The sequence below is a fragment of the Heterodontus francisci genome, chromosome 10 (assembly GCF_036365525.1).
Source record: "Heterodontus francisci isolate sHetFra1 chromosome 10, sHetFra1.hap1, whole genome shotgun sequence".
Classification (NCBI taxonomy): domain Eukaryota; kingdom Metazoa; phylum Chordata; class Chondrichthyes; order Heterodontiformes; family Heterodontidae; genus Heterodontus; species Heterodontus francisci.
Window position 1 is genome coordinate 67584284 of NC_090380.1, and position 288358 is coordinate 67872641.

Here is a 288358-nt window from a genome sequence, read left to right on the forward strand (position 1 = left end):
AAAATGAGAAATTTGCAGGGCTATGGGAAAGACCAGGGGAATGTGAGCGTCGCTGGCTAGGCCAGCATTTATTGCCCATCGCTAATTGCCCTTGAGAAGGTGGTGGTGAGCTGCCTTCTTGAACCGCTGCAATCTGTGGGGTGTAAGTACACCCACAGTGCTATTAGGAAGGATGTTCCAGGATTTTGACCCAGAGACAGTGAAGGAACGGCGATATAGTTCCAAGTTAGGATAGTGTGTGACTTGGAGGGCAACTTTCAGGTGGTGGTGTTCCCATGCATCTGCTGCCCTGTCCTTCTAGGTGGCAGAGGTCGTGGGTTTGGAAGGTGCTGCCGAAAGAGTGTTGATGAGTTGCTGCAGTGCATCTTGTAGATGGCACACACTGCTGCCACTGTGCTTCGGTGGTGGAGGAAGTGAATGTTGAAGGTGGTGGATGGGGTGCCAATCAAGTGGGCTGTTTTGTCCTGGATGGTGTCAAGCTTCTTGAGTGTTGTCGGAGCTGCACCCATCCAGGCAAGTGGAGAATATTCCATCATACTCCTGATTTGTGCCTTGTAGATGGTGGACAGGCACTGGGAAGCCTCTGACCTGCTCTTGCAGCCACAGTATTTATGTGGCTAGTTCAGTTCAGTTTTTGGTCAATGGTAACCCCGAGGATGTTGATAGTGGGACATCTGGACACGGGCTGCTTCAGTATCTGAGGAGTCACAAACGGTGCTGAACATTGTGCAATCATCAGCGAACATCCCCACTTCTGACCTTATGATGGAGGGAAGGTCATTGATGAAGCAGTTGAAGATAGTTGGGGTTTGGACACTACCCTGAGGAACTCCTGCAGTAATGTCCTGGGACTGAGATGATTGACCTCCAATAACCACAACCATCTTCCTTTGTGCTCGGTGTAATTCCAACCAGCAGAGAGTTTTCTCTTGATTCCCACTGCCTTCAATTTTGAGAGGGCTCCTTGATGCCATACTCAGTCAAATACTGCCTTCATGTCAAATGCAGTCACTCTCACCTCACCTCTGGAGTTCAGCTCTTTTGTCCATGTTTGGACAAAGGCTGTAATGAGATCAGGAGCTGAGTGGCCCTAGCAGCATCCAAATTGAGCGTCAGTGAGTAGGTTATTACTGAGCAAGTGCCGCTTCCATCACTTTGCTGATGATCGAGAATAGACTGATAGGGTGGTAATTGACCGGGTTGGATTTGTTCTGCTTTTTGTGTACAGGACATACTTGGGCAATTTTCCACATAACCGGGTAAATGCCAGTGTTGTAGCTATACTGGAACAGCTTGGCTATGGGTGTGGACTTCTGGAGCAGAAGTCTTCAATACTATTGCTGGACTGTTGTCAGGGCCCATAGCCCTTGCAGTATCCAGAGCTTTCAGTCGTTTATTGATATTACGTGGAGTGAATTGGATTGGCTGAAGACTGGTATCTGTGAAGCTGGGACCCTCAGGAGGAGGCCAGCAGGGCAAGCATTGTGGCACACTCCAGTGCAGAAAGTGCTTTAATAACCTCAGGAGAGGTGAGTACAATTGCACATATACCTACATTCTATCCTGCATATCACACTCTCACCTCCAATTCTGCCTTGTGAAGCCGACTCCATCACTTAACACCATACACCCACTTAACTCGCAAGCACACGCATCATTCTCTTTCTATGCACTTCCTTAAATGCCCATTTATCTGTCCCCCGCTGCTACTCACAGTCATTCTTATGCAATTCAGCAGGTAAATACATGCTATTTCACTCACTCTTTTCCCACTGCAGGAGAAGAGAGCACACAGCACTACGGAGATGGAGAGAATGGAGGTGGTCCTCCACAGATTGTGCAGTTGACAGCTGCAGATGAGGAAGTGATGGAGATTAGTGGCATTTCAGGGTCCCTGGCCAGCAGAGCTGTGATCTCCCAGCTACCTGGTGGCAGAATTAAATATCAGCAAGCCAGATGGCAAAAAAAAACTCAGTCATGTTGACTTGGTTTTAACAGTGAGTGAAATTTGGAGAGGTGGGTGTAAATCTGAGTTCTTTTTGCCTTCAGTCTGGTTCAGTAAATATACCGAGTCGGATGTGTAGGTAAAATCAATTACTTTATTTGCGCATTTAGCCGGCTGACTTACTCTAATACAACGACACTGACTCCACCCAGAGTCTGTCTGGTCCACCAGAGTAAGTGAAGTTTGTGATACAGGTACTACTGTTTATACATTAAGATTCATGCTACACCTCCTTGTTTAACCAATCAGTGCGGTACAATTCGACTTCACCCACGTGGTGACATGCAGTACATCTGTTACTGAGGTTAACAATACACTCCATTCTCAATACATACTTGTTACTAATAAAATATTGTTTTGTACCAGCAAGATAAAAGAAAGCGGACAAGCAAGCTAATTAGCAAGAGCATAGGAATCATCAATAAACATTCTGGTCTCACTCCCTGCATTGATCATGAGTTCTGTTTCTACCTTGTGACAAGTAATTGCGGCGCATCCTGCTATCTCTATTAGGTGTACATTCCTGAGTGTTTCGTGCAGTCTGCAGCTACATCAAGTAGCGGCAGCTCACGAAGATAAGAGGGGCCTAGCACTCCTTATCACTCACACAAGGATGGACATCATTTGATTCACAAGAGTCCATTTGTTCCAAACCACAGGGAGTCACACAATCAGGCCATGAAGAACAGATGTCCTTGCAATTACCAGTGTCGGCTAGTCTTTACAATCTCACACGCTCTGCCTTTACTTTTAACTATTTCATTGTGGTTTCTGCCACTTAAAATCAAAGCTCAGCAAAGCTACTATTCCTAACTTGGCTATATTTCCCATTAATCATAGTGCCATGCCTTTCTGCTCACTTCCACATGGGCAGGGAGGCGAGGGTGCAAAATAAATGCAGGGGGCACCATTCTGACATTGCTCTGGCCCCCTGCCATTTTGGCAGGGGCAAGGAAGGCCGATGACGGCCTTCCTGTCCCAGGCCAATCAAGGTCTTTAAGTGGCCAATTATTGGCCACTTAAGGGCCTCTTCCCACCTCCAATCCAAACTTGAAGATGTTGGAGCTCTTGACCTCCAAACTCTGGATGCCAACATATCTGGCACCTCAAATATCATGATCTACACCTTCGCGGGCATCGCTCATCTGTACCAAGGTGCTGTCCAGCAGAGAGATAGGAGTGAAGTTCAGCTGGCCCAGGAAAAGGATGATAGCAAAAGGAGATATGGAATTTGGAACTCCACTCAAAGCTCTCCTATGTCTCACCCATTGGCACCACCCACACCCCACCTCCCACCCTCCAAGTTGCTGCCTTGTCTCCTGATGGCTGACCCTGCCCCAGCACGTGAGAGTGAAACAATCTTTGTCAGAGGCCTCATAGCTCCAACACCCAGAGGTCATTGGCCAAGAGTGTCTCAGCAATCAAAGCAGGTATCTGAGCAGCCTGTCTCTATCTCTACTGGAGCAACAGGGGTTGCTCCATGTAGGAGCGGTAGGGAAAGGAGGGGAAATATTTTTAGTTCAACCAGGATATGCACATGGACATTTGGTAAAATGTTATACTAAGTTTCCATTGTTTACTAAAATCACATAAAAACATATTACTTTGCTCTACATTCCTGTGTTGCCCATTCTGAGTTGCCACCTGACAACTCACCTTTGTTGTTTTTTTTTTAGAATTAGAACATTACAGCGCAGTACAGGCCCTTCAGCCCTCGATGTTGCGCTGACCATCTGACCTACACTATTCCATTTTCATCCATATGTCTATCCAATGACCACTTAAATGCCCTTAAAGTTGGCGAGTCTACTACTGTTGCAGGCAGGGCGTTCCACGCCCCTACTACTCTCTGCGTAAAGAAACTACCTCTGACATCTGTCCTATATCTTTCACCCCTCAACTTAAAGCTATGTCCCCTCGTGTTTGCCATCATCATCCGAGGTAAAAGACTCTCACTATCCACCCTATCTAACCCTCTGATTATCTTGTATGTCTCTATTAAGTCACCTCTCCTCCTCCTTCTCTCTAACGACAACAACCCCAAGTCCCTCAGCCTTTCCTCGTAAGACCTTCCCTCCATACCAGGCAACATCCTAGTAAATCTCCTCTGCACCCTTTCCAAAGCTTCCACATCCTTCCTATAATGCGGTGACCAGAACTGCACGCAATACTCAAGGTGCGGCCTCACCAGAGTTTTGTACAACTGCATCATGACCTCGTGGCTCCGAAACTCGATCCCCCTACTAATAAAAGCGAACACACCATATGCCTTCTTAACAACCCTATTAACCTGGGTAGCAACTTTCAGGGATTTATGTACCTGGACACCAAGATCTCTCTGCTCATCTACACTACCAAGAATCTTCCCATTAGCCCAGTACTCTGCATTGCTGTTACTCCTTCCAAAGTGAATCACCTCACACTTCTCCGCATTAAACTCCATTTGCCATCTCTCAGCCCAGCTCTGCAGCCTATCTATGTCCCTCTGTACCCTACAACACCCTTCGACACTATCCACAACTCCACCGACCTTCGTGTCATCCGCAAATTTACTAACCCACCCTTCTACACCCTCATCCAGGTCATTTATAAAAATGACAAACAGCAGTGGCCCCAAAACAGAACCTTGCGGTACACCACTAGTAACTAAACTCCAGGATGAACATTTGCCATCAACCACCACCCTGTCTTCTTTCAGCTAGCCAATTTCTGATCCAAAGCTCTAAATCACCTTCAATCCCATACTTCCGTATTTTCTGCAATAGCCTACCGTGGGGAACCTTATCAAACGCCTTACTGAAATCCATATACACCACATCCACGGCTTTACCCTCATCCACCTGTTTGGTCACCTTCTCGAAAAACTCAATAAGGTTTGTGAGGCACGACCTACCTTTCACAAAACCGTGCTGACTATCGCAAATGAACTTATTCTTTTCAAGATGATTATAAATCCTATCTCTTATAACCTTTTCCAACATTTTACCCACAACCGAAGTAAGGCTCACAGGTCTATAATTACCAGGGCTATCTCTACTCCCCTTCTTGAACAAGGGGACAACATTTGCTATCCTCCAGTCTTCCGGCACTACTCCTGTCGACAATGACGACATAAAGATCAACAACAACGGCTCTGCAATCTCCTCCCTGGCTTCCCAGAGAATCCTAGGATAAATCTCATCTGGCCCAGGGGACTTATCTATTTTCACTCTTTCCAAAATTGCTAACACCTCCTCCTTGTGAATCTCAATCCCATCTCGCCTAGTAGTCTGTATCTCAGTAATCTCCTCGACAACATTTTCTTTACTGTAAATACTGACGAAAAATATTCATTTAACGCTTCCCCTATCTCCTCTGATTCCGCACACAACTTCCCACTACTATCCTTGATTGGCCCTGTTCTAACTCTTATCATTCTTTTATTCCTGATATACCTATAGAAAGCCTTAGGGTTTTCTTTGATCCTATCTGCCAATGACTTCTCGTGTCCTCTCCTTGCTCTTCTTAGCCCTCCCTTTAGATCCTTCCTGGCTAGCTTGTAACTCTCAAGCGCCCTAACTGAGCCTTCACGTCTCATCCTAACATAAGCCGCCCTCTTCCTCTTGACAAGCGCTTCAACTTCTTGAGTAAACCACGGCTCCCTCGCTCGACAACTTCCTCCCTGCCTGACAGGTACATACTTATCAAGGACACGCATTAGCTGCTCCTTGAATAAGCTCCACATTTCGTTTGTGCCCATCCCCTGCAGTTTCCTTCCCCATCCTACACATCCTAAATCTTGCCTAATCGCGTCATAATTTCCTTTCCCCCAGCTATAATTCTTGCCCTGCTGTATATACCTGTCCCTGCCCATCGCTAAGGTAAACCTAACCGAATTGTGATCACTATCGCCAAAGTGCTCACCTACATCTAAATCGAACACCTGGCCGGGTTCATTACCCAGTACCAAATCCAATGTGGCATCGCCCCTGGTTGGCCTGTCCACATACTGTGTCAGAAAATCCTCCTGCACACACTGGACAAAAACAGACCCATCTAAAGTACTCGAACTATAGTATTTCCAGTCAATATTTGGAAAGTTAAAGTCCCCCATAACCACTACCCTGTTACACTCGCTCCTGTCGAGAATCATCTTCGCTATCCTTTCCTCTACATCTCTGGAACTATTCGGAGGTCTATAGAAAACTCCCAACAGGGTGACCTCTCCTCTCCTGTTTCTAACCTCAGCCCATACTACCTCAGTAGACGAGTCCTCAAACGTCCTTTCTGCCGCTGTAATACTTTCCTTGATTAACAATGCCACACCCCCCCCCTCTTTTACCCTCTTCTCTGTTCTTACTGAAACATCTAAATCCCGGAACCTGCAACATCCATTCCTGCCCCTGCTCTACCCATGTCTCTGAAATGGCCACAACATCAGGATCCCAGGTACCAACCCATGCTGCAAGCTCACCCACCTTATTCCGGATGCTCCTGGCGTTGAAGTAGACACACTTTAAACCAAGTTCTTGCTTGCCAGTGCCCTCTTGCGTCCCTGTACTCTTATCCCCTACCTCACTACTCTCAACAGCCTGTACACTGGAGCCGTTGTTGAATGGGAAGGCATGAATTGATTGGGACCAATGGAGGATTGTGTAATGGGGTTTGGTTGGTTACAGCACTGCTTTGTGTCAGTGAGATTGGGAGTGGGCAGAGTGGAAGGGATGGACATTGGATATATCATTTAGATCAGTCCATAAGTATTGACTAACTCAACCCAACAAATATGAGAATGTCTGACATCCTGTGTTGGGGAGCCTCCTTCATCCCCTGCCACATCTTCTTCATAGGTATTGTTTGTAGACAATGTGTGCTCAGCCCCATGTTCTTCTTGCAGCTTCAATCCTGGATGTTGCGCAATATTGTGCAGAGTGGAGTACACCACTATCATTCTGGAGTCACTCGCTGATGAGTACTGAAGGGCAGCTCCAGTTCTGTCCAGGCACCTGAAGTGCATCTTGAGCGTGCTGATCGCTTGCTCAATGACACATCTGGTGGTCGTATGTCTGTCATTGTATTGCTCTTGAGCATCATTGGTGGGGTTCTCAATCCTTAAATCTGCGTGCAGGTCCAAAGAGGTCAAGGAGCTTGGACTGCTACAGGATGAAAGCATCATGACAGCTGTCCAGGAACCTGAGGCAAACCTGCATAGACCATTTTTTTGTGGTTGCACACCAGCTAAACATTAGTCAAATGGAATTACATATGATTTACGATTACTCCTGGTTGATCTGAGTGCACAGATTGCTATGTGTGTGTAATAAATGACATCCTGCACCTGTGAGAAGTCAGCCAGAAATGCAAACCCTAGTGCCTGCACATTCTGACAAGTGTCATCATAGGCAAAGTTGGCATAATTGCTAGCCATGGCATCAGTCAATCGATCTGTCACCTGCCTTACATATTTATGTGTAGCCAATTAGGAAATCTCTGTTATCACCCTGGAAGGATCCTGAGGTAAAAAAGGTCAAAGCAGTGGTCACTTTCGCAGCCAATAGTAATGCATGGCCACCAGGTCCAGCAGGAAGCAGGTCTACTTCCAGGAGACTGCAGGTGTCTACCACCACCAGACATGACAATCTCAGCCAGAACTGCTGTTCTGAGAGGACAAGGGAGCTGAGCCTCTGTCTGTGCACCATTATGTGGGTAGTGCCTCTGTGACCTCGACCCATCTGCTGCTCACTTTCTGCTGCTGCTCACCTGTAGATGTCTCCATAGCATCCTGTTGCTGCTGTTGATGATCAACCTACTCCTAGTCCGAGGTCCAATCTAAGGCAGCTATGGCACCACCCAGCCTTATCTTGAGAATCTGAGCATTTTCAAAGTCCACAAATTAGCCTCTCAATGCAAGTATTGTAAACAAACCCTTTCCCTGAAAGAGGTCATAAAGCAGCAGTGAGTACTGAGTATTTATTGATGCACATATTTGTGACTTTCATTTTGCCCCATGAATTCGTGCGCAATCTTCTCCTTTCTTTCCATTGCAAATTTCAGGAAGCCCAGAAAACCCATGCATGTGCTGTTAAATTTTAATGGCATTCACAATTTTGTCAGAAGCGGCTCATTTAAATATTATAATTTGTAACCTGCCTCTCCAGATTGCTTATGCAAATGTATTGAAACATGATTGAGTTGAACCTGAAGTCGATGTTTTGAAGCCATCTCCCAGATGCACTGATATTTTGGGAAATTTGAACAAACCTCCGAACCCCAACCCACATTCTCTTTACCATTAAAACTCCCCCCACTTTTTTTCAAAATACTTCATTGGTACTTCATCCTCTTTCTCTACTGTGAAGACCGATACAAAGTAATTATTTAACAAGTCTGTCATTTCCTTACGTTCAATTACAATCTCACCTGTGTCTTTTTATGAACATTTCTGCCAGATTTTGAACCGGTGATCTTTTGCATGTTAGGAGAACTTGATAACTGCAACAAGCTATGAATTTGATTTATGTACAAGTTAAAGGATTTAAGTATTGCTGAAAATAGAGACATGTTGTCGAAGCTTTTCATCTTGCTCTCATCGGGACAATCCACAAGAATACCAATGTAAGGGAAAACAACAAATCTTACTAACAGGATGCTGCCGTTGAGCCAAAAAGATTTCCTGCCTATCACACAAATGAGTAATGTGATATATGAATTTCAATGCCAGTGTGATGCTAGGTATATAGGCCGTGTGTCCCAAAGACTGGCGGATCGTATAAAACAACACGTCCCTTCCGCTGTTTGCAATGGGCAAGGTACAGGCCGTACCCAACCAGCCCGTGCTTGCAAAACTCAAAACACAGGTCCAACATTAGATGTGATTCCGCGATTGGACAACATTTGCTAGATAATCCTCGGTGTGCTAGGAATTATATTGACAACCAATTTAAGATTGTCAGTAGGGCTCGCAGTGTGGCGCATTTGCACATACTGGAAGCTATATATATTAATACACAGGGCCCTGTTCTTTGCAGATAGAAAGAACAGGTACAAACATTGCGCCTATTCCAGCTAAACAAAATAAGTGACAGCCAGTCACTGGTTCATTCCTCAGGGCAATGCCTTGACCAATCAGAGTCAAACTGCCTGGTTTAAATTTCAAACAAAGCTTGGCAGTTAACTGTCAGTCACCACATGAACTGCAAACTGATGTTGCTGATATGCACTGTTGCAACCTGGAAGTTCAGGGCTATATAGTGACTTTGACTATGCACTGCAAGCTGTGGCAGTGGTTATAGGTCTGGTTGCAGGAGGCGACACAGATCTGCGACAGCCTCCCTGATTAAGTAGAACCTCCTTATACATTGCTGCTCTAAGAAGTGCACCTTTGTTACTCTGGGACTATTATCCATCTAATCAAGGATAAGGATTTCTACAATCTCTCCTTCCCCCGGTTGTCTCCTTGCAGTTGCAGCACCATATGGTCCTTATGCCTTTTGCTGATGCTCCTCTTCCTTTAGTTAGAATGAACAGTCAAAGGAGATTTCCATTTTCACAAAAAGAGGGTTGCCTGTGCTCACTCCCCACTTTAAGCTTCCTGAATGTTATCCATCCACTACAAACAAAGAAAACTCAACAATTCTGCACACAAAACCAATTCAGAATGACAGCTAGTTGTATGACAAACATTACACCAATTTAAATTAGAACAGACAATACAGTCCCTTTAGATACCACTGGAACTGGTTATATCATGCCGTGATGCATGCATGAGAATGGCATCCAGATCCTAATTATCTCATAGGACCCTAATATATTTATCATGCCTCTGCCTGTTTCTAGCGAGATCACAGTTTTCCTAATTCAAGACCAGCTTGAAAATGGCAAGGAGCAGGCCTCCAGCAGTAAATCGGCAATATTTCTTCCAATTTTCATTCTGCTACCACTGTATTTGTGCAGAAAAATGAAAAAGGGAGATGGAAATCTACCTTGAGACTTCAGTCATTGCTCCAGAGAGTTATTTTGGTGTGAAAAAATGTCACCCACAAAGCTGTGTGAAGTTTTAAAATATACTGATTTATTATCAATTAATTAATCTATTAAACCCAAGCTACACATGGAGAAGCCATACAGTGATGTTCTTGGCATCTCATTGTTTTAGGCTCATTTCTAACTGTAATTATGTTAATGACTGAGTTACTGAAAGGTATTAATGGCATTTCATATATGCTAAAATTCTATAATGAAACAACAATTGACCTAGTAGAGTTTTCAAAATGTTATTTCTATAAGTTTTTTTAAAGTAAGACCCATGTTGTGTCACTTCACTCCTGCTTGCCGAACAAATCTTCTATAAAAGCTATATAGTTGATGCTTGTCACTTGCTTAATTGGAAATGTTCCATTCCCGGCTTTGTTAATCTGAAACAATAAACAGCAGGAAGAAAACTTATTATAGGTTCTACGTGGGAATCCATGGATTCAGCAGTAAGGTATAAAATCTGTGATCCCATATCCTGGTCAGAACTCTACTATACATCACACCAATTTTCCTTTAACTTTAAGTTTTGGATTTGGATGGGTCCACCACACCAGCGCAAGTACAGTTGAACGGAACTCCTCTTTGGCCAGTATGAAGGCTGCAGGTCGCATCCCAAATCCTGAGGATGGGTTCATTTAAATAGCTGAGGTGAGATGCTCTCATCTGTAGACTCCTTTGTCTGGGAACCTTATGGCACCATCCCAATGGCCTCAATGGAATGCCCACATGTTCTCAGCTGGTGAGAGTCCTTTCAAGGCTTTATAAGAGTGTAATAGGCTTTTGGTAGCCTCAGAAATCATGCAGAAATATCTTCTTGATATAGGTAGGCAGGTGAAGGACTCAGACTCTCCACCTCCCCCACTGAAATTTACTGCGCATTTTACCTGGGGCAAATTCCAGCACTCATCAGACACTGGTTTCTCTTGTATAAAATCACAAGATAAAGAGGTGTTATAATAAGAATCATAGAATAGTTGAATCTTACAGCCCAGAAGGAGCCCATTCAGTCCATCATGCCTATGCTGGCTCTTTGAAAGAGTTATCTAATCTAATCTAGTCTAATCTAATATAGTCTTACAAACCATCTGTTTCCCATAAACTGAAAATTATTCGACTTAAAGTATTTAAAAGTTGGTATGGAATTTGATTCCATCATCCTTTCAGACAGTGTATTCCAGATCTTAACAACACTCTGTGTGAAGAAATTTCTCCTCACTTCCCCTCTAGTTCTTTTGCCAATTATTTTAACTAAATAACCTCTGTTTACTGTTGTATGATCGCTTTGAGAGTGATGTCCCTTTAAGATCTCAGTATACTAATTAGCTAAGTACCAGGATGTGACTACAGCCAGGGTCACTCTGCAACTGTAACACCCAGACAAAGGTTCTGTAAATAGTTGGCTCTGTACTGTATATAATAGTTTAGCTGTTAATAAACCTGTTAGAGATCTTCAGCAAAACTGGACTCCACGCATCTCATTTATGTTGCATCAGACAACATAAAGAACTCATTACACTTACCAACTCACTTGCCAGAGGAAATAGTTTCTCCCTACTTGCTATATCAAAACCCCTCATAATTTTGAAAACCTTTATTAGCTCTTCCCTTAACCATCTCTGCTCTAACGAGAACAATCCCAGTTTCTCCAATCTCTCGACATAATTGACCTCCCTGATCCCTGGTATCATCCAGTTAAACCTCCTCTATATCTTTCCAGGGGCTTGACATCTCTCCTAAAGTCTGGTGCCCAATATTGTACACAATGCTCCAGCTGAGGCCTAACTAGTGATTTGTAGAAGTTTAGCATAACTTCCTTCTTTTTGTATTCAATGCTCCTGTTTACAAAGCCAGATATCCCATATGCTTTCTAACTTCCTTCTCAACCTGCCCTGCCACCTTGAAAGACTTAAGAATATGCATTCCCAGGTCCCGCTGTTGTTGCACGCCCTCAAAATGTTACCATTTCAATTATACTGCATCTCCATGTTGTTCCTCCCACAGCGCATCACTTCACACTGATCTGCACTAATTTCCATCTGCTATGTGTCTGCCCATTTCACCAGTCTATATCCTCCAGAAGTCTGTTACTATCATTCTCACCATTTACCAAGTTGCCAAGTTTTTTTTATCATCCACAAACTTTGAAATTGTACTCCTTATTCCCAAGTTCAGGTCATTTATATGTAAGAAAAGCAATAGTCCTAATACTGAACCCTGGGGGACCCTACTCCATGCTTCTTTCCAGTCAGAAAATTATTTGTTCACCACTACTCTCTGCCTCCTATCTCTTAGCCAATTTCATACCCAGGCTCCCACTGTCCCGTTAACACCATGTGTTTCTATTTTCCGAATAGGTCTGTTATGAGGTACTTTATCAAATGCCTTTTGATTGTCCATATATACATCAAGTGCACTATTTTCATCAACCCTCTCTGATACTTCATCAGAGAACTTCATCAGGTTAGTCAGACATGATTTGCCTTTAACAGGTGTGAGCTGGATCCCTTATTAACCCATGCTTCTAAGTGAGAATTATTTTTTTCCATGACAATGGTCTCTGGTAGTTTTCCCACCATTGACATTTGATTGGTTGACCTGTAGTTGTTATCTCTCTCCCATTTTCTGAACAGGGATGTAACATTTGAAATCCTCCAGTCTTCTGGCACCACTCTAATATCCAAAGAGGATTGAAAGATTGCGGTCAGAGCTTCTGCTGTCTCCATTCTCGCTTCCCTCAGCAACCTATGGTTCATTCCATCTGGACAGGGTGACTTATTAACTTTGAGTGATGACAGCTTATTTAGCACATCTTTCCTATTTTTATCCTATCCAATATCATTACTTCCCTTCCTCTACTCTGACATTAACTTCATCATCTTCTTTTGTGACAACAAATACAAGTACTCTTACCTCATTTTTGATGAGTTAATAAGGAGGGTGGATGAGGGCAGTGCAGTTGATGTTGTCTATATGGATTTTTATAAGGCATTTGATAAAGTACCACATATTAGGTTTGTTAGCAAAATTGAAGCCCATAGGCTAGACAAGGCAGTAACAGCATGGATACAAAATTGGCTAAAGAATAGAAACAGGGGCTGGGTCTTGTTTTCCCCCAGATGTCAATTTCCATGGCGGGGAGTGGGGGGCCTGGAGATGGCTCCAGATGAGGTTCGCCACAGACCTAGACACCCTGAGGGCCCGGCCCAATCCTCCTGGCAGCAGCGAGGCTCTGAGGCAGCCCCCCGCCGCTGGGGTGACAGGACCACAATTTAAATATTCAAATGAATAAAATGAATAAATTTAAATATACTTACCTGAGATCTTGAGGGCCCGCCACGATATTCGACGTGGTGGCCGGCAGTCCCGCGCCTTCAGATCCCCGTCCGGGGAAACGAGGTGCCACACTGGTGGGGAGAGGGGAGGAAGTAAGTTTGTCAGTGCGGGGGGCGGGGGGAATGGGGTCAAATACACGTAATGGGTGTAGGGGATGGTGGGAAGGGCTGAACTGTAAACTTTGTGCAGTTTGGGGGGGTAAAGGTCAGATGTTAAAGGTAATTGTTTTGGGGGGAAAGGGCAAATAGCTACTGTAACTGTTATTGGGGGGGGGTGGGAAAGAGATGTTAGAAATGTATTTAATTTTGGGGGATCTGTCTTTAAAAATTTTAATTGGGTGGCAGGGCTCACTTCCCTTTGAAAATGGCCCCAGCGCCTGTGCACAGGCAGCTGACACTATTGCCGGGGTCAGACAGCCCGCCCCCTCCACGAGATTGGGGGTTGCTGGCTACCCCACCTATTTAAATGAGCCAAGGAGTTGTGTGAATGGCTGTTTTTCATTCTGGAGGGAGGTATACAATTGAGTTCCCCAGGGATTAGTACTAGGACCACTGCTGTTTTTGATATGCATTAGTGACTTGGACTTAGGCACAATTCTGAAACATGCAGATGACACAAAACTTGGGAGTGCAGTAAATAGTGTGGAAGATGGTAATAGACTTCAAGAAGACTTAGATAGGCTCGTGTTATGAGTGGACAGATAAGAGTAGAATAATCTAAGAAATAGGATCAGCAGTAGACCATACAGCCCCTTGAGCCTGCTCTGCCATTCAATAAGATCATGGCTGATCTTTTGCCTCAGCTCCACTTTCCCACCCACTCCCCATATCCCATGATTCCCTAAGAGACCAAAAATCTGTCTATCTCAGCCTTAAATATCTCGACCTGTCTACCTCGACCTCTGCGGTAGAGAATTCCAAAGATTCACAATCCTTTGAGTGAACAAATTTCTCCATCTCAGTCCTAAATGATCGGCCCCTTAACCTGAGACCATACCCCTATGTTCTAGATTTCCCAGCCAGGGTGAACAACCTCTCAGTGTCTACCCTGTTAAGCCCCTTCAGAACCTCTCATTCTTCTAAACTCCAGAGAGTACAGACCCAATATACTCAGCTTCTCATCATAGGACAACCCTCTCATCCCAGGAACCAATCTAGTGAATCTTCACTGTTCTGCCTTCCTTCGATATAAAGACCAAAACTGCGCACAGTACTCCAGGAGTGGTCTCACCAAAGCCCAGTACAATTGTAGGAAGACTTCCTTATTCTTGTACTCCAAGCCATTTGAAATAAAGATCAACATTCCATTTGCCTTCCTAATTGCTTGCTGTACCTGGATGTTAACTTTGTGTTCCTTGTACGAGTATATTCATGTTTCGCTAAACATCAACATTTAAAAGTTCCATGCCTTTTAAAAAATTCTGCTTTTCTATTACTACCAAAGTGGATAATCTCACAGTTCCCCACATTACACTCCATCTGCAAACTTGTTGCCTACTCACTTAACCTGTCTATATCTCTTTGTAGCCTATTTGTGCCCTCCTCGCAGCTCTCATTCCCACCAAGCTTTGTATTAGCAGCAAACGTAGATACATTACTCTTGGTCCCTTCATCTAAGTCATTAATATAGATTGTAAATAGCTGAGGTCCCAACACTGATCCTTGTGGTACTCCACTAATTACAGCCTGTCAAATTGAAAATGCACCATTTATCCCTACTCTTTGCTTCCTGTCTGTTAACCAAAACTCCCATCCATGATAATATATTACCCCCAATTCCATGAGTCCTTCTCCTGTATATTAACCTTTAGTGTGGCACCTTATCGAATACCTTTTGGAAATCCAACATCTACTGGTTTCCCTTTATCTACCCTATTAGTTACATCCTCAAAAAGCTCTCATTCTTAAAACCATGTTGACTTTGTCTGATCATGCTATGATTTTCTAAGTACATTGTTGAGACTTCCTTCGATTCCAGCAATTTCCCAACAACTGATGTTACGCTAACTGCCCTGTAGTTCCCTGTCTCTCCTCCTTTCTTGAATAGCAGTGTTACATTTGCTAATTTGCATTTGCAGAGAATTGAAAGTGACTCACCACCTCCAGACTGAAATCTTAACCACCAGGTATCTACTGCACCTCAACAAGTCAAGACTATAAATAACACAGGCCTGCAAGTTTAAAAAGAGACTGTTCTACTTACAGGATTCAAAAAGGTTTACCGTAAACCACAAACACCTATCACACCTTGAATTCTTACCCTATACATTCTATCTTCTCGAGAGTGACTGTGAGAGTGAATGTGTGCATGAGTGGTATTGCGACCATTTCGGGGGAATGAATATTGTTCAATAAATAGTTAATCTTCTCTTTTAAAGCTACAAGAAAATCTGTCACTCTCTGTTTATTTGGCAAGTAAAACACTCAGGGGCTAACTCATCATTTTAAACAAAACACGATTGTAGTCAGTTGGGAGGTGAACAGTGGGAACCACATACACCTATTACCACCTGTCCATAACAAATTTGGTGCTCGAAGCCAAGATTGAAACAATCAGACCAAACAAAAGATTTGGAAAAGGGAGGAAAATTGACCTCTAAAACTGTGGAAAATTGAACAAACAGGTTTTGTCGTATCAATTTTTTTTTCTACGTGCTAGAAACAAAAGATATGGCCACATTTAATGCTAAAGTGTTTGTAAAGCAGGGAGGCATATCCCATTAAAAGTTAAATAGATTAAGAATTGAAGATTTAAAAAACTTAGTTGCCCAGGTGGGAGTCAAACAAAATACAAAGAAATGGTGAAGAGTCTAGCTAACCATTCTAAACTTACTCCTGAGCCCAAAGAAGAAAGCACGAAATCAGAGTCTGAAAAGCTAATCCAAGCTAGAATTCAGTTGCAAAGGGAAGAGATGCAAATAAAAAGAGAGAAAATGCAATTAAAAACAAGGAGGAGAGAGTTTCGGCTTCAAAAGGAAAGACAATTTCAGTTGAAAATAGAGGAAATACAGTTGCAGAGGAGAAGAAAGGAAAGAGAGGAAGCAGTGAGAAAGGTTACTGATATGCCACCCAAAAGCAATACAAATACACTGTATTGGTAAAAGGGCTCACTGGCAAATACTTGAAGGTTCCCTTAGTTAAAGATTACCTACAGAGTATGTTGGTTACCGGGGTAGTGATAGTCCTGGTCATTCTGAGCTTACCAATGCAGGGGGTTGACCTATTGCTGAGCATGACTTGGCAGGAAGCATGGTATTATTTCCAGAGGGTACAGAGCAGTCCACAGAGACTGGGGAAACTCAGGGGAACAAACAAAATTCTGCACAGCTGCAGAGGGCTGAGGAAGTCCCAAAACTCCCACAGGGGGCAATAGGGCCAGTAAAGATTAAAGAGTCTGAAGGAAAGTCAGTAGAATTTAAAAAGGCCAAGGTGAAGCCAGTAAAATTTAAAGAGGCCGAGACAAAGTCAGAGGAAAGTAAAGAAGCTGAGATAAAAGCAGCAGGGGTTGAAGGGAAAGCAAGAGAGGTGCAGTTAGCAGAAACCCTCTTTAAAGATTTAAATGGGGACAAAGAAAGTTCCCAAACAGGCAAGTCAAAAGTGAGTGAGATGCCTCACCTAGCTGAAGTGCCACATGGGAGTGCAGCGGAAGCTGGACAGTCAGCTGAGAGCAGTAGTGTTCCGGAGGACATGGGGCAGATTGGGGGAAACCCCACCCCGAAAGTAAAGAAAAAAGGGAAGGTAATATACCCTAAGGTAAACAGCACTTGGGAAAGTCACAAAAAATCTAAAAGAGAGGTCTGTGTGGATGTGCGCCCATTGAAGAATCAAAAGATCAGATTCTAAATCCAAAGTAAACTGAACCCAGAAAAACAGATTCAGAATTCACTAAGGACAAAGTACAGAAGGAGAACCCAGATGTCTCACAGGAGCTAAAAAAAGCAATTTATCACCACTGTCACCCTGAAGATAAGAATTATCAATGTACCAGAACCTGAACTATTAAAGCCATGTGTTGTGGAAGCAGCAGATAAGGGGGTACAGGCAGTGAAATTTGAAAACTGACAGGAACAATGCAGTAATGGAAATCTGCATACAAACCTTGGAACAGAAAATGTGTCTCTCCAGCAGTCTCCCAAAGTGCTGCAAACAGATGCTAGAAAAATCCAACCTCATGTGACACCACATAACTTGGATTTAAAAGTGGGAAATGGATAGAAAGCACCAAGTTTTCTAAACAGAAGCTTTCCTGGAACAAAACTTCAACAAAAAGGAAATACAATTATAATTGTGCCTCATTCAAATCTGAACAAGAAATCACTGTTGCAGATAATGCCAGCTGTGTCAGTTGTCAGATTGAGGTGTGGATAATAGAATGAGTGCAGAGTGCGTGTTCATGTTTCTCTTACTTTACCCTGAAAACAATGTAAAAAAAATGGAAGAAGATTCAATTTTTTTGTGCGGTGGGGGCACGTCATGCCCAGTAAAGATATATCATATTCCTACTTTTAAGATACAAACTTTATTCAAGGTGGGCTCTTCAAAATTGACTTTACCGTTTAAAGAAAGGTGGACAATGCTGCAAAACAATGGTTGCTGAAGGTCACAGAACCTGACCTATGTATTAGAACATTGCCTCACTCTCTGTTAAGGGAAAAAGGATACATTCCAGGCTAAGAGGTGTCAATTACACCCATCCTGAAGCCATCAAGAGAAATTCCTGAATTGAATGGGTTCTTCTGAAACAAAGAAGATGCAAAGTAGACATATCATAACAGAATGATTCCCATTCAGATATCAAAAGATGGTCATGGTTATCATATCTTGGCCCATTGTGTGGTCACAACAGGTGAGAGGGGGCCATGCATCTCCTAACAGAAGCTAATTTGAGAGATTTTTACCTTAAAAGGTAGCTCTGGAGAGAGAGAGGGAGAGATCATAGCAACATCACAGAAGCCAGTTGTGCCAGGGGCTGTGAAAGATCCAGCCAGAACAAGAAAGGATCCCTGCTGCAAATTCTACACTTCAACTTGGTGCAGCAGAAAACTGAAAGTGACCCATCACCTCCAGTCTGAAATCCTAACCACCAGAAATCTAAAATACCTCAAAAGGTCAAGACTACAAACAACCCAGGTCTGCATCTTTAAAAAGAGATTGTTCTACTTAGAAGATACAACAGGTTTACCGTAAAACACAAACACCAACCATACTGTGAATGCTTACCCTTTACCTCTATCTAGCTTCTCTTGAGAGTGAATGCGAGACTGAATGTGTGCGAGTGGTGTTATGAACATTTCGGAGAATGAATATTGCTAAATAAATAGTTAATCTTCTGTTTTAAACCTACAAGAAAACCTGTCACTGTTTATTTGTCAAGTAAAACACTCAGGGGCTAATTCATAATTTTTAACAAAATACGATTGTAGCCATTTGGGAGGTGAACGGTGCGAACTACCCCACACCTTACCACCTGTCCATAATATGATTATAAGCTAAACCTGCAGTGAAGTATTTAGTCAACTAATATAGGAATGGCATGGTGCCATAACTTCTTGTTTTAAAACACATTTTTCACTATTTCACTGATTTTTCTATTTTTAGTTAAATTTTCTTTCATTTCAGCCTGATTCTCTTTTATGTTGCAGAGTGGTATAGTGTGAGCTGCTGTGTTCTCCACAGCTGTTGAGATCAAAAACAAAATCAGAAAATACTGGAAACATTCAGCAGATCAGGCAGCAATCATGGAAAGAGCAGAGCAGTTAATATATAATGATAAGCAACTATCCAATCTCTGCAAATGAAATCACAATATATAATGTAGTAATAACAAATCAGCACTAATTAACATATTTCTGCTCCTGTACATGTTGTTCTGCAGCTTTGAAGAGGTGTTCCATGCGACTGACATAATTTGCATTCTGAATGCCATAAGTATGAGGCTTAGTTTGCCCCCTGTAAAGCTGCAACATTCAGAAAATAAAATTAAATAAATAAGTAACTAAATAAATAGGAATTGTTATGTATATTGTTTCAAATCCAAAGATCAAGAGAAATTTCATTTTCAAAAATAGTGACTAGGAATTGATCTAGAATAGTTCTCCAATGTATAGGTCTTGCTTTGGTAGAATATGAATCTTTTACAGCCTTTTGGAACTTTGTAACATAATGAAAAAAACATTTGTTGCAAATAAAGCAACATAGACCAACAATCTAGTAATAGCATTATAATTTCTATCAGTGTTTAGACATTGGCTGCTGCAAGACAACTAAATACAGTATACAGTTCCGAAGAAGGGTCACTGACCCGAAACGTTAACTCTGCTTCTCTTTCCACAGACGCTGCCAGACCTGCTGAGTGATTCCAGCATTTCTTGTTTTTGTTTCAGATTTCCAGCATCCGCAGTATTTTGCTTTTATTAAATACAGTATATGTTACATTCTGTGTCCTACCTTGAAAGGGAGCTCTACGTCTACAGGTGGTACAGGGTTTTCTCGCCAGTTCAAGCCTAAGATAAGGTTCCGGTAAGCCACTTGTCCATCAGCACCTTGAAAACTTAAATTGTTTTGAAATAAATGTAGTTAAGACAATAAGAACATATTTGAATGGTTGAGAAGTATTAGAGTACAATCCGTAGTCTTACACCACCTCATACCACAAACATTATGAGTGACTTCAAAGAAATCATTTCCTTAAATAATGAATCTGAAGTGTACTCCGCAATTCTCAGACTCAAGCAACATTGTAAAATATTTTCCCAAGCCTGCATTGTGTGTTATTTGGGAAACTATGTTCTAATTTTTAATATGGAATTCAAATAATTCAGATGGGGAGCATTATTCCAGTTAGAAAATTGTCTTAATTTGAAGAGAAGATTTTATCCCAGCCATTATTCGCAGAATTATGACTAACAGTAACCAGAGTAGGGATGAAATAGCACATACATGAACAACACTAAAAACAGCAAAACTTATATAAGGCTACATTTTTCCAGTACATGGTGGTGCAACTTGTTGGAGTAGCAATTTGCAGTGCCACATATCAGAGGACGAATACCTGTTGCATTTGGAGAGCTCCAAGCAGAGGCCAGACACTTACCCATAAAGAGAAAATCTGAAGTTTATTCGGGGGGGGGGGGGGGGGGGGTGGTGTAGGTTCTGATGTCGGGACCATATGTGGATCCTCAGCCCATACAGGCAGGCAGCGTTGTCGCATCATCAATTTTCTCATAGGTGATCTCCCCACTCTAGCTCTGATGCCCCACTGAGAAGCTGCTGGGAGGCTGTCTCCATGCAGCTGGCGGCCTCCCCACATGACTGGGGGGCCACTCCGCCACTTGCATTTTGCCAACGGCCCAGGAAAATGGCCCTTAATTGGATTGTTAACTATTCAAATTGGTTGCCCGCTTCCAGCCATGAGCAGCCGAGTCGCTGCCTTTCCCACTGCTGGGGAGGTTTCTGTATTCTGTTGCATGACTATATTGGGGAGTAGTCCAGACGCAGCTCTCTGGCATTTTACCAGCCTGTTATCCCAGGCCAGTAAAATCCTTACGTGTCTCCTAGCAGCCAGTTCAGAGCACCGTTAGTGCAGGCTTGTCAGCAAGTCATCTGCTTTTCCCTAATTAGTCAGTGGCCTAAAGATATTGGGGAGAATTGAAAAAAATCATCACAACAGAGGGCTTTATAATCTACATGTGGATATAAATTCTTATGCAAAATGTTCCCATTCACTAATATGTGATCCTGCCTTATTTACTATTCAGGTAATATAATTATTGCACGAGCAGTACGTACAAACAATGGTTCCTGGCTGTTTATTTTAAAGTGCAGAGCACACAGTTTGAAATAATTGAAGTTAAACTGCCATGTATTCACCTAAAGCTACAGTTCTGTGTGCCCCTTTTTGCTGATCCTCCTCTTCTTGCACTAGACACAATTTAATTCCCAGAAGAATTCACATGATGAAAAAAGTGCATTGTCAGAAGCCCCTTACCAGTTGACAATGTTATACAGGTATAACCAAGAGTATTAAATGGTCTAAGTGGTCAAAATCCACTTTTAATGCAAGCCAAAAGTCTTTAAAAACTTTGCAGTGTTTTACCTGAGAGCAACTAAATATTCTCTTAATTATCACTGAAATTTGCATGATCATGATTTGTCAATAACAATACAGGCTGCAAACCTGAAATTAATTGGACCCAGTTTTGCATATGGATTTTAGGTTCCTTCCTGCTTCTGGCCTTGGGTGCAGAACAGCAGACATTTTGTTTCTCAAATCCTGCAGCTACTAAGGCCCCATTCCAACCCAAAAATGAGCATGCAAATCGACTGTCATGCATATATAATCGTGTTATAATCATTGCAATGTCCGAAGGCAAACTATTGCCATTGCAACTTTTCTCTCTGCAGTCAATGCTCTTATTATACTACTGCAATAGGTAGACAATTTATCAATCCCAATGGATTGCACATCACATGATTTCTATTTGTTGTATAAACCTACTTTGAAATCATTTCATCAAGAATATCATTCGGTATAGGCAGCTGGAAACCTTTCAAAATATTTCTACTTTCCTGGGCTGGCAAGAATCCAGTTCTGTTAAAAAGGGGGGAAAAGGCATTACATTAAATAGGTTATAACTTCCACACTTAAATGGTACACTTGAAAGACTTGGCTCTTAATGGTACAGTTAAACAGGCAAAAACACACATATAAAAAACTTTGATGCAAAATTTCCCCACTTCCTTCAGAATTTATGCTGTTACGTTGTGTTTGGGCTAAAGAGATGGAGGAAAATTGCAATTTAGTTCTGAACATAATTTTCCTGAATATTTTTAACAATGCAAATCTTGCACCTGCCAAGGTCCCTCAGTGCATTACTGCACTGTTTAAGAACGCAGGAGCATCCCAGGGTATTAGTGCTCCTGTAATTGGTGTAACTTTATACCTAAAGAAAAGTCTAACAGCTCCTTCTATCAAAACAGACAAGTGTAAGCGAGAAGTTGCTGAGTTGAAGTGGGCACCAATTTTTTTTTTTTACGTATTCCTTCACATTTTTTAATCACTGACATTGGCAATTAATTTTAACATTGGGCTTTCAACTTTTCCCAGAACTTTGTTCTCTCTGACCCAAAATTGACACTCAGATCAACTTTAGGTAAGAGATGGTCATATCACTCAATGTCATCATAGTGGAGGAGTTGCAGCAGTAGTGAATCCATGTCAAGAGAATGCATATATGGGTCACATCAATCCTTCAAGGACCTCTCTGAGGAACTGCACATGAGACAGCCACACCTTTCCAAGGATAATAATGGGCTCTCTGCCATCTTGATCACAAAGATTTACTGACTCACTTTACTGCTTCAACTGCTGTGCTTGTGCTAATTTAAGTAACAACAGCTCTCCAATATATACATATACATGCATACATGTGTTTGCGTACACCAGTCACTGAAGGTAAGCATGCAGGTCCAACAGGCGGTAAAAAAGGCAAATGGTATGCTGGCCTTCGACGCGAGAGGATTCGAGTACAGGAGCAAGGATGTCTTGCTGCAATTATACAGGGCCTTGGTGAAGGCACACCTGGAATATTTTGTGCAGTTTTGGTCTCCCTATCTGAGGAAGGATGTTCTTGTTACAGAGGGAGTGCAGCGAAGGTTTACCAGACTGATTCCTGGGGTGGCAGGACTGATGTATGAGGAGAGATTGAGTCGGTTAGGATTATATTTGCTGGAGTTCAGAAGAGTGAGGGGGGATCTCATAGAAACCTATAAAATTCTAACAGGACTTGACAGGGTAGATTCAGGAAGGATATTCCCGCTGGTGGGGGAGTCCGGAACCAGGGGTCATAGTCTAAGGATATGGGGTAAACCGTTCAGGACTGAGATGAGGGGAAATTTCTTCACCCAGACAGTGGTGAGCCTGTGGAATTCACTACCACAGAAAGCAATTGAGGCCAAAACATTATATGTTTTCAAGAAGGAGTTAGATATAGCTCTTGGGTTTAAAGGGATCAAAGGATATGGGACGAAAGTGGGAACAGGTTACTGAGTTGGATGATCAGCCATGATCATAATGAATGGCGGAGCAGGCTCGAAGGGCCGAATGGCCTACTCCTGCTCCTATTTTCTATGTTTCTATGCCGGAAATAGTCCTGCAGTAGAAAATGGGCATGAAATTCATTCACCCCAATTTTTGGGCAGAGAGGCTGTGATTTGCAGTGTGCCCATGCCCATTCAGATCGAGGTGCTTAAGACACAAATGTCATCTACCCACATCATCCGCAGGATTGTTGCAAAACCTTCTGGGCCTCCAGCACTGGTCTCTAATACTTAACGTTGCCAGTGAGCTCTGCACACAGCAGGAAGCACCAGCAGTGTTGCGACACACCATATGGTAAAGGCAGCCTGCTTTTTCTCAACGACAGGCTGCCTCTTAAAGGCAAACTGCACAAAAAGATTGCTGCAATTGAAATTCTTGTAAACTGAACACCAGGGCACACAGAAGGATTCAGAGTGACGGATGTGGCACTGGAGGTATTAGTGGTTCTAGTGGGCAGCAGGAGAGATGCCATGGTCAAGCAGAGAGGCCAGAAGACCCTCAAGGACCACCCTCAGAAGGAAGTGGGAGCAGGTGGCCAGTAAGGTCAACTTCCAGAGTCTGGATCCGAGGACCTGGCAGCAATACCACAAGAGGTCTAATGACCTCATGCAGGTGTTCAAGGTTCATGAACACAACTTCACCTGGCATCTCCTAACCACCACCAGCCTCTCCCATTGCTCAATGCGCCACACTCCCATCACTCATCCATTAGCACTCCCTGACACTCAGAAATTATGCCGATGATCCAGATACTCCACCTTCCTCTCATACACCTACCCCTGCCAGCCTCAAACCCACCTCTCACTGTCTTCACATACCTCCAGCTATTCAGCTATGGCAGGAACATCACTCAAACAGTGCTACATAATCACTGATTCTGCCTCCTCTCTTGCAGGGCACGGTGGCACACAATAGAAGGGAAAGGAGCAGAACTGGCAATGGACAAGGAAGCCAGAGGAGATAGTTCTCTGCACCATGCGGCCAGATGCAATGGGGCTCGCACATCCAAAGTCACTGAAAACTGTGAGAATGATGACATCTTCCTCCCTTGTATCCCTTCTCAACCACCAGCGCAACTTCAACCTGCGATCTGGCATGGTGAGCAATCTACTGATGGCGAGACCTTGAATCTTTTGCTCTCCATCCCACTCCCCTTTCCCTCACACCAACCTTCTCTTCTAAGTTCCTGCTTTCAGATGCACAAGAACGGTTGCCTGCCTCATCCCAGCTGCCGCAGGAGGAGGGAAGACAGCAAACTGCAAATCAGTGATGAAGAGGCCCCATCACTTAATCTGACCCTCAAAGTCACCAGTTCAGACACTGACATTGCACATACTTGGAGGCTAGCATAGATATGGGATCACTAGCGCATTTAAAAAAAAATTGTTCTTGGGATGTGAGCATCGCTGGCAAGATGCATTTATTGCCAATCCTAATTGCCCTCAAGAAGGTGGTGGTGAGCTGCCTTCTTGAACCTCTGCAGTCCATGTGGTGCAGATACGTCCACAGTGCTGTTAGGGAGGGAGTTCCAGGATTTTGACCCAGTGAATGAGCGGTGTGTGACTTGGAGTTGGTGTTCCCATCTGTCTGCTGCCCTTGTCCTTCTAGGTGGTTGATATCACGGATTTGGAAGGTGCTGTCGAACAAGCCTTGGTGAATTGCTGCAATGCATCTTGTAGATGGCACACACCGCTGCCACTGTGCGCCCGTTGTGGAGGCACTGAATGTTTAAGGTTGTGCATGGGGTGCCAATCAAGTAGGCCACTATGTCTTAGACGGTGTCGAGTTTCTTGAGCGTTGCAGGAGCTGCGCTCATCAAGGCAAGTGGAGAGTATTCCAGCACAGTCCTGACTTGTGCCTTGTGGATAGGGGACAGGTTTTGGGAGTCAGGAGGTGAGTTACTCACCACAGAATTCCCAGCCTCTGACCTGCTCTTGTAGCCACAGTATTCATATGGCTGGTCCAGTTCAGTTTCTGGTCAATGGTAACCCCCAGGATGTTGATGGATGGGGAATCAGTGATGGAATGCTGTTGAATGTCAGGAGGAGATGGTTAGATTCTCTCTTGTTGGAGATAGCCATTGCTTGGCACTTGTGTGGCACGAATGTTACTTGCCGCTTATCAACCCAACAGTAAATGTTGTCCCGGTCTTGCTGTGCCAAAGACTTGCTGGTTGATTGGCCATTATAAATTGCCCCTAGTATAGGTAGGGAAATATAGGGACAGGCGGGGATGTGGTAGGAATATGGAATTAGTGTAGGATTAGTATAATATGGGTGGTTGATGGTCGGCACAGACTCGGTGGGCCGAACGGCCTGTTTCAGTGCTGTATCACTAAACTAAAACTAAACTGTGCAGGCACGGACTGCTTCAGTATTTGAGGAGTTGCAAATGGTAGTGAACACTGTGCAATCATCAGTGAACAGCCCCACTTCTGAACTTATGTTGGAGGGAAGGTCATTGATGAAGCAGCTGAAGATGGTTGGGCCTAGGACACTACCTTGTGGAACTCTTGCAGTGGTGTCCTGGGGCTGAGATGATTGGCTTCCAACAACCACACCATCTTCCTTTGTGCTAGGTATGACTCCGACTGGTGGAGAGACACGAGCACGAGTAGGCTACAAGCAGGCTAGGGGTAAAGGATGGTTCATTTACCAGTTCACTGGAGGGCATGGTGGCAGATAGGTACTGCGGCAGAGGATTCAGATGAGGACCCCGATGGGGCGGCATGTAGGAGACTGCTGAATAAGCATGCAGATCGAGATGCTGGGTGCATTGGTTGGCCTAAATCAAAATAAAGAGGGAGAAAGTAGAGTATGAGAGAAAACTAGCTGGTAATATAAAAACAGATAGTAAGAGTTCCTACAAGTATTTAAATAGGAAAAGAGCAACTAAAGCTCATGTTAGTCCTCTAGAGTGAATCTGGAGGATTGATAATGGAAAGTAAGGAAATGGCAGAGGCTTTGAACAGGTTTTTTGTGTCTGTTTTCACTGTAGAGGACTTAGAAAACTTCTTAAAGATACTTGAAAATCAAGAGGTGAAAAGGAGGAACTTAAAACAATCACCATCACTAGGAAAAAGGTGCTGGGAAAACTAATAGACCTAAAGGCTGACAAGTCCCTAGGACCAGAAGGCCTGCATGCTAGGGTTTTAAAAGAAGTGGCTGAAGAAATAGTAGAGGCTTTGGTTATAATCTTCCAAAATTCCTTAGATTCTGGAAGGCTCCTAATGGATAGGAAAATAGCAAATGTAACACCTTTATTCAAGAAATGAGGGAGACAGAAAGCAGGAAACTTTCGGCCAGTTAGCCTAACATCTGTCATAGGGGAATTGCTAGAATCCATTTTTAAGGAGGTTATAACAGGACACTTAGAAAATCATAATGGGATCAGACAGTCAACTTGGTTTTGTGAAAGGGAAATCATGTTTAACTACCTTAACAAGCAAGGCATATAAAGGGGAACCTGTAGATGTGGTGTATTTGGATTTCCAGAAGGCATTTGATATGGTGCCACATCAGAGGTTACTACACAAGAGCACATGGTGTAGGGGATAGCATATTAGTGTGGATAGAGGACTGGTTAATTAAGAGGAAGCAGAGAGTAGGGATAAATGGGGCATTTTCAGGTTGGCAAGCTGGAACTAGTGGACCACCACAGGGATCAATGCTGGGCCCTCAACTATTTATGATCTATATCAATGACTTGGATGAAGGGACCGAATGTATGGTAGCTAAATTTGCCAATGACATCAAGATAGGAATGAAAGTAAGCTGTCAAGAAGAGGTAAATAGTCTACAAAGGGATGTAGATAGGTTAAATGAATGGGCAAAAATTTAGCAGATGAGTATAATGTGGGAAAATGTGAACTTGTCCACTTGGGCAGGAAGAATAGAAAAGTTGTATACTATTTCAATGGAGGGAGATTGCAGAACTCAGTGCTACAGAGGGATCTGGGTGTCCTGGTACATGAATGACAAAAAGTTAGTATGTAGGTACAGCAAGTGATTAGGAAGGCAAATGGAATGTTGATGTTTATTGCAAGGACAATCGAGTATAAAAGTAGGGAAGTTTTACTGCAGCTGTACAGGACCTTGGTGAGACCACATGTGGAGTACTGTGTACAGTTTTGGTCTCCTTATTTGAAAAAGGATATAATTGCATTAGAAGCAGTTCAGAGAAGGTTCACTCGACTAATTCCGGGGATGAAGGGCTTATTTTATGAAGAAAGTTTGAACAGGTTGGGCCTATACTGATTGGAGATCCTGAAGGGACCAGATAGGGAGGATGCTTCCTCTTGTGGGAGAGACTAGAACTAGGGGACACAGTTTAAGAATAAGCAGTCTCCCTTTTAACACGGCATGCAGGAGAAATTTTTTCTTTCAGAGGGTCATTAGTCTGTGGAAATCTCTATCCCAGAAAGCAGTGAAGACTGGGTCATTGAATTTATTCAAGGCTGAGTTAGATAGATTTTTGATAGACAAGGGAGTCAAGGGTTAACAGGGGCAGACAGGAAAGTGGAGTTGAGATCACAACCAGATCAGCCATGATTTTATCGAAGGGCAGAGCAGGCTCAAAGGGCTGAATGGCATACTCCTGCTCCCAAGTTCTATGTTCCAGCCAGACAGCCGCCTATCACTGTCAAGGAGCATGGAGGAGTCCAGTCTAACATGGCAGAGGGCATGGTGTGGAGCTTGTCCTCTCTGCAGCCTCTGCTTCATCTCTCTGCCATGCTGCATACCTAGAGGCACTGTCACTGCTGCCCCCATACCCATACATTCGTGTGGACAGGTCACTTAATCCTCACTCATCCCTGTGAGGATGCAACAACATTCCCTGGCGAAAGGACCAAAACACTTCCAAAAACATTCAAGAGTACTCCATACATTTTACTTACCTGCAATCAGGCTCTTTAAATATTGCTACCCCAGGGCCCATCTTGTTGGTTCATGCTTCTTTCCTCAGCACAATGCAGGCATTTCTAGGAACTGCATTGTCCAAATTTGGAATCCTGGTGTCACATTAGCCGATTGGTCTGTGTGAGGTCAGGATAGCGCCAATTCAATGTGTCCGGACGCACACAATGGATATAGTGGTGTGTGCCCGAATCAATGAAGAACTCCACATGGGCTGTGCAGGTAGTGGTCTGCAGTACTTCCTGCACCCCAGGGACACAAGGTAGGCCTGCATAACACCACGAGGAGTGAATGAATTTCTCAACCAATATCATTACTTTTTAATTAGGATTTTAGATTCCTGGAGCATTGGGACCAGGAGTGACCTGTACAAGCTGGATGAGTTGCACCTAAAAGGAGCTGGGACAACATGTTAATTGTGTGTCAATGATTTGATTATATGCAGATGAAGGGTGTTAATTGGGGTTGTAATTGAGCACTTATAAGCAGACACTCACTGGGACTGGTGGAGGTTTGGAGTGAGGAGCTACATGTTTGTAATCCTTTTACTCTGCACAAAAAATGTGAAACTGAGTAAATATAAGCTCTAGCATTATCTTTCCATAACAAACTTTCTGGAATTTAACATGGTAGCAGAGGATGGTTGTCTAAAGCTGAAGTTTGGAAAATAGAAAATGTTTTTGGATAAAAAACTAAAATCTCAAGGGCTACTGTGAAAAATATGGCAGAAAGCAAGTGCACATTGTCAGGGTATGATTACTCTCCAGTGTTCTCGGAGTCTGAACCATATGACCAGTGGAAGAATGAAGTGGACATGGGTTACATCTCTACCAAAATGGAAACAAGGCATGGCCTTGGTGTTGTCACTTCCTACCAAAAGTTAAATCAGAAGTAAAGTGTTTTTTTAAACTGGGTGCTCATCAGTTGGATACTGATGAAGGGTTGAATCTTCTGTTAGAATTTTTGGATGAAATTTACAAGAAATATGGCCTATTGAATGGGTATGAGGCATGGTCAGACTTGGATAGATTTCAGAAAACAGATGGTTATTCAATGGAGGAATATATCATGGACTTCAACAGACTGTATAAAAGATTGAGGAAATTCAATTTGGAGATCCCTGATTCAGTGCTAGCTTTTAAATTGCTAGATTGTGCTAGGGCGTTGCATATGGACAGGCTCCTGCTTCTAACTGGGGTTCGGTTCTTGGACAAAGACTCCCTGTTGGACCAAATGTCCACGGCCTTAAAAAAAATTCCTGGGGAAACAGTCATTTCCTGCAGTAGAACAGGTGAAAAAAAGCGGGGCATTCTGCGGTGACTCAAAGAATGGAGGAATCAATGTTTACAAGATTTAGAAATAATCCAGATACTGGAAGCAGGCCTAAGTACAATGGAAGAGTTAAAGACAAGAGGAATGAGGATGAAAGCACCTTTAGCAGGTGGGAATATTATAGTGGAAGACAGAATTGGAACAGCAATCATAGGCGAATGAATTCCATTCATGCCCAAGGAACAGTTAATAGGTGCTTCAGATGTGACTCAAAGTATCATTATGCAATGAACTGCCCTAAGCGGAGGGCCAGAGTCTTTGAAATAACACATGACGCAGAGACCTCTGAGGTAGAAGAGGAAGATACTGATGGATCTGAATGAATTGTACTAGTCATAAGGAATTTTAGTCCTGTGATGAATGTGTTGGCTGCAGATTCATTCAACTGTGCGGTACCGGATAGTGCTTGTAAGTCGACAGTACGTGGAACTGGTTGGTTATAGTGTTATCTGGATTCACTCAGTAGCGAGGATCGACACAAGGTTAAGGAGTATAAAAGTACTACCAGCTTTAGGTTTGGTGAAGACAACACACTGATGTCACTGAAGAGAGTAGTAATCCCATGTAAAATAGGAGGGGTAAGCCACTTTATCAGTACTGATGTAGTCTCCAGTGAGATACCTTTACTATTGAGTAAACCTTCAATGAAAAAGGCACAGATGAAACTTGATATGGAGCATGATAAGGCAATTGTTTTTGGAAAGCCAGTGAATTGGAAACCCAGTCAGGACATTATTGTATCCCCTTAACAAAACCTGATACTTCTAGTCAGTGTTAGAGAAGTATTGATGACATCAGGTGTTATAAATCAGAGAGATAAAAGGCAAATTGTCTTAAAGTTACACAGACAAATTGCTCACCCTTCTTGTCAGAGATTAAAAACCCTACTAAAAGATGCAGGTATGATTGATGAAGAGTATACGATGATAATAGAGGAGATTAGTGAAAAGTGTGAAATCCGTAAAAAGTATCGAAGGACACCATCACATTCTATTGTCAGCCTTCCATTGGCACGTGACTTTAACAAGGTAGTTGCCATGGATTTAAAGGTATGGGACAAAGACAAGAATATTTTCATTCTACATTTTGTAGACCTAGCAATGAGATTTAGTCTTTCTACAATAATAAATAGTATGGACAAAAGGGTGATTATAGACAAAATTATCGAGAAATGGATAGGGACTGGGCTTGGGGCACCAGCTAAATTTCTGACTGATAATGGAGGGGAATTTACCAATGATGAGTTCAGGGATATGTGTGAAAACATGAACATTACGGTTATGAATACAGCTGAAAGTCCTTTCAGCAATGGGCTTTGTGAAAGGAATCACGCAGAGGTTGATGAAATGCTGCATAAAATATTAGCTGGCCAGCCAAACTGCAAGTTGACAACTGCCCTGGCATGGGTGGTTCATGCAAAGAATTCGCTTCAGATGGTTGGAGGATATAGTCCCTATCAATTGGTCTACGGGCGGAATCCCAAATTGCCTTCTGTACTGTGCAACAGTCCTCCTGCTCTAGAATTAGTTCCATTTTTTCTACACATTTGAATGCTTTACATTTCATCAAGGCTGAGGTCTCTGAGAAAATTTGCAGAGCTCTGAGGCATTGTATAAGGCCATCTGAGGTGGAATTTAGTTCAGGAGATTTGGTCTATTATAAAAGAGAGGGCCATAGGGAATGGAAGGGCCCTGGTAAGGTAATCAGTCAGGATGGTAAGCCAGTCGTCATCAAGCATGGAAATCAAACTGTTAAGGTTCACGCTTAATCGGGGTTGATTACAAAATCTCAGAAGCTGAGCAGTTGATAGAGGGAAAAGAGGCACCTTGTACCTCAAATACTCATGTGTTTTGTGATGAAGGTCCTGAGGCACAGATAGATCAAGAGTTGGATAGTAATAGTAATAAAGATCATGATGCTCAGGAAAGAGCTATTGCATCCAAAGGCCAATTGCCTCGAGTAAGTACTCGGGTGAACATATATTCCAAATGGAGGGATGCGACAATTGTGGGGCGTGCAGGAAAATCTACAGGCAAGTTTAAATATTGGTTCAATGTTCAAGATGATGGCCAAGAAGCCAGATCCATGGACTGGCGGAATGGGGTGAAAGAGAGGAGGGTAAGAAAGCGCAGTGCAAGTTTTGACAGTGGGTCAGGAAGTGACTCTTGTGAAAGGAGAGATCACGTACTGGAGAAAGAGCCTCCGATAAAGTGTGAGGGAGATCTTCTAGCAGTAGTTCCGAAAGACATCAAAGTGTAAATAGAGGCCGTAGTACGGACAGATTCCACAATGAAATGAAGGCTAGAGGGCAGTCTCGGAATAGAACTAGAAGCAGAAGTCCTCATGATCGTGAAGTTTTAGTGGCTCCCAATAAACTTGAGGATAAACTAATAAGAGAAGCAAAACATAAGGAATTAGAGAGTGGGAGAGAGATTGGAGTTTATTCTGAGGTACCAGATAGGGGACAGCCAGCCTTGTCACAAAGATGGATTGGTACTGAAAAAGTCCTTCCCCATGGAACTTATAAGGCTAAAGCGAGGCTCGTTGCAAGGCGTTTTGAAGAGCGACTGGGTGATACTGATGTTAGAGTGGACTCTCCCACAGCTGGAAAAGTAATCTTTAAAATTTTTTTGGCTCTTATGGCCACATATTCATGGGAATGTAGATCCATTGACATAAAAGCTACATTTCTGCAAAGTGATACACTTTTCTCTGAAAAGTATCTGAAACCACCTAAAGAGGCAGCAGATACAGTAGGAAAATTTTGGAAACTGAACAAATGCGTCTCTGGCCTTAATGACGCTTCCAGAGGGTGGTATTTCTCGATGAGATCTGTTTTGTTGAAAATTGGTTGTGTTGAACTAAAAGCAGATCCTGTAATGTTTTATTGGTATCATAAAGGGAAACTTTCAGGCATCTTCATGCAGGTTGATGATTTGTTATGGGGTGGTACTGAAGATTTTGAGAAATATGTAATTAATAAGATTAGGGCAGAATTTAAGATTGGGAGTCAGGCTTGTGGGACCTTCAAATACAATGGTTAAGATATTAAGCAGACTAAGTCTGGAATAAGTTTGAATCAACAATCCTACTTAAAGAGTGTTACTCCCATCCCAGTTAAACGTGTGAGGTCATCACAGAAAGATGATCTAACTAAAGTAGAAACTGAGCAATTGCGAAGCCTCGTGGATCAATTAAACTGGTTGGGCTCTCAGACAAGGCCTGATGTTAGTTTTAATGCGCTGGAGTTAAGCACGATGATAAAACATCCAAAAGTTGAGAATGTTTTAAGGGCAAATAAAACGTTGAAAAAACTAAATCTGGAGAAATGTGTACTGAAGTTCCCATCCTTAGGTGACCCAAAGAACATGAAGCTAATAATTTTTAGTGATGCTTCACATGCTAGTCTTGCTGATGGGTATTCAAGTATAGCTGGCTTCATAATATTTCTGATGGGTGAAAATGGGAAATGTTACCCTTTAGCTTGGGAGGCTAAGAAAATAAAACGGGTTGTTAAAAGCATGTTAGCTGCGGAAACACTGGGTTTTGTGGAGGCAGTGGACCTGGGGTTCCATTTGTTAAATATTTTGGGTGAAATTCTGAACAAGGGACATCCTGAAGATAGGATACCAATTGAATGTTACGTGGATAATCGTTCTTTGTGGGACAATGTACACTGTACAAAAAGTGTGAGTGAGAAAAGACTACGTATTGACCTTGCTGGATTGAAACAAATGTTGGAGAGAAAGGAAATCGCCAAACTTAAATGGGTAAATGCAAGTCATCAGCTATCCGATTGTTTCACAAAAAGAAATGTTACTACAAAGAAATTGTTAGAGGTGCTAGAAGAGGGGCATCTCACAATGTAAAAATTTTGTACCCAATATGGAACTTATTTTGATTTATTTTGAAATATTCTTTGAGCATGTTAATCTAAGTTGTATTGTAAAAGAAAGAAGGGAATCTGTTAATTGTATTCAATGGTTTGATTCTTTCTTCTTTTCTTTTCTTCTTTTGGGCCTCCTTATCTCGAGAGACAATGGATACGCGCCTGGAGGTGGTCAGTGGTTTGTGAAGCAGCGCCTGGAGTGGCTATAAAGGCCAATTCTGGAGTGACAGGCTGCTCTTCCACAGGTGCTGCATAGAAATTTGTTTGTTGGGGCTGTTGCACAGTTGGCTCTCCCCTTGCGCCTCTGTCTTTTTTCCTGCCAACTACTAAGTCTCTTCGACTCGCCACAATTTAGCCCTGTCTTTATGGCTGCCCGCCAGCTCTGGCGAATGCTGGCAACTGACTCCCACGACTTGTGATCAATGTCACACGATTTCATGTCGCGTTTGCAGACGTCTTTATAACGGAGACATGGACGGCCGTTTGATTATATGCAGGTAAAGGGTGTTAATTGGGGTTTTAGTTGAGCACTTATAAGCAGATGCTCACTGGGACTGGGGGAGGTTTTGAGTGAGGAGCTACATGTTTCTATTCCTTTTACTCTGCACAATAAATGTGAAACTGAGTAAATATAAGCTCCAGCATTATCTTTCCATAACAAGCTTTTTGGAATTTAACAAATGTCCTTGCGGGGAGGTTAAATAGTGGTGTTGGTTTTAACTAATTTTGCAGGGTGAGGTCTGATTTTAAGTACTTTATGCTTAATAAATCTATGAGCTCTGACCTTTATGTTAATTATGTTGATTATGGGGAATAGATGCAACATCTAATCATAAATAAGTATACACATGGAGAAATCTATGTCTTGTCTGATGTTAATCTGAGTGTGGGTTTGGGGTTGGAGAAATAGTGGAATTTTGCGGGGGGGGGGGTGGGGGGAAGAAAGAAAAGCACTAAATAAAATAATGTGCACGTCTTTAAAAAGAGAAGGAATGGTTGAAACAAATTTGCTTGGTAGCTTGTAATCAGTAAATGAAGTTGGTACCCTCTTCAGCTCACCAACTCCTAACACTGGTGTAAAATGACAGAGGAAACTGCTAACACATTTCTGCGATGGGGCTAACTTACATTGATCGCAGGACCAGCATAATTCCAGGAAACTTCTGTATGCTTGAACAATGCAGTCATGCAAATAAGCCCTGAGAGACTTTGGCAGGTGTAAGATTTGCACAGATTAAGATGGTTGAAGAAACTTGCGTTTTGCATAATAACAGCATAAATATGTAAATGTAAATTTCCTTAATCATTTTAGCACAATCATGACATAACAATGGCGTAAGTGCTAAAGATAGCAAAGAAATTCAGGGCCCAATATTAATAAAAATGTATGCAAACAAATGAATATTCTTCCAACTCGTAATGGCACAACTGATAAACTAAATTTTTATATATTTTAAACAAAGCTTTCAAACCATTAGTTAATTTGTCATTTTTTAAAAATTCTCAATTTCCAGTAATGCTTCAGCTCATCTGATATGTTGCTTTTTCAAATGATGATGGGATGATAACCACAGAAAACTGAAAAGATATATAAGGGTGGCTGGTTCAATCGAGGCATTCAAGAGGGAATTGAATTGTTATCTGAAAAGAAAGAATGTGCAGGGCTGCGGGGAGAAGCCAGGGGAGTGGCACTAGGTAAATTGCTGTTTTGGAGAGTCAGCGCAGACACGACGGGCTGAATGGCCTCCTCCTGTGCTGTAACAATTCTGTGATTCTGTGATAAGGGTGGGCAAACTTATCAGATAAATGATCCAGTCAGGCAAAGTGGAGCAGCTGTGTTCAAATGGAAGCAAGTGTGGGTGGAGCATATGGGCCACCCCAGATGATTCATCCTGGGTGCCAAGTTTCATTTTGATGGTGGATATGCTAGTTAAAAAAATTAGGAAAAAGGAGAGAAGGGAAATATCTGTATTTACTTAGGCTCATCTGTGCACTATCAAACAAAATGTTCCAAGATAGCCCAGAAGTTGGCTTCCTTTGCCTTGACTCATTCACCTACTTCTCTTTAGAGTGCAAAAGAAAAGTACTGCAAACCCTGGAAATCTGAAATAAAAACAGAAAATGCTAGAAGTACTTAGTAGCTCTGGCAGCATCTGAGGAAAGAGAAAAAAGTGTTAATGTTACAGCTTGATAACAGCGCAGGAACTCCAGGAGCAACAGAGCACATCGGGAGCAAAAGAGAGAGAGTCTAAAAACAGCGCAAGGTCTCCAAGAGCAGCAGAGCACACCAGGATAGAGAAAGAGAGGGTTTTAAACCACGCTGGAATTCAGGGAGCAGCGGAGTACATCGGGGGGTGGGGGGGGGAGAGAGAGAAAGAGAGAGAGTGTTTAAAACCACGCTGGAACTCAGGGAGCAGCAAAGTACATCGGGATAGAGAGAGAGAGAGAGTTTAAAACCACGCTGGAACTCAGGGAGCAGCAAAGTACATCGGGATAGAGAGAGAGAGAGAGAGTTTAAAACCATGTTGGAACTCTGGGAGCAGCAGAGTACATCGGGATAGAGAGAGAGAGAGAGAGAGTTTAAAACCACGCTGGAACTCAGGGAGCAGCAGAGTACATCGGGATAGAGAGAGAGAGAGAGTTTAAAACCACTCTGGAACTCCGGGAGCAGCAGAGTACATCGGGATAGAGAGAGAGAGAGAGAGAGAGAGTTTAAAACCACGCTGGAACTCAGGCAGCAGCAGAGCACATCAGTGGGGTGAGGGGGAGAGAGAGAGAGAGAGAGAGAGAGAGTTTAAAACCACGCTGGAACTCTGGGAGCAGCAGAGCACATCAGTGGGGTGAGGGGGAGAGAGAGAGAGAGAGTTTAAAACCACGCTGGAACTCAGGGAGCAGGAGAGTACATCGGGATAGAGAGAGAGAGAGTTTAAAACCACGCTGGAACTCAGGGAGCAGCAAAGTACATCGGGATAGAGAGAGAGAGAGAGAGTTTAAAACCATGTTGGAACTCTGGGAGCAGCAGAGTACATCGGGATAGAGAGAGAGAGAGAGAGAGTTTAAAACCACGCTGGAACTCAGGGAGCAGCAGAGTACATCGGGATAGAGAGAGAGAGAGAGTTTAAAACCACTCTGGAACTCCGGGAGCAGCAGAGTACATCGGGATAGAGAGAGAGAGAGAGTTTAAAACCACGCTGGAACTCAGGCAGCAGCAGAGCACATCAGTGGGGTGAGGGGGAGAGAGAGAGAGAGAGAGAGAGAGAGTTTAAAACCACGCTGGAACTCTGGGAGCACCAGAGCACATCAGTGGGGTGAGGGGGAGAGAGAGAGAGAGAGTTTAAAACCATGCTGGAACTCAGGGAGCAGGAGAGTACATCGGGATAGAGAGAGAGAGAGTTTAAAACCACGCTGGAACTCAGGGAGCAGGAGAGTACATCGGGAGAGAGAGAGAGAGAGAGTTTAAAACCACGCTGGAACTCCAGGGAGCAGCAGAGTATATCGGTGGGGTGGGGAGGAGAGAAAGAGAGAGAGAGTTTAAAAACAGCGCAGGAACTTGAGGTGTGACATCACAGGAATGACGTAAGTTGATTGGCAGGTGAGTATTGCTGCTTTGAGGGGAGCGGTCCGAGAGCTTTATCTTTCAAAATCCAGGTAATTTATCAGTAATTATAAGGTTTTATTAGTATTAGTAAAGTCTACCAGCAGTAATAAAGCTTATTGGGAGTAGTGGGGGGGGGGGGGGGGCGGCGGTGGAGGGAAGAACAAAAGGGAAGGTCTGTAATAGGTTGGAAGGAAGGAGGGATTAAATGACAAAAGGGATGATGGTGCAAGGCAAAAGGAGAGAGTAATGGGACAAGTATAGAAAGAAAAATGGCTCAAGGGGCATTATAAATGGGAAAGTAGGAAGGAACTTAAGCAAGGAGTCAGGAGGGCTAAAGGGGGTCATGAAAAGTCATTGGCAAACAGGATAAAGGAGAATCCCAAGGCTTTTTATACGTATATAAAGAACAAGAGGGTAGCCAGGGAAAGGGTTGGCCCACTCAAGGACAGAGGAGGGAATCTATGCGTGGAGCCAGTGGAAATGGGCGAGGTACAAAATGAGTACTTGATCAGTATGTTCTCAGCCTAACTAGAAAGGGGGCATTGCTGGATCTGGAAGTGGGAAAGGAGGTGGGCAAAGTGGACCAAGTGTCTGTCAGGGAGCACTTGAGCAAGAGTGATCATCGTATCATAAGGTTTAGAACAGTAATGCAGAAAAGCAAGGAACGAAATAAGGTAGAACATCTAGATTGGAAGAGGGCTAATTTCAATGCGATGAGAAGGGATCTAGCCAGGGTAGAATGGAACCAAAGATTGACAGGAAAAGCTGTATCGGAACAATAGGTTATCTTTAAGGAAGAGATGCTTCAGGTACAGGCTAGGTACATTACAACAAGAATGAAGGTAAGAAAACCAAAAACAGGGCTCCTCTGATGACGAGGGAGATGGAGATTATGATGAAACAAAAAAAGATGGCGTATGATGCATGTCAGGTGAATTCTTAAGTGAGAACCAGGCCATATAAAATAAGTTGAGAGGGGAGGTGAAGAGGCAAATAACTGGCAAAGAGAGAATATGACAACAGAATAGCAGTCAACATAAAAGGAACCCAAAGATCTTCTATCGGCATGCAAATAGTAAGCGGGTAGTAAGAGGTGGAGGGGGGCCTATTAGGGACAAAAAGGGTAATATATGCTTGGAGGCACAAAGCAAGGCTAATATACTTAATGAATACTTTGGCCAGAATTTTACCCTAGGCAGACGGGAGCCGGCCACCGACTGAAAAGTGGCCACTGCTGGGACTGCAGTCCAGCACAAAGCACAATGCCTGGGATCCGGGAAAGAAGGGAAGTATTGGTTGCCTTGCCGAGGGTAATCGGTCAGGCCCTGGCGAGGCAAGGGTCGTCGTTTGGGGGGAAGGGGGGGCATGTTGGGTTGTAGGGGTGGTTAGGATAGTGGGGCAGCCCGCCATCGGGCACAGGGTGTCCGACCATGAGGACCACCGGATGCTGAGAAGCTGCCTGGTTTCGATGGGCGGCTTCTCCCAGCTCCAGTACTCCCACTTGCCATGCTTAAAATCCGCCACTTAAGGGCCTTGTTTGGCCTGGGGCGGGTGGACCGTTTATTGCCGCTGCCGCCCTGCGTAAAGTGGCGGCGGAGGCGGGAGTGGATTGGGATGGTCTCCCAGTGCCTCCCACTCCATTTTACGCACCCCCCTCCCCCCCGCCACCATCCCACTTGTCAGGGTGGCATCAAATTCTGGCTTTTTCAATGTTCATTAAAAAAGTGGAATCTGCCAAAATATCGGTAGAACCACGGAGAGTAGAAGAAATGGATAGGGGGGGGAGGTACTAAAAAGGCTGGCTATGCTTAGGGTAGATAAGTCACCTGGTCCGGATGGCTTGCATCCCTGGTTACAAAAGGAAGTGGGGTTGGAGATAGTGGAAGGGCTTGTCATAATCTTCCAATCTTCTCTGGATACGAGGGAGGTGCCAGAGGATCAGAGCGTGGCAAATGTAACACCCTTATTCAAGAAAGGGTGTAAGGACAGTCCTTGCAACTACAAGCCAGTTAGTTTCACATCAGTGGTGGGTAAGATGGTAGAAACAATAATCAGGGAAAATATCAACAGACACTTGGAGAGGTTCGATAACCAGCACAGATTTATAAAAGGCAGATCATGCTTGACTAATCTAGTTGAATTTTTTGATGAAGTAACAGAGAAGGTTGATGGAGGGAATGCACTGGATGTTGTTTACATGGATTTTAAGAAAGCATTTGATAAGGTACCACATAAAAGGCTGGTGAACAAAATTGAGGCTCATGGAATAGGAGGGTCAGTATCCAATTGGATAATAGATTGGCTCAAGGACAGAAAACAGTGAGTCAGAGATAATGGTTGTTTTTCAGACTGGAGGATGGCAGACAGTGGTGTTCCCCAAAGGTCAGAGCTGGGACCACTGCTTTTTTGGTTTATATAAATGACTTGGATCTTGGAATACAGAGCAGAATCTCAAAATGTGCTGATGACACCAAACTTGGGGGTGTGGCAAACAGTGAGGAAAATATGAACCACCTGCAACAGGACATAGATAGGCTAGCCAAATGGGCAGACAGGTGGTAGATGGAAATTAATACTGACAAGTGTGAGATGATATATTTTGGCAGAAGGAATAGGGAGAGGCAATATATACTTAATGGCACAGTTCTAAAGAGTGTGCAAGAACTGAAGGACTTGGGGGTGCATGTGCATCAATCTTTGAAGGTGGCAGGACATGTTGAGAGAGTGGTTAGTAAAGCATGTGGGATCTTGGGCTTCATAAATACAGGCATAGAGTACAAAAGCAGGAAATTTATACTGAACCTTTAGAAAGTTCTGTTTAGGTCCCAATTGGAGTTTTGCATCCAGTTCTGGTCAGCACACTTTAGGAAGGATGTAAGGGTCCTTTAGAGGGTGCAGAGGAGATTTACCAGAATGGTTTCGGGGATGAGGGATTTTAGCTACAAGGTTAGGTTGAAAAAGCTGGTGTTGTTCGCCTGAGAACAAAGGAGATTGAGGGGAGATTTAACAAAGGTGTGGAGGATTATGACAGGCTTAGATAAGTGAGACAAGGAAAAACTGTTCCCATTAATTAATGGTACAGGACTGGGGACACAGATTGAAGGTTTTGGGTAAGAGATGTAGGGGGGGATATAAAGAACTTTTTTATGCAGCAGGTGGTAAGGATCACTTGCGGGACTACAGGAATTGAGTGAGAGAGTGGAACTGACTAGATATTTCCATTGAAAGCTAGCATGGACCTGATGGGCCGAATGTTCTCCTTCTGTGCCATAAATGATTCTAAGGCTGGAATTTTACATTGGGCCGGAGGCTCCACCTACTGGCAGATAAAGTCAGTGGCGAACGCACCTCCGCCAGGCCTGGAAGCCACGCTGAGATTTTACGTGGGCCAGGGCCCTAAATGGCTGGGGTTGGACTTCTGCCCCTCTGAGGCAGGAACCATTTTTCTCATGGGATGTGGGCATCACTGGCTAGGACAGCATTTTTCTTGCCCATCCCTAATTGCCCTTGAGAAGGTGGTGGTGAGCCGCCTTCGTGAAACGCTGCAGTCCATGTGGGGTAGGTACACCCGCAGTGCTGTTAGAAGGGAGTTCCAGGATTTTGACCCAGCAACAGTGAAGGATCGGCGATATAGTTCCAAGCCAGGATGGTGTGTGGCTTGGTGGTGTCCCCATGCATCTGCTGCCCTTGTCCTTCTAGGTGGTAGAGGTTGCAGGTTTGGAAGGTGCTGTCTAAGGAGCCTTGGTGCGTTGCTGCAGGGCATGTTGTACATGGTATACAATGCTGCCACAGTGCATTGGTGGTGGAGGGTGTGAATGTTTGTGGATGGGGTGTCAATCAAGTGGGCTGCTTTGTCCTGGATGGTATCGAGCTTCTTGAGTCCTGTTGCAGCTGCACCCATCCAGTCAAGTGGAGATTAATTCATCACAATCCTGACTTGTGTCTTGTAGATGGTTTTTGGAAGTCAGGAGCTGAGTTACTCACCGCAGGATTCCTAACCTTGTTCCTTATGCCCTTGTAGCCACGGTATTTATATGGCTACTCCAATTCAGTTTCTGATTGAAGGAAGGTCACTGATGAAGCAGCTGAAGATGGTTGGGCCTAGGGCACTACCCTGAGGAACTCCTGCGGTGATATCCTGGAGCTGATATGATTGACTCAAACCAGCGGAGCATTTTCCCCGATTCCCATTGACTCCAGTTTTGCTCCGGCTCCTTGATGCCATACTCAGTCAAATGCTGCCTTGATGTCAAGGGCAGTCACTCTCACCTCACCTCCTGAGTTCAGCTCTTTCGTCCATGTTTGAACCAAGACTGTAATGAGGTCAGGAGCTGAGTAGCCCTGGCAGAACCCAAACTGAGGTTCACTGGGCAGGTTATTGCTAATCAAGTGCCGCTTGATAGCACTGTCAACGGCACCTTCCATCACTTTACTGATGATCGAGAGTAGACTGAGTAGGGCGGGAATTGACTGGGTCGGATTTGTCCTGCTTTTTGTGTACAGGACATACCTGGGCAATTTTCCACACTGCCGGGTAATTGCCAGTGTTGTAGCTGTACTGGAACAGCTTGGCTAGGGGCACAGCAAGTTCTGGAGCTCAGGTCTTCAGTACTATTGCCGGAATATTGTCAGGGCCCATTGCCTTTGCAGTATTCAGTGCCTTCAGTCATTTCTTGATATCATGTGAAGTGAATCGAATTGGCTGAAGACTGGCATCTATGATGCTGGGGACTTCAGGAGAAGGCCAAAATGAATCATCTACTCGGCATTTCTGTGAAGATTGTTGCAAATGCTTCAGCCTTATCTTTTGTGCTGGGCTCCCCCATCATTGAGGATGGGGCTATATGTGGAGCCACCTCCTCCAGTTGTTTAATTGCCTACCACCATTCACGACTGGATGTGGCAGGACTGCAGAGCTTAGATTCTGATACGTTGGTTGTGGGATTGCTTAGCTCTGTCTATCACATGCTGCTTACGCTGTTTGGCATGCAGGTAGTCCTGGGTTGTAGCTTCACCAGGTTGACACATCATTTTGAGGTATGCCTGGTGCTGCTCCTGGCATGCCCTCCTGCACTCTTCATTGAACCAGGGTTGATCCCCAGCTTGATGGTAATGGTAGAGTGGGGGACATGCCAGGCCAAGAGATTGCAGATTTTGGTTGAATACAATTCTGCTGCTGCTGATGGCCCACAGCACATCATGGATGCCCAGTTTTGCGTTGCTAGATCTGTTCTCAATCTATCCCATTTGGCACAGTGGTAGTGCCACACAACGTTAGAGGGTATCCTAAATGTGAAGACAGAATTTCATTTCCACAAGGACTGTGCGGTGGTCACTCCTACCAATACAGTCATGGACAGATGCATCTGTGACAGGCAGATTGGTGAGGAGAAGGTCAAGTATGTTTTTCCCTCTTGTTGGTTCCCTCACCACCTGTCACAGACCAGTCTAGCAGCTATGATCTTTCGGACTCAGCCAGCTTGGTCAGTAATAGTGCTAATGAGCCACTCTTGGTGATGGACAATGAAGTCCCTCACCCAGCGTACATTCTGTGCCTTTGCCACCGTCAGTGCTTTCTCCAAGTGGTGTTCAACATGGAGGAGTACTGATTCATCAGCTGAGGAGCTGAGGGGTTGGGGGTGGGGTGGTGGGTGGAGGCGGCAGGTGGTAATCAACAGGAGGTTTCCTTGCCCATGTTTGACCTGATGCCATGAGACTTCATGGGGTCCAGAGTCGATGCTGAGGACAGGGCAGCTCCCTCCTGACTGTATACTACTGTGCCGCCACCTCTGGTTTTACACGTTGGCCTTCTAAACAATTGAACTGCTGGCCCGCCGCTGGTAATATACCAGCGGTGGTGGGAGAAGGCCCTTAAGTGGCAATTAATTGGCCCCTTAAGGGCCTTAATTGGCCTGGGGCTTGGTGGGCTGTTTGTCACCTCCACTGCTGCTCATAAAATTGCAGCGGGGGCGGGAAGGCAATGGTAATGTCACTTCCGCCTCCCACTCAATTTATATGACCACCCCCCCCCTCGCCCCACCCCGCCTCCAGTTCCTGCGGGGGAGGGGGGGGCATAAAATTCCAGCCTATGACTCTGAATAGGGAGGCTGGTGGGATGGAATGTGAGGACAAGGGGACCCTTATTGTGGGTTCTGGGAGGGAGAAAGAGGTAACAGAAAAGTGCATGAAATGGAATGGATAAGGTCGAGGGCCCTGTCAACTATGGTAGGGTGAATCCTTGGTGGAGGAAAAAGGACACATCAAATGCACTGGTATGGAAGTCGGCATTGTCAGAAAAGATACAACAGAGACGAGAAACTGGGAGAATGGAGACCTCACAGGAAGTTGGGTGGAAGGTAGTCAAGGTAGCTGTAGAAGTCAGTGGGCTTATAAAGGATATTGGTAGGTAGCCTATCCCTAGAAATGGAGAGGGAGAAGTCGAGGAAGGGTAGGGAAGAGTGGGAGATGGACCGTGTGAAAGCAAGGAAAGGATGGAAACTGGAAGCAAAGTTGATGAAATTTCCCAGTTCTGGGTAAGAGCAGGAAATGGCACCAATACTGTCATCAATATTATCAATATATCAAAAAAAAGAGGTCGGGGAGCTGACTGAAGTAGAACTGGAACAAAGAATGTTACACATATTCCACAAAATGGCAGGCATTGTTAGGTTCCATGTGGATTCCCACAGCAACACCTTTTATTTGGAGGAAGTGAGTGGAGTTGAAGGACAAAGTTATTCAAAGTTCAGCCAGGTGCAGGAAGGTGATGGTGGATGGGGAATAGTTGGGCATCCGTTCAAGGAAGCAAAGGAAAATCCTCAGACCATCCTGGTAGGGGATGGAAGTGTAGAGCGGTTAGTCATCCATGGTGAAAAGGAAATGGTTAGGGCCAGGAAACTGGAAATGTTAAAAGTGGCAGAGGGTGTCATAAGAGCACTGTGGGTGTACCTACCCCACATGGACTGCAGCAGTTCAAGAAGGCAACTCAACACAAACCTCTCAAGGGCAATTAGAGATGGACAATAAATGCTGGCCTAGCCAGCGATGCCCGTTTTCCCATGAACAAATTTTTAAAAAGAGCTGCGGATGAAGGAGGGAAGAGATTGGACAAAGGAAGAAAAAATAGACACAAGATAGGAAGACATCAGTTCTTTGGGGCAAGAACAGGCTGAAACGGTGGGTCTACCAGGGCCGTCCTGTTTGTGGCTCTTGGGAAGGGGGTTGAAACTACAAGGTTGGACTCTCTGGAGTACATTGCTTTCATACTTCTACAGCTCACTAATAGCTCTGCAATCATCCCATTCACAATATGAGGACCTTGGTTTTTGTCTGTTGAAGATTATCATCAACATATTTGTCTCACATTCTTGTATGCATAACCAAGCCCTGTTTTAAGCAATGAATAGAATGTTGATACCTATTTGTCAATGTTAGAAATACCTCCCAGGACCTAAAGTCTTAAATGTGTAATATCACCCCTCCCAATTTTTCTAAACAATGTACTCCTTTGCATTCGTAAATGAAGAAAAATAATACCTTTTTTTTGATATGTTCTCAGAACATGGGCGACACTGATAAAGCTGCATTTGTTGTCCACTCCTAGCCGCCCGGAGAAGGTGGAACTGGAGTCATAAATAGACTAGAACAGGTATCTGTGACAAGTTCACTTCCCTGAAGGACATTCGTGAACCATGGCTACAATTAGCTGTAGTGCGCCTGGGTTAGGGACATGTAAATCAGACAGGTTCCTACTTCTGGTGATCACTGCTGGAAAATATGTGTCAGTGGATTTGTCCTAATTAGTCATGGCTGTGATACTCTCTGTGATCAAATTGCTCACCACACTCACAGGCTGATGGATGAGGTACCATTATTATGTTAACCAATCATAACGCAGACATTGTTACCTGATGCTTATGTTTGTTACCTTTGGCGATCCTCATACATAAAAGCCTCAGATATTTTGCCAAAATCTTCAAAGGCTTCCTTTCTCAGTGCTTCTTGGACAACATGCAGTATGAGACAAAAGTCTATCTTTTGCTGTTCACGGATGCTATAGTAGCGGCCCATTGTCATGACTTCATGTTCAGTAAGCAGTCCTTCCCCAATCTGAATCACAATATTCCTGTTTAGAAACAAAGAATAAATTAATTCTTACAGGCAGTAATAATAATCTATAATATACTAAAAAATGGAAATAAATTCAAGCTGAAATAAATTGCAACTGTCGGCGCGGTACTATAAATGTAATATTACTTGACTAAGTGATAGCAATGAGGCAACAAGTAACATTACATAACAACTTCTTACTCAGCAGTCAGTAGTGCAAAAGCATTCTCTGTCAGGAAAAATCACAAGATATAACCCCCAAGACAAGCACAACAAATTGAGTAAGTGTAAAAGAAGGGAAATTTGAGAAATTCAAGCATTACCATTAAAAGTCAAGGAACATTCAGTTAATGTGAATGAGCAGTGAAAGAAATGAATCTGAAAGCTTGACAGAAAGTTTTCAGGTGATGGGAATTCTCCATCATGTGCCAGGATCGCTGCTGTTTATCCAGAATTTCTGTGACTCTTCTGCCAAAGTTATGGCAGGTAAGTGGGAGAATTCCCATGGAAACTACCTTTAACTGACCATCATCTAGTCCAAAAGGTGAGCAATAATACAGAAATGAAAACTTAGTCCATCTTGTCCTTTGCCCATGCTCTCAAGTGCACTCCTCAACTTTCCAAAGATAGACTGAAACATTTTAGTGAAACAAGGCCAGATACAAATGAATAAGCTTCTAAATTTTACAAAAAAAGGGAATGTGCAGAGTGACAGATGTAAAATAATAATAATACACATTACCCATGCTAGTGGGCTTGCTTAACTTTTTCTGATCAGCCTTCTGAATCTGACTGGCTTTGGATTGTGATTAAAAATAGGGATATAAAACATAAAAATAGGCTTGTCTGGAATTGGAATACATCACTATCATCTTTTCTTCTTTTGCAGGGATAGGCACCAATATGTTGCACCATGGACATTTGGCAAAATTATTGACTCAGCTAGGGACATGGGGGCAATTAATCTGTATATACAGCCAACCTAATGTCATCAAAACAAGTCCGATTTAAAATATTTTTCTCCCTATTTAGGGAGATACCTGGCATTTTTTTTGCTTGCACAAGTAGTCAATGTCTGCCTGCATACCTGATGTAGCAACACTGGCAATCCGGATAGATGTCCATCTGTCCGAAGTGATCTTGCACTCTTTCTCTCTTTTTTTCATCCCTCTCCCCTCTCCTCTCTGTGTTTATCCCTCTCCCCTGTGTCTCCGTCTCTCTCCCCCCCTCTGTGTCCCCCTCACGCTCCCCGTGTCCCACCCCCTCTCCCTCTCTCCCTCCCTGCCCCCCTCGCCCGTCCTTCTGCTCCCTCCCTCTCCCCCCTCTTTACCCCTCTCCCTCTGTCTCTCTCCCCCGCCCCCTCTGTCTCCCCCCTGCACCCCTCCCTCTCCCCCCTCTGTCCCTCTCCCTCTCCCCCTCGCCTCCTCCCCCTCCCTCTCTCCACCCCCCCCCCCAATGCACCAGGAGCAGAAACACATTGCCGCTTGGCGCTAGCCACGCACTCTGAGAGAAACCAGGCTGTTTGGAGAGCTGAGAAAGTGGACTGACTGGCTAAAAAAAAAGAAGCTTGCTCTGGCTAAAAGATGTCTTGCCTTTCCAATTCTGTCAATGCTTTCCTGTGCGCTATCCTATCTGTTCTACTCACACCAACACTTTCCTTGGCTGATTCCGCAGGTCAGAGACGGGCAGTCAAGAGTGTGATGGAATACTCTCCACTTGCCTGGATGGGTACAGCTCCAGCAACACCCAAGAAGCTCGACACCATCCAGGACAAAGCAGCCCGCTTAATTGGCACCCCATCCACAAACATTCACTCCCTCCACCACCGATCACAGTGGCAGCAGTATGTACCATCTACAAGATGCACTGCAGAAACGCACCAAGGCTCCTTAGACAGTACCTTCCAATCCCGCAACCTCTACCACCTAGAAGGACAATGGCAGCAGATGCATGGGAACATCATCACCTGCAAGTTCCCCTCCGAACCACACGCCATCCTGACTTGGAAATATATCGCCGTTCCTTTGCTGGGTCAAAATCCTGGAACTCCCTTCCTAACAGCACTGTAGGTGTACCTACCCCACGTGGATTGCAGCGGTTCAAGAAGGCAGCTCACCACCACCTTCTCAAGGACGATTAGGGATGGGCAATAAATGCTGGCCTAGCCAGCGAAGCCCACATCCCATCAACGATTAACAAAAAGAGATCACTTGATTAACGGCACCAGTCTTCCCAGTGAGTCTAGCCTCCCCAGTGCTCCGCAAGCACTGCCCCCTGCCCCACTCCCATCGGTCAGCATCCCCTGATTGATGGCACCAGTCTTCCCAGCGAGTCCCGCCTCATACGTACTCCGTATCGACAGTGATGCACGCACAGGCAAACCATTTGCGCTTTTGATTGGTGGACCAGATACAGAACTTTGGCGGGCTGTCAGACTAGCCTGATGCCCAGCGCCCCGATCCTTTGTAATTACTTTCGGTCCTGATAATTATAAATGTCTTGCTCCAAGCCTTTAAACTTTTGTTTTTTTAAAACACAAGTTTAAAGTCTTGGAGCAGAACATTTAAAATTACCATGGACCTCAAAATTTTTACCATGGACACCGGTGTCCATGTACGGACACATTGCCGACCCCTGCTCTTTTGCTGATTTTCAAAGTGCCTCTTCCTTCTCCGAGTCTACTGAAAATTGAAGGATATTTCCTGATATTCCACAATGGCTTTATTTCTGTTACATTCCAAGTATATGTTTATAATTTTGATTAGGAGCAAGAGGAGAAAGAACAGTTCCTACTATCACAGTTGTTAATGTCTCTAACTACTACTGAACGCTATGATCTTGGAAGATTGTACTGAAGTCCAAAATTGCAAGGCATAGAGAGGCATTTCCAGTAAGCTGATCCATTTGAATCATTAAAACATAGAAACTTACAGCAGAGAAGGAGGCCAATCAGACCATTGTGACCATGTTGGCTCATTGAAAGAGCAGTTGTGCTTTGTCCCAAATCTCCACTTTTTGTCTGTAACCCTGTAAGTTCTTCCTCCTCAAGTACCTGTCTAACTCTCTTCTAAATTATTTATGGAATCAGCTTCCGTCACCTTTTCAGGTGCAGTGTTCCAGATTCCAACAACTGAGTGAAAACATCTCTCCTCATCACCCCTCTAGATCTTTTGCCAATGATTTTGAATCCATGGCCCAGTTGCTAGAGGGAATATTTTTTCCCTATTTATTCCATCAAAACCTCTCATCATCTTGAAAATCTATTCCCCTCTTAGGCTTAAATCTGTTAGGTCTCAAAATCTTTTAATCTTTTCTGTTCCAAAGGGAACAGTCTTAGTTTTTCCAATTCTCGCCTCATAATTGAAGTCCCTCATCCCTGATAACATCCCGGTAAACCTTCACTATACCCTTTCTCATGTCTTTACATTGTTCCTGAAGTTTGGTGCCCAGAATTGTCCACATTACTCCAGCTGAGGCCTAACCTGTGATATGATAAAGTTTGAGCATGATTACTTTGTTTTCATATTCTATGCCTTGAATTATAAACCCAAGTAATCCATGTGCTTTTTTAACTACCTTATCAACTTGCCCTACCACATTTAAGGATTTATGTATATGGATACCAAGGTCTCTCTGTTCATCAACACTTTTCAAAAGCATCCCATTCATAATGTATTGTCTTTCCATATTAGTCCTCCCAAAGTGCACCACTTCACATTTCTCTGCATTGAGCTCCATCTGCCATGCTTCTGCCCATTTCATCACCCTGTCCAAGTCATCCTGAAGCCTGTAACCATCCTCATCACTATCTACTACTTTCCTAAGTTTTATGTCATCTGCAAACTTTATAATGCTGTTCCCTACACCCATTCCTAGGTTGTTTATAAAAAATTGAAAAGAGTAATGGACCCAAAACTGACCTTTGGGAGTCACCACTGCAAACTACCTCCCAGTCTGAAAAACACAAATCAACCATCATTACCCTTTGTTTCCTGTCACTGAGCCAATTTTGTATCCACACTGCCACTTTCCCCTTACTACCATGGGTTTCCATCTTCTTAATAAGCTTCCTGTGAGGCACTTTGTTGAATGCCTTCTGAAAGTCCATATATACATCTACTGCACTACCTTGATCATCCTTCTCTGTCACTTCATCAAAGAATTCAACCATGTTAGTCAGACACAATAAGCCTTTAACAAATCAACGTTGTGCTCCTTGATTAACCCATGCCTTTCCCTATGAAAATTTATTTTGTCCCTGATAATGGCTTCCAATAACGTCCCCACCATCGATGTTAGGCTGACTGGCCTGTCGTTTCCTGGTTTATCCCTCTCCCCTTTCGCTAAAAAGTGGTATAGCATTAGCAATCTTCCAGTCCTCAGACACAAATCCTGTATCCAATAAGGGGATTGAAAGATTATGACCAATGCCTCTGCTATTTCTACCTTTGCTTCCTTCAGCAGCCTAAGATGCGTTCCATCTGGACTAGATGATTTACACACTTTCATTAATGATAATCTTTTCAGTACTCTTCTCTATTATTATTCTGTCCATAACTTCCCTCTCCTCTTTTAGTGTAACTTTCACATCTTTTGTGAAGAAGGCTGCAAAGTACTTAATACTTTTGCCATGTCCTCTACCTCTAAATGAAGATATCCCTTTGGGTCCTTAATAGGCCCAACCTTTTCTCTCACAGTTCTGATGAAAGGTCACTGAGCACGAAATGTTAATTCTGTTTCTCTTGCCACAGATGCTGTCAGACCTGCTGAATATTTCCAGCATTTTCTGTTTCTTTTCTCATGCAAACCACTTACATTTTGTATGTTTATAATTTTTTTTTAGCGTTCAATTTAATGTTGCCAGCTAATCTTTTCTCCTAACCTTTCTTTGACTCAAGTATTAACTTTTTTAATTCCCTCCTGCACTTTCCATAAACTTTCCTGGTTATTAATTGAATCTTGCTCCTGACATTTGTCATAAGTTGCATTTTACTGTTTTATTTTAACTCTTATTTTCTTTGTCATTAGCTTTGGATGAACTATCTGTTCCCTTCAAAGTCTGTACCTGAGCTATCTCTTCCCTGAATGCCCTCCATTACTCTATTACTGCTTTACCCTGCAATCGCCTTTTCCAATCTATCTGTGCTAGATTCCTTCTTAAATCACTGAAATTAGCATTTCCCTTGTTGAGTATTTTTAGCCTCGATATTTTCTGGTCTCTTTCTATAATTGCTTTAATTATGCTAAGGTCACTGTTAGCTCGATGATCTCCTACTGTCACACATTTCACATGTCCTAAATCATTTCCAGAACCAGATCCAAAACTGTTACCTTCCTTGGTGGACTGGAGATACATTGACAGAGAAAGTTCTCCTATGAACATATCAGAAATTCTTCTCCTTCCCTAGCCTTAGCAACGTGTTTTTCCCGTCTATATTAGGGTAATTAAAGTCTCCTAATATAATTACTTTATTTTTGTTACATGCCTTTGAAATCCGCTGACAAATTCCTTCATCTATCTCCTTCTGGAGCTCTATAAAACACTCCTTGACAATGTAACAGCTCCCCTTTGTTCCTCAAATCAAGCCAAATAGATTCAGTCGAGAACCATCCAGTAAATCCTTTCTATTTAAAACTGCAGTATCATCCTTAATCAATGCTGTCACACCGCCTCCTCTTTTTCATTCTCTATCATCTCTGAATATTTGGTAACCAGAAATATTAAAAACCCACTCTGGCCTTGTTCGAATAATGTCTCTGTTCATGCAAACAGGTCATAATCCCATGTAGCAATTTGTGCCTGCAGCTCACCAATCTTATTAGTTACATTACAGACGTTGATGTACATACAATTTAATACCTCCTTCTACACTTTTGCTATTTTCCTCAATCTGGTTGCTCCGTTTTTTAGGATATTTCTAATGATATTGCTGTTTATATCTCCTTCCTGCACCACTACCGCAACCATGCATTCACCTGCACTATCTTCCTGTTTCTATACTTACTGGCACGTGGCATTGTGAGTAATCCTGAGATTATTACCTTTGAGATCCTGTTTTTTAATCTTTTTCCTAGCTCTTGAAACCCTGCCTGAAGGACCTCAACACTTTATCTACCCACATCATTGGTTCTAAAATGGACCACGACTTCTGGCTGTTCCTCTTCTCCTTGCAGAATTGTCATGGTCCTGTAGTTTTTTGGGGGGGATTATGCGATTTGCCTTTAAGGCTTGAAAGGGATCAGATTTGCTTTAAGAACCAGCAAGCCTCAGGAGTTATAGGAAGATGCATTTTCATTGCCTTAGAAACAGCCATTTGGAAACTGCGATTCAAACGGTGCATTCTCGATTCCATAGATACAGCCACTGGGAGTGAGTCTCATGCGATACATTTGTTACAATTCAGTTTTGAACTGGCTTTTAGTTGAAGACAGTTTGTTCTAACAGAACACACAGACAGAGACATACAGACACAGCTGGTGTTGGCATCGGAGGAAAGAGCTCTCAACCATTTAAACTGAAGGGATAAGATTTTAGTCTGTTTAATTATTATCCCTCAAAATTCTAAAAAAGTCAAGTTAAAACAGAGATCTCTGGTAGTTTAAATTGAAGAAAGGGAAGTTAGACTGTGACAATCTCTTATCCCTCAAAAACTCTAAAGTCAGATTGATTCTGTTGAAAGTGTTTGAAAGTCGTTAATTGTTGAAATTCGCTGGAGAAGGAAAGTATCACCTACTACTACTGGAGTTGGACAACATTGGCCGGAATTTTACGCCACCCCAACGGGTCGGATGGTGGCGTGGGGGCGGCGTAAAATTGAGCGGCAGGCTCCAGGAGGCCTACCTGCCCCGAATCCGCCTCTGGACAAGTTTACAGAGGTCAGGCAGGGGCGCGGGGGGTGGGAAACGGCCCACCCGCCCGAGGCCAATCAAGACCCTTAAGTGGCCACTTAACGGCCACTTAAGGGCCCTCGCCTGCCTCCACGGGTATTTTACCCATGGCAAGCGGGTGTGCTGGGGACGTGAAAGGCCGCCCAGCGATAGCTGCTGGCATTTCCACACCCCGGGGAGGGAAACATGGCACTTGGGCACAGGGTGCCCGATTGAGGGCCGCCCCCAACTCCCAACCCACCACCGGGATCCAAGACGCCCCCATGCCCCCAAATGACCACCCTAGCCTCACAAGGGCACCACCGATCCTCCTGGTGAGGCAACCCAAACTTACCCACTCTCTCGGGTCCATGGTGTCGGCTGGGCTGCAGTCCCAGCAGTGGCCACCGCTCCCGGTGGCGCTGCTGAGACTAAGAGCTGCCGGCCCGCTGATTGGCCGGCAGCTCACTGAGGTGGGACCTCCTCCCTCAAGTGGTTGGAAGTCCCACCTCGGGCCAATTAAAGCCTGGGGATCAGTAAAATACGGGACGGATCCCCAGGCTGGGCGGGAGCGGGTTCGTCACCGACATTTACGTCGGAGTCCGGCTCCCGTCCGCCCACTGTAAAATTCCGGCCATTCTGTGAGGACTTCAAGCAACATTCTGTGAGGACTTCAAGCAACCTTGGACTGTAAATTTGCAAGGACGCTAATTTTTTCTATTTTAAATGTTGTTTATATCTTCATAGTGTTTAAGAATTTAGTTCTTCTAATTAAAGAGTTAATTTGTTAATTTAAAGACACCTGGTTTGCTTAGCCTCATTCAGGGGTTAATAGATGGTACAATTTGGCTGGGTCTTTCTTTAATTTGGAAAGTTTAAAATGATATGTTAGGCGATCTGTGGAGCGACGGGATTGAATTAACAGTGCATTTCTCCCACCACAATCAGAATCGTATATTTTGATCGGAGGCTTTGACTGGAGCGTAACAGAATATCTTACACTTGCTCAGTGATAGCCTCAGTGGTACCAGGATGGCATCATACCATTCATGAATCACATTTGTGGTTACAGTAACAGCTGTCTATGCCCCTAACTATTGAAACCCCTATGACCACAGAATTTCTACTCTTACTTTTTCCCATGTGTCCAGTGAAATCTCCAGTGGTGTAGGGGGTTGATTCTTACTGCTTTCCTCCAAGGAGTTGTTACCCTCCCTGGTCTTCAAAACTGAAAACTGGTTAGCGAGTTCCACTGGCTTGGGAGATTCCTGCACTAGCTATATCTTTTTTCTACCCTGTCTGGTGGTTACCCATTTTCTCACCTCTTGCACTTTCTGTAGCTTTGGGGTGGCGATATCCTGGAAGGTACATGCATAAAGGGAGAAAAATTGCCTGCAGCGATAAAGTCCTGATGTCAGGACGTAAAGCATGTGGCATGGTCGCGTGCAGAAATAAAACAGAAATATTGTCGGGGTTGTCCAATCAATGGCTGGCAGGTGTGAAAGCCAGCCAGTTAGGCAGTATGGGCAGGGGGAAGTACCAGATCATGTCAAGCAGGCATCATATTTTAAAGGCCCCAGTAATCAATTAAAAGGCAAGTGCACCGAAGGACATTGAAAGGGAGGCCTGACAACTGGTGTGTTTGGGAGATGGGAGCACCAGAGCAAGGGTGGCACCCAGGCTTTCTGATGCCTCCCTGGAGGTGCTCCTCCAGGTGGCAGGGGCACAGAGAGAAGTACTTTTCCCTTGGGATGGGAGGAGAAAACCAGCTCGGGAGACAAAGAGGGGATGGCTAGAGATTGCGGAGATGAGCAGCTACGGGGTGATCCCATGTATGTGGCTGCAGTTCAGGAAGAGGATCGATGACCTGATGCGGTCTGGCAAAGTGAGTGCAGCGCATAACATTAAGCTCGCAGCCTTAAGTGTCACTAAAGATGAATATGCAATTGGAAAAGGGAGTACCCACCCAGTCAGAAGCAATGCCCAGGCAGCAGCATTGGCTGTCAAGATGCATTTTAGCCTCTCTGTGGAGGACACTGGTCTGTCAGAGTTGACCCTCGCACTCCCAGTACTGATTGGCCACATACAGCAGGCATTTCTGTGGTGCCGTGATGGACAGTGAGGCTGCATGTTTAGCAGCACTGTTAATTCAATCCCGTCGCTCCACAGATCGCCTAACATATGCATGGGCAAGTAACAATGTTAATTATGTGCCTGCTGTAGAAAAGAGCTCACAGAGCATGTCAGAGAAGAAGGACTGGTGGCAATGTGCCATACCTCGTGGTTTTGATGCCAATGGAAAAGAAGGCCATGGAGCTATGACTCCTGGAGGCAGGGCAGCCTGTCGCTGATGGTGAGGAGGGTGTAGAACCGCCAGACAGACAGTGAGTGCCCTAATGGGTGAGGGCAATATACCCTCTAGCAAGCAATAGGCATAGCGCTCATGTGGCCATCACTGGTCACATGGAGCTCGAGAGGATGAGTAGTCAGAAGGGCATGTTGAAACACGCAGTTCCTTCTCATTACTCTTTTCTCTCTCGCAGGTCAAGTAGAAGGAGATGCAGCTGCTGAGCCTGCAGGGCAATTTTTCACCTCCGAGAAGGAGACCTCAGAGGATGCAGCGTCACATCAAACATTAATTATTTAGACGTGAATATAGGAGGCATGATCAGTCAGTTTGCAGATGAGACGAAAATTGGTGGTGTCGTAAATAGTGAGGAGGAAAGCCTTAGATTACAAGTCGAAATAGATGGGCTGGTAAGATGGGCGGAGCAGTGGCAAATGGAATTTAATCCCGAGAAGTGTGAGGTGATGCATTTTGGGAGGACTAACAAGGCAAGGGAATATATAATGGATGGCAGGACTCCAGGAAGTATAGAGAGTCAGAGGGAGCTTGGTGTACTTGTCCATAGATCACTGAAGGCAGCAGCACAGATAGATAAGGTGATTAGGAAGGCACATGGGATACTTGCTTTTATTAGCCGAGGCATAGAATATAAGAGCAGGGAGGTTATGATGGAGCTGTATAAAACACTAGTTAGGCCACAGCTGGAGTACTGTGTACAGTTCTGGTCACCACACTTTAGGAAGGATGTGATTGCACCGGAGAGGGTGCAGAGGAGATTCACTAGGATGTTGCCTGAGTTGGAGCATTTCAGTTTTGAGGAGAGACTGGATAGGCTAGGGTTGTTTTCCTTAGAGCAGAGAAGGGGGGACCTGATTGAGGTATACAAAATTATGAGGGGCATTGATAGGATAGATAGGAAGAAACTTTATCCCTTAGCGGAGGGATCAGTAACCAGGGGGCATAGAGTTAAAGTAAGGGGCAGGAGGTTTTGAGGGGATTTGAGGAAAAAATGTTTTCGCCCAGAGGGTGGTTGGAATCTGGAACACGCTGCCTGAAGGGGTGGTAGAGGCAGGAACCCTCACAACATTTAAGAAGTATTTAGATGAGCACTTGAAACGCCATAGCATACAAGGCTACGGGCCGACTGCTGGAAAATGGGATTAGAATAGATAGGTGCTTAATGGCCGGCACAGACATGATGGGTTGAAGGGCCTGTTTCTGTGTTGTATAACTCTATGACTCTATGACATCATTCCTCCGCACTCTCCACCATCACAGATACGTCAGTGGGCAGTTGTGCGCGTGTAGGGGCACAATCTGGTGAGCACAGCACAGACACGTCCGAGCAGTTGGCGACCCACATGGAGAGCAGCATCTAGCATAGCACATAGTGGATGCCGGAGATGCACACAGACCTGCATCGCCTCCTCCATGAGCTCTGTGAAGGAATAGCTGGGTGACAGAGAGGTGGGAAGCTCTGAGTCATCGTTAGCTGCTCATGCTTCTCAGGTGAGCAGGGAGGGACAAGTGTTACCAAAAGGCTAAAGGAGCAGCTGCCTGAAGCACCTCGGGGCTCCTCCCAATGCGATCCTGGCATGGACAGTGGGTCTTCATCCCCTTTGACAGCAACACCAACGCCTCATGAAGCCGCAAGAGGCTACTCCTGCACAAGTGCAGGAGCTCTCCCGGCCACCCACCCCCCGCCCCCCCCCCCCCCCCACACCCTCCGCCATATTCTATGGCCCTGTAGGGCTCAGGCAACCAGAGGACAACCACCATGGCCATTGAAAGCCATGGAACAGAAGGAACAGAATGTGCATATAATGGATTCGAGCTGGCCTGCCATGGTAATCAATCCACTGATCTTTAAATTATTGAGACCCTGACCACTCAGACTCTGAACTCTAAAAATCTAAGAAACTGACATTAAGACACTGACCTATAAAATTCTAAGAAACTGACCCCTGAAAGACTGAGATACCAAAATAGTAAAATGCTATCTAAAGGCACTGGAAATTATATCTATCAATCTAAAACACAATACCATCAAGGGAATTGCAACAGTGAAAGATGAACAATTAAATAAAACAAACTAACACTTGTCTGTTACCCACAAATCTGCTTGCTCCATGGCAATGACGTCACTTCTAATTTATTTCTCAGACCTTCGCATTCATGCTCTGACTCTGAATGCTTACACTGACTCTCCCTGCTTTTATCTGTTGCCCCCTCGCACTGTTTCCCCTCAGGTTCACTCTCTCTGCTCTCACTCTGTCGTCGGTTCTCCCACTTATATCTGTTGTCCATTTGCACTGTTTCCCCTCAGGCTCACTCTATCCACTCTCCTGATACTTGATTTCCTGATGTACAATTTATGCAGGAAAAGGTACAGGGCCATTCCTTGTGGTTGGAGCACTGATCACTTAATGCCTCCTTCATTGAAATTACTGACACCCAGATGCACAAGTGTATAAACACATGGGAATACTGTGCTGGTGCAACCCACTAAAATTCTAATGACAAAATGATCCCATTTACTGAAGGGCACTGAAGATTGTGAATTAATATCAAAAATGATTTGTCTAGAATTCTGCAAGTCAATACCACCTTACAACTCTGATGACTACTAATGTGTTAATCCTCCAAGCCTGCATCAAAGTCATTAAGTCAATCTATAATGCATTCCTGCAGCATTGATGAGCCTACCTGGCAGAATAAAAAGTGAATGATTGAAGTAAAATATGTAAATTAATATTCTGAGAAAACATTATTGGCTGGTGCCAAATACACATCATGGAGCTCACCTGAAATCATCATAACTAATTATGCCAGTCCTGTTATGATCATGAGCTGCAAGCATCCTTTTTATTTCAAGGGAATGTAAATCACCAGTTGTTTTGAGCTTGGTCAGAATTATGCAAATATTGGCCTTTTGGTACTAGTACAAGAGAAATTAAACAAAAATAAAGTTGAGCTTAAATAATGGAAAAAAATAAAAGAATAAAAATACTGTGAACTAGTGTAAATTGCTGGCTATATTAGAAAATAAACATTAAATACATTTGTATTTTCTGTCCATTATTCCATTGGTTATTGCCTTAAATCAACAATTAAAGTAACGACATACGTTCCTTATGTGCTTTTCTGTTAATAGCACTAACAGTAATTTTGAGGCCTAGAAGCTCATGGCTGATATTATTATTTACGTATCATTCCCGATTCCTTTTCTTTTTATTTGTTCTTGGGATGTGAGCATTGCTGGCTAGGACAGGACTTATTGCCAATCCCTAATTGCCCTTGAGAAGGTGGTGCTGAGATGCTTTCTTGAACTGTTGCAGACCATGTGGTGTAGGTACATCCACAGTGCTGTTTTTTTTATTTTATTTTATTTTTTTTATTTAGAGATACAGCACTGAAACTGTTAGGTAGGAAGTTCCAGAATTTTGACCCAGCGACAGTGAAGGAACGGTGATATATTTCCAAGTTAGGATGGTGTGTGACTTGGAGGGGAACTTGCAGGTTGTGGTGTGCTCAATGCATCTGTTGCCCTTGTTCTTCGAGGTGGTAGAGGTCACGGGTTTGGAAGGTGCTGTTGAAGGAGCCTTGGAGAGTAGCTACAGTGAATTTTGTAGATGGTACACACTGCAGTTACTGTGCGCCGATGGTTGAGGGAGTGAATGGTTAGGGTGATGGATGGGCTGCTGATAAAGTAGGCTGCTTTGTTTTGGATGGTGTCCAGTTTCTTGAGTGTTATTGGAGCTGCACTCATCCAGGCAAGCAGACAGTATTCCATCATACCTCTGACTTGTGCCTTGAAGATGGTGAACAGGCTTTGGGGAGTTGGGAGATGAGTTACCACAGAATTCCCAGCCTCTGACCTGCTCTTGTAGCTATAGCATTTATATGCTGGTTCAGTTACGTTTATGGTAAATGGTAACCCCCAGAATGTTGATGGTGGGTTTGGGGGTGGGGGAATGTTCAGTGATGGTAATGCCATTGAATATCAAGGGGAGATGGTTAGATTCTCTCTTGTTGAAGATCATCATTTCCTGGCACTTGTGTGGTGCGACCGTTAGTTGCCATTTATCAGCCATAGCCTGAATATTGTCCAGGTCTTGCTGCATGCAAGTATCTGAGGAGTAGCGAATGGTGCTGAACCTATGCAATCACTTCTGACCTTATGTTGGAGGGAAGGTCATTGATAAAGCATCTGAACATGGTTGGGCCTAGGATACTAACCTCAGGAACTACTGCAGTGATACCCTGGAGCTGAGATGATTGGCTTTCAACAACCACAACCATCTTCTTTTGTGCTAGGTATGACTCCAACCAGTGGAGAGCTTTCCTCCAATTCCCATTGACCAATTTTGCTAGGGCTCTTTGATGCCACACTCAGTCAAATGCTGTCTTGATGTCAAGGGCAGTGACGCTTACCTCACCAATGGCATTCAGCTCTTTTGTCCATGCTTGGACTAAGGCTGTATTGAGGTCCGGAGCCGAGTGCCCCTGGCAGAAACCCCAAAGGGAGCATTGGTGAGCAGGTTGTTGCTGAGCAAGTGCTGCTTGGTAGCATGGTCAATAACATCTTCCATCACTTTGCTGATGATTCAGTGTATCCAATCATCCATTCGCACTCTCACGGACATACACTGTAGCACGGTAGCACCACAATGTCTTGCTGTATAAAGTTCTGGGGTGAGAGCATTACTGGTGCTGAAACATTAACGAGAACACTTGGGTCGCAATTTTCCGCCCCCCATGGGAGTGGGCTGGAGGTGGGTGGGGGGGTGTAAAATTGAATGGGAGGCAGGGTGTGCCATTCCCATCGCATTCCTGCCCAACCCAAGCCAATTAAGGCCCTTAATTAGCCAATTAATTGTCACTTAAGGGCCTCCTCCCACTGTCGCTGGTACACTAGTGGCAGGCAAGCGGCTCAGCACCTCAGGGGGCCGCCCAGTAAACCTGGCAGCCTTCTTGTGGGCTGCAGGAAGGCAACCCTCCTGATTGGGCACACTGTGCCCCACGGAAGGCCCCCCCATGGCAAATCCCAGCCCCACTGGAGCACCTCCCCATGCCCCCCCCCACCGACTGACCCACCCCGCCCACACACACAATTCAATTCTGGGGCTTCCTCCATTGCTGCTCCTCTCACTGAGTGCAGTCCCAGCAGTGGCCACCACTCCAGGTGGCACTGCTGGGACTGAGGAGCTTCCAGTTCGCTGATTGGCCAGCAGTTCTTAGAGGCGTGTCCTCCTGCCTTAGAGGGGTGGAAGTTCCGTCCAAGGCCAATTAAGGGCCTAGGTCACGTAAATTCATGCAGTGGCTTCCAGGCCCAGTGGAGGCAGGCTCGCCCCCCCATCTTTTTGGCCAGTGGGCAGGGCCTCCAGCCCGACATAAAATTCTGGCTTGGGTTTGAGCAATTTCCATCGCTTCTTTTGAATTAGTTCATGGGATGTGGGTGATACCGGCAAAGTCATCACTTATTTCCTATCCCTAATTGCCTTGACAAGGTGACGGTGAGGTGCCTTCTTGAATTGTAGGGACACCCACAGTGCTGTTAAGCAGCGAGTTCCACGATTTTGACCTCGTGACAGTGAAGGAATGGCGATTTATTCCCAAGCCAGTATAGTGTGCGAATTGGAAGGGAACTTGCAGTTGGTGGTGTTCCCATGTTATAGCTTGAAATAGCTTCTTCTTAGTTCCTTCAATCCTTTTAGCCTTCCTGCAATACGCTTGGGCTTATTTGCATACATGCATCCATCAGTCAGTGACACTATAGATGCGGGCTTTCTCTATTTACCTTGCTTTTTCTACTCTCAGCCTTGACGAATCTGGAAATTGGTTACTGATTTCTGCTGTTTTACAACTCATTTTCTGCTTCTGCTTTTGTTCCTATACTTGATTTTCACTGCCAGTTACTGGATCAGATCATTTGAAAATTTTCAAACCCCTGAGCTTTGCACCTTCCTGCCTGCACAGGCAGAGGAATTAGGGGGCAGGTGTGGCTCTTTCCTGGACATTCCACTCTATCCACTATTATTATGCAGGAGGAAGAATAGCACAGGGTGAAGGGAAGGAGAATGAGGCAGCATGCCGGTAGAATGCAGCCCACCAGATATTAGCACCCTAAAGAATTTACAGGCAGAATAGGTCCTTTGAGGACCTCTTTGGGGAGCTCTGCATCAGAAGGGTTCACTATTCAAATGCTGCATGTGGACATTTCTGTTACCTGCTGCAGGAAGATCTCAGGCCATGCTTGTCTGCCAGCACTCTGTGGCAATGAAGTCACCACTAGCATCAACTTTAACAGTTCAGGCTCCTTTTAGGGAGCCTCAAACAATTCTATGAGGTTGCTAGCTTCTCCAAGGTACATAGTGTTATCGATGGCACCCATGTTGCATTGAAGGCATCCTCATAGCTTCCCCTCACCTATGTTAACAGGAAGAAATTCCACTCTATGAACTTGCAAACAGTTTGTAATACTACTAAGAGGATCCTTCATGTCAACAACCAGTATGCAGAAAGCTGCCATGGCACCTTCATCCTCTGGCATTCAGCACTCCCAGATCCCTTCAAGAAAGAAAACCATATCATTGGATGGTTACTGGTGACAATTCATACTCCTTGCTGCCATGGCTGACGACCCTACACAGACTACCCAAAACACAAGCAGAAAAGAGGTACAACAAAGCACATACAGTTACCAGGCTTGTGATTGAGAGGACCATTGGCTATTGAAAGCGCAATTTTGCTGCCTAGATAGGACAGATGGTTTCTGCAGTATGTCTCCAGAATTACTGTGCCCTTCACAACTTTGCCTTCTAGGAAGGGTTTAACTTTGAGATGGCTGAAGAGGAGACGCTACCTCTGGAGGAACAGAGCTTCAGACTGTAGAACATCAGGACAGCATCCAGTCAGAGCAGTCATCGCTGACAATTGAATGGGGCATCAGAGATCAGATACCTTCTGGAATCTTCACTATGTGATTCAGTTTACCTGGACACCATACCTGACCTCCTTCTCCCCTATTTCTAATAATCATCATCAGATGTTGGGTGCACCTACACTGCAAGGACTGCAGCGGTTCAAGAAGGCGGTTCACCATCACATTCCCAAGGGCAATTAGGGGTGGGCAACAAATGCCAGCCTTGCCAGCGATGCCCACATCCCATGAAAGACTGTATGACTGTACTCTCCACAAATATAAAAAGCACAATATAAGTACACACTTTGATACAATATTGGTCAAGTTCCATAAAACAAGCCACCCTATTCATTTTTAACACTGAATTTCTCCTGGGTGCCTACATGTGTTTTCCATCACCTTTTCTACTGTTCCTTCTAAATACCACCTGAGGGCCAGGATTGAAGGAGATAATTGACTCCTCATGCTATATAGAGGGATCATGGGACTAAGGTGGCCTACGTATATGTCATTTTGGATCAAAGACGGCTGATATATTTTCATGTGGTAGAATGGGTATTGGTTTGAGGAACTCTCTCTTTATTTGGAAATAGGGGAGAAGGAGGTCAGGTATGGTGTCCAGGTAAACTGGCATGGAGCCTCCACTGGCAGCATCTTTGGAGGGTTCTCCTGGGCAACTTAATATCACCTCCCACACTCCACTACATGGTGCTATGAGGTGGGCGCTGTAGATTTAGCAATTGCTGCTGTGCTGAGGAAGAATGGGTGAGCTACATCTCCTTGGGATTAAGGATACAGATAAAGAAGTGGAAGGTAAATATGTTCCTCTTCAGAGCAAAAGTTCTTAAATTATGGTATTTGCAGACTTCAACTTTGTTTTAAATGTTCAGACCAAGCAGTTGCACATTACTAAAAAACTACTTTGTGTAAAGTTATTTCCAGGCAATCCATACTATTAAGATAGCAACAAGAAAATAAAGAGAAACCAAAGTAATGCATAACCTACTTCGTCTGCATTCTTTTCCATGTAACAGAAAGTATACTCATCAGCATCTACCAGCAAAAAGTAGTTCCCGTAGAGGCAGAGCTTAGCTCCAACGAACAGATCCTGCTGAGTAAAGTATTCAGATACTTCACTCTTAAAGACCTCCTGGCCAGGTATTTTTATTCGCCCTCTTTCCAAATATTTACCACCAGAAATACCTGTAGGAATAATACATTATTTTAAAACACCACATTTTAAAGATACACAATGTGTCAACCTTTAAAAACTGCTAATATAAATTTTTAATTACCAAACAACCAGGAGACATATTTAAAGAATGTCAATAAATAAAAGTTTTGAATCAAAAAGATGGCAAATGGCATTTACAACATTGAAGTCTAAACTAGGAAACAAAATTCAGTCCAAACCAGCAGACAAATCTGCCAGACTCAGTTGGTTCAGTATAGTAGAGGAACTGAAAACCAGACAAAGGGCAGATCCTTTCTGTGCCACGAAGAGGCTAAAATTCTGGCAGCCCAGCCCAGCAGGACTGACTGCAGGCACAGTTGTATTTCCAGGCTTCTCCAGCCCCCTCTGACTTGATCAGGGTAGTGTGCATGAGGAGTGATATACATAAAAGTATAAAGCTAAAAAAACGATTGGCTTGCAATGACTCGCATCACATCATGAACTGCAGTTAAAATTGAAGAGCAGCTATCTTCAGTAAAATTTTGACAAGAAAAGAAAGGTTTTGCTTCATTATCAAAAAATTCTGCTGTATTGAATATTGATTCCAATTTGATGTGTATTCAAACAGTGCCACAAATGTTACTTAATAATACAAATGAATAGTTCTGAAATTTCCTGTAAACTTAAATACAAGTTGATAGAAATTTGGAATCTCAACAGAAACAAGGCTGGATTCTCTTCCATGACAGGATCACCACTTCAAAACAAAATCACTGGACCTTAATTTCACAAACAGCAGTCCAAAAACACCCACTTGTGTGGAGGGAGGCAGTGGGAGGGCGGTGGGGAGGCTTAATGAGATTGAGAGGTGTTCACATTGGTTAGAGGGGGCACTCGGAATGGAAGACGCAAAGGCAATGAAGATACTGTTCCAGGTGACTGAATGGTGAGAGATGCCCTCAGATGAGCAGACTTAGAATCTCAGAAGTTAGACTTTTAAAAGATTACTTGACGAACATTAGACATAGACATGCAGTCAATGAGGATTCTGTTCCAGGTCAGAGACTAGGAATTCTGCAGCAAGTGCTGCATCTCCTGACTCCCCAAAGCCTTCCCACTGTCTACAAAACACAAGTCAGGAGTGTGATGAATACTCTCCACTTGCTTTGATGAGTGCAGTTCCAACAGCACTCAACACCATCCAGGACAAAGCAGCCCACTTGATTGGCACCCCATCCACCAGCTTAAACATTCATTCCCTGAATCGTTGGTACATCATTGTTGCAGTGTGTTATCAGTCCCTCAAAACGAAGATGACATCTGCCAGGCATTCATGATTTGTGTATCCTCAGGTGACTCAACAGGCCAATTCTGGAGCCACAGGTCTTTGGGCAGAGATGACAGAAGTTGCCCCGAAGAAGCGGGGGGGATCTCATGCCAGGGTTCTGCTCTCTCTCCTTCCATTTTTGTCACTTCTCCAGAGCAGTTTACGCGGTCAGTTTCTGGCTGTGTTGCGGCTTGTTGGATGAGGCACTGCCACATGGTACAGTTTGTGGAAAGTTCCTCTAACGCACCAATTTCAATTTTTCACCTATTCAATAAGGCTTTCAGAGTGTCCTCAAAATGTTTTCTCTGTCCTTGAAATCGGGTGCCATCTTTATGTTGTGAGAAGAGGGTCTGCTTTGGAGGCTGATTATTTGCAGTGTGTACCATCTACAAGATGCACTGCAACAACATGCCAAGGCTTTTTCACCAGAGTTCCCAAGTCTGTTACCTCTGCCACCTAGAAAGACAAGAGCAACTGGCGCGTGGGAACACAACCACCTCCAAGGTCCCCTCCAAGTCACACACTGACTTGGAACTGTTTCATCATTCCTTCATCGTCACTAGGTCAAAATCCTGGAACTCCTATAACAGCACTACGGGAGTACCTTCACCACAGACTGCAGCAGTTCAAGAAGGCATCTGGCCACCACCTTTTCAAGGGAAATTAGGGTTGGGCAATAAATTCTGGCCTTGATAGCAACACCCACATCCCATGAATGAATAAGATCAAAGCTGAGTTAGATGAATCCACTACTTGCATCTGTGGCACCATTTATATTATTTGTATATGCATGTGTGGATTATACTGTCTCTACTCCGCAAGTCTGAGTATAAAGCTACAGTGCATTTTTACCTGAGTTCAACACAGGAGGTTCAAAAATACTAATGGTGTCATCACTCAAAAAATATGAAAGCACAAATTTCCGTTCATCATTGACTTGATTGTCCACTATCAGCCTGGCACTGAACCGGAGAACATTGCTTTCCAGTCCCTGTCTAAAAAAAGATTATGTTACCAACCAGATACTGAAGTAATCATTATTTATTATATTTTATATTATATATTACAAATTACACAGGTGTGAACACAGAAGTGAGAGAGATGTATAGAGAGGAAAGCAAGAAAATTAGAAATGTTAAGAGGGGGTTCGAAAAAAAGACTGGTAGGTAGCATAAAGAGAACTAGTAAAGGGAAATTGGAAATGATTATTTAAAGGATAGAAATAATTGGTCATGAAAAGAGAAATCTCTTCATGAAGGACGATGAAATGAAAGAGAAACTTTAAAAACACCTTTCCTAGGTTTTAGCAGAAGTGCGCGGTAATGGTGATTACAAGTTACGAAAGGAGAAGGTGGACCAAATCCATAGGATAATTCCAGATAAGGAAATACTTTGAAATATTGGTGGAACTCAAAAGTGGCATGCATCCTAGAACGTTGAGAGAGATCAAAGAGGAATAACAGAGACCCAGAATTTTTCAAAGATTCCAGGATATAGAAATGGTGAAGGGAATGAAAGGTTGTCAATCTAAACACCTCTGTTCAGAAGGGACAAATCAGGTACCTGTAGACCACTCAACAAAATGTCAGTAGTAAGTAAGCTTCTAGAGGCCATTATATAGGATACAATTAGCTTAGTTTAGTTTAGTTTAGTGATACAGCACTGAAACAGGCCCTTCGGCCCACCGAGTCTGTGCTGACCATCAACCACCCATTTATACTAATCCTACACTAATTCCATATTCCTACCACATCCCCACCTGTCCCTATATTTCCCTACCACCTACCTATACTAGGGGCAATTATTAATGGCCAATTTACCTATCAACCTGCAAGTCTTTGGCATGTGGGAGGAAACCGGAGCACCCGGAGGAAACCCACGCAGACACAGGGAGAACTTGCAAACTCCACACAGGCAGTAACTGGATTTGAACCCAGGTTGCTGGAGCTGTGAGGCTGCGGTGCTAACCACTGCACCACTGTGCCACCCCAATTAATATTCAGCTACAAAGACATATGTTATTTAATGAAAGCTAGCACAGGTTTGTAAAAGGCAAGTCATGTCTGATAACTTTAATAGAATTCTTTGAGCAAAAACAGAGTATACCGATTAAGGAAATGCAGAAATTCATATATTGTGTATATGAATTTTCAAAAGCTGCTTGATAAGATGGTGAAAGGGTTGCTTTTTGATAAAATTGAGGTACTGGGCATCAAAGGGAATATGGTAGCAAGGATAGGAAGTTGGTTAATGAATACAAAACAAAGAGGCATGGCTAATTGATGCTTTTTAGACTAGTCGAATGCAAACAGATAGGCCTAGGCACCTGTCTTTTCAGCATAAAAGCGAATGCCTAAGTGTCCAATATGGCAGGCAACATGCTCATGTGCATTCTGCGTTGGAAGCTGCCACCCTCAATGTTGGTAAAGGCTTCTCCATAGGCATCTGCCTGAAACAGGCATTCTATCCTTTTCATTCATAAATAGTGGGCCTTGCACCTGTTTGAGGCTTCCTTTGTTCATGTTGATGGCGGGACTGATGTATGAGGAGAGATTGAGTTGGTTAGGATTATATTCGCTGGAGTTCAGAAGAGTGAGGGGGGATCTCATAGAAAACTATAAAATTCTAACAGGACTTGACAGGGTAGATGCAGGAAGGATGTTCCGCTGGTGGGGGAGTCCAGAACCAGGGGTCATAGTCTAAGGATCTGGGGTAAACCTTTCAGGACTGAGATGAGGAGAAATTACTTCACCCAAAGAGTGGTGAGCCTGTGGAATTCACTACCACAGAAAGCAGTTGAGGCCAAAATATTGTATGTTTTCAAGAAGAAGTTAGATATAGCTCTTGGGGCAAAAGGGATCAAAGGATATGGGGCAAAAGCAGGAACTGGTTACTGAGTTGGATGATCTGCCATGATCATAATGAATGGCGGAGCAGGCTCCAAGGGCCGAATGGCCTACTCCTGCTCCTATTTTCTATGTTTCTATGTATGACCATAGTATGCGCCGGGAATGGGGATTATGGCTCGATTCAGGCACAATCCAATTTCTAGACCATAGTGCCCTTAATTTCCACAATTAACATCCAGTCCCCTGCCCTCTTATAGTTGTGTTAGATCTCAGTAGAAGAGCAGGATGATTGGATGGCCTTTTTCATTCTTACTCTTTTTTTTACATACTTTACTCAGTAATAGGTTCACAAGACCAAAAAGTAACTGCAGATGCAGAAAGCCATTTGATTTGGCAAATACTTATTCCATTCACCTAGAAAAACCCTAACATCCCTTCATTGCAGCACACAATTCTTATTTAAATTGTTCTGGTTACTGGCATTGTTGAAAAATATATGGGGCATTAAAGTGGGGAATAAACTCCAAAACTAGAAAATAGGAAGAAAAAAATGTGGGGGTAAAATTTGTTTATGTAGCGTCACTTCATTGATATCATTGAAGAACGCCTGCTGGCCGTGCAGGTAATGGTCCACGTCGCTGTCTGCCCCCGGGGAATCAATGTAGTCTGTGTCGCGCTGCTTCAAATGATTTTTTTCCTCTAGGTGTTTAAGATTTATATGAACATTATATAATTCACCATCAATAAAAGCTCAGTATTCTGAGGTCTGACATTATTTTCATTATCATCCAGTGATAGCAAAGAAAATAAATGTTTGCAAGAGCAGAAGTTTAAAAAGTTCAATTTTTTTATAAAAGGGATTGAACAGGTAGCAGACATAAGCAGGAGTTCAGTTGTGCGCTGCAAATGATGAAAAATCCACTTAGTGTTCATGATGCCATCTGAAACCCTCCAATGGACAACAATCTTGTATCCTTCATTTACTCTCACAGCATCTGGCTTACCTGTCCTTCTCCATGAATTTCATTATATTATATTTCGGAGCTTTAGGTACCAGGCTCAGGGTAGAATTGAGGGAGTCCTCCTCCGATCCAAAGCCATTGTATGGAGGGATTTGCCTTTCAACTTTAGTGGTTGGTTTTGACTTGTATTTGACTGGTGTGAAGTCCACTGTTAAATTAACAAAATGAAGTATAGTTGCCTGATTATTACAATTTGAAAAACAATTGTGTGGTTCATTTAATAACATTAAACATATAAAACATTTTACAACCAATATTACAGATTCTTTCAGTACAAGATGGTAGAAAAACCTTTGTTTCTAATCATAATTTGATTGCTTAAAAATTTTGTGGATAATTCATAGATCGCAAAGTTCAATTTCCAATAAACTACACAAATTAGTCTTTAGACAAAGTTTGTCAGCATGGGCCAGAATTTTTCATTGGGTGGGAGGCCCCGCCCACCAGCCAAAAAGTTGGTGGCGAGCCCACCTCCACCTGGCCTGAGGAGCCAGGCCGGGATTTTTGCTCCCCAGTCCCTTAATTGGTCTTGGGTGGGACTGCCGCCTCCTTAAGGCAGGAAGTCCCGCCTAATGGAGCTGCCAGCCGATCAGCGGGCTGTCAGCTCTTAGTCCCAGCAGTACCACTGGGAGCAATGGCGACTGCTGGGATTACACCCAGCCATCGCAAGCATCGTGAAAGATGGCCCTGGAAGACAGCTACATTTTTAGGGCCTCGCCAGGGCCCATCACCAGGCCCTGGCAGGGCAAGGGTTCAATTAGGGTGGCAGGGTGATTGTTGTATGTTGGGGGCAGTTGGGGCTTTGGGGTCAGCCCTCTGTGGGTGCCTGATCAGGAGAGACCCCCCCACCCCCAGCCCACAAGAAGGCTGCTTGGTTTTACCAGGTGGGGTTCTTGAGGCTTTTGCTGTCCAGCCGCTGCGGGTAAAATACCCGCAGCGCCGGGAGGAGGTCCTTAAGTGGCAGTTAATTGGTCACTTAAGGGTCTTGATGGCCTGGGGTGGGCGGGCTGTATCTCGCCGCTACCTCCTTGCGTAAAATTACAGCGGTGGCAGGAGGGGGCCAAGAACAGCCACCCACTCAATTTTACGCACCCCACCACCCACCCTGCCTCCCCCACCACCAGCCCACTCGATTGGGGGCCATAAAATTCCAGCCATGGTTTCCTCCAGATCCAGTTAAAGAATCTAAAACAAAGTGCCACAAATTCACATGGATTCTGAGTTTGTCCATTTTTTAAATTCTTGTACCATGTATTAAAATGAGGTAGCTGTGTTACTAATTTATTGCTGCATAAATATGTGCTGATTACTTCCAATGGATAGTATATTAAGGAATACCAATAAAACTCAGTTTAAGTAATCTGTAGTTTCACCCAGGTGTGTAAGCTACAAGCTGTAAATTGTACACACTCCTTCCAAATCATTCCCATTCACACATTAGTGTGCACTTTCCTTGGCGGACAATCTAGGAGCAACCCAACAAAATTATGTTGAATTTTACATTTTCATATGGTTGAAAATGCATTTGCCCCAAAATCCTTTGGCTTCTGGATTGCACTCAACTATACGATCTAGCACTGACCCCATCAATGTTTGCAGAATCAGCAGGAGGGTATTCCACTTGCATGGGTTGGTGGGTGCATCCTTCAGGCTGCTGGAAATTCCAGCACTTACCTATGCAGGGTGACAGGTATGGGTAGAGGAAGGATGGGGACGGTTGGGCGAAAGAAGGGTTCCCATTCTCCCTTCCAACTCTACCAACAGTCCTATCAGCCCCTGATCAGCAGGAGTCAATCAGCCAAAAAAACACTTATAAAACATTTTAAATTCTTCAGAGGTCCAGGCCGCTTGTCTGGCCTACATCCTATTAGTGGAGTCCACATAGGTTTCCAGCAGCTTGAAGGATGCACCCACCACTGCAAATGGAATACCCTCCTTCTGATTACGCAAACATTGATGGAGTCAATGTTAGACGGCACAGTCCCCTGACCATCTTTTGTTTTTGAAAGGGAGGATGGAAGTCCCAACAATTATAAAGGTTGCAGGCCCCATTAACAATTGCTCCCTTTACATTTCGCAGCGCTTTGCAATAATATGTCACTGAAACATTACATAAGGAAATAAAAGGACTTCTGGTGATGTCCCAACCCAGTTAGCTGCTTTACAACAAAAGTTCTAGACCATAAGAAAACAGCAGGCAAAATGAAGATTCAACCTCTCACAAGTCATGTTGCCCAGGAAAACCACCAAGTATGTAAATACCCAAAAACCCAAGTAGTGACTTCCAAACATACACTTTTGGCCTGACCAAAAGATGCCTTGGAAAACTTCCCTCAGCCTCTCCAGGTAGCCCTCCATACAAGTCAGCAGGATCACAATAACTACTCAGCACGTCTTGCAGCATAGGTGGACAGAGAAACAGAGCTATTTTTTTCAGGTCTGTCAGATGTTGCCAGGCCTGGTGAGTATTTACAGCACTTTCTGTTTTTATTTCAGATTTCTAGCATCTGCAGTATTTTGCTTTGGTCTCATAATGACGATTAATCTATTTTTTTCTCGTACCGCAGCTGGTTGCCCGAAATACTTAAGGAGTTTTCTGTGGCGTCAGCAAAAGAACTAGCTGTAGAATTAATCCTTCCTGCCAACCCGCCTGCTGCAGCTTGTCCCAACACTGCTGTTTTTGTTTAAAATGGAGTCCCATCGCCATAAAAGTGCACACTTGTACTGGCATTTCAAACAAGACTTCAAAATTCTTATTGCTATGGGCCTCATGATATCTGTTGTCTCCCTGTATGTACAGAAGCCTTCTTGGAGTCATGATCTAGACCTGATAGATGTATGGCAAATAAAAAACAAAAAATTGCAAACGTTGGAAATCAGAAACCAAAGCAAAAATACTGGAAGCACACAGTCAACATTTGTGAAGAGCACACTTAAGTCAATGTTTCAAGGTTCAACTTCTTCTGTTCTGAAGAAGTACGAGAACTCACACCCTTTTGACAGCATTTTTAAATGCTACAATATTTTGATCCAGCAGTTGTATGCAGATAGTTTGTGTTATAGTGAGTTTTGATGAGGTTTCATATTTGGTTGGGACCCCTGGGAACAGGCCCTGTAGGCCCTTGTATTAATTCACGCCTGCTCCTCAGGTCCTGTCCCCCACTCTTTCAAACCGATCCTCATCCGCAAAAAATCCACGCTCGACCCCTGTGTCCTTGAGGTCTTGTACCCCTACTCCAACCCCCTTTCCTCCCCAAAGTCCTTGAACATGTTGTCACTTCCCAAATCCGTGTCCATCTTTCCTACAACTTCCCAATTTAATCTCTCCAATCAAGTTTCCGCCCCATTATGACACTGAAATGGCCTTAATTAAAGTTACAAATGACATCCTATACGACTGTGACCATGGTACATTATCCTTTCTTGTCCTCCTGACCTCTCTGCAGCTTTTGACCTGGTGAACAACACAATTGGTTTTGAGGCTTTTTTTAAAAAAAAACATTCAACCACAAAACCAGCAATCTTGTCTTACTGCTTATGAGATACATAAATTGAAACAATCTTGTGTTCTATTTGCACAGTAACTAATGATTTCTTCAACTCAATCAGGGTTAACTGATAATTTCCAATGGATTATTTATTACTGTGAATATACTGTCAGGCAAACAACCAACTTTTGCCAAAGGATTGATAGTAATGGCCTCATTTAGGTACCAGAGTGGGTGCTGAGTTAGTAGGCTGAAAATATGTTTCAATAGATTATTTCAGATATAGTGATTTAACTACATGTGCTACATTTTCTTTTCTCTGCCCTGATTACTAAATTATCAGCTACAATACTTACATTTTATCTTTCATCACTGTCTGTTTGACACTGATTTTAGGGTTCCTGAACTTACCCCCCAAGTCACTGTGGCTCACCTCTTCCGCGGGTGCATTGCAACGTCAAACACAGAAGAGTGAGCTGTGGTGGCTTATGGCCGAGTTTGTGGAGTCCAAAATCATCTGGTTTCCATCATACAGCATTAAACAGGACTCAAAAGCTGGTTGGCATATATATAAAATGAGTTATTAGTTTATTGAATAGCGTCCATACCAATGGCTTTGTAATCATCAAAATAGTGCTAAATTGCCAATGGATTTTCTGCATTTAACGTGGCCCATGGGGCTTCATATCATACAACTAAATATGCTCACTAGGGCCAATGGTTTGGACACATCTAATGCACTGTATCAATTTGTTGCATGCTTTGCATAAACAGGTACAATATCTCGTCATAGAGTCATAGAGTTATACAGCACAGAAACAGGTCCTTCAGCCCATCGCGTCTGTGCCGGCCATCAAGCACCCAACTATTCTAATCCCATATTCCTGCACTTGGCCCCTAGCCTTGTATTCTATGGTGTTTCAAGTGCTCATCTAAATACTTGTGAGGGTTCCTGCCTCCACCACCTCTTTAGGCAGTGTGTTCCAGATTCCAACCACCCGCTGGGTGAAAATTTTTTTTGTCAAATCCCCTCTAAACCTCCTACCCCTGACCCTAAATCTATGCCCCCTGGTACTTGACCCCACCGCTAAGGGAAAAAGTTTCTTCCTATCTAACCTATCAATGCCCGTCATAATCTTGTACACCTCAATCATGTCCCCCCTCAGCCTTCTCTGCTCCAAGGAAAACAAACCCAGCTTTTTCAGTCTCTCTTCATAGCTGAAATGCTCCAGTCCAGGCGACATCCTGGTGAATCTCCTCTGCACCCTCTCCAGTGCAATAACATTCTTCCTATAGTGTGGTGACCAGAACTGTACACAGTACTCCAGCTGTGACCTAATTAGCATATTATACAGCTTCATCATAACCTCCCTGCTCTTATATTCTATGCCTCGGCTAATAAAGGCAAATATCCCATATGCCTTCCTAACGACCTTATCTACCTGTGCTGCTGCCTTCAGTGATCTATGGACAAGTACACCAAGAGCCCTCTGAGCTTCTGTACTTCCTAGGGTCCTACCATCCATTGTATATTCCCTTGCCTTGTTAGTCTCCCCAAATGCAATACCTCACACTTTTCAGGAATAAATTCCATTTGCCACTGCTCCACCCATCTTACCAGCCCATCTATATCATCTTGTAATCTAAGGCTTTCCTCCTCACTATTTACAACACCACCAAATTTCGTGTCATCTGCAAACTTACTGATCATACCTCCTATATTCACATCTAAATCATTAATGTACACTACAAACAGCAAGGGTCCCAGCACCGATCCCTGTGGTCCACCACTGGTCACAGGCTTCCAATCGCAAAAACAGCCCTCGACCATTACCCTCTGCCTCCAGCCACTAAGCCACTTTTGCATCCAATTTGCCAAATTGCCCTGGATCCTATGGGCTCTTACCTTCTTAACCAATCTTAACCAATTCTCAAAAGCCTTACTGAAATCCATGTATATTACATCTACTGCTTTACCCTCATCGACACATCCAGTCACCTCCTCAAAAAATTCAGGTTAGTTAGACACCATCTCCCCCTGACAAAGCCATGCTGACTATCTTTGATTAATCCCTGCCTCTCCAAGTGGAGATTAATCCTGTCCGTCAGAATTTTTTCCAATAGTTTCCCAACCACTAATGTTAGACTCACAGGCCTGTAATTACCTGGTTTATCCCTACTACCCTTCTTGAATAATGGTACCACATTCGCTGTCCTCCAGTCCTCTGGCACCTCTCCTGTGGCCAGAGAGGATTTGAAAATTTGTGTCAGAGCCCCCATTATCTCCTCCCTTGCCTCACATAGCAGCCTGGGATACATCTCATCTGGGCCTGACGATTTATCCACTTTTAAGCCCGCTAAAACAGCTAATACTTCCTCCCTTTCAATGCTAATATGTGCAAGTATATCACAATCCCCCTTCCTGATGTCTACACCTACATTGTCCTTCTCCACAGTAAACACTGATGAAAAGCAATCATTTAAAATCTCACCTATGTCCTCCGGCTCCAAACAAAGATTGCCAGGTTGGTCCCTAATGGGCCCTACTCTTTTCTTGGTTATCGTCTTACTCTTAATATACTTATAAAATGCCTTAGGATTTTCCATTACCTTGCCCGCCAGTGTTTTTTCATGTCCTCTCTTCGCTCTCCTAATTACTTTTTTAAGTGTCACCCTACACTTTCTATACTCCTCTAGTGCCTCAGCTGTTTTCAGCGCTTGGGATCTGCCGTAAGCCTCCGCTTTTTTCCTGATACATTCCTCTATATCCCTTGACATCCGGGGTTCTCTGGGCTTGTTAGTCCCACCCTTCACCTTAACAGGTACATGTTGGCTCTGAACTCTCACAATTTCCTCTTTGAATGACTCCCACTGATGTGATGTAGACTTTCCTACAAGTAGCTGCTCTCAGTCCAATTTGGCCAGATTCTGTTTTATCATATTGAAATCAGCCTTCCCCCAATTCAGTACCTTTATTTCTGGTCCATCTTTGTCCTTTTCTATAAATACCTTAAATCTTACAGAGACCCCTTCTCTTGTAGGACTTCCTACATAATGGCTCAAAAAGCTCTCCTGGATGCGTTTTAAGAATTCCGCCCCCTTTAAGCCTTTTGTACTAAGACTATCCCAGCTGATATTGGGGAAGTTGAAATCCCCTACTATTATTACCCTATTATTTTTACACCTCTCTGAGATTTGCCTACATAGCTGCTCCTGTTTCTCTTCCTGACTGTTTGGAAGCCTGTAGTACACACCCAGCCAAGTGATTGTCCCCTTTTTGTTTTTAAATTCTACCCAAATGGCTTCATTTGCAGAACCTTCTAAGATATCATCCCTCCTTACTGCAGTAATTGACTCCTTGATCAACAGTGCAATGCCACCTCCTCGTTTATCCCCCCCCTGTCTCGCCTGAAGATTCTATACCCTGGAATATTGAGCTGCCAGTCCTGTCCCTCCCTCAACCATGTCTCTGTGATAGCAATAATATCATAATCCCATGTGCTAATCAATGCCCTCAATTCATCTGTCTTACTAGGAAGACTCCCTGCATTGAAATACATGCAATCCAACCTTGCATTTTTCACTTGTGCCTTACCAGGTCTATATTTGTTCTGCCTTCCAGACAGACTCACTTTCTGTTCTATATTACCCCCTACTGTACCTCCACTCTGTATCCCATCCCCCTGCCAAATTAGTTTAAATCCCCCCCCAACAGCACTAGCAAACCTCCCAGCAAGGATGCCTGTCCCATTCTGCTTCAGGTGCAACCCGTCCAACTTGTACAGGTCCCACCTTTGCCAGAAACAGACCCAGTGATCCAGGAAACTAAAGCCCTCCCTCCTTCACCATCTCCTCAGCCACACATTCATCTGCTCTATCCTCCTATTATTAAACTCACTAGCACGTGGCACCAGGAGTAATTCAGAGATTACAACCTTAGAGGTCCTGCTTTTTAATCTGCTACCTAGCTCCCTAAATTCTTGTTGCAGGACCTCATCCCTTTTTTTACCTATGTCGTTGGTACCAATGTGTACCATGAGCTCTGGCTACTCCCCCTCCCCCTTCAGAATGTCCTACGGCCGCTCTGTGACATCCTTGACCCTAGCACCAGGGAGGCAACATGCTATCCTGGAGTCACGTTTGCGGCCACAGAAACACCTATCTGTGCCCCTTACGATAGAATCCCCTATCACTTTAGCTCTTCCACTCCTTTTCCCCCCCCCCCCACTGCTGTGCAGCAGAGCCATCCTTGGTGCCACGGATCTGGCTGTTGCTGCTTTCCCCTGGGAGGCCATCCCCCCCAAAAGTATCCAAAGCGGTATATCTGTTTGAGAGGGGGATGGCCACAGGGGACTCCTGTACTACCTGCCTGCACCTACTACTCCGCCTGGTGGTCACCCATCCCTTTTCTGCCTGTGCTGCCATTACCCAAGGTGTGACCACCTCTCTAAACATGCTATCCATGACGTCCTCAGCATCGTGGATGCTCCACATTGAATCCACCCTCAGCTCTAGCTCCATAATGCGGGTAGTCAGTAGTTGCAGATCGATACACTTCCTGCATACATGATTGTCAAAGACACTGGAAGCATCCCTGATTTCCCACATAGCGCAGGAGGAGCATACTATGGGTGCGAGCTCTCCTGCCATGACTTATCTTTAAATTAATTAGTTACTCCCTTTAAAAAATATTAATTACACTAGGGGCCTTGTTCTACTCCAAACACTGCCCAGTACAATCTAAAGTCCTTAATAAATTACATTAATTTTTAAAAAAAAATTTTAAAACACCCTTTCGTACTACTTACCTTATCACTTGAGGTTTTTTTAAACCAACTTTTATTGAACCAACTGAGTTATAAAAATAGCATAAGAATTTGAAGTCTCAAAGAGTTTTTCTCAGGTATTTTAAGTGATCTTAATGTTTATTTTAATTACCACCATTTAATTTGATCAATAAATACAATACTACTCATTGCATTTTTTATTCAAAGAATACAATGCATTAAGGAATGTTCCAAGGTGGCACTGTCTAATGTTACCAAGGAATTGCAGGATGTGCATTTATGTTCACTATATTCAATGCAATAGGTTGTGATATTATGGGAATTAGGGAGAGGTGTTATGTATCACACACGTTCTCCAAAGGAATTGCAGGATGTGCATTTATGTTCACTATATTCAATGCACTAGGTTGTGATATTATGGGAATTAGGGAGAGGTGTTATGTATCACACACGTTCTCCAAAGGTTGTGATATCATGGGAATTAGGGAGAGGTGTTGTGTATCACACACGTTCTCCAAAGGGATGGATAAAAACAATACACCTCCTAGTGGTTAAGTCACTGGTGGCTGATCCCTGAGAGCAGATCGGCTGTCTGGCTGCAATCTCAGCCAGAGAAAAATACATGACGCAAAGCAAACTACTGGGAGCAGAAAAAATTAGGCAACAAATATAATGTAAAATTTGATATTCATGCCCTGATTGTTAAAGTTGCGTGATGAAATGACATTATACTGGAATTTACAGCCAGTAATTTTTTTTTAAAGGATGCTCTGTGGGTTTCTTCACTTTTTCCTTACTGCATTCGGCATTACATGTTAGTACAAAAGTTATATTTGCAATCTATTCTGAAAGCTGAAAAGGCTAGTCAACATTCAAAGGGTTAATTATTTGTATTTGTCTTTTTCCTGTTTAAGGAGATGTCCTCCAAGATCAACAGCGCCATCAAGTGACTACATGATCTGGAAGAAGTAAAAAGACAAAACTGTACAATGGCTTTAAATTTGTCTCAATGCTATATTAGGATACCCCTTATCTATTTGCATAATCTGTCTGGACTATTTAAGGCAGATACTAACCCAGTTCTTTTCAAAGAAGTTATGAAAATAGGAATTTGTACAAAAGTGTTAATGAGACCTAGAAATAGCAGACAGTGGAAATTAACCCCCCACCACCCCACCACCCCCCCCAAAAAAAACAGATTTACACTCCCACTAGATATACTTAAGTCGGTGTCACTCTACCAGTACCATTCCTGCCTCAGCTTATTTTGTTTATTTTTCCACTGGAACATTAGTATTCTTTTCTGCTTCCAGTAGGAATGACTGCTGCTGTCACACTGCATTGGAATGCACTAGCTGCTTTGAGAATGGTATGAGCAGACAGCACATTTATACAGTTTGCTTCATCGACATTGCTGGAAACTAGGAAAATACAGCACACTTTAATGTTCTGTGCAGATCTCCATTCTCAGCATCAGGATACCAGTGAAATTTTATTATTAGTAAAGAACAGATTATCCTGCAAACTATCTAGAATCTTCCAGGCTGCAAAATTGAGCAGCATTGTGCCACTAGTGCTGGCACTACGGAAGCTCCGAAGAGAAAAAATGGCAGCCAAAACACTTCTGGCTACATCTGGCACAGCCTGAGTGGCACCCCCTGATTGACAGGGCACGAAACAGGCTTGCACATGTGCGCCGGAAGCATGTAGGCTGATTTGACGCACATTCTATCAATTTGGCCACACAAGTCCAGTTAACACCCTCTCCTATTCATTCACAGTTGAACATGGATTATTAACATTGTTTGAAGTGCCAGCCAGTCAACTGCAGGTGAGATGCTTTTGATTTGATTTTGCTCTTGCAAATTTTGTGCAAGTATTGTGTTGTATTCTTGGAGGAATTTTCATTAATTGTTGGACTTTGAAAGTAGTGTTGCTGCATCCTGACAGGGAGGTCAAAGGAGTTTTCTGGCCTGTCAACAGAGAGCTTTCTAGAGTTACGGGGGCTATAGTTGCAATTCCTCTTGGGTTGCAACATGACAGGGTCATGGACGCTATTGAGGGGGAAGGAGGAGGGCTCTCAACAGAAGGATCTACCTACCAAGGGTATTTAGGGAGCATTTCTCCTACCTCCACTTCAGCAAGGAGCAGCGTGTGAAGCGCATATTACTCACTCAGGAGGTGTCACTGATCTGTGTGAACCTCTTTCAACTGGGCCTACAGCTGCACAGCAGGGCCAGGGTGGAACCGCCTTGGCTGTCAAGGTCATTATCACTCTCACCTTCTACGCAAGCGGATCCTTCCTAGTGGGAGCAGGCAACACAGCCAACATTTCCCAGTTTGCTGCCCATCGCTGCATCAAGCAGGTGATAGATACCCTGTATGTCAAGAGGAGACTTCATAGTCTTACCCTCTTACTAGAGGGAAGCAAGAGGAGCGGGGATGTGGCTTTGCTCAGGTTAGCGGGATTCCCAATGGTGCAGGGAGCCATCGACTGCGGGCATGTGACTCTATGGGTGCCACATATTAATGGGGAAATGTATCAAAACCACAAGGGCTACCATTCCATTAATGCACAGTTGGTGTGTGACATTACGCAGAACATCATGTCAGTGAATGACTGCTATCTTGGCAGCAGTCACAATATATTCATCATGCCCAAAGACACCAAGATGAACTAGAGGCTGGCTGTTCAGTGTTAAGGGATACACCTTGTACACATCTAGCTTATGATTCCCCTCCTCCACCCAACCATGTGAGGACAATGTGCCCACAACGAAAGCCATGCAGCCACAAGGAACATCATGGATCAAATCATTGGAGTCTTGAAGCAGTAGTTCCACTGCATGTACAGCTTGAGGGAAGCCCTCCAGTAGCCACCAGAGTGGGTGTCCAAGTTTGTGGTGGCCTGCTGTGCCATCCACAATCTTGTTATCATGAGGGTGCAGTCATGGCTACTAAGCATTCAGAGGTTGCCTTGGGAAAAGGCGGAGAAGGAGGAGAGACTCCAGTTCCCCTAAGACGTCATCCGATCATCATTCCACAATTGCTCCACAATTTCACACCTTTCAATCCACTTGTTTACCATCACAGCCTCCTCGGCCAAAATCCTGAATTAAAAGGCGGAAACAAAAACCTTTCCATAACTTATCTAACACCACAACTAATAATACATACAAAACTGAACTATTCACCCTTGTGCATCCCCTTAGTGCCTGTCTTGTGGGTGTCTTTGCCTGGCCTAGTGCTCCTATGAAGTACGACCCCAGTGGGTGCAGCACGGCTGGCAAAAAGTGGCTGACTTGCCTCGTGTAAGACTGCAGATGGCCTCACAGGATGACCTCAAGCAGCTCTGGGCCTTGAAGGCCTGACTTCAGATTGCACCACCTCAGCATGAGTGGCAGCTGGGATGGCTGGCAACAGCAAGGGCAGTGGTTAAGTGGAAGTGGTGGGAGCATGAATGCTGTCAACCAGAGAGTGGAAAGCAGGTTCAATCTCCACGATGCCACTGTCACTCCCCCGGGGCGATGCCTTGGCAATCCTAGTAATCTGTTGGAGTACAGATTGCTGGACTGCTGTGAGAGCCTGTATGCCCCTTTGAGCACTGGGATCCGCAGCCTTGGTGAAAGCAGTCTGAGCCTGCATGGCACCAAGCATGGATCTCATGACCTCAGACGACAGTGTTTCAATGGAAGCTGAGACCTCAGCCACCAGATGCTGCATCATGGGTAGGCCCACAAGTGCTGTCATGGAGTTGGTCACCAGTTCCATACTGGATTTTCTCTAAGCTCTGCGCAAAGTCCTGTGCCAAGATGGAGATGGAGTCCTCCATGCTCTTGACTGTGACAACAGGGTGTCTGGCGGGCATCTCAGCATGCTTGCTCATCAGCATTCTCCTGTGTGCTGCCTCATTGAAGTCCTCATGAGACCCCCGCAGCAGAACTCATCTGTGACCTCGCCCTCCAGGTATCTGGCACACGATCTATCCTTTCCCTTGGCCTGGCTGCAGCCCACTTGTGCTCAGTAACTCACCACATGCAGATCCTGACGCTATATAGTGCCAGCATCTGATTGTCAGATCAAGTAACAGTGCTTCTTCCGCAGAAGTCGGTAGCAACTCTTGCCCTTCCTCATGAGGCTGCAGTGGTTGGGCAGAAAGCAGTTATTAGGTATCTAAAAGCAGAAATGCAGAAGTGGGGGTTTGGTGGGGGGGGGTGGTTGGATGAGGAAAGGGGTGTGGAGTGAAAAGCAAGAGGTCCACAGTCACACCATCTGCAGGTTTTACTTTATGCCAGAGAAGAGGATGTGGGTAAGGTGAGATTTGAGAAGGGGCATAAGGCAGAAACATCCATTATCCTAAATGTTCTCCAGATGCAACGGGTTCTGTCACAACCATCCCCACGATGTGGAGCACTGTCTCCTTAGGAGGGTTCAGGTGACACAAGCGAGCCTGTGCCTGCTCCCTCCTACTATGGGCTGCCTTGTCCTGCAACAGAAAGGGAAGAATGTTGCAATGTGTTTGGATGATGTGCAAGCCATAGCTGAATAGCTGGAGGTGTGTGGTAGCAGTGAGAGGTGGATGTGATGCTGCAGCATTGATACGTGTTTGAGAGCGATGTGTAATGATTGAGTCCTGATTGCTGATGGCTGAGTGATGGGGATGTGGTGCATTGAGCAGTGTGAGAGGTTGGTGGTGTGGTGGGTTGGAGATGTCATGTGGTTACAACTTTTCTAGTTCCATTTCTCCACGGGTCACAAACATATATTTAAATGCTTACTCAGTTATCGATGCAGTCAATCATATATTCTACTTTTTATCCCAGAATAAAATGCGCCAACCAGGTTTCTTTGATAAACAACAAAATTATCAGTTTATTATCAAACAAGACTTATTCAGTAATGAAGCAAAGCATTAACACACAGATTGAAATATGAAAGTTCCCTTTTTAAATTACCTGCACACACACTCTGAAAAAAATATGGAAATTCTCTCTATACAGAGCTATTACAAAAAAAAGAAAAAAAAGAATACTTTGGCCAAATACTTGCAAATTCTTGAAGAAAAATGAGAAGATATGGAAGGAAGACAGTTGTCCTTTTTGGTCTGGTGGCCGGATAAATGGAGATGAGTCACTGGGATCTTTTATAAAGCAGTTCTTTCCAAACAGCATTGAGAATTAATCCGGCAAGTTTTTCCAGCTTCTCAGGAGAGATGCAGCACCAAGGATTTTAGCTCTCCCACACTGGATTTTTGCAGGGTTTCTTCAAAGAGGTAGAGTAAAAGGTGAGCTGGCTGCTTTTTCCATGCCAAGTTTATTTCCAACTGTCTTCAAAACAGTTCACACCCCACAGCAAGTCAACCCCCTGACCGCCATAAACTTTGACATGTGGCTTCTCTGCAAACATCTTCCCCAGGTCACCAAGGTTTCTGTTGTTTATTGAGCTTAAAGCACATGATTTCCAGCACAGGTTGTTTTCAAACAACATCTCAAGTGCCCTTTCAATGAACTTGATAAAAGAAAAACACATCCATGGAATCTTTTCGGTTTTAACACAAGTCCTCAAAAAAATAAAATATTAAAAAATGGAAACACATTCGGAACACCTCCATCCTTGGAGGAATGAAATGCCATTTTTAAATGTGTTTCATTGCAAAGAGTGAAATAAAACAAAGATGAAAAATATTAAAACCCATTTACACATTCATTCTCATTCACTCTTTACCTGTAGCTAACACAGTTCGGCTTTGTACCATCTTTGCACTCAGATAACTCAAAGCAAAGTTAGATTCTAGACAAAGCATCTGCAATTACATTATTTTTCCCCGCAATGTGGATAATCTTTAAGTGATAAGGTTGCAATTGTAAACTCCATCGGAATAATCTGGCATTCTGGTTTTTAAATCTTTCCACAAAGGGTTAGGATCAGTATCTACCAGTGTCTCTCTGCAGTCGTGGTGGACACAGACGTCAAAATGCTTAAGAGCTAGTAATAAGTCCAAGGTTTCTTTTTTTGTTGTCGAGTGAGCTTTTTGGAAAAGTATCTCACTGGCCTTTCTATGCCTGATTCATCGACTTGTAACAGGACTCCGCCGATCCCCAGGTCACTAGCATCAATTGCTACCTTGAAGGACTGAATGAAATTTGGAGCAGCTGACACCAGTTCATTAATCAAAATGGCTTTCAGCCTCTCAAAAGATACTTGGCACTCCCCTGACCACACTATTTTGGTTTTCTTTTTTTGTAGCAAATCTTTCAGTGGAACAGCTATAGCACTAAAATTTGGTACAAACTTGCGGTAGAAACCACACCCCCCCCCAAAACTCTCATGATTTCCTGCTTAGTCTTAGGGGTAGGGAAGTCCACCAATGCTTGTACTTTTGCTGTTCTTGACAACAGTTGTCCTTGCCTTACTATATGCCCGAGGTAGTTTACTCTCGCTTTTGCAAGTTCACTTTTGGCAAGGTTTATCACTAAATCAGCCAATTGTAATTTTCTAAACAGAGTTTCTAGTTGTTCCAAGTGGTCCTTCTAAGTGTCACTGAATACCAGTACATCATCAAGATAAACTGGCTACCACTTGGTTCATTAGTCTTTGAAAAGTGGCTGGGACATTTTCTAGCCCAAATGGCATCACTCGACATTGGGAAAGACGGTCTGGTGTAACAAAGGCCAATATTTCTTTAGCTCGGTGTGTTAAAAGAACCTGCCAGTATCCCTTTAAAAAATCTATTTTTGTAAGAAAAGTGGCACTGCCCACTCTGTCAATGCAGTCTTCCAAGTGAGGAATTGGGTAGGAGTCTGCCTTAGTTACTGCATTAAGCTTTCTGTAGTCGATACAAAATCTAGTTGAACCATCAGGTTTAGGTGATAACACCGCTGGGGAACTCCAGCTGCTTTGACTGGGTTCAATTAGGTGTTTTTCCATGTATTGGATTTCTGCTTTTACCTGGGCTTGTTTCTCTTGACTTCAGTGATAAGGCTGGTGTTTTATAGGAAAGGATTACCCTACATCAACATCATGTGTGGCTAAGATTGTACTTCTTGGCTTGTCCCTACAGATTCCATTAAAATGCTGTGAGTAGACTTTCTAGGTCTTCTCATGGTTTTGCATCTAAATATGAAAGCATAGTGTCCAATCTCCCTAACAATTCAGTATTAGCTAACTGGATAGTAGGAGGTTCAATTTGAGAATTGTCTAGGCCTCTTTCTGCCTCATCTTCACTAACCCTTTCATCCTTTACAGTCCTTACTACCTGACATACCTGTGCTTGTTTATCCTCCTCCTGGCGATGATATTGTTTCAACATATAGATATGACACAACTGATTCTTTTTCCGGTGATCTGGGTTGTCAATCCAATAATTTACTTTACTATAATAATAAAAGCAAAATACTGCGGATGCTGGAAATCTCTTGCTCACATCTCTGTCCTGGGATTGCTGCAGTGTTCCAGTGAACATCAACGCAAGCTCGAGGAACAGCATCGCATCTACCGATTAGGCACACTACAGCCTGCCGGACTGAACATTGAGTTCAATAATTTCAGAGCATTCATTTTTAGTTGTTTTTTCTTTTTTCTTCTTTTTTTCTTTTTTACATTTTTTACAACTTTTTTTTTTGCATTTATTTCATTTCATCTTAGTTTGTTCAGTTTGCTTACCCACTGTTTTTTTTCATGTTTGCACTTGCTGCTGTTCAATATTCAGTCTGTTAACCTATTCTGTACTAATGCTTTGTCTTTCAACACACCATTAACATATTGTTTGCCTTTGTTCCATGACCTTTTGGTCAGCTATGTGGCCTTGTCCAATCTGCACCTTCTCCTTTGTTATCTCTTGCCCCACCCCCACCTCACTTGCTTATAACCTGTGACATTTTTAATATTTGTCAGTTCCGAAGAAGGGTCACTGACCCGAAACGTTAACTCTGCTTCTCTTTCCACAGATGCTGCCAGACCTGCTGAGTGGTTCCAGCATTTCTTGAATTTACTTTACCAATTCTTTTGGCCACTTTACATGGACCATTGAACCGTGCTTTCAGCGGTTCACCCTGTAAAGGCAATAATACTAATACCTCATCCCCAGTTGAAATGTTCAGATCATGGCATGCTTGTCTTCCCATTTCTTCATAGTTGTTTGGGAAGCTCTAAGGTGTTCCTCAGCCACTTTGCAGGCTCTCATGAGCTGCTCCTAGAACACGCATACATAATCTAACACAAAAGATTCGTCCCTCTGTTCTAAAAACTTTTCTTTCAGAGTTTTTAGAGGACCTCTTATCTCATGTCCAATAACTAATTCAAAAGGACTAAAACCAGTAGACTCATTAGGTGAATCCCTAGTGGCAAACAAAAGAAATTCTAGCCCTTTGTCCCAATAATGGGGATATTCATGACAGTCTGCCTGATCATCGTTTTGAGGGTCTGATGGTACCTTTCTAAATCTCCTTGTGTGTGTGGGTGGTATGCTGAAGACTTTAACTGTGTTATGCCCAAATTATTCATAACTTCATGGAAAATATTAGACATAAAATTGGAACCTTGATCCGACTGAATCTCAATTGGTAATCCACATCTAGTGAAGAACTGGGTTAACTTCTCTACCACTACCTTAGCAGAAATTGTTCTCAAGGAAATGGCCTCTGGGAACTGAGTAGCCATATCCATGATAGTGAGTACATGTTGGTGTCCCGCTTTTGTTTTCGGTAAAGGTCCTACACAGTCTACCAACACCCTACTAAATGATTCCCCAAAGACTGGTATGGGAATTAGAGGTGCCGGTTTTATGGCAGGTTGCGGTTTTCCCACAATCTGGCACATATAGCATGTTTTACAAAACTGCACCATGTCCTTGGAAAGATCTGGCCAGTAAAAATATCGACCTATACGTGATTGGATCTTCCAGATCCCCACATGTCCTGCCATAGGAATTTCATGGGCTATCCTTAATATTTCCCGGCAATACTTGAGCGGTACCACTATCTGATGAACAGCCGTCAATTCTTCATCTGCAGGTCTGTGAGGAGGTATACACTTCCTCATCAGAATCCCTTTGCCTCGGCTTTAGTTAGAGCCGATTGTGCCACTTCATTTAACTCTGGATCGGCTTGCTGAACCTTCAACAGAGAAGACTTACTGAACATTTCCTTTGGATTATGAAAATCCCCAAAGAAAGTTTCAGATGTTCAGCTTTCTATCTGTGGTGTCAATCTGATCTCCGACAATGGAACTTGTTTAGCCATTGCTTGAGTTACCACACATGAAGGAAAAATTCCTGGAACCTTTTCCTGGAACTGTTCTATCTCTTTGACTTCACTTGGTTTTTCCATGACTACTGGAGAAGCTACTACCTTCGTTCCGGCCAAATCATTCCTCAGGAGTCAGTCAACTCCGTCTACAGGCAATCTGTGAACAACTCCTACAGTTACCATTTCAGACATTACGTCACACTCCAGGTGCACCCATTGAAAAGATATGGGTATATAATCCCCACTGATACCATCCACTAAAACCTTGGCATTCAGTGCGCTCTCTGGTGGAAAAGTCACGCCTTTTCCCATCAAAAGAGTTTGGGTGACTCTCGGATCCCTAAGTATGACTATAGGTTTACCTGCCTCACTTGAGGGATAAGGAGTTACTTTTCCTTTTGACAAGAATTCCCTATAACTCTCAGGTATCTTGTTCACGTTCTCTGCACTCACAGTGGTTTTTGTACTTGGCCTTACAGCTGCAGTCAGAGCTACAGCCTGATCTGGCGTACTCTGGGTCAGGGCCCCTTTCTCTGCCTTTGCCTTGTATATCCCAATAAGCCCATGGGTTTACCCCGAAACTTCTAGAATTCTGCAAGGTGACCCACCTTGTGATCATGGTAACACTTAGGCTTGCAGACCTCACTTCCAACCTTGGTATCTTCCTTTCTGGCCTGAGGAGGAGATCCCAGGGTGTTCCCAGCTGTCCCTTCTTGTCCCCGGCTACTTGCCTTCCTTTCACTCTCCCACTTTCTATCCTTCTTGGGTTTGTGGGGGTGACGGACAAAGGGTTTCGGCTTGTAAACAAGCTCCTAATCATCAGCGATTTTCACTGCCTGTCTGGCTGTTGAAACCTTCTCGTTCTCCACATGGGTTCTTACTAATGGAGGGAGTGAATTTTTAAATTCTTCCAGGAGAATTATTTCCCTAAGGTTCTCATACGTGGCCTCTACCTTTAGTGCCTGCATCCAATGATCAAAATTAATTTGCTTTACCCTCTCAAATCCCATATAAGTCTGCCAGGCTGTCTCCAAAGGCTCCAAAATTTCTGCCTGCCTGCTACAGGGACTAACTCCTTAGCAGTGAGAATAGCCTTTTTTGCCATCTCATAATCTGCAGAAGCCTCCTCAGAAAGCATGGCATAAACTTTCATGAGCTCTTCCCATCAATCTCCTTTCATAAGCAGTGTCCAGCTTTCCTTTGGCCACTTCATCTGTCTGGCTATCTTTTCAAAAGAAATGAAAAATGCTTCAACATCCCTTTCCTCAAACTTTGGGGTGGCTTGTACAAATTTAAACAGCTCTCCACTGGGTCCTGGGATGGAGTCAGATCTTTCCTCACCAGAATCTTCCTTGGAGCCAAGGCCACTTTTTAACTTCGAATTCCCTTTCTTCTCTTTCTCTTTGAAATGCTCTCTCTTTTGCCCTTTCATCTCTGTCAAGTTCAAGTTTTTCATTGTCAATTCTCTTTTCTGTTCAAGCTTACGTTTTTTCCATTTCATTTTCAAGCTTTAGTTCTTCTATTTTCAATTCCAACGGAATCCTAGATAATTCAACTGCATTACCATCTGGTTTGCCTTTTTCTTCTTCCAATTTCAAATGCTGCGCTATTACCTCAATTATATCTGCTTTCTTAGTTTCTGGTTTTAACTCTAACACCAACTTTTCTGCCAATTCCTTTAGTCTAACCTTGGTTAAGTTTCTCAAATCACTCAGGGATACATCCTCCTTCCCCAGAAAGGTCGCAACAACTGACGAAAACATTCCGGTAGTGTAAACTTTACTCTAATGCACAAGAAACTTGGTTTTTTATTTTTCCTCTTTTCAATTATTATTCCCCCACTTACAATTGCAAATCATCAGCTTTTGGGTTATCCTGCACAGAGTCCCCAACTATATGTTATAACCAAAGTGGGTGGCATGCACTGTCTTTTCTAGTTCCACCTCCACAGGTCACAACATATATTTAAATGTTTATCCAGTTACCAATGCAGTCAATCATATATTCTACTCTTTATCCCAGAATAAAATACACCAACCAGGTTTCTTTAATAAATAATGAAATTATCAGTTTATTATCAAACAAGACTGATCTAGTAACAAAGCAAAGCATTAACACACAGATTGAAATAAGAAAGTTCCCTTTTTAAATTCCCCACTCACACACACACATTCTGAAAAAAAAACAGAAATTCTCTCTGCAGACGGCTGTTACAAAAATAAAGCCAAAAAAAGAATACTTTCGCCAAATACTTGCTAATTCTTGAAGAAAAAAGAGAAGATATGGAAGGAAATCAGTTATCTCTTTTGGTCTGGTGTCCGGGTAAATGGAGGTGAGTCACTGGGATCTTTTCTAAAGCAGTTCTTTTCAGGCAGCGTTCAGATATTATAAAATGGATGCAATTTTTTAACAATGTGAAGATGCATTCACTGACCTTGACCACCCATGTGAGGTCATTGAACATCTTGCAGCACCGCTGCCAGGTCCTCAAGGCAAGACTCAGGGAATTAACCTCCCTGGCCACCTTCTCTCATTCTTTTAACAGGGTTTGCCTTGAGGCCCTCCTGGCCCCCTGTGCAAACATTGCTTCTCTCCTCCTTTGCACCTGCTGTACTAATGCCTCCAGCAGCATATCCAAAAACCTGGTGTCTTCTCTCATGCCTGCTGCTCCATTTGGGGTGCTTTGCCTTGTAGCCACTTCCTGCACAGTCAGCAGTAGCTTCTGTATAATGAGTACAGCTGCTCTCTAAGAGGGGTGGGCTGCTTTTAAGATATGCAGGCTAGCTGAAGTGTGTGCTAGCTACACATGGTGCTGGACTCCCTTTTCAGCCAGTCAGCAGCACAGGTCATGCTCAGCTCCACACTGACATCGTTCAGATGAAGAAGCAACATGACGTTTGCATGCTGCCTGCTTCAAAAGGACTGAGCATTGGGTAATCGTTAATCCCAAACCCCTGTGCCCAAAAACAGAGTACTGGAGTTTCCCCCCAGCATTGCGGAACAGTGGCGCAGTGGTTAGCATCGCAGCCTCACAGCTCCAGCAACCCGGGTTTGGTTCTGGGTACTGCCTGTGTGGAGTTTGCAAGTTCTCCCTGTGACTGTGTGGGTTTCCTCCGGGTACTCCAGTTTCCTCCCACATGCCAAAGACTTGTGGGTTGATAGGTCAATTGGCCATTGTAAAAAAAAATTGCCCCTAGTGTAGGTGGGTGGTAGGAGAATTGTGGGGATGTGAGAGGGGGAAAAATGGGATTAATGTAGGATTAGTATAAATGGGTGGTTGATGGTCGGTGTGGACTTGGTGGGCCGAAGGGCCTGTTTCGGTGCTGTATCTCTCTATGACTCTATTTAAAAGACTAAGTTAAACTGTAGCCAGTGTAAAACCAGTAGTATTAACTCACCCTCTCCAGGTTGTCTACAACCTAAAATAACACAATTTGGCACTAATATAAAGTTAATCAGGCGTTCTTGGAATCAACTTGGACATACAATCCTCTTTCGAAAATATTAATATAAGTTGTGCTGCTGGGGTGGGGAGAGCAGAATATTTTGAATTTTCCAATCTCGCTCAGAGACCCACCTCTGCTTGTAAAATTGCTGGGTGAAATCCCAAAGACCACCTAGCATCAGTGAAATGGATCCAGATCACTGGTTTCTGGATATTCTCGTGGTAGTTCCCTGGACCCAAAGACAGACTCCTAGGTTCCCTGCTAACTGCAGCATGACAGTACATTCATCTGAGCGATCGGAAACAAAGGTTTATGGATGTTTTTCAGACTGGAGGAAGGCTTGTGGTGGAGTTCCCCAGGGATCAGTGTTGAGACCCTTGCTTTTCCTGATATATATTAATGACCTAGACCTTGGTGTACATGGCACAATTTCAAAGTTTGCAGCTGATACGAAACTTGGAAGCATTTATTGCCTATCCCTAATTACTCTTGAGAAGGTGGTGGTGAGCTGTCTTCTTGAACCGCTGCAGTCCTTGGGGTTTAGGTAAACCCACAGTGCTGTTAGGAAGGGAATTCCAGGATTATGGCCCAGTGATAGTGAAGGAACAGTGATATAGTTCCAAGTCAGGATGGTGTGTGACTCGGAGGGGATCTTTCAGGTGCTGGTGTTCCCATGCATCTGCTGCACTTGTCCTTCTGGGTAGTAGAGGTCGTGGGTTTGGAGGGCGCTGTCAAAGGAGGCTTGGTGAGTTGCTGCAGTGCATCTTGTAGATGGTAAACACTGCTGCCACTGTGTGTTGGTGGTGGAGGGAGTGAATGTTTAAGGTGGTGGATGGGTTGGATAATGAAGCGGGCTGCTTTATCCTGGATGGTGTCATGAGCTTCTTGAGTGTTGTTGGAGCTGCACCCATCCAGGCAAGTGGAGAGTATTCCATCACTCTCTTGACTTGTGCCTTGTAGATGGTGGACTGGCATTGGGGAGTCAGAGGTGAGTTATTTGTCACAGAATTCCCAGCCTCTGACCTGCTCTTGTAGCCACAGTATTTATGTGGCTGGTCCAGTTCAGTTTCTGGTCAATGGTAACCCCAGGATGTTGATAGTGGGGGTATCAGTGATGGTAATGCCATTGAACATCAAGGGCAGATGGTTAGATTCTCTCTTGTTTGATATGGTCATTTCCTGGCACTTATGTGGCACGAATGTTACTTACCACTTATCAGCCCAAACCTGGATGTTGTTCAGGTCTTGCTGCATCTGGACATGGGCTGCTTCAGTATCTGAGGAGTCATAAATGGTAATCGTCAGCGAACATCCCCACTTCTGACCTTATGATGGAGGGAAGCTCATTGATGAAGGGGCTGAAGATGGTTGGGCCTAGGACACTACCCTGAGGAACTCCTGCAGTGATGTCCTGGGACTGAGATGATTGACCTCCAACAATCACAACCAACTTCCTTTGTGCTAGGTATGACTACACAACAGTGCTATCGGGGAGGGAGTAGCAGGATTTTGATTCAGTGACAGTGAAGGAATAGCGATATATTTCCAAGTCAGGATGGTGTGTGTCTTCGAGGGGAACTTGCAGGTGGTGGTGTTCCAAGGTGCCTCATATGCTGCTAGACTTCCTTTTTAGCAAGCAGCCAGTCAGCAGAGAGTTTTCCTCCTGATTCCCATTGACTCCAGTTTTGCTAGGGCTCCTTGAAACCACTCAGTCAAATGTTGCCTTGATGTCAAGGGCAGTCACTCTCACATCACCTCTTGAGTTCAGCCCTTTTGTCCATGTTTGGACAAAGACTGTAATGAGATCAGGAGCTGAGTGGCCCTGGCAGAACCCAAACTGAGCATCAGTGAGAAGGTTATTGCTGAGCAAGTGTCGCTTGAAAGCACTGTCGACGACCCCGTCCATCACTTTGCTGACGATCGAGAGTAGACTGATAGGACGGTAATTAGCCTGGTTGGATTTGTCCTGCTTTTTGTGTACAGGACATACTTGGGCAATTTTCTACATTGCCAGGTAGATGCCAGTGTAGTAGCTGTTCTGGAGAAGCTTAGTTAGGGGTGCGGCTAGTTCTGGAACACAAGTCTTCAGTTCAATTGCCGGAATGTTGTCAGGGCCCATAGCCTTTGCAGTATCTAGTGCCTTCAGCTGTTTCTTGATATCACGTGGAGTGAATCGGATTGTCTGAAGACTGGCATCTGTGTTGCTGGGGACCTGAGGAGAAGACCGAGATGGATCATCCACTTGGCACTTCTGGCTGAAGATGGATGCAAATGCTTCAGCTTTGTCTTTTGCACTGATGGATGCTGGGCTCCCCCCATCATTGAGGATGGGGATATTTGTAGAGCCAAATCCTCCCGTTAGTTGTTTTAATTGTCCACCACAATTCACGACTGGATGTGGCAGGACTGCAACGCTTAGATCTGATCCGTTGTTTGTGGGATCGCTTATCCCTGTCTATCACATGCAGCTTACGCTGTTTGGCATGCAAGTAATCCTGTGTTGTAGCTTCATCAGGCTGACATGTAATTTTTAGGTATGCCTGATGGTGCTCCTGGCATGCACTCCTACACCCTTCATTGACCCAGGGTTGGTCCCCCAGCTTGATGGTAATGGTAGAGTGGATATGTTGGGCCATGAGGTTACAAATTGTGGTTGAGTACAATTCTGCTGCTGCTGATGGCTCACAGCACCTCATGGATGCCCAGTTTTGAGTTATCAGATCTATTCAAAATCTATCCCATTTAGCATGGTGGTAGTGCCACACAACACAATGGTGGGTATCCTTAATGTGAAGACGGGGCTTAGTCTCCACAAGGACTGTGTGGTGGTCATTCCTAACAATACTGTCATGGACAGATACTTCTGCGGCAGGCAGATTGGTGAGGACGAGGTCAAGTAGGTTTTTCCCTCTTGTTGGTTTCCTCACCATCTTCCGCAGACCCAGTCGAGCAGTCATGTCTTTTAGGACTCGGCTAGCTCAGTCAGTAGTGGTACTACCGAGCCACTCTTGGTGATGGACATTGAAATCCCTCCCAACTGTATACCACTATGCCGCCATGACAGGACATACCTAGGGATGGTGATGTCAGGGACATTGTCTTTAAGGTATAATTCCGTGAGTATAACTATGTCAACCTGTTGCTTTATTAGTCTGTGGGACATCTCTCCCAATTTTGGCTTGATGTTAGTAAGGAGGACAGGTCTGGGTATGGTCGACAGCTCTGGGTATGCTGTTGTCATTTCCAGTGCCTAGGTCAGTGCCAGGTGGTGTGTCTGGTTTCATTCCTTTTATTAGGCTTTGTAGCGATTTGATACAACTGAGTTGCTCGCTAGGCCATTTCAGAGGGCTTTTAAGAGTCAACCACATTGCTGTAGGTAAAGTTGGCAGATTTCCTTCACTGAAGGGCATTCGTGAACCAGATGGGTTTTTACAACAATCGACAATGGTTTCATGATCATTAGGCTAGCTTTTAATAATTCCAGACTTTTTATTAATTGAATTCAAATTTCACCATCTGCCATGGTGGGATTCAAACCCATGTCCCCAGAGCATTAGCCTAGGCCTCTGGTTACTAGTTCAGTGACATTACCACTACGCCACCACATCCCCAGTGTGTGGGAGTTTGTAATATAGTAGAAGGTAGGAAGCATAAATTAGATTATGAACAGAAAGCAAAGATTAGGAAAGAGTCATAAAAGAGACAGAAAAAGTAATAAATAGTCATTTTTAAAAATTCTCCAGCACTAACCAACTTCTACAGGAATGAGACTCCACACTTATAAAATTAAACTTCCAGCACCAGAGAGGTTGTTTGGCAGTATTTACCACTTATCACACTGTTAAAAATACTCTTGAATACACCAGCCTTACTTTTTCTGGCATCTTTAGCAAGGAACTAGTGGGAAAGTACGCAAAGTTCATGCCAATGTATTGACTTTGGTGACGAGTCTATTGGCAAGGATGATTACAGCACACCCTTCAGAGAAGTAGGGTATTTCTGACAGCAAGAGTTTAACTGTGTATGTGCGGACGCCAGAAATTGCTGTCCGAAATAGTGAGTGCTGTTAGCCTCACTGTTATTATCTATGCAAAGTCCGGGTCATGAAGCCTCCAATTGACTCTAGGAATTGGTATAGTCAGTAGAAAGAAAGCAAAATAGAATTTACCCATAACTGCTATAAAAATTATTCAGCTGTCTCCTAATGGTTTCAGTGGATGACTGAGCTGTGGAGTTTGACCTGATTAAAGTCTTAGACTAAATCAAAGGGGTTTTAGTCATCTTTCTAATAGTATACATATCATAGTATACTATCAGAAAAGTTGGGATCAGTAAGATAGCGGTTCAATATTAGGGCTCATCAAACTCTTCCAATATTAGTACACAAAGCAATTACTCTAATTGTAAGTTTGTGTTGGATTTTACAACTCTTCTGTTCAATGAAATTGGGTTGATTTATTGATATAAATAAAAGCAAAATACTGCAGATGTTGGAAATCTGAAATAAAAACAGAAAGTGCTGGAAATACTCAGCAGGTCAATCAGCATCTGTGAAGAGAGAAGCAGAGTTAACGTTTCAGGTCTGTGACCTTTCACCAGAACTGGCCAAGGGCTGGGTTTGCATCGAGTACATTTTGTCTGACATATGCCCAGGTGGGTGAAAAGACTTATTTTATTTCATGTATCTATCTTTATAGTACCATTCTTGGTATGCACTTTGATGAAAGGTCACAGACCTGAAACATTAACTCTCTCATCCTGACTTGACTCTATACTCTACAATCATCTATTGACTTGACAGCACAAATGACCTTGGAACATTATAATCCTACACCTGTTAAAGGCCCAGTAATATTTATATAATATAAATTATTAATTGGTTCCAGCCAATTGGAAAAAGACCTTTAGGTTCACAAAGCATTTCGAAACAAAATGCAAATAATACCTGTACTTGTTTAATTGCACAGGCATTTACCATTTCACATGCATATTGTCACTGCATTCATTTAAATCTTGCCCTCAAAGTGCATCCCAGCAATGGTAATATAAAGATAGAGACATGAAATAAAATATTTTTTTCACCCACCTGGGCGTATGTCAGACAAAAGGCACTTGATGTAAACCCAGCCCTTGGACAGGCCATGCAACTGGAAATGAGCGCAGAAATCAAACCAATGATCTTGCTAACCATTATGCTTTTAACCAGTTAGCTGGCTCCAAAGTGACAAAGTACAAAGGTATCTATAACATATTAAAAGTATTGGATATGCCACTTGACATTGTTCTGCACCTAAGTACAAAAGCATGTTGTCCAATTTTCCTAGCCATTCTGTATTAGCCAACCAGATAGTGGGAGGTTCAATCTGAGAATTGTCTAGGCCTCCTTCTGCCTCATCCTCACCATTCTTTTCCTGCTCAACAGTCCCTATTACCTGAAGTACCTGTGCTGGCTTATACGCCTCCCTGCGATAATATTGTTTAACACTGATATAACAGATTCTTTTTCCGGCGATCAGGGGTGTCAATCAAGTAATTTACCTTCCCCACTCTTTTGATCACTTTATATGGACCACTGAACTGTGCTTTTCATGGTTCACCCTGTAAAGGTAACAATATTAATACTTCATCCCCTGGTGAAAATTTCGGGTCTTTGCGTTCTTGCCTGCCCATTTTTTCATATTAGCTTGGGATGCTTTTAGGTGTTCCTGAGCCACATTGCAAGCTTTCGTGAGCCTATCCCAGAACACAGATACATAGTCTAGTATCGAAGATTCATTCCTTTGTTCTAAGAACCTGTCGTTGATGAGTTTTAGGGGACCTGTTATTTCATGTCCGTAAACCAATTCGAAAGGACTAAAACCTGTAGACTCATTCAGTGATCTCTGGTGGCAAATAAAAGAAAGTCAAGCCCTTTATCCCAATCATGCGGATATTCGTGATAGTTTGCTCTAATCATTGTTTTGAGAGTTTGCTGGTACCTCTCTAAAGCTCCCTGTGTCTGTGGGTGATATGCTGAAGATTTTAACTGTCTGATACCCAAATTACGCATGACTTCTTGAAATATTTTAGACATGAAATTAGAAGCTTGATCCGATTGAACTTCAAGTGGTAATCCATATCTCGCAAAGAATTAGGTTAACTTCTCTACTACTACTTTAGCAGTAATTATTCTCCAAGGAATAGCCTCTAGAAATTGAGTAGCCTTATCCATGATTGTAAGTATATATTGATGTCCTGCTTTTGTTTTTGGCAAGGATCCTACACAGTCTACCAATACCCTACTGAATGGTTCCTCAATAACTGGTATGGGAATTAGTGGTGCCGGTTTTATGGTAGGTTGCAGTTTCCCCACCATTTGGCATGTATGGCATGTTCTACAAAATTGCTTCACGTCCTTTGTAAGGCCTGGCCAGTAATCATGTTGACTTATACGTGATTTGGTCTTCGAAATCCCCATATGTCCTGCGAGAGGAATGTCAATTCTGATGAAGGGTCACTGATCTGAAACATTAATTCTGCTTCTCTCTCCACAGATGCTGCCAGACCTGCTGAGTATTTCCAGCATTTCTTGTTTTTATTATTATTATTATTGGAAGTTCTTGCTGTTCAGTATTGATATGGAAGTAATGTACTGTCAAATTGCGCTACCCTTGACAAGCAAACACAACTGCATGCATACAGACATTTCATTTCATTTTCTTGAGGTATTCCACTGAACTCAGCAAGCCCATCTTCATCCTCAAGTACCTGTCCAATCTTTCAATATTATTTATGGAATCAGCTTCCACCACCTTTTCAGGTACAGCATTCCAGATCCCAACAACTTCATGAAAAAAATTCTCCTTATCGCCTCTCTCGATCTTTTGCCACTGATTTTAAATGTATGATCTCTGGTTATTGACACACTTGTCAGAGGGTATAGCTTTTCTCAATCAAAGTGATTCCTGACAACGCAGCGGCCCACTGATATCATCAGAGCGCTCCAAGCTGCGCACATGTGCAAACGGTCTCCTACGCTCTGAGATGCTGCACATGCGTAGCCTAGGTCTTGCCTTGCCAGGACTAACTGGCACATGTGCAGGGAAACGTTCTCCCCCCTCAGCCTCTCACTCCAGGCTGCTCTCTGCCCGCTTCCCCTCCCACCCTCTCCCTGCATGCACCCCCTCACTCCTGGCCACTCGCTCCCCACTTTCCCTCCCCCCCTCCGCCCTCTGCAGCCACACGCTTCCCGCTTCCCGCTTCCCAACCCCACCCCTCCCTCTGCGGTCGCTCGCTTCCCACTTCCACCCACTCCCCTTCCCCTTTCCGGCCGCACATTCCCCGCTTCTACCTCCTCTTCCCCTTTCCAGCTGCTCGCTCCCTGCTTCCCCCATCCCTCCAGGCGCTAGCTCTAGGCCGCGGGCCGTGTCTCTTCCCTCCTCTCGGCCACTCGCTCCAATGCTCGATGGGTTTCCATCATGCCACCCAAAGAAGCAAGGCGGGCAGCGAGATGTGACAGGGCGACGTAGGAGCGAGGGGCCGAGAGGAAGGAAGAAGTGCGGCCCGCGGAAGAGCTAGCACCTGAAGGGTTGGCGGGGTGGGGGGGGTGCCAAGCAGGGAGTGAGCGGCCGGAGAGCGAGATGGGGGGAGCAGTGGAAGCGGGGACTGGGGGACTGAGTGGCCAGAGAGTGGGGAGTGGGATGGGGGGGTGGAATGGGGAAGCGAAGAGCGAGCAGCTGGAGAGCGGGAAGGGGGGGAAGCGGGGAGCGGGTGGCCGGAGAGCAGGATGGGGGGGGGGAAGTGGGGAGCGAGTGGCTGGAGAGCGGAGTGGGGGGAAGCAGGGAGTGAGCATCCGGACAGCGGGATGGCATTGAAACCTCACTGAATTACGGAGGGTGTGCACCACTGTCAGACGTACTGTCCTTCTGATGAGACTTCAAACAGCACAACGTTCTCCGAGTATCAAACATTCCAATGTGTGCTGCCATGGGTTGAAGTCGTTTTTCTCTAATAAATTGAGCAGTGTTATCTTTAATCCTGGCAACTGCCTGAACGTTGCAAACAGTGATGTTTCAGTAGAACAGGCTGCATTTGCACATGTGATAGTACAGTGCCCCCTAGTGGTTGCATTGTCAGCAAACGCAGCCTTTCTCAATTTACTCTATTAAAACCTCTCATCACCTTGAAAACCTCTATTGGGTCACCTCTTAACAATCTCTGTTCCAAGGTCAACAGTTCGAACTTTTCCAACCTGAATTGAAGTCTTTCATCCCTAGTAACATCCTGGTAAACCTCCACTATAATTTTTCTAAGGCCTTTACACCTTTCCTAAAGTGTAGTGCTCAAAATTGTCCACAGTACTCCAGCTGAGGCCAAACCAGTAATTTAAAAAGTTCTATCATGATCTCTTTGTTTTTATATTCTATGCCTCTATCAATAAACCCAAGTAACTCACATGCTTTTTAATCACCTTATCAATTTGTCCTGCCATCTTTACAGATTTGTGTATGGACACGGAGCTCTATCTGCATATCCACACTTTTCAAAATCATGCTATTTATAGTACTATCTTTCCATATTAATCCTCCCAAAGTGCATCATTTCACATTCTCCACATTGAACGCCATCTGCTGTGCTTCTTCCCATTTCACCATCCTGTCTATGTCATCCTGAAGTCTATAATTATCCGCAACACCATCCACTACTTCACTAAGTTTTGTATCATCTGCAAACTTTATAATCTGCTCTAATCTAAGTCGCTATAAAAACTGAAAAAAGTAATGGACCCAAAATGGACCGTTGGAGACCATTGCAAAGCAGTTTGAAAAACATTGTACTGTGTCACCACACACTGTTCATGACAGACTTCATATAACAGTCACAATAACTATCAGTGATTAGTTTTTTTATTCGTTCATGGGATGGGAACATAGTTGGCAAAGCCAGTATTTGTTGCCTATCACTAATTGCCCTTGAAAAGGTGGTGGTGGGCCGCTTTCTTGAACCACTCTAGTCCATGTGATGCAGATGCACCCACAGTGCTGTTAAGGAGAGAGTTCCAGGATTTTGGCCCAGGGACATTGAAGGAACGGTGATATAGTTCCAAGTCAGGATGGTGTGTGACTTGGAGGGGAACTTTCAGGTGCTGGTGGTCCCATGTGCCTGCTGTCCTTGTCGTTCTAGGTGAAAGAGATTGAGGGTTTGGAAGGTGCTGTCGGAGAAGCCTTGGTGAGTTGCTGCAGTGCATCTTGCAGATGGCACACACTGCTGCCATTCTGCACCGGTGGTGGAGGGAATGAATGTTTAAGGTGGTGGTTCAGTGCTGATCATAAGTGGGCTGCTAGGTCCTGGATGGTGTTGAGCTTCTTGAGTGATGTTGGAGCAGCATTCATCCAGGCAAGTGGACAACATTCCAACACACTCCTGCTTTGTGCCTTGTAGATGGTGGACAGGAGTTGGGGAGTCAGGAGGTGATTTACTCACTGCAGAATTCCCAGCTTCTGACCTGATCGCAGTATTTATATGGCTAGTCCAGTTCAGCTTCTGATCAATGGTAACCGCCAGGATGTTGATGGTGTGAGATTCAGCGATGGTAATGTCGTTGAACGTCAAGGGGAGATTCACTCTTGTTGGAGATGATCATTGCCTGGCATTTTTGTGGCGCGAATGTTACTTGCCACTTACCAGCTCAACACCTGGAATGTTGTACAGGTCTTACTGCATGAGGGCATGGACTGCTTCAGTATCTGAGGAGTTGCGAATGGTACTGAACACTCTGCAATCATCAGCAAACATCCCCACCTGACCTTATGATGGAGGAAAGGTCATTAATGAAGCAATTGAAGATGGTTGGGTCTGGGACACTACCCTGAGGAATGCCTGTAGCAATGTCCTGGGGCTGAGATGATTGGCCTCCAAAAGCCACACCATCTTTCTTTGTGCTAGGTAAGACTGCAACCAGTAGAGAGTTTTCCCTTGATTCCCATTGACTTTAATAAAAACAAAAAATTCTGGAAATATTCAGCAGATCTGGCAGCATCTATGTAGAGAGAAGCAGAGTTAACATTTCAGGTCTGTGACCTTTCATCAGAACTCAATCCCGTCAGAGAGAAGAGTAGAACCTCTTCAAAGTAGGCATTCCTGGAAAAGAAGTGGCAGTGAATTAAACACGTAAATAAAAGCAGTTCTGATGAGAGGTCACAGACCTGAAACATTAACTTTGCTTCTCTCTCCACTAATGCTACCAGACCTGCTGAGTATTTCCAGCACTTTTGATTTTATTTCAAATCTCCAGCATCTGCAGTATTTTGCTTTTATCCCATTGACTTTAATTTTGCTAGGGGTCCTTGATGCCACATACAGTCAAATACTGCCTTGATGTCAAGTCACCTCACCTCTGGAATCAGCTCTTTTGTCCATGTTTGTACCAAGGCTGTAATGAGGTCTGGAGCCGAGTGTCCCTGGCAGAACCCAAACTGAGAATCAGTGAGCAGGTTATTGCTGAGTAGCTGTCAACGACACCTTCCTTCACTTTGTTGATGAATGAGAACAGGCTGATGGGGCGGCAATTGGCCAGATTGGATTTGTCCTGCTTTTTATGGACAGGACATACCTGGGCAATCTTCCACATTGTTGGGTAGATGCCTGTATTGTAGCTGTACTGGAACAGTTTGGCTAGGGGCGCAGCTAGTTCCGAAGCACAATTCTTGACTTGGAGTGAATCGAATTGGCTGAAGACAGGCATCTGTCAGGAAGAGGCAGAGACAAATAATCCACTTGACAATTCTGGCTGAAGATGTTTGCAAATGCTTCAGCCTTGTCTTTTGCACTGATGTGCTGGGTTCCCTCATCATTGAGAATGAGGATGTTTGTGGAACATCCTCCTCTGGTTAATTGTTTAATTGTCCACCACCATTCATGACTGGATGTGATAGGACTGCAGCGCTTTTATCTGATCTGTTGATTCTGGGATCACTTATTTCTGTCTAACGTATGTTGCTTCTGCTGTTTAGCATGCATGTAGTCCTCTGTTGTAGCTTCACCAGGTCGGCACCTGATTTCTAAATACGCCTGGTGCTGCTCCTGTCTTGCTGTTCTGCAGTCCTCAATGAACCAGGGTTGATCCAATCCAATTCTGCTGCTGCGGATGGCCCACTGCGCCTCATGATCATTTTTGAGCTGCTAGATCTGTTCTGAATCTATCCCATTTAGCATGGTAGTATGCCACACAACATGACGGAGGGTATCCTCAGTGTGAAGACAAGACTTTGTCTCCAAAGGACTGTGCGGTGGTCACTCCTATCAATACTGTCATGGACAGAAGCATCTGCGATAGGTAGATTGGTGACGGCGAAGTCAAGTAGATTTTTCTCTCTTGTTGGATCTCTTACCACCTGCTGCAGGCCCAGTCTGGCAGACATGTCCTTCAGGACTCAGCCAGCTCAGTCAGTAGTTGTGCTGCCAAGCCACTCTTGGTAATGGACTTGAGGTCCCCCACTCAGAATACATTCTGTACCCTTGCAACCCTCAGTGCTTCTTCCAAGTGTTGTTCAACATGAAGTAGTGCTGATTCAGTTGAAGGAAGGTGGTACTCAGCAGGAGGTTTCCTTGCCCATGTTTGACCTGATGCCATGACACTTCATGGGGTCTGGAGTCCATGTTGGGAACTCCCAGGAACATTTCCTCACCAAGATTACAACATAAACTGGGATGATTCTCAGGTTAATTGTACCCAACCTTACCTCAATCACAACTGAAACCTGAAACTGAGGAACCAATTCAGAGACCCACCCACAGAGAGACAAAATCAGGGAGTCAAGAATAACAACTTCAATCAACAGTGTCCTTAGCAGACAGGACATTCCTGTATCCCATTCCCAAGACAAACTGCACCTCAGAGACTAAGAACAGGCTAATGCTTCAATGTCTATCTCTGCATTGTACCAAAGAAGAGCACAACAATTTTGAAAAATCTAAATGAATCAAGAAAATCTGTCCACAAGCAATGTGAAATCAAAATGTACAGTGTATTCAAAAAGTATAGATCTGAATGCAAGAAAACTCTTGAAACATCTGTATATGAGAGCTTCTATGAGCAAAAGATGTTTTAGGGTAAGTCATGCTATGATTTTCTGGTGTTCATTTCAAGATGAACTAAACCCCTATTAAGAAAAGCTATTTCACATCTAAACACATTAATTTTTAGCTGTAATACATCTATATTCTAAGACAGTTGTGCACACTTTTGTTCAATGTGTCAATATATCACAGTTGATTGAGAAAATAAAAATAAAGTTGTTAATATAGGTTGCCTGCCAGTGCCTTCTCAATGGAAGTAGTGCAAAACACAGAAAAAAGAAGAAACAAACAAATAAAAATATATAGAGTAGCTCACCAATGCCATATTTATTCCGGTAATATTCTTTTGTGAATTCATCACAATCACAAAGGACTATCTTCCGTCCCCAGGCATTTATCACTGTCCCAATCATCAGGTCACAGTCCTTGTAGAACTCCTGGTATACATTTCCAGTCTAGAATATTACAATTATAACTATGTAAGAGTGTATCAATAATTTGGTGAGCTTTGTGAAATACATTATAGTGAGTAAGTCTTTAAAGTGTTGACTTTGGTTACCTACTTTAAGGCTATCCAGGATATAGCGGCTTCCACGCCCCATTGGTCCGAAAGTGTTCAGTACTGTACGGTCTGTAATTTCACCAGGATGATATAACCGATCTGGAACATGCTTTCAACAAAATTAGACTATTCAGAACAATATCACGGAAAGAGTATTTATCTTCTCTTCCAAGTCACAGGCACAGCTCTGACAATGGACCAGGACATACTAGATTTTGCGACGAGTAATAAGCCAAAAGTAGTTAACAATGTGACAGTAAGGGAACATCTTGCGAACAGTGAATGTAACATGATTAAATTTGATATTACGTTTGAGAGGGAGGAGGGAGTCACAAAGCAACGTTTAAAATTAAGTAGGGCTGACTTTGAAGGAATATAAACTGACCACGGGTAACTTAACGGATAAACTTCCAACACTGAGAGGTTTTCTAAGAGTTATTTGGTACAAGACCCGTCGTACATGTTGCTAAAAGGCAAAAGCTCCACTTGTGTAGTTAAGCAACCACAATTAACAAATGACAAAAGATTATGTACAAAGCTAAAAGGAAAGGCTTACACAAATGTGAAGAAAAGGGGAAATTCAGCAGAGTGAGAGAGCTATAAATTGCAAAAAAAGGAATACAAATAAAGTATTAAGAGCTGCAAAAAGGAATATGAGAAAAAGTTGCAAGAGTTATCAAAGCTAACAGTAAAAGTTTTTTATAAATATTCTTACGACTAAGGCGGACTAATGCACTATTAATTCAGTCCCACTACTCCAAAGATCACAGCATATTAGTAAAGTTTCCCACCTACCGGAAACCAGCTAAATTAAACACTTTATTTATCCCCCAGAATAAAGTACGCCAAACCAGGTTTCTTTAAACAACAAAGAAAATTAACTATTTATTAATAAACCAAGTTTTAAGCGATAATGAGATAAATCAATATGTATGAAAAGATTTTACAACTCCTTATTCTTCCTAACCCCAATGGATAACCAGTTTTAAAATGACATTTTAAATGGGAACTGTTTCTTAGGAATAATAAAATAACTGGGTAACTTCTGGTAGGATATTTCCGGATCGGTGGGGTGTCCCAGAGTTGAATAGTCAGATGCCACTCAAAGTCTCTCCAAGCAAGTTTGAAAAGCAGTTTGTGATGGGTAGGTGGTCAAGGAAATTTGTCTGCAGCAGGCATCACACAGATCTTTCAGAAAAAGGTGTAGCAACAAGTCTACTTAAATTTTAAAGTAGCAGTCTTAACAATAGAAACTTTCTTGAGATTACAGGAACTTCCAAAAACACAAAAGCAACAGGACTCACTCTTGAGGCAGAGATTTTCCAGAGACTGACGACAAGAGGAATTTTGCTACCTTTAACAAAGCTTCCTGTCAGCAAAGGAGCCTTTCCCCACAGAGAGCAGCAACTCCTCTTTCTCTGGGTCTTTTCTCTCCAGGGGTCTTTTCTCTCTCCAGGTAGACCACAGCCCCAACTCAAATGTAAAATTCCTTTTTTAGAAGAGAGACAAGCATTCCTTCCAGGGAGAGTTCTTTTTCTGGTCTGCAAACCCAGGTCTCCAACAGCAACTGACTTCTAACTGCTCACAGCTCCCTGATCACTTTCACACAGCAGAACTGAAACTAAAAGCTTTCTATAGTGACCAAGTCACAAGACAGTCGTAAAATTTTCCTGTTGCTTGGATATGAGTTTACAGCCTGCATACTTCAAACATCAAGTCAACACTCAATGTTCACAGAAAGTCTTTTTTCCAGTCTTAAAGGCACACAGACCTCTTAGGTTTTTAAAAAAACAAAACTCTTGTGACAATATATTAAGTGAAATAGAATGACTAAGAGAAATGTGGGCCAATTAACAATGAGGAAATGGTAAACTTATCAAATGGATATTTTGCATCCGTCTTCATAGTAAAGGAAGAGAATAAAATAACAGTGGTACAAGGGAATTAAAAATAAATAAAGGGAGGAGCTTATTATATTTAATATAAGTAAAAATATGATAATGGAGAAAATAATGAAATTTAAGATAGACAAATCTCCGGGACCTGATGCTTTCTATCCCAGGGCATTAAAAGAAATAGGTGAGGAAATTGCAGTTGCATTAGACATAATCTTCCAAAGCTCTCTTGAACTGGTAAATTGCAAATGTTACTCCATTATTTAAGAAGGTTTGGAGACAGAAACCAGACAACTGTCAGTTTAATATCAGTTGTTAATAGACCCTGTCATTAGGGATGGGTAACAAAGCACTTGGCCAAATTTGAGCATTAGAGAGAGTCAGTTCAGATTTGTGAAGGGCAAGTCATTCCTTATTAATCCAGCTGAATTTTTTGAGGAGGTCACGAACACGGTGCATAGGTCTATAGATGTTGGTTATATAAATTTTCGACCAGCGTTTGATAAGGTTCCCTACAAGACATTATTAGTAAAAATGAAATCACACAGAATTAGAGGCAATCTTGCAACAGGATTGGAAATTGTTTAGGAGGTTGGAGGCAAAGGCCTTGATCTTAATGCTCAGACCAGTTGGCAGCAGTGGGGAGGGAGGGGGTGCCAATAACATGTGGGAAATCCAGAAGTTTGTGAAGTGTGTCTGTCAGTGGATTTTTAACGCAGCCACTGAATTAACATATGATTTCCGGGTTTCCTGACCAATTAGCATTAGCGCGCATAATTGTCCACGTGATGTGATTCAAACTGCACTACTTAAAGCGGCACTCAAAAAATGCAAGTTGAAGCAGTTGGAGGTGGAAAGAGAGAAAGAAGTGTTGCCACAGAACGTAGAAGGTCAGAGGCTGTGTCCCACTTCAGCGACACCTCCCTGGATGTGCTGTTGGAGACTGTGAAGATATATAGGGACATATTTTTCCCTAGCAAAAGGAAGAAGATGGCTAGGGATAATAAGAAGGCAAGAGGTCAGCAGCAGGGGCAAGATACCACGCTCCTGGATACCACACCCCTGGATGCAATGCAGGGAGTGGTTCAATGACCTAAGCAGCAGAAAAGGTGAGAGCAATGGCACATTCACCTACATCCTGATGTGAATATCACCCCACCCCCTCACTCTGCCTTCTCAAGCCTACTCCAGTACATTACTGCTTACACCAACTTATCTAGCGGGCACACCCCTTTTCTCTCTTGCTCGACAGGCAAAAAAAAGAAAAACTCTCATGACCATCATGCAGGCAAAGAATTGCCCAGTCTCAGTATTAGAGAAAAGGTGAGGACTTCACTTTCCACCCCACCAGCCTCCACATCCAAAGGAATTTCCTCCGCCATTTCCGGTACCTTCAGCATGATGTAACCACCAAAGACGTCTTCTCCTCCCCTCCCCTGTCAGCATTTTGAAGAGACCATTCCCTCCGCAAAACCCTGGCCCACTCCTCCATTACCCCCGACACCTCATCCCCTTCCCACGCCACCTTCCCATGCAATCGCAGGAGCTGTAACACTTGCCCTTTTACCACCTCTCTCCTTACCATCCAAGGCCCCAAACACTCCTTCCAAGTGAAGCAAGGATTTATGTTTACTTCTTCCAATCTAGAATACTGTATTCTCTGCTCACAATGCGGTCTCCTCTACATTGGGGTGACCAAATGCAGATTGGGTGACCGCTTTGCGGAATACCTCCGCTCAGTCCACAAACATGATCCCGAGCTTCCGGTTGCTTGCCATTTTAATTCACCATCCTGCTGTCACGCTCTGTCCTCAGCCTGCTGCAGTATTCCAGTGAAGCTCAACGCAAGCTCAAGGAACAGCACCTCATCATCTGATTAGGCACTCTACAGGCCTCTGGACTCAACAGATCATGACTGCCATTTTGATTGTTTTTTTACTAAACATGTTTTTACGTTTTTGCTTTCAGACAGAGCTGCTCATTATTCTGCCATTAACACTCTCTCTGGACAAATGCTTGGTCTTTTACTATGGCTATTATTAATTCCTTTGCCTTTTGGTCAATGACATACTTGTCATTTAATCTCTCCTGCCCTTCACCCTATCACAGACCTTTTGTTCTTTTTCCCAGCACGCCCCCCCCCCCAAACTTTCACTTGCTCAAAGCCTATTACATTTCTAACCTTTGCCAGTTCTAATGAAAGGTCACAGACTTGAAACATTAACTCTGGTTCTGTCTTCACAGATGCTGCCAGATCTGCTGTTCATTATTCTGCATTAACGCTGTCTCTGGACAAATGCTTTGTCTTTTACTATGGCTATTACTACTCCCTTTGCCTTTCGTTCAATGACATGTTTGTCATTTAAACTCTCCTATCCTCCGGCCTATCACAGATTTTTTGTTCTTCCCCGCATCCACCTTACCTGAAACGTTAACTCTGTTTCTGTCTTCACAGATGCTGCCATATCAGCCGGGTGTTTCCAGCACTTAGGGTTTTTATTTCAGATTTCCCGCATCCGCGGTATTTTACTTTTATATCAGACAGCATGTGATGTACAGACTCATGTGTTCTCTGCGTACTTGCCGAAAGCAGTCACAGGAGCAAGACATGTCACATATCTTCCCAGGTATATAACTTAGTAGCTTCAATAAAAAAAAACACCTGCTAGATTCACTGATCTTGTCTGCATGATTGGTGTGTTTGTGTCAAGAAAGAGGAAACGCAACATGCACTAGCTCAGATGGTCACATTTCAGTGGGACAAGTAAAGCAGATAGTTGGGTTTTTACCTGTGACTCACACATCACAAGTGAGCAAGAACAGATGCTAGAGTCCGGGACAGCAGTGGAGAGACGACAAAGGGCACAGTACACTTCAACCTCTGCTCAGTTGGACGCAGATGCTGTACCTTGGGTCTGTTGCAAGATACTTCTGGAGCAACAACAGAGAATGTGCAATGTACTGGCAGGCATTCCAGCTGCACTGAGCACGCTTGCAAAAAGATTGGAGGAGTCCAACTCATGCATGGGTGACCATAGAAACCATAGAAAATTTATGGCACAGTAAGAGGCAATTCAGCCCATCGTGTCTGCACCAGCTGAAAAAAATAGCCGCCCAATCTAATCCTACCTTCCAGCACCTGGTCCGTAGCCTTGCAGGTTACAGCACTTCAGGTGCACGTCCAGATACCTTTTAAATGAGTTGAGGATTTCTGCCTGCACCAAGAATCCGTGCAGTGAATTGCATACACCCAGAACCCTCTGGATGAAAAAGTTTTTCCTCATTTCCCCTCTAATCATTCTACCAATCACCTGTGGAACGCCACTGGAAACCGCCTTCCATTCGCAAAAACATCCGTCGATCATTACCCTTTGTTTCCTGTCATTGAGTCCATTTTGGATCCAACTCGCCACGTTCCACTGTATCCCATTGGTTTTACTTTTCTAACCAGTCTGCCATGTGGGACCTTGTTAAATGCCTTACTAAAATCAATTAGACAACATCCACTGCACTACGCTCATCAATTCTTTGTTACTTCCTCAAAAAATTCAATTAAGTTAGTAAGACATGACCTTCCCTTAAAAAAGTTATGCTGACTATACCTGATTAATCCATGTCTTTCTGAGTGACAGTTTATCCTGTCTCTCAGAATTAATTCTAATAATTTGCCCACCACCGAGGTCAGACTGACTGGCCTATAATTATTTGGCCTATCCCTCGCACCCTTTTTAAACAATGGTACAACAGTGCAGACCTCCAATCCTCTGGTACCTCGTGTGTATCTAATGAGAATTTGAAAATGATCCTCAGAGCATCCATTATTTCCTCCCGGCTTCCTTTAACAGCCTGGGATACAATTCATCCGACCCTGGTGACTTATCCACTTTCAAGGATGTCAGACCCTTCAGTACTTCCTCTCTCAGTATGCTTACCACATTTAATATTTCACACTCCTCTTTAACTACAATGTCTGCTTCATCCCTCTCCTTTGTGAAGACAGAGACAAAGTACTCATTAAGAATCCTGCCCACATCTTTTGTATCCATGCATGCATTCCCTTGTACATCTCTGACAGGCCCTACCCTTTCCCTAGTTATTCTCTTGCTCTTAATGGACTAATAAAACATCTTTGGGTTTTCCTTGATTTTACCTGCCAATATTTTTTCATGTCCACTCTTTGCTTTCTTAATTTCCTTTTTTACTTCACCTTTAAACTTTCTATACTCATCTAGGCTTTCCAAAGTATTACATTTTTTGTGACTGTCATAAGCTTTCTTTTTCTGCTTTATCTTAGCCTGTATGCTTCTAGATAACCAGGGGGCTCTAGATTGGGCAGTACCACCCTTTATCTTTGTGGGGACATGTCTACACTGTGCCCATAGAATCTCGCTTTTGAATGCCTCCCAATGGTTTGCCACCGATTTTGCTTCAAGTAGGTGTACCCAGTCCACTTTCGCCAGATCACCTCTCAGCTTCGTAAAATTTGCCTTCCCCCAATTTAGAACTTTCACTCCTGTTTTATCTTTGTCCTTTTCCATAATAATGCTACATCTAACTGTATTATGTCCACTATCTCCAAAATGGTCACCCACTGCTACTTCATCCACTTGCCCAGCCTCATTTCCTAAGACTAAATCTAGAATTGCACCCCCTTTCGTTGGGCTTGTTACATGTTGGTTAAAAAAGTTCTCGACTGCAGTTCAAGAATTTTGTGCCCTCTGTGCCCTTCACACTGTTTAAATCTCAGTTGATATCAGGGTAGTTGAAATCCCAACTATTATTGCCCTATTGATTTTGCACTCAGTAATTTGCCTACATATTTGTTCTTCTATCTCCCTCTGACTATTTGGGAGTCTATAGTACACTCCTAGTAGTGTGGCTGCCCCTTTTTTATTTCTGAGCTCAACCCATATGACCTCATTTGATGATTCATTTAGCATATCATCCCTCCATTGTGACCTGTATGACAGCTCAGTGTTGTAAGCTGTCGGGCATTGTCAAATTGATTCTTTTTAAATCCTATTTAAAGATCTATTGGTATTGCCTACAGCTGGCAGAGGCTTCCTTGTCTATCAGTACCTTTTTCAATTCTCTATATTAGCCAGCTTCCTGCTTGAAATACAAACTGATTTGCCTGCCAGCCTTGGTTGATATAACACCAGCCTGTGTTTTGCCAGGTGGAACTGCAGATAGCCAGTAGTCGGGCTACACCAACAGCAGCAGTCCCCGGGGTCCACGGAGAGGCCCACCTGCCCCGGCCGGGACACAGCACGGGGCTGCAGTCGGAGATTAGCCCGGTGCTGCACACCCGGGGACATCGCAGAGGGACGGGGCGGGTGTGTGGGCCCGAGGACTGATTACAGGCCCGGGATCGGCGGAGCCCCAAGTTGGAGATTCCCAGAATCAGCCATTTACATTGACATCAGCAACGACAGCGGCTTCTTCCCTGAGGTAAAATCCGAAAGCGCGATTAAAGATCTGAGAGCGGCCATCCCTAGAAGGGGCTGCGAGGTCGCAGTGCTGCTGGTAAGGTCTAAGTGCGGGCTTTATTGTACGTTGGGCTTCGGTGAGAGGGTGAGTATTGACCAGGTAAGGCTTAGTTTTTTTTTATTCACAATTTCTGTCTTTCTTTCTTTCTTGCTTTTAAGCCACAAGTAACGCGAGGGGTGGAAAAGGCAGTCAGTGGGGGAGTATGCTCCTCCTGTGAAACGTGGGAGATCAGGGAGGTCAAATGTCCCAGACGACTACGTTTGCAGGAAGTGTGTCCAGCTGCAGCTCCTTTCAGATCGTACGGATCGGTTGGAGCGGCAGTTGGAGTCACTGAGGAGCATAGAGGAGTCAGAAAGTATCATAGGTAGGAGTTTCAGGGAGGTGGTCACACTGCAGGTTCAGCCAGATAGATGGGTGACCACCAGGAGGGGCAGGCAGGTAGTGCAGGAGTCCCCTGTAGCGAGTGCCCTCAATAACAAGCATGCTGTTTTGGATACTATTGGGGGGGATGGTCTCTCAGGGGAAAGCAGCAGCAGCAGCCAGGTCAATGGCACCACGACTGGCTCTGTTGTACAGCAGGGAAGGTCAAAGTGTAAGCGAGCAGTAGTGATAGGGGACTCTATAGTCAGGGGCACAGATAGACATTTCTGTGGCCCCAAGCAAGAATCCAGGATGGCGTGTTGTCTCCCTGGTGCCAGGGTCAAGGATGTCTCTGAGCAGGCACAGGGCATTCTGAAAGGGGAGAGTGAGCAGCCAGAGGTCGTGGTCCATATTGGTACTGACGACATAGGCAGGAAGAGAGATGAGGTCCTGCAAAGTGAATATAGGGAGTTAGGCAGAAGGTTAAAAAGCAGGACCTCTAGGGTTGTAATCTCAGGATTACTCCCTGTGCCACGTGCGAGTGAGGATAGGAATAGGAGGATAAGGTAAATGAATGCGTGGCTAAAGAGCTGGTGTAGGTGGGAGGGCTTCAGCTACTTAGACCATTGGGATCTCTTCTGGTGCAGAAGTGACCTGTACAAGAGGGACGGGTTGCATCTGAACTGGAAGGGGACCAATATCCTTGCGGGGAGGTTTGTTAGTACTACTTGGGAGGTTTAAACTAGCCTGGCAGGGGGGTGGGACCCAAAGTAGTAGTCTCTCCGATGAGATAGTTGAGGCAAATGTAGAGGTTAAAGCAAGCAAGTCCAGTAGCCAGGCTGGGCAGGGGCAGGACAGGGACCGTGGAAGGTCTGGTAGGCTACAATGCAGTTACTTTAATGCAAGAAGCCTTACAGGTAAGGCAGATGAACTCAGAGCATGGATCGGTACGTGGCATTGTGATATTATAGCTATTACGGAAACGTGGTTGAGGGATGGGTTGGACTGGCAGTTCAATGTTCCGGGGTACCGATGCTTCAGGACATGACAGAGGTGGAGGTAAGAGATGAGGGGGAGTTGCACTATTGATTAGGAAGGACATCACGGCGGTACTTAGAGAGGATATCCCGGGAGGAACGTCCAGAGAGGCCATATGGGTAGAACTTAGAAATAAGAAAGGGGTGATCACTTTGATGGGATTATACTTTAGAGCCCCCAATAGTCAGAGGGAATTGGAGGAGCATATATGTCGGGAAATCATAGATAGGTGTAGGAATTAAAGGGTTGTAATAGTCGGTGATTTTAGCTTCCCTAATATTGACTGGGACTGCCTTGGTGCTCAGGGATCAGATGGGGAAGAATTTGTTAAGTGTGTCCAGGATAGTTTTCTGTAACAGTTTGTGGATGGCCCTACTAGAGGAGGGGCTACACTTGACCTCCTCTTAGGAAATGAGGATGGGCAGGTGGTTGATGTGTCAGTGGGGGAGCACTTTGGGACCAGTGACCATAACTCTATTAGCTTCAAGATAGCTATGGAAAAGGTCCTCAAGTTGAAGTCCTAAATTGGGGGAAGGCTAATTTTGATGGCATCAGACAGGAACTCTCAAAAGTTGATTGGGAGAGACTGTTTACAGGTAAAGGGACGTCTGGTAAGTGGGAGGCTTTTAGGAAGAGTTCAGGGCCGGCATGTTCCTGTTAGATTGAAGGGCAAGGCTGGCAAGTTTAGGGAACCTTGGTTGACGAGGGATATTGAGGGTCTGGTCAGGACAAAGAAGGAGGCATATGTCAGGTATAGGCAGCCGGGATCAAGCGAGTCCCTCAAGGAGTATAAGGGATGTAGGAGTACACTGAAGAAGGAAATTAGTAGGGCGAAAAGGGGCCAGGAGATTTCCCTGGCAGATAAGATAAAGGAGAATCCTAAAAGATTCGATCAGTATATTAAGAGTAAAAGGGTAGCTAGGGAGAGAGTAGGTCCCCTTAAGGATCAGTGTGGTAATCTATGTGTGGAGTAACGGGAAATGGGCGAGGTCTTAAATGAATACTTCTCATCTGTATTTACCGTGGAGAAGATCATGAAAGCTAGTGAGTTCAAGGGAGGGAACAGCCATATCCTGGAGCATATCAACATTACAAAGGAGGAGGTGAAGGAGGTTTTGAAGAACATAGAACATAGAACAGTACAGCACAGTACAGGCCCTTCGGCCCACGATGTTGTGCCGAACCTTTAACCTACTCTAAGATCAAACTAACTACCTACCCTTCATTCTACTATCATCCATGTACCTATCCAAGAGTCGCTTAAATGCCCCTAATGTATCTGCTTCTACTACCACCGCTGGCAGCGCATTCCACGCACCCACCCCTCTCTGTGTAAAGAACCTACCTCTGACATCTCCCCGAAACCTTCCTCCAATCACCTTAAAATTATGCCCCCTGGTGATAGCCCTTTCCACCCTGGGAAAAAGTCTCTGGCTATCCACTCTATCTATGCTTCTCATCATCTTGTACCCCTCTATCAAGTCACCTCTCATCCTTCTTCGCTCCAATGAGAAAAGCCCTAGCTCCCTCAATCTTTCTTCGTAGGACATGCCCTCCAGTCCAGGCAGCATCCTGGTAAATCTCCTCTGCACTCTCTCTAAAGCTTCCACATCCTTCCTATAATGAGGCGACCAGAACTGAACACAATATTCCAAGTGTGGTCGAACCAGGGCCTTATAGAGCTGCAGCATAACCTCGCAGCTCTTAAACTCAATCCCCCTGTTAATGAAAGCCAACACACCATATGCCTTCTTAACAACCCTATCAACTTGGGTGGCAATTAAGGTGGATAAATCCACAGGGCCTGACCAGGTGTATCCTAGGATGCTATGGGAAGCAAGGGAGGAGATTGCTGGGGCCCTGGCAGAAATGTTTGTATCATCTACAGGCCAGTGAGCCTTACGTCAGTGGTGGGAAAGTTATTGGAAGGGATTCTGAGAGACAGGATTTATATGCATTTGGAAAGGCAAGGTCTGATTAGGGATAGTCAGCGTGGCTTTTTGCGTGGGAAATCATGTCTCACGAATTTGATTGAGCTTTTTGAGGAGGTGACCAAGAGGATTGACGAGGGCAGGGCGGTGGACGTTGTCCACATGGACTTTAGCAAGGCCATTGACAAGGTCCCGCATGGTAGGCCGGTCCAGAAGGTTCAAACACATGGGATCCAGGGTGAGCGAGCCAATTGTATACAAAATTGGCTTGGTGATAGGAGGCAGAGGGTGGTAGTGGAGGGCTGCTTTTCAGATTGGAGGCCGGTGACCAGTGGTGTGCCGCAGGGATCGGTGCTGGGCCCTCTGTTGTTTGTCATATATATTAATGACTTGGATGAGAATGTAGGGGGCATGATTAGTAAGTCTGCAGATGACACCAAAATTGGTGTATAGTGGACAGTGAAGAAGGTTGTCTAAGGTTACAACAGGATATAGATCAATTGGGAAAGTGGGCAAGGGATTGGCAAGTGGAATTTAATGCAGACAATTGCGAAGTGATGCATTTTGGGAAATTAAACCAGGACAGGACATATACAGTGAATGGCAGGGCCCTGGGGAGTGTTGTTGAGCAGAAAGACCTTGGGGTGCAAGTACATAGTTCCCTGAAAGTGGCAACACAGGTAGACAGGGTGTTGAAGAAGGCGTATGGCATGCTTGCCTTTATCGGCCGAGTCTGTTTCCCATGGTTAGGGTGACTAAAACTAGAGGGCATAGATTTAAGGTGAGAGGGAGGAGGTTTAAAGGGGATCAAAGGGGTAAATTTTTCACACAAAAAACAGTGGGTATCTGGAATGAGCTGCCTGAGGAGGTGGTGGAGGTAAGAACAGTAGCGACATTTAAGAGGCATCTGGACAGGTACTTAAACGAGCAAGACATAGAGGGATATGGAATTAATGCAGGCAGTTGGGATTAGTATAGATAGGCATTATGGTCGGCATGGACGTGGCGGGCCGAAGGGGCTGTTTCTACGCTGTACGACTCTATGACTCATCAAAGTTGTAATTGATTCTTTAACCAATAATGCTACACCCTCTCCTTTTTTTATCCCCCTCTCTATCCTGCCTGGAAACTTTATATCCAGGGATGGTGAGCTGCCATTTTTGCCCCTCTTTAAGCCATCTTTCTGTTATAGTAATGATATCATGCTGCCATGTGGCGATCTGTGCCCTCAGCTTATTGGCTTTATTTGCTATACTCCTTACATTTAAATAAATACCTTTTAATACTGCCAAATTCCTGTGCTGTACACTTTTTAACCTTTGCTTCTTTTGTCTTTCAGAGTCACTTGCTAATTTTCTGCCTCCCGTTCCCTGCTTTGCAGTTGTCCTATTGGAAACTGCCCTCAGGTGCCCATCACCCTGCCAATCTAGTTTAAACCATCCTGCAAGGGTATTCATTCTGGTCCTGTTCGGGTGTAGACCGTCTGGCTTATGCAGATCCCACCTTCCTCAGAACTGGTCGCCATGTTCCAGAAATCTGAAGCTCTCCCTCCTGCACCATCTCTCCAGCCACGCATTCATCTGGTATATTCTCCTATTTCTACACTCACTAGCACGTGGCCTTGGAAGTAATCCAGAAATGATTACTTTTGAGGTCCTGCTTGCTAATTTCTTTCCTCACTCTCTACACTCAGCCTGCAGGATCTCATCCCTTTTTCTACCTATAATGTTGGTACCATTATGGACCACAACCTCTGGCTGTGCACCCTCACTCTCCAGAATGCTCTGTAACTGCTCAGTGATACCCATGATCCTTGCAACAGGGAGGCAACACACCATACTGGAATCACATTTGCGACCACAGAAACGTCTGTCTGTTCCCCTAACTATAGAACACGTAACACTATTGCTCTCCTGTTTTTTTTCCTCCCTCCCTGCACAGCTGAGCCACCCATGGTGCTCTGGTCATGACTCTCACTGCACTCTCCAGAGGAACCCTCTCTCCCACGGGTACCCAGAACTGAATATGGGAAGAAAGTGGGATGCCCTCCGGAGCTTCTGCACTACCTGCCTTGTCCTTCTTATCTGTCTGGCAGCCACCCTCCTGAAATGTGCTATCCATATATCTCTCATCTTTGCGAATGCATCTCAGTGACACCAGCTGCTCCTCGAGTTCCAAGATTCAGCACTTGTGTTTTTGCATTTGGTGGCACTTTCTGCACATGTAGTTGTCCAGGACATGGGCAGGGCCCTGGAATCCCCAGGGTATGAGCAGCCCTGCCATGCCTCGAATTATTTATTTACTGCACTAAAATTAGAAGTTAAATAAACACAATAAAATGGTTATATATAGAACGAACAAACGAGTAACCACCTACCAACTACTGGTATTTTAGCTTCTACTTAGTAGATAGACTTAAATGTTAGAGAAAAAATAAAAATCAGCAGAAAAAAAAATAAGAAAGTAAGAAAATACCCACCAGATACTTACCGACTAGCTCATTGTGCCTTGCCATGCTCTCTCCCCTCTTGTGCTGTTTGTAGTTCTGAAGTCTCACTCAGCCAAACACTTACCTGCTTCCCTGTGACGTCACACCTCAATTTTTCTTTCCGAATGTCAGCAGACTGGTGGCAGTAGCCCCGCTCCTCTCTTGTAGTTTTCCAATCTATTAAGCTTAATTAGTATTAGCAAATAAAACCTTACAATTCGTGAAAATTACCTGAGTTTTGAAAGATAGATGATAAAAAAAACTCACCAACCAATCAACTACATGTTTTCTGGTGATGTCACCATCTGGTGATTTATTTCTTCTCTCTCCTCAGAACAAGGTTAGTCCCCTCTGGTGGCCTGGACTCGCTAGGTCTCGCTCTCTCTGCCACCGCTCTTTTAAACTGCTTGCTGGTCCCGCTCGCTCTTTCTCACTGCAGCCGCTGTTTTGAACTGCCTGCTGGTCCCACTCGTTCTCATCATGATGTTTCAGCTCTTAGTCCATGGAAAGGGAGGCCAACTACATAAAGCATCCCCCTACTGATCTGTAACAAAGTGTCCTCCAGGATATTTCAAGTAGGGAAGTATAGCTACGCCATGAGAGGGGTGATGGTGAAAGGGGAAATGGAAGTGGGAACTGGGCTCTGCTTCCACTTCTCACCCATGCACCCCCAATTCGCATTCGTACTCCACATGGTGCCTGGTCCCGATGGCCGAGTCTGCCTCTACAAAGGTGCAGGTGGAGCAGTCTTTGGGGCCGCCACCTGCTCCAAAACCCAAAAGATGTTGGCCAAGAGCATTTCAGCAGTCAAAGCAGTATTTGAGCAGCCTGCCTCTACCTCTCCTCTCACTGCTTAGAAATGATCGGAAAAGGAAGAGTAAAGATTTTTTGTTGCACAAGGGTATGCACATGGGTGTGTTATACATCGTTAGAATGTAACGTTTTTTATATTCAAACCACAGGAGTGCTCCTCCTGTGAAATGTGGGAAGTCAGGGACACTTCCAGTGTCCAGGGCGAACACGTGTGCAGGAAGTGTCTCCAACTGCAGCTACTCAAAATCCGTGTTTTGAATCTGGTGCGAGGCTGAGATCATCGTGGACAGCACGTACAGGGAGGTGGTCACCCTGCAGATACAGACTGCTCAGGCAGAAAGGGAATGGGTGACCGCCAGGCGGAGTAGAAGAACTAGGCAGGTAGTGCAGGAGTCCCCTGGGTCCATCATCCTAACAGATTGCCCGCTTTGGATACTGTTGGGGGAGATAGCTTCTCAGGGGATTGCAGCAAGAGCCAATTCTGTGGCGCCACAGGTGGCTCAGCTACACAGGAGGGGAGGAAAAAGAGTGGGAGATCTTTAGTGATGGGGGATTCTATCGTAAGGGGTACAGATAGGTGTTCTGTGGCCGCAAACGTGACTCCGGGATGGCATGTTGCCTCCCTGGTGCTCGGGTCAAGGATGTCACGGAGTGGCTGCAGGACATTCTGAAGGGGGAGGGTGAACAGTCAGAGGTCGTGATTCACATTGGTACCAACTACATAGGTAGAAAGAGGGATGAGGTCCTGCAACAAGAATTTAGGGAGCTAGGTAGCTGATAAAAAAGCAGGACCTCAAAGGTTGTACTCTCTGGATTACTTACTCCCAGTGCCACTTGCTAGTGAGTATAGGAATAGGAGGATAGAGCAGATGCATGCGTGGCTGAAGAGATGGTGCAGGAGGGATGGCTTTAGTTTCCTGGATCACTGGGTCTCTTTCTGGTGAAGGTGGGACCTGTACAACCGGATGGGTTGTACCTGAACTGGAACGGGACTAACATTCTTGCAGGGAGGTTTGCTAGTGCTGTTGAGGGGGCAGGGTTTAAACTAATTTGGCAGGGGATGGGATACAGAGTGGAGGTACAATAAGGGGTGATACACAGCCAAATATGGAAGAGAAACTATGCTAGTCTGGAAGGCAGAGCAAATATAGACCCGTTAAGGCACAAATGAATAATGCAAGGTTGGATTGCATCAATTTTAACGCAAAGAGTCTTACAAGTAAGGCAGATGAATTGAGGGCATTGATTAACACATGGGAATATGATATTATTGCTATCACAGTGACATGGTTGAGGAAAGGGCAGGACTGGCAGCTCAATATTCCAGGGTATAGACTCTTCAGGTGTGACAGGGGAGGGGATAAAAGTGGCATTGCACGATTGACCAAGGAGTCAATTACTGCAATAAGGAGGGATGATATCTTAAAATGTTCCTCAAATGAGGCCATATGGGTAGAACTTAAAAAAAAAAGGGGGCAATCACTTTGCTGGGAGTGTACTACAGGCCTCCAAACAGTCAGGGAGAGATAGAGGAGCAGATATGTAGGCAAATCTCAGAGAGGTGTAAAAATAATCGGGTAATAATAGTAGGGGATTTCAACTTCCCCAATATTAATTGGGATAACCTTAGTGCAAAAGGTTTAAAGGGGGCGGAATTCTTAAAGTGCATCCAGGAGAGCTTTTTGAGCCAGTATGTAGAAAGTCCTACAAGAGAAGAGGTGGTACTGGACCGAATCATAGCGAATGAAGCCAGTCAAGTGGTGGAAGTGTCAGTGGGGGAGCATTTCGGGGATAGTGACCATAACTCTGTAACATTTAAGGTAATTATGGAAAAGGACAAAGATGGACCAGAAATAAAGGTACTGAATTGGGGGAGGGCCGATTTCAATATGATAAAACAGGGTCTGGCCAAGATGGACTGGGAGCAGCTACTTGTAGGAAAGTCTACATCAGACAGTGGAAGTCATTCAAAAAGGAAATAGTGAGAGTTCAGGGCCAACATGTTCCTGTAAAGGTGAAGGGTAGGACCAACATGTCCAGGGAACCCTGGATGTCAAGGGATATAGAGGATTGGATAAGGAAGAAAAAGGAGGCTTATGGCAGATTCAGAGGGTTGAAAACAGTGGAGGCCCAAGAGGAGTATAGAAAGTGTAGGGGCGGTACTTAAAAAAGTAATTAGGAGAGAAAAGAGCGGACATGAGAAAACACTGGCAGGCAAGATAAAGGAAAATCCCAAGGCGTTTTATAAGTATATTAAGGATGACTAGGGAAAGAGTGGGGCCCATTAAAGACCAAAGTGGCAATCTGTGTGTGGAGCTGAAGGTTGTAGGTGAGATTTTAAATGATTACTTTTCATCTGTGTTCACTACATCTGTGATGTAGGTGCAGAGATCAGGGAGGGGGATTGTGATATCCTCGAACAAATTAGCATTGAAAGGGAGGAGGTATTAGCGGTTTTAGCGGGCTTAAAAGTGGATAAATCCCCAGGCCCAGATGAGATGTATCCCAGGCTGCTATGTGAGGCAAGGGAGGAGATTGTGGGAGCTCTGACACAAATTTTCAAATCCTCTCTGGCCACAGGAGAGGTGCCAGAGGACTGGAGGACAGCGAATGTGGTACCATTATTCAAGAAGGGTTGTAGGGATAAACCAGGTATTTACAGGCCAGTGAGTCTAACATCACTGGTAGGGAAACTATTGGAAAAAATTTCTGAGGGACAGGATTAATCTCCACTTGGAGAGGCAGGGATTAATCAAGGATAGTCAGCATGGCTTTGTCAGGGGGAAATCATATCTAACAAATTTGATTGAATTTTTTGAGGAGGTGACTAGGTGTGTAGATGAGGGTAAAGCAGTTGATGTAGTCTACATGGACTTCAGTAAGGCTTTTGATAAGGTGGTGCATGGAAGATTGATCAAGAAGGTAAGAGCCCATGGGATCCAGGGCAATTTGGCAAATTGGATCCAAAATTGGCTTAGTGGCAGGAGGCAGAGGGTGATGGTTGAGGGTTGTTTTTGCAAGTGAAAGTCTGTGACCAGTGGTGTAGTACAGGGATCGGTGCTGGGACCCTTGCTGTTTGTAGTGTACATTAATTATTTAGATTTGAATATAGGAGGTATGGTCAGTAAGTTTGCAGATGACACGAAAATTGGTGGTGTCGTAAAAAGTAAGGAGGAAAGCCTTAGATTACAGGACGATATAGATGGGCTGGCAAGATGGGCAGAGCAGTGGCAAATGGAATTTAATCCCGAGAAGTGTGAGGTGATGCATTTTGGAAGGACTAACAAGGCAAGGGAATATACAATGGATGGTAGGACCCCAGGAAGTACAGACGGTCACAGGGATCATGGTGTACTTGTTCATAGATCACTGAAGGCAGCAGCACAGGTAGATAAGGTGGTTAGGAAGGCATATGGGATACTTGCCTTTATTAGCCGAGGCATAGAATATAAGAGCAGGGAGGTTATAATGGAGCTGTATAAAATGCTAATTAGGCCACAGCTGCAGTACTGTGTACAGTTCTGGTCACCACACTATAGGAAGGATGTGATTGCACTGGAGAGGGTGCAGAGGAGATTCACCAGGATGTTGCCTGGGCTGGAGCATTTCAGCTATGAAGAGAGACGGGATAGGCTCAGGCCGTTTTCCTTAGAGCAGAGAAGGCTGAGGGGGGACCTGATTGAGGTATACAAAATTATGAGGGCATAGATAGGGTAGATAGGAAAAGACTTTTTCCCTTAGCGGAGGTGTCAATAACTAGGGTGCATAGATTTAACTTAAGGGGCAGGAGGTTTGAGGGGATTTGAGGAAAACCTTTTTCACCCAGAGAGTGGTTGGAATCTGGAACACACTGCCTGAAGGAGTGGTAGAGACAGGACCCCTCACAACATTTAAGAAGTATTCAGTTGAGCACTTGAAACGCCATAGCATACAAGGCTACGGGCCAAGTGCTGGAAAATGGCATTAGAATAGATAGGTACTTGATAGCTGGCATGGACACGATGGGCCGAAGGGCCTGTTTCTGTGCTGTATAACTCGATGACTTTAAGACATCAATTGACGACGAGAAATAGAAAGTTGTGAAAGGGTGCATAGTTTTTTGCAGTACTTTGTGTTCGTGGCATTGAGGAGCGGCAAAAGTGACTTTTGCATATGGTTGTTAGATGGGTGCACAGGTGGAACCTACGTGAACCTCGCAATAATGAGGGCATCCCAAGTATTCCAGGCAGCAATGTGCACCACTAGTGATGTACTGCCCGCATCCAATTCCATTTCCTCTTCCACCACCACATCTTCCTCTTCCTCCTTGGAATCATCCGAAGAGGCTCTATGCTCTGGGTCTTGATCCTCCTGCAGGTCCCAAACCATGCTGCTATGCAGTGTTGTGCAGAGTACAGCACATAACTATTCTGGAGGCCCTATCTGATCCATACTGCAGGGTGTCTCCAGATATTTCCATGCGCCTGAAGCGAATCTTCAGCATGTTGATGGTTTGTTCGATGACATCTGGTGGTCATGTGGTATTAGTTGTATTGCTCCTGCTCCTCATTCTTCAGGTTACTGAGAAATGTCAACAGCCACATTTTCAGTGGCTATCCTTTGACCCGTAAGCAGCCAACCAAGGACTCTGCCTTGAGGTGCAAAGTGGTCAGGGAGGGTGGACTGCTGCAGGACGAAAACATCATGGCAGCTGCCAGGGAATCTTGCGCATACCTGCATAAAGATCTTTTTGTGGTTGCACACCAGCTGCAAGCTGATGGAGTGGAAGCCCTTATGGTTGACGAAGACACCTGGGTGATCTGGGGGTGTCTTAATTGTCATGAGTGTTATCAATGACAGCCTGCACCTGTGGGAAGCCAGCCAGAGCGGCAAACCCGAGTGTGCACTCGCTCTGGAGGCCAAGTTCATATAATTGTTGGCCCTTGCAAAGAAACAATCAGTCACCTGTCTTTTGTGGGCCATCAACTGAAATGCTGCAAATGTCTCTGGAAAAACCCTGGAAGGATCCGGAGCCAAGAAAGGTTGAGGGCACTGGTGACTTTGACAGCTGTTAATGAAGAGTGGCCACCAGGTCCAGGTGGCAGCAGCTCTTGTTCCAGCCACCACCTGAAGCAACACCCTGAGCCTCCTCAGGCACTGGAGTGCTGATATGTTGAGGAAGCTTATCCTGTAGACCTTGTATATTGGGGATGGTTTAGTTTGAACTGCACCTCTCTGCTGATATCCTCCCTCTAGTGGAGCTACAGTTCGGTGGGCAGCAGGCTGTTGCTGATTCACGCCCTACTGCTCCACCTGCTGCTGGTGCTGTTAGTGCAGCTCCTGCTGCTTCTTCAACTGCTGGTGCAAGTCCTACTGCTCCTGCTATTGGTAGTCATCTTGGTCCTCTGAAGTCACATTGTAAGTGCACCCATGCCGATCTGATAGATCAGAATTCTAAAGTGCAGAGCAGACTGCAAGCTTCAAAAGTGTAGATAACACCTCCAAATTGTATAAAATAACTTCTCAACACAAGTATTGTGGATAACCCATTACACAAAAGCAGGCAGGAAAGCAGCTGTGTGTACGGAGTACTTACTGACATTTTTTTGACATGGCTTCAGCCAGCTGTGTTGCCTTGCTTTCACTGGCGAATTCCAGGAAACCTGGGGAACTTGGGAACCCAAAGTTAAAATATAAAATCTACGTCAGTATCATTCCAATTGCATGAGTATCATATTGAAATTGAAAACCACCTCCCCTGAGGAAGTTGCGCACAAACAGCCTAATGTGCTGGAGTGATACGCAGAAGTCGGCAGGTGAGTACAGACTTCCTGACACACTCACGTTTTTACAGGATTTTACTACACACCCACATGCTCACCCCACAAAATGTAGGGATAAAGAGTATGACTACGAGTGAGGCAGAAGGTAGCATTGGAGGAACGTCAGCCCTTGCATTTGTCCAAATGTTTTGAGATTCTTGCATCTTGTGTGCATGAGAGCAGGGACTGCAGGGAGGATTAGCAAACTGACTTTGGTACTGTAGAACAGGTGGCCATTCAAGTGGGGGGAGTAAAAAGGAATGTAGTAGTATTACGGGACAGTATAGTTAGGGGGATAGATACCATTCTCTGCAGCCAAGTACGTGAGTCCCAAAGGCTGTGTTGCCTGTCCGGACACCTCCTCTGGGCTGGAGAGGAACTTGAAGTGGGAGGGGAAAGATCCAGTTGTCTTGGTCCAATGGGTACCAATGACACAGACAGGACTAAGAAAGAGGTTCTTCTGAGGGAGCATAATAGCAAGGGACTATATTAAAAAGCAGAACCACAAAGTTAGTAATCTCTGTATTACTACCTGACCCATGAGCAAACTGGCATAGGGTAAATAAGATCAGAGAGTTGAATGCATGGCTCAAAGGTTGGTGTGCGAGACATGGGTTTTATTTCATGGGGCACTGGCACCAGTACAGGGGAAAGAGGGATTTGTACCGTTGAGACAGCCGTCACATGAATTATGCTGTGACCAGTGTCCTGGCGAATCATATAACTAGGACTTTAAATTAAACAGTGGAAGGGAGGTTCATGTGAGGGGAGATTTAGAAAGTTAATGAGAAAGGACAAGGCAATAGTGCAGGGTAGCAATACGGTTAATGATAACCAGAATGTGACGGAGCGTACAAATATAAGAGCATACCTGCAAATGGGGTCAGTGTAGGGAAAAACTGTAAGAAGACAGAAATAAAAGTTCTTTATCTGAATGCACACAGCATCCATAACAATATGAATGAATTGATAGCACAAATAGAAATAAATTAGCATGATAAGATAACTATTACAGAGATGTGGTTGCAAGGTGACCAAGGCTGGGAATTGAATATTTAAGGATATTTGACATTTCAGAAGGATAGGAAGAAAGAAAAAGGAGATGGGGTAGCTCTATTATTAAAGGATGAGAAATGATCTTGGCTCAGAAGATCAAAATGTAGAATGAGTTTGGGTGGAGATAAGAAATAGTAATGGAAGGAAGTCACCGATGGGAGTAGATTATAGGCCCTCTAATGGTAGATATACTGTCGGACAGAGTATAAATGAAGAAATAATCGGGATGTGTAAGAAAAGTACTACAATAACCTGAGCAATTTTAATCTTCATATAGATTGGATGAATCTAATTGGCAAAGGTAGCCTTGAGGATGAGTTCGGGACAGTTTCTTAGAACAGTACATTCTGGAAACAACCAGGGAACTGGCTATTTTAGACCTGGCAATGTGTAATGAGAAAGGATTAATTAATGATCTCATAGTAAAGGATCCTCTAGGGAAGAGTCATCATAACATGTTAGAATTTCACATTCAGTTTGAGAGTAAGAAACATGCATTTGAAACTACTGTCTTAAACTTAAATAAAGGCAATTACAAAGCTATGAAGACCCAGAGTTGGCAACAGTGGACTGGAAAAATAGGTTAAAAGATAAGATGGACAGTGGCAGACATTTAAGGAGATATTTGATAACTCTCAACAAAGATATATACCATTGAGAAAGACTCTACAAGAAGGATGCACCTTCGTGGCTAACTAAGGAAGTTAAGCATGGTATCAAATTGAAAGAAAAGGCATACAATGCTGCGAAGATTAGCGGTGGGCCAGAAGATTGGGAGAATTTTAGAAACCAGCAAAGGATGTCTAAAAAAATATAAAGAGGGAGAAATTAGATTATGAGGGTAAATTAGAAAGAAACATAAAAATAAACAGTAAGAGCTTCTATAAGTATATTAAAAGGAAGAGAGTAGCTAAAGTAATTGTTGGTCCCTTAGAGGATGAGACTGGGGAATTAATAATAAAAACAAGGACATTGCAGACACCTTGAACAAGTATTGTATATCTATCTTTATGGAAGAAGAAACAAAAAGCATCCCCAGAATAGCAGAATATCAAGGGGGAAAAGGAAGGAAATTACAACAATCATTATTGCTAGAGAAAAGTACTAGAACTAATGGAACTAAAGGCTGTCAATTCCCCTGGACCAGTTGGCCTGCATATAGGATCTTAAAAGAAGTGGCTACAGAGATGGTGCAAGCATTGATTGTAATCTTCCAAAATTCCCTAGATTCTGGAAAAGTTCCAGCGGATTGATAAAACCGCAAATGTAATACCTATATTTAGGAAAGGAGGGAGACAGAAAGCAAGAAACTATAGGCTAGTTAGCCTAACATCTGTTATTGGGAAAATGCTGGAATCCATTATTAAGTAAGCAGTAGCAGGATATTAAAAAAATTATAATACAATCAAGCAGAGTCAATATGATTTTATGAAATGGAAATCGTGTTATTAGAGTTCTTTGAGGATGTAACAAGCTGGGTGGATAAAGGGGAACCAGTAGATTTAGTGTATTTGGATTTCTAAAAGGCATACGATAAGCTGCCACATAAAAGGTTACTACACAAGATAAGAGCTCATGATGTTGGGGGTAATATATTAACATGGATAGAGGAGTGGCTAACTAACAGGAAACAGAGAGTCAGGATAAATGGGACATTTTCAGGCTGGCAAACTGTAACTAGTGGAGTGCCACAGGGATCAGTTTAGTTTAGTTTAGAGATACAGCACTGAAACAGGCCCTTCGGCCCACCGAGTCTGTGACGACCATCAACCACCCATTTACACTAATCCTACACTAATCCCATATTCCTACCATATCCCCACTTGTCCCTATATTTCCCTACCACCTACCTATACTAGGGGCAATTTATAATGGCCAATTTACCTACCAACCTGCAAGTCTTTTGGCTTGTGGGAGGAAACCGGAGCACCCGGAGAAAACCCACGCAGACACAGGGAGAACTTGCAAACTCCACACAGGCAGTACCCAGAATTGAACCTGGGTCGCTGGAGCTATGAGGCTGCAGTGCTAACCACTGCGCCACTGTGCTGCCTCAACTATTTACAATCTATATTAATGACTTGCATCAAAAACAAGAAATGCTGGAATCACTCAGCAGGTCTGGCAGCATCTGTGGAAAGAGAAGCAGAGTTAACGTTTCGGGTCAGTGACCCTTCTTCGGAACTGACAAATATTAGAAAAGTCACAGATTATAAGCAAGTGAGGTGGGGGTGGGGCAAGAGATAACAAAGGAGAAGGTGCAGATTGGACCAGGCCACATAGCTGACCAAAAGGTCACGGAGCAAAGGCAAACAATATGTTAATGGTGTGTTGAAAGACAAAGCATTAGTACAGATTAGGTGTGAATACACTGAATATTGAACAGCAGCAAGTGCAAACCTGAAAAAAAACCTGAAAAAAACAGTGGGTAAGCAAACTGAACAAACTAAGATGAAATGAAATAAATGCAAAAAAAGATAGTAAAAAATGTAAAAAAGAATGTAAAAAAAAGGAAGAAAAAATAACTAAAAATGAAAGTAAAATGGGGGGCTGTCATGCTCTGAAATTATTGAACTCAATGTTCAGTCCAGCAGGCTGTAGTGTGCCTAATCGGTAGATGAGATGCTGTTCCTCGAGCTTGCGTTGATGTTCACTGGAACACTGCAGCAATCCCACGACAGAGATGTGAGCATGAGAGCAGGGGGGAGTGTTGAAATGGCAAGCAACCGGAAGCTCAGGGTCCTGCTTAATGACTTGCATGATGGGCCCAAGTGTATTTAGCCAAATTTACTGATGATAAAAAAGATAAGTAGGAAAACAAAGGGATATAGATAGGTTAAATGAGTAGGCAAAAATTTGGTAGATGAAGTATAATGTGGGAAAATGGGAGGTTGTCCACTTGGGCAAGAAGAATAGAAAAGCAGAATATTATTTAAATGGAGAGGGACTGCAGAATGTTGTGGTGCAGAGGGATCTGGGTGTCCTCGTACATGAATCACAAAAAGTTAGCATGCAGGTACAGCAAGTAATTAGGAAGGCAAATGGAATGTTGGCCTTTATTACAAGGGAGATGGAGAATAAAAGTAGGAAAGCCATGATAAACTATACAGGGCATTGGTGAGACCACACCTAAATACTGTGTACGGTTTTGTTCTCCTTACTTAAAGAAGGATATACTTGCATTGGAGATAGTACAGAGAAGGTTTGTTAGGTTGATTCTGGGGATGAAGGAGTTGTCTTATGAAGAAGTGTTAAGCAGGTTGGGCCTATACCCATTGGAGTTTAGAAGAATGAGAGGTGATCTTATTGAAACATATAAGATTCTGAGGGGAATTGACAGGATTGATATTGAGAGGATGTTTTCCTTCATGGGGAAATCTAGAACCATGGGCCACAGTTTCAAAATAAGGGGTCTCCCATTTAAAATAGAGATGAGGAGGAATTTCTTCTCTCAGAGGGTCATTAATCTTTGTAATTCTCTACCCCAAAGAGCAATGGAGGCTGGGTCATTGAATGTATTCAAGGCTGAGTTAGACAGACTTTTGATCTACAAAGAAGTCAAATGTTAAGGGCAGTAAGCAGGAAAGCGGAGTTACGGCCACAATCAGATCAGCCACGATCTTATTGAATGGCGGAGCAGGCTTGAGGAGCCGAATGGCCTACTCCTGCTCCTATTATGTTCTTACATATGTGCACTAATTGGTGGAATGTGACAACTGGTGTTTCCAAAGGGATCTGTGTTGGGGCCTTCATTTTGCACCATGTTTATCAATGACATAGATGAAGGAATAGAGTGTTGTGTGTTCAAGTCTGTAGTGGACAGTAGGTTAGGAGGCACAGTGAGTAGCGCAGATTGAAGCTGAAAGTTACAAAAGGACATGGACATATTAAGTGAGTGGGCAAAACTATGGCAAATGGAGTTCGAAGTGGGAAGTCATCCAATTTGGATTCAAGAAAGACAAATAAGAGTATTTTCTAAATGGTGAGAATCTAGAAACTGTGACGGGGTAAAACGATTTGGGTCTCCAAGTACACAAATCACTCAAAGCTAGTGAACAAGTGCAAAAATAGTCAATAGGGCTATAAGTCAATAAGGAATGTTAACGTTTATCTTAAGGGGGCTGGGAGGAGAGGAAGTTATGGTTCAGTTGTGCAGAGCCTTGGTCAGACCCTGTTTGGAGTACTGCATTCAGATCTGAGCATTCCACATCAGGAAGGATATACTGGTCTTCAATGGGTGCAGTGCAGATTCACCAGGTTGGTACCAGGGCTGAAAGGTTCATCTATGAGGCCAGGTTGCATAAACTTGGCTTACATTCAATTAAGTATACTAGCTTATGGGATGATCTAATTGAGGTGTTTCAAATGATAAAAGGCTTTGACATATTTCCTCTGCTAGGGGAATTCAGAACAAGAGGACATGATGTTAATATTATTTATTAATTTAGAGATACAGCACTGAAACAGGCCCTTTGGCCCACCGAGTCGGGCAATTAAGTGGTGAAATCATAAAGTACTTCTTCACACAGAGAGTAGCAGAAATATAGAACTCTCCCAGAAAAGGCTGTGATTGCTAGGTCAATTGAAACTTTAAAGACTGAAATCAACAGATTTTTGTTCGGCAGGGATATCAATAGTTTTGGAGCAAAGGCAGGGAAATGGGTTTGAGGTACAGATCAGTTCTAACTGCATGGTGGAACAGGATCATGGAGCTACTTATGTTCCTACATTTTATTTTACAGCTTCTCCAACTCCTTTAGCAGGACTACAACCATTGGCCTATTCCACATCATCCATGAGAATATTCATAGCCTTGCAAATAAGGCCCTACTCATCTATCTCAGAAGAAGCTATCACTATCTTCTGCTTGACTGGAACCTAATCATGAACTGTGATTCCTTTAACCTCATCAAAGCCACTCTGCCCAGCTATATGTTACACTTCCTGCTCTGTCCAAACTGCATGGTGGTTGCATGACTCTTACCAGGTCCCATCTCAATCTCTCTCCCTACTCCTTTGGTATCTTTTCCATGTTCAACTACCTCACCCACGTCCACCACACCCCCCTCTCCTTTAAAGTCTGTTTTACTCACTGCCCTCCCAGGTCCCTAAATGATATTTTTGGTGGTATTTCCCTTTGCCATTTTAGTGGGTGACATCTCATTCTCTGTAACTTCAACCTTCATTAAAATTTCCCTTATCTTCCCTACTCAACCTCACCCTACTGTAAACTCTCCCTTCCATATCTATGGCCATTCCCTTGACCTTACTGTCATGAGGCCTCACCACCTCCTCGGTTTTGATCCTGCATATTTACCTACCCATCTGCAACGCCACTACCATAACTCTCCACCCCTGAAAACAAAGTTCCCTCAGCTCCTTCACCAATATATTGGCTATCTCTCAACTCCCTGTCCTCTGTCGCTCCATCACTGCTGCCTCTGTCAATCTACTTGTCATGTTTTGGGATTTTTAATCACCTTTTTCCTTCATAGAAAGGGTTTTGTTTTAAAGTATCATCTTGTCTGAAGTAGTCAAATATTCACTCCCATTACAATGAGCACGATTCCAATCACATGGCTACAGCATGAGGGGTCTGTAGAGAATATATTCCTGCCTCCACTGTCATGCAGCTGGGTGAGACTGCTCTCATCTGGTTCCATTCTTATCTATCTAATTGTAGCCAGAGAATCACCTGCAATGCTTTCTCCTCCTGCTCCCGGACTGTTACCTCTGGTGACCCCCAAGGATCTATCCTTGGCCACCTCTTATTTCTCATCTACATGCTGTCCCTCATCCGAAAGCAGAGCGTAGTTTTGATATGTATACTGACGACACTCAGCTGTACCTCTCCACCACGTCTCTTGACTCCTCCACCTTTGCTAAATTATCAGACTGCTTATCTGACATTCAGTACTGGATGGGCAGAAACCTCCTCCAATTAATTATTGGGAAGACTGAAGCCATTATCTTTGGTCCCTGCTCTAAACACCGCTCCCGAGCGATCAACTCCATCCCTCTCCCTTGCAACAGTCTGAGATTAAGCTAGTTCGTTCACAACCTTGGTGTCACATTTGACCCTGAGATGAGCTTCAACCGAGAGAATGAGGAAGTAGATATGGAACTCAAAGACAAAGACTGTGAGGTGCTTGAGCAAATTGTGATCAGGAGTGACAAGGTATTGGAGGTTTTGGCAGGCTTAAAAGTGGACAAATCTCCAGGTCTGGACTATTTGTGTCCCAGGATGCTGTGGGAGGCGAGGGTGGAGATTGCAGGGGCTCTGACCCAAATTTTTAATTCCTCTCTGGCCATGGGGGAGGTGCCAGAGGACTGGAGAACAGCTAATGTGGTCCCACTATTTAAGAAAGGTTGTAGAGATAAGCCAGGGAACTATAGACCAGTGAGTCTCACATCAGTGGTAGGGAAACTATTGGAGAAAATTCTGAAGGAGAGAATCTATCTCCACTTGGAGAGGCAAAATTTGATTAGGAATAGTCAGCATGGCTTTGTCAGAGGGAGGTCATGCCCAACAAATTTGATTGATTTTTTTTGAGCATGTGACCAGGTGTGTAGATGAGGGTAGTGCAGTTGATGTAGTTAACATGGATTTCAGCAAAGCCTTTGACAAGGTCCCACATGGGAGACTTATCAAGAAAGCAAATGCACATGGGATACAGGGTAACTTGATAAGGTGGATTCAAAATTGGCTTAGCTGTAGGAGACAGAGAGTGATGACAGACGGCTGTTTTAGTGACTGGAAGCCAGTGTCTAGTGGCGTACCACAGGGATCTGTGCTGGGTCCCCTATTGTTTGTCATTTATAGAAACGACATAGATGACTATGTGGGGGGTAGGATCAGTAAGTTCGTGGATGACACAAAGATTGGCCGAGTGGTTAACAGTGAGGTTGAGTGCCTTGGGTTATAGGAAGATATAGATGGGATGATCAAATGGGCAGTAAAGTGGCAGATGGAATTTAACCCTGAAAATTGTGAGGTGATACACTTTGGAAGGAGTAATGTGACATGGAAGTATTCAATGACTGGCCTGACACTGGGAAGTTCCGAGGAACAAAGGGACCTTGGCGTGTTTGCCCATAGATCTCTGATGGCAGAAGGACAGGTTAATAGGGTGGTGAAAAAGGCATATGGGACACTTGCCTTTATCAATCGAAGCATAGATTACAAAAGCAGGGAGTCATGTTGGAGTTGTATAGAACTTTGGTAAGGCCACAGCTGGAGTACTGTGTGCAATTCTGGTCGCCACATTATAGGAAGGATGTGATTGCACTGGAGGCGGTGCAGAGGCAATTCACCAGGATGGTGCCTGGGATGGAACATTTAAGCTATGAAGAGAGGTTGGATAGGCTTGAGTTGTTTTCACTGGAGCAGAGAAGACTGAGGGGTGACCTGATCGAGGTGTACAAGATTATGAGGGGCATGGACAGGGTGGGTAGGGAGCAGCTGTTCCCCTTAGTTGAAGGATCAGTTACTAGGGGACACAAGTTTAAGGTGAGGGGCAGGAGGTTTAAGGGGGATTTGAGGAAGAATTTTTTTACCCAGAGGGTGGTGACAGTCTGGAATGCACTGCCTGGGAGGGTGGTAGAGGCGGGTTGCCTCACATCCTTTAAAAGGTACCTGGATGAGCACTTGGCACGTCATAACATTCAAGGCTATGAGCCGAGTGCTGGCAAATGGGATTAGGTAGACAGGTCAGGTGTCTTTAATGCATCGGTGCAGACTCGATGGGCCAAAGGGCCTCTTCTGCTCTGTATTATTCTGTGATTCTGAGCTTCCGACCCCATATTCATGCCATCACTAAGGCCACCTATTTCTACCTCCGTAACGTCACCTGACTTCACCTTGTCTCAGCTCATTTGCTGCTGAAACCCTCATTCATGCCTTCGCTACCTCTAGACCTGACTATTTCAATGCACTCCTGACTGGTCTCCCACATTCTACACTCCGTAAAATTGAGGTCATCCAAAACTCTGCTGCCCGTCTCTTAACTCGCACCAAGTCCTGTTTCTCTATCACCCCTGTGCTCACTGACCTACATTGGCTATGGGTCAAGCAACGTCTTGATTTTAAAATTCTCATCTTTGTTTTCAAATCCCTCCATGGCCTCGCCCCTCTCTATCTCTGTAATCTCTTTCAACACCACAACCCTCCAAGATATCTGTGCTCCTTTAATTCTGCCCTCTTGTACATCCCTGATATTAATCACTCCACCATTGATGGCCACGCCTTTAGTTGCCTAGGCCCCAAGCTCTGAAACACCCTCTCTACATCTCTCTGTCTCTCCACTTCACTGTCCTCTTTTAAGACATTCCTTAAAACCTAGCTTTTTGACCAAGCTTTTGGTCACCCAACCTAATATCTCCTTTTGTGGCTTGGTGTCAAACTTTGTTTTACAATGCTCCTGTGAAGTGCCTTGGGACACTTTATGACTTTAAAGGTGCTATATAAATATAAGTTGTTGTTGTTGTGAGGAATATTCAGTTGTGTTGACAGACCTACTGACGAATCCCTGCACATAAAGCTGTCAGCGACATCACTCTCTCTGCTTCCTAGATATACTGGATTGATATGTTATGTCCCTTGCCACGCATCCCAATACTCTATTTGCTTTTTAACATCTTAGGAACATTGTGCTGATGCTTTTAGCAACTGTCCACTAAACCTCAAGATCTCTCTCCTCCACTTATTTCGTGTGGAAATATATTTCACAATAATGTAATCTTATGGAATGTTCAAGAAAAGGAATCACTTTCAATTTAGAAAGAATTGAATAACAAATTTTTTGTGTTCATACCTTTGGTAGTTTGCCTCGGTGGAGAAATACACCAACAGCATCTCTACCTGAATTTGGGTGTTGGACCTCCCTGATTTCAATAGTGTCATCTGACAGGTAATAGTGCAGGACGAGTTCCCTGAAGTCTCCAAATTGAGTCTCTGAGTCATCCCAGTAACAGTAAAATCGCAGCACATGTGTGTCATGGTCCAAAAACTGTTTAAGTTTGTCAATCTTCTCATACGGACGGAGAGGCTGCATGTTTTTTTCTATCTATAAGAAACACAGAAGGTGTACAAGGAATAATAACCATGAAGAAAGCCTACCTGGAGCACTATAATCACACTTCTTCCAAATAAACATCCTTCACTGTTCAAAATATGCTCAATCCATGCCACTATTGTATACCTTTTGCTGTGCGCTGAAAATAAAATACATCACTGTTGCAGTATTAGTTGTTCAGTAAATAAAATATCAACCCAAATTACTGTTCATTTATTGAGCACTCCTCTTTGAGTTAGGAGCAGTATTTTCTTCTCCTAAAGGCATTGACTTATCACTAGGATATAGTTGCAAGGTGCTGGACATCCTTTGGTATCCTGATATAATAGCGTTATTCATGCATGAGCCACAACAATAAGTGTCATCAGGCTATTTAACAGCAGGTGACAATACAACTGTGCCCATTTCTTACACAGTTTCTGGATAAGAATCAAAAACAGGAACAGATATCTTGGCCTATTTTCCCCTTTTTAACCCTGACATTAAGGCCAATAGCTGAATTTTATGTGAAAGACACTGGTCCCGCCGTCAGGACCGAAAACGGGTGCAAGGCATGTCAGGGGTAGGAGTGGCCGGCAGCATGCGATTCAGCGACAGCCAGCCAATTAAGCTTAATGTGGCGTGACACCTGACCAATTGCTTGGTTGGAGTTGGGCCCAGAGGTGGGGAGTAGTGTCAGCTGATACCGCGGTAGATGCTGGCGCCATTTTTATAGGGCTGCCAGCCCTGCATTGAACTATGCATGTGAAGGCCTGGGAGAGGAGGCGGTGATAGAGTCCACATACAGTGTCATGACCTAGGTGAAACTGTTAACATTAAAATATGGGATGTGAACTCGCCAGACCAATGCCTCTGGCTTATGACATGCTTCTGGTGTTGGCAACATCATGTGAAATACTGTAGCTGCAGTGAGAGCTCAAGCAACATCTGGCAGAGATGCCTAAGGCAATTCGCGCCCTGGCGCGGACGATGGAGGAGCCCATCCAGGCGTTGAGCTTGGTATTGTCTCTGGTGCACAAGTGGCATCTTCCATTGAGAGATTGGACACTCACTTTCAGCACAACACTCAGTGTCTCCAGGCTATTTTTGCAGATCTGCATATCCTCGTCTTGGCCATGTGTGAAAGGCAGCAGTGGCAAGGTGAGAGATGGACAGGGAACCTGGAGTCACACCAGGTCCTCTGCACTCTCAGGTCAGCAGGGAGGCAGAAGTCTGCCTTGCTAGGGAGGAGGAGCGATGTCTCCCGCAGCTGGGATATCCTCTCAGGATGCTCCTGGGAGCTGCTCCTCTGCCAGTGTCGCCAGAACCTTCTTCATCCCTGCTGACAGAGGGTGATACTGCTTCTGTGCAGGAGGCCCTCAGCATGTTGCGGCCTTCCAGGCCTAAGTCATCCAGAGGACAACTGCCAAGGTCATCCCTAGCCAAGGGGCAGCAAGGTCAGCAACCTGTCTCCACCTCAGCTGACAGTGCAGGGACAGCCCCTCATAAGAGTTCACATAAGAGAATAAAGAAGTGCACAAAGAATCAGGGGGTATCATGGGTGTGTCTGTCTTTCATATGCAAAGGGTAAGGTTTGTTGTGAATGTAAAATAAATTGGTTCTGATAAGCATAGACTACCTCGCTTTTTCTTCAATCAAACCTTTGGCCCATCGCTGCAACCCAGCCTCGGTGAAGAGACTGGAGGCGAAACATCATGCTGCAAGCTATTAACTCTGGAGCCTGGCCAGCTCTGTGCTGCATGAACGTTCACTGAGCCAGTGCATCAGGAAGGAAGGAAGGCAGACAGGAAGGCAGGAAGGCAGGCAGGCAGGCAGGCAGGAAGGAAGGAAGGAAGGAAGGAAGGAAGGAAGGAAGGAAGGTGACAACATGGCTTCATAAAAGGTAGGTCTTTATTGGTCAATCTACAACTGGTCGAATGTATGAGGGCATCGTGAGCTTCCCTTGCACATATCTTCTTGTCCCTAGGGTCCTTCATCTGTTGTGGCTTGTCCATCTTCCCCCTCCGCATCTTCATCCTCTGAGGAGGCAGTCCAATCCTTGCTTTCCTTATTGCTCATCAGCTCTCCCATCTTTAGGGCCAGGTTGTGCAGTGCACAGCAGACCACGACGATACATGAGACTCTCACTGGGGCATAGAGAAAGGCTCCACCGGACTGATATAGGCACCAGATTGTCATCTTCAGCAGACCAACCATCACTCTCTTTGTCCCATGGCAGGCTTCGTATCTCTCCTCTGCATCTGTGTGTGGGTTCCTCACAGGTGTGAGTAGCCATGTCCTCAGTGGGCAGGCCTTGTCTCCAAGGATCCATCCCTGAAGGTGGGAGGGAGGCCGGAAATGCTCTTGCATCTGGGACTGCCTCAAAATATAGGCATTGTGACAACTTCCCAGGAAGCATGCACAGACCTACAGAATCTGTTTATGGTGGTTGCTGACCAATTGAACATTGAGAGAGTGGAAGCCCTTCCTGTTGATGAAGGCCACTAGCTGGTGTTCAGGAGCCTTGATGGCCACATGCATTCAGTAGGTGACACCTGGGGGAATCCAGTGATAGCTCTGAACCTGATGGCCCTCTCAGCCTGAGAGTTGGGATCCATGCAGAAGCGCACATTGTCGCTGACCCTCCTGAAAAGGGCATTGGTGACCTCCTTGATGCACCGATGGGTCACTTATTGTGAGATCCCACACATTCCCCCTGTGGATCCCTGGAATGATCCAGAGGTGTAGAAGTTCAGTGCCACGGTGACCTTCAGGGCCACTGGCTCTGGATTCCCACCAGGTCCTCTGGGGCATAGCTCATCCTGCATCATAGCACAGAGGTCTGTGACAGACTCCATGGAAAGGCAGAGTTTTCGTTGGCACTGCCTCTCGGACATCTGCAGGTAGGTTAGCCTCGACCTATAGATCCTCTCTGCAGGGTACCTCCTTCTGCACGGGGCAGCTTGCTCTCTCTCTCTCTTCTGCATGCTAAATTCCAGAAAGCTTGTTATGGAATGATAATGCTGGAGCCTATATTTACTCAGTTTCACATTTTTGTGCAGAGTAAAAGGATTACAAACATGTAGCTCCTCACTCAAAACCTCCACCAGTCTCATTGAGTGTCTAATTACAAGTGCTCAACTAAGAACCCTTCACCTGCATATAATCAAACCATTGATACACAATTAACAGATTAACAGATTCCTTTCTTTCTTTTACAGTCCAACTTGTATTGGCATGCTCAAAGAACATTTCAAAATAAATTCCAAATTATGCATAAAGTATTAACATGTTCAAAATAAATCAAACTAAATTCCATATTGGGTACAAAGTATTACATTGTGAGATGCCCCTCTTCTAGCACCTCTAACAATTTCTTTGTAGTAACATTTCTTTTTGTGAAACAATCAGATAGCTGATGACTTGCATCTACCCAATGTTACGACCAACCGCTCCAGTCAAAGCCCCCAATCAAAATACACGATTCTGATTGTGGTGGGAGAAACGCACTGTTAATTCAATCCCATCCCTCCATAGATCACCTAACATATCATTTTAAACTTTCCAAATTAAAGAAAGACCCAGCCAAATTGTACCATCTATTAACCCCCGAATGAGGCTAAGCAAACCAGGTGTCTTTAAATCAACAATTAACTGTTTATTTGGAAAAACTAAATTCTTAAACACTACCAAGATATAAACAACATTTTAAATAGAAAAAAAATTAGAGTCCTTGTAAATGTAAGCTCCTGCCGGATGTGAAACAGTCCAAGGTTGCTTGAAGTCCTCATAGCTGTCCGATGGGGGAGAAAAGGTTCTTCAATAGTAGAACAGTCTGTAGTCTAACCCAGAAGTCGAAATTGTTGCTTTCCTTCACCAGTGATGAATTTCTACAATTAGCAACTTGCAAACACTTTTTAATGAATCAATTTGGCTTTAGAATTTTTGAGGGATAAAAGATTGTCACAGTCTAGCTTCCCTTCCTTCAGTTTAAATTATCAGCAATCTCTGTTTTGGTTTGACATTTAGAACTTTGAGAGAGAATATTAAATAAACAGACTCAATTTTCTTCCTTCAGTTTAAATGTTCTGAAAGCTCTCCTTTCAGGTGCTAACACACAGCTGTCTGCCTGTCCTCTGTTAGAACAGGCTGTTGTCACTATAAACCAGTTCAAAATTAAATTGAAACAAATTAGTTAGTTAGTTAGAGATACAGCACTGAAACAGGCCCTTCGGCCCACCGAGTCTGTGCCGACCATCAACCACCCATTTATACTAATCCTACACTAATTCCATATTCCTACCACATCCCCGCCTGTCCCCCTATATTCCCCTACCACCTACCTATACTAGGGGCAATTTATAATGGCCAATTTACCTATCAACCTGCAAGTCTTTGGCATGTGGGAGGAAACTGGAGCACCCGGAGGAAACCCACGCAGACACAGGGAGAACTTGCAAACTCCACACAGGCAGTACCCAGAATTGAACCCGGGTCGCTGGAGCTGTGAGGCTGCGGTGCTAACCACTGCGCCACTGTGCCACCCAAGCGCCACTGTGTATCTCTCAATGCTCAGTCCGAGTGGCTGTATCCAAGGCAACGAGAATGCACCCTTTGAATCGCAGCCTCTGAATGGCTACATCCCCGGGCAATGAAAATGCATTCTTTGACTCAGCTTCTGGAGCCTGCTGACTTAAAGCAGTATGTTTCCTTTTCACAGCCTTAAAGGCACACCGCATTCTTTCCAAAAAAAATTACAGGAACACACCATTTAAGTTTGGAGATTTCCTTTCTCTCCAGCATTTATTTCAGTCCAGCAAGGTCACTATGTAGTCTTTTCTCACTTGCACTTTTTGTAGAGTGTACACTGTCCCACATGAAATGATTATCCACATAACATTCGATGGGTATTCTATCTTCTTTAAGTCCCTTGTTCAGAATTTCATCCAAAATATTTAACAAATAGAACCCCATGTCCACTGCCTCCACAAGACCAAGTGTTTCCACAGCTATCGTGCTTTTAACTACCCATTTTATTTTCTTAGCCTCCCAAGCTAAAGGACAACATTTCTCATTTTCACCTATCTGAAATATTATGAAGCCAGCTGTACTCGAATACCCATCAGCAAAATTAGCATGTGAAGCATCATTAAAAATTATTAGCTTCATGTTCTTTGGGTCACCTAAGGATGGGAACTTCAGTACACATTTCTCCAGATTTAGTTTTTTCAACATTTTATTTGCCCTTAAAACTTTTGGATGTTCGTCATCGTGCTTAACTCCAGCACATCAAAACTAGCATCAGGCCTAGGCTGAGAGCCCAACCAGTTTAATTGACCCACCAGGCTTCGCAATTGCTCAGTTTCTACTTTAGAGAGATCATCATCTTTCTGTGATTAACTAGGATGGGAGTAACACTCTCTAAGTAGGATTGTTGAATCAAACTTATTCCAGACTTAGTCTACTTAATATCTTAACCAATATATTTAAAGGCTCCATAAGCCTGACTCCCAATCTTAAATTCTGCCTTAATCTTATTAACATATTTCTCAAAATCTTCAGTACCACCCCATAAGAAATAATCAATCAGCATGATGAAGATGCCTGAAAGTTTCCCTTTATGATACCAATTAAACATTGCAGGATCTACTTGTAGTTCAACACTACCAATTTTCAAAAAAACAGATCTCACCAAGAAATACCACACCCTGGAAGCATCATTAAGGCCAGAGTCGCATTTGTTCAGTTTCCAAAATTTTCCTACTGTATCTGCTGCCTCTTTAGGTGGTTTCAGATACACTTCTTGCTGAAAAGTATCACTTTGCAGAAATGCAACTTTTATGTCAATGGATCTACATTCCCATGAATATGTGGCCAAAAGAGCCAAAAATATTTCCAAAATTACTTTTCCAGCTGTGGGAAAGTCCACTCTAACATCCGTATCACCCAGTCGCTCTTCAAAACGCCTCGCAACGAGCCTTATAAGTTCCATTGGGATGGACTTTTTCAGTACCAATCCATCTATGTGACAAGGCTGGCTGTCCTCTATCTGGTACCTCAGAATAAACTCCAAACTCTCTCCAACTCTCCAATTCCTTATGTTTTGCTTCTCTTATTAGTTTATCCTCAAGTTTATTGGGAGCCACTAAAACTTCACGATCATGAGGACTTCTGCTTCTAGTTCTATTCCAAGACTGCCCTCTAGCCTTCATTTCATTGTGGAATCTGTTCAGACTATGGTCTCTATTAGCACTTTGATGTCTTTCGGAACTACAGCTAGAAGATCTCCCTCACACTTTATTGGAGACTCTTTCTCCAGTACGTGATCACTTCCTGATGCAAGAGTCACTGCCAGACCCACTATCAAAACGTGCACTGTGCTTTCTTACCCTCCTCTCTTTCACCCCATTCTGTCAATCCATGGCTCTGGCTTCTTGGCCATCATCTTGAACATTTAACCAATATTTAACTTGCCTGTAGATTGTCCTGCATGTTCCACAATTGTTGCATCTCTCCATTTATCAGACCCCTCTGGAATATATTTCAACCAAGTGCCTACTCGGGGCAATTGGCCTTTGGATGCGATAGCTCTTTCCTGAGCATCATGGTCAGTCACATTACTATCTAACTCCTAATCTACCATATTCTGTGCCTCAGGACCTTCATCACAAAACACAACAGTATTTGAGATACAAGATACCTCTTTTCCCTCTATCAGCTGCTCAGATTCTGAGATTTTGTAATCAACTTCGATTAATCGTGAGGAATGAACCTTAACAGTTTGATTTCCACGCTTGATAACTACTGTCTTACCATACTGACCGATTACCTTACCAGGGCCCTTCCATTCCCTATGGCCCTCTCTTTTATAATACACCAAATCTCCCAAACCAAATTCCGCCTCAGATGGCCTTATACGATGCCTCAGAGCTCTTTGAGTTTTCTCAGAGATCTCAGCCTTGAGGAAAGCCCGTCTCCCTGCATGTAAAGCATTCAAATGTGTAGCAAAAAAAGGAACGAATTGTAGTACCTTCTAGAGCAGGAGGACTGTCACACAGTACAGAAGGCAATTTGGGATTCCGCCCATAGACCAACTGATAGGGATTATATCCTCCAACCATCTGAAGCGAATTCTTTGCATGAACCCCCCCCCCATGCCAGGGCAGTTGTCAACTTGTAGTTTGACCGGTCAGCTATGATTTTATGTAACATTTCATCAACCATTGTGTAATTCCTTTCACAAAGCCCATTGCTGAAAGGACTCTCAGCTGCAATATTCATAACTATAATGTTCATGTTTTCACACATATCTCTGAGCTCGATGGAATACTGTCCTCTTGCCTGGATGAATCAAGCTCCAACAACACTTAAGAAGCTCGACACAATCCAGGACAAAGCAGCCTACTTGATTGGCACCCTGTCCACCACCTTAAACATTCATTTCCTCCACCACCGGTGCAGAGTGGCAGCAGTGTGTACCATGTGCAAGATGCACTGCAGCAATTTGCAAAGGCTTCTTTGACAGCTCCTTCCAAACCCGCGATCTCTACTACTTAGACTAACAACGGCAGCAGACGCATACGAACCCCACCACCTGTAAGTCCCCTTTCAAGTCACGCACCATCCTGACTTGGACCCATATTACCCTTCCTTCACTGTTGCAGGGTCAATATCCTGGAACTCCCTCCCCAGCAGCACTGTTGGTATACCTACATCACATGGATTGCAGCAGTTCAAGAAGGAGGCTCACCACCACCTTCTCGAGGGCAAATAGCAATGGGCAATAAATGCTGGCCTTGCCAGTGACCAGCACCTCCCAAGAACAAATAGAAAAAATCTGTATGGCTCAATTACTCATTGTATAAAGTCTGTCAGCTATGTGAGAAGCTTTGGGAATGGGTAAACTAGACATTGAGCAGTGTCAATTCAACTAAATAAGGTCACAGCATAATCTCAGCTCAAATTCAATCCTGCTAAGCAAAAATTTGATAACCATGTTCATGTCGTCAGTGTGGATAGAACACATTGATAGCAGCTGCATGTATTCCAAACTGTTCCTGCTGTGCCTGAAAAGATTGGATCATCTTGGTTCAGCACATAGATGAAAATTAGCTGAGAAAGATAGCATGTTGATAATGGAGCCTCCCAATTTTCTGTCTATTTATATTAATCGATGGAATTTATGAGGCTCCCTCATGGTGCCTGATCCTCCTCACCCAATTTTCCTCCATGTGCAAGGGCAGAGACTATTCAGTTAAGGCCAGGCACAGTAAGGGGAAAATTTCCCTGACTTTGTTCTTCAATGAGGGAAGGTAGAGTTTTGCATTAAAATCAAATCCATGGATTTTATGTCCTACTCTGCGTAAATGAATGTCTTAAACTCCCAAGTCTGGAAAATTGAATGTTTTCTTTACAAAAAGGATTGATATTAAAATGGATTAATAAAAACTATTCTATGTTCTTGGCAATGATAGTAAGTTTTAGAGGTGTGCCAATGTGAGATTTTAATCCAGTACCTTCCCTTCAGTTTAAATTCAGTAGCACTAATTCAACTATTGAACAGATTCATATTCATCCAAAGGGAATATTTCTTTAAAGAAACCAAGGACAAAAATAGAGGTGGAGTTGTATTCTGATTTGAAAACTGCATACATTAAGTAGGCAGCACCTCCCAGTTTTAAAGGAAGACAGATTGAATCCAGCAGTGAATCCGCTAAGCATACAACTGCCAATCACTCGGTTCACAATGCATTACAAATCACATCTGAGGGCTCGAAGAGGAATAGTAAAATGTGAAGAACTAACAATTCAGAAGGCACAAAAAAGTAAAGCATCGAAAGGCAAAAGCTCATTTTTCAAATGAAGAAATAGCCAAATTTCTTTCAGTATAATCTGCAAACGTTCTTACAAACACAGTTTAATCTGTTTTAATAATTTGAAGTAATTCAAATTATTCGACAAAAAACCATTAACAATAAAACAATAAAAATTACTTGCTGATTAGCACTATTTATTTCACTGGTTTCTAAAATTACTTTAATACATTAAAGAGAACTACACTGATATCTCGTAAGTGTTCATATTCTAGAAATTATTGCACATATTTTAAAAAATAATTTTTGTATTGAAATTGCAAATATATATTTATCAGTTTTTGATTTATGTAAACAAAATACTTTTTATTAAATGTTTTCTTTTATGCTATATAAAGAGAATTAGAAAAATTAGGTAACATATATAATGACGGTGCTTCTATATTATTTGTTAAGCTTTTTTTTTGAGGACTTGTATTTTAGAATTATGGACATTGTTTTCTTTGGGAAAACTGAAAAGGAATCCATGAATTTTTTTCCACTCAGGTCATTGAGAGGTCTTGTTTGAAAACATTTACAGGAAGTCACCTGTTTTCAGATAAATACTCAGTAGGAGCTATTTGACTTGAGGGAGAGGTTTACAGAGAAGTGACATATCACGATTTTTTGGGGTAAGGAGGCTTGACTCTTGAAATATCGTTTTGGTTTCGCTTTGGACAGTGTATTGGGGTGTGAAATGTTTTGAAGGCAGTTCGAGAAAACTAGCCAAGAGAGCAATCACGATCAGTACGCTCTTCTATCTCTTTGAGAACATCCTGAGAATCAAGTGGAAGAAATAGAGAAAATGATGCTGCATTTCTCCTGAAAAGCCTGCCAAACTGATCCTCAACTTTGCCTGAAAAGAACTGTTCTAGAAAGATCCCAGTGACAGCAGTCTGCGCATATTTGGGACACCAAACCAAAAAGGGACAACCGACATCTTTCTATATCTTCTCTTTTTTCTTCAAGAATTAGAAAGTATTTGCCCAAAGTATTATTTTTTGTCTTTTTTTTGTAACAGGCCTCTGCAGAGAGAATTTCTGTATTTTTCAGTGTGTATGTGTGAGTTCGTGTGTGGGGAATTTAAAAAGGGAAACTTTCATATTTCAATCTCTGTGTTAATGCTTGCTTTGTTACTGGTTAAGTCTTGTTTTATAATAAACTGACAATTTTGTTGTTTGTTAAAGAAACCCGGTTGGTGCATTTTATTCTGGGATAAAGAGTAGAGTATACGATTGACCGCATCGGTAACTGGGCAAATATTTAAATATGTGTTACGACCGGTGGAGAAGTGGAAATAGAAAATACAGTGCACTCCTCCCACCTCAGTCGTAACACATAATATGTGTCAAACTATTCAAGAAGACTGTAACAATGCATAGTACAGTAGCACCAATTTGTCTACATTAGGCATCAACAAATTTCATAGCACTCTGGCATAATTAGTTTAGTACATTATCATTTGACTAATTTAACATTTCAGTGATCATAAGGAACTGAAGGGTGATTGCATGAGGCCATTATATAGAGAATGGAAAAAGTATGTAATATGTAGGCGATATTTGGTGTCTCAAATTCCATAGTATTGTCACTGTAGGTAGACTGTTGGAGGAAAATAAGCTTTATAGATCCATATGATTTAATACATTGTACTTTGTATAAGGCAGAGAAAGTCATCACCAAAAGTGTCTGACCACCAGAGGTAGCATTTGTCTTTGATTTCCATACAGCATTAGTGTATTTATCAAGCCAGGAAGACCCGCTTAGACGATGCAAACAATACCCACCCGTGGACCATTTACCTTGGAAATAGGTATGTCAGGTGAAGCATTAAATCATTATATATATTTTTCTTGTCACCAACTGGCATTCCAGACAGTTCAAAGGATGATGTGACTTTTAAGCCTCCGGCTTGAGTCACAGGGGCTGAAATTCAACTTAGTTAAAAGCCCCCAAAAAATGCTGGAAATCTAAAGCAAAAATATTTTACAAATCATAGCTTTTATGCTGAAATTTCTGATACCTCCATCTCCTCAAAACACATACAATAAGACACAAAATGTTTAGTAGCATATTATAGCAGCCAGTGGCAATTTCCATTCTGATCTATATTGTTCAGATTAGGACATTATTTCATTGAAATATCTGCTAGGATATTTTTCCAAATATACTTTTACTATTATATAAAAAGTTGCTCTTACTTCTTCGCGCTTTGAAGTATAAGGATCTTCAGGGATGCAGCCAGGTGGGTTTAGTTTGACACCCATTTTCCGCAGAAAATTTTTTGTGAACAGGTCACAGTCTATAATCATAAATGTCTTTGAGTAGAAAACAATTTCTTGACAGATATTGAAATGATCCACTGTGTAAAACTGATCATCATTTGGAGGTGGAAGTGGAATACGGTGACGATGTATTATGGTTCCTAAAACAACAAAAGAAGACTTATATTTAAGTGCTTTTTCTCTGTTCCATCTCACTCCTTTTCCAGTTGTTATGTTTTGGCTGCTTTTCATCCTGCTTAATCTAAATTATTTCGGATCTCCTTTCTTAGATCACTCTTAGGTAAGATCTAATTCCCCATAACTTGGAGAGTCTAGTTAAGCTATCAGCAATGCACAGGAGATAACAAAAAAAAATCTTAGTAGGGGTTATTTTAACTCTGTCCTCATGGGTAAGCGAGCAGTTAAAATCACCGCAGAATACTTAGTGCTACATTCCTACTGCCGCCATTTTAAAATTTTTTGTTAGGCAGATGGAGGTCTCATGAATATATGCAAATTGGTGTGCTATCATATAATTAGGATCCCTGTGCCATTTTAATACAAAATTATGGAAGTCCTGCCCAGCACCTAACCTGCCTCTAAAACTTAGCAAGATTATCTCTCAGAGCCACTGAAGTAGTATGTAAAGGAACACTCACCTACAAGTAATTAAACTACAGGAATTGTGTGCCATTGTGTTGTTTGGAATGCCAGAAAAGTTTCCAGCTTCCTAATCACTTTCTCTCACTTATTTTGCTATACATGGGTGCTGCATTTGCCAGTTTTATTTGGATAAAGGAACGGTTGGAGAAAGTGGAGCAGCTACAGCCTCAACAATCAGCTCAACCTATTAGAGGACAGCAGCTGAGGCAGGGGTGCTTGTAGGAGGTCATACTCAGCACACAGTGTGTACAAGCCAAGAGTTATTTTGTTGGGTTTACCTGAACAGCAGTACATCAGGAGACTACCGTTATCCAAACAGTCTGTTTCAGACCCCTGTAACATGACCTGCTGCCTATCCACCCAGGGGGCCATGCTTTGCCAGTGGCATTCAAAGGCACCACAGCCCTTAACATCTTTACCACTAACTCCTTCCTATCTGCTCCAGGGGACATAACCCTCATCACCCTATATACAATATACACCTACATTAAGCTGGTCACAAATTCCCCATTTGCCAGAGCTCACGAGTACATCACCATCCCCATTGACCACAAGAGTCAGCATTAGGGTGTTCAGCAATTTGCAGCAGTAGCTGATTTCCCCTGCGTCCAGAGCATCATTGACTGTAAACACGGTGCTATCAGGGCATGAGACCCCCAGCAAGCATCATTCATGAATAGGAAGGGCTTCCACTCTATTAGTGTTTAGCTAGTTTCCAATCAAAGAATCAAGATCATGCAAGTTTGTCCAAAGTGTCACAATACATTTACTCTTTGACCCTCAACTATCTCCTCAATATACATGCCTTAAGATGGCTGTTGGGGGACAAGGGATAGTTTCTACACACCTGGTTCATGACTGTTCTGCAACCCCACTATACCTGAGCAAAATGGATATAATCATTGCCAGGCGACCACTAGGATGATTATTAAGCATACCACTAGGCTGCTGAAGCAGAAGTTCAGGTATCTGGACAGGTCTGGTGGGTTTCCACAATATGCCCCAACATGAGTCATCTGCATTGCACTGCAGTGTTACAGCCATAGAGGGAGAACTACATTTGGAGAAGGCAAAACAACATCAGCAGTCCTCATGGAAGCAACAGAAGAAGGAAGGTCACCTCAACACCTTCCAGTCAGAGATATGAGGGATGAATTAATTGTTCAGTGATTCTGAAAATCTGCTCACAGTAATTATCGCTAGAGAAAAAGTACTAGGCAAACTTATGGGAAGAAAGGATGACAAGTCCCCTGGATCTGATGGTCTGCACCCTATGTTTTAGAAGAAGTGGCTGCAGAGATAGTGGATGCATTGGTTGTAATCTTCCAAAATTCCCTAGATTCTGGAAAGGCCCCAGCAGACTAGAAAACCACAAATGTAGCACACCTATTCAAGAAATTGGGGAGACAGAAAGCAGGACACTATAAGCCAGTTAGCTGAACATCTGTCATTGGGAAAATGCTGGAATCCATTATTAAGGAAGTAGTAGCAGGACATTTAGAAAATCATATTACAATCAAGCAGAGTCAACACGGTCTTATGAAAGGGAAATCATATTTGACAAATTTATTAGAGTTCTCCCCGATAGTTCAAGGCAGAGGTAGACAGATTTTTGAACTACAGGGGAGTCAACGGTTATGGGGAACAAGCAGGAAAGTGCAATTGGGGCCAGGATCAGAGCAGCCATGGTCTTATTGAATGGCAGAGCATGCTCGAAGGGCTGTATGGCTTACTCCTACTCCTATTTCTTATGTTCTTATGAGGTGATCCAGGACGCCCATGATGACGATGGCTCCTCAGAAGGGCTCACACTCTTTGAGTGTGCACCATCATAGGACATATGCAAACCCTGCACCAACCCAGAAACTCATACTTCTGTGGGAGAACTTAGAACTTTGTGACTTGCACTTCACAAATGAACAAGAGCAGATGGTGGAGTCAGGGACAGCAGTGGAGAGTCCACACTGGAGCTTAACAAGCTCTGCTCAGCTGACGCAAAGGATGTATCTCGGATATCATTAACAAACAGAGTACTTCTTGAGTAGCAGCAGAGGACGTGCAATGTACTGGCAGGTGTCCTTCTGCTAAACATTTGTAGTTACCAAGGGTATACACATGGGTGTTTTACATATTGTTAGAATGTTAAGTTTCTGGTTTATACATGATGATGTATTGGAAAACATAAATTGATGCTGAGCAATGGGAAGCTGTGAAAGGGGGGCCTTGGCTGTTTGCAGAACTGCTGTGTGTTAGTAGCATTGTGGGGAGGGGTGGAGAGCAAAAGTAGCTTTTACATGTGGTTGTTAGACGGGTGCACTGGTGGAACCTCAGTGAACTTTGCCATAATGACAGCATCTCAGGCAGCAATTTGCACCGCTGGCAATACATTGCCTGCATCATGTTCCATCTCTTTCGCCTTCCCCTCCTCCTTGGAATCGTCCGAAGAGGCTCAATTCTCTGTGCCTTCTTCCCGCAGGTCCAAACTGTGCTGCAGTGCAATGCTGTGTAGAGTGCACTACATCACAACTATTCTGGAGACCCTGGCTGGTGCATACTTAAGGGTACTTCCAGAACTGTCCAGGCACCTGAAGCATACCTTCAGCATGCCAAATAGCTTGCTCAGACACATCTGGTTGTCATATGGCTTCATCCTATCGCTCCTGGGTCTCATTCCTCTGGTTTCTGAGATGTGTCAGCAACCACTTTTTCAGCGCGTATTCCTTGTGGCAGAACAGCTACCTGGTAAGTCTGCTTCATAGTGTGAAGCTAGCGGGGAGGATGGACTCCCGCAGGATGAAAGCTTCATGGCAGCTGCCTGGGAATTTTGTGCACACCTGCATAAAGATCTTATCGTGGTTGCATACATGCTGCACATTGATCGGGTGGAAGCCTTGTGGTTGATGAATACTCCTGGGTGATCTATAGGTGCCTGAATTGCCACATGTTATAACACCCTGCACCTGTGGGAAGCTAGCCAGAGTTGCAAACCCAAGTACTGACTGATTCTGACTAGCATTACTGCAGGGTAGTGTCCTAGGCCCAACCATCTTCAGCTGCTTCATCAATGACCTTCCTTCAACCATAACGTCAGAAGTGGGAATGTTCACTGATAATTGCACATTCCCATTCGGGACTCCTCAGATACTGAAGCAGCCCATGTAGAAATGCAGCAAGTCCTGGACAATATCCAGGCTTGGGCTGATAAGTGGCAAGTAACATTCGCGCCACACAAGTGCCAGGCAATGACCATCTCCAACAAGAGAGAACCTAACCATCTCCCCTTGACATTCAATGGCATTACGATTGCTGAATCCCCCACTATAAACATCCTGCAGGTTACCATTGACCAGAAACTAAACTGGAATAGCCATATAAATACTATGGCTACAAGAGCAGGTCAGAGGCTAGGAATCTTGTGGCGAGTAACTCACATCCTTACTCCCCAAAGCCTGTCCACCATCTACAAGGCACAAGTCAGGAGTGTGATGGAATACTCTCCACTTGCCTGGATGGATGCAGCTCCAACAACACTCAAAAAGCTCAACACCATCCAGGACAAAGTAGCTTGCTTGATGGCACCCCATCCACCACTTTCAACATTCACTTCCTCCATCACCGACACACAGTGGCAGCAGTGTGTACCATCTACAAGATACTTTGCAGCAATGCGCCAAGGCTCCTTCAACAGCACCTTCCAAACCCGCGACCTCTACCACCTAGAAGGACAAGGGCAGCAGATTCATGGGAACACCACCATCTGCAGGTTCCCCTCCAAGCCACACACCATCCTGACTTGGAACTATGTCGCTGTTCCTTCACTGTCACTGGGTCAAAATCCTGGAACCCCCTTCCTAATAGCACTGTGGGTGTATCTATCCCACATGGACTGCAGTGGTTCAAGAAGGCAGCTCACCACCACCTTCTCAAGCAATTAGGAAGGCAAATTGTGTGCTGGCCTTCATCACAAGGGGCTTTGAGTAGAGGAGTCAAGAAGTCTTGCTGCAATTGTAAAGAGACTTGGTGAGACCGCACCTGGAGTATTGTGTACTGTTTTGGTCTCCCTATCTAAGGAAAAATATACTTGCCATAAAGGGAGTGCAACCGAGGCTCACCAGACTAATCCCTGGGATGGTGGGATTGTCTCGTGAGGAGAGATTGAGGAAACTGGGCCTGTATTCTCGAGAGTTTCGAAGAATGAGAGGTGATCTCATTGAAACTTTTTCCTGTTGGGGTTGCCTCACCCTTAGGGCTGGAATTTGTGCTCTCCCCTGCAGCAAGTTTGAAGGCGGGGAGAGCATTTAATTGGGTGGGTTGGTGGCGGGGGACCAGTGGCCGGCATTCCTGAACCACCACTAATTGAGGCCCTTAAGTGGGAAAGTAATGCCCAATTAAGGGCCTCATCCCATCACCACCGATATTAGCCCTGTGGGAGCATGACAAGCAAACCCATGTTCTCCTTCAAAGACACAGTGCCTGATCGAGGAACCTGGCATTGGGAAGGGGGAGGCGCCCTATGAGCCACCCTCCTGCCCTTGCTGCTGACTCCTCCAACATCCCTCTCCCCCATGACCCCCACCCCGCAAAACCCTTCCCGCCATGACTCACCTGTGACCTGGGTCCCTCGACGATCCTGGGCCTCGGATGGTTGCTCTACTGGCATCAGCCACTGCCTCTGCGATGGTGCTGCTGAGTAAAAGATCTGCTGGCCTGTGATTGGCCAACAGGTCTCAGTGGGCGGGACCTCCGTCATGGAGTCCTTAATCCCAGGGAAGGCCCGCTGCTGCCCAGTTAAGTGCCTGATCGGCACGTGATGTGGCAGGCCTTCCCAAAAAAAGGTGATGCGGGGCTTTCGCCAGTTCTTCAACCAGTAGCCAAGACCACCGTTGCCTAAATAAAATATCCCCCTTAGGCCCTGGTCATGATGATGCCCTTCCCTTAAGACGTGGGTTTTAGTGATGCCATTGATTTATGCCGCAGCAGTCAATTCCTTTTGATGGCATTTCCTCCATTCAGGGTCCTACTATCCTACTTAGGTTGTCTGAGTTGGCTGGTTTGTTTGCCAATGCCCATGGCTCGATGGAGGTTTTTGCTGGCTGTACTGACTCACCATATAGCATATGGTTTAAAGCCACAATAGCAGCAAGACACCATGTTATCCTGGATAAGGATCTCACTGGACAATCCCTGGTTAATACCCAGTAAATCCTCTATTAACATATAATAAATCTCCTGTTAATACCTTGTCAAAAAACTCTCAGTTAACATCCCAGTTAATGTTCAGTAAATCTCGGTAAATACCCAGTAAACCTGGTTAATACCCCAGTTAATATCCATTTAAAAAAACAGTTACTATCCAGTGAATCCCTGGTAGATATGTCTCTCTCGCTCTTCCTGACTCCTCCGCTCTCCCCATCCCCATCTCTCCTACCTAACCAAGATGGCGGTCCTGCTCAATCTGCCCCACAATCCCCCAGTCAGGTGTGACCATCCCATCCCATGAACCTTAAGACAGAAGATACCATACGAATTGAAGACCAAGAAATTGAAAAACTGCCTAAATACAAAAATCTGGGCCAAACATTATGGATGGAGGATTGTACAAATGAAGAAGTACTAAGTAGGAATAGGACAGGATAGAGTTGTTTCCTGAGATACAGAGATATTCTGTGTGATAAGAAAACACCATTGGCATTAAGGAGGAGGGTGTATCATCAATGTGTGCTTCTGACCATGACAGGGGTGGAATCATGGACAACTACAAAATATATAGAACAAAAATTGTACAGCTCATAGAGCAATGAAAAGGCAAATGTTGCACATCTCCATTTGTGATAAAATCAGGTGTAATGCAATATGCCAGAAAACCGAGGTCAAGGACTCATTCAAAAGATAAGAGAAGCCAAATGGATACGGAATGGGCGTGTGGATAAAAAGGGTAACAGGTGGACAAAAAGGGTAATGGAGTGGCAGCCAAGAACAGGAAAAAAAGGGGGAGACTGAGAAGAAGATGGAGAGATGAAATAATATCATACCTAGGAACCCATGAGCAAGAAGAGCAAGGGATAGAGATAAATGGAAAAGGCATGAGGAGGGCTACATCCTATACATGATGATGAATGATGATAATGAAAGGAAGGATTTAAGCCTTCACTTCTTTCTTAAAGAATGCTATTGTACCTTGAGTGATGCCACTGTTTTTTACTTCTGGTTCAATAACTTGTATTGTGTCATCTTCCAGGTAAAAGTAAATCTTGCACTTTCTTATTCGGTATTGTTCTTCTCTTCTTTCATGAACACTTTCTTGAAAATATGCTTTAAAACAAAGCACCTGTTAGAAAATGCATATAGTTACTGAAGTCTTCTGAATCTACAGCCTCCAAATTGTTTTCCTTTATATAGGGGGCTGTGGTGTGTCGACAATCAGTGGTAGACTATGAAATATTTTTAATAAAAACAAAAAGTGCTGGAAAATACTCAGCAGGTCTGGCAGCATCTGTAGAGGGATAAGCAAAGTTAACATTTCAGGTCAGTGACCTTTCATCAGAACTGGCAAAGGTTAGAAATGATTAGATTAGATTTAGATTAGATTAGAGATACAGCACTGAAACAGGCCCTTCGGCCCACCGAGTCTGTGCCGAACATCAACCACCCATTTATACTAATCCTACACTAATCCCATATTCATATTCCTACCAAACATCCTCACCTGTCCCTATATTTCCCTACCACCTACCTATACTCGTGACAATTTATAATGGCCAATTTACCTATCAACCTGCAAGTCTTTTGGCTTGTGGGAGGAAACCGGAGCACCCGGAGAAAACCCACGCAGACACAGGGAGAACTTGCAAACTCCACACAGGCAGTACCCGGAATCGAACCCGGGTCCCTGGAGCTGTAATAGGTTTTAAACAAATAAAGTGGGGATGGGTCAAAAGAGAACAAAAGGGAAGGTGTTGATAGGACATAGGGTTACAGAGAATAACTGACAAGGAGGTCATGGGGCAAAGGCAGTGTTAATAGTGTGGTGAACGACGAAGTGTTAATGAAGAGAGGGTGTTAAATGACAGAATAATGAAAACCCTCGGTCATCAGATGAAAGGTCACTGACCTGAAATGTTAACTCAGTCGAGAGAATAACATAAAATTGCAAAGAGATATTGACAGACTAGGTGAGTGAGCAAAACAGTGGCAGATGGATTTCAATGCGGGCAAGTGTGAGGTTATCCATTTTGGACCAAAAAAGGATAGAGCAGGGTACTTTCTAAATGGGAAGAGAATAAGTACAGCGGATGTCCAAAGAGACTTGGGGGTTCAGGTGCACAGATCTTTAAAATGCCACTAGCAAGTGCAGAAAATAATCAAAAAGGCTAAAGGAATGCTAGCCTTTATATCTAGAGGAGTGGAGTATAAAGACACAGAGGTTATGCTGCAGCTGTACAAAACCCTAGTTAGACCCCACTTGGAGTACTGTGAGCAGTTCTGGGCACCACATCTTCGGAAGGATATATTGGCCTTGGAGGGAGTGCAATGTAGGTTTACAAGAATGATACCGGGACTACAGGGGTTAAGTTACGAGGAGAGATTACACAAATTAGGCCTGTTTTTGCTAGAATTTAGAAGGTTAAGGGGTGATCTGATTGAAGTCTTCAAGATATTAACAGGAAAAGACAGGCTAGATAAAGACAAACTATTTCCACTGGTTGGAGATGTTAGGAAGCACTTCTTCACGCAAAGGGTGGTAGAGGTTTGGAACTCTCTCCCATAAACAGCAGTTGAAGCGAGAACAGTTGTTAATTTTAAATCTGAGATAGATAGATTTCTGTTAAGCAAAGATATTAAGGGATGTGGGCCAAAGGCAGGTATATGGAGTTAGGTCGCGGATCAGCCATGATCTCATTGAATGGTGGGAGAGGCAAAAGGGGCTGAATGGCCTACTCCTGTTCCTATCTTCCTATGTTCCTATATTTCCAGCATTTCTTGTTTTTATTTCAGGTTTCCAGCATCTGCAGTATTTTGCTTTTATTCTGAATATATGTTTGCTTCATCTTCAATTTTCTCACTTCAAACTTTTCTGCTGAAGATGGTGAGTTAACAATAATGACTTACATTTATAAAGTGTTCTTAATGTAAAAATAAATCCCAAGATGCTTTGCAGAGGCAAGTCAAAGAAGGTGAGATTTGAAAGGGTAACCAAAAGATGGCACTAAGTTAGGAACAACAGTAAGGGGTATAGATGGCAGAAAGAAGTTACAAAGGACATAGATTAAAGTAAGTGGACAAAGCTGTGGCAGATAGAGTGTAATGTGGAGCAGTGTGAGAAAGACAAATCAAAGGACTTTCTGAATTGAAAGAGGCTGGAAACTGTGGAGGAGTCTAAAGGATTAGGATGTCTGGGTACAAAAGCCACTAAAAGCTCGTGTAAAAGTACAAAGATTATTCAAAAAGGTTAATGGAATTTTGGCCTTTATCTCAAGAGGATTGGAACACAAAGGGCCGGAAGTTATGTTTCAGTTGTATAAAGTCTTGGTGAGACCCCATCTGAGTATTGAGTTTAGTTCGGGGCACCATACCCCAGGAAGTCTAAAAGGTTTTAATTATGAGGACAGGTTGGAAGAAAAACAGAAAATGCTGGAAACACTGATCAGAAACATTGGGCAGAATTTTAACTGGGCCTGAAAGAGTCGGGTAGAAGGAAGGGGAAGGGCTGGAAAACATGGAGGGGATGTGCTCACATGGAAGCCTGATTTCATGACATTGCTTCAGAATTTTATGAGCGGCGGGAAAAATGGAGGGTGGACCTCGCGCTATGGCACACTGGGACATCAATTGAGCTTGTTTAGAAGATAATTAACCTTAATTTAAGTGCAATTGAATGGAATTTTACAGGGCATTCTGTACTTCATGAATGATGCACGGGAATTACGGGCCTTCATAGCTCTGACCGGTTAAACGGTGATGGCAATGAGGTGAGGCCTCAGCGTCACCTCTGGCAGCCAGCCATTTTGAAAGGCTACATTTGCTTGAAGGGGAAGAGTGGACAGCGGAGGCCGGCCACATGTCACTCATGTGGAATCTGCACCCAATTCCAGTGCCGCTGCTACGCAAATAAAATTCAGCCTGTTGGCTCTGTTTTCCTCTCCACAGTTGCTGCCAGACCTGCTGGGTGTTTCCAGTATTTCTGGCTTTTGTTTCAGATTTCCAGCATCTGTAGTACTTTGCTCTTGCATGAACTTGAGTTGCATTTCCTGCAGCTTAGAAGATTGAAGCGTGATATAATCGAAATGTTTAAATTTATAAAAGAATTCAATAGAATAGATTCAGAAAAGCTATTTCTTCTGGTGAAGTATTCCAGTACAAGGGGGCACAATCTTAAAATTAGAGGTAGGTCATTCATGAGTGAAATCAAGAAAGCACTTTATTATCCAAAGAGTAGTGGAAATGTGGAATTCTCTCCCCTGAAAGTTGTGGGTGCTGTGAATTTAAATTTTCAAGTCTAAGATCAACAGATTTTTATTATGTGAGGCAATTGAGGGATATGGTTCAACAGCTGGAAAATGGAGTTGAGGTGCAGATAGTCATGATCTAATTAAATAGAGGAATAGGCTCAAATGGCTGAATACCCTACTTCTGAACCTATGTTGGTCAAAGAGTTGCATTTTAAGAAGAATCTTTAAAAGGAAATGGTGGTAGAGAGCAAGCACATTTAAGGTAGGAATTCCTGAATGCAAAACGCAGATGGCTAAAAGTACAGCTGCCAAGAGTAGGACGAAGGGAATGTGTAAGATGCTAGAACTGCAGGAACAGACAGTACGGGAAGAGTTGTAAGGCTGACGGAGGTTAGGGAGAGCAGAGGCCATAGAGGAATTTAAACTCAAAGATGAGAATTTGACATGTTGGGGACCGAAAGAAAATGCAGGTCATCAAGGATGGATATGATAAGTGAGCGCACAACTTGGTATGAGATAGGAGAAAGGACAACAGAATTTTAAGTAAACAGAAGTTCACAGATGCTGAAAGATGGCAGGACAACCAGGATAGTACTGGAGTAATCGAGTCTCATGGCAATGAAAGCATGATTGACAGTTTCAGCAGCTGATGAGCTGAGGTGAAGACAGAGGTGGATGATTTTATGAAGGCAGAAGCAGATAGTCTTGGTGGATGGAGGGTAGATCGGGTCAGAATCTTATGCAAACACATTGGTTGCAAAGAGTCTTGTTCATCTTGAGCCAGCGGCTGGGGAGGGGGTGGAGTCAGCAGTGAGGAGTTGGAATTTCTGTCAGGGACTGAAGACAATGGTTTCAGTCTTCCCAATGTTTAGTTGGAAGAAGTTATCACTGATCCAAAACAGGATTTTAGATAAGCAGTCAAACAACTCAGGGGCAACACAGGGGTGAGAGACATGTGAAGGGGTAGAACTGAGTGTTATTGCCGTACATGTGGCTTTGGATGATGTTACGAAAGTGCTTCCATTTTTTAATATTTCACTTTTTTGAATACTTATGTTAAAACTGAAAAGATTCCATGAATGTGTTTTTTTTTAACCAAGTTCACCAACAGGACATGAGATGCGGCTTGAAAGCCATCTGTGCTGAAAACCACCTGTGATTTGGGCTCAGAAAACAGCACAACCCTTGGTGACCTGCGGGAAAATGGTTACAGAGAATCCACATGTCAAGGTTTGTGGAGGTCAGAAGATCGACTTTCTCTTTGGGGTTTGAACATTGTTTTTAGTTTTAGTTGTGGTTAGTTAGTTGAAGACAGTTGGTGTTTTCCTGCCAAGGAGAAATCACCTGGCTCACCTCCTTCTCTACCTTTCTGAAGAAATCCTGCCAGGATCCAGTTTGGGGAAAAATCCCTGGTGTTGTATAGCTCCTGAGGAGCTGGAAAAAATCCTATGATTCACGTGTGTGCTGGCGAAGAAACCTTGATGACACATTTCTCCTAGAAAGCCTACTAGAATAATTCTAGACATCTCCAGAACAGACAGCTTCTGAAACGAACCCAGTGACCCATCTCCATATACCCGGATGCCAGACCAAAAAAGGGACAGTAACTTCCTTCCATATCTTCATTCTTTTTTCATCAAGGATTAGTAAGTATTGGCCAAAGTAGTTTTTTTTGTAACAGACCTCTGCAGAGTGAATTTCTGGGTTTTTTTTCCTAGTGTGTGTGTGAGTGTAGTTGGGGAATTTTTAAAAGAGGAACTTTCATATTTTAATCGGTGTGTTAATGCTGTACTTCGTTACTGGTTAAGTCTTGTTTTATAATAAATTGATAATTTTGTTGTTTATTAAAGAAACCTGATTGGTGTACTTTATTCTGGGATAATAAAAATAGAGTATATGATTGGCTGTATCGGTAACCAGGTAAACATTTAAATAGAAGTTGTGATTTGTGGAGAAGTGGAACTAGAAACGACAGTGCACTCCTCCCACCTTGGTTGTAACAATCATGTCACCAAAGAATGCACATAGATGAGGAAGAAAAGTGAGGCAAGGTGGATCCTTGGGTGACAATGTGGGGATGGGAAGAGAAGCCACTGCTAGAGATGCTCTGGCTACAATTGGATAAGTAAGAGTGGAATGAAGGGAGGGCAGTCCCATGGAGGTGGACAATGGAGGGGAGCATTTGACTGCTTTGAAGGCTGCAGGGAAGTCAAGGAATAGAAGGAATAATATGCACTCCTGACTTTGGTTAGGACAGTTACACTCTATTGGGGGGGTGGGTGGAAACTCGATTGGAGGTAATCAAAAAGGACTCATGTGGCGTAGTGGTTCTGTTGGTGTTGGAAACCCTCCAGTATCTCACTGAATGGTCATTTTTCATTATGCTGGGACAGGAAGTATTGGACTGTATAACTTACCATCAAAGGCCTGAGAGATACAGAGCAAGAAGTAGGGGAATCAGGGGAAGTAATTCAAGGCACGGTCAAAGGGGTTTGAAGAAGGTTTTGAAAGTGAGGAAATAGCAAGGTGGTAAGATTTAGAGAGTAAATTTTAAAGGTACATTGAAGTAATAGTTGATGGCTCTGTCATTGATGCTGCAACAGACTGAAGTGAGAATGAAAGCCAACTATATCAAGAACAGAGGGTGAATGCTGCTAAGTAGGGCTGGAGAAAATTACAGAAACTAGAAGATTTCACAAATTGAGCTGTGTAATGGGATTTGATCCTTATCGAATATCCACACATGCATACTTTCAGCAAGAAGCACTTTGTTTCAGTTTTTCAAATGGAACAAGCATACACTAAAGCATACCTGCTTGTCAAAGACAACCCACGATGGTGCATCACTGCCTTGTCCCTTTGGGAATACACTGAACTTAGGTTTCAGCTTCTGACCAGGCAATGGTTCGCCACCAATGCCAGGTTTTTCCTCTCCCACCATCGTAGGGACATCATTGGGGAAGTCAAAATGATGAGATTTATGAAATTTTTCCTTTCCTAACTATAATAAAGAAACAAACAACTATTAGCATTCAAAAAACGTCAACGGTAGGCTTCACTTTCTGTTAGGTTTAATTATAAAATAAACACTTTGGGTGAGATTTTAACTCACTCAAAACTCATTCACTTATATAGTTAAAATCAGACCATATTATATACAAAATTTTGTAAATATCATTTTAATTCCTGATGCTCCTATATTCTTATCTGATGAAGAGAAGTGTGTGATACTCAAAGCTTGTATATTTTAACTACTGCTGTATGATGACAATAAAATGCTATGATAACATATTTTCCTGGACTGCTCTCCCCCATCCTACTCAAGTATTAGAATGATACAGCACACCAGATTGGGAGTATAATGGTTATGTTACTGGTCTGGTAATGTAGAGGCTAGGATTATAAATTCAGAGAATGTGGCTTCAAATCTGATCATGCAGTTTGAGGATTTGAATTCAGTAAAATTGACTATGAATGTTTTTGACTGTCAGAAAAGCTGAACTGGTTCTCTGATGTCCTTTAAGGAAGGATACACAGATGGCTTCAATACCTGATATGGCCTTTATATGGCTCTAGTCCCATAACAATGTGCCTGACACTTAACTGGCTTCTGAAGTGCTGTAGCAAGCCACCCAGTTGTGTCAAACTGCCATCTGTAGCATTCAAAAAGTGCCACCTTCTCAGGGCTACTAGGGATAGGCAATAAATACTGACCTTGCCAGTGACTCCCAAATCTTGAGAATGAATTTTAAAAATGCACCTCAGCTGTCCAGCATTAGAACCACCAAGATTTCATTACCTGAAAAATTTCCCCCTTCATTCTTATGGTGATAATCCTGAGCACCTTTTTATTGATTCACCAACTAACAGAATCAATTTTTCACTCTTTATCATCTCATGAAAACTTTCATAATTTACAAAACTTCTGTTAGATCTCTCTCAACTTTTTCTATTCCAGTGAACAAAACTCATTTTTTTTAGTTTTTCTACATAACTGTGCTTTATTAATTCCAATATCATTCTGGCGAATCCTTGTTGCAGTCACATAGAAATTATAGAAAATTTACAACACAGAAGGAGGCCATTTGGCCCATTGTGTCTATGCTGTAGCCTTGCAGGTCACGGCTCTCCAAGTTGACATTCAAGTACTTTTTAAATGTGGCTGCCTCTACAACACTTTCAGGCAGTGACTTCCAGGTTCCTAACACACACTGAGTGACAGAATACTTCCTCTTCTCCCCTCTAATCCTTCGATCAATTACTTCTAATCTATGTCCCTGGTCTTTGACCCCCTGCTAAGATAAATAGGTCTTCCCTATTTCCTTTATCTAGGCCCCTCATAATTTTATACACCTCAATTAAGTCTTGTTGTACCCTTTCTAATGTTCTGCATGCAATATTCCAGTTGCAGCCCACCCAAAACCCTGTACAAATCCAACACGACCTCCTTGCTTTTCTGCTTTTGTACCTGCACTCCCATCTTTAAATATCTGTGGATTTTCACTCGTAGGTCTCTCTGTTCTACCACTCAGTTAGGAATATTACCATTCAAGATATACTTCTATTCACTGATCTTTTCCCCCCAAAATTTACTACTTCACATTTCCCTACAGTGAAGTGTAGCCGTCACCTATCTGCCCACTCCACGATGTTTTCCTGTCATATCCTGCATTCTCCCTCACAGGAATTTCATTTGCAATTTACCAAATTTGGTATCATTGCACTTCTTCCCAAGACCAAATTATTTTTGTAAATGAAAACAAAAGATGTCCCATCGCAGATGGTATACAGAAATATGATGGTTACTGGACTAGTAACCCAGTGGCCTGAATTAATAAGCTGGAGACATGAGTTCAATCCCCACCACAGCAGCACGGGAATTTAAATTCAGTTAATCAAATAAATCTAGAATAAATAAAAAGCTAGCATCAGTGGCCGTGAAACTATCGGATTGTTGTAAAAACCCACCTAGTTCACTAATGTCCTTTAGGGAAAGAAATCTGCCGTCCTTACCCAGTCTGATTTGTGTGTGATTTTAGACCCTCTGAAACAGCTGAGCAAGCCATTCAGTTGGATCCAAGAAGCCAGCTCATCACCACTTCCTCAAAAGCAATTAGGGATGTCCACATCCCGTGAATGAATTAAAACAAATCTCCAGGACAAACCACTACCCACATCCCGCCAATCTGAAAATCATTCATTTACCACTACTTTCCCAATCTCTCTATTCATGCAGCTACATTCTTTTTAATACTATGCAGCTTAATTTTTATAACAAGTTTCTATTGTGGCACCTAATCAAATACCTTCTGAAAGTTCACTGATGCTACATCTACTGTGTTCCCTTTATCTATATACTCTGTGATTTCCTGTAAAAATTCAATTCAATTAGGAAAGCATAACCTGGTCTTTACAAATCAGAGCTGATTATCTCTAATTAGCCCATATTCATTAATTTCAACCTATGCTAGGGACTCCAGAGGACTGATTTTCCTTTTTGCAGCACCCAGCAGACACTTAGATGCCAGGTGCTATGAAAAATTAAAGGGGTCTGCTGAGTCATTGATTTCCTCCATATTGCTCCAGGCTTTTCAGGGCTTTTCTGGTACATCTGGGCCTGCACCTACAATAGTCAATCCGGGCAGTGTTAGGATAATGAGGCAGGAGGCAGCATTTCTAGCCCTACCACTCAAATGAAGGGGTGCCGAAAAAGTTGGTGATGGGGCTTGTGCTAAGACCCTCTTCAGATCAATGGGTTAGAGGTGGTGACCTGACATCAAATGAAACAGGAGCAGCACACCAAGTAAGTTACTATTTTACTTCTCCCAGCTGGATAAATTGGGCCTTGTGCTCTCTCAAAATTGGCATTCAGGACTGCAGCTGCAGACCAACCATGTTGTACTACTGTTACCATCCCAAATTCCTAATGAAAGGGCCTTCAGAGGTATGCATGGGCCATGCTAATAATTGGGGATAACAAAATCAGGCAGAGAAAGCCTTGATAACTGTAGTGAACTGCGAGCATGCAGCATCTGTCTGGATGAGGAGGAAAATCACTTTTGGAAATTTACCTATAACAAAGAGGTAAAACTAACTACAATAACAAAAAGTTTTACTTATTTAGCACCTTTTACATAATAAAACATCCCAAGGGGATTCACAGGGGCATTGTAAAACAAAATATTACTCTGAGCCACATAAGGAGATATTAGGCCAGATGACCAAAAGCTTGGTCAAAGAGGTAGGCTTTATGAAGTAAAGTGAGGTTGAGAGGTGAAGATGCTTAGGAAGGCAATCCCAAAGCTTAGTGGTGAGGCAGCTGAAGGCACGGCCACCAATGGTGGAGTGATTAAAATGGAGAATGCTCGAAAGGCCAAATACCTCAGAGCATAGTGGGAGTGGAGAATATTACAGAGATAGGGAGGGGTGAGGCCATGGAAGGATTTGAAAACAAGGATAAGAATTTTAAGATCAAGGCATTCCTTAACTGGGAGTCCATATAGGTCAGTAAGCACATGGGGGATGGGTGAAAGGAATCTTGTGCGAGTTAGGACATGGGCAGCAGAGTTTTGGAGGATCTGAAGTTATGGAGAGGAGAGTGTGGGAGGCTAGCCAGGAGCCATCCCGACATGGCTCCCCGCTATTTTACTGAACTACCCACAAAACTCTGCCCATCTAGAGGTAACATAGATATGGATGAGGGTTTCAGCAGCAGATGAACTGAGGCTGGGGCTGAGCCAGACGATGTTACGAAGGTGGAACTAGGTGGTCTTAGTGCTGGTGTGCATATGTGGTTAAAAGCTTATCTTGAAGTCAAATATAATGCCAAGGTTGTGGAGAGTCTGGTTCATCCTCAGACAGGGAGAAGGATGGAGTCGGTGGCTAGGGAGCCAAGTTTGTGGCGCGGACCAAATACAATGGCTTCAGTCTTCCCAATAGTTAATTGGAGGACATTTCTGCTCATTCAATACTGGATGTCGGACAAACAGTCTGACAATTTAGAGACATTCTGGAGGGAGATGCGGAGAGAGGCGGTGATAGCTGATCCGCTGGCAGAGTACACAGGGTCACATTGGGAATGGTGAGTTATACAGGGAGGAGATTAGTAAAATTGTCCCCCAGCTGGCACACAGGGTGGGAAGGTCAGCAAGAAAGTAGGATGGGGAAGTTGGGGTTGCTGCCCATAAGGACACAGCAACATGTGCCTCAATAGGCCCTTTGGAAGATAGCAAGAGAGACTCAGAGGGAAGCTGTCAGTTTATCTAAGAGGGAGTCAAGCCTGGGATAATTGCAGGAAAGTAGGAAGATCAAGGAGTACTGAAGGGTTGGGGGGGGGGGGGGTAGGGATTTGGGAAGGCAGAGTAGCTGAGAGAGGAGAAATGAAAGAAGGCATGACGACAGGACAGAGGGGTTTAGGAGGGGCAAAGAGAAAAGAAGAAAAAGGGGGGGCGGAGAAAAAAAAAGTAGAAATGGAAGCGATGGGCTCAGGACCAAAGCTGCAGCAGAGCCAACTGCTGCACTAGATTTGTGGCCAATTATAAGTTCTTTTAAAAAAATAACTTGCTCAATTGCCCTGTAGACAATTTTACCCCATGTTGTAGTGCTGCAAGGTCAATCCATTAAGCAAGAATATTAAAAGAACTTCTTCTCATATAGAGTGAACAAGTGTAGCAACTGAGTTTATGTATGCATTCAAAGAGAACGCTGTGCATGCAGTTCAGTAATTTAAACCTAAAATCTTTGAATCTGTTTCATATCTTTTCATATATCAGTATCAAAATATATCACTGGATCTATTTTTACATCTCTACTTTTTATTTTATTTTCTAATCAGCAATCATACACTGAAGTTTAGATGTTTGATGAATTAAAATAATTAGAGGGCTTTGGGCTGTCACAAGAATGCAGGATGGGAGGGGGTTTCCAGTTGAAACCCTGCCCTGCCATTGATACTTTTCCAAATCCCAGATACACAGTCATTTACATAAATGAGTGCCCATGCCACCTACTGTGATTCCTGTGCTTCAGCCCTCCAAGAAAAATTTGGACCGGTCATACTCGCTGAAGAAAGGACTTCAAAAAATTGCTGCAAATTTCTGTTGCCATTAGGAAACATTTTTAAAAATTCGTTCTTGGGATGTAGCTGTTTCTGGCAAGGCTTAAGCTGCACTTTCAAGTTTGCACAGCAAGTACGCCTGCATTATACAGGTGAATTTGCCACTGGTCACAAGTAAGGCAGAACTGGTGGAATTTCTGCTGGGGGACATTATCCTAATAGTTCCACCTCTTTAAGTGACGTCAGGACAAAGTGGGGTAGGATTCAATATTATTTCTGTTTTTTTATTGACTTTTCTGTTTCCTAAGTTCCTAAATCTCCTTGAACTTTATCACCTTGCTCAGGACCGCCAGTTTCTTCATAAAACATTACACACACTCCAATACTCCACTTCAAGATCATTCATAAAGATTACCTAAAATCAGCAGGATGTTAAAACCAGCCATTGGGTTGTTGCAATTTCAATAGTTGTCAAATTAAAACTATTACTTTTAAAACGATCTGGTTTCCTGCCAATTTACTATCTGATATAATTTAATTATTTATTCTACAAGTATTCACTTAAGCCACAAGTAACTTGTGAGGGGTTTTGTTGCAAACACTATCTGAAATTTAAAACATCTAGAAACTCTGCTATGTCTTCAAAGAATTAAATTTGTTACCTTGGATTTGCCACCATTACACTTAAAAAATGTGCTAGAATCATATCCTATGATTCCAGTACTACTTTCAACTAGATGGCCTGGATTTTCCTGGGCCCTTTGGAGAAATAGCAGAATGAGATTTCTACCCACTCATAGCAGAGGAGATCTTGGTCGCACCTGACCGTGTCTGAAGTAGGGAATCATGGGATAATTAGCAAGAAGAATGCTTTAAAAAAAAAATGAACACTGCTCGGTACCCCACTTTGAAGTAGAAAACCACTAACACTGTAAATAATGTATAACCTCAACTGTGAAGATATAATTAAAGGGAAACGTGACTGGGAGAAGAAACAAAAACAAAGAGAATAGAGCGGTCAAACTAGCCCTGGAACGCTAGATAATTAAAACAAAGGAAAGCGTATGTTGCTGGCCAAGTGAATATGTGAAAAGATAGCTGACGCAGAGAATGTCACGTAAAGTTAATGTATAAGTATGTGAATTGAACAAAGAGGTTTTGAGTTGCCTCTTGGATGAGAGACATACTCCCCTGTATGCATACTTGTATCTCTGAATAAACTTTGCTTGCTTCACCTACAAGCCATCTCGTGTGAAGAGTTCTCAATAGTACTCCACAACAAATTGGCGCTGCGAATAGGGTCTCCAACAAGCGACCGAGGATCCAGACAACCGGACCTACCAAACTGGCAAGTACATTTATTTTACCACCCATAGTTCGGATGCAAGTCCAGAAGTAGGGTGAGACAGGACATGGAGACCAAGAGACCGGAGAACCGACTGCAGGTGACGAAGCAAAACTGCACAGTTGAGCCATAAGTCGCCAAGAAGGGACAAAGTCCAGGCAGGTCAGAACCGCCCCTGAGACCATGGGCCGAAAGAGCCGTCCCGGGAATCAGGAAGGTTCGAACTGCTAAAGCATGTCAGAACCGCCCCTGAGAGAGCGGGCTGATAGAACTATCCCGGAAATCAGGCAGGTCCGAACCGCAAAAGTACAAGCCAGAGGCTAGACAAAGACAGCCATGTCAAGGGAAGTGGGAAATTAATGGAGGCCGGAGGGGTCGATTACAAGGTTATCACAGACAAACATAGGTAACTAATAGAGAAAATGAAAAAGACAGGATGGAATCCGTCAGATCCTCCTGCCAGGTAGAAGGCTTGCTGGGATGAACAGACGAAGGAGAAGGAAGAATAATCATTAGCTACTGGTTAAAATGAGGGAACCGTCCCCCATGGCACCATCATATGCAGCTCCTTGAAATAAGGGACTGTCCAAAAGTACCACCCTGGATTAGGGAGAATAGCTAAAAGGAAAAGAAATAAGCTAAAAATTCCACAGCAAAATGTTAGAGCTGCTGTCAGAAAGTTTTTTACATTTGTGTATGCCTGTGTTCTGGTTTGCAGAACTTAAAGTCTTTAACCCTTTGTCTGGTTTTCAATGTCGAAAGCATAAATTTGTCACTTATCTACATATCTATACACGTGTACATCTTTGTGGGAAACAGTATGAATTTGATTGTGTCAGTCAAAATATTAAAACAGTATTACACCAGCATTTTTAATTTAAAATGTGAGTGTTGTCTTTTTAAGGAGTTACTTTTGCAAAAGCCTTGTAAGAGATAAAATTTCAGCCTTGAAGCAGAAGCCTGGCAGAAATCCAATTTGAACTTTTCAAAAAACTGCTAGAAAAATCAAATTAAAGACACAGATTTGTGACTGTTTCTTTCAAGTGGGTTCCAGTTCATGGGGCACTGGCACCAGTACTGGGGAAAGTGGTGGCTGTACCATTGGAATCGTCTACACCTGAACCATGCTGGGCCCAGTGTTCTAGCGAGCTGCATAACCAGGGAAGTAGAGAGGGTTTTAAACTGAGTAGTGGAGGCAAGGGATCAAATTTGGGAAGATATGGTAAATCAAGGAGTAGAGACAAGACAAGTGAGAAAGGTATTAATATGGGAAATGATAAACAGACTGTGACAGGAAGGGACAGAGCGTACAAATCTAAGAATAAATCAACAGATAAGGACACAACTAAAGGCACTGAATCTGAATGCCTGGAGCATTTGAAACAAAACAGATGAATTGAGAGCACAAATAGAAATAAATAAGTACAATCTGATAGCCATTACAGAGACATGGCTGCAGGATGACAGATTGGGACCTGAATATTGAAAGATACATGGCATTTAGGAAGGACAGAAAGCTAGGAAAAGGTGGAGGGGTAGCTCTGTTAATTAATGATGGTATTAGCACAATAGAGAGGGATGACCTCAGTTCAGGAGACCAGGATGTAGAAGCAGTTTTGGTAGAGATGAGAAATCATAAAGGCAAGAAGTCACTTGTGGGAGTGGTGTACAGGCTACCTAACATTAACCACACTGTGTTTTGGGGTATGAAGGAAGAAATAATGGCAGCTTGTCAGAAAGGTACAGCGATAATTATGGGGGATTTTAACCTACATATAGACTGGAAAAATCAGATGGGCAGAGGTAGCCTAGATGAGGAGTACATAGAATGTTTTCGGAATAATTTCTTGGAACAATACATTCTGGAGCCAACCGGAGAGCAGGCTATACTAGACCTGGTATTGTGCAACGAGATAGGAATAAATAATGACCTCATAGTTAAGGCACCCCCAGGTAGCAGCGATCATAATATGACTGTATTTTACATTCAGTCTGAGGGAGAGAAGAATGGTTCCAAGACTAGTATTTTAAACTTTAAGGGCAATTATGAGGGCATGCTAAAGTGAACTGGCAAATCAGGTTAAGGGATAGGTCAATAGAGATGCAGTGGCAGACATTTAAGGGGATATTTCAGAATACACAGAATAGATACATTTCAATAAGAAAGAAAAATTCCAAGGTTGGGACCCACCATCCGTGGTTAACTAAAACAGTTAAAGATAGTATCAACTTAAAGAAAAAGCCTATAATTGCGCAAAGATGGGAGGCCGGTCAGAAGATTGGACAGAATATAAAAACAGCAAAGAAGGACTAAAAGATTGATAAGGAAGGTAAAATTAGAGTATGAGAGAAAGCTAGATAGAAATATAAGAGTATATAGTAAGAGTTTCTATAGATATTTTAAAAAGAAAAGAGTTAACAAAGTGAGCGTTGGTCCTATAAAAGTGAGTCTGGGGAATTAATAATGGATAATAAGGAGATGGCAGATGAATTGAACAGATATTTTGCATCGGTCTTCACTATTGAGGAGACAAGTAACATCCCAGTATTAGCTGTAAGTCAGGAAATGGAAGGGAGGGAGGAACTCAAGAAAATTACAATCACTAGGGAAGTGGTACTGAACAAATTATTGGAGCTGCGGGTCCTGATGGACTTCATCCTAAGGTGTTAAAAAGTGGCTAGTGAGATAGTTGATGCGTTAGTTTTAATTTTCCAAAATTCTCGAGATTTGGGGAAGGTTCCTTCAGATTGGAAAATAGCGATTGTAATTCCTTTATTCAAAAAGGGAGGGAGACAGAAAGCAGGAAACTACAGGCTAGTTAGCTTAACATCTGTCTTAAGGAAAATGTTAGAAGCTATTATTAAAGACGTTATAGCAAGGCATTTAGAAAAATTCAAGGTAATCAGGCAGAGTCAACATGGTTTTGTGAAAGGGAAATCATGTTCAACCAATTTATTGGAGTTCTTTGAGGGCTGTGTGATAAAGGGAAACCGGTGGATGTATTGTGCTTAGATTTCCAGAAGACATTTGATAAGGTGCCACATCAAATGTTATTGCAGAAAATAAAAGCTCATGGTGTAGGGGGTAACATATTGGCATGGAGAGAAGATTGGTTAGCTAACAAGAAACAGAGAGTAGGCATAAATGGGTCATTTTCTGATTGACAAGATGTAACGAGTGGTGTGCCACAGGGATCTGTCCAGGGGCCTCAACTTTTTACCAGTTATATAATGAATTAGATGAAGGGACTGAAGGTATGGTGGCTAAATTTGCTGATGACACAAAGATAGGTGGGAAAGTAACTTGTGAAGAGGACATAAGGAGGCTAAAAAGGGATATAAATAGGTTAAGTGAGTGGGCAAAGACCTGGCAAATGGAGGATAATGTGTGAAAGTGGGAAATTGTCCACTTTGGCAGGAAGAATAAAAAAGAAGCATAATATCTAAATGGTGAGAGATTGCACAGCTCTGAGATGCAGAGGGATCTGGGTGTCCTGGTGCATTAATCGCAAAAGGTTAGTATGCGGGTATAGCACGCAATTAGGAAAGCTAATAGAATGTTATCGCTTATCGCAAGGGGAATTGAATACAAAAGTAGGGAGGTTATGCTTCAGCTATACAGTGCATTTGTGAGACCACATCTGGAGGTCTTTGTACAGTACTGGTCTCCTTATTTAAGGAAGGATGTAAATGCATTGGAGGTAGTACAGAGAAGGTTTACTAGACTAATACCTGGAATGGGTGGCCTGTCTTACGAGGAAAGATTGGACAGGGTAGGCTTGTATCCGCTGGAATTTATAGGAGTAAGAGGTGACTTGATTGAAACATATAAGATCCTGAGGGGTCTTGACAGGGTGGATATAGAAAGGATGTTTCCCCTTGTGGGAGATTCTCAAACTAGGGGTCTTCTTTGGCCTCCTTGTCTCGAGAGACAATGGGTAAGCGCCTGGAGGTGGTCAGTGGTTTGTGAAGTAGCGTCTGGTGTAGCAATAAAGGCCAATTCTAGAGTGACAGACTCTTCCACAGGTGCTACAGATAAAATTGGTTGTCGGGGCTGTTACACAGTTGGCTCTCCCCTTGCGCTTCTGTCTTTTTTCCTGCCAACTGCTAAGTCTCTTCGACTCGCCACACTTTAGCCCCGCCTTTATGGCTGTCCGCCCGCTCTGGCGATCGCTGGCAACTGACTCCCACGACTTGTGATCAATGTCACAGGACTTCATGTTGCATTTGCAGACGTCTTTAAAGCGGAGACATGGACGGCCGTTGGGTCTGATACCAGTGACGAGCTCGCTGTACAATGTGTCCTTGGGGATCCTGCCATCTTCCATGCAGCTCACATGGCCAAGCCATCTCAAGTGCCACTGGCTCAGTAGGGTGCATATGCTGAGGATGTTGGCCGCCTTGAGGACTTCTGTGTTGGAGATACGGTCCTGCCACCTGATGCCAAGGAGTCTCTGGAGGCAACGAAGATGGAATGAATTGAGACGTCGCTCTTGGCTGACATAGGTTGTCCAGGCCTCGCTGCCGTAGAGCAAGGTACTGAGGACACAGGCTTGATACACTTGGACTTTTGTATTCCGTGTCAGTGCGCCATTTTCCCACACTCCCTTGGCCAGTCTGGACATAGCAGTGGAAGCCTTTCCCATGCGTTTGTTGATTTCTGCATCGAGAGACAGGTTACAGGTGATAGTTGAGCCTAGGTAGGTGAACTCTTGAACCACTTTCCGAGCGTGGATGAAGCATTTCTGACGTCCTGTCGCATGATGTTCGTTTTCTTGAGGCTGATGGTTAGGCCAAATTCGTTGCAGGCAGCCGCAATCCTGTTGATGAGTCTGTGCAGACACTCTTCTCTGTGGGATGTTAATGCAGCATCATCAGCAAAGAGGAGTTCCCTGATGAGGACTTTCTGTACTTTGGTCTTCGCTCTTAGACTGGCAAGGTTGAACAACCTGCCACCTGATCTTGTATGGAGGAAAATGCCTTCTTCTGAAGACTGGAACGCATGTGAGAGCAGCAGGGGTCACTGTTTAAAAATAAGGGGTCGTCTATTTAAGACAGAGATGAGGAGAAATCTTTTCTCTGAGGGTCGTGAGGCTGTGGCATTCTCTTCCTCAAAAGGCAGTGGAAGCAGAGTCTTTGAATATCTTTAAGGCAGAGGTAGATAGATTCTTGATAAGCAAGGGGGTGGAAGGTTATCGGGGGTATGTGGAAATGTGGAGTAATCAGTTCAGCCATGAACTTATTGAATGGCGGAGCAGGCTTAAGGGGTCGAGTGGCCTACCCCTGCTCCTAATTCGTATGGTCATATGCTCATAAATGAGGCTAAATAGCAAACATCAGAAATTGAAATTTAGTTTAAGGGAGAAAGAAGGATAAATAAAGGAAACATGGAAAGATTCTGTCCCCTTTTCCTGTTGTAAAATGTTGAAGGTATTGTTTAAATGTGAAAGCTAACTTTTCAAAGACTTTTGTTATTTGTTATCTTCCAAGATAGAGTGCATGAGAAAAAGGCTCTTTCGGGGAGAAATAAATTGAATATTGACGATACCTGCCACCCCAGCAACACTGTTATTTGAATTTGGGATTGTTTTGAGATGCAAAGAGTCCAGCGTAATTTAGCAAGTTACTATTGAGAAACTAAAATGTCATCAAAGAAAAAGAACAAACAAAATCCTGTAATGCCTGGAATCAAATGGGAATGTTTGATTCTCAGTATTAAAGATATTATAATATTGTATTGGACTGTAAAATTTATCCAGGGCTCAAAAAATTGAAATAAAATTATAATTAATGGGATTAATTATAATATTGGAAGTTAAATATGGCTGATGCAAGAGCTAATAAAGCAATTTTGGGAACAAATATTAGAAAATTAAAATTCAAACTGTTAAATTAATATACTGTATAACTTTCAAAAAGTCCAGTACTTTCCAGTGGAAGTTAGGAAAGTGTAGATAAGAATTGTAATTGACAGCTTTCTCTTGGAAATATACTCCATAGAAAAATTGACTTTAAATTCATCAGGATAGAATGGTACCTGTCAGAGAGAGTAAAATTAACATAAAGAGGGTATGTGACATCCAGTGGAGGACATATATAGCATGAAGAGATAGTGAGGGGGCTGGTGGAAGCAGCCCACCTCCTGAGGCAGGCAGCAGTACTCCAAGCAAAAGCACATTAGAAAGTAAGAGACCCAATACAACAGGGCAATTACCGGGCAGATGAGGCAGCCAAACAGGCAGTTGAGGAAGAGGAGCAATGGCCCTTCCCGGTAGCAGCATATGCCATAGGACCAGAGGAAGTGAACATGCACGAGAAGAAGGAAGAGAGGGAGGATTGGGAGAAGAGAGGGGCCACTCATGACGGGCAAGGAATATGGAGAAAAGAGGGATAGGTAGTAGCACCTGCATGTATGTGACAGAACCAGATATATCATGGAAACTGCCATGTTAGGAGGAACGCCATGCAAGGGAATCTAGAGCGATATTGGTGGTCAGGTATGGGAAGGGACATAACTAAGTATTGCCAGAGATGTGTGACCTGTGCACAGTATAATGCAGGGAAGGCCGTAAAAATCAGAATGGCTCACCAACAGAGGCCTAAGGGATCTTGGGAAAATATACGGGTAGATTTTACAAGACCCCTTCCACCGAGTCGAGGAAAAACTTAGGCCTGGATTTTACATTGCCCCTTACGGATTGCTTGTCACGGAGCTGCCGCGATATTAAACGGGGTGGCTCATTTAAATGGTCGGTGCAGACCGCACCCCCCGATGACATGGAGGGGATGGTCGGTTCATCCCCGGCAATGGTGTCCAGCGCCACTGCGCAGATGCCGATGCCATTTTTAAAGGGCTCCGAGCCCTTCAACTTAGTTTAAATATTTAAAGATATAGCAATGTTAAATTTAATTTTAAAAAAAGAAATGTTTCTAGCCCCTCTCTCACCCCCCCCAATAACCATACAGTTCAGTCCTTGCCCTCTTTCCCCCCCCCCCCAAAATACTTACCTGTGCACCTGACCTTCCCTCCCCAAAGTTTATAAACTTTTACCTTCAACCCCTTCCCACCATCCCCTAGACCAATCAAAATAGGATTACCCCGTTCTGCGCACCCCCCCCCCCCCCCCACACTGAGAAACTTACCTGCACACCCCTCCCCATCACTTACGCCTTGGATCTCCGAACAAAGATTCGAAGGCGCAGGAGTGCCAGCCAACGGCACTAATATCGATGCAGCATGGACGTCGGGAGCGAGACACTTATTAATACAGGTATTTAAATAAATTTGCTTATGTAAATTCTGGCCCCGTCGCTAAGCGACGGGAGGGGGGGGGTGCGCCATGAGGCCTCACCATTGCCGGCAATATCAGGCCGGGCCTTCCCGGCGTTGAGGCCCATGGCGGGCCTCTCCAGGAGGCATTTTCTGGCCCCCCTGCCACAATCCCCAATGTCGTGGGGGCTGTAAAATCCAGCCCTTATTGTCTGGTACCAGTTCACCCAGTGGGTAGAAGCTTTTGCAACCAGAGATTGTTCCGCCAACACTGTGGTTAGGATATTTACCGAAGAAATAATACTGCGAGGGGGCTACCACTCCAGACAAAGGGACACATTTTACTGGAAAGGTTATCAAGCAGACTTGTACCTTACTGGGCATAAGACAGATATATCATGTACCTGATCATCCACAGAGCTCCGGGATGGTGGAAAGAGTGAATAGGACACTTACAAAAGCAATAGTTGAGACTGGTAAGGGCTGGGCAGTCTTGTTGTCCAATATCCTGATGAGACTGAGGGCCACACCTAACTGGATGACTGGACTGACGCCATTTGAGCTAATGACGGGATGAGCTATGAAGCTGCCAGGGGCGCAAGCCCAGGGAGTAATGACGTGGGCCCTGCAAAAGAACGAGTTAGGAGATTTGTTAAAGAATTGTGTAAACAGTTGCATGAGCTGAGGCGTGAGGTCAGGGTCCAGCAGATTATTAGAGATAGGGAAAAGGATGGAGCAGAGGAAAGGAAAAATATACCAGGAGTTTGAGATCGGGTAATGGTCCAGATTTTACCTGAAAAGGCAGGTTTAGCACCCAGGTGGCAAGGACCATATGAGATCCTAATGACCAGGGACACTTGCACATGCGTGGATATGAGAGGAAAGGGGAGATGGAAACATTGGACCCAACGTAAATGCTTTAAAGGCACAAAGGATAATAAGGGCTAACCGGTGACAACCAGCATCCTCTGTGATTTCTCCCAACAGGAAAATGGCGAATTGGAGAGATGGGATCATCGCAACCATCCACCTGGGAACGGTGGCAACCTGGGAAAAGTCCCTGGTACTTATTGGAAATGACACCTGTTTACTTCCTGGCCAGTACATACAGCTGCCCAAAGGAAGCCATGGAGAGTGGTTAAGGAGACCCAACGTCTGGATATTGGACAGGGTGACTGGACACAGCCATTGGGTCATCTCTATTAGTTTGAGAAACGGGACAACAAAGATATCACTGTCCAGACTGGGTCTTGCGTAGAGATGAAGTAGCATCTTAGCTGCATGAGCCTGCAGGCTGCATTAACTCCTCTTGTCGGTGACACATACGCTAGTCTAACTTGACCTATACTACCAGTACAGGACAATATTGTCAAGAACTATGTAAAGATGTTGTTAATCATTAGGTTGTAGCAATATGTGATGTTTTAAATTCACTACAGATTTCTGACATAAATTATTGCATGTCCTGGGTTGCCAAGGAGACAGCCGGAGGGCTGAGATTCGCAGCCCGGGGAACGGAATATGCCAATCTCTTGTGAAGATTTATCAACAGTACTCCACAACCACATCCCATTCTGTCTTACCTGTGACCGAGGGAAAGTGTCCCTGTATAATGCAGGTACACCTCGGCACACTATTATTGTGGTGTGTTTTCTAGGAGTGGTAGATGGACAGAATGACAAGAAAATTCTACTAAATCTCATTTGCACTGGGATCAGGGTTTAGCAGGGTGTCAGCAGAGGTAAATTATGGGGTCAGAGTTTCAACAGAAGGCCTCAACCAGACCACCTCCATACTGCCAAAATCAGGCAGTTTTGTCAAGGAAAATCCAACGGGGGACCTGCTAATTCCCATAATTCTTAAAGCTTTAATATATTAGCGATTTTCAAGTCTTACAGTGCCACAGTGCACAATGAACTATAAAACATATATGTCACTCATTAGGTACTAATACATTTATTGGATCAGATAGACCTTTACACCAAAGGAGAAAGCCATTCAACCTATTTGTATGTAATGGCTCTCTGAAAGGGCCATCCACTGACACCCATTCCCCTGCCTTTTCCCTATACATTTTACATTTTCTTTTTCAGAGTTTACCTACATCCCTTTAAAAAGTCATTATGAATTCTGCTTCCACCATTACTGTTTCTAACAGGACATTCCATGTCCTAGCAACCTTCTGGGTAAAAGGTAATTCTCCTCTTAATCTTCTTTATTATAATGAAAAGAGCCTCAGTTCCTCTGATACAAAAGCAAAATACTGCAGATGCTGGATAACTGAAAAAGAACCCAAAAATGCTGGAAATACACAGCAGGTCAGGCAGCATCTGTGGAGCGAGAAACAGAGTGAAAAAGGGAGGAGATTTAATACCCCAAGATGGGTGTGTTTGGGTTGGGTGGGATCTAAAATTGTTAAAAATTGGACACCTGCCCCCCTGCCCCTTCCAATCTCCCCACTGTCTCTTCCAATCTCCCCCCACACGAAGCCTCTGATCTCTACTACCATGACATTTCCTATATCGCTATGACTCTTCCAACCTCCCCCCAAGACCTCAGATATACTCTCCCAGCCCCACTGAGGCCTTTGATCCCCTCCACTGTTAATCTGTTAGTTGTGTATCAATTGTTTGATTATATGCAGGTGGACGGTGTTAATTGGGGTCTTACTGAGCACCTATAAGCAGACACTTACTGAGACTGGTGGGAGGTTTGAATGAGGAGCTATGTGTTTGTAATCCTTTTACTCTGTACAATAAATGTGAAACTGAGTAAAGATAGGCTCCAGCATTATCCTTCATAACAAGCTTTCTGGAGTTTTACATCCATCACTGACCCTTCCGATCTCCTCCCAGAGGCCTCTGAACACTCCCTCCCTCCTCTCCCCGACTCCTCTCAATCTGGCTGGCTGCAGCTGGGAAACAAACAAAAATGCTAGTCAGGTCCTGCCATTCAATTTGGCAGAAGCTGAGGAAAACCCTTTCTTCTGTGTTTCCCAACCTCAAAACAGCTTCCTCGCTCCCTCTCAGCCTGCCCTGCTGAGTATTTCCAGCATTTTGTTTTTATTTCAGTTTCTCTAATATCTGCTCATTACTAAAGCCTCTCACATCTGCTATTATCTTAGTGAATATCTCTTCTGTACCCTCCTCAAGGCCTTGAAATGCTTCCTAAAATAAGAAACACCAAACTAGACATGATATTCTGACTGTGCCCCAACCAATGATTTGAATAGGTTCAGCACTACTTTTTTGATTTTGTGTTTTTGTGTTTTGGGACCCATATCAACTTAATGTTTTGTGTCTTTGATCCTGAAATTTCTCTGCTCCTCTACTTCTAAATATATAGTCTTTAGTCTCTATATCCTCACCTTTTTCTTCCTTGCATCCCCTCACATTACAGCACTGAAACAGGCCCTTTGGCCCACTGAGTCTGTGCCAGCCATCAACCACCCATTTATACTAATCCTACACTAATCCCATATCCCTACCACATCCCTACATTCCCCTACCACCTACCTACACTAGGGGCAATTTATAATGGCCAATTTACCTATCAACCTGCAAGTCTTTGGCTGTGGGAGGAAACCGGAGCACCCGGCGAAAACCCACGCAGACACAGGGAGAACTTGCAAACTCCTCACAGACAGTACCCAGAATTGAACCCGGGTCACTGGAGTTGTGAGGCTGCGGTGCTAACCACTGTGCTGATGGCAAGTTTAATTTATTTTCTTGGAAATGTGTCAAAAGTTTGTGTTTCTGGGCTGAAGAGAGGGGATCTTATTCATTGAGTCTGGTGCTTATGAGTGATATAAGCTACTTCATTCTGTATAATCAATGCATTCTACCTGGGAAGTAACCATAATTCTCTTATTTTCAGGTAATCCAGGATATCTGCTCTGCTCAGCCAAATCAATGCATTAGAATGGTTGATAGTACCCCGCTTGTTGCCATTATCAGCTGCCTCCACCAAGACTGATACTGCCCTCAAGAACGCCACAAAGGTCACTCCACTCACTGCTACTAACCAAACTCAAACCTTCCCTCTCTTCCAAATTCTGGAATGTGTTGTTGTTTTGCAACTATTCTCCCTTCTCTTTCACCATTCCTTATTCAAATGCCTCCAATCTGGTTTCTACCCAACCACACTGCAGAGACCATTAAATAAAAAAGCCATATTGGCCATAATGACTGTAGCTCCCTATCTCACCTCACCTTTCTCAACCTTTCTGGTGCATGACATTGTAAATCACTCCATCCTCTTCCATTTCCTATCCTCTGCAGTTCAATACTCTGATTTTACTTTTACCTCACTTGAGGCAGATAATGTAGTGTCTGTCCCTACCGCTCCCTGCCCAGCTGAGTTTGGCTAACTCAGCACAGACCATGGATTGAACCTGTGATCTTTTTGGTCTGTGTGGTTCAGGTACTTCTTTAACCGCTGCCTTAGTCTAGATGAGATCAAACATCCTGCTCCAAATATCTGTGTTCCTGCTCCATTACTATAATGATGGTTCAACAGGAATTGCATCCAAAAAGGAGAAAGTCTGACTCTGCCAGAGTTTCCTGGGTAGAATCAGACCATTCATACATCAGACAGCCACCCATACCAGTAATGGCACATCTTGGGCACATGTGGCTTTCTGGTATCAATGTATTTATCAACGATGGCCCAGTATGAAACATCACTATGGGTTCCACTTATGGTGCTGTGTTCCACTGGACGTTGGCATCTTGCCAGCAACAGCACATTCAGAGCAGACAGGAGCAGTGGGATCTCCAGAGGATGATACCATTTCACTGGTCCCACTACCTTTTGAACGGCAGGTTTTCAGGTAGCAAACGGAACTTCTTCCCATCCCAGCCCCTACAAGAAACTCCCACAAACTTCTCCTGGGAGCAGATCATCATCTAACAAAGAACACAGGTGCACTACTGGCCCTGAGGAAATTCAAGGCCTTTTTACAGCAGTACTTTTAAACGTTTTCTGTGCAGTGGTTCCCTACAAATATCAACACACTCCTGTGACCGGCAGAAACATGTCCTATTAGAGCACAGAAACAGAAATACTGCTGTAGAATGTCAACATTGCAGAAACATTAAGAAAACTAATGACAGAAATTTCGTGGGCTGGGGTTCGGGAGTTCCAGTTTTGAAGGAGAAAATAGTTTCTAAAATGTCTAGATTCTCATTATTTCGAGAAAAGAGGTTTGTTACTCACGTTCCTGTTGAATGTGTTCCCAGGTAAGAGTGGTAAAGTCATGTTGCATGTACTCCAGGGCACGTCTGTTCTGCAGTGTGAAGGAAGCTTTGTTTGGTTCCCCGTTGCCTCGGTTACGGTGACGTCAACAACGAGCTAGATCGCGCTGCTCCGGATCGAACATTCCGCCATTAAAAGAAGGGCTTTTAGCAAATGCAGTTTCTGAAACTGTTGTACTGTGACCTCTTTGCCCCAGCTTCACTTTTATAGCTACAAATGTGGCGAATCTCATGCTTAAATGGCAATCTATTGTTTTATTTATTCGAATATGCGTTTCGTTCGGAAAAGACGAATGGAATTGAACGCCATCTTGAGAAGGTCAGTATATTCGGTTTCTAGGGCCTGACATTTCTCTGTTCTGTCCATCCAGAACATTAGAAGTCTGGAGCAACTGCTGGTATTTTATATAGTGCCATAAACTTAGAAAATGCCCCGAGGCCTAATCAGACAAAGAGGACTGCCAGTCAGAAAAGGGAATAGAATAAGGGGTGAAAAGTGGCTTTTAACTAAGGTCTTAAACATAAGAATTAGGAAAGTAGACCATTGGGTACCTCGAGCATGCTAATACATTCAATATGATCATGGCTGATCATCTGCCTAAACTCCATGTTCTTGCCTGCTCCCCATATCTCTTGATTCCCTGAGAGACCAAATATCTATCTCAGCCTTAAATATACTGAATGATGGAGCATCCACAACCCTCTGGGGTAGAGAATTCCAAAGATTCACAATCCTTTGAGTGAAGAAGTTTCTCCTCATCTCAGTCCTAAATGATCAACCCCCTTATCCTGAGACTGTGTCCCCATGTTCTAGATTCCCCAGCTAGGGGAAATAACCTCACGGAGCCTACCTTGTCAAGCCCCTTCAGAATCTTATATGTCTCAATGAGATGACCACTCATTCTTCTCAACCCCATAGAGCATAAGCCCAATTTACTCATCCTCTATTCATGGGATCCCTTCCATCCCAGGAACCAATCTAATGAACCTTCGCTGTACCGCCTCCAATGCGAGTATATCTTTCCTTAAATATGGAGACCAAAACTGCACACTGTACTCCAGGTTTGGTCTCACCAAAACCCTGTACAATTGTAGCAAGACTTCTTTATTCTTGTACTCCAATCCCTTTGCAATAACATGCCATTTGCATTCCTAGTTGCTTACTGTACCTGTATGCTAGCTTTCTGTGTTCCTTGTGCAAACATACCCAAGTCTCTCTGAACTTCAACATTTAGAAGTTCCATGCCTTTTAAAAAAAATTCTGCTTTTCTGTTCCTATTACCGAAGTGAATACACTTACACTTCCCCAAATTATACCGCAGCCTCACAGCTCCAGGGACCTGGGTTTAATTCTGGGTATTGCCTGTGCGGAGTTTGCAAGTTCTCCCTGTGACCATGTGGGTTTTCACCGGGTGCTCCGGTTTCCTCCCACCGCCAAAGACTTGCAGGTGATAGGTAAATTGGCTATTGTAAATTGCCCCTAGTGTAGGTAGGGAATATGGGGTTAATGTAGGGTTAGTATAAATGGGTGGTTCTTGGTCGGCACAGACTCAGTGGGCCGAAGGGCCTGTTTCAGTACTGTATCTCTAAATAAATAAATTATACTGCATCTTGTTGCCCATTCACTTAAACTGTCTATATTACTGATGAAAAGTCAAATACCTGAAACATTAACTTTGTTTCTCTGTCCACAGACCTCTGCCAGACCTGCTGAGTATTTCCAGCACTTTCTGTTTTTATGTCTATTTCTCTTTGCAGCCTCTTTGGGTCCTCCTCACAGCTTGCATTCCCACCTAGCTTTGTATCATTAGCAAACTTAGATACATTACTCTCGGTCTCTTCGTCTAAGTCATTAATATAGGTCTGCGCTGTAATGATTCTGTGATTGTAAATAGCTGAGGCCCCAGCACTGATCCTTAAGACATTCCATGTCAACTTCAAAATGCCCCATTTATCCCGACTCTCTGCTTCCTGTCTTTTAGGCAATCCTCCTTCCTTGCTAAAATATTACCCCCAACTTCATGAGCCCTTAACTTGCATATTAGCCTGTTGTGTGGAAATCTAAGTATACTCCATCTACTGGTCCCACTTTATCTACCCTACTAGTTACATCTTCAAAAAAACTCTTAATAAGTTTGTCAAACACAATTTCTCTTTCTTAAAACCAGGTTGACTTTGTCTGATCATACTATGATTTTCTAAGTTAATAAACTGTGGAGGCTGGAAATCTGATATAAAAACAAAGTGCTGGAAATACTCAGCAGGTTTGGAGAGAGAAGCAGAGTTAATTCTTCAGGTCTGTGACCTTTCATCAGAACCGGCAAAGGTTAGAAATGGAATAGGCTTTGAGCAAGTGAAAGGAGGGAGAGGGGGAAAGAAGAACAGAAGGGAAGGTGTGTGATTGGACAGGAGAGATGAAATGACAGCGATGTCACAGAATAAAGGGCAAAGGGAGTGCTAATAGTTGTAGTAAAAGACAAAGCATTTGTCCAGAGATTGTTAATGTCCGAAAGCAAAAGCATGAAAAACAAATTTGAGACTGGTACGTGGTTAAGAAATTATATATTTTTAAAAAATGGAAACCATGCTCTGAATTTGTTGAACTCAATGAGTCCAGAAGGCTGTAGAATGCCTAATCAGAAGATGAGGTGCTGTTCCTCGAGCTTGCACTGAGCTTCACTGGAATACTGCAGCAGGTCGAGGACAGAAAGGTGGTTGTGAGAGCAGGGGGATGTGTTAAAATGGCAAGCAACCGGATGTTCGGGATCATGCTTGCGGACTGTGCAGCGGTGTTCCACAGAGCGGTCACCCAATTAGCGTTTGCGGTCGCCTCTACATTGGAGAAACCATTGTGAGCAGCGAATACAGTATACTAAATTGAAAGAAGCACAATTAAATCACTGCTTCACCTGGAAGGAGTGTTTAGGACCTTGGATGGTGAGGAGAGAGGTGGTAAAGGGCAGGTATTATGCCCCCTGTGATTGCATGGTCAGGTGCCATGGGAAGGAGCGAGGTGTCGGGGTGATGGAAGGGTGGACCAGGGTGTCACAGAGGGAACGGTCTCTTTGGAATCTGACTGGCTTCAGACAGGTAAGTTGTGTTTGGTGGTAGCATCACACGAGCTGGCGGAAATGGCTGAGGAGGATCCTTTGGACTTGGAGGCTGGTGGGGTGGAAAGTAAGGACAAGGGGAACCCTGTCGCAGTTCTGAGAGGGAGGGGAAGGGGTGAGGGCAGAAGTGTGGGAAATGGGTCGGACATGGTCGAGTGCCCTGTCAACTACATTGGGGAGGAATCCTCAGTTGAGGAAAAAGGAAGACATATCAGAAGTGCTGTTGTGAAATGCTGCATCATCAGAACAGATGCGTTGGAGATGGAGAAACTGGGAGAATGGAATGGAGTCCTTACAGGAGGCAAAGTGTGAGGAGGATTAGTCGAGGTAGCTGTGGGAGTCAGTGGGCTTATAATGAATGTTAGTGGACAGCCTGTCCCCAGTGATAGAGACAGAGAAGTTGAGAAAGGGAAGAGAAGTTTCGGAGATGGACCATGTGAAGGTAAGAGAAGGGAGGAAATTGGAAGAAAGTTTGATGGCGTTTTCCAGTGTGGGCTGGAAGCAGGAAATGACACCGATACAGTCATCAATGTACTGGGAAAAGAGTTGAGGGAGGGGGCCTGAGTAGGACTGGAACAAGGAATGTTCAACATACCCCACAAAAAGACAGGCATAACTAGGACTCATATGGGTACCCATAGCAACACCTTTTAATTGGAGGAAGTGAGTGGAGTTGAAGGAGAAATTGTTCACTGTGAGAACAAATTCAGCCAGGCGGAGGAGATTGCTGGTGGATGGGGATTGGTTGGGCCTCTGTTCAAGGAAGAAGCAGAGAGTCCTCAGATTGTCCTGATGGGAGATGAAGGTTAGAGAGATTGGACGTCCATAGTGAAGAGGAGGTGGTTAGGGCCAGGAAACCGAAAATTGTCAACATGACGTAGGGTGTCAGAAGAGTCACGGATGCAGGTGGGAAGAGACTGGACCAGGGGAGAAAAAATGGAATCAAGTTAGGAAGAAATATGTTCAGTGGGGCAGGAACAGGCTAAAATAATGGGTCTGCTGGGACAATCCTGTTTGTAGATTTTGGGAAGGAAGTAGAAGCGGGGTGTCCGGGTTTGTGGGACTATCAGGTGGAGGCTGTAGAAGGAAGATCTCCAGAGGAGATGAGGTCAGTGACAGCCTGCGGATTGATGTTCGGTGGTGGAGTCATAGTCCAGGGAGGTAGGAAGAAGTGTCTGAGAGTTGGCGCTCAGCCTCTGCAAGGTAGAGTTCAATATGCCAGACAACAACAGCACCACCCTTGTCAACAGGTTTGAATACAATGTCAGGGTTAGACCTGAGAGAACAGCGTGCAGCAAGTTCAGAGGGAGGAAGGTTAGGGTGAGTGAGGGGAGCAGAGAAATTAAGATAACCAACGTTGTGCCGATTTTCTCAGTACATTGTTAAGACTTCTTTCAGAATAGTATTTTCCAGTATTTTCCCAATGGCTGATGTCAGGCTAACTGAACTGTAATTCCTTGTTTTCTCTCCCTCTTCCTTTCTTGAGTAGAGGAGTTGCATTTGCTAACTTCCAATCTGCTGTGACTGTTCTAGAATTGAGGGAACTTTGGAAAATCATAACCAGTGCATCCACTATCTCTGCAGTTACCTCTTTTAGCACCCAAGGATGTAGGCCATCAGGTCCTGGCTTTTAATCCCTTAAATTTCTCCAATACTTTTTCTCTGTTGATATTAATCACCTTAAGTTCCTCACTTTGATTAGCCCCTTGGTCACCCTCTACATCTGGTATGTATTTTGTGCCATCTACTGTGAAGACAGACACAAAATATTTGTTCACCATTTCCAAGTTGATAATTTCTCCTGTTTCTGCCTCTAAGGGACCAACATTTATTTTAGCTACTCTCTTCCTTTTCATATACTTGTAAAAGCAATTACAATCTGTTTTTATATTCCTGGCTTGTTTACTCTCAATCTATTTTTTTCCCCTTTTTAATCAACTTTTTGGTGGCCCTATGTTGTTTTTTAAAATACTCCCAATCCTCGGGCTTACTACTATTCATTGCAACGTTACAAGCCTCTTTTAATCTAATACTATCCTTAACTTCCCTAGTAAGCCATGGATGGATCTTTTTGGTTGGATTTTTTCTTGTTAATGGAATGTATGTTTGTAGAACATTTTGAATTGATTCTTTATATGTCTCCCACAGTTTATTTACCACCAAAATAAAAGCAAAATACTGTGGATGCTGGAAATCTGAAATAAAAACAAGAAATGCTGGAAATACTCAGCAGGTCTGGCAGCATCTGTGGAGAGAGAAGCAGAGTTAACGTTTTGGGTCAGTGACCCTTCTTCGGAACTGACCCGAAACGTTAACTCTGCTTCTCTCTCCGCAGATGCTGCCAGACTTGCTGAGTATTTCCAGCATTTCTTGTTTTTATTTACCACCAAACATTTTTGTCTATTTACTCAATCAACCTTAGCCAGCTCTCCCCTCATACCTATGTAATTGACTTTGCTTGAGTTCAGAATTTTTGTTTGGGACTGAAGTATGTCGCTTTCAAACTTAATTTGAAATTCAATTGTATTATGAATCACTTTTACCAGCGGATCTTTTACTATGAAATTACTAATTAAATCTGCCTCATTGCAAATACTAGATGTAAAAAGCTTTATCCCTAGTTGGTTCCACAATGTATTGTTCCAGGAAACTGTCACAAAAGCACTCTACAAATTTATCTTCCAGACTACCTTTGCCAATTTGATTTGTCCTGTCTATATGAAGATTAAATGCCCCCATGATTATTATAAAAGCAAAATACTGCGGATGCTGGAAATCTGAAACAAAAACAAGAAATGCTGGATTCACTCAGCAGGTCTGGCAGCATCTGTGGAAAGAGAAGCAGAGTTCCGAAGAAGGGTCACTGACCCGAAACGTTAACTCTGCTTCTCTTTCCACAGATGCTGCCAGACCTATGATTATTATGTTGTCTTTGTTACAAGCTCCAATTATTTCTTGCTTAATGCCCTGTCCAGAGGCCTATAAACTACTGCCACCTGTGTTTTCTGACCCTTGTTATTCCTAATCTCCACTGATACTCGTCTTCTGAATCAAGATCCTTTGTCACTACTGTCCTTATGTCATCCATTACTATGAATGACATACTAAAGGAAGATAGGAAGTTTGAGATGTTACACCAGAATGTAGGGTCTAGACAGCTGCCAATAGTGGGATGATGCATGAGGGCAGAATCGCTAGTAGGCAGATTTCTTGGGGGGAATGAGATGGTTGTATCGCTACTTACAGAGATAGAGAGAGGCAAAGTATTGAAGGGATTTAAATGAGGATGAGAGTTTTAAGCCAGAGGAACAGGGAACTAAGAACCGATGTCTGGTTCAACCTAAGATAGTAGTGGAGGGGGGAATGAATTAGTGGTGAGGTTATAGAGTTGTGGCAGGGGCCAAAGACCATGCCTTTGGTCTTTCCAATGTTTAACTGATGGTTGGGAACATAGGAATACTAGGCTATTCAGCCCCTCAAGCCTATTCTGCCTTTGTGATAGATCAGGGCTGATGTGTACCTCAACTCCATTTACCTGCTTTTTCGCCATATTCCTTGATGTTCTTCCCTAACAAAAGTCTATCAATATATTGTAGCAATGGTATGTATGTGCAAGATACAAAATCACAAATGTCAATGTAAAAAGTAAAAAGAAGAAAGACTTCCATTTATATAGAGACTTTCACGACCAGAAGATGCCTCAAAGTGCTTTACAGTCAATGAAGTACTTTTGAAGTGTAGTCAGTGTTGTAATGTAGGAAATGCAGCAGCTAATTTGTGTATGGCAAGCTCCCCCAAACAACAGTGAGATAATGACCAGATAATCTGTTTATGTGATGTAGATTGTCGGATAAATATTGGCTAGGATACCGGGGATGACTCTGGCTCTTGTTGCAAATAGTGCCATAGGACCTTTCACATCCACCTGAGGGGACAAATAGGGCCTCAGTTTGTGGGGGTGATCATGAAAGGTTTTCCCATGGGAAACCGACTTATAAATGAGAATAAACTCATCAGCCAGCACTGTGGCTTGCTAGGCTCTATGAACCTTCTGTTCCTCTACATGTGTCTTTCTGGAGAGTGTGAGAGAGTTTTTAAATTTCTCTAGCAAAATTACTTCTCTGAGATTTTCATAGCTCAGCTGCACTTTAAGAGCCCTCGGCCACTGGTCAAAAGCCAGATGCTTATTTCTCTCAAACTCCAGGTAAGTTTGATCAGCTTGCTTCTTGAGGGTTCTAAACCTTTGGTGATAGGCTTCCAGTACTATCTCATATGCCCCGAGGATAGCATTTTTTGTCAGTTCATAATTTGATGAACTCTCATCTGGCAACTTGGAATAAACCTCATGGGCTTTTCCGGTTAGCTTGCTTTGTAGCAGGCGAGCCCAAGCCTCAGCTGGCTGCTTTAACTGTCTTGCCAGTTTTTCAAAAGACACGAAAAACACTTCCACATCCCCGTCATTGAATTTTGGGATGTTGGGAAAGTTTAAACAATTCTATACCCAGCCCTGAATTACACTCTTCCATATTGGCCATGCTTTCACTGGGGTTACTCTGTCGCCCCCTAGTTAACTCAAGTCACCTCAGCTCTCTCTCTTCGCATTCCTTTGGAAAGGTTCTTTCTCTTTCTCCTGTCTCTCCCTTTCTCTTTCTTTCTCCTCTCTTTGTCTTTCTCTGTCTTCTAATTCAAGTTTCCTTTGTTCCAATTGTATCTTTGCTAGCAATCCCCTGTCAGTCTATTTCTACCCTGTTTCTGCTTCTTCAGATTCAAGGGAAAAATGATTGGTCACTAGTCTTAGGAGTTCAGACTTCCTAGCCTTGCCACGTACAGTGATCCCACATTGCTCAGCATTTTTCTCAACTCCTCCATAGACAGTGCTTTTAACTTATCCCAAGTTACTTCACCCTGGCTTGGGGAGCTACTGGCTTCAGTCGCAGACATGTTAGTATTCTAGCACACACAACCATAAGAAAACCTGTATTGAAATCTTTTCTCTTTTTGATTGTGATCAATTTGGCTCCCCACTTCCAATTTCTCATTTGTCTGTGGGTCAAATCCAGGATGCTAGCCCCCAAATTTCTGTTGCGACCAGGTGATAAAGGTATCTAGGGGTTCTCGTTCAGCCTTTGCCTGGTTTAACCGTAACAAGGTTTAATTTTCAAAACACCGTGTTTTAGCTCCCCCTCAGTGAATCCTTGTTCACTGCTTTCCAATTGTAAGGCAAAGAAATCAATTAGACAGGTTTTCCTAGATTTAAATGAGAAGGGTGGAAGTTTATTAATCTTAAACTCTAATTCAGGTAACGGCTACTAATATGCAACGCGAACACACTAACATGCATACGCGATAAACACACGCGCAGATAGAGATAGAAAAAGTAGAAAGAATAAAGGGGAAAAGTTTGATGCAATAGCTGGGTTGTAATTACAGTCCTTTGAATTTAATGTGGAGTCTTTGGTTGCCAGTAAGTCTTGCTGTTCAATGGGACCCAGTGCATGCTTTAACTTGTTTCGATGTAGGAGTCTTTTCTCTCTTGAAATGTAAATGACTTTAGTGGGTCCATAGGTTTGTGAAAAAGTGAGAGAGAGCCAGCCAGGAGAGAACATAAGAAAATAGGAGCAGGAGTAGGCCATTCGCCCTCTCAAGCCTGCCCCACCACTCAATAAGATCATGGCTGGTCTGTCCCAGACCTCAACTCCTATTTTGTGCCAGCTCCTCATAGCCCTCAACTCCCCGAAATTTCAAAAATCTACCTACCTCCTCTTTAAATACATTCAGTGATCTAGCCTCCACAACTCTGGGGTAGGGAATTCCAGACATTCACTACCTTCTGAGAGAAGAAATCCCTTTGTATCTCAGTTTTAAATGAGTGTCCCCTTATTCTGTAACTATGTCCCCTAGTTTGAGATGCCCCCACTAGTGGAAACATCTTCTCAACATCTACCCTGTCAAGCCCCCTCAGAATCTTGTACGTTTTAATAAGATAACCCCTCATTCTTCTAAACTCTAATGAATAAAGGCCTAACCTGTCTTGATAAATCAACCCCTTCATCCCAGGAATCAGCCTAGTGAATCTCTTTTGAACTGCTTCCAATGCAAGTATATCCTTTCTTAAATACGGGGACAAAAACTGTACACAGTACTCCAGATGCAGCTTCACCAACGCCCTGTACAGTTGTAACAAGACTTCCCTATTTTTAACCTCCAACCCCCTAGCAATAAAGGCCGAAATTCCATTTGCCTTCTTAATTACTTGCTGCACCTGCATGCTAACTTTTTGTGTTTCATGCACAAGAACACCCAGATCCCTCTGTGCTGCACTTTTTTGAAGTCTCTCTCCGTTTAAATAATAGTCTCCCTTTTGATTCTTCCTACCAAAGTGCATGACCTCACACTTTCCTACATTAAACTCCATCTGCCAAGTTTTTGCCCACTCACTCAACCTATATATATCCCCTTGCAGATTCCTTATGTCCTCATCAGAACATGCCCTCCCTGTCTTGTTCCAGGTTCAGTTACACTGTGCAGTCTGTCTTCAAACTGTCCTGTGTCTAGTTCAAAAAACCTGGACCAGCAGGTTAGTCATGTGACCAGCTGGTTTAACCACTCCTGCGTTTGCGGATTGTATCATCTTAGAAGACACTGGAATGCGAGCCTTCTTACACCTTCAGTGTCTGGTGATCAAAATCCATTTGGGTTAATTGGATCAAGGAGCAGTTCTTTGTCTCTCCAAGCACTGTCTCTTAGTATGCAAATGTCCTCCAGCCAAAATGTCTGGTGATCTCTTTAAACAAGTCATTTCTTCACTCCAGCAACAGTTTAAAATTAATGTTCATATGATGAAATTAATATGCCTCATTCTTGGCAGGTGGGGTCCTCATGACAGGAGTAAAGAAGTCTTGCTGCAATTGTATAGAGCCTTAGTAAGACCACACCTGGATTACTGTATACAGTTTTAGTCTCCTCATCTAAGGAAGGATATACTTGCTATAGGGGGAGTGCAATGGCGGTTCACCAGACTAATCCCTGGGATGACAGGATTGTCTTATGAGGAGAGATTGAGGAAACTGGCCTGTATTCTCTAAAGTGTCAAAGAATGAGAGGTGATCTCATTGAAACTGACAAAATTCTTCCAGGGGGTGACAGGTTGGATGTGGATAGGATGTTTCCTCTGGCTGGTGAGTCTAGAACAAGGGATACTAATGATATCAAGGGATATGGGGATAGCGCAGGAAAGTGGCATTGAGGTAGATGATCAGTCATGATCTAATTGAATGGCAGAGAAGGCTCGACGGGCTGAATGGCCTATGCCTGCTCCTATGTTCCCATGTTCCTCATCTCCACAAAGAAATTTTGATTTCTGACACTTGTTTGCTGCATTTTGAAGGTTACTGAGATTCTTTCCCTTGGTTGCTTTTCTGTTCTGTGATGCAGCAAACAGCCAAATCAACTTCAAAAAGACAATTAATTGGCAACTCTTCAACTGAAATCAGGAACTCAGGAAAATATCAAGTTCAGGATTTATAGACACCACACTAAATTGCCTGCAATGAAAGATTTCTTCTACAAATATTAATAAAGAAGCAAATGATAATAGAAACAATACTTTCTTGTACATCCTCAACTACTTATAAGGTCCAACAAAAAGACAACATATAGCAGTGTGACAGCTTTTTTTAAAGAAAAAAAATCTAAATTGGATGCATCAGGTTTATGATATGAACTCAACTTGTAATAGACAAGGTTATTTTTATTCTGAGATACAGCACTGAAACAGGCCCTTCAGCCCACTGAGTCTGTGCCGACCATCAACCACCCATTTATACTAATCCTACATTAATCCCATATTCCTACCACATCCCCACCTTCCTTCAATTCCCCTACCTATACTAGGGGCAATTTATAATGGCCAATTTACCTATCAACCTGCAAGTCTTTGGCTGTGGGAGGAAACCAGAGCACCCGGCGAAACCCACGCGGTCACAGGGAGAACTTGCAAACTCTGCACAGGCAGTACCCAGAATCTAACCCGGGTCACTGGAGCTGTGAGGCTGCGGTGCTAACCAATGTGCCGCCCTATGTCTGAGCTCAGAATCATTTATCCTTTAATTTTAGCTCTTTACATAAATTTTTGATCAAGAAGGCAAAAATACAGCCTGCAATATATACTCAATAAACATAATATTAACCTGACAAATTTGTTGAAGTAATAAAGAAATCTATTGAGCAATGAGGAACATTAGGAACAGGAACAGCAAAACAGTTCTTCTCCCCAAAATTACATATTACAAAGTTTTTTTTTTACATTTCCCACTGCTTAGAGTTTTGATTCCTTATTTATATCCTGGATATATTATTTTGTCACTTTTCCCCTATTTGCCATAAATTGTCAGTTTTCATTTTCTGGGTTGTAAACATGCTAACATTTAGCTGGGTGTGTAGCCTATAATTAACCATTCAGTTATTGTGTACTATTATTTAAACTGTACCAGGGAAATTAATCCTAAAAATGAATAAAATTTGCCTTTTGAAACAGTTAAAGGAATACTTATAGGACCAAGGACAAACATGAAAATAAAGAAAGAAACAAGTAATAATTAGAGCTGGAGGATAAATAAGATGCTACTTGCAAGCTTAGTCAAAGCTGTTACGTGACTTACTCCCTGCCTTTTTGGCTCCAGGAAGCTTTGAACACCACTTTCAACCATATCCCTCATGGTATTATTTTGCAGGCCATGCATTACTCAAGAACACATCTTTTGTGTGCTGTCCTTAAACCATATGGTGCTGTCTGATGTAACATCAAAATCAGCTGCAATATCCATATCAAAGTTCCTATGATGACCACATTATGGGATATAATTGATCACCACCTACCATGCCTGCTTTACACTGGCTCTATTTGGAAGAATTCCATCTATCCTAAAAATTGGTACCTTCTTTGGGCCACCATCTCATTTAAAACTTGCCTTCACTGAAGCAGCAGTTCTGGGAGTTCTACCAACCATTTACTCCATAAACAATCTCCAGAAAAACTGCTGCTCCCTCCCCACCCAACCCCGTTAAGAGTGCAACAACTCTTTAAGATGCTACACTCCCTATTCCACATCCCCAAAGGTGAAATAATGCCTCTTTGCATAGAAAAATACAGAAGTGATTGAAATTACATAAATTAGCTGCCTCTAGGAACCTGACAGCACTGGTCTTCCACTCAACCATCATAGGTGTGAAAGAGTACCCACCATTTTTTGCCTTGATCATGGAATCTTTACTAGGCTACTCATCATTTTCACACTCATCATTGCTCACAGGGCTGTATCTGTGCTGTTCTTTCGATGTCCATTAAAATCACAAGGCAGCAGCCTGAGGGAACTCATCTAATTTTCCTCAATTCTTCCCTTTGTCAGCAAGACCAAGATCAGGAGTTCAATGTGTAGTATGTTTCTCCTTATGGGAGAATCTAGAACTAGGGGCCACTATTTAAAAATAGGGGGTCACCCATTTAAGACAGAGGTGAGGAGAAATTTTTTTCTAAGGGTCGTGTGTCTTTGGAACTCTTCTTCAAAAGGCAGTGGAAACAGAGTCTCAAATTTTTTTAAGGTAGAGGTAGATACATTTTTGATAAGCAAGGGGGTGAAAGGTTATCGGTAAGCAGGAATGTGGAGTTGAGATTATAATCAGATCAGCCATGATCTTATTGAATGGTGGAGCAGGCTTGAGGGGCTGAATAGGCTACTCCTGTTTCTAATTCATATGTTCCTATGTATTATAACTTTCAACAAACCTCACTCTGGCTACAGTGCACTAGAGAACCAATGTTGCCAGCCAACTGTTTGCTTTCATATTTTCCTGTTTTTATTGAGCTTTGTGCAATGCAAGTTATAAATTAATTTATCAAGTATCCATCATTTGCATGTGTTTTTAACTTGTTCTCAGTACAACAGTATTTTAAAATTCAAAGTGACTCCTGACAACACAGCGGCCCGCCAACGTCATCAGAATGCTCCAAGCTGCGCACATGCGCAAACGTTCTCCTGCGCTCAGTGAGATGCTGCACATGCGCAGCCTAGGTCTTGCCAGGACTAATTGGCACATGTGCGGGAAGATGTAGGGGAACATCTGGCGGAGCTGCCGGAGGCATTGCACAGCCATGAGCAGACGATGGAGGAGCTCATCCATGCCATGATTCCTGCCATGTCTCAGGCATATGAGAGCTTCCTCCATTTAGAGATTGGCGACCCTCATGGAGAACCAGAGCCTGCAGATGCGTGCAGACCTGCACACCATTGCCTTAGCATGAGCTCAATGCAGCAGTGGCAAAGCGAGAGAAGGTGCATGGAGTCTCTGGCAGGTTCTTGTCCATCTCAAGTTAGCAGGGAGGTGCAAGTAAACATTGAAAGGGAGGAGGAGAGTCTTCCCTACACATCTGGGGGCTCCCCTCAGGGAGCTTCAAATGTGAACAGCTGCTCCTCAGCCCCTCTGCTAGTGACCACAGTTCCAGTAGCCACGACGACTGAGGATAGGAGCCTCCTCAGCCAGGCCTCAGGCACTCAAAAGACTGCATCCAAAGAGGTCACACTGCATAGAAACACACGAAAACTTATAAAGAAAAGCACCTAGATGCATTTGGGGTTTCATGTGTATTAATTGTGGCCTTGTCATTGGTTGCTCCAATTGTGTGAATAAATGGAGGTCAAAATCATTGCTGTAAATTGCTCATTTTTTCATTGCTGACTTGTCAAATGCAACCTTCACCCTTGCTCCCTCAATGGGCTGTCAGTGTAGGCACAGACCGTGTTTGCTCATCTTCTCAGATGTGTCAGAGCACATGGTGAGCTGGGTGCTAGGCACTGGAGCGCAATAGGAAAGAGGCAACAGGCGGAATACAGTGAGGTAAGTCTTTATTATGTTCACTTTGAGAGGCCATCATGGTGGCAGGAACTGGTTATGTATGAGATTGTCCCGTGCCCCCTTTGCAAGTCTCTCAATGGCCTTGGCCTCCAGTGCAAGGGATTCAACATCCAGTGCTGTCTGCACATTAGCCTCCTCCACATTCTCGTTGGATGAAGACTGGTGATCAATCATGTCCTCTTCACGCAAGGCCTCCCGCCTCTGCTGTGCTAGATTGTGCAGAGCACAGCAAACCACCATAATATGTGAGACCCTCGCTGGGACATTGGGCTCCACTGGATCAATCGAGGCACCGGAATCTCATCTTTAGCAGCCCAATGGCCTACTCGATGGTCACTTGGGTGGAGCCATGGCAGGTGTTGTACCTTTCCTCTGCTGCAGTGTGAGGGTTCCTCACAGGTGTCAGTAGCCATGTCTTCAATGGGTATCCCTTGTCCCCGAGAATCCATCCCTGAAGACGAGTGGGGGTCTGAAAAATTGTGGCATCCGTTGAAGTATGTAGGCTTTGTGGCAGCTTCCCGGGAAGTGGGCACACACCCGCAAGGTGCACTTCTGGTGGTCACAGACCAGTTGAACATTTATGGAATGGGAGCCCTTCCTGTTGATGAAGGCGGCTGGCTGCTCCATGGGAGTCTTGATGGCCACATGCGTGCAGTCGATAACACCTAGCACCTTGGGGACCCCAGCGATGGCCCCGAAGCCGATGCCCTCTCTGTCTGACTGTCAGGGTCAGTTTGGTATCACGCATAGTCGCCAGCCCTCTTGAACATGGCATTGGCCACCTCCTTGATGCAGTGATGGGCTGCTGCCTGTGAGACCCCACACATATCCCCAGTGGATCCCTAGAAAAAGATAGACATGTAGAAGTTGAGTGTCACGGTGATCTTCAGGGCCACGGGCATTGGGTGTTTGGGTGTTCCCCGAAGCCCATGGGTCACAGCCCGTTCTGCAGCATGGTGCATAAGTCGGTGACTACCTCCCTGGAGAGCCTTATTCTTTGCTGACATTGTCATCTGGGCATTTGCAGGCAGTTGAGGTGAGTTTGGTACACTCTCTGGTGTAGTAGGCTCTTCTTTATGTGGCGGCTGCTACCATTCTCTTCTTGGAGCTTCATGGACGTGCCCATCTGGATCCTGGCTCTCCCTCCCTCTGAGCCGTTGTTGCGTGGCATGGGAGTCCACCAAGACTGGGTGTATGAGACCCATGCTAGCTGATCTCTATCTCTCCCGTCTGCTGTCCTTGGAGAGATGATATTGCTTTGGGATCTTCCCGATGCTACTCCTCTCTGAAGACCCTCTAATGCTTCTCAGCGTCCACCCTTGCAGAGATCCTAGCACCCGAGGATGTGCCCACCCTTGCAGAGAGCCCAGCACCACAGGCCGACAATGGTTTCTGCGCTCCCCTTTCCCCTATCCACTGTTCACCATGGCTGCCTTCCTGTGGCAAACTGAGGCCTCGCCTCGATGCTGCTACCTTTAAATGGCTGGGGATCTGAAGGCACATGATCCCCGTCCACTGCTGACTAAATTTGAAACCCACTATAAAATTGGCTCCAGTTCAATGCGTGCATTCTAACTAGCTGTTCACCAATTCAAATTGTAGTCCTGCTGCTTCATGGTGGCAACACCACCCTTGGAGCTTTTCCAAGTCTAACAAATCCAGAACCGCATCACGACGTTGGGTTTCCAGATGAACGCGTCCACCCCAATTTTCTGACCCCTACACCTCCACTCCTGCTCCTGCTGGCCGGATAAAATGCTGCTCTTGTTTTCTAAGGAGTATGTGGCCTCCTTATTCTTCCTACCAAAATGTACCACCTCACACCTATATTGATGTTCATTTGCTAATTACACCCCCATCCTGCAGGTTTATTGGTCTTCCTGTATTTTGTACTCCTCTGTATTAACTACAATCCCCAATTTGGTGTTGTCTGCATATTTTGAAATTGTATTTCCAATTCCTGAGTCCAAATCATTTATGCAAATACTGAAGAACAGTGATCCCAGAATTGATCCTTGTGGAACACTAGTTCCCGCCTTTTGGCATTTTGAGTAACTACCTGTAACCAGTACTCATTGTTTTGTAGCTAGTTTGCTATCCAGTATGCTACTTGTCCCCTGACTCCACATGTTCTGACCTTAGTCATAAGTCTACTACATCTTATTGAAGGTGAGACCTGTGATAGGAGGGCTGAACATGGTCTTAGTGTTCCTGGGCTTGGGAAGGAAATTGGCACAGGTTTCTGCTGCACATTGCTATTCAGTGATGCATTGCTGTAAGTGCTGCTGTCATGCAAACACTGCTCCACATGAATAATAGTTATTTAGGTAAGACACCAAAAGTGATCAGTGCCTATGAAACCATAGCCCAGAAAGGCATCAACACCTTTAGGAAATGACATAAGAAAAATTCCTCCATGTTTTGAAATGAGGCACATTATATCATTAAATGTTCCGAAGAAGGGTCACTGACCCGAAACGTTAACTCTGCTTCTCTTTCCACAGATGCTGCCAGACCTGCTGAGTGAATCCAGCATTTCTTGTTTTTGTTTCAGATTTCCAGCATCCGCAGTATTTTGCTTTTATATCATTAAATGTAACTGATTTACGCTTTTCTGGCAATTTATGTTGTTTAGCCTTTTCTCCCCTGAAAATCCTTACTTTTTTCAAACAAAAATACTGATTTAGAAAATAAAGAATAAAGACAGGAAGTTCTGTTAAGATTATGAAATAGTGATATTGGAAGGTAGATGATGGATGGGATTCACTGTTCAGGACACATTCCTCCTTGGTTAACTACCTTCTGTCAGGCCATAAACCACTACTACCACAATAAGCTGCACTATATTCACTATTGTGCCATTGCAGTTCTGCTACCTAAAGCACATTGTTAGAATTAAAATTCTTAGGAACGCACCAAATATTATAGCACTTTGTATTGAGCTGATTAGTAGAAAATGGGGTCCCATTAGTTTCAATGGATACTGTTATTGATTACTTGGAATAGTTCTGATTTCTTGCAGAATATTCACACATTCTGAATAACAACAATAACTGGCTTTTTAAATGTTCATTTGTGGGATGTGAGCATTGCTGGCAAGGTCAGCATTTATTGCCCATCCCTAATTGCCCTTGAAAAGGTGGTGGTGAGCCGTCTTCTTGAACCGCTACAGTCTGTCTGGTGTAGGTGCATCCACCGTGCTGTTGGGGAGGTAGTTCCAGGATTTTGACCTAGTGACAGTGAAGGAACAGCAATACAGTTTCAAGTCAGGATGGTGTGTGGCTTGAGGGGAGCTTACAGGTGGTGGTGTTCCCATGAGTCTGCTGCCCTTGTCCTTCTAGGTGGTAGAGGTGACAGGTTTGGAAAGGCGCTGTTGAAGGAGCTTTGGCGAGTTGCTGTAGTGGATCTTGTAGATGGTACACAGTGCTGGGTGCTGATCAAGTGAGCTGCTTTGTCTTGGATGGTATCGAGCTTCTTGAGCAGTTGTTGGAATTGCACTCATCCAGGCAAGTGGAGAGTATTCCATCACACCTCTGACTTGTGCCTTGCAGATGGTGGACAGGTTTTGGGGAGTCAGAAGAGTTACTCACTGCAGAATTCCCAGCCTTTGACCTGCTGTTGTAGCCACAATATTTATATGGCTGGTCAGTTAAGTTTCTGGTCAATGGGGACCCGCAGGATTTTGATGGTGGGGAATTCAGAGATGGTTAGATTCTCTCCCATAGATGTTACTTGCCACTCATCAGCCCAAGCTTAAAATTTGTTCCAGTCTTGCTGCATGTGGGTATGGACTGCTTTGGTATCTGAGGAGTTGCAAATGGCAAGGAACACTGTGCAATCATCAGTGAACATCCCCACTTCTGACCTTATGATGGAGGGAAGGTCATTGATGCAGCAAATGAAAATAGTTGGGCCTAGGACACTACACTGAGAAGTGCCTGCAGCATTGTCCTGGGTCCGAGATGATTGGCCTCCAACAACCACAACCATCTTCATTTATGCTAGGCATGATTCCAACCAGCGGAGAGTTTTCCCCCTGATTCCCAATGACTTTTGTTAGGGCTCCTTGATGCCACTCTCAGTCAAATGCTGTCTTGATGTCAAGGGCAGTCATTCTCACTTCACCTCTGGAATTCAGTTCTTTTGTGTATGTTTGGACCGAGGCTGTAATAAGGTCTGGAGCAGAGTACCCCCGGCGGAACCCAAACTGAGCATTAGTGATCAGGTTATTACTGAGTAAGTGTCATTTGATAGCACTGTCCACACCTTCCATCACTTTATCGATGATCAAGTGTAGACTGATGGAGCGATAATCGGCCAGTTTGGATTCCCCCTGCTTTTTGTGGACAGTGACAATTTCTCACTATCAGGTAGATGCCAGTGTCGTAGCTGTGTTGGAAAAGCTTGGCTAGTGATGTGGTTAGTGCTAGAGCATGTTTTCAGTACTACAACTGGGATGTTGTCAGGGTCCATAACCTTTGTTGTATCTAGTGCCTTCAGCAATTTCTTGATATCACTTGGAGTGAATCAAATTAGCTGACAATTTGCATTTGTGATGCTGGGGACCTCAGGAGGAGGCTGAGATGGTTCATCCACTCAGCACTTCTGGCTAGAGACGGTTGCAAATGCTTCAGCCTTGTCTTTTTCACTGACATGCTGGGCTTCGCCATCATTGAGGATGGGGTATTTGTGGAGCCTCCTCCTCTGGTTAGTTGTTTAATTGTCCACCACCATTCATGACTGGATGTGGCGGGACTACAGAGATCTGATCTTTATTTATTTTATTTATTATTTATTTAGAGATACAGCACTGAAACAGGCCCTGCGGCCCACCGAGTCTGTGCCGTCCATCAACCACCCATTTATACTAATTCTACATTAATCCCATTACCCTCTCACATCCCCACCTTCCCCCTATCTATACTAGGGGCAATTTATAATGGCCAATTTACCTATGAACCTGCAAGTCTTTGGCTGTGGGAGGAAACCGGAGCACCCGGCGAAAACCCACGCGGTCACAGGGAGAACTTGCAAACTCCGCACAGGCAGTACCCAGAATCGAACCCGGATCGCTGGAGCTGTGAAGCTGCGGTGCTAACCACTGCGCCGCCCCAATGAATGGATCAGCGTGTGGTCCGCGTCCAACTTCTTAGAGGGACAAGTGGTGTACAGCCACACAAGATTGAGCAATAACAGGTCTGTGATGCCCTTAGATGTCCGGGGCTGCACGCGCGCTACACTGAATGATCTGTTGGTTGTGGGATTGCTTAGCTCTGTCTATAGCATGCTGCTTCTGCTGTTTAGCATGCATGTAGTTCTGAGTTGTAGTTTCACCAGGTTGCCACATCATTTTTAGGTATGCCTGATACTGCTCCTGGCATGATCTTCACTTCTTATTGAACCAGCACCTTTAATTTAGTAAAATATCCCAAGACACTTTACAGTTTGCGATCAGACCCAAGTAGGCATGAGGCCTAGGGGAGGTGGCGAAAGGCATCGTTGAAGTAGATTTTAAGGAAGATTTTAAAGGTGGAGATGTAGGAAAAGGTGTAGGCAGGAAATTCCAAAGTGTGGAACAAGATGGCTGAAGATATTGCCACTGATGAAGTGGAGGAAAGAGGGAACAAGCTGATGACCGGCATTGGAAGAGCAAAGGATGTGCACAGGAAGGTAAGGCAATGGAGTGTATGAAGCTCGGGATGAACATTCCAACATTGATGCATTAAGAGACTGGCAGTTAATGGAGGTAGACAGGAATCAGAAGTATGGTAAGCTAGTGGCTATGGTAGTAGTAACAACCTAGCAGTCTTGAATTCAAATCTGCTATGGCAACTTGTGAAGCTGAATTCAATAAACCTGGTAATTTGCAGACTTCGACCAGAAGATGATCACAAAAGCTGCCAGATTGTTGTAAAAAGTCAACTAGGGCTAATTTTGCCTTCAGGGAAGGAAAAGAACTTGCATTCAAACAGCGTGTTTCAGAATCCCAGGAAATCTCAAATTGCTTCACACCCAATGAACTAATTTTATAGTGTAATCTATAAGAGCTGGAACCTGTCTTAGCCGCTAAGCGCATTGCACTGCAGAACTACAAGAAAGCCCCCAGCGAGTTAACATCCGTAGCACTTAAAGCAGCCAGAAGCGCTGCGCAAATGACTACTGGCAACACCTATGCAGTCAGATTCAGCTGGCCTCTGACACAGGAAATATCAGACGGATGTATGATGGCATTAAGAGAGCTTTTGGGCCAACCATCAAGAAGATTGCCCCCCTCAAATTTAAATCAGGGGACACAATCACTGACCAACGCAAGCAAATATACTGCTGGGTGGAGCACTACCTAGAACTGTACTCCAGGGAAAATGTCGTCACTGAGACCGCCCTCAATGCAACCCTGTCTCTGCCAGTCATGGATGAGCTGGACGTACAGCCAACCAAATCGGAACTCAGTGATGCCATTGATTCTCTAGCCAGCGGAAAAGCCCCTAGGAAGGACGGCATTAGTCCTGAAATCATCAAGAGTGCCAAGCCTGCTATACTTTCAGCTCTGCACGAACTGCTTTGCCTGTGCTGGGATGAGGGAGCAGTACCACAGGACATGCGCGATGCCAATATCATCACCCTCTATAAGAACAAGGGTGACCGCGGTGACTGCAACAACTACCGTGGAATCTCCCTGCTCAGCATAGTGGGGAAAGTCTTCGCTCGTGTCGCTTTAAACAGGCTCCAGAAGCTGGCCGAGCGCGTCTACCCTAAGGCACAGTGTGGCTTTCGAGCAGAGAGATCCACCATTGACATGCTGTTCTCCCTTCGCCAGCTACAAGAGAAATGCCATGAACAACAGATGCCCCTCTACGTTGCTTTCATTGATCTCACCAAAGCCTTTGACCTCGTCAGCAGAAGTGGTCTCTTCAGACTACTAGAAAAGATCGGATGTCCACCAAAGCTACTAAGTATCATCACCTCATTCCATGACAATATGAAAGGTACAATTCAGCATAGCGGCGCCTCATCAGACCCCTTTCCAATCCTGAGCGGCGTGAAACAGGGCTGTGTTCTCGCACCTACACTGTTTGGGATCTTCTTCTCCTTGCTGCTCTCACATGTATTTAAATCCTCAGAAGAAGGAATTTTCCTCCACACACGATCAGGTGGCAGGTTGTTCAACCTTGCCCGTCTAAAAGCGAAGACCAAAGTACGGAAAGTCCTCATCAGGGAACTCCTCTTTGCTGACGATGCTGCATTAACATCTCACATTGAAGAGTGTCTGCAGAGACTCAGACAGCTTTGCGGCTGCCTGCAATGAATTTGGCCTAACCTTCAGCCTCAAGAAAACGAACATCATGGGACAGGACGTCAGAAATGCCCCATCTATCAATATCGGCGACCACACTCTGGAAGTGGTTCATGAGTTCACCTACCTAGGCTCAACTATCACCAGTAACCTGTCTCTCGATGCAGAATTAAACAAGCGCATGGGAAAGGCTTCGTCTGCTATGTCCAGACTGGCCAAGAGAGTGTGGGAAAATGGCGCACTGACACAGAACACAAAAGTCCAAGTGTATCAAGCCTGTGTCCTCAGTACCTTGCTCTACGGCAGCGAGGCCTGGACAACGTACGTCAGCCAAGAGCGACGTCTCAATTCATTCCATCTTTGCTGCCTCCGGAGAATCCTTGGCATCAGGTGGCAGGACCGTACTACCAAGACAGAAGTCCTCGAGGTGTCCAACGTCCCCAGCATATACACCCTACTAAGCCAGCAGTGCCGGAGATGGCTTGGCCATGTGAGCCGCATGGAAGATGGCAGGATCCCCAAGGACACATTGTACTGCGAACTCGTCACTGGTACCAGACCTACCGGCCGTCCATGTCTCCGCTTTAAAGATGTCTGCAAACGCGACATGAAGTCCTGTGACATCGATCACAAGTCGTGGGAGTCAGTTGCCAGCGATCGCCAGAGCTGGCGGGCAACCATAAAGACGGGGCTAAAGCGTGGCGAGTCGAAGAGACTTTGCAATTGGCAGGAAAACAGAAACGCAAGGAGAGAACCAACTGTGTAACAGCCCCGACAACCAATTTTATCTGCAGCACCTGTGGAAGAGTCTGTCACTCTAGAATTGGCCTTTATAGCCACTCCAGGCGCTGCTGCACAAACCACTGACCATCTCCAGGCGCTTACCCATTGTCTCTCGAGACAAGGAGGCCAAAGAGATAGTGTAATCACTGTTGTAATGCAGGGAAATGTGGCAGCCAATATTTTCACAGCACTATCTCACAATCCTTAAAGAAATAAATTAACAATTAAATGGTTTGTTTTAATGGCTGCTGTTTGAGGGATAAATGTTGGCCAGAACTCTTAATGGATAGTGAGGGATTTTGTGTGGGTAGGATGCAAGCTGCTGAGATATGGAGAGTTAAGAGTTTCTGTAAGGTGGAGCGAGAAAAACTAGTGATAAGGAGATTGGAAGAAAATCACCTGGAGGTGACAAAGAGGGTGTGGGAAAGGGAGTTCCAGATTGTGGGGTAAGATGGGTGAAGAGTAAAAATACTAAACATAATGGCCTGAATTTTGGGGGATGGTTGACAAACTGTTAGTTTGCCATCTTTACCCCTCTGAAACTGACTGCAACTTCAGGATGTTGGGCGTGCGCAGATTGGCATGGAAATCCTAAAGTTGCGATGTCATTCAGTGCTCCCCCACCAGCAATCATTGAAATCATCAAAAATTTAAATTTTCCTGCTCCCACATCACTGTTTGAAACCCCTTAAACAGTTACACCTTGTTCAATCAGCTCTAACTGGGTTTCTAATAGTGCTGTGATAAACAAAATTTGAAGAACAGAAATGGCTGTGAAACCATATTTTTATATTTGTGGAAGTGCTGTTAAATGATTTAGATTTTTTAAACTAAATTTTTAAATAGCGTTTCTGGAGTATTTTAGCTTTTTCCTTCACCCCACTTGTATGGTCCAATCTTTAATTTCCTGTATGTAAAAAAAAAAGTTATTTTACAGCTCTTACTTTCCTGGTTGGGTGTCTGTGAAAATGCTTTAATAGGATTGGCTGCTTGGACAGCTTGATGACATCACTCCAGCTCCACACTGGGAATGCCCAATAGAGAACACTGCAATCAGTCGCAGTGTCACTGCATGGCGATAGCGGTGAAGTTCTCGCCAGTAAGACTTACTTCAAGGGCAGCGGCGAGCTCCTTTGCTTTTCCGCTGACTGCTAACTGTGGGCTGACAATGTGATGTAAATATGCTTCTTAAATCTAACTCAGTATTTATGTTTAAGTTCAGAATTGATTTGAAATTTTCAATTGAACTAGCATCAACAGATTTTTGGGGCCAAAAGTTCCAGATTTCCATAACCTTTGCATGAAGTCCTTCCTGATATCATCCTGAATGACCTAGCTCTTATAAGTTTATGCCACCTTGTTTTGGACTTTCCTACCAGAGGAAATAGTTTCTATCTACCCAGTCAAATCCTTTTTAAGCATTTTAAATACTTAATTAGGTCACCATTTAATCTTCTACAATCAAGGGAACACAGGCCTAGTCTATGCAACCTGCCCTCGTAAATTAAACCTTTTAACCTAGATATCATTTTGCTGTACTCCCTCCAAGGCCAATATCTCCTTTGTGAGGTGCAGTGCCCAGAACAGATTCCAATCTGCCAGATGGGTTCTAATCTGAACTCTGTACAGTTGTAAAATACCATTGTATTCCAGCCTTCTTGAGATATAAGCCAACATTCAATTAGCCTCATTATTTTTTGTACTTGACCACGAGCTTTGAGATTTCTGTACTTGGACTCCCAAATCTCTGTTCATCCAGTTCCTAGATTCTCACCATTTAGAAAATACTATGATCTATAAATGGTACACCAAACATTGTATAGACTAGGAAAATCCCAAATTCAATCTGGGGCTGTGCTCTGTTACTTGATCTCCATTGAGCTGATGAGGGACCGACACCCCAAGGCTACAAAAATGGGGAGAAAATTAGGTTTTCCACTTTCAATTGCACAGGATTACACTCAGTTCTGAGGTCCTGGTGGTCAAATAGTCAGATATTGTCTAGATGATTGTTAGCATAAAGTGTAGGTGCTCCATGGATCCATGCAGGAACATAAGTTTTGGGTGTGGTGAGAGAAGTTGGGGAGGAGGTGTGAGGGATGGGAAGAGAGACAATTATAAAAATGAGAAAAATTGTTTTATCACCATCCCATAATAGGTTTGAGTATATTACCATTAAATTCCCATTCTGATTACAGTAATAAGCTCCAAGGTTTTCAATAAAATGCAAGTCTGCATGGCATCAGTCTTTTTAGCAGTATTTGAACTACAGCTTCTCACATATGCTGTGCCATCAATGTAGCATGGCACAAGTTAACTATGCAGTTCTAATAGTGTCCACTCTTGGTTGTTTCGTTAGGGGAGATGCCAACATGTTTTCCCCACCAATGGGATTAAAAAAATACTGAAAACAATTCATAGTCACTGGTTAAGGGCATTGCAAGAACTATCAAAGGAGACTAAGAATAAACTCTGTTGAAAGTGCCTTTAATGTTCTCAGAATATCTCAATGCCTCACAGCCAATGAATAATTTTTGAAATGCAGTCACTGTTTTGTAGGCAAATGCAGTAACCAAATTGTGCACAGCAAGATCCCATGAACAAACAGAAATAAAAGTAAACATTATCCAGGATACTGGCAGTACTCCTTCAGCTCTTCTTCGAATAGTGCCATAGCTATTTTCAGATGAATCCACAAATCAGCTTGACAGATATAACGGAAATCTTATCCATTAAATCCTTTTGCTTACTTTGGTGTTTGATCCCCGAGTTGCCTTGCATGTTTTTGTTGCTTCTTTGGAAAGACCATTTATTGTTGTGTATAATACCAAGTTTGTTAGCAAAATAAATTGTAAATTTAGTCTGACAATTCAAGCCAGATAGCTGAAATCAAAAATTCTCGACGCCCAAGGGTATGTTAAAAAGAACCCAGAAAATGCTGGGAATACTCAGGTCTGGGCAGCATCTGTGGAGAGAGAAACAGAGTTAATGTTTCAGGTCGGTGACCTGATGAAAAACTGTTTCTCTCTCCTCAGATGCTGCCTGACCTGCTGAGTATTTCCAGCATCTGCTGTATTTTGTTTTTGCACAAGGCTGTGTAGTTAGAAAACTATAACAATAGCTATTGTCATAGTCAGAACGACACAGAAGTAACTGTAATATAACAATTGTTAACAAAATTGATGATTAGCACCAGAACTTATCTTGAACTGTTCCCAAGGTAATTATTTCCTTAAGGTGGCCTCTCAACATTTATGGCTGGTAAGTAGGAAGGATTTATGTGTATATAAATCAAATTATACTTTTGATCTAAAATCAATTGTGAAATTTGAAGCAAAGTTTTTAAATTTATATTCAATCTACCAACTGAATTGCATGAATGTGGAGATATGACTGAGCCTCAGTCCAAATTGCAGTTCAACAATAGTAAGCTCTTTGTACATTAATCAGATCCATCTCATAAATCTTAAATAGTATGTTTAATTAGTCTATACAACAGAAAATACAGCATTTACTTGGCTTGTTCTGGAGTAGCAAAGAGATTTACAGCATAAGTATGGATATAATCGGAGAAACTATACAAAATTATTTAAAACTGAGAAAATTAGCCTTCCCTGACAATACAAGGTATGACATAAATCGATTCAATGAATTCAAGTTACAAGTACAGGATAAATATTTATTCTTGGGTCCTTTTAATATTTAACTGTGCACTCGAACTCTCCGACATGACTTAGTGGGCTGTTGATACTGATGTGCTAGTTTTGATCACTGCTTTGGATTTTCAGGACCAAACTGTAACTTTGTCGTCTTTGTTGTCATTGTGTCTGTACATTGCCAGAAATTCTTAGGAAGCCAGTCCCAATAAAAAGCCTCCAACAAAACCACTGGCCAGCACGATATTCTTCTTTACAAATTCAGCTGACTGTGGGGGAAAATATTCAACAGTAAAGTGATATGACTGACACCTGAGAATTTGCTTATAAATACAAAATACTGCAACAATAACACAATTTTATGACACTAGGATTATTGGTAAAGGATTAGTGACTTTCATTTTTTGTAATGGTTACATTACCAATAATTTTCACAAAGCATATTTATTTAGCATTTGAAGATAATCAAAGTTCTAATTTGTTCTGTTAATGTAAATTTGTCAGCAATCCAGAGCTGGGGATTTAAAGAAACATATGTTCACAGGTTTCAACCTTATTGGTCTAGAAAGTACAGTCTTTTTAAAGAATCTTGTTCATCGCTAAGCCTCTTCGTCTACAAACTCAATTCAGAGTACTCTGCCTCTGTCAACAAAGTTATTGGCGATTAGCTAACACTCAATGGCACCATTAAACACTCCTTCCATCACTTTAATATTTGGGACAAATCTGAAAGTATGTCACAAGTCTAACAAAACCAATTACCACTTATGTAGTACATAGAAATTACAACATGAGAACAAGCAGTTTGGCACAACCAATCGTAGTTGGTATTTATTCTTCACACAAGTAGTAATCCTACTCCCATATACCCATCCTGTTCCCATATCCCTTTAAACCACCGTCCCATCGCCCCCCGCTTTCCTTCAACCACCTATCTAACCTATTGTTAAATGGTACATATTTCAAGCCTGTGGCCTCAGTACCTTGCTTTACGGCAGCGAGGCCTGGACAACATATGTCAGCCAAGAGCGACGTCTCAACTCATTCCATCTTCGCTGCCTCCAGAGAATCCTTGGCATTAAATGGCAGGACCGTATCTCCAATACAGAAGTCCTTGAGGCGGCCAACATCCCCAGCATATACACCCTACTGAGCCAGCGGCACTTGAGATGGCTTGGCCACGTGAGCCGCATGGAAGATGGCAGGATCTCCACGGACGCATTGTACAGCGAGCTCATCACTGGTATCAGACCCACCGGCCGCCCATGTCTCCGCTTTAAAGACATCTCCAAACGCAACATGAAGTCCTGTGACATTGACCACAAGACATGGGAGTCAGTTGCCAGTGATCGCCAGAGCTGGTGGACAGCCATAAAAGCGGGGCTAAAGAGTGGCGAGTTGAAGAGACTTAGCAGTTGGCAGGAAAAAAGACAGAAGCGCAAGGAGAGAGCCAACTGTGTAACAGCCCCGACAACCAATTTTATTTGCAGTGCCTGTGGAACAGTCTGTCACTCTAGAATTGGCCTTTATAGCCACTCCAGGCACTGCTCCACAAACCACTGTCCACCTCTAGGCGCTTACCCATTGTCTCTCGAGACAAGGAGGCCAAAGATGACGACGACGACATGGTCCCTACCTCAATCACTAACTCCAGTAGTGAGTCTCGCAGCTCACTTAAAGTTTCCCCTGTTCTCTGACCTAAATATCTTTTCATTTGATCTTATATCTTTGACCCCCTCATTCTAGATCTCTGAACCATTGGAAAGTGTGCATTTCTACCTACTTTGTCTCATCCCTTCAGGATTTTCACCACCTCTATTAAATCACCCCAGTGCCTGAAGACAAAGCCTCATTTTCAAAGTGAGGACATTGTCCTGGGTAAATGAGAGACAGACTAAAGAACCGATCCAGCAGCCCAAAACTGGGCATGAGGTGCTTTGGGTCATCAATAACAAAATTATGCACCACCACAACCACCTGTAACCTCATGACCTCTCACATCTCACTCTTAAATCATTATCAGTCTAGCAGCACGCCAGGCATACCTTAGAATGAGGTACCAAATGATAAAGGTATTGCAAGCTAATCACCAAAAGCAGCAGGCTGCTGACAGAGCTAAGGGGTCACACCAGCGATCAAAACAAAGCAATTTAGTCTCATCACATCTGGTCAAGAATGGTGGTGAACCACAAGGCAATTAGCAGGAGAAGGCTTCAACATTACCTACCTCAATCAAGGGGAGCTCAGCTCATAACTACAAGAGACTTTGATGTGTGAGTGAGAAAGAGAGAGCATGAGCATGTGGATTTACAATATTTGGACAGAAAATTTCTAATAGCTTTCCATTCTAATTGTTGATTTAAAATAAATTCTTGTTCAAAATTAAGAGTACTTCTTTTAAAAAGTGTTACCAAGGGCCTCCTTCTGAATAGTTTTGTGGTATGGTAATAAACCTTACTGATCCAGAAAATACCAGGTTTGATTCTTGGTCTGTGCTGAGTTTGCTGGTGAAGTTGTGTGGGAACCAGACATGGGGGCAGGCTATGGGTTCAACCCCTGGTCTTTGCAAGTTGGCTATTCTCATTTGAGAGAATGATATGATTTCGGCAGAGGGATGGAGGAACAAATAAATCAGCCAAATCTGCTGCTTCTACCCATTGAAGTGTACATATGAACATCAGATGAAGTAGGTTTGAACCCAGTTGTGATCTTCCCCAAAGCAGTGCAATAGTCAACCAATATTTAAGAACTGCTCCATAATAGTCCCAGCAGGCAGAATGAACATTTGGATGAGGTACTGGAGGGCTCCCAACACCTGTGGCACAGTACCCTACAGAAGCCTGGAAATTATGGGAAGGATGGAAGAAAATTTGGGGGGAAAATACTGCCAAAACTGTACATAAAATAATGTACTTGAAACAGAGATCATTTCAGGTGCACTTTTCTTACCTCTTCAATAAAGGTGTTGATTTCAGGAGCAGCTTTATTTGCTTTCTTTCTCAACTGTCGTTTGGCTTTATTTACATCTTTTTCGACTCTTTTCCAATCCACTTTAATATAGCCACTGTGATTTGCAACCTGAGGAAAATATGCATAAATCAGTAAAGAGACTTCCAGTACCTATTATTTATAAATAAGTTCTATAGATTTTACTACTGTCTCATTATGGTGAGAGCCAGCATTTGGATCCATTCAGATAATAGCATTCTCAATCCTCTGGAACAAGTGTGATACTAAAGCAGTAAATCATGCTACGAGACAAAGGGTTTTTTTTGCATAATTTTAATGGATACTTCTAATTTAGCAGATTTATATTATGAAAAAGTTGGAGCTGTATTTGCATTATGTTTATCTTACTTGTCCATAAATACATCAAGTTTTAAGTAATAAAGCAAAGAAAGTGAATTTGTGAAACATCTATAGCATCAAAAGTCTTGTCTGTCTGATGTGGTGCTGTTGTTTGCAGTCCCTTTGACCAGTCAGACTACAGAACCACAGACTATTGTCCTGTCAAACAATCACCTGATCACAAAATACTAAGCAGCATCTACTAGATCTTCTGTTTCTGCTGCTGTGTTTTTCCGGAGATGAATCTGGAGGATCACTGGGATTTGCTGTTCATACTATTACACTCTCAAATCAAACCAGAATCACACTGATACTTGTAATATTCCATATCCAATTGTAGATTTAAAATTTATGATTTATAAATATAGACACTTTAACTCTGGACTCCTTCCTAATGATATCTCTTTATTGCTTGTTTACTATTAGGATATATGCATCCTAATAATTGTTATGTAATCAGCTCTATGTAACTTGAAATAAAAACAAAATGCTGAAAATATTCAGGTCAGGCAGTATCTATGGAGAGGGAAGCCATTAATATTTCAGGTTGATGACTTTTCACAGAACTGAAAAAAGTTAGATGTAATTTTAAGCAATTACAGAGGAAGGAGATGGGCAAAAGAACAAAAAAAGGGAAGCTCTGTAATAAGGTAGAGGGCAGGAGAGATTAAATGACAAAAGAGATGATGGTGCAAGGCAAATGGACATGGTAATGGGTTAAGTAAAGAAGGTGGGTCTAGAGGAGGTGTAGATGATTTTGCTTTTCCATTAACAGCTGCAGTCCAAAAAAAAATTGCAGGCAGAGGTTATGAACTGAAATTGTTGAACTCAATGTCGAGTCTGAAAGCCTGTAAAATGCCGAACTGAAAGATGAGGTGCTGTTCCTTGAGCTTACACTGACCTTCATTGGAACGTTGTAGGAGGCTGAGGGTAGAAGGTTAGATGGCAGTAAGATGGAGAATTGAAATGATAGGTGACCGAAAGCTCAGGGCACTCAATAGAGGTGTTCTGCAAAACATTCAACCCATCTGTGTTTGGTCTCCCCAAAGCAGAGGAAACCTTTTCGTGAACAGCAAATGCAATATACTAAATTGAAAGATGTACAAGTAAATTGCAGTTTCACCTGGAAGAATTACTGGGGGCCCTGGATGGTAGGAAGAGAGGAGGTAAAAAGACACTTGTATGGGAAAGTTCTTTGAGAAGGGGTTATGCAGTAATTGAGGAGTGGACCAGGGTGTCATGAAGGGAGCAGTCCATTCGGAATGCTGAAAGGGGAGGAGAGGGGAAAATAGATTTGCTGTAGGCATCATGCTGGAGGTGGCAGAAATGGCAGAGAATGATCCGCTGATGAAGAAACCAAGAGTAATGTAACCAAGTTTGCTGACAATACAAAACTAGGCAAGAATGCCAGCTGTGAGAAGGACACAAAAAGTTTACTAAGCGATATAAACAGATTAGATGACTGAATAACAAGGTGGTAGATGGAGTATAATACGAAGAAGTGTGAGGTATTCATTTTGGTAATAAGAACAGAAAAGCAGAATATTTTTTAAAGGCTTGAAACATAAATGATGTTGAGAGAGATTTGGGTGTGCTCGTACACGGAACACAGAAAACTAGCATGCAGGTACAGCAAGCAATTAGGAATGCAAATTGCATGTTGGTCTTTATTGCAAGGGAATTGGAATACAAGAATAAGGAAGTCTTATTAGAACTATATCGGACTTTGGTGAGACCACAACTGGAGTGCTGCACACAGTTCTGGTCTCCCTACCTAAGGAAGGATCTACTTGCCTTGGAGGTGGTACAGCAAAGTTTCACTAGTTTGTTTTCTGGGATGAGCAGGTTGGCCTATGAATTGGGCCTAAACTCTGAAGTTCAGAAGAATAAGAGGTGATCTCATTGAAACACACACATTCTAAAGGGTCTTGGGAGGATAGACACCGAGGGGTTGTTTCCCCTGGCTGGGGAATCTAGAACATGGGAGGACAGTCTCAGAATAAGGGGTCAGCCATTTAGGGCTGAGATGAGGAGAAATTTCTTCACTCACTGAATTGTGAATCTTTGGAATTCTCTACCTCAGAGGGTTGTGGATGCTCCATTGTTGAGTATATTCAATACTGAGATATAGAGGAACAAATTTGCAAGGAAATTAGAGTGGTGCAAGAATTATAGAGTAGTTATAATGGGAGACTTTAATTATCCTAATGTAGACAGAGATAGTCATAAAGGGCAAAGAGGGGCAAGAGTTTCTAAAGTTCAGGAGAATTTTATACATCAGTATGTTTCTAGTCCAATGAGAAAAGAGGCATTGCTGGATCTGCTTCTGGAGAAATGAGACGAGTCGAGTAAATCAAGTGTCAGTAGAGGAACATTTAAGGGACAGTGATCATAGTATTATAAGGTTTAGGTTGGCTATGGAAAAGGACAAAGAGCAATCCAGGGTAAAAATAATTAACTGGGGAGGGCCAACTTCAATGGGGTGAGAATGGATCTGGTCCAGGTAAATTGGAATCATTGGCTGGCAGGGAAAACTGCAATGGAACAATGGGCTACCTTTAAAGAGATAGTTTGGGTACATTCCCACGAGATGGAAAGGTTGGATGACGAAAGATACAGAGTAAGGTGAAACAGACAAAGGGAGCATATGACAGATGTCAGGTGGCTAATCCAATTGAGAACCAGGTTGAATAGAGAAGGTTCAAAGGGGAAGTGAAAATACAAAGAGAAACAAAGGGAAAGTATGAGAAGAGACTGGTAGCTAACATAAAAGGGAACCCAAAGTCTTCTATAGGCATATCAAAAGTAAAAGGAAGAGTAGGGCTGATTAGGGACCTAAAAAGGGATTTACGCATGGAGGCAGGAGGCATGGCTGAGGTACTAAATAAGTACTTTGGATCTGTCTTTACCAAGAAAGAAGATGCTGCCAAAGTCACAAAGTAAGAGGATATAGTTGAGACACTGGATGGGCTAAAAATTGATCAAAGAGGAGGTATTAGAAAGGCTGGCTGTTCTTTAAGTTGCTAAGTCCCCAGGACTGGATGAGAAGCATCCAAGGAGCGAGAGAGTGGTGAAAGGATGAGCCCAGCAACTATAGGCCGGTCAGTTTAACCTCGGTAGTGGGCAAACTTTTAGGAACGATAATTCGGGACAAAATTGTCACTTGGACAAATGTGGATTAATTAAGGCAAGCCAGCATGGATTTGTTAAAGGCAAAACGTGTTCAACTAACTTGCTTGAGTTTTTTGAAGAGGTAAAAGAAAGCGTCCATGAGGGCAATGTGGTTGATGTGGTGTACACGGACTTCCAAAAGGCATATGATAAAGAGCCACATAACAGGCTTGTTGGCAAAGTTAGAGCCCATGGAATATAAGGGACAGTAGCTGCATGGATATGAAATTGGCTGAGGGGCAGGAAACAAAGAATAGTGGTGAATGGTGGTTTTTCAGACTAGAGGAAGATATAGTGAGGTTTCCCAAAGGTCAGTGTTAGGACCCCTGCTCTTCCTGACATACATTAATGACCTAGACCTGGGTGTGCAGGGCACAATTTCAAAATTTGTGAATGACAAAACCTGGAGGTATTACGAACACTGAGGAGGATAGCGATAAACTTCAAGAGGACATTGACAGGCTGGTGGAATAGGCGGACAAGTGGCAGATGAAATTTAATGCAGAGAAGTGTGAAGTGATTTGTTTTGGTCAGAAGAACAAAAAGAGGCAATATAAAATAATGGGTACAATTCAAAAGAGTGCAGGAGCAGAGGGACCTGGGGGCATATGTGCACAAATCATTGAAGGTGGCAGGGCAGGTTAAGAAAACGGTTAATAAAGCATATGGGATCCTGAGCTTTAGAAGTAGGGGCACAGAGTACAAAAGCAAGGAAGGTATGATAAACCTTTATAAAACACTGGTTCAGCCTCAACTGGAGTATTGTGTCTAGTTCTGGCTACTTTAGGAATGATGTGAAGGCACTTGAGAGGGTCCAGAAAAGATTCATGAGAATGGTTCCAGGGATGAGGAACTTCAGTTATGTGGATAGATTACAGAAGCTGGGTCTGTTCTCCTTGGGAGAAAAAATTAAGAGATTTGATCACAGGAAATAGGAGCAGGAGTAGGTCATTTGGCCTGTCAAATCTGTTCCACCATTCAAACAGATCATGGCTGATCATCTACCTCTATGCCATTTTTCTCCACTATCCCCATATCCCTTGATATTATTTGTATTCAGAAATCTATCAAAATCAATTTCTGTCTTGAATATGCTCAATGATTGGGCTTCCACAGCCCTCTGGGATAGAGATGCCATAGATTCACCACCCTCTGAGTAAAGAAATTCCTCCTCATCTCAGTCTAAATGGCCTTATTATGAGTGGAGCCCACTTCTATTGCCACTTTTTCTTCTACCCCTTGTCATCATGCCTCTTTTCAGTTCTCTCCTCTTGGATACTCAGCCCTCACAAATTTCGTTGCCAACCCTACAGCACTTTTCAACCTTCCCAGGCTTGACTCCCTCTTGGATAAATCTACATCTTCCCTCTGTGCCCCTCTTGGCATCCTCCGAAGGACCCATTGAAGCACTCATCGCTCCCACCTTAGTCTCTTGCCCATCTTCCTGCCCAGCGCCCCCACTAAGGGCTAATCTTGCCAACCCGCCTCTCCTAGTGTTGACTCTGGATTCTTCCAGCGGATCAACTATCACCGCCCCTCTCTGCATCTCCCCCCAGAATGTCCGTTCACTTGTGAACAAGGTCCTTGCCTTCCATAAGCTCATTGTGGATGATTGCATCAACATCATGGGCTTGACAGAAACCTGGCTGAGGGGTGATGACATGTTTTCCCTAAAGGAATCCTCCCTGCCTGACTATATCTGCCACCACTTGCCCTGCCCAGACTGTCGTGGTGGCAGTGTGGTTGTTAATACCAAATAATACCTTGGTTTGTCCCCCTACTTCTCAGGCATGTTCTCTTACTTTGAGCATCTCACATTATTCCATCCTTCCTGCCTCTAATTTAAAACCATCATTTTCTACTGCGCACTCAAGTCCCATTAAAAATTCTCACTGTTGTCCTCTCTTAGCCTTTGCACTAAGCACTTTCTCATCTTCAGAAAATTCAACCTCCATCTCAATTCATCATGTTCCCTTTCCTCCAAGTTCACTGCCCTCCTATCTGTCCTTAATCTCTCCCCATATAAACTCCCCAACCCAGATTCACAGCCATCCCCTTGACCCTGCCATCTCACATGGCCTCGCTACTCTCATCTTACCAATCACAGGTAAGGTCATCTCTGATCACTTTCCACCTCCCAACCCTACCTCCCTCTGTACTGTCCCTTGAAAAACACTTACCCCAATTCACTTTCAAAATCCCTTTGGCCCTCCAGCCACCACAAATTTCTGCAACTACTGATCTGCTCAACCGCACCCTCATTACTCTCTCTTAACCTTGGCCGTCTCCCTAGTATGACCCTCATTTCCACTCTCTTAAGTCCAAGGGATGCAGACTTGAACAGATTGGTGAACAACATGTTTAGCCCAATCTGGCTGGACCACGTAAAGCAGTATCGGTCCTGCGCTTGTCTGCTGAAACTGTTTCGAGGAGAAGATAACCCCTGGCTTCTTTTCTCTGTTGCAGTCTTCACAAACCCCTCTCCTGTCATCTTTACCCTCACCTCCAACAAGTGCGAGAAGCTTACGGACTTCTTTGCCAATAAAATTGTGACTGATCAGCTGCCTCTGCCACTTCCCTCCCTTTTTCTAACCCACCAGGTAAAACTTCTTTTAAGTTCCCCCCTTACCCTGAAACCACATCTTTGTTGTTTCTCTCCTATCTTTCCTCATTCCCTCTCAGAGCTCAGCTCGCCCATGAAACTCACCTCCTGCTCCCTTGACCAGATTTCCACCACACTGCTGACTACCAACTTACCTTCCTGACTCCCACATTCGCCAATATGGTTTTCTCTCCTCAGGTACTGCCCGCCCCCCCCCCCCCCCCCACCCCCACCACTGCTCTTCCACCACCCCACCCCCCCCACCACCCCCACTCCAAAAAAAAAATCATCCCTTGACCCCCTCCGTCCTTGCAAGCTACTGGGGGATTGCATTAATCTAGTTCCATTCGTATCTGTCCAGTTGTAGCCTAATAATCACCTGTTAATGACTTCTCTTCCTTCTCCCGCACTTTCACCTTTGATGTTCCCCAAGGATCTATCCTTGGCCCGCTCCTACTTCTCATTTACATGCTGTCCCTCTGAAAATACAACATAATTTTCCACACGTAGAGCTGGGTGTTGTCAGGTGTACAACACCACCTCTTTTGACCTTTCCACCATCTCTAAATTGTCAGACTGTCTGTCGGACACCTAGTACTAGATGAGCAGCAATTTCCTCCAGTTAAATATTGGGAAGACCAAAGCCATGTCGTCAGTTCCCCACCACAAACTCTTTTCCTGAGCCACCAACTCGATTCCTCTCCCTGGCAACTGTCGGAGGCCAAACCAGACTGTTCGCAATCTTGCTATCATATCTGACACCGAGATAAACTTCTGACCACATATCTGTACCACTAATACAGTTTTGTTTCCACCTCTGTATTATGGCTCAACTCCACCCCTGCCTCAGCTTATCTGCCTCTGAAACCTTCATCCATGCTTTTGTTAGCTCTAGACTTGACTACTTCAGTGCACTTCTGGCTGGCCTCCCACGTTCTAACCATTTGGAAACTTGAGATCACCTGAAGCTCTGCTGCCTGTGTCCTAACTCGCACCAACTCCCATTCATCGATTACCCCTGTGCTTGCTGACCTTTGGCTCCTGGTTAAACAATGCCTTGATTTAAAATTCTCATCCTTGTTTTCAAGTTCCCCCATGGCCTTGTCTCCCCCATTCTCTAATCTCTGGTCCAATAACCCTGGAGACATCTGTGCTCCTCTAATTCCAGCCTCTTGAACTTCCCCGATTTTAATCACGTCACCACTGGTGGCCATACCTTCAGCTGCCGAGGCCCTAAGCTCTGAAATTCCCTCCCTAAATCCTTCTGCTTCTCTATCCTCCTTTTAAGATGCTCCTTAAAACCTACCTCTTTGACCAAGCATTTGGTCCTCTGCCCTACCATCTCCTGATGTGGCTCATTATCAAATTTTGTTTGCTAACACTCCTGTGCCGTGTCTTTAACATAGTAAAATCTCCCAAGGCTCTATATAAATACTAGTTGTTGATAATACAAAATTGCAAATTAAAAATACCAACATGTGACCATAGGTCCCAATTACAGAAACATATAAATGAAATGGCCATTGCATCACTCAAAATTGTCACTATTTGCAAATAAAAATCAAAAGTTGATGACAACATTTTGACATCTGCTAATCATCCTTTTTGTTCCAACTGTCACAACAGCCTCCATGGTTGCCAATCTTATTTAAATCCAACTGTCCACTCTTCAAATTACCACTGTTGGACCCAGGTGAATCACTATGAAAAAAAGGCAATTTGATGGCTCCTGATAAAGTCAATTACTTCAATAAAATTTCCAGAAGAGATTTTTTGTGCCTTCTTCAAATTAAATAACATTTATGGATTAAAATATGAACATGAAATTCTTGCAGATTATCCACTAATGGCAAAAGTTTACTGTGATTTTTAACTGACTTTTTTGAAAATTTACAGTAGCCCAAGCTATGACTAGATACATTAGTTTTTAAAGTCAAAGAACTGTGTATAGAACCATGCAATTTTGCTCTCTATGGGATTCCAAAAAATATAATTTTTTTACTGTTACAACTCAAATTATACTGGAACATGGTATACAGTAAATATGCAACAAACAGCATTTAGTTCTAATAAACATGAATCATATCTAGACTTCTGATTAGAGTTGCAAATGAAAAGATGCAAGATTTGCAAGTTCGTTATAAAATACATTTTTCATTTTTGTGTTTTTATTCCAACATTTTAACAATTGTTATAATCATCAAAGCATAGAGCAAAAGGCATGGGAGTGTAAAACTGTAGGATTAGGAGACTGCCATTAGGTCAAAAAGGCCTCTCTCTGTGATACAACTCAACCCCACTACTATCTTTTCACCACTGGGACAATTTAATTTCAATCGAAGTAAAGTTGTAGGTTGTGTGCCTGCTATTTCTAAAGATTTGCTTCCTGTGAGAGTTGCTCTCTATTGGGAGCATCAGATCATAGCTCATCTCCCTCAATACCTTCTTGCTCTCCACAGACATCTAATTATCTCTTGAACTCATTTATATTGTACAGGCCACTAGTTTATCAAAAGAACCCTTCCCTTGAGCTGCTGTGCTGTTAAATTTCATTGATAAGACAGTCTATGCCACTAAACTCACAAAGCTGCAATATTATTGGCATAATTACCAAGATACATTGACATAAGAAAATCATATGAATAAAAGAAACCCGATAGCTATTTGTTCCTTTTGAAGTCAATGGTAGCATTTGAAAACATATTACCTACATTAAAATAAATATAATGGAGTCAGCAGGATTCACAATACTGTAACAAGATGCAGAATTAATTTTACTCCTGTCAAAATTTCTTTCAAAGTCCCACACTCTGGAAGGATTTTACTAATGCCCTAGTTACACGCTAGGAGGTGCAAAAGTAACTTGCCTTCCTCGTCCTTCATGGGTTATTCTGGGAACCTACCTAGTAAGAAGACAGAACTAAAGACTCTGTTTCTGAATGCGTGCAGCATTCGTAACAAAACGGATGAATTATCAGCATCAATAGAAATAAATAAGTGTGACCCGACAGCCATTACTGAGACATGGCTGCAGACTGATCAAGGCTGAGACCTGAATATTCAAGGGTATTTAACATTTCAGAAGGACAGGAAGCTAGGAAAAGCTGGTGGGGTAGCTCTGTTAATTAATACAATAGTCAGAGATGACCTTAGATTTAAAGATCAAAATGTAGAATCAGTTTGAGTAGAGATAAGAAATAGCAATGGTAAGAAGTCACTTGTGGGAGTAGTTTATAGCACCTCCCCTCAAACAGCAGCTACACTGTAGCACAGAGTATACAGGAAGAAATAATAGGGACTTGTAAGAAAGGTAAAACAATAATCATGGGTGATTTTAATCTACGTATAGATTCGATGAATCAGATTGGCAAAGCCTGGAAGGGGAGTTCGTAGAGTGTATTCGAGACAATTTCTTACAGCAGCATGTTCTCGAGAGCAACCAGAGAGCAGGCAACTCTACAGCTGGTTATGTGCAATGAGACAGGATTAATTAATGACCTCATGGTAAAGGAGCCTTTAGGTAGCAGCGAACATAACATAATTGAATTTCGCATTCAGTTTGAGGGCAAGAAATATGGGTCTAATACTACTGACTTAGAGCGAGCTAAAGTGAACTGGGAAATTAGGTTAAGGGGTAGGACAGTACAGATGCAGTGGCAAACATTTAAGGAGATATTTTATAACACTCAGCAAAGATGCATTCCAGTGAGAAAGACTATGAGAAGGACGCACCATCCGTAGCTAACCAAGGAAGTAAAGGATAGGATCAAATTGAAAGAAATACAGTACAATTCTGTGAAAATAAGCAGCAGGTCAGAAGATCAGACAGAATTAAAAACCAACAAAGAACGACTACAAAAATGAGGGGGAAATTAAAGTATGAGGGAAAGCTAGCTACAAATATTAGAAAAAGATATCAAGAGTTTCTACAAGTATTTAATAAGGATAAGAGTAACTAAAGTGAGCACTGGTCCTCTACAGAGTGTGTCTGGGGAATTGATAATGGGAAATAAGGAAATGGTGGAAGCGTTGAACAGGCCCTGGCGACCATGTGTAAAGGAAGTGTGTCCAGCTGCAGCTACTGGCTGACTGCATTGCGCAGCTGGAGCTGCGGATGGATTCACTGTGGAGCATCCGCAATGCTGAGGACATCGTGGATACCACATTTAGCGAGGCGGTCACACCACAGGTAATGGCTGCACAGGCAGAAAAGGGATGGGTGACAGGCTGAGTAGTAGGCGCAGGCGAGTAGTGCAGGAGTCCCCTGTGGCCATCCCCCTCTCAAACAGATATCACTTTGAATACTGTTGGGGGGGATGGCTCTGCTGCACAGGAGAGGAGGGGAAAAAGACTGGGAGACCCATAGTGATAGGAGATTCAATTGTAAGGGGGAACAGACAGGCGTTTCTGTGGCCTCCCTGGGGCTAGGGTCAAGGATGTTTCGGAGTGGCTGCAGGACATTCTGAAGGGGGAGGGTGAACAGCCAGTGGTCGTGGTACATGTCAGTACCAACGACATAGGTAAAAAAAAAAGGGATGAGGTCCTGCAAGATGAATTTAAGGAGTTAGGAGCGAAATTAAAAAGCAGGACCTCAAAAGCTGGTGATCTCAAGATTACATCCTGTGCCACATGTTAGTGAGTATAGGAACAGGAGAATAGACCAGATGAATGTGTGGCTGGAGAAATGGGGAAGGAGGGAGGGATTTAGATTCTTGGGATATCAGGACCAGTTCTGGGGAAGGTGGGACCTGTACAAGCGAGACGGGTTACACCCAGGCAGGACCGGAACCAATGTCCTTGCAGGGGCGTTTGCTAGAGCTGTTGGGGAAGATTTATACTAGAATGGCAGGGGGATGGGAACCTGAGCGGGGAGACTGAGGAGGAAACAAGGTTAGAAACGAAAGACAGGAAACAAAAAGGCAAAAGTGGACGACACAGAAATCAAGGGCAAGAAACAAATAGGGCCCTTAATGCGAAATAAAGCTAAGATGACTAAAAATGTTAAAAAGACAAGCCTAAAGGCATTGTGTCTCAATGCGCGGAGTATTCGCAATAAGGCAGACGAATTAACTGCACAAATAGATGTAAATGGATCCGATATAGTTACGATTACAGTTGAGACATGACTGCAGGGTGACCAAGGATGGGAACTGAACATCCAGGGGTATTCAATATTTAGGAAGGACAGGCAAAACAGGAAAGGAGGTGGAGTAGCGTTGTTAGTAAAAGAGGAAATCAATACAATGGTGAGGAAGGATCTTAGCTCAGAGAATCCTGATGTGGAATCTGTATGGGTGGAGCTGAGCACCAAGGGGCAGAAAACGTTGGTGGGGGTTGTATACAGACCCCCAAACAGCAGTGGTGATGTAGAGGATGGCATTAAACAGGAAATTAGAAACGTATGCAATAAGGGTACAACTGTAATTATGGGCGATTTTAATCTACATATAGATTGGGTAAACCAAATTAGCAATAACACTGTAGAGGAGGAACTCCTGGAGTGTGTACGTGATGGTGTTTTGGACCAATATGTTGAGGAACCAACCAGAGAACAGGCCATCCTAGACTGGGTATTGTGTAATGAGAAAGGATTGTTGTGCGGGGTCCCTTGGGGAAGAGCGAACATAACATAATAGAATTCATTAAGATGGAGAGTGAGGCTCTCTGAGACTAGGGTCCTGAATCTAAATAAAGGAAACTATGAAGATATGAAATGCAAGTTGGCTATGACAGATTGGGGAACATTACTTAAAGGGTTGACAGTGGATAGGCAATGGCTAGCATTTAAAGAGCGCATGGATGAATTACAAAAATTGTTCATTCCTGTCTGGCGCAAAAATAAAACAGGAAGGGTGGCTTAACCATGGCTTACAAAAGAAATTAGGGATAGTATTAGAGCCAAGGAGGAGAAATATAAAATGGCCAGAACAAGCAGCAAACCTGAGGATTGGGAGCAGTTTAGAATTCAGCAAAGGAGGACAAAGGGATTGATTAAGAAGGGGAAAATAGAGCAGGAGAGTAAGCTTCCAGGGAACATAAAAACTGACTGTAAAAGCTTCTATAGCTATGTGAAGAGAAAAAGATTAGTGAAGACAAATGTGGGTCCCTTACAGTCAGAAACGGGGGAATTTATAATGGGGAACAAAGAAATGGCAGACCAATTAAATACATACTTTGGTTCTGTCTTCACAAAGGAGGACACAAATTATCTTCCAGAAATGTTGGGGGAACATAGGGTCTAATGAGAAGGAGGAACTGTATGAAATTAGTATTAGTAGGTAAATGGTGTTAGGGAAATTGATGGGATTGAAGGCCGATAAATCCCCAGGGCCTGATAATCTACATCCCAGAGTACTTAAGGAAGTGGCCCTAGAATTAGTAGATGCATTGCTGGTCATTTTTCTGAATTCTATAGACTCTGGAACAGTTCCAACGGATTGGAGGGTAGCTAATGTAACCCCACTATTTAAAAAGGGAGGTAGAGAGAAAACAGGGAATTATAGACCAGTTAGCCTGACATCAGTAGTGGGAAAAAGATGTAATAGCAGAGCACTTGGAAAACACTGACAGGCTCGGACAAAGTCAACATGGATCTACGAAAGGGAAATCATGCTTGACAAATCTACTGGCATTTTTTGAGGATGTAACCAGTAGAATAGATAAGGGAGAACCAGTGGATGTGGTGTATTTGGACTTTCAGAAGGCTTTTGATAAGGGCCCACATAAGAGATTAGCGTGCAAAATTAAAGCATATGGGATTGAGGGATAGAGAACTGGCTGACAGACAGGAAACAAAGGGTAGGATTAAACGGGTGTTTTTCCGAGTGGCAGGCAGTGACTAATGGGGTACTGCAGGGATCAGTGCTAGGACCCCAGCTATTCACAATATATATTAATGATATAGATGAGGGAATTAAATGTAATATATCCAAGTTTGCAGATGACACAAAGCTGGGTGGGAGTGTGAGCTGTGAGGAGGATGCAGAGAAGCTCCAGTGTGATTTGGACAGGTTGAGCGAGTGGGCAAATACATGGCAGATGCAGTATAATGTGGATAAATGTGAGGTTATCCACTTTGGTAGCAAAAACAGGAAAGCAGACTATCGGAACAGCGATAGATTGGGAAAGGGGGAGGTGCAGCAAGACCTGGGTGTCCTTGTGCACCAGTCACAAAGTAAGCATGCAGGTGTAGCAGGCAGTTAACTCTTTGTTTCCTGTCTGTCAGCCAATTCTCTATCCCTCAATCCCATATGCTTTAATTTTGCACGCTAATCTCTTATGTGGGCCCTTATCGAAAGCCTTCTGAAAGTCCAAATACACCACATCCACTGGTTCTCCCTTATCTATTCTACTGGTTACATCCTCAAAAAATGGTATGTTGGCCTTCATAGCGAGAGGATTCGAATACAAAAGCAGGGATGTCTTGCTGCAGTTATACAAGGCCTTGGTGAGACCACACCTTGAGTATTGTATGCAGTTTTGGTCTCCTTATCTGAGGAAGGATATTCTTGCTAAGCAGGGAGTGCAGTGAAGGTTCACCAGAGATTCCTGGGATGGCAGGACTGACGTATGAAGAGAGATTGGGTCAATTAGGCTTATATTCGCTAGAGTTTAGAAGAATAAGAGAGGATCTCATAGAAACCTACAAAATTCTAACAGGACTGGACAGACTAGATGCAGGAAGGATGTTCCCGATGGCGGGGAGTCCAGGACCAGGGGTCACAGTCTAAGGATAATGGGTAAGCCATTTTGGACTGAGATGAGGAAAGATTTCTTCACCCAGAGAGTGGTGAACCTGTGGAATTCTCTACCACAGAAAGCAGTTGAAGCCAAATCATTAAATATATTCAAGAAAGAGTTAGATATAGTTCTTAGGGCTAAAGGGATCAAGGGATATGGGAAGAAAGCGGGAATAGGGTACTGAGTTTGGATGATCAGCCATGATCGTATTGAATGGCAGAGCAGGTTCGAAGGGCTGACTGGCCTACTCCTGCTCCTATTTTTCTACGTTTCTATATTTTGTGTCCGTCTTCACTGTAGAAGACATAAGTAACATCCCAGAAATACTTGTAAATCGAGAGGTGAAAGGGAGAGAGGAACTTAAAATAATTACAATCACCAGGCAAAAGGTACTCAGAAAACTATTAGAACTGAAGGCTGACAAGTCCCCAGGACCCGATAGCCAGCATAAAAGGGTCTTAAAAAGTTGCTGCTGAGATAGTTGAGGCATTGGTTGTAATTTTCCAAAATTCCCTAGATTCTGGAAAGGTTCCATCAGATTGGAAAATAGCAAATGTAACTCCTCTATTCAAGAAAGGAAGGAGACAGAAAGCAGGAAACTACAGGTCAGTAACTCAACATGTCATCAGAAAAATGCTAGAATCTATTGTTAAGGAGGTTATAGCAGAACACTTAGAAAATCACAATGGGATCAGACAGTCAACATGGTTTTGTGAAAGGGAAAGCATGTTTGACTAATTTATTAGCGTTTTTTGAGGCAGTAACAAGCAAAGTGGATAAAGAGGAACCTGTAGATGTGGTGTACTTGGATTTCTAAAAGGCATTTGATGAGGTGCCACATCAAAGGTTATGACACAAAATAAGAGCTCATGGTGTAGGGGTAACATATTAGCATGGATAGAGGATTGGTTAGCTAACAGGAAGCAGAGAGTTGGGTTAAATGGGGTATTTTCGGGTTGGCAAGCTGTAACTAGCGGAGTGCCACAGGGATCACTGCTGGGGCCTCAACTATTTACAATCAGTATCAATGATTTGGATGAAGGGACCGAATGTATGGTAGCTAAACTTATTGATGACACAAAATAAGGTAGGAGAGTGAGTTGTGAAAAGGACGTAAAGAGTCTACAAAGGGATATAGATAGGTTAAGTGAGTGGGCAAAAATTTGGCAGATGGAGTATAATGTGGAAAAATGCAAACTTGTCCACTTTGGCAGGAAAAATTTTAAAAACAGTATATTTATTTAAATGGAGAGATTGCAGAACTCTACGGTACAGAGGGATCTGGGTGTCCTGGTACATGGTTCACAAAAAGTTAATCTGCAGGTACAGCAAGTGATTCGGAAGGCAAATGGAATGTTGTCATTTATTGCAAGGGGAATGGAATATAAAAGTAAGGAAGTTTGCTACAGTTGAACAGGGTGTTGGTGAGACCACATCTGGAGAACTCTTAAGAAAAAGGATATGACTGCATTAGAAGTAGTTCAGAAAAGGTTCACTCGACTGATTCCTGGGATGAAGGGGTTATCTTATGAGGAAAGGTTGAACAGGTTGGGCCTGAATCCATTGGAGTTTAGAAGAATGAGGTGATCTTATTGAAACATAAGATCCTGAGGGGACTTGATAGGGCGGATGCTGAGAGGATGTTTCCCCTTATTGGAGAGACTAGAACTAGGGGACAGAGTTTAAAAATTAGGGGTCACCCATTGAAGACAGAAATGAGAATTTTTTTCACTCAAAGCGTTGATAGTCTGTGGAATTCTCTTCCCTGGAGAGCAGTGGAGACAGGGTCATTGAATATTTTTAAGGCCGAGTTAGATTGATTCTTGAATGACAAGAGAGTCAAAGGTTATAGCAGGTAGACAAGAAAGTAGAGTTGAGGCTGCAATCAGATCAGCCATGATCTTATCAAATGGCAGAGCAGGCTTGAAGGGTCAAATGGCCTACTCCTTCTCCTAGTTCATATGAAACCAGGAAATTAATGCGCAAGGAATTATATATGTGAACCTGCATCTTACCTTCACACTGGTGTACAAATGGTACTCAGCCACCTACATTTTGCATTTGGCGTAAAAAATGTTTATTCTCCAAAACTGAATGCCTTTCCTACGTATCCAGGAGAATAAAATTACTTCAGAAAATTAGTTAGAATATTTTAATCTGTGGAAATGTCACATTTTGCACTGGAGAGGATTTACCTCCTTTTTTGTATTAAAATAACTGTTTACCAATTACCAATAAACTAGAATTTTGGTCTTCTGTCTAAGAAAGGATTTATGATGTGAAAAGTCGAGATAAAAGGCTAAAGAATTGGGTTTTAAAAAGAAAATTAGTTTGATCTTCCAGATTCAGGCGATTTGATTTCAACAGGAATTTTTTTGAGCACATAATATTAACTTCTACAAGTATGGGAGGAACACAATGATAAATAGGGAGACCCAGTCCCGACCTACAGGAATGTACCGTCCTGTTCGACGATTACAGAATCTCACAAACAATGTCTTTAGAAAGTCTATGCTTCTGATTGAATTGAGTAAGTATAGTGCAGGAAACAGAATGTGATCGAGAACAACAAAGAACAATACAGCACAGGAACAGGCCATTCGGCCCTCCAAGCCTGTGCTGATCTTGATGCCTGCCTAAACCAAAACCTTCTGCACTTCCGCAGTCTGTATCCCTCTATTCCCATCCTATTCATGTATTTGTCAAGATGCCTCTTAAACGTCTCTATGGTACCTGCTTCCACCACCTCCCCCGGCAACAAGTTCCAGGCACTCATCACCCGCTGTGTAAAGAACTTGCCTCGCACATCCCCTCTAAACTTTGCCCCTCTCACCTTAAATCTATATCCCCTAGTAACTCTTCCACCCTGGGAAAAAGCTTCTGACTATCCACTCTGTCCATGCCGCCTATAACTTTGTAAACCTCTATCATGTCGCCCCTCCACCTCCGTTGTTCCAGTGAAAACAATCCGAGTTTATCCAACCTCTCCTCATAGCTAATGCCCTCCAGACCAGGCAACATCCTGGTAAACCTCCTCTGTACCCTCTCCAAAGCCTCCACGTCCTTCTGGTAGTGTGGCGACCAGAATTGCGCACAATATTCTAAGTGTGGCCTAACTAAAGTTCTGTATAGCTGCAGCATGACTTGCCAATTTTTATACTCTATGCCCCGACCGATGAAGGCAAGCATGCCGTATGCCTTCTTGATTACCTTATCCACCTGCGTTGCCACTTTCAGTGACCTGTGGACCTGTACGCCCAGATCTCTCTGCCTGTCAATACTCCTAAGGGTTCTGCCATTTATTGTATACTTCCCACCTGCATTAGACCTTCCAAAATGCATTACCTCACATTTGTCCAGATTAAACTCCATCTGCCATTTCTCCGCACAAGTCTCCAACCGATCGACATCCTGCCATATCCTCTGACAATCCTCATCATTATCCGCAACTCCACCAACCGTTGTGTCGTCCGCAAACGTACTAAACAGACCAGCTACATTTTCCTCCAAATCATTTATATATACTACAAACAGCAAAGGTCCCAGCACTGATCCCTGCGGACCACTAGTCACATCCCTCCATTTAGAAAAGCACCCTTCCACTGCTACCCTCTGTCTTCTATAACCGAGCCAGTTCTGTATCCATCTTGCCAGCTCCCCTCTGATCCCATGTGACTTCACCTTTTGTACCAGTCTGCCATGAGGTACCTTGTCAAAGGCTTTACTGAAGACAATATAGTTAACATCCACTGCCCTACCTTCATCAATCATCTGCGTCACTTCCTCAAAAAACTCAATCAAATTAGTGAGACACGACCTCCCCTTCACAAAACCATGCTGCCATTTGCTAATAAGTCCATTTGTTTCCAAATGGGAGTAAATCCTGTCCTGAAGAATCCTCTCTAATAATTTCCCTACCACTGATGCAAGGCTCACCGGCCTATAATTTCCTGGATTATCCTTGCTACCCTTCTTAAACAAAGGAACAACACTGGCTATTCTCCAACCCTCTGGGACCTCACCTGTAGCCAATGAGGATGCAAAGATTTCTGTCAAGGCCCCAGCAATTTCTTCCCTTGCCTCTCTCAGTATTCTGGGGTAGTTCCGATCAGGCCTTGGGGACTTATCTACCTTAATGCTTTGCAAGACACCCAACACCTCCTCCTTTTTGATAATGAGGTGACTGAGACTATCTACACTCCCTTCCCTAGACTCATCATCCACCAAGTCCTTCTCCTTGGTGAATACTGATGCAAAGTACTCATTTAGTACCTCGCCCATTTCCTTTGGCTCCACACATAGATTCCCTTCTCTGTCCTTGAGTGGGCCAACCCTTTCCCTAGTTACCCTCTTGCTCTTTATATATGTATAAAAAGCCTTGGGATTTTCCCTAATCCTGTTTGCCAATGACTTCTCATGACCCCTTTTAGCCCTCCTGACTCCTTGCTTAAGTTCCTTCCTACTGTCTTTATATTCCTCAAGGGATTCGTCTGTTCCTAGCCTTCCAGCATTTACGAATGCTTCCTTTTTCCTTTTTGACGAGGCTCACAATATCCCGCGTTATCCAAGGTTCCCGAAACTTGCCAAACTTATCCTTCTTCCTCACAGGAACATGCTGGTCCTGGATTCTAATCAACTAATGTTTGAAAGACTCCCACATGTCAGATGTTGATTTACCCTCAAACAGCCGCCCCCAATCTAAATTCTTCAGTTCCTGCCTAATATTGTTATAATTAGCCTTCCCCCAATTTAGCTCCTTCACCTGAGGACTACTCTTATCCTTATCCACAAGTACCTTAAAACTTATGGAATTATGGTCACTGTTCCCGAAATGCTCCCCTACTGAAACTTCGACCACCTGGCCGGGCTCATTCCCCAATACCAGGTCCAGTACGGCCCCATCCCTAGTTGGACTATCTACGTATTGTTTCAAGAAGCCCTCCTGGATGCTCCTTACAAATTCTGCCCCATCGAAGCCCCAGTCAATATAGGGGAAGTTAAAATCACCCACCACTACAACCCTGTTACCGTTACATCTTTCCAAAATCTGTCTACATATCTGCTCCTCTACCTCCTGCTGGCTGTTGGGAGGCCTGTAGTAAACCCCCAACATCATGACTGCACCTTTCCTATTCCTGAGCTCCACCCATATTGCCTCGCTGCATGACCCCTCCGAGGTGTCCTCCCACAGCACAGCTGTGAGATTCTCCTTAACCAGTAATGCAACTCCCCCACCCCTTTTACATCCCCCTCTATCCCGCCTGAAGCTTCTAAAGCCTGGAACATTTAGCTGCCAATCCTGTCCTTCCCTCAACCAAGTCTCTGTAATAGCAACATCATCATATTTCCAAGTACTAATCCAAGCTGTAAGTTCATCTGCCTTACCTGTTGTGTAGGATTTCATCCTCGCCTTGGAGATGGAAACAGGGAGGTGGGGGTCCACACAGAATGGCAAGCAACAGCATTGGGCAGAATGCCCAACATCGTCCTGGCCCCACGGCATTTTGTTCAGGGAAGGTGACCCTCCCATCCCAGGCCAATTGAAGTCCTTAAGTGGCTAATTGGTGGCTAGCTTCCTGCCTCCGCTCTGATTTTACTCAAGTTGGAGGGGCCCGACACGGTGTAGAGACATTGCCAGGCAAGCCCTGGCTGCCTCTCAGTGGGCTCGGGCGGGGGGGGTCCCTCTTCTTGGGGCAACCCACGACCCTCCTCCACCCACCCTCTCCCCAGCGGCAACAGCCGCTTCCACAGCAAGATGCCGTCAAACCCCACCCAGCTCTCCGACTGGCCGGCAGCTCTGGAGGCGAGAGCTTGTTTCTTAAAGGGACAGCATCACCGATGGTGGGCAGTTAATTGGCTGCCCACCCGACATGCAATTCCAATGGGGGCCCAACAGAGGGCCAAGGCAGGTTCTCCCCACTGCTGGGATAAAATCCTGGCCATACAGAGAATGCATAATCTCATAGGATGGTGGTGACAATTAATTTTTTAAAAAAAAGTTCAGCACTACCAAGCTGGTTTCAAAGTTCAACCTCCATCTGTCCCAATTATTGTTGTTAACTGCAAGGTTTGAATCACCACTGGCATTACCTAAATTCACATCAGGATAGGGCTCCCGCTAATACCAAGACTTCTGCCTATGCAAACTAGAATCAGACTTTGTGCAACTTCATTCTCACTACTGTCAACTAACATTCTCACTTTTCTGGATGCAATGTTCCCCATCACTTATTCCTATCTTACAGGAATAAAGCTTGGAAACAGCTGAACACCCAACCTGTACAGCAGCTCAGTAAATGCAAAATGGAAGACTGCCCTTATTACAAAGAACTGCTGCCTCAGAGAGCGTTAAAACTACAAAATCTCAGAAGCTGGTTACTTTAAAAGTTACTCTGGTTTTGCTGCTCTGGTATTCTTCAGCAATGGACCCCTGTACTACTGCCTTTAAGGCACTCCCAGAGTTGATTTAGTTTAAATAACTCTGCACTCTATTACCGTGAAACCAGTTTGCCAATATTAATGAAAATTAAAATGCTGAATGCTACAGATATTGAAATTAAAATTTACCTGCATCAAAAGGAACCCACCACCAATGGCTGTAGCTGCAAGCTTGCCAATCTTCTGGAATACAAAGCCTGCACACCTGAAAGTTAGGAGATACAACAGAACTAAATATTAATTTTAGTTTAGGCTCTCCTTCAAAAACACTTTACTTGGATAAGTAAATTTCTGAATGTTAGGGTTTCCTGGTCCCTTTCTGCATCCCCAAACCAATGGTCAAGGCAGAGTATCTGTTCAATATCCTGCCAATACTGCTTTGTGCCAAATGTCACTGATTTCCATTCTAATTTTCCTTACCCAGGACGAAGCGTCACACATCCAATCAGTTGCTAGGGCAGATTGCTAGCTGAAATTGGAATCTCACACCTTTTAAATGCATTGCCATTGTGGGCCTCACACTTTTTGTCAATATTCTGTTTAAAATATCAACTAGTTCAGCAAGTCTTTAAATCTTTAAACTATGGTCATAAGAATCGAAAAGCAAAATTTTTTTTTAAAGGTGTGCAACTAATAAGTGACGTTCAAAGACACTTGGGCGTGCTTGCATAAGGAATGCAGAAAGTTAGCGTGCAGGTACAGCAAACAATTAGGAAGAAATATGGTATATTGACCTTTATTGCAAGGGGATTGGAGTGCAAGAATAAAGAAGTCTTGATAAAATTGTACAGGGTTTTTGAGAGACCACATCTGGAGTACTGTGTGCAGTTTTGGTCTCCACATTTAAGAAAGGATATACTTGCACTGGAGGCGGTACACCAAAGGTTCATTAAATTGGTCCCTGGGATGAGGGGGTTGTCCTTCGATGACAGGGTGAGTAAATTGGGCCTATATTCTCTGGAGTTTAGAAGAATGAGGCGATCTCATTGAAATATACAAGATTGTGAAGGGACTGGATAGCGTAGTCACAGAGATTGTTTTGGCAGGTTGGGGAATCGAAAACACAGGGGCACAATCTCAGGATAAAGGCCCGATCATTTAGGACCAAGATGAGAAGAAATTACATCACTCAAAGGGTTGTGAATCTTCAGAATTCTCCACCCAAGAGGGTTGTGGATGCTCCATCGTTGAATACATTTAAGAATGGGATAGATAGATTTTTGGTTTCTCAGGGAATCAACGGAAATGGCGAGCCAGCAGGAAAGTGGAGTTGAAGCCTAAGATCAGCCATGATCGTATTGAATGGAGGAGCAGGCTTGATGGGCCATATGATTTACTCCTGCTCCTATTTCTTGTTTATATTAAATCATTTCATAAATGTACAAAAGAATAAACTATCCTTTCTTTTTGGGGATTCAATTCAAAACCAGCCAGACGAATGGAATGAGAATCTCCTCCCTTTGGTGCTAAGGAAACGGTGTAGGTATGAGTTTTCAGTACAAAATTGATTATATTATGGTAATAAATTAGTAGTCTTGCTCATTGACAGTAATGGAAATCAGGAAATAACAGTAGAGCATGCTCTTAGAAGGTTGGAGTTGAGGTACATTTCACATGTAGTGTAGAGGGAGCTTTAATCTGCATACCAACTGTGGGAGATTATGACACTAATAACCAGTGCGAAATAACGAAGAAACATTTTAATTCCCCAGCATTGACATCTTAGTTTGATGGTTAACAATGTATATATTTGTAAGCAGATTAAAATGAAAGATTGGAAATTTTAAACATTTCATGAACTGTGAGGAAGATAGTGATAAACTTCAAGAGGACTTACCTTGGGGATTCTCAGAGCAGACTCGGAGGGCAGAGTTCCAGACCGGTAAGTATAAAAAACTTACCTCGGGGATTCTCGGAGCAGACTCGGAGGGCGGAGTTCCAGACCGGGAAGTTACCTCGGGTGGGGGAAAAAACCTGAAAAATTGACGTCACAGGAAAGCTGTGACCTGATTGGCTGGTCGGGAATCTGTACCGAATTTGAAAATAAAACTGATAAAAATTGATTAAAACACTAATTAACTAATTAATAAGTAGAGTAACTAAACCAGAGGGAGGAGATTACTGTATTTAGTTAGCATTTAGTATTTATTGTAGGAATCTAGCACTAGGGACCATATAGTTAAGTGTATCATAATTTAGTAAGGATTTAATAAGTATTTATTTATTTTATATTAATTAAATAATCAGTGCTAAGAATGACAGTTAGAGGGGTGAAGTGCTTCACCTGTGAGATGTGGGAGGTCTGTGCCGCTTCCAGCGTTCCGGGTGACTACATCTGCAAGAAGTGTACCCAGTTGCAGCTCCTCACAGACCGCATGGATCGGTTGGAGCGGCAACTGGATGCACTTAGGAGCATGCAGATGACAGAAAGCGTCATAGACAGGAGTTTTAGAGAAGTGGTTACACCCAAGGTGCAGGCAGATAGATGGGTGACCGCTAGAAGGGGCAGGCAGTCAGTGCAGGAATCCTCTGTGGCTATCCCCCTCTCTAACAAGTATACCGTTTTGGATACTGTTGGGGGGGGGGATGGCCTATCAGGGGAAAACAGCAGCAGCCAGAGCAGTGGCACCACAGCTGGCACTGTTGTTCAGCAGGGAGGGACAAAGTGCAGAAAAGCAATAGTTATGGGGGACTCGACAGTCAGGGGCACAGATAGGCGCTTCTGTGGACGTGAAAGAGACTCCAGGATGGTATGTTGCCTCCCTGGTGCCAGGGTCAAGGATGTCTCTGAACGGACAGGGGGCATTCTGAAGGGGGAGGGTGAACAGCCAGAGGTTGTGGTACACATCGGTACCAACGACATAGGCAGGAAGAGTGATGAGGTCCTGCAGGGGGAGTTTAGGGAGTTAGGTAGTAAGTTAAAAAAAAAAACAGGACCTCTAGGGTTGTAATCTCTGGATTACTCCCTGTGCCACGTGCCAGTGAGGCTAGAAATAGGAAGATAGTGCAGCTCAACACGTGGCTGAGCAGCTGGTGTAGAAGGGAGGGTTTCAGATATCTGGACCATTGGGCTCTCTTCAGGGACAGATGGGACCTGTACAAGAAGGACGGGTTGCATCTAAACTGGAGGGGCACTAATATCCTGGCTGCAAGGTTTGCTAGCGTCACTCGGGAGGGTTTAAACTAGTGTGGCGGGGGGTGGGAACCATTGCAGTAGGACAGCTAGTGAAATAAATGAGGAGGACATAGTAAATAAGGCCAGTAGAACTAAGAGGAAGAGCAGGCAGGGAGATGTTGCTGAGCACAGCGGGACTGGTGGTCTGAAGTGCATTTGTTTCAATGCGAGAAGTATAACATGCAAGGCAGATGAACGTAGAGATTGGATTAGTACTTGGAACTATGATGTTGTTGCTATTACAGAGATTTGGTTGAGGGAAGGACAAGATTGGCAGATAAATGTTCTGGGATTTAGAAGCTTCAGGCGGGATAGAGGGGGATGTAGAAGGGGTGGGGGAGTTGCATTACTGGTTAAGGAGAATATCACAGCTGCACTGCGGGAGGACACCTCAAGAGGGGTCATGCAGCGAGGCAACATGGGTGGAGCTCAGGAATAGGAAGGGTGCAGTCACGATGTTGGGGGTTTACTACAGGCCTCCCAACAGCCAGCGGGAGGTAGAGGAGCAGATATGTAGACAGATTTTGGAAAGATGTAAAGGTAACAGGGTTGTGGTGGTGGGTGATTTTAACTTCCCCTATATTGACTGGGACTCACAGTGCTAGGGGCTTCGATGGGGCAGAATTTGTGAGGAGCATCCAGGAGGGCTTCTTGAAACAGTATGTACATAGTCCAACTAGGGATGGGGCCATTCTGGACCTGGTATTGGGGAATGAGCCCGGCCAGGTGGTCGAAGTTTCAGTGGGGGAGCATTTCGGGAGCAGTGACCATAATTCCATAAGTTTTAAGGTACTTGTCGATAAGGATAAGAGTAGTCCTTCGGTGTAGATGCTAAATTGGGGGAAGGCTAATTATAACAATATTAGGCAGGAACTGAAGAATTTAGATTGGGGGCGGCTGTTTGAGGGTAAATCAACATCTGACATGTGGGAGTCTTTCAAACGTCAGCTGATTAGAATCCAGGACCAGCATGTTCCTGTGAGGAAGAAAGACAAGTTTGGCAAGTTTCGGGAAGCTTGGATAACACGGGATATTATGAGCCTCGTCAAAAAGAAAAAGGAAGCATTCGTAAGGGCTGGAAGGCTAGGAACAGATGAAGCACTTGAGGAATATAAAGACAGTAGGAAGGAACTTAAGCAAGGAGTTAGGAGGGCTAAAAGGGGTCATGAAAAGTCATTGGCAAACGGGATTAGGGAAAATCCCAAGGCTTTTTATACATAGATAAAGAGCAAGAGGGTAACCAGGGAAAGGGTTGGCCCACTCAAGGACAGAGATGGGAATCTATGTGTGGAGCCAGAGGAAATGGACGAGGTGCTAAATGAGTACTTTGCATCAGTATTCACCAAAGAGAAGAACTTGGTGGATGATGAGCCTAGGGAAGGGAGTGCAGATAGTCTCAGTCATTTTATTATCAAAAAGGAGGTGGTGTTGGGTGTCTTGCAAAGCATTAAGGTAGATAAGTCCACAGGGCCTGATGGGATCTACCCCAGAATACTGAGAGAGGCAAGGGAAGAAATTGCTGGGGCCTTGACAGAAATCTTTGCATCTTCATTGGCTACAGGTGAGGTCCCAGAGGACTGGAGAATAGCCAATGTTGTGCCTTTGTTTAAGAAGGGTGGCAAGGATAATCCAGGAAACTATAGGCCGGTGAGCCTTACGTCAGTGGTCGGGAAACTATTAGAGAGGATTATTCGGGACAGGATTTACTCCCATTTGGAAACAAACGAACTTATTAGCGAGAGACAGCATGGTTTTGTGAAGGGGAGGTCGTGTCTTACTAATTTGATTGAGTTTTTTGAGGAAGTGACGAAGATGATTGATGAAGGAAGGGCAGTGGATGTTATCTATATGGACTTTAGTAAAGCCTTTGACAAGGTCCCGCATGGCAGATTGGTACAAAAGGTGAAGTCACACGGGATCAGAGGGGAGCTGGCAAGATGGATACAGAACTGGCTCGGTCATAGAAGACAGAGGGTATCAGTGGATGGGTGTTTTTCTGAATGGAGGAATGTGACTAGTGGTGTTCCGCAGGGATCAGTGCTGGGACCTTTGCTGTTTGTAGTATATATAAATGATTTGGAGGAAAATGTAGCTGGTCTGATTAGGAAGTTTGTGGACGACACAAAGGTTGGTGGAGTTGCGGATAATGATGAGGATTGTCAGAGGATACAGCAGGATATAGATCGATTGGAGACTTGGGCGGAGAAATGGCAGATGGAGTTTAATCGGGACAAATGTGAGGTAATGCATTTTGGAAGGTCTAATGCAGGTGGGAGGTATACAGTAAATGGCAGAACCCTTAGGAGTATTGACAGGCAGAGAGATCTGGGCGTACAGGTCCACAGGTCACTGAAAGTGGTAATGCAGGTGGATAAGGTAATCAAGAAGGCATACGGCATGCTTGCCTTCATTGGTTGGGGCATAGAGTATAAAAATTGGCAAGTCATGTTGCAGCTGTACAGAACCTTAGTTCGGCCACACTTAGAATATTGCGTGCAATTCTGGTCGCCACACTACCAGAAGGACGTGGAGGCTTTGGAGAGGGTACAGAGGAGGTTTACCAGGATGTTGCCTGGTCTGGAGGGCATTAGCTATGAGGAGAGGTTGGAAAAACTCGGATTGTTTTCACTGGAACGACGGAGGTGGAGGGGCGAGGACGACCTCCCCTTCACAAAACCATGCTGTCTCTCGCTAATAAGTTCGTTTGTTTCCAAATGGGAGTAAATCCTGTCCCGAATAATCCTCTCTAATAGTTTCCCGACCACTGACGTAAGGCTCACCGGCCTATAGTTTCCTGGATTATCCTTGCCACCCTTCTTAAACAAAGGCACAACATTGGCTATTCTCCAGTCCTCTGGGACCTCACCTGTAGCCAATGATAGAGGTTTACAAAGTTATGAGCGGCATGGACAGAGTGGATAGTCAGAAGCTTTTTCCCAGGGTGGAAGAGTCAGTTACTAGGGGACATAGGTTTAAGGTGCGAGGGGCAAAGTTTAGAGGGGATGTGCGAGGCAAGTGTTTTTACACAGAGGGTGGTGAGTGCCTGGAACTTGCTGCCAGGGGAGGTGGTGGAAGCAGATACGATAGTGACGTTTAAGAGACATCTTGACAAATACATGAATAGGAAGGGAATAGAGGGATATGGGCCCTGGAAGTGCAGAAGGTGTTAGTTTAGGCAGGCATCAAGATTGGCGCAGGCTTGGAGGGCCGAATGGCCTGTTCCTGTGCTGTACTGTTCTTTGACATAGACAGGCTGGTGGAATAGGCAGACAAATGGTGAATGAAGTTTAATGCAGAAAAGCATGAAGTGATTAATTTTGGTAGGATGAATGAGAAGAGGCAATTTAAATTAAAGGGTACAATTCTCAAGTGGGTGCAGGAGCAGAGAGTCCTGGGGGCATATGTGCATAATTCATTGAAGGTTGCAGGGCAGGTTAATAAAGCACATGGGATCCTGTGCTTTATAAATAGGGGCATAGAGTACAAAAACAAGGAAGATATGATAAACCTGTATAAAACACTGGTTTGGCCTCAACTGGAGTATTGTGTCCCGTTCTGGGCACCGCACCTCCGGAAGGATGTTAAGGCATTTGAGTGGGTGCAGAAAAGATTCATGAGAATGGTTCAAGGGATGAGGAACTTCAATTACTTGGACAGGTTGGAAAAGCTGGATCTGTTCTCATTGGAGATGAGGATATTAAAAGGGGATTTGATCGAGGTGTTCAAAATCATGAGGCGTCTGGACAGAGTAGATAGGGAGAACCTGTACCCATTGGCTGAAGGATGCAGAACCAGAGGGCACCAATTTAAGGTGATTGGCAAAAGAAGCAACAGCGACATGAGGAAAAACATTTTTGTTTAAATGTAGGAAGTGGTTAGGATCTAGAATGCACTGCCCGAGTGTGTGGCGGAGGCAGATTCATTGGAGGCCTTCAGAAGAGAACTGGATAATCGTTCGAAGAGAAAAAATTTGCAGGGCTATGGGGAAAAGGCAGGCGAGAGGGACTAGGTGAGTTGGTCTTGCAGAGAGCTGGCACAGACACGACAGGACAAATGACCACCTTCTGTACTGTAACCATTCTATGAAAAAATAAACAATACTAGAAAGCTAGCTAAGAATTCCCTTATTTTACTTAGTGATACAGTAGTTAATTCAAAGCACTGTGTTTAAAAGTAGGTAACCTGTGTGGCATGCATAACTAAACCAATGGAACAAATCTGGCACTATTCATTCAGAAGTCAGAACACAAAACACATGAATGCATTCCACCAATGGGCAAATGGATAAAATACAAAAATGCAGTAACTGTTATTTCAGCAAAGCAAGCAAACTAGAAGATACCAGGGCCAACACCCTTGGAACTGTACTCCAGGCAGAACCAGTAACTTCTAGAGAGGAACGGGAAGAAATTTTTAAAAAAGTAGTAATTCCTGGTAACACTAATGAAACTACTGTGTAAACCTTACAGAATAATTTTGCTTCTGTTGAGATGCACAGATAAGCACCACTGCTATTGAGATGAAAGAGGAAACTGACAGAAGAAAAAATTGCCTGAAACAGTCAATATAAAATTTAAAAAAGCACCCCTACTGCACCACTGTTGGTGTGGAAAATGGGGAAAAAAAAACTTAACAGTCTATAGGAATCTCATTTGAGTGGACACTCGAGTGCAAACTGATGCCAAATTAGTGACAGTTTTGTGTTGTGTACCCAGGAACTGAGTTCAGACTACCTAAACTCATTTCAAGTGGGACCTTAAAAGCCAGCAGTTTCAGGAGACTTGCATTCCAGCAGTCTGCGCTAAATTCAAACTGAAACGACAAAGCTAAAAGGACGGAACACTGATCCACTGTGCAACCCTGGTATTTTCATTGAAATATAACTTTTTATAAAAGCTACATGTATAGAACATTAGCATAGTGCTACTGGGCACACCATTTTAAAATCCATGTGGTTTTTGACCATATTAAAAAAAACTCTTTTTACTCAATTTGTATACTTCCATGATTTTGTTTCTCAGTTCCTTCTAAATGTGCATGTGTATTAGGGGAAGAGAAAAAGAATTGCAATAGTACAGATAGTATTAGCTTTGAGAAAAGACAACAGACTACCCACTCACCAGCCAGTTACACCACCCATCATTAACTGAGTAGCTACAGAATATTTCTCTGCAACTGGTCCGGAACTCTGTCCAAAAATACGACCCCACCACTCGCGTCGCCCTGAATAATCTGTCAGATCTACTACCTCATAGGAATCGTCATCACTGTTTTGACCTAAGGAAAGTGAACAGTACAAACAATGGTTTATTTTTCTAATGCACAACAGACAAGCTCTTATGAGAAATAGGAGGTATGACACAGAGGAACTGAAGGTAGGAATATCATATTGGTTTCAGTTAGAAGTTATAGAAAGAAGAAAAATTGGCCTAGGTTTCAATGTCCAATGCTAGTACTGTAATTAGACAGAATATAAAATACTTAACTGTTCTGGCTAATATTAGGTAAGCATGATATTGATCAGTGTGTTATTGCACTCATCGACTCCACTATTGGGGTCAAGGGCCTGCTTCTTTTACTCCAAAATCAAGTTCTGGGGCTCTCTGATGGTTAGTGAGTTTACCATGGTTTGTTTCCTTCTTCTGCGTTGTGATCTCAGGAAGTGCAAGAATAGGAGTGCTACAGCTAACCTGTGTTCTCGAGGGAACATTTTCAAGGTTTCTGCTCCCAAAGCTACCCACAACCACTGCTTGATGTATGCACAGATTTAGGCTTGGTCATTTCCCCTAAAGCTGTGAGACTATACTCAAGCAAGGAGTTGATCAACCAGCTCACATTCACCAAAGGGCTAACATATAAATAATGGTCATGTGGACAACATGGCAGTGGGCACCCAACATTCACGCAAATTCTATCTGAAAGGGTGGGGTAAGAATTGGACAGAACATTTAAAAACATGAGTGGTTTATGTCCCTGAAACTTTGTGAATTTAATAAGTCAGACAAGGAAGATTAAACCTTTTCCTTTAGTATGGAAATCATAGTAGTGTCATAGTTTACAATATATGACTATGAAAGCAGTACAGCAAACAAATTAATGGTCATCTTTTTTCATTCCCCAAAATGACACTGCACAGTAGGATCAGGAAGTACTTTGGTTCCCACTTTTTAAAAAAAATATTTGTTCCTGGGTTCGGAGTGTCACTGACAATGCGAGCATTTGTTGCCCATCCCTGAAGGTGGTAGTGAGCTGCCTCCTTGAACTGCTGCAGTGTAGGTATATCCAAACAGCTGTTTGGAAGGCAGTTCTGGGTTTTTGACAGGATAGTGAAGAAATGACAATATAGTTCCAAGTTGGGATGGTGTGTGGCTTGGAGGGGAATTTGCAAATGGTGGTGTTTCAATGCGTCTGCTGCCCTTGTTCCTTCTAGGTGGTAGAGGTTGTGGGTTTGGAAGGTGCTGTCGAACAGCCTAGGCAAGTTGCTGCAGTGCATCTTGCAGATGGTACACACTGCTACCATTGTGCATTGTGGTGGAGGGAGTGAATGTTTAAGGTGGTGGACAGGGTGCCAATCAAGTGGGCTGCTTTGTCCTGGATGGGATCTAACTTCTTAAGTATTGTTGGAGCTGCACTCATCCAGGCAAGTGCAGAGTATTCCATCGCACTCCTGACTTTTGCCTGGTCGAAGGCAGACAGGCTTTGGGGAGTCAGGTGATGAGTCATTCGCCACAGAATTCCCAGCCTCTGACCTGCTTTTGTAGCCAGTGTTTATATGCTGGTCCAGTTAAGTATCTGGTCAATGGTAACCCCATTGGTGGAGGGGGGGGGGGGGGGGGCGGGTGGTGGACAGTGATGGTTATGCCATTAAGCATCAAGGGGAGATGGTTAGATTCTCTCTTGTTGGAGATGATCATTGCCTGGCACTTAGTAGTGCAAATGTTACTTGCCACTTATTAGCCCAAGCCTGAATGATGTCCAGGTCTTGCTGCATATGGACACAGACTGCCTCGATATCTGAGGAGTCATGAATGGCACTTAACACTGTGCAATCATCAAGGAACATCCCTTCCTATGACCTTATAATGGAAGGAAAGTCATTGATGAAGCAGTTGAAGATGGTTGGGCATCGGACACTACCCTGAGGAACTCCTGCAGCTATGCCCTGGGGCTGAGATGATTGGCCTCCAACAACCACAGCATCTTCATTTGTTTGACTCCAAGCAGTAGAGAGTTTTCCTCCTGATTCCCATTGACTTCAATTTTGCTAGAGCTCCTCGAAGTCAAGGGCAGTCTGTCTCACCGCATCTCTGGTGTTCAGCTAACTGTCCATGTTTGGACCAAGGCTGTAATGTCTGTAGCCGAGTGGCCCTGGCGGAACCCAAGCTGAGCATCAGTGAACAGGTTATTGCTGACTAAGTGGCACTTGTTAGCACTGTCGACGACACTTTCCATCACTTTGCTGGTGATTAAGAGTAGACTGATGGGGCGCTAATTGGTCAGATTGGATTTATCCTGCATTTTGGTGGATAAGACATACCTGGGCAATTTTCCACATTGCTGGATAGATGCCAGTTTTTCAGCTGTACTGCAGCAGCTTGGCTCGGGGCATGGCTAGTTCAGGAGCACAAGTCTTCAGCATTACAGCCAGAATGTGTAAAGATGAAGGTCAGAATTATAATCCAAAAAAAAGGATCAAGGTTTCTAAATGTTTTTTTGAAGGAGAAGTCACTGAGAAATCATTTTTCTTCTTAGCTCAATGGTAGCACTCTTTCTCTTAAGTCTTAAGGTTGTGCGTTTGAGCCCCACTAAGAGCACACTTCACTGCAGTACTGAGAAAGTGCTGTGTTGTTGGAGGTGCTGTCTTTCAAGTTAGAGATTAAACTAAGACCCCATCTGCACATTCAGGTGAATATAATCCAACTGAATATTCTCCATGCTTCCATATACTGAGTATAAACGCTAGCAGTTTTAGTTACTACTTTTGCTGGCGTGAAACTACCATTTGTCTATGGTTCAGTACCCCAAGCTTGACAAAGCCATGAGGTTTTCTGCATTTTTACAATGATTTGCATTAGCAGCACTATAATAAACGCTTCCAATGCACTCTACAGGTGTGTTATCCAACAATATTTGATACTAAGCCAAATAAGGGAATATTAGGGCAGATGACAAAGTTTGGCCAAAGAAGCAAATTTTAAGAAGTGCCTTAAAAAAAGAGGAAAGCGAGGCAGAGAAGTATAGGGTGGAAATTCCAGAATTTAGGGTCTTGACAGCTGAAGGCACAATCAGGGATACTCAAGAGGCCAGAATTGGAGGAGTGCAGATCACGAGGATTGTCAGAATAGAGGAAGTTACAGAGACAGGGAAGGGCAAGACCATGGTGGGATTTGAAAACAAGGATGGGAATTTTAAAATCAAGGCAGTGCTTAACCAGGAGCCAACGTAGGTCAGTGAGCACAGGGGTGATGGGTGAATCGGATTTGGGGCGAGTTAGGATACAGGCAGAGTTTTGGATATCCTCCTGCTTTAAAAAAAACCAGAATAATTCCTTACAAACACCATTGTCCTCATTTCCCATTAGGCCTTGCTTCATGCACCAGGCTCACTGTTGACAGCTATGCTGTCAATATTTACAGCTTAGAATTCAGACACTAATTCTATAATCACTTATTCAAATAAGGCATTAATACATATTTGGTACTTTCAAACCAATCTAATATGAACTTTGTGTTCTACTCCAGAAAGCCACTGGTGAGGAACAGAACTGGAGCCAATCTTTACATACTTTTAAAAGAATTTATTTATAGAAAGATGCACATTACAAACATGCACCTTCTTAGCCAACAATCAGTTAGTCTGTTCCTTTTTATAGGGGCATAAGTGAATCTCCTGTTAATGCCCACCACCTGCATACAATTAAACAATTAATACCATGCGGCATCCTGTGCTAGCAGCCCCCATCCAATGGGCCCTGACAATCAAACACAACTCCAATTACAAGGGAGAGATATTTACTGACAGCAACAAGAACTGTTAGACAGCTTTTCTGAATAGCTCAGTAATAAACAAGAATGTGATACAATGCAAAGTGGGTAAAACTAAAGGACACTCTATAAAGGTCATGTGAAAGATAACAAAGCTTGACAGCAAGCAATAACATGAAGCTTTAATCAAAATAGAGCAAAGAAAAATGTTGATGGAAAACAGAAATTTAAAAATCAGCACATACAACTTTATAAAACACTGGTACAGCCTCAGCTGGAGTACTGTGTCCAAGTCTGGGAACTGCACATTATGAAGGATGTAAAGGCATTAGAGAGGGTGCAAAAACGATTTGTCAGAATGGTTTCAGGGATGAGAGACTTCAGTTACGTGGATAGTTTGGAGAAGGTGGGGATGTTCTCCTTAGAGAAGGTTGAAAGGAGATTTGATAGAGGTGTTCAAAATCAAGAGGGGTCTGGACAGAGTAAATAGGGAGAGTCCGTTCCTTTTGATTAGATTAGAGATACAGCACTGAAACAGGCCCTTCGGCCCACCGAGTCTGTGCCGACCATCAACCACCCATTTATACTAATCCTACACGAATCCCATATTCCTACCAAACATCCCCACCTGTCCCTATATTTCCCTACCACCTACCTATACTAGTGACAATTTATAATGGCCAATTTACCTATCAACCTGCAAGTCTTTTGGCTTGTGGGAGGAAACCGGAGCACCCGGAGAAAACCCACGCAGACACAGGGAGAACTTGCAAACTCCACACAGGCAGTACCCGGAATCGAACCCGGGTCCCTGGAGCTGTGAGGCTGCAGTGCTAACCACTGCGCCACTGTGCCGCCTTGATAGAAGGCTTTTATTTTTTTAACCAGTCTGCCATGTGGGACCCTGTCAAAAGCCTTGCTAAAAATCCATGTAGACCACATCAACTGCACTACCCTCATCTATCTTCCTCGTTACTTCATCAAAACATTCAATCAAGTTCGTCAGACAAGATCGTCCCTTAACAAATCTATGATTAATCTGTACCCTTCTAAGTGACAGTTTATCCTAACTCGCAGAATTGATTCCAATAATTTGCCCACTATTGAGGTTAGACTGCCTGGCCTGTAATTATTCAGTCTATCCCTCGCTCCCTTTTTAAACAAAGGTACAACGTTAGCAGTCCTCCAAACCTCTGGCACCTGTTACCCAGTGAGGACTGGAAAATGATGGTCGGAACTTCCGCTATTTCCTCTCTTGCTTCTTTTAACAGCCTGGGGTACATTTCATCCGGCTCTGGTGATTTATCAACTTTCAAGGATACTAATCCCATTATTACTTCCTCTCTCCCTATGTTTACCACATCCAATACTTCACACCCTTCTTCCTTAACTACATTAACTGCATTGCACCCTCGTTTGTGAAGACAGACGCAAAGTATTCATCAACAATACCAACATCTTCCGCCGCTATACACAGTTGACCTTTTTAGTCTTTTATGGCCCCTACTCTTGCCTTAGTTATCCTCTTACTCTTAATGTATTGATAAACCATCTTTGGGTCATTTGTCATTAGTGTCCAGAAATCTAATCTACTTCTGTCTTGAACATGCCCAATGTTTGAGATTCTACAGCCCTATGGGGTAGAGAATTCCAAAGATTCACCACTCTGAGTAAAGAAATTCCTCCTCATCTCAGTCTTAAATGGCCTGCGCCTTATTCTGAGACTGTGTCTCTGGTTCTAGACTCACCAGCCAGAGGAAACATCCGATCCACATCCACACTTCACGCCCTGTAAGAATTTGTAAGTTTCAATTAGATCACCTCTCATTCTTTGAAACTTGAGAGAGTACAGACCCATTTTCTTCAATCATTCCTCATAAGACAATCCTGCCATCTCAGGGATTAGTCTGGTGAACCTCCGTTGCACTCCCTCTATGGCAAGTATATCCTTCCTTAGATAAGGAGACCAAAACTGTGCACAGTACTCCAGGTGCAATCTCACCAAGGCTCTATACAACTTCAGCAAGACGTCCTTACTCCTGTACTCAAATCCCCTTGCAATGAAGGCCAACATACCATTTGCCTTCCTAATTGCTTGTTGCACCTGCAAACTAGCTTTTAGTGACTCATGAACATGGACACCCAGGTTCCTTTGGACTTCACAACTTCTCACCATTTAAGAAATACTCTGCCTTTCTGTTTTTTCTACCCAAGTGGAACACTTCACACTGATTCACATTATATTCCACCTGATCTTCTTGCCCATTCACTTAGCCTGTCCAAATCCCCTTGAAGCCTCTTTGCATCTCCTCACAACTTATATTCCCACCTAGTTTTGTGTCATCAGCAAATATGGAATTGGTCCCTGCATCCAAATCATTTATATAGATCGTGAACAGCTGTGGTCCAAGTACTGATCCTTGCGGTACCCCATGAGGAACAGCTTGGCATCCTGAGAATGACCCGTTTATTCTTACTCTCTGCTTTCTGTCTGTTTACCAATTCTCAATCCATAGCAGTATATTATCCCCAATCCCATGTGCTCTAATTTTGTTTACGAACCTCCTGTGTGGGACCTTATCAAAAGCCTTCTGAAAATCCAAATACACCACTGGTTCTCCTTTATGTTACAAGTAACATCCTCAAAAAACACCAACAGGTTTGTCAGACATGATTTCCCTTTCATAAATCCATGCTGACTCTGCCCAATCATAGCATTATTTTCCAAGTGCCTAGTTATCACATCCTTTATAATAGATTCTAACATTTTCCCTACTACTGACATCAAACTAACAGGTCTGTAGTTCTCCGTTTTCTCTCTTGCTCCCTTAAATAGTGGGGCTATGTTCCAGTCTGCAGGAACCCTTCCAGAAACTATAGAATTTTGAAAGATAACCACCAAAGCATCCACTATCTCTATAGCCACCTCCTTCAAACTCTGGGAAGTAGCTCATCTGGTCCAGGGGATTTGTCAACTTTCAATCCAATTAATTTTGAGTACTACTCTTTATCAATACTAATTTATTTCAGTTCCTCATTTTTTACAAGTCCCTTGGTTCCGTAGTATTTCTAGGAGATTTTCTGTATCTTCCTCCGTGAAGACGGACACAAAGTAATCGTTTAGTCTCTGCCATTTCCCCATTCTCCACCACAAATTCTCCTGTCTCCACCTGTAATGGACCCACATTTGTCCTTGCTTATCTTTTCCTTTTCACATACCTAAAGAAGCTTTTACAGCCTGCCTTTATGTTTCTTGCTAGCTTGCATTCATATTTTCTTTTCCCTTTATCAGTTTCTTGGTCCTTCTTTGCTGGATTCTAAATTGCTCCCAGTCCTTGGGCTTACCACTTTTTCTGGCAACCTTATAATCCACTTCCTTTGATCTAATACTTTTAAAAATACACTTATTTGTTTAAATATGTTTGCAAACCATGTCGTGTTTACTTGATCTCTCTAAAGTTGCTGTGTCATTACTTCCCATCTTACTTATATGACCTATATAACTTGTTTAAAATTTGAGAACCTAAGATGAACAGCTACAGCCCATAATGCAACACAAAAGACAAGATACATTAGGTAACAGTGAATAGGCTTGGGCTTAAAAAGCCGAAGATTGTAGCAAGAAACAACTGAAGGAATTTCGCAGTTTTGAGGTCCTGGAAAAACATTAGAGGAGGGGGCCGTGAGATAGGCTTCACTGCAACGCAGAGAAAAGATCTGGAGAGGAAAAAGAGCAAGTAGGATAGCGTCTTCGGCACTTGGAAAGAAAATGCGTTGATCTCACAGGCTGATCATGTGATCTTCCTTCACTGAGCAATAGGCATAAATACAACCGACAACTTTCTGTGCAGTATCCTCTCAATTTCAACCAGTCAAACTCAAAATCCACTGGAGATTTCATAATGGGTCACCCTCAAATGTGACGATTCCACATCAAGTTAAACTGCCGCCCATTTCATGTCTATTTCTGTAATATAATTTAAATCCTGTTTTTACATCAGAAACTAGCTGATGTAATTTTGACAACACATCTAATGGGAAGATATGACTTATTACTTCTTTCCATTGGCAATGATGAGTGAGGGGCCCAAAATGTGTTTTTAATGAAGTCAATGGAAATGTCTTTAGAAAGCACTAAATTGTATGTTTAATACGTTATAACTAAAATTACAAAACGCATCTACTTAAGGACAAGGACTAGACAGAAAGCAGACATACTCAACCATCATAAATAATTTTGATCACATGCTAGTGTGATGCCGCACTTTCCCCTTATTCAATCTGACCTTGCCCAGCGACTCCGCACCAGCCCCTTCACACAATAAATAGTTAATTTAACAGAATAGAAAAGCTCGTTGTTTCTATCGCACCTTACCTCCACGCTCCGCCATACTGCAGCTGGTTTTAATGTTGTTGGATCAATAGCTCCGGCTCCTCACCCGGAAACACTTCCTGTGTGGGGTCAGAATGACGGGCCGGGCACCATGGTGATGGGGCTGGGAACCAGCTGTACAGGCGAGGAGACAGCAGCGCATAAACTCAGACATGTTAAAAAAAACATTACTGATGAAATATGCGTACGGTAATTTTAAACCCCATGTTTTTAATGGAGCTACTTTTAGACCTAGTTCCAATGAGTTTGTGTACAGGCCAGGTGGAGTTCCGCACTACAATAAACTTCTCATCCGAAACTCTGTTGCCAGTATCCTAACTTGCAGCAAGTCCAGTTCACCCATCACTCCCGTGCTCGCTGACCTACATTGGTTCCTGGTCTGGTAATGCCACAAATTTTTTTTAAAAACTGTCGTTTTTGTTTTCAAATCCCTCCCTGGCCCATCTCTGTAACCTCCTCTATCGCTACCTTCCTCCAATCCTAAACTCCTGTGGATTCCCAATTTTAATTGCGCAACCGTTAGCAGCTGTACCGTCAGCTGCCCAGGCCCTAAGCCAGAATTCCTTCCCTAAATCTCTCCTTGCTCTTCTCCTTTAAGATACTCCTTAAATCCTATCTTTTTAACTAAGCTTTTGATCATCTATCTATCTCCTTATGTAGCTGGGTGTTAAATTTAGTTTGATAATGCTCCGATGAAGATCTTGGAATGTCTCACCACATTAAAGGTGCTATATAAATGCAAGTTGTTGTTACATGTAAAGGAATAACTACTTTCCCTTAAGTTTATGTACCCTGGAAGGGCTGAGTGTCTTACTCTCCTTGTTAGTAGAACCAGAACTGCTGCTCAGGAATCGTAGACAAATAGGCAAGAAAGAGATGAACTTAGCAAACCTGATTCATCTGAATTGAGACACATACATTACCTCATTCTCAAAAATAAATATCTCACCTATTCTTAAAATGTATATATATATATATACACACACACACCAGTATCTATAGGGTTATCAAGCCTTCCAGATTGTCCTGGAATCTCCCAGACATTGCTACTAGCAAGCTTGGGAGAATGTCACCCGTTCAATCTATTGCCACTACAGCCTTTTCCCTCTACACTTTGCATAGGCAATTGATACACGGGACCAAAGGCATTTGTGAATTTGTTGGGTCACACATTTTCTGCATAAGGAACTACATTTGCCACAGATCACCGCTCTTGTTAAAGACATTTAAAATAATTTTTCCAGTTAATCTTTTTAAATCCTATTACCAAAACAAGTACTCTTTTTCCCCCCTTTCTCTGTAAAATCATCCACTTAAGTCATAGCAAGAGATTGGGAGAAATTCCATAGAAATTCCAGTTGACTGTCAATTGCTGTTTTGATTCAGGCTTTTCAAAGACGATTTTCTCATTCAAATGGATTGATAGTTTCCATTGATATTCTGCATGTCTTATGAAATTAAATCTGCATTTTTTGCTTTCTTTACAGAATCAATCTAACAACTGACCCTGATTGAATAGAATGAGAAAATATCAAAAGATCTTCTGGTTATGCTCTTATTATTTGAAGATAGGGCTGTAATCAGTTGTGATCAAAGCATAACAACGTGCACAGATACTCAATTGTTTTAAGATTGGATCACAACATCATATAAAAAAGATACATTCATGGTTTGGAGCCCAAATTAATTTTAACACTAAAGTGTCTGCAAGTCCCAGTATACCTACAATTAGCTGTTAATAATTCTAATGGAAAGGTCAGTGACCTAAGAGTACTCTGACTCTCTCCACAGATGCTCCCTGCTGAGTGTTTCCAGCACTTTGTTTTTTTGTAACAGTTTAAAGCCTAATTCATACATGGATTAAAGAAAATTTAAAAGGTTAAGTGGCTGTGTAACTCTGAGCACTGTCACCTCTGAATCTGAAGGCTGTGGGTTGAAGTTCTACTCCAGAGACTTGACGACAATCTAAATTGACACTTCAGTGCAGTACTAAGAGCATGCTGCACTGTTGGAGGTACCGTGTTTCGGATGAGACGTTAAACAGAGGCCTTGGCTGCCGTCTCAGAATGACATAGGATTCGACAGCACTAGTTGAAGAAAAGCTTCATAAGAAGCCTTATATATAAAATAAAAAATTATATATAATTTACTATGAGCACTGATTGTATTGCTTTTTTTCTAGTAGGGAAGCTTTGTTCAGAGTGGACCAACTATTACCCAACAGTGCACTTTAGGAAGGCTTCATAAGAAGCCTTATCATCAGACTGAGACTGGGTGAGATGGATAAATGAGAATGATTGATGGTAGCAAGGAGTGAAATCAGTTAAAATGGGCTCGTAATAGGCCAGCACCACACTTAAGGTTTTGGGCGGGGGGAAACTGGGGTTTGAGGCAGCCCACAACACAGCAGTGATGGAGAAAGGGCTGAGGCCCACTGAAGCCAGGAACAACGCTGGCCTAGAATAGGCCAATCGATAACAGACAGGACTGTGCAACAGAGAACATAGAATAAAAGTAAATCAAAAAAAAAAAATCACACACTGTCTTTAATGTAGAGTAATAGTATCAGGTATAAAAACAAGAAATGCTAGAATCACTCAGCAGGTCTGGCAGCATCTGTGGAAAGAGAAGCAGAGTTAACGTTTCGGGTCAGCGACCCTTCATCGGAACTGACAAATATTAGAAAAGTCACAGGTTATAAGCAAATGAGGTGGGGGTGGGGCAAGAGATAACAAAGGAGGTCTAGATTGGACCAGGCCACATAACTGACCAAAAGGTCACGGAGCAAAGGCAAACAATATGTTAATGGTGTGTTGAAAGACAAAGCATTAGTACAGATTAGGTATAAATACACTGAATATTGAACAGCAGCAAGTGCAAACCTGAAAAAAAAGTGAGTAAGCAAACTGAACAAAGATGAAATGAAATAAATGCAAAAAAAAGATTGTAAAAAATGTAAAGAAGAATGTTAAAAAGGAAGAATAACTAAAAATGAAAGTAAAATGGGGGGCTGTCATGCTCTGAAATTATTGAACTCAATGTTCAGTCCGGCAGGCTGTAGTGTGCCTAATCGGTAGATGATATGCTGTTCCTCGAGCTTGCGTTGATGTTCACTGGAACACTGCAGCAATCCCAGGACAGAGATGTGAGCATGAGAGCAGGGGGGAGTGTTGAAATGGCAAGCAACCGGAATCTCAGGATCCTGCTTGCGGACTGAGCGGAGATGTTCCGCAAAGCGGTCACCCAGTCTGCGCTTAGTCTCCCCAATGTAGAGGAGACCACACTGAGCAGCGAATACAGTATACTACATTGAAAGAAGTACAAGTAAATCGCTGCTTCACCTGAAAGGAGTGTTTGGGGCCTGGGATAGTGAGGAGAGAGGAGGTAAATGGGCAGGTATTACACCTCCTGCGATTGCAGGGGAAGGTGCCCTGGGACGGGGTGGTGGGGGTAATGGAGGAGTGGACCAGGGTGTCGCGGAGGGAACAATCCCTTCGGAATGCTGACAGGGGAAGGGAGGGGAAGATGTGACTGGTAGTGGCATCACGCTGGAGGTGGCGGAAATGGCGGAGGATGATCCTTTGGATATGGAGGCTGGCGGGGTGAAAAGTGAGGACAAGGGGAACCCTGTCACGGTTCTGGGAGGGAGGGGAAGGGGTGAGGGTAGAGGTGCGGGGAATGGGTCGGACACGGTTGAGGGCCCTGTCAACCACAGTGGGGGGAAATCCTCGGTTGAGGAAAAAGGAGGTCATATCAGAAGCACCGTCATGGAAGGTAGCATCATCAGAGCAGATGCGTCGGAGACGGAGAAACTGGGAGAATGGAATGGAGTCCTTACAGGAGGTAGGGTGTGAAGTGTAGTCGAGATAGCTGTGGGAGTCGGTGGGCTTATAATGGATATTAGTAGACAACCTATCCCCAGAGATGGAGACAGAGAAGTCGAGGAAGGGAAGGGAAGTGTCAGAGATGGACCATGTAAAGGTGAGAGAAGGGTGGAAATTGGAAGCAAAGTTGATAAAGTTTTCCAGTTCGGGGCGGGAGCAGGAAACGGCACCAATACAGTCATCAATGTACCGGAAAAAGAGTTGGGGGAGGGGGCCTGAGTAGGACTGGAACAAAGAATGCTCGACATATCCCACAAAAAGAAAGGCATAACTAAGACCCATGCGGGTACCCATAGCGACACCTTTTACTTGAAGGAAGTGCATGGAGTTGAAGGAGAAGTTGTTCAATGTGAGAACAAGTTCAGCCAGGCGGAGGAGGGTGGTGGTGGATGGGGACTGGTTGGGCCTCTGTTCCAGGAAGAAGCGGAGAGCCCTCAAACCATCCCAGTGGGGGATGGAGGTGTAGAGCGATTGGACGTCCATAGTGAAGAAGCGGCGGTTGGGACCAGGAAACTGGAAATTGTCAAAATGACATAGGGCGTCAGAAGAGTCACAGATGTAGGTGGGAAGAGACTGGACCAGCGGAGAAAAGATAGAGTCTAGATAGGAAGAAATAAGTTCAGTGGGGCAGGAGCAGGCTGACACAATGGGTCTGCCGGGACAGTCCCGTTTGTGGATTTTGGGAAGGAGGTAGAAGCGGGCTGTCCGGGGTTGTGGGACTATGAGGTTGGAAGCTGTAGAGGGAAGATCTCCAGAGGAGAAGAGGTCACTGTCACATGCCTGCTTTAGTAAAGGCATCACAAATTAAAAATATCCTAGCATATCTTTTAAGATTTACCTCACAGCATTCAAGTCATGGTTTAAGCCACTTCCATGTATTCCAAAAGTCCTACCCTGCCTCTTTTTGATCCAACCAGAAAGTTGCCATTTAAGAGGAACTAATTGCCTCTTCATAAAGAGGCACCACTAATGCACTGTAAGAAAAACTTCAAAGATAACTTGGCTAAATCAAATTGAGGTGACATTTGAGGTGGCGATGCATTCCAGTCATCCTGATGCCCACTGGTCACAGAAAGCCTCAAGCGTACTGGCAGACACGGCATGCTCCCTCGCCAGGGACAAAGCCACAGAAGAGAGACAAGCAGTCAGGGTGAACGACCTCCTTGATTGCCTGCTGCACTGAACTGTTGATGTTTGCCAGAAAGGTATTCCCAGCCATCTAAATGTTACCAAAGTCAAAGACTTGTATGTATACAGCACTTTTCACATTCTCAGGACAACATATTACAGCCAATGAAGTAATTTTGAAATGTCGCCATTGTTGTAATGCAGGGAGATACAGCTGTCGATTTACATATAAATATACGAATTAGGAGGAGCAGGCCACTCGGCCCCTTGAGCCTGCTCCGCCATTCAAAATCGTGGCTGATCTGACTAACCTCAACTCCACATTCCTATCTACCCCCAATAACCTTTCACCCCCTTGCTTATCAAGAATCTATTTATCACTGCCTTAAAAATATTCAAAGACTCTGCTTCCACTGCCTTTTGAGGAAGACTGCTCCAAAGACTCATGACCCTCGGAGAAAAACATTTCTCCTCATTTCTGCCTTAAATGGACGACCCCTTATTTTTAAACAGTGACCCCTAGTTCTAGATTCTCCCACAAAAGGAAACATCCTTTCCACATCCACCCTGTCAAGACCCCTGAGGATCTTATATGTTTCAGTCAAGTTGTCTCTTACTCTTTTAAACTCCAACGGACACATGCCTTGCCTGTCTAATCGTTCCTCATAAGACAACCCGCCCATTCCAGGTATTAAACCTTCTCTGAACTACTTCCAACACATTTACATCCTTCCTTAAATAAAGAGACCAATATAATGTTACCTCTTGTGGGAGAATCTTGAACTCAGGGTCACTGTTTGAAAATAAGGTGTCCGCCATTTAAGACAGAGATGAGGAGAAATTTTTTCTCCGAAGGTCGTGAGTTTTTGAAGCAGTCTTTGAATATTTAAGGCAGAGGTAGATAGGTTCTTGATAAGAAAGGGGGTGAAAGGTTATCGGGGCAGGCGAGAATGTGGAGTTGAGGTTACAATCAGATCAGCCATGATCTTGCTGAATGGCGGAGCAGGCTCGAGGGGCCGAGTGGCCTACTCCTGCTCCTAATTCGTATATTCATATGTAAATCAGCAGCTGTATTTCCCTGCATTACAACAATGGCTACATTTCAAAATTACTTTACTGCTGTATACATGCAAGTCTTTGACTTTGGTAACATTTAGATGGCTAGGGACACCTCACTGGCAAACAGTTACTCCAGATGTGGTCTCACTAAAGCCCTGTATAACTCAAGCATAATCTCCCTACTTCTGTATTCAATTCCCCTCACAATAAACGATAGCATTCTAGTAACTTTCCTAATTACTTACTGTACCTGCATACGGACCTCTTGCGGTTCGTGCATTAGGACACCCAGAACCCCTTGCATCTCAGAGCTCTGCAATCTCTCACCATTTAGATAATATGCTTCTTTTTTATTCCTCCTGCCAAAATGGACAAATTTCACATTATCCCACATTATACTTCATTTGCCAGATCTTTGTCCACTCACTTATCTATATCTATTTGTAGCCTACTTATGTCCTCTTCACAACTTATTTTCCTACCTATTTTTGTGTCATCAGCAAATTTAGTAACTATACCTTCGGTCCGTTCAATGTTATTCACATATATTGTAAAAAGTTGAGGCCCCAGCACTGATCCCTGTGGCACACCACTTGTTACATCTTGCCAACCAGAAAATGACCCATTTATGCCTTATGTTTCTTGTTAGCTAGTCAATCTTCTATCCACGCCAATATGTTACCCCCTACACCATAAGCTTTTATTTTCTGCAGTAACCTTTGATGTGGCACCTTATTAAATGTCTTTTGGAAATCTAACTACAGTACATCCACCTTCAGTATACCCCTTCATCCACAGCACATGTTGCTTCCTCAAAGAACTTCAATAAATTGGTTAAGCATGATTTCCCTTTCACAAAATCATGTGGACTTTGCCTGCTTACCTTGAATTCTTCTAATTGCTCTGCCATAATGTCTTCGATAATCGCTTCTAACATTTCCCCTATGACAGATGTTAAGTTAACTGGCCTGTAGTTTCCTGCTTTCTGTCTCCCTCCCTTTTTAAATAAAGGAGTTAGTCACTATTTTCCAATCTAATGGAATCTTCCCCAAATCTAGGGAATTTTGGAAAATTAAAACCAACGCATCAACTATCTCACTACCAACATCTTTTAAGACCCAAGGATGAAGTCCATCAAGATCCGGGACTTGTCAGCCCGCACCTCCAACTATTTGCTCAGTTCCACTTCCCTGGTGATTGTAATTTTCTCGAGTTCCTCCCTCCCTTCCATTTCCTGATTTACAGCTATTTCTGGGATGTTACTTGTATCCTCTATGGTGAAGACTGATGCAAAATACCTGTTCAATTCATCTGCCATCTCCTTATTTTCTCATTAATTCCCGAGACTCACCTTCTATAGGACGAATGCTCACTTTGTGAACTCTTTTTTTAAAAAAAAAATATCTCTGGGAACTTTTACCATCAGTTTTTATATTTCTAGCCAGCTTTCTCATACTCTAATTTTCCCTCCTTAATCTTTGTCATTATTTGCTGTTTTTTATATTCTGTCCAATCTTCTGACCTGCCACCCATCATTGCACAATTATATGCTTTTTCTTTAACTTTTTTAGTTAAACGTTGGAATTTTTCCTTTCTCATTGGAATGTATCTATTGTGTATTCTGAAATATTCCCTTAAATGTCTGCCACTGCATCTATATTGACCTATCTCAATCACTTTGCCAGTTCACTTTAGCTAACTCTGCTTTCGAACCAAAGAGCACAGTGGCGGCACAGTGGGTAGCACTGCAGCCTCACAGCTCCAGCGACCTGGGTTCAGTTCTGAGTACTGCCTGTGCAGAGTTTGCAAGTTCTCCCTGTGACCGTGTGGGTTTCCGCTGGGTGCTCTGGTTTCCTCCCACAGCCAAAGACTTGCAGGTTGATAGGTAAATTGGCCATTGTAAATTGCCCCTAGTGTAGGTAGGTGGTAGGAGAATTGAGGGAAGGTGGGGATGGTCAGGAATATGGGATTAATGTAGGATTAGTATAAATTGATAGTTGGCACAGACTTGGTGGGCCAAAGGGCCTGTTTCAGTGCTGTATGACTAATTACAGCACAGAAGGAGGCCATTCAGCCCAGTGTGTCTGTGCCAGCTGAAAAAACTAGCCTCCCAATCTACTTCCACCTTCCAGCACCAGGTCTGTAGCCTTGCAGGTTACAGCACTTCAGGTGCATGTCCAGGTACCTTTTGCAAGAATTGAGGATTTCTGCCTCCACCACCATTCCTGGCAGCGAATTCCTGATACCCAGACCCATCTGGGTGAAGAAATTTTTCATGTCACCTCTAATCCTAACAATCTGTGTCCCCTGGTAACTGACCTCCCTGCCAGGGGAAACAGGTCCTTCCTGTTTCTATCCAGTACAATTTTGTACACCTCAATGAAGTCACCCCTCAGCCTCCTTAGTTTCAGGGAAAACTCCAGTCTATCCAATCTTTCCTCACAGCCACAACTTTCAAGCTCTGGCAACATTCCTGTAAATTTCCTCTGTACTCTCCAGAGCAATTATATCCTTTCTGTAATGTGGTGACCAGAACTGCACGCAATACTCCAGCTGTGACCTAACCAGCGTTTTATCCAGTTCCTGCATCACATCCCTGCTTTTGTATTCTATACCTCGGCCAATAAAGGAAAGCAATCCTTATGCTTTCTTCACCACTATTTACCTGTCCTGCCACCTTCAGGGACCTGTGGACATGCACTCAAAGGTCACACTTCTTCTGCCCCTCTCAATATCCTCCCGTTGATTGTGTATTCCCTGACTATTTGCCCTCCCCAAATGCATTACCTCACTTCTCTGGATTGAATTCCATTTGCCACTATCCTGCCCACTGCCAAACCACTGATATCATTCTGGAGTCTACGACTATCCTCTTCACTATTAACTACACGGCCAATTTTTGTGTTATTGGCAAATTTCCCAATCATGCCTCACACATTCAATTCCAAATCATTAATATTTACCACAACCAGCAAGGGACCCAACACTGAGCCCTGTGGAACGCCACTGGAAACCGCTTTCCATTCACAAAAACATCCATCAACCACTACCCTCTGTTTTCTGTCCCTGAGCCAATGCTGGATCCAACCTGCCACATTTCCCTGTATCCCATGGGCTTTCATTTTACTGGCCTGTGCCATATGGGACCTTGTCAAATGCCTTACTAAAATCCAAGACCACATCCATTGCACTACCATCAATCCTCCCTGTCACCTCCTCAAAAAACTCAATCAAGTTAGTAACACATGACCAGTTGTGTACCACAGGGATCGGTGCTGTGACCCTTGCTGTTTGTAGTGTACATTAATGATTTAGACGTGAATATAGGAGGTATGATCAGTAAGTTCGCAGATGACACGAAAATTGGTGGTGTTGTAAATAGTGAAGAGGAAATCCTTAGATTACACGGAGGTATAGATGGGCGGAGCAGTGGCAAATGGAATTTAATCCTGAAAAGTGAGAATACATTTTGGAAGGACTAACAAGGCAAGGGAATATTCAATGGATGGTAGGACCCTAGGAAGTACAGAAGGACCTTGGTGTACTTGTCTATAGATCACTGAAGGCAGCAGCACAGGTAGATAAGGTGGTTAGGAAAGCATATGGGATACTTGCCTTTATTAGCCGAGGCATAGAAAATAAGAGCAGGGAGGTTATGATGGAGCTATATAAAACACTAGTTAGGCCACAGCTGGAGTACTGTGTACAGTTCTGGGCACCACACTATAGGAAGGATGTGATTGCACTGGAGAGGTGCAGAGGAGATTCACCAGGATGTTGTCTGGGCTGGAGCATTTCAGCTATGGAGAGAGACTGAAAAGGCTAGGGTTGTTTTCCTTCGAGCAGAGAAGGCTGAGGAGGGACATGATTGAGGTGTACAAGATTATGAGGGGCATAGATAGGAAGAAACTTTTTCCCTTAGCAGAGGTGTCAAGAACCAGGAGGCATAGATTTAGGGTAAGGGGCAGGAGGTTTAGGGGGGATTTGAGGAAAAATGTTTTCACCCAGAGTGTGGAGTGTGGCTGGAATCTAGAACGCATTGCCTGAAGAGATGGAGGAGACAGGAACCCTCAATATTTAAGTATTTAGATGAGCACTTGAAAAGCCATAGCATACAAGGCTAAGGGCCAAGTGCAGGAATATGGGATTAGTTGGGTGCTGGATGGCTGGCACAGAAGTGGGCCAAAGGGTCTGTTTCTGTGCTGTATAACTATGACCTTCCCCTAACAAATCTATGCTGACTATCCCCGATTAATCCATGCCTTTCTAAGTGGCAGTTTATCTTGTCCCTCAGAATTGATTCGAACAATTTACCCACCAGAGGTCAGACTGACTGACCTAGTTAGTTATTTGGCCTATCCCTCGCACCCTTTTTAAACAATAGTACAACATTTGCAGACTTCCAATCATCTGGTACCTTGCCTGTATCTAGTGAGGATTTGAAGATGATCCTCAGCACATCTGCTATTTCCTCCCCAGCTTTCTTTCACAACCTGGGATGCAATCAATCGGGTCCTGACGATTTATCCACTTTCAAGGATGTCAGATCCACATGCCCTCAATTGCCCTTATTTAAGTTTAAAATACTAGTCTGACATGAACTCTTCTCTCCCTCAAACTGAATGTAAAATTGAATCATATGATGCTGCTGCCTAGGGGCGCCTTCACTATGAGGTCATTAATTAATCCCATCTCATTGCACAATACCAGGCCTAGTATAAGCTGCTCTCTGGTTGGCTCCAGAACATGCTGTTCTAAGAAACTATCCCGAAAACATTCTATGACCTCATCTAAGCGACCTTTGCCTATCTGATTTTTCCAGTCTAAATGTAGATTAAAATCCCCCATGATTATCACCATACCTTTCTGATAGCTCTCATTATTTCTTCCTTTATACACCGTCCTACCTTGTGGTTACTGTTAGGGGCCCTGTACACCACCAAGTGACTTCTTGCCTTTATCATTTCTCATCTCTACCCAAACTGCTTCTACATCCTGGTTTCCTGAACAATTTGCACACAGCAAGGACCCACAAACAGCAATGAAATAAATGACTGGATACTATGTTAATGGCATTAGTTGAGTGTGAAATATTGGAAAAGTGCCGAGAACCTTCTACTCTTTGAATAGTGTCATATCTTTTGCATACATTGAAGGGGGTAGATGGGGCCTTGGTTTAACTTATCTTGAAGCTGGCACCTGACAGCACATCTCAACAGCATAGCAATCCTTCAGTGCTGTACTGAAGTGTCAGTCTGGATTGTACTAAAGTTTTGGGAGTAGACCATGAATCCACAACTGACTTGCAGGCAACCATGCAGACTCTGGACTCATGTAATTGCCTAAGGTGGTCATGGTAGAATTTTTATATTTCACAAATCCTGAGAATTTGTAAAGTGCTACATAGATGCAAGCTGTTCTTTTTAACATATCTAGATTGAGAGGGTATCCAATGACTCTTGATGGAAAATGTATTTGGACATTTTGCATTAGAATACAGCAAGTCTATTTTGTGATGCTCAATTACAGAAAATGTCTAGATTTGCCCGAAATGGAATACTTGGGTGAGATATTGTAATAGTATCCCAGATTGCACCAGCGCCTTCAGAATACAATTCCAGGAGTTCAACTGCACTTCAAAAGTTAACTTGCACCTTTGACATCAAAAATGAAAATGTACTTTATGGAGGTAATAAAGGAAACATATCCCAAGCCCTGGTGGCAGCTGAAGGTTCTGCAAAAAGGACTAATGATAGGAGGGTGGGATGCAATTATATATCCAAATAAAGACAGGAAAACTGAGGTAAAATTGTATTAATTTTCATCAACATAAATATCATGGTTAAAAAGTCTTTGTTGTCCTACAAAACCTTGCTTGCTACATCCACACAAATCAGGCTGAATAAAAACCATGGTGATGGAAGCAGTCGTTGATAGTGCAATCAAGCATCACTTGCTCAACAGTAACCTACTCACTGACACTCAGTTTGGCTTCCGCCAAGGCCACAGCTTCTGACCTCATCACAGCCTTGGACCAAACATGGACAAAAGAGCTGAACTCAAGGTGAGGTAAGTGACTGCCCTTGACATCAATGCAGCCATTGACAGAGTATGGCATCAAGGAGGTCTAGCAAAACTGGAGTCAATGGGAATCAGGGGAGGAAACTCTCCACTGGTTGGAGTCATACCTAGCACAAAGGAAGATGGTTGTGAGTGTTGGAGGTCAATCATCTCAGTCCCAGGACATCACTACAGGAGCTCCTCAGGGTAGTATCCTTGGCGCAACCATCTTCAGCTGCTTCATCAATGACCTTCCCTCTTTCATAAGGTTAGAAGTGGGGATGTTCACTGATAATTGCACCATGTTCAGCACCATTCTCAACTTCACAGTGACTGAAACAGCCCGTGTCCATAACATTCAGGCTTGGGTTGATAAGTGGCAAGTAACATTCAGGCCACACAAGTGCCAGGCAACGACCATCTCAAATAAGAGAATCTAACTATCTCCCCTTGATGTTCAATGGCATTACCATTGCACAATCCCCAACTATCAACATCCTGCAGGTTACCATAGACTAGAAACTGAACTGGAGTAGCCATACAAATGCTGTGGCTAAAAGAGCAGGTCAGAGGCTAGGAATCCTGCAACGAGTAACTCACCTGACTCCCCAAAGCCTGTCCACCAACTACAAGGCACAAGTCAGGAGTGTTGTAGAATACTCTCCACTTGCCTGGATGAGTGCAGCTCCAACGCTCAAAAAGCTCAACACCATCCAGGACAAAGCAGCCCACTAGATTAGTGCTGCATCCACCGCCTTCAACATTCACTCCCTCCACCACCAACAGTGCCAGCAGTGTATACCATCTACAAGATGCACTGCAACAACTCACCAAGGCTCCTTCAAAAGCACCTTCCAAATCCACAACCTCTACCACTTAGAAGGACAAGGGTAGCAGATACATGGAAACACCACCACCTGCAAGATCCCCTCCAAGCTGCAACCACTGACTTGGAACTATATCACCATTCCTTCACTGGGTCAAAGTCATGTAACTCTCTTTCTAACAGCACTGTGGGTGTACCTACCCCACATAGACTGCAGCAGTTCAGGGGCTCAAGGGCAAAAAAAAAGTTAGGGATGGGCAATAAATGCTGGCCTAGCCAGCAAAGCCCACATCCCCATGAGTTTAAAAAAAAACACCATTTTGAATGGCATAAAATTATGGGATAGAATAAGGGGAACATTTATCAAGGGCAAATGAAGGTTTTTGAGATCATTTACAGGGAGCAGTACTGCAATCAATGGTCGGCAAAACAAAATTAATCTCTATCCTCCCACCCTTGAAGTAAATAATCCGCCTCTAGGGAGGAGGAGAGCGAGAGAGATTAAACTAAAATTGAAGATATACAATTGTCTATTTTGTTTCAGTTTGAAATTAAAACTTGCCGTATTTATTGAATTGAACAGATCTTGCTTTCAGGGTACAGGTTAACTTCAAATCTGAAGGGAACCATGTACATTTTTGCGAGAATATTTTCAGTTATCACACTCGCCAGGCTAGACAGGGCAAAAAAAACTATCAAAAGATTTTCAAAATTTCCCATGCGTCAGATCCCCTTTCGGTACAACACCATCTCTCACGGTTGTCTTAATTTAAATAGTTGGAATCACAAACAGCAGGAATTTTAAGTCAACAAAATTAGAAGACTGATTTACTTTGCAAAGTGCGGGGATATGAACGCGACGCTTTTGTTGGCAACAAACCCATTCCTGTCGTTACCACCCACCCCTCTTTCAGACTAACTCCCAACCACAGAAACATTACCCACGCTAGCATTGTTTACATAATTGAAGGGCCTAGTAAACACACCTAAATGCCCCACACATCGTGCTACCAAATCCACTATCCCAACACCGAATAAAAATGGAGCAAAACTAAAGTTGTACGCAGCGAACATTCCTTTTATATCCCGACGAACCCTAACCTTGCTGACGTGTATGGCGGTTTCAATGATTGGCGGTTTCACTGTCCAATGCTGAACCGGCAAATGCCGGCGCCCATTGCAAAGTCAGGGAGACGCGGAGTTGTGCGAGCCAATCGCTGTCGGTGACTGTCGGAAGGGGCGGGTTCTCGTGTCAGTTGATCCCGCAGCACGAACTGACGTAAATCAACACAAAGGCACGTGGTGTGGGTTGTTGCTGGCCATTGGTGGGGAGTGGGTTTGCTGCTTGTGCGCTTACGGCGTGGATTCGGTGTGACACAATTACAACTTTCTGCTTTGAAGTTTTTTTCTCTTTTTTCCAATATTTCAATGCTATTTTAATTTTTCGAAAAAAATAATAACTCCAGCAGCGCATGGTAGAAAGGAAGCAAGAGCTTGAAGGATGTGAAAAAACAACCAAAACAACTCCACGGAAATAATAAAGAATAATAAAAATAAATTGCAAATATTTTTTTCATCTCTGTTTGTAACCCCATGAAATCCTGTGGAGTATCATTCGGTGATGAGGAAAAGAAAATGGCGGCGGGAAAACCGAGTGAAATTGAGGATGACTTTCCAACTCTGACGCCCCAGGAGAGAGACTCTATTGCAACTCTCGATAGGTTAGAAAATTCTGCAAGTTTTGTGTTGTGTTTTTGATTAAGTTTTAGTGTTTGTGCATAAATTAAAATAGATTTTAACGTATGTCATCTGTCTGTTGCTATCGCACAGCCGACTGTTTGGATTTCTGAAGGTTCATGAAGATGGCGCCAGAACGAAGGCCTTGTTAATAAAGGTAAGAGCTGAGAGAGATGTGCCTTTTTTCTTTTGTATTTTTCTTGTGTAGTAATAAACTTCTGCATTAGTCGCCCACAAACGAAACAAGGTTTGAGAAAGCCTCCCACTTTACATCGGGTTGGTTCATTGAGTACTTGCACATTTATTACATATGTGTAATAACTTGAGAAGCAACGGTGCATATGAGCAGCGACGTTTGCAAACATTGAATGTGTAGTGTGAACAGCATATCTTAATTTTTGTGTGTGGTTGTATCAAATATGGTTACATTTTCTGCTTGTCCCTTCCTATATGCATTGCCTCCCAAGTCTCCGGGCTCTGTACTGTGGGTTTTGTGTTGTGTATGGGTTGAAGTTTCGCTCCGCGTTAAAAATGGCTGCTTCTCTCCAAGATGGCGGGACAGGGAGGAGAGAGAAAAATAGTGAGAGATTGGAAGGGGAGGACGCCAAAAAAAGAGAAACTCGGGCTAGTTTCAGCAGTAACTAACATGAAATCTGCATTGTATTGTATGAAAGAAATTTGCTTATTAAAGTGCAGAAAATAAACACGTTGACGAGGTTGTTTATGCGCTATGAAAAATACACAATATGATTCCTCTCTCTCTCACTCAACCTGTAGCACCAAGCAGTAAATGTAAAACATAATGAAATGGCTGCTCTACCGTAGAATGTTTGTGACATTGCATTAAACGTACATATTTTAAGTCGCGTATAAATTTATTGGTTGCAGTTGCTTAAATAACCGGGCTAAATTTGTTCCAGGAAAACTTTTATAGAGAAATGGATATTTGTAGGAGTCTGGTTATCTGCACCGCAGTATATTCGTTTTTAAAATTGATTTGTGATTTGATAGGTTTTGTGTACATTGTAAAGTTTATTAATGCTGAATATTTTCGTAATGTCCGATCTCTCCAGTTTTTGATCACATATTTGAAATGTTTCTTTTCGAGAAGAATTGCGTCTGTTTGTGTTTTTAATTGGGTGGTAGAGGTAAAAACCTAGTTTACATAAGTGTTGTAATACTGTGGCCGGCATGTTCCTATCGAGTATAATGGCTTCCATTGGTTCAAATTTTAGACAGATTGTTTTGTTAATTTATGTTTTGTCCGAGTACATTTTTGTTACATATCGATTAGTAAGACATCACTCATTTCTTAAAATGTGTATTTATAATTTGAAAAATGAATTATCAAGGTTTTATTCACTCCCTGGATAGCAGTATTAAACCCTTTAAATGTCACTTCACTTAACAGCAATATAGTGTAATGTCATAACTCTGCTGTTAGATTGTTCTAATTAGTCAACACACTTGTCATTGTGAGTTTATAAACAAGAAACAGTTAACTGACAGTTGCACAATTGCAAGTGAAAATGGGCAAATTTGTAGACTGGACACCGTGTTAGCTGAAAGCATTTGACTGTGTTTATCTTGTGTAGTTAAATTTTTTTTGGTAGAATTCTTTGAAACTCCTTTAATGTGAATCATCACATTGTACCCATACCTGACTAGTCTGTTCTCAAGCAGTCACAGAGCTTCCAGTGTGTTGGATGCAAACCTCCTATGTCCTTTATTTCTATTACCAGAAGATAGATTGGGAAATAGTAATGAAATTCCTGTGTGTCTAGTGAGCTTGCCTATCATACAAATCAGCAAGATTCCAACTTTGATCTTGAATTTGTGCTAAACACTCTGACAGCTATCCAGTGACGATCAGAAAGCGTGTCCTTTGGGTGTTGGGTGAGGATAGGAATGGGGCTGTACTGAGATGTTCTTATAGTCATGCAGATGGCTAACAAGTTCCCCTTTCATCTTGACTTGTAAATATATTGCTGTTCCTTTATTGCCACTGAGTCAAAATCCTGAAGCTCACTCCCTAACAGAAGCATTGTGGGAATATCTTCACTACACTAACTGCAGAAGTCCAAGGCAACTCACCACCACTTCTTGAGGGTAATTAGGAGTGGGTAATAAATGCTGGCCTTGCTAGTTACACCCACATCCCATGAATGAATTAAAACAAAGTAATTGTTCAGACTCTCGTTGAAGAATGGCATCAAAATACAATGCCTGGGGAGTCATACTCCCATCAGGGAGTCAATGTCTAGACAGTTAAGAGGAACAATTTTTTAATAAAATATTTTCAGAAAAAGTTTTACATAATCGACTAACTTCATGTTAAAAACATAAATTTATTGCAATTGACACTGGGTTTGTTCAGAATCTGTATATAATATATTGTGTGTCGCATATACTTCCTGTAAGTGTTGCGCTTATTTTTTCTACTTTAGCATTTCCTTGGTATAACATTGATCATTACAGTAGGCAATTTAGTGGTTTCAGAAATATACTCCTTCTGGTGGACAAGTCAAATCCATTAGTGAATCGTTCAATATTTAGAACTTAATTATGAATGTCTAATTCTCGTCTTCAAATGAAGTCACCTATTGTAAATAGCTGTGGCATATTTTATTTACCATTACAGATTTATCGCTATTGAGTAGTGCTGTTGTGTATATAGCTTATTTTTACAACTAAGTTTTGATTCAAATTGCGTAAGTATACTAGTCTAGAAGAGACATCCTACATTGTCTCTTTTAATTTTGCAGGGGGATTAGATGGATTACTGAAAAATATCTATTACTGCACATTCTTTGTACTTATAAAAGTTTGTAAAGAATTCAAATATTTGGCATTACTTGCTCTATGCACAATAACATACCAATGGCTTTAACAATATTTGTTAGTTACTCCATGCCTTTATTTTTAATGCTTTTATGTGTGCTATTAGGTATTTTCCCAATACTGATTTGTCTATTGGCATGTCTTCTGTGTGCGCATTCTTCAGAAATAACTCCAGTTCCATGTGCAGCTGGTCACTGGCATAGCGATAAATGTGCAAGAGCAAGCCGAGGATAAGATTCAGGTACTGTAATAGGATGTAGGGAAATGCTTGAATAAAACTTTTATTCGATGTGGCATTTAATATTTAGTTGCAAGGGCATTTGTCTAACCTGAACAGTTTAATTTGAAGTTCCTTAATTTTAATTAAATTCAAATTGAAGTTTTGCAAGTGGCAGCCATGGCTCAGTTGGTAGCACTTGCTCCAGAGACTTGAGCATGAAAATCTAGGCTGAAACTCCACTGCAGCATTGAGGGTTTTCTTTTTATTCATTCGTGGGATGTGGGTGTCGCTAGCTAGGACTGCATTTCTTGCCCATCCCTAGTTGCCCATGGTGAACTGCCTTCTTGAACCGCTGCAGTTCTTGGGGTGTAGGTATACCAACAGTGCTGTTAGGAAGGGAGTTCCAGGATTTTGACCCGGCGACAGTGAAGGAACAGCGAGATGGTTTCAAGTCAGGATGGTGTGTGGCTTGGAGGGGAGCTTGCAGGTGGTGGTGTTCCCATGCATCTGCTGCCCTTGTCCTTCTAGGTGGTAGAGGTCGCGGGTTAGGAAGGTGCTGTCGAAGGAGCCTTGGTGAGTTGCTGCAGTGCATCTTGTAGATGGTACACACTGCTGCCACTGTGTGTCAGTAGTGAAGGGAGTGGATGTTGAAGGAGTGCCAATCAAGCAGGCTGCTTTGTCCTGGATGGTGTTGAGCTTTTTGAGTGTTGTTGGACCTGCACCCATCTGGGCAAGTGGAGAGTATTCCATCACACTACTGACTTGCCTTGTAGATGGTGGACAGGCATTGGGAAGACAGGAGGTGAGTTACTCGCCACAGAATTCCCAGTCTCTGATGTGCTCTTCTGGCTATAGTATTTATGTGGCTGGTCCAGTTCAGTTTCTGGTCAGTGCTAACTCCCAGGATGTTTATAGTGGGTCATTTGGGCATTAATCTGAAGCCTATCTGTTCTCTTCAGGTGAACATAAATGATACCATGGAGGTATTTTGAAGAAAGGTAGGATTTGATGGGCAATATTTATCCCTCAATTAACATCATAAAAACAAATTATCAATATCGCATTGCTTTTTGTGGGACCTTGCTGTCTGCAAGTTGGCAGTTATTTCCTACATTACCACAGTGACTACACTTCAAAAGTGATTCACTAGCTATAAAGTGCTTTGGGATGTCCTGAGGTTCCGAAAGGTACTACTTCAATGCAAGTTGTCTTTACATTTTTTTAACCACCAAAAAAAAATCTTGTGCTGTTTCATTAAGATTCTTAATTCATGCTACTGGATAATTCAAATGTTCAAGCAGAAAGTAACTTTAAGAGGAGTAAATTGTATGTTTTTAGGAAGTCAGAATGACTTTATTGTCCATCCCTAGTTGTCCTTGAGAAGGTGGTGGTGACCTGCTGCCTCAAATGCAACTAAGTGGCTTGCTAGGACATTTTAGAGGGCAGTTAAGAGTCAACCACATTGCAGTGGGTCTGGAGTCACATATAGGCCAGACCTGGCAAGCACAGCAAATTTCATTCTCTAAAGGACATTCGCGAACCAGGTGAGTTTTTACAACAAGCTGGTAGTTTCATGGTCAGCATTATTGATGCTAGCTTTTTATTCTAGATTTAATTAATATATTCGGTGCTTAACTGTCTATCAGAATGAAGGCACAAGTATTAGATTTGTTCACTGGCTCATACCTTTGTTTTCTCTGACACAAGTTCAGTGTAGTTTGGAGGCTTTTAAAGAAAACCTGTCTTGCATAGCCTTTCATATGGCTTATTGTGTAGCTATAAAGATTCTGTATTCAAAATGGATCCAATATTTGTGAAACTATCGAGTCTTTTTTATAGTAGTATTTGCCAATGACTAATAGAATGAACATAAATACAGCACAGAGGTGACTGAGTTAACACACCTGTACACAAATGCTTGCTTTAAGGAATTCCATGTTTTTTTTTTAAATTTAGGGAGTTTCAAAATGGTGACTTTACATGGTTATTATGTTGAGTGGAAGATTTTTGTTCAAATGGCCAATTTTCTGGTTAGTTAAAGACTTCATTCATAGAAGAAAGCTAACAACCTTACTTGAAGATTAAGCAATACATCAGTTTCTGCATAAATAATTTGCTTGACAAATTCTTTTGATAAATCTTGCCGATTACAGCAGAATAGAAATCTTGTTTAGAAATTCTAGGCTATTGTGGAAGTTGGTTTACTTCAATGAAATTAAAATAATTGTATTCCTATGATCCACAAATTGCATAAAACAAATGTACCTGTTCATTTGTGATAAAAGGGGAGGAGAATTTGTTTTGTATTTGTATTCTGAGACTATTTCCATAGCAACTGGATCTATAAAATTCCAAATATTGGCTATGTTGCTGTAGAAGGTTTGTATGGGATGGTAGGAAAGCCGCTTTATTGACCTGTACAGGACATGTTAAAATACAGTTCAGCTAGCTAATTGTCTATATTTTGGTCATTTTTGTTTCAAGTGGTAGCGTGTATATTGGAGCTTAATCTGCTGAAAGCTGTGGATTGGTGCCTGTTGCCTCAGGCAGCAGAAACACAACTTTATTTCGCTATTTACTTCACATCAGTTGCTTTTAATTGGTAATCTATTTTTGATATTGATAAAGATGAAATATATTGCAGGATTGTTCCAATCTGAACTAATCTAGGCAGCTAGACTGGAAATGATGTGAGCAGCATTACCATCAGTTTAAAAAAAAATCAAGTTTATGTAACTAGTTTCTACATGGGCAACTCTGTGTTGCTAAACTTTTATTTAATTCTTTTATTTAAATATTTAAACTAGCTTGAAAAAAGAAATAATTTTGATGAACATTAGTACCAACTTCTTCAGCTACTCTGGCTGTAAAGTTAGTTGTAATGAATGGGTTAGATACAATTGTGTAGTATTTCCTATGCTCCAGTCTTTCATATTTCTTTCATCTGTAACTGGAAAGTCAGACTTGACCATTTCTGCCCTGATATTGGCAGGACGAGACAAGTACTGCTGGCATTTTCCTCCCTTGCAGTGTGGACACTCGTGATGTGCTTCACCCAATAGAGAACTACATTTGTAGCTATATTGGATGATATCAAACAAACAGACAAGTAGAACTTGTGGCCAATTCATTTTCATTTCCACGCACTAACTGGCGTTGCACATATTCTTCACAAATGGGGAAACTATGATTGTAGCATATCATGCATGATGAATTCGGGCAACATTATCCATGGACTGATATAATTCAGCAACTCAGTGGTACTGTAATGCACTTTATTAATTGACTCCAAATCACTTTAATTTACAGTTTGAAGTTCTGTTTGATCTTAGTTTTGGATACAGTGTAAGCTTGATTTGCAAAATATTCAGTTTGACATACAATGGCGGTGAAAAGGAGAATCTAAATTGACAGTTTTATTGAAAAACTTTAATTTGATTCCAGTTGGTTTCCTGTATTTCCCAACAGTGTTTTTTTTCTTCCTGTGCCATTTTCTTTAGTGCTAACATTCATCTTACTGATGCCTTTTCTCACTATCTTTTGATCTGTCCTTCAGAATGACCTCATTTAATTAAATAATTATTCCATATTTAAATTGCAACACTTAAACAAAATTGGCTGTGAAGTGTTTTGTGAAGTTATAAAATCACAAAAGGTGCTTCTTCATTTTACTTTTACTTCAAAGGGATCTTTTTCAATTTTTTTCTTTTTTCATTATAAAAAGGGCAATTAAATGCATATATATTGCTTTATTCTTTTCATCATTTACATGAATGCGTAAACTCAAGACTTGTCAGAATCTGGAACAGAAGCTTATTCGATTAATTTTAAAAGGAAGTTGGACAGTTACTTGATGAACTTCCAGGGTTACGGACAAAAGAGCAGGAATATAGGACTTAGCACGACTGCTCTTTCAAAAGAGCCAGCACAGGCACAATGGTAGTCTCTATGATTTCTATGATAAACATCAATAAAATAGATTACTTCTCCGGAAAGAGAAATAATTTTCCTATTTTAGTTATTTTGCAGTGACTGTTTATGGAGCTGGGCAATTATTAAAAAGTATTTATCGCACAGAAACAGGCCATTTGGCCCAGTAGGTCTGTCAGTATTTATGCTCCATGTGAGGTTCCTCCCACCTTACTTCATCTAAGCTTATCAACATGTTTTTTTCCCTCATGTACATATCTAGTTTCCCCTTAAATGTGTCTCTGCTATTGGCCTCAGCTACTCCATGTAGTAAGGAATTTCACATTCTCACTGCTCTCAAAGTTTGAATTCCCTCTTGGATTTAGTAAGTCATGTGGCCTTTTACTTAAGGACCAAGATAATAAAATTATGATATGTTGTTACTAGGACTGTTTTTAGTTTTAATGTTTGTGTTTTGAAAATGGGTTTAGGGAAATTTTCTCCCCAATAATTTGTAGATAGTGATAGCCAATGTTTATTTATATAGATATGCCTATGTAGTAGTGACTTATTGTGCTAGTATATCTATATCACATATGCCAGTAGATCTTATGCTACACAAGGATTTAAAAATAAAATGCGTAAATGAAAAGCAAGAGGCAGCCATCTAGCACCACTGCGAAGGCTGAGTGAGTCATTCATCCTCATGCTATGCAGTATGGGTAGCTCTTAAAACTTTTTTTCTTCCCTCTTTCCTTCATATGCCTTTCTGGCTTCTTGAAGTTTTAGTCTTTGCCTTTCATCTCTACCTCTTTACTCTTCCTTGTCTGATTTTTCTTTTACCCTTGAGAAGAGGGTAGATAAGTTAGTTTGTGCTTTTTCTGGAATGATTATTTGTAGAGGGACAGGGATGTAATTTCAAATGGAGCCCAAGGGCTGAGCTGTATCATGAAGTTGAAAATCAGCCATTTCTTTTGACAGGTTAACTACCTTTACTTTGCTGATTTGACTTGTTGGGTAAGACATGATTCTGGAGCATTTATTTGTATTAAAAATAGACTGTTGACCTTTTTGTGTAGGCCAGTTTGGTTGATAGTTGTATATTGACTTGGATGCAAGAAGGGAGAGGTGGGTGACTGGATGATGAGGAAATTGAGCACTTGAGGAATCCTAGGTTGTGCATATGGTCTTCATGTTGGAGCTTAGGTGGGTTGTGTAGTGGAGTACAGTGGTTTTGGTGCTGCCTACTGGTGTGGAAGTATATAAGTGAAACGGAGATGATTGATGAAGCTGTCGGTTGTGGGAGGAAGAGAGTTGGAGGAATGAGAAGATGCAGTGGATATGTTTATAGGCAATGTAGTGATTCTTAAAATAACGAATTGCTGAATTATTTGTGTTTATTTGTATAAACTTCATTTTTTGGAGTCTAGTGATTTGGGTGAAGGATGGCTGGCAGTTGCTGTAGGCCATGGAAAATTGGGTAGCACGTGATGGGTTCGGTCATATATCAGAGATGACTGTGCAAATGGTTGGCCCGATTCTAGAATCTTATGAGCTGATAGCATAGAGTTTTCTGATTGGTTGAAGGGACAGCTGTCCTGATTCTGAGCTCTGGTTGCAAGTGCATTCTTCTAATTTGCAGTTCCCAGTTAGACCCAATGTACAGTATTTGTTGCCTGCCATTTTGTGCTGCTTTTGAATTTTTTCCTGGTAAAGTCTCTGCTTGACTCCTCAGACTTCCTCCCAGCAGTGATGCTAGGTCCTATCATCTTGCTCAAAACTGGGCTTTTTGCTCTTCCCCTGCCACCTCAGTGCTTCTCTCCTGGTCCAGACAAGTGCATCTGAGTTTTCTGGTTCTGCTTGCTGTCTAAGTGGCCTCAAATCCTGATGCTTTTTCAGGTTTTGTTAACTCATATTAATATAATAGAATACTGCAGATGCTGGAAATCTGAAATAAAAACAAAGTGCTGGAAACACTTAGGTCAGGCAGCATCTGTGGAGAGAAGCAGAGTTAATGTTTCAGGTCAGTGAGCTTTCATCATTTTTTGTTAACTCATTGTTACATGTCCCCAGCTTTGGTTTACAAGGTTACCTTTGCTCAGCTGGGCTGAGGAGGAAGGAAGAGGAAGAACATCTTCCAGATTAGCAGAAAGGGGTCCTGTTGAAAGGTGACAATGAAGATAGAAAACCTGTTGGAAGGAGGGTTACCAACTGATTTTGTTGAACATGATGCAGTTAATGGCAGTGGTACAGGGAGTACTGGCGCAAACAACATCCAATCCCTGGAAGTTCTGTGTGAAGATCACCCAGCGCAGTTGCTGAGGTGTGAGCTGGTGATTATTAAGAATGGTCATACAGCATTTCGCGATTGCCACGAAACTGTGTATTTCCCTTTGCCTAATGATATTTGTTTTGCAGTTGTTGTTACCATAATCCAGGACTTTGAATGTTTTCCGAAAGCATTTTTATTTATAGTGTATTAAATTTGCTAAGTATGTCACACTCCTTATTGCGGCACCTCCATTCTGTGACATCCTGTCATGCCTGCAATTGCACTCTTCTACTAACAGGGCACTCTAGATATCCATACCAAGGCAATACAATACAATAGTTTTAATTTTAAGAGAAATGGTTACATACAAGGTCCAAGAAGATGTACAAATGCAGCACCACTAAGATGACTATTGGGCACGTCACTAACTAATGCCGAGAACAATCGACTGCACTCAGGAAAACTTGTCCAGAGGTGCCGGATGGATTCTGGTTACTTCAATTGAGACTAGTTTAGGGAGATTGTGGAAATTCCGGGTAAGCAACAATTCTGTCAATGTGCGAAGTTACCTTCGGCAAGCACAGATGCATGTCATGCTCAAAGTACACACTCTGGCTTTATGATTTGTTTTCATTGTCATTGCTGAAAATCCAGCTTGGCAAACGTGGGTTTTACTAAATGGGATCAACACTTTCAGTGCTGCATTCATCAGAGCATTCGCACTTGGAGCCCTCGCTGTCTCCAGTAGAATAGTACAACAAAGCCATTCAGCCCATTGAGTTTGTGTCAGCTCTTTAGGCAGAGTAGTCCAGTTAGTCCCATTTCCTGGCCCTTTCTCCACATTTCTGCAATTTTTTTCTCCAAATATTTATCCAGTTCCTTTTTAAATGCTACTATTGAATCTGTCACCACCACCCTGTCACTTGTTGGAACAACATAAGCTGTAGATCCCCATACCTGTGCTTACAGCAGCACTGTTCAAACAATTTGTCAGTTCCAGGGCACTAGCAACATTCCTAACCTTCCAACACGACAGGATTGGAACAGCTACTCACTATTTTCCTTCTCTTGCTTCAGTTTTCTCTCTTTCTATGTTTAAGTAAATGATCAGTGGTTTTCTCAGAGATTGATTCTGCGGGCTGTTCCTGCCGTTTCCCCTTACATTTTTCTGTCTGTTTATAGCAACTCCAGTTGCAAGTGTCTTCTACAAATACCATTAGCTGGGCCCATTTTCCCCCATAGCTTCCAGCCATCTTTTACGTTTCTGACTCTGTTTTGGCTCCTGGCTTTGCCAGATATCCCTCTTGAGAAACATCAATTCTGCAGGCTGTTCCCAGCACCTACTTTTCTCTCTCTCTGGCCTGCTGCTCCTTCTGACTGTGTGCCTGCACAGCTCCTATCCAAATGTTTCATTTGGCTACAAGCATAGGTGTTTTGCTTTATGGTTTCAATTCCCAGAGCCCCCTCTCTCTGTTGAAACTTCTATCCCCTCACATGCTGGTAATTCAAACAGAACAGTCGGCTTGCATCATTCAGAAGCATGGGGATGGGGGAGTAGTGCTGGGATAGAATGGTAATAAATCAAATGTCAATCAGATATAAATTAACATTTTATTATAGGATCTAAACTGATTGTATTAAGTATTAGCAGTTTAGTTTTCATGTTGAGCTTTGTAAATGAATTGGTGGTTCCTGAGAGAGAGGTGAGAGGCCTGATGGGTCACATTTGCAGTCAATAAGTGCTAAGCCAATCCGGAAACTCGATCGATTGTGTTAAGAAAAGCTGTGTGGTGGCACCAGCGGCAGTGGACCCTTTGAAATCTTGGAGACCCTTGCTTGAGAACCCTGATCTATAGCATTGTTAATGCAACGTGGGGGAAATTTCCTTTGTCTCGACTTTGTGCTCTGCCCACAGTAATTTGGGAGATATGGGCTAGCAGTGCTCAAACTGACCCATGAATTTTGTGCTCTGCTCTTTGTGTTTGTTGGTGCTATTGCTTCTTAAAGCTTCTGATGGCATTGGGCTTGTGGAAGTCACTAACATATTTTGTGAGTGCTGCTCAAATGATTCCACGGTCAGAGGCACTGTTGATTTGTTTAGCATGCATGGACTCAGCATGTCATGACAGCCATCTTAGAGCATTGTCATTACCAGCCTGCTAAGGGTGTAGGCCACCAGATAGTTTACTTGGTAGGGAGGATTCAAAGATGTGGGACATGATTTATATACTGGTCATTGTCACAAAGGCCTCATAGATGAAAATTTGAGATTCATGGTCTGCGTCCAGTTTGAAAATGGTTGAGAATTGTCCAACTACGATGTGACCAGTTAAATCATTGTTCATGGCTGTTAAGGTCAGAGATGCTGTGATTTATAGGAGCATCTACTGAGCATTCTTCCTATCAGAGAGTTGGTAAGGAAAAGTAATAAGGATCACAAAAGGTTGACAATATAAGGTGCTGCTAGTGAATAGAACAATTCAGTGAATTGGCAACATAATTTTGTCATAAACTCTACTCACTAATGTTGCTACCACATCTGAACAGTGATGATGTGGAGCAGCTATGTTGCAGAGAAGTAACCATTGGGGAGTAGAGCACAATGTGCTCTACAAAATGCATAGTAGCTTGTAGTTGAGGATTCACCAGCTTAGGGTGTGGTGAGTGAGCCCAAATGGGAACACAATATTCTGAAACTGTATAACAAATTGTGAGAGCAAATGAGTGTAAAGTGGGAGGCATTTGCTCTCCTGGTAGAACTGGCAAGTTTGGCGATTAAGCATTTTGGATTTTGACTCGGCCCTTTTCACTAGATGGTTTTTTTGTAGGTGAGTGACTGGTTGAGGGCGGCGCTCAAACTGGATGAGAGCATCATGTTTTGAGATATTGACCACTTAGGATGCTAGTGAGTCCAGAGACACAAGAATTGTACATGTGAAAGATGGAGGTCATAGTCTTTGTTTTACTTGGTTGAAAGTGCCATTTCAGTTGCTACTCTATTAGTGAGTGCGTTTTCGGATGGAAAGGTCACCGGCTTGACTGGTAAAGGCATTGTCAGCATTGATGAATTTCTGCGATCAGGTTGCAGGTGGGTTCTTTATGCATGGATTAAAAAGTCATGCTAGAACTAATCCCTGATTTGCAATTTCATAGAGTTGGTGCAGTTGGCCTTTTGTACTCTGAAATGTTGCTGCTCAGCAGTAATTCAACCAAGCAGGTGGCCCATTTTGGCAGAACTCTGAATTTTCACCAGAAGACAGTATGCCAGACAGCACCAATCTTAAGGATTTTCTGAGAGCCTTTTTCAATGAACGTGTCTAGGGTGAGTACTTGGTCACAAATGCTGTGACCACGGCAGAAACCAGCTTGGTCTGGGCTCAGCACCACAGTGACTTCTGGAGATACATGATGAAGGACCTATCGCTTGAGCATCTTGTAGCAAAGATTTGAAGAAGATATGAAGTAGTTTGCTACTAACACTCAATGTAAAAATGTTTGTAGTGTTACGACTGACAGCTCTAGTCAAAGACCCCAATCAAAATATACGGTTCTGATTGTGGTGGGAGAAACGCACTGTTAATTCAATCCCATCGCTCCACAGATTGCCTAACATATCATTTAAAACTTTCCAAATTAAAGAAAGACCCAGCCAAATTGTATCATCTATTAACCCCCAAATGAGCCTAACCAAACCAGGTGTCTTTAAATCAACAAATTAATTCTTTAATTAGAAGAGCTAAATTCTTAAACGCTATGAAGATATAAACAACATTTAAAGTAGAAAAAAATTAGAGTCCTTGCAAATTTACAGTCCAATGTTGCTTGAGGTCCTCACAGCCATCCGATTCAGAAAAAATGTTCTTCCGCAGTAGAACAGTCCATAGTCTAACGCCAGCAGTAGGTGATGCTTTCCTTCTCCAGTGAATTTCAACAATTAATGACTTGCAAACACTTTCAATAGAATCAATGTGACTTTAGAGGTTTTGAGGGATAAAAGATTGTCACAGTCTAACTTCCCTTCCTTCAGTTTAAATTACCAGAGATCTCTGTTTTGGCTTGACTTTTTTTTTAGAATTTTGAGAGATAATTAAATAGACTAAAATCCTATTCCTTCAGTTTAAATGGTTGAGAGCTTTTTTTTTTCAGGTGGTAAACACCACTGCTGTCTGTGTGTCTCTCCTCTGTGTCTGTGTTCTGTTAGAACAAACTGTCTTCAACGAAAAAGCCAGTTCAAAATTGAATTGTAACAAATATAATCACTTAATACTCGCTCCCAGTGGCTGTATCTATGGTAACGAGAATGCACCCTTTGAATCGCAGTCTGCAAATGGCTATTTCTAAGGCAACGAAAATGCACCTTTCCGATGAGGCATGCTGGTTCTTAACGCAATACTGATCCTTTGCAAGCCTTAAAGGCAAACCACATCTTCCCAGAAAAAAAAAACTACAGGACCATGACAGTAGATAGAACAGGGGATGACCACAGGCAAACCAGCAGGAGTGTCCCATTTTTCTTGCCTCTCTAGCCCAAGGGTGCTGGGGCTAATGTATTCCATTAGAAATTGGCAGATTCATTATAGGTTTAGTATTAGACCTTGGACTTTGCTATCCAATATTGCTCAGTGAAATGCCACATTTACGCACTGGATTCACAGCGAGCTAAGAAACTAATTTTAAATTATTCCAAACTACAATTGTGACACACAATGTGCAGTGTCTAATGTAATATAAACATATAGCTCTACATTGTGGGTGAGCATCATACCAAAGCAAAGTGTAACTCCCTGATTTATGGTAATCCTGGTTGAATGCCTCCATGCTTGTAGCTTAGGCTGGAGAAAAATCAGTCAGGGTCCCCTGGTTTACATTGCTACCAAATAATGTTCTGTGTGTGCTGTTGTGTGAGGATAGCCTGGTGCTCGACTGATTGGCTCCCTATGTTTGAATTGTATTATCAATAAACTTGCCTTTTACTTCTAATATGAAGAATGGTGAGATACTGGAGGGTGTTGGCACCTGGAGCATTTCAGTAAAATTATGTGCCTTCTAAAGACAGTGGGAGAAAATTGAGGGTGGGGGCAAATCAAGTCTATCAAATCTGTTACAGGTGCCTCACTTATAATTGTCTTGGTTCTAATTTCTTGACACATTTATACCCACCAAAAAAATTGATCATATTGTAGATGGTAGTACAGTTTGATTGGGTTCCAGGTTTGTGATTTATTTGTACAGTTGGACTGATATAGTTGTTGATTGTGACTTGTCTCCAGTTGCATAAATGAAATAGTAGATTGGCCACAGCACTGCAAATATAGCATCAGCTTTCCCTTTATCCAGTGTTTGTCTCTTGTTCACCTTGCCGTATGTCATAATATAACAAATTAATGTACGTGTTCCTTTTGAGAGTAAAACTGCAAACTTAGTATAAAAGGATCAAGCCAAGACAAATGAATTATTTGAATAATTTAATTGTGCTTTCACAATTAAAACATGGATCTTTGTTACATAAGGGTAGTTTACTTAGAACTTAAAAAAAAACCCCAGAAATATTGAGATGTATTCAAGTAAGTATTCAATGTATGAGGTGAGAATGACTGTCCTTGATGTCAAGGCAGCATTTGACCTAGTGGCATCAAGGAGCCCTAGCAAAACTGCAGTCAATGGGAATCGGGGAAAACTCTCTGCTGGTTAGAGTCATACCTCGCACAAAGGAAGATGGTTGTGGTTGTTGGAGGTCAATCATCTGAGCTCCAGGACATCACTGCAGGAATTCCTCAGTGTAGTGTCCTAGGCTCACCGATCTTCAGCTGCTTCATCAATGACCATCCCTCCGTCATAAAGTCAGAAGTGGGGATGTTCACCATTCGCGATTCCTCAGATACTGAAGCTATCCGTGTAGAAATAAAGCAAGACCTGGACAATATCCAGGCTTGGCTATTAAGTGGCAAGTAACATTCGTGCCACACTAGTGACAGCTAATGACTATTTCAAACAAGAGAGAATCTAACCATCTCCCCTTGACATTCAATGGCATTATGATCGCTGAATCCCCTACTATCAACATCTTAGGGGTTACCATTGGCCAGAAACTGAACTGGAGTAGCCATATAAATACATTGGCTACTAGAACAGGTCAGAGGCTAGCAATCCTGTGGCAAGTAACTCACCTCCTGACTCCCCAAAGCCTGTCTACCATCTACAAGGCACAAGTCAGAAGTGTGATCGAATACTCTCCACTTGCCTGGATGGGTGCAGCTCCAACAACACTCAAGAAGCTCGACACCATCCAGGACAAAGCAGCCCGCTTGATTGTTCGTGGATGGGGTGCCATTCACTTCCTCCACCATTGATGCACATTGGTAGCAGTGTGTACCATCTACAAGATGCACTGCAGCAACTTAAGGCTGCTTCAAAAGCACCTTCCAAACCCATGACCTCTACCATCTAGAAGGACAAGGGCAGCAGATGCATGGGAACACCACCACCTGCAAGTTCCCTTCCAAGCCATACACTATCCTAACTTGGAACTATATCGCTGTTCCTTCACTGTCACTGGATTAAAATCCTGGAACTCCCTTTCTAACAGCACTGTTGGTCTACCTACCCCACATGGACAGCAGCGGTTCAAGAAGGCAGCTCGCCACCACCGTCTCGAGGGCAATTAGGGATTGGTAATAAATGCTTTCCTAGCCAGCAATGCCCACATCCCATGAATGAATAAAAAAAACATAGAAATATTTACGGCACAGAAGGGGGGCATTTGGCCCATCTGTGTCTATGTCGGCTGAGCAGGGCTACCTCCTTCCACCCTTTTTGAATAATGGTACAATGTCAGCAGACCTCTGGCACTTTGCCCACAGCCAGGGAGGATTGGAAAATGATGGCCAGAGCTTCCACTATTTCTTCCCTCGCTTCCCTTAGCAGCCTGGGGTTGCTTTATAAAACCTAAAAGTGTTGAAAAGCATGTATATAATTCAGGAGAAAACAATTGCTACTGTCCTAATTACAAGATTCATTTTTTTTTTAGTGATTTCAACGTAGGAAAACGTTTATTGGTGCTCCATAGTGGTGTGAGGGGAAAATGGGTGCAAACCAAGCGAACAGTTTAGAAGGGATGTCAGAGGTGTGATCTGAGGAGGTGGAGAAGCAGAAGGATTTAGAGAGGAAATTTTATGTATGAGGATACAAGTAGATATGAAGGCACAGTCACCAGTAATAGGATGAAGGAAGATGTATACGAGGCCAGAGTCCGATGAGCAGAGTTTTCCTGGATGGAGATTGGACTTGGGGCAAAATCAAGGAGGAACTTGAACGCAAAGATGATATTAAATTTGAAGTATTAGGGGATAGGGAGACAATATAGGTCTGTGATAAGTTGGAGTAATGGGTGAGCAGGACTTACTGGGATAAGATATGGATAGCAGTGCTTGGATGATATGAAAATTATGGACGGTGGAGGAGAGGAGGCTGGTCACAGAAATAGTTGAGTTTGGAGGTGAAAAAGACACGGATGAGGGTTTCAGCAACCGATGGGTTGAAGTAAAGGTGGAGATGACTGATATAGTTCAGAAAACTAGTTGGTGAAGGATGTAACTGGAGCCAAACTTTATGCACTTTGAGCATTTGTTTACACTGTTTACCATCAAGCACCTCCTAACCCAACAAACATAGTTTTACTTCAGTGCGTATTTATGGTAGCACAAGTGAATCCCCAGTTAATGCCCACCAGCTGCCTACAATTAAACACAATACACATTAACAGATTCCTTCTCTCTCTTGTAAATATAAATCTAATTTTTATTTTCGACCCAAATCGTCAAAAACCTCCATATTTTGTACAATGCAATACATTGCGAACCATCCCTCTTCTAGGACCCCTGTTTCTTCGTACATGCATTCCTTTTTGTAAAACAGACAGTTGATAACTTGAATCGACCCATTTAATTTTTGAGATTCTCTTTCCAGCATTTGTTTCAAGCCAGCTAGGTCAATCCATAACCTTTTCTCACTCCCCTTTTGTAGGGTGTACCTTATCCTACAATTAATGATCTGGAACATTGGGTGTACTATCTTCAGTACACCCCTTGTACCAAATTTACTTAAAATATTTGACAAATGGGCTTCCATAGCCAGGGCTCCTTGGATAACGGAAGGAGAGAGAGGATATGTTGAAACAAAAGAAGAGGGTGTACGATAAATGTCAGGTGAATTCTTCAAGTGAGAACCCCTCAATACAATACGTTGAGAGGGGAAGTGGAGAAAAATAAGACTGGCAAGAGAGAATGTGAGAATAGAATGGCAGTTAACAAAAGGGAACCCAAAAATATTCTACCGGCATGTAAGTAGTAAATGAGTAGTAAGAGGTAGGGTGGGGCCTACTGGGGGACAAAGAAGGTGATATATGCATAGAGGTGCAGGGAAAGGCTGGAATACCTGATGAGTACTTTGTATTAGTGTTTACTAAGGAAGAGGATCAACCTCTGTTACTTCATCAATATTCAATTAGCCAAAGATTGGAAGATAATGGCAAGCCCTTCTGCTATCCCCACCCCCACTTCTTTTAGCAACCTGGGATGCAAGGTAGATGAAGGGAGTGTAACGTCTACGTGGATTTTAAGAAAACGTTTGACAAAGTACTGCATAAGAGGCTGGTTAACAAAATTGAGGCTCGTGGAACAGCAGGGTCAGTATTGGCTTGGATAAAAAAATTGTTTTAAGAACAGAAAACTGCGAGTCAGGTTAAATGGTTGTTTTTCAGGCAGGAGGTTGATAGACAGTGATGTTCCTAAAGGTTCAGTGCTCAGACTACTGATTTTTTTGTTTATTTATAAAATAACTTGGATATTGGAATACAGAGTAAAATTCGCTGATACCAAACTTGGAGGTGTGGCAAACAGTAAGAATGATACCAGTCGACTGCAACAGGGCATAGGCTAGCAGAATGGGCAGGTGGAATTTAATAGAGAAAGGTGAGGTAATGCATTTTGGCAGAAAGGATAGGGCGAGGCTGTAGAGACTTAACGGCACAGTTCTAAATAGTATATAGAGACAGGAACCTGGGGGTTTATGTGCATAAGTCTTTGAAGGTGGGAGGACATACTGAGAGAGTAATTAGCAAAGAACATACGAATTAGGAGCTGAAGTAGGCCATTTGGCCCCTCGAGCCTGCTGCAGCATTCAATAAGATCGTGGCTGATCTGTTTGTGTCTCGAATTCCACTCTCCCATCTACCCCGGATAACCTTAGATTCTTGTTAGGCAAGGGAATCAATCTACCTCTGCCTTAAAATTAGTCAATGACCCTGCCTCCACTACCTTCTGAGGCAGAAATAAATAAAGAGGTATCGAGTACAAAAACAGGAAAGGTACGCTGAACCTGTATAAATCTCAGGTTAGGCCCCAACTAGAGGATTGCATCCAGTTCTGGGCACCACATCTTAGGAACAATGTGAGCTTCCTTGAGAGGGTGCAGAGGAGATTTACCAGAATGGTTCCAGGGATGAGGGAATTTAGATTAGATTAGATTAGAGATACAGCACTGAAACAGGCCCTTCGGCCCACCGAGTCTGTGCCGACCGTCAACCACCCATTTATACTAATCCTACACTAATCCCATATTCCTACCAAACATCCCCACCTGTCCCTATATTTCCCTACCACCTACCTATACTAGTGACAATTTATAATGGCCAATTTACCTATCAACCTGCAAGTCTTTTGGCTTGTGGGAGGAAACCGGAGCACCCGGAGAAAACCCACGCAGACACAGGGAGAACTTGCAAACTCCACACAGGCAGTACCCAGAATTGAACCAGTGTCCCTGCAGCTGTGAGGCTGCAGTGCTAACCACTGCGCCACTGTGCCGCCCTAGCTTGAAGGTTAGGTTGGAGAAGTTCTCCTTGGATTAAGCAGATTGAAGGGAGATTTGATAAAGGTGTATAAGATTGACAGGTTTGGAAAAGGTAACAAAGAATAGATATTCTCATTAGCTGATGGTACCAGGACTAGGGGACACAGATTTACGGTTTTGGGCAAGAGATACAGGAGGGATATGAGGAAGAACATTTTTTGTGCAGCGAGTGGTAATGACTTGGAACTCGCTGCCAATGAGGGTGGTGGAAATGGAGACAATCAATGATTTCAAAAGGAAATTGGATAGGTACTTGAGAGAAATAAACTTGCCAGGCTTCCGGGATAGAGCCAGGGAATGAGACTGGGTGGATGTACAGTGTTGGCGTGGACTTGATGGGCCAAATGGGTTCCTTCTGTATTGAGACTGACTATATCCACTGCTTCCACAAGAGCCAGTATTTCAGCAGCCCAAGTACTTTTAACAATCCTTCTTATTTTCTTAGCTTCTCTAGTTCAAGGATAACATTTCCCATTTTCACCCATAAGAAATATGACGCCAGCTGCACTAGAATACCCATCAGAAAGGTTAGCATGTGAAGCATTGTCAAAATGACTAGTTTCATGTTCTTTGGGTCACCCAAGGATTGGAACTTAAGTAAGCATTTCTCCAGATTTAATTTTTTTAAATGTTTTATTTGCACTTAAAACATTCTCTACTTTAGGGTGCTTCATCATAGTACTTAACTCTAGCATCTGGTCTAGTCTGAGTACACAAGCAGTTCAACTGACCAATCAAACTTTGCAATTGTTCTGTCTCCTCTTCAGATTTCTGAGGGGACTTAGTGCGATTAACAGGAATGGGAGTAACTCCCTCTAAACAGGATTGCTCATTTAAACTTATTTCAGGCCTACTGTGCTTAATATCGAAACCAATATATTTAATAGCTCCACAAGCCTGGCTCTCAATAACATTTCTTAAGTTCTGCAGTACCACTCCATGAGAAATCATCAACATACATCATGAAGATGTCTGAAAGTTTTCCTTTATGATACCAAAAAGCATTGTGGGATCTGCTTTTTGTTGAATGCAACCTATTTTCAGAAAGACCGCAATTGTTGACAACGCGATCAGTAGGTGGCGCTGTTTTGGCACATGCGCAAATACAGCCTGTGCCACGAAAACGTCACAGCTTGCGACTGCAGCAGCTGCCAGGACTAAAGATGGCGCTGCTCAAAGAATCACAGAGATGAAACCTGACAAACACGTGGCAGAATACAATGGCCGGAGTGAGAGAGTGGAGCGGGTCGGGGAGAGCAGCGCGGGGGCCGGGGAGAGCAGCGCGGGGAGACCAGCGGTAGCGGTGCCGGGGGGCGAGGGGAGCAAGAGGGAGGGGGGGAGCAAGAGGGAGGGGGGGAGCAAGAGGGAGGGGGGGAGCGAGGGGGAGAAAGGGGGAGGGGTAAGGAAGGGGGGGAGGGAGAGAGCTGGGGGAGAGGGAGGAAGGGGAGAGTGTGGGGGGGGGTGGGAACAGCGGAACGGAAGAGGAGTGCCTTTTTCTGTGCATGCGCCATAAACACAACAGCAAAAGACTTACTGGCCAGTCCCTGGACCCGGTGACACCAAGGTCTTCGCACGCTCGCTCCCCGCGGCTCTCTACGGCCTCTCGCTTCTGGCCCTCTCCATTCAGCCGTTCCCTCCAGCTGCGGATGCCCAATCCAGTTGCTTTCTCCCCTACCCAGTTGCTTTCTCTACTCCACAGTACTTCAGGCATTGCAACTGTTTGGTCCCTGCATTTTGCATGCTCCCTCTCCCCACCCCTCCCCGCTCTCCCCACCCCTCCCCCTCTTCACCCACCCCTCCCTCTACCCCCCCCCCCCCCCCACCATAGTTGAATATCTGAAGTGCAGTTGCAAAGTCGGGGAAATAGCATGCAAAACAAAACCTCAACAATTCTGGGTTTAATTGTTGAAAAGTTTTATTAAGTTCATTAAGTATCCAAGGAACTGCTGTGCATGGATACATGAGTGTTGTGTCCAGCATTCCCGTTAGACAGACAGGCCGAGTCTCTGCTATGCACAGCTAAAGAGATTGTTCCTGGAGAGCCTTGTGGTGAATAAACGCTTGGCTCTCTATTCCACTACTGTATTGTCCATGTGAAGAAGGCAAAGTAACAAGAGTCTGAGCTCAGTCTATTCTTGGTGAATGTTCCCCAAGCGCATCCCAATGTGCATTCCCAATTCATCCATGAATGCAATGTTCCTTTCCACATCGTGATGAGCTCCGCAGCATGATCTGACTGGAGAACATGCGGTGGCCCAGACAATGGAAATGTTTTCAGAGCAACTTACAAAGGCAGAGCAACTTACCTTGGAACAATCTCCTGTGTCAAATAAAAATGAAGCAATTCTCCAAAACGAATAAATAATTCAGATAAAATGCGAGAAAATGCCCGACGAAACCTCCCCTCCTTCCACTTTCAAAAAGTCGCGCCGAAGCTTTGACACATGCGCAGAGGCCAAACAGGCGCGTCGGCGAGGAAGACGAAATAACGCGATGACGTCATCTGCGCATGCGCACAACGGTCCTGGCAGGTCGGACTGCAGCGCATGCGCAGAGATGAGGAGACTGTGTGCGCATGCGCGTACCGCGTCATCTGCGCATGCGCAAAGCGGTCCTGGTAAGCCGGACTGCAGCGCATGCGCAGGGGGCATGAGACCGTCTGCGCATGTGCGCACCGCGGCGCATCCTGATGACGTGTCCGATGAAGGAGCGTTGTCATGAATTACTTTGTTTCAGAAAAGAGATCTCAGTGAAAAATACTACATTCTAGAAAAATCATTCAGGACATGGATGTATTTACTTAGTTTCCATAATTTTCCTTCTGCATCCACTGCCCTTTTGGGTGATTTCAGAAACATCTCTCTGAAAAGTATCACCCAGCTTTTATGTCGATTTGATCTACACTTCCATGAATATGTGGCTAAGTAGAGCTGAAATGTTTTTTGAAGATTACTTTTCCAGCTGTGGAAGAGTCCACTCTAACATCATTATCACCCAGTTACTCTTCAAAACCCTTAGCAACTAGTCTTGCTTTAGCTTTTATAAACCCCATCTGCAAGGGCTTTTTTCAGTACAAATCCACCTATGTTTCAAAGCTGGTTGCCCATTATCTGGTACCTCAGAACAAATTCCAAACTCACCCCCAACTATCTAATTCTCTTTGTTTTCCTCTATTAGTTTATCCTCAAGTTTATTGGCCACCAAAACTTCATGATCATGAGGACTTCTGCTTTTAGTTCTGTTCCTAGACTCTTCTGTGGCCTTTATTTCATTGCACAATATATTCAAGCTATGGCCTCTACTTGCATTTTTATGTCTTTTGGGATGACGACTGCAAGATTGCGCAATGAGGCTCTTTGTCTGGTACATAATCGGTTTCTGACACGAGTCACTTTAAGACCCGCTATCAGTACTTGCACTGCACTTTCTTACTCTCCACTCTTTCACCCCATTCTGCCAGTCCATGGACCTTGTTTCTTAACCATCATCCTGAACATTCAACCAATATTTAAACTTGCCAGTAGCTTTCCTGCACATTCTACAGTTGTATTCCTTTTTTTTTTGCTGTAAAGTATTTATTTTAAAAAACAAAGCACAGAGCACTCAGTAGCGGCGCTGAGGCTTGCCCATACTGCTCTTGATGTACAGGGCACACACATTTTTCCAGTTTTTCTTCAGCGAAACCAGGAAGTTGATGGCCATGATTCACTGGACCCTTCTATGTCACCCAAGTATCCATTCTGGGCAATTGGTCTTTAGATGTGATAGCTCTGTCCTGTGTGTCATGATCACTCATTACCACTATGCAGCCCTTGATCTACCATATTCTGTTCCTCTGGACCTTCATCACAAAATACTTGAGCGTTTTGAGGTAAAAGTTGCCTTGTTTTCTTCGATCTGCTGTTTGGAGTCTGAGGTTTTAAAATTCATGCTGATCAATCGTGATGAATGAACCATAACAGTTTGATTGCAATATTTGATAACTCTTTTACTATCATGACCTATTGCCTTACCAGGGCTTTTCCATTCCCTATGACCCCCCCCTCTTTTTTATTGCACCAAATCTCCTTAATTAACCTCTGTCTCAGATAGTCTTAGTGCTCTTTGAATTTTCTCTCAAGCCTTGATGAAAGCCTGTCCCCTGTGTGTAAGCATTCAAATGTGCAGAAAAAAGTGGAACTAATTGTTGTACCTTCTATAACAGGAGGACTATTGCACATCACAGAAGCCAATTTGGGATTACGCCCATAGACTAATTGATAGTGGCTATATCCTCCAACCATCTGAAGGGAATTCTTTGCATGAACTTCCCATACCAGGGCAGTTGTAGCCTAGCTGACCAGCTAAATTTTGATGCAGCATTTCATTGATCATTGCCTTTCACTTAGTCCATTGCTGAAAGAACTTTAAGCTGCAGTACTCATGACCATGTTTTCACACATGTCTCTGAACCTGTAATTGGCAAATCCCCCTCCATTATCACTCAGAAACCTCAGTGCCCCAAGTGCAGTTCCTATCCATTTCTCCAGTATTTTATTGAAAATAACCTTTCGTCCTAATTATTGTGGCAGGACAAAATCTGGTTGCCAGGTCTAAAAAAAAATGCAGAATTAAACTATTTCTGTCTTTGTCCATACCTTAAGATCCATGGCAACTACCTCATTAAAGTTACGTGCCAATGGAAGGCTTACAATAGAACATGGCAGCATCTTGTGATACCTTTTACCGATTTCACACCTCACTAATCTCCATTATCCTCATATACTCTTCAACCACACTTGCATCTTTTAGTTGTATTTTTAACCTTTTGACATGTACGGTGAGCAAATTTTCTATGTATCTTTAAAACAGTTTGCTTTTTATTTTCTCTAATTCTTATCACCTGATTTCATTATGCTTGTCTAACGCTGAGAAACATCAGGTTTTGTTATGTGGTACAATAATGTCCTGACTGGGTAAACTGCAGATCCACTGACTTTTCAAAAATAATTGCAATTTAATTTCTGCCTTTTTCATAGTTTATTCAACAACATAGGTATCTCACTGGATAGATCACTACTTAGAAAATGGCTTACTCCAGCTGTTTAACATGGAATTACAACTCTTTCGTGATCTCAATGTGTTGTCATCACCAAACCTAAAGCAAGTAATACTTTTATATTCCGAAACATTTTTTCAATTCTCACTACTTGATAAATCAACATAACGTTTTAAGCAATCTGTTCCACAAACTATCAAAGTGCACATGCTATCTAGCACTACACAAGGAGCCCATGAGTAATAGATTCATCAAAGGGCTAAAACCCCTTATGACCAGTATAATTTGTTCAAATTTATGATTATCTTCATCCTCTTCCTCAGAATTGTCTTCATGTGTCACATCGAGGACCCTGCTGCTCTACTTTGGTTTTGAGTCACATCTGAAGTACAGATTAACTGTTACTTGGACATTCTTGGATTCATTCATCTATTATTGCTGTTCTAATTCTATCTGCTGCTGTAATAGCCAGACCTGCTAAAGATGTTTTCATCCTCATTCTGCCTGTCTGTAATCTTTTCATTGTGTTGACACCTGCATCCAGTATGTGGACCATTTTGAAATCTGGCAGTCATTGAGTCGTCTATTCTTGTGTCACTGCAAAATGTCCGATTTGTTCCATGAAGGCTGAAGGAAATGACTGCTGTTTTGAAAAAATTCCTGAGGAAATAGACATCTGATTTAACAGGGTCTCCCTCTCCAAGAACTGAAAACCAATTAGAATCCGTACCCTGTCCATATAAGGCACCTTGGCACAATCCAGAAATCTAAATGTTAGTACTGATCCAGGGATTCCCAGATTGAATTTCGTCAATCTTTTATACAATCTTGTTGAAGTCCATGATATTCATGATAGTCCAAGCCCCAAGTCGTGGTCCACATAGGCACCAACGACATAGGTAGGAAGAGAGATGGGGATTTAAGGCAGAAATTCAGGGAGCTAGGGTGGAAGCTTAGAGTGAGAACAAACAGAGTTATTATCTCTGGGTTGTTGCCTGTGCCACGTGCTAGCGAAGCGAGGAATAGGGAGAGAGAGGAGTTGAACACGTGGCTGAAGGGATGGTGTAGGAGGGAGGGTTTTGGTTTCCTGGATAATTGGGGCTCTTACTGGGGTAGGTGGGATCTCTACAAACAGGATGGTCTTCACCTGAACCAGAGGGGTACCAATATCCTGGGGGGGAGATTTGCTAGCGCTCTTCGGGGGGATTTAAACTAATTCAGCAGGGGGATGGGAACCTAAATTGTAGTTCCAGTGTACAGGATGTTGAGAGTAGTGAGGTCAGGGATAAGGTTACAAGGACGCAAGGGGGCGCTGGCAAGCAAGAACTTGGTTTAAAGTGTGTCTACTTCGACGCCAGGAGCATCCGGAATAAGGTGGGTGAGCTTGCAGCATGGGTTGGTACCTGGGATCTCGATGTTGTGGCCATTTCGGAGACATGGGTAGAGCAGGGACAGGAATGGATGTTGCAGGTTCCGGGATTTAGATGTTTCAGTAAGAACAGAGAAGATGGTAAAAGAGGGGGGGGTGTGGCATTGTTAATCAAGGAGAGTATTACGGCGGCAGAAAGGACGTTTGAGGACTCGTCTACTGAGGTAGTATGGGCCGAGGTTAGAAACAGGAGAGGAGAGGTCACCCTGTTGGGAGTTTTCTATAGACCTCCGAATAGTTCCAGAGATGTAGAGGAAAGGATAGCGAAGATGATTCTCGACAGGAGCGAGAGTAACAGGGTAGTTGTTATGGGGGACTTTAACTTTCCAAATATTGACTGGAAATACTATAGTTCGAGTACTTTAGATGGGTCAGTTTTTGTCCAGTGTGTGCAGGAGGGTTTTCTGACACAGTATGTAGACAGGCCAACCAGGGGCGATGCCACATTGGATTTGGTACTGGGTAATGAACCCGGCCAGGTGTTAGATTTAGATGTAGGTGAGCACTTTGGTGATAGTGATCACAATTCGGTTAGGTTTACCTTAGCGATGGGCAGGGACAGGTATATACCGCAGGGCAAGAATTATAGCTGGGGGAAAGGAAATTATGATGCGATTAGGCAAGATTTAGGTTGCGTAGGAAGGAAACTGCAGGGGATGGGCACAATTGAAATGTGGAGCTTATTCAAGGAGCAGCTACTGCGTGTCCTTGATAAGTATGTACCTGTCAGGCAGGGAGGAAGTTGTCGAGCGAGGGAGCTGTGGTTTACTAAAGAAGTTGAAGCGCTTGTCAAGAGGAAGAAGAAGGCTTATGTTAGGATGAGACGTGAAGGCTCAGTTAGGGCGCTTGAGAGTTACAAGCTAGCCAGGAAGGATTTAAAGGGAGAGCTTAGAAGAGCAAGGAGAGGACACGAGAAGTCATTGGCGGATAGGATCAAGGAAAACCCTAAGGCTTTCTATAGGTATATCAGGAATAAAAGAATGACTAGAGTTAGATTAGGGCCAATCAAGGATAGTAGTGGGAAGTTGTGTGTGGAATCAGAGGAGATAGGGGAAGCGTTAAATGAATATTTTTCGTCAGTATTTACAGTAGAGAAAGAAAATGTTGTGGAGGAGAATACTGAGATACAGACTACTGGGCTAGATGGGATTGAGGTTCACAAGGAGGAGGCGTTAGCAATTTTGGAAAGCGTGAAAATAGATAAGTCCCCTGGGCCAGATGGGATTTATCCTAGGATTCTCTGGGAAGCTAGGGAGGAGATTGCAGAGCCTTTGTCGTTGATCTTTATGTCGTCATTGTCGACGGGAATAGTGCCGGAAGACTGGAGGATAGCAAATGTCCCCTTGTTCAAGAAGGGGAGTAGAGACAGCCCTGGTAATTATAGACCTGTGACAACTTCGGTTGTGGGTAAAATGTTGGAAAAAGTTATAAGAGATAGGATTTATAATCATCTTGAAAAGAATAAGTTCATTAGAGATAGTCAGCACGGTTTTGTGAAGGGTAGGTCGTGCCTCACAAACCTTATTGAGTTTTTTGAGAAGGTGACCAAACAGATGGATGAGGGTAAAGCCGTGGATGTGGTGTATATGGATTTCAGTAAGGCGTTTGATAAGGTTCCCCATGGGTAGGCTATTGCAGAAAATACGGAAGTATGGGATTGAAGGTGATTTAGTGCTTTGGATCAGAAATTGGCTAGCTGAAAGAAGACAGAGGGTGGTGGTTGATGGCAAATGTTCATCCTGGAGTTTAGTTACTAGTGGTGTACCGCAAGGTTCTGTTTTGGGGCCACTGCTGTTTGTCATTTTTATAAATGACCTGGATGAGGGTGTAGAAGGGTGGGTTAGTAAATTTGCGGATGACACGAAGGTCGGTGGAGTTGTGGATTGTGCCGAAGGATGTTGTAGGGTACAGAGGGACATAGATAGGCTGCAGAGCTGGGCTGAGAGATGGCAAATGGAGTTTAATGCGGAAATATGTGAGGTGATTCACTTTGGAAGGAGTAACAGGAATGCAGAGTACTGGGCTAATGGGAAGATTCTTGGTAGTGTCGATGAGCAGAGAGATCTTAGTGTCCAGGTACATAAATCCCTGAAAGTTGCCACCCAGGTTAATAGGGCTGTTAAGAAGGCATATGGTGTGTTCGCTTTTATTAGTAGGGGGATTGAGTTTTGGAGCCACGAGGTCATGCTGCAGCTGTACAAAACTCTGGTGCGGCCGCACCTTGAGTATTGCGTGCAGTTCTGGTCACCGCATTATAGGAAGGATGTGGAAGCTTTGGAAAGGGTGCAGAGGAGATTTACTGGGATGTTGCCTGGTATGGAGGGAAGGTCTTGCGAGGAAAGACTGAGGGACTTGAGGTTGTTTTCGTTGGAGAGAAGGAGGAGGAGAGGTGACTTAATAGAGACATATAAGATAATCAGAGGGTTAGATAGGGTGGATAGTCAGTCTTTTTCCTCGGATGGTGATGGTAAACACGAGGGGACATAGCTTTCAGTTGAGGGGTGATAGATTTAGGACAGATGTCAGAGGTAGTTTCTTTACTCAGAGTAGTAGGGGCGTGGAACGCCCTGCCTGCAACAGTAGTAGACTCGCCAACTTTAAGGACATTTAAGTGGTCATTGGATAGACATATGGATGAAAATGGAATAGTTTAGGTCAGATGGTTTCACAGGTCGGCGCAACATCGAGGGCTGAAGGGCCTGTACTGCGCTGTAATGTTCTCTGTTCTATATTCCTCCATGGAATGACTATCTTTTTTCTGAATTCTATTGAAGTCTGACCATGCCTCAAAGGCATTTTCTTGTAAATCTCATCCAAGAACTCTAATAGAGGGGCATCACTGAGGGGCATCCAGCTCACAGAATACTTTACTTTTGGTAGGAAACAATAGACCAGGCCCATATCTGGTTGTTTCTTTGGTAGGGATGTAACCTGTGTCCACATATCGACTTCATTCTTTCACTTGTGATATGAAACAGACTGCGAGAACATCGAAGGGTAATCATACCTTAGCAATTTATATTTTGGTTTCTGCCATTTTCCACAATGGCTCCTAGGATAGTAGTTTTCAATCTGAAATTCTTTTTCTTAGCTTCACCTTTAGGCACTAATCCTGTACCATGTTATAGTCCAGAAAACTAATTGGTGAAGGGTGTCACTAGCCCATCTATACGCACTTGGGTATTTACACAGTTACTGATTGCAGGCAAACACCTCCCCACCTGAAAACCACAGTTTAAGTCTGTGTCTATTTATAGGGGCACAAGTGAATCCCCTGTTAATGGCCACCACCTGCCTACATTTGAACAAAACTAATACACAATTAACAGGTGTTATGGAGGTAGAGGCAAGCAGTTTCCAAAAGTGACAACATGGGTTAGAAGCTCAGTTTGAGTTGAAACTCCCTCCTCGGGTTCTGTTTGTGTCTCTTTTTCAAATCTGCTATCAGCAGCCCTTTCCTCAAAAAAAAAAAACCCTTGACCCTCTCCGTCTATGCAAGCTACTGCTCCATCTCTCAACTCTTTTTCCTCTCAAATCTTTAAATGTGTTGTTGCCTCCCCAATTTGTGCTCATCTTCAGAGGGATTCCAAGCAATCAGGTTTTCACTTTGGCATGATACCGAAATGGCTCTTAAAGTCACAAATGACATCCTATGTGACTGTGACAAAGGTAACTATCCCTTGTTGGCCTCCTTGACCTGTTTGCAACATTTGACACACTGTTGTCCAGCTGAGTGGGACTGCACCTGCCTGCTTCCATTCTTATGTATCTAATCATAGCCAGAGAATTGCCATCAATGGCTACTCTTCCCATTCCTGCAGTTATCTCTGGTGTCCACCAAGGATGCATCTTTGTCCTGGTCCTATTTCCCATCTACATGCTGCCCTTCAGCATCATCCAAAAAAATGCGAGTTTCTGCATCTGTGCTTTACCTCAGCGCCACCTCTTTTTTTTTTCCTCCCTCCTCCACCTCGCTTTCCTCCTTTAAGATGCTCCTCAAAATCTACCTCTTTAATCAAGCTTTTGATCATAGAATCATAGAATAGTTGCAGCACAGAAGGAGACTATTCAGCCTGTCGTGTCTGTGCTGGCTCTCGGCAACAGCAACTCAACTAGTCCCACTTCTCCACCCTTGAACCTTAGTCCTGCAAATTTTTTCTCATTAGGTGCCAAAGACTTGCGGGTTGATAGGTAAATTGGCCATTGTAAAAAAAAAAATCGCCCCAGTGTAGGTAGGTGGTAGGAGAATTGAGGGAAGGTGGGGATGTGAGAGGGAAAAAATGGGATTAATGTAGGATTAGTATAAATGGGTGGTTGATGGTCGGCGCGGACTCGGTGGGCCGAAGGGCCTGTTTCGATGCTGTATCTCGCTGACTCTAGGTGCTTATCCCTTTTGAAAGCTGTGATTGAATCTGCCTCCACCACCCTTTCAGGCAGCGCATTCCAGATCCTAACCACTTGCTCTGTTTTTAAAAAAAAAAATTCTTGTCACTTTAGATCAGTGTCCCCTGGTTCTCGACTGTTGCGCCATTGGGAAGAGTTTCTATTTACTCTGTCTAGACCTCTCGATATTGAAAATCTCATCAAATCTATTCAATTTTCTCCTCAAAAGCGAACAACCCCAGCTTCTCCAATGAATCCACGTAACTGAATTCTGTCATTCCCGGAACCATTTTCATAATTCTTTTCTGTACTGCCCTTTAAAGCCTTCACATCCTTCCTAAAAGTGCAGTGCCCGCAATTGGACACAATACTCCAGTTGAGGCAGACGTTATAAAGGTTTATCGTAAGTTCCTTGCTTTGATACTCTATGTCTCTATTTATGAAGCCTACAGTCCTGTATGTTTTTTAACCACTTTCTCAACCTCCCCTGCCGCCTTCAATGACTTATGCATGTATACCCCAAGGTCTCCCTGTTTCTTCACCCCCTGAAGTCTATCACCATCTGCCTCACTGTGTTCTGCAAATTTTGAAATAGGGCCCTGTGCACCCAATTCCAAGTAATTGTATTTCACGAAAAGCAGTGATCCAAGTACCGACCCCTGGGAAACACCAATGTATACTTTCCTCAAGTCTGAAAAACAACCGTTCACCACAACTTTATTTCCTGACACTTAGCCATTATTGTATCCATGCTGCCAGTGCCCCTTTTATTCTATCGGCTTCAATTTGCTGACAAGCCTGTTATGTGGCACTTTATCAAATGCCTTTTGGAAGTCCATATAGACTTCAACTGCATTACCCTCACCAACCCTCTTTGTTATCTTATCAAAAGCTCAATCAAGTTAGACACTGTTTGCCTTTGTCATGTGTTCTTTTGTGTGATAAGCAACACAAGCAGTTACGTGGATTCCAGTGCCTTGAAGCATTAAAGTACTGAGTTCTTAAAGGGACATCACTCTTGAAGTGATCATAGAACAGCCTTTACCAAATACATGCTGGCTTTCCTTTCCTTTAATTATTCCACACTTGTCCAAGTGACTGTTAATTTTGTCCTGGATTATTGTTTCTAAAAGCTTTCCCACCACAGAGATTAAACTGATTGGCCTATAGTTGCTGGGTTTATTCTTACACCCTTGTTCAAAAAAGGGTATGGGTGTAACATTTGCAGTTCTCCAGTCCTCTGACCCCCCCCCCCCCCCCCCCCACCCCCGACTCAAAGGAGGATTGGCAGATTATGGCCAGTACATCCGTAACTTCCACCCTTACTTCCTTTAATATCTTCAGATGCATTCCATTTGGTCCTGGTGACTTATCAACTTTAAGTACAGCCAGCGTTTCGAACACTTTTCATCAGTTTTTAGCCCATCCAGTACCTGTTGCCTCCTCCTTCATTATGACTTTAGCAGCAGTATCTTCTTTGGTAAAGACAGATGCAAAGTGCTCATTTAGTACCTCAGCCATGCCCTCTGTCTCCATGTGTGAATCCACTTTTTTGTCTGTAATTGACCCCACCCCTCCTCTTCCTACCCTTTTATTATCTATGCCAGCAAAGACACTCAAAACATGTATGGTGAAATTTATTGCAGCAGCATTTAAAAAAAATTGCCATCCCTCTTATCCCCATTCCCCCATCATGCCATCCCATCCCCGATTGCACATCAGCATGCCCCCCCCCACCCCCCAGTTTCTGCCCACCAATGCAACCCACTGGCCAATAAGAATAGAGTCAGAAACTTACAAGATTTTACTTCAGCGCCCCTCTAGATATTGCATTGTTCAAATTTCACTTCAGTCTCTCTGTTCAGTTTTTTAAATTTGCATTTTATATTTTACCCCAATCTACCTCAATCTTCCCAGTACCAATCACTATAGTCTCCTCCGTGTGCACCAGGCACTGCCCACCAAAGATGTCTTCCCCATTCGGTAGGTGCCTTGTATTGAATCAATCAAAAAACTGTCACTCAACACACACTGTACTTTAATGTTACCACAAAATGTTACAATATGTAAGCAACCAACTGTTAGCCCACAGATGCAAAGCTTTACTGGACCTTAGAAAACATCCACAAACCAAACCCAGTAGAAGTCCTATTTTTAAAATGGGTCTCCCTCTACAATCTTATCGCATCATCACCTCAGCCTCTCTCAATTTTAAATTATACTGATTAAATTTTACCTCCGTCTTCCTCAATTTTAAATTATAGTCTGGTGAGTAGGTACCAAACTCGCCTCTCACTGTATGTGTGTAAACCTCAAACATATCCACTGTAGACTCGATCTCTTGTTTGGAGCCAAATCTAAATACTAAAAGTTTTCATTTGCATAACTCTCCTCCCACGCAGTGCAAATGATGGCTGATACAGTTTCTTTTTTTAATTCATGGGATGGGGGCATTGCTGGTTAGGTCAGCATTCATTGCCCATCCCTCATTGCCCTTGAGAAGGTAATGGTGAGCTGTCTTCTTGAACTGCTGCAGCCCTTGGGGTGTCAGTACATCAACAGTGCTGTTAGGAAGGGAGTTCTGAGATTTTGACCTAGCGACGTTGAAGGAATGGCGATTATAGTTTCAAGTCAGGATGGTGTGTGGCTTGGAGGGGAAATTGCAGGTAGTGTTCCTGTGCATTCTGCTGCCCTTGTGCTCCTCAGTGGTAGAGGTCACGGGCTTGGAAGATGCTGTTGAAGGAGCCTTGTTGAGCTGGTGCAGTGCATCTTGTAGATGGTACACACTGCTGCCACTGTGTGTTGGTGAATGGGGTGCCAGTCAAGTGGGCTGCTTGGTCCTGAATGGTATTGAGCTTCTTGAGTGTTGTTGGAGTTGCACCCATCCAGGCAAGTGGAGGGTATTACATCACACTCCTGAATTTTGCCTTGGAGATGAACAGGCACTGGGGAGATGGGAGGTGAGTTACTTGCTGCAGAATTCCCAGTCTCTGACCTGCTGTTGTAGCTACAGCATTTATGTGACTGCTCCAGTTCAGTTTTTGCTGTGTGCTGAATGCCAGCTCCGCCCACCAATTCAACCTACCGACCAATCATGTATAGACTTTTGGATTCCCCATGTTAGCTCTCATGTTCTCTTTGCCTCTTCTATTTCCCCTTTCACTTGCCCTTTTTGAACTTTGTATATTCAGTCTGGTTCTCACTTGTATTATCAGTCTGAATCTGTTATACACCCCCTTTTTCTGCTTCATCTTACTCTATTGCTTTCATCATCCAGGGAGCTCTGGCTTTGGTTGCCACACCTTTGTCCCTCATGTTAATGTACCAGATTGTACCTGAACCATCGCCTCTTTATAAGCTGCACATTGTACCGTTTTGCCTGCCAGTCTTTGAGTCCAATTTGCCTGGGCCAGATTTGTTCTCACCCCACTGAAATTGGCCCTTCTCTGATTAATTATTTTGACTCTAGATTGTTCCTTGCCCTTTTCCATAGCTAATCTAAATCTTATGCTATAATCACTGTTCCCTAAATGTTTCCCTACTGACACTTGATCCACTTGACTCAACTCAATCCCCTGAACCAGATCAAG

General features: G+C 43.3%; 3 protein-coding genes across 7 annotated transcripts in view; 1 reads left to right on the forward strand and 2 right to left on the reverse strand.

The window, feature by feature from the left end:
* Window positions 1–10057: 10057 nt before the first annotated feature.
* On the reverse strand, window positions 10058–174529 carry efhc2 (EF-hand domain (C-terminal) containing 2). Of its 2 annotated transcripts, XM_068039906.1 has the most exons (15): window positions 174431–174529; window positions 155355–155543; window positions 149271–149421; window positions 142368–142591; window positions 131075–131326; window positions 101391–101498; window positions 101144–101282; window positions 67787–67952; window positions 64786–64928; window positions 62439–62635; window positions 57312–57445; window positions 45112–45309; window positions 21848–21940; window positions 19798–19900; window positions 10058–10398 (listed from the first exon to the last, which is right to left on the reverse strand). In XM_068039906.1, exons 1-15 carry the CDS (start codon window positions 174470–174472, stop codon window positions 10303–10305), a joined length of 2235 nt encoding a protein of 744 aa, XP_067896007.1. In that variant the 5' UTR covers window positions 174473–174529; the 3' UTR covers window positions 10058–10302. The 2 variants fall into 2 exon arrangements, with proteins under 2 accessions (XP_067896007.1, XP_067896008.1); XM_068039907.1 differs by lacking the exon at window positions 131075–131326.
* A 25497-nt stretch (window positions 174530–200026) lies between these two features.
* fundc1 (FUN14 domain containing 1) lies at window positions 200027–240171 on the reverse strand. Of its 2 annotated transcripts, none has more exons than XM_068039908.1 (5): window positions 240056–240171; window positions 231817–231973; window positions 223651–223726; window positions 203172–203300; window positions 200027–200491 (listed from the first exon to the last, which is right to left on the reverse strand). In XM_068039908.1, exons 1-5 carry the CDS (start codon window positions 240069–240071, stop codon window positions 200414–200416), a joined length of 456 nt encoding a protein of 151 aa, XP_067896009.1. In that variant the 5' UTR covers window positions 240072–240171; the 3' UTR covers window positions 200027–200413. The 2 variants fall into 2 exon arrangements, with proteins under 2 accessions (XP_067896009.1, XP_067896010.1); XM_068039909.1 differs by lacking the exon at window positions 240056–240171 and adding an exon at window positions 237429–237469.
* A 14168-nt stretch (window positions 240172–254339) lies between these two features.
* kdm6a (lysine (K)-specific demethylase 6A) overlaps window positions 254340–288358 on the forward strand; it is a 311647-nt gene continuing 277628 nt past the window's right edge. For all 3 annotated transcript variants that reach the window (XR_010975826.1, XM_068040670.1, XM_068040671.1), the window contains exons 1-2: window positions 254340–254751; window positions 254861–254924. Coding sequence is in view for 2 of the 3 variants with exons in the window: in XM_068040670.1 (XP_067896771.1) it covers window positions 254624–254751; window positions 254861–254924 (192 nt within the window). In the remaining variant the exon portion in view is untranslated. The remainder of the gene's footprint in view (window positions 254752–254860; window positions 254925–288358) is intronic.

Bases quoted from the DNA above. Each gene is read 5' to 3' on its own strand.
- efhc2 (XM_068039906.1), bottom strand. From the start codon at position 174,472: ATGACTTTACCACTCTTACCTGGGAACACATTCAACAGGAAC. The intron at 149,422-155,354 runs GTATGCTTTAGT...ATTTTCTAACAG, and splicing joins GGGTTGTCTTTGACAAGCAG to GTGCTTTGTTTTAAAGCATA. The intron at 10,399-19,797 runs GTAGGACACAGA...TTATTGTTTCAG, and splicing joins ACGTAGAGCTCCCTTTCAAG to ATTAACAAAGCCGGGAATGG.
- fundc1 (XM_068039908.1), bottom strand. The intron at 223,727-231,816 runs GTGAGTGGGTAG...CCTAACTTTCAG, and splicing joins ATGGGTGGTGTAACTGGCTG to GTGTGCAGGCTTTGTATTCC. The intron at 203,301-223,650 runs GTAAATTTTAAT...TATTTTCCTCAG, and splicing joins GTGGGTTCCTTTTGATGCAG to GTTGCAAATCACAGTGGCTA.